We start from the raw sequence: 288,358 nt of genomic DNA on the forward strand, positions 1-288,358 counted from the left end.
AAGTTAACTCTCCTTATATATTTGTCCTGATTCTCCTGTTTCCAGAGTTTCAGAATAAAGACTTTAGCCTTGAACCCTTCACCACTTGCTATGGAAGAGAATCCTCCCTTAGGGACATCATTCCTGAGGGAAGGAAAATGAGTGACAGACAAAAGCTTCTGAACCCAGCTGTAAATCCCATCTGTGACATATCCAAGCCTAACCCCTGACCCTTGGACAGAAAAATGGGCTTTTATTAGAGCCCACACACAGAAGAATGAAAAGACTAATGTAAATTCAAGATTAGTGAAAGAAAGTAAAAATTTAGCAGGAGCCAACCCAAGTTTTTCCCATTGCCCAAGACTTTTGAAATGAACCTTTCCTTATCTTGAAGAGTAGAAGGAGTGTAATACCTTGCCTTTATAAATCACAGGTAGGAACTCTCAGATTATAAAACAGTAATTTGTAATCAGTACTTAGCCTCAATATATTTGTCTGCAATGTTTCTATCTTTTACCCTTCTCCTTCCTATCCATCACAAAAATGAGAGCAGCAAGACTCCCCCATCCTTTTAGGTATTCCAACTTGGGTGTGGTTTAGTCTTAGACCAGTGGTATATACACAAAGGAACATCAAGGTCAAGTAATCCAGTGTTCTCTAGTTCTTTGTTCTGAATTTTCATAGTGAGGCATGTCTTTTCTTTAAAACAATATTTATGGCTTATAAAGTTAAAGAGTGAAAACATGCTCAACAACAGCAACAAGACCATATGAAAGACAGAAGGGCTTGAGGAAAAACTCTGTCCAGGGAAATCTGCCTGAGAGCTGAATCTAGGGCTGTGTTACAACCCCAGGTTCCTATAGCAGGTATAGAGAGTATGTGGAGGCAGAAGCAGCAGTGGGAAGGACACATTTTGTTCTTGACTCTGGGATGTATAGGAGTGACCCTCGAGTTTTTCTTATGCTTGAGTAGAGAACATAAAATTTAATTTTCATGGTGTAGGAGGAGTTGTGGCTTACAGAAGAAAATGGAATATATTCTGTTTCCCACTTCTATCTTGGTAGAGTGGCGAGAATTTCAGCCTGAGTAAAAGGTCAGCAGCACACCAGGTTTCTGAAGGTGAAATCATGTGGAACATTGGGCTGGACTCCATTTTGGACAACCAGTAAGTATTATAAATCCCTTGAGGATTTAGACTTATTATTTATATGAATATATATATATATAATATGAATATTATATAATATAAAAGATATATTTTAACCTAAAAGTACAACATATGCATTTCTTTCTTTCTATTATCTTTCTATAAAGTGAAAGGCTTTTTTTGTGTACGTGTGGAAAAATAAATAGGTATACATACATATTTAGTAATTTGTCCATCCACATAAATAGGAGAAATGTTTTACCCTTGAGATAGTTAGTAATGTCCAAGTTAACTCCTCATGTACTTTTCCTTGCAATTTTCCTTTGGTTTCTGGGATACATCATGGTTACACAAAAATCCTTTCACTATAGTTCCTGCTTCCCATCCTCAGAATGATTCCCTGAAGGCTTTCTCCATAATGGACCAAGTCTGACCTCTGACCCATGAATAGAAAATTGTACTCCTTGATGTGATCTCTGCATACATAATTCATTGAGCAACTCTAAACCTTAAACATTCTCTATGTAGGAGCCCCACTTACATCCTTTCTTACGTCTAGTATATTTTAAAGTCTCTTGTTCATTGTACTTTGTTTTCTATTATATTGTCTATTTTACTTTGTTTTCTTTTGCAGTCACTCTGTTCTAAATGATTTGACTCTAATAGTCTCAAGACTTAAGTTTTATAATCCTCAGCATCTATGAGTTTGTCTTTATTTTCCCAGTTCCCTGGGGTACTCATGATGAATTTTAGGGATGGAGAAGAAGAAAAAAAAGAAAGAGTTGATGTCTATGTTAGTTCTTTTTTTCTTCAGTCTCAAAGTCCAGAATCTATAAAAAGAGCCCAAGAAGCAAGTTCTGTGCACTTGTAAGAATAATACTAGGATTAAAAAGCAGGCAAAAGAAATTTGTATGAAGAAAGGGGTGAGTGAAAGGAGGAAACATTAAAGAGAGTTTCAAGGCAGGGAGGGAGCAATATATTCCATTTTGGGGAGTAAGAGAGGAGATGGGAATCCTCTGCAACATACTTTGCTTTTGGAGTGAGGATAAATGACACCACTCAGGTGGGAATGGTCCTTAGGAAGCCCAGTGACTGAGAATAATCCTTGAGTATACCATTTGGACAGGTTGATGTGAAGGAGACCCAACTATAGCTGTGTGGGTGGAGCCAATGGGTATGAGACTGTTGGGTGATGAACTTGTGGACTTCCCAAAGTCATCTATCAGCTGAAATAGCTGTTAGGAAAAGCCTTTCTGAGAACACTTCTGCAGCAATGAACACCTGTAGGGCTCTGGTCTTGACTTCTAAATATCATTCTCCACTGAAAGAATCCAGAGCTCCTTGGAGAAGTGGCTGACTCCAGGTATAGGGCAGGAAAAGTACACCATGAACTTGGAGCATTTTTTGTGCCAAAAAGCAAGAAAGTGCTCAAAGAAGTGGTGAGGTTGTGTAAAGGACACAGAGGCCAATTTGAAGGATTTCCATGGAACAATCCCAACATCATAATGACCTTTGATAGTAATGGACTATAGCCCAAAGAATAAAATAACAGTCTTTGAATCCATACTGATAGAAGTAAATGAGTAAGTCAATAAACGGGCAAGAAGAGAATGCTCTTCTTTACAGTAGAATTAATAAAGACAGAAAGATGGGTAGAGCTAGAAAAGCACCTTCTGGCAATCACTGTAGTAATAATTGTTTCAGGCAAAAGTCACCAATGACTCCTAAAACCAGAGGGTGAAAGTATGATGAAAGACGATATACTTAACATAGTTTCAAAGTATCTCCCAACAATATACTTATTGGCCAGGATTCAGAGAAAAAAATAGTATCTTTTGAGCAAAGAAAAATGTTTCAAAGAAAAAAATAGTATCTTTTACAGTGGAGAAACCTGCCAGAAATCATCTTTTCCCTGTGATAAAATTAACATCATCAGTAATGGGACACTTAGACATTATGTGCCTCCTGAGAAGGGCATAATAGCATTTGTATGATATTCTGACAAGAGTGCATTCCTGAATCTAATCATGATGGAATATCAGACAAACCCAAATTAAGGAACAGTCTGCAAATTAACTAGTTTGCACTCTTCAAACTACCAAGGTTATGAAAGGCAAAAAAGCATAAAGAAATATTTCATACTAAAGAAGACTAAACTAAAGAAGACACCTGAAACTAATGGTGTAACATTGTGTGTCAACCACACCCCAATTAAAAAAAAAAAAGAAGACCAAGGAGACAAAACAACTAGCTGTAATCCATAATCTGTGACCCTTGGTTTGCTCTTGAAACATTTAAAGTACAGTAGTGGACACTTGGCAAACTTTGCAGATGATCTCTCTATAAATTAGATAATGATAGTGGTATTAGTAATGGTATTGCATCAATATTAATTACCTGATTTTGGTAACTGCAGTGTGATAATGTGTAAGAATATTGTTATTTTAGGAAATACAGTAGAAGCATTTAAAGGTGAAGGGTCATTCTGTCTAAAACTTACCTTCGAGTGTTTCAGAAAAAAGAGTATATATCAACGGATTTAAAAGAATGATAAAGCAAATGTGATAAAATGATAATATTTGAGGAATCCTGGTATTACACATTGCACATGAGAATTCTTTGTATTTTTAAAACTTTCCCGAAAGTCTGAAATTATTCAAAATTAAGTTAGCCTCTAAAAGCTATGTGGAGAGGCAGTTTTATGAAATAGTCCACTCTGGAGCCATAGTTCATGCAGCTTTCATGAGGTTAGGCAGGGGATTCTGTGGACAGGAGGCAAGCTGAGGCTTTCAAGACAGGTTGCCCTGCCTACTGGGGAAAATTACATTGCTTTTACAATAAAAACCCAAATGAGTAAAAAAATAGGATAATATTTACTCCGCAAGTTTAAAGACAACAAAAATATCAGTTTTAATGCGAATTGTTGATGAAAATAATTAAAAAAACGTAAAAGCAGTTTGCAAGCATGTATTTGTTATCAGTGAGCTCTAACTAATAATGATGTCCAGATTTACTCATCTCCTTACCATTAATATGATGTCTGGGGTCTGTCAAGTCAGACAGAAATGAGAAATACGCAGAATTCAATCAGATGTTATTTAAATATCTATAGATTTGTGCTGGGAGCCCATGGCAAAACATGAAAAGTGTTCAGAATGGAACTTGGCAGTAAATGGATTAGTTAAATCTAATTAAGTGCTGAAACAATCTTGGTGGGGATTTGGAGACTCAAATCAGATTGAAGAAATAAAAAATGTGTAACTTAAATTCATGGGGCCATGAAAATGACCTGTTTGGAGGGCATGGACTTGGATTCCCTCTTGGCAGATGGTTCTATAAAAGGGTTACACTTGTCCATTTGTGGCCTGTGGAAAGTCAATCCTAGCCAAAGCCTTGGCCAATGAGCAACCTTACTATGCCAAGACAGTCACCGCAGTTCACCTGAGATAACAAATTCCAACTTGCTTCTGTTAGTATATAAAATTCATTTCACCCAAGGGAAACATAGATTAGTCTTAGAGATAATGATTTAAGTCAGACCCATAATATTAATAATTTTTTGTTAATTTACCTAGAATAGGTACACATGTGGATTTAAAGAGAATTGAATATATTATAAACACATTGGCTTTGTGATTCCAATTTAAAATATGTAATTCAGTAGCTGATTTAGACATATGATTTTTAAGTTGAAATGCATAAAATATTTTACTAAGCTTATAAATAGTATTCACTATTTACAAGAGCTTAGAATTCATCATGTTTTAAATGTCATATATTGAATTTAGTTGAATTTTTAAGTGCCTGGAAGCGTTTTCCTTATTGTGGCATTCAAAAGATGGTTTTAAATAGACAATTATACTAAATATGTAAATATAGGAAAAAAATGTTTAGGAGACCTTAAGTTTATAAAAGAAACCAAACAAATTGAGATGATCAAAGATTAATCAAACATTTGATTTGACTTCTTGAGAGTAATTCTTAAAATTATCTTATTTTATTTTTTTCCAGTTTTACTGAGATTAATTGAAATATAACATTATATTAGTTTAAGATATACAATATAATGATATATATATCAAATAATTACATTGTATATCTTAAACTAATATACAAATATATATATATTAAATACATATATATATAATGAGTACCACAATCTATTTACTTAATGTCATCATCTTTCATAGTCCAATTTTTGTGTGTGTGATGAGAGCTTGAAGGTCTACTCTCTTGGCAACTTTCAAATCTACAATATTGTTGACTATAGTTACCATGTTGTACATTCCATCCCCAGAATTTATTTATCTTGTAACGGAAGTTTGTACTTTTTGACCACCTTCACCCATTCACACACACTCCAGCCCTATCTATTGGCAACCACCAATCTATTCTCTGCTTCTATGAGTTCAGGTGTTTTAGATTCCACACATACATGAGATCATACAGTATTTGTCTTTCTCTGTTTAACTTACTCAATAGCATAATACTGTCAAGGTTGCCCATTTATAAATAAACTGAGTTTTAATTAGGAAAAAAACCCCACCCTGAATTGAAGTAGCAACTCAAAAAAAAAAACCACCCCAAAACCCATACATTGATACCTACAATAAATCTCATATAGATAGATTTATGGAGGTTTATCTTTGAAAGGAAAAGTGAAATTATAAGTAAAACATTAACAATAGTGAACTGAAATACCTACAAGGATATTTACAGATGTATAACATAGGGGTACATGGATGGCTCAGTCGGTTAGGCATCAGACTTCAGCTCAGCTCATGATCTCATGGTTTGTGTGTTCAAGCCCTGCATCAGGCTCTGTGCTGACAGCTTGGAGCCTGGAGCCTGCTTCAGATTCTGTGTCTCCCTCTCTCTCTACCCCAACTCTGCTCACACTCTGTCTCTCTCAAAAATAAATTAACATTAAAAAAATTAAAAGATGTATAGCATATATCAAATGTGCAAATGAAATTTTTTATTGGTGAAACAAGATATATAACACATGGAAAATGTACATGAATACTTTGCTTCACCAAATGTAGGTTTTATCCCTAAGTAGTCATATCATTGAAAATAAGAAAAGAATGAATAAGATTATGACACAGACATAATACACATCATTATCATTCAGAAATGTGGAATTCTGGCATAGATGAAGTACATGGAAATCAAGAAAATGGATGCCAGGTAAGTCCAAAATCCTACATCAAATTAATATAGAACATCTGGGGGGAAAATTATTTTTTGGCAATTGAAGTCACTACTTTTACATGAAATAACAAAATACAGACTTAAGGTGAAATTTATATACTATTGAGCATGCACTTTAAAAGGGAAAACAGAAAGGATTAGAATCAAGGAAATGTAACAACTATTACCTAAGGCTAAATCTAAAATCAGTACATAAGTAAATTCCTTTAAAAAGAATACAAAATAGATGCCTGTTTTAGTTAGGAGGAAGATTAAGCTGTATGTAAAAAAGACCCCAAATTCAGTGGGTATTTCTGAAGAAATAATATAGAAGTAGTAGATGATTAATTTTATTTGATTAGAAACTTCTGAATGAAACTGAGAGGGAATAAGAATGTGTCGGCATAGAAGGGTCATTGCTCGGAGATTGAAGAAGGAGGGTTGTTTGGAATAGTAAAAACAGCAAATATTAGGAATTGTTTAGAGGCTAGCTTGAACTCATTTAATTCTCACAATGACTATGAATTAGGTACATTATGATTTTCATTTTGTAGATGGGGTAAACAGGGCACCAAGTTATTAATTAATTTGCTCAAGATCACTCACAGCTAAAACTGAGATTTGAGCCTAAGCATTTTGTCTCCAGTATCAGTGCACGTAACTGCCACACTGTGCTATCTCAGTTGCCTTTTCTTAAGAAGGGAAGTTTTCTCATGTTAATCCCAGACCAGTCTGTGCAGTAATTCAATGTTAGGAAACATGGCTGTTGCATGTAAAGCATGCACTAGGGTAAGAACTTGATTAATGAGTTAACTAGGGGAGTGCAAGAGTGAAGGAGTTTAAGAAGAAACAGTTAAACATTCAAGGCTGTAAACTGTCCTGTAGCAAGGAGCATCAAACCCTGGTTCAGAGAGCCTAAGCAGCATGGCCAGATACTTCCATTGCTTTTCTAGTTCATTAACTCAAACAGTGCACTTAGAAAATTTTAGTGTTGTGTCTCAGTCTTCCCATCTGTAAAGTGGAGATAAATACCTATGTTTCCCCACAGGCATATATTTTAGTAGGAATAAAAGCTTGAAAGCCTTGGGAGATTATAATGATAGTATTTAGAGCAATTACCCTGAGAACAATAGTTCCTTATTACTGGAAGGTTTTGCTTTCTGCAGTTTGTTAACTGTGGTCAACAGAGGTCCTCAAGTAGTTGATGGTTTTTCTGAGAAATGGTCGGAGGCTCAATAGTAGCCTAACTATGTCACAACCCCAAATTGTTCATCTTACTTCCTCACCTCACACGGGCATTTAGTCATCTCACATCATCACAAGAAGAGGGGTGAGTACAGTACAGTAGGATATTTTGAGAGAGAGAGAGAGCACATTCACATAATTCTTATTATAGTGTACTGTTACAATTGTTCTATTTTATTATTAGTTATTGTTGCCCATCTCTTACGTGCCTAATTTGTAAATTAAACTTTATCATAGGTTGGTATATATAGGTGAAACATAGTAGATATAAAGTTCAGTACGATCCATGGTTTCAGGCATCCATTGGGGGTCTTGGAATGTATCCTCCACCGATAAGGAAGACTACTGTAGTTACATTGGAGAGTGCTAAGAAAGGGATTGCCCAGATAAGCACGTCTGTGTTTGATAAATTCCAGAAGACCAGGCAAAAGCAGGCCCCAATGAAGAGATGAGCGGAGAATGTAGAACAGCATACTTCTTACTACTACAGGGACTGCTAGTTGTTCAGTGATTGGTTGATGAGGCTTGGAACATGAGCACAGCCTGACTTCAAACTTCCTAAGCACATAATCAAGGCTGTTGATAACTTGTTGGCCTTCATACTCAAGATAACAAACAGGAAGTTTCTACAACCCCTACCCAGTAGGACTCTGAGCGTGGTAATGCCAAGCTCTCTGGTTTTCCTTGAAACTGTTGGCACTGAAACATTTGGGGGGTGGTTGGCTTGGGGTTGAGGCAGTTAAGTATCATTTTGAGCAGTCTTTCTCTGCGCATGGATATTTCACTATGTGTGGGAGGTAGCATTGCCACGTGGTGAGCATAGAGACCTGGGATCCTTCCATGTGACCTCGAATTCTGGTCCCTCCCATCAGCCAAGTGACCTTGAGTAAATGACTCGTCCTCTTCAGACTTCAGTTTCTCTGTCTGTAAAATGAAGATAACAGGCCCTACTTCGTAATATTGTTGGGAGGACTAGAGGAGCATGTAAAGCGCTTAGCTCATAATAAGGGCTCAAATTATGTTAGCTATTATTTTTAACATTCATTTTTGTTATTTATTATTTTATTTTAAATATTAGTGTATAATTGCTCTTAGGGGGCCAAGGACCAATTTTATTGGCATTAGATTCTAGCCAACTCTATTACCACTTCAGAAATAAGACTCATCAACGCACTGAGTGTGGCCCAAGATTTTTGCCTGCCTCCTACCCACTCAGCAAGGAGCCACAGTGAGTTTGTGGTAATACTAGCTATCCACGTGTCTTCCATGAGCATTTGCAAAATGATGATAAATTACCCAAACTGTGGCAAAGTCTCTGTACCTATTGCAAGACCTAGGGGTAGGAATGTGCGTTAGCTAAAGCAATCCATAACAATTTTGAAGTTACTGGCACATGTTAAGAAACAGAGTATCTTGATCCTTCTGAGAAAATTTTGCAAATGTTCTGCTATAATTGTATGTAAATCTGAGACTTGGCATCAGCATATTTCCTCTTAGCAAATGTGTCTGAATAAATTGATCCACCTTGTCTAAGACAGAAAGGGTATCTCCAACCATTAGTATTCTGCCTCTGGGTTGGTTTTTTTCCAGCCTGGTGTAATTTCAGGCAGCAGGCCATTGTCCCAAATGCATTTCTGATTGATTTTCTGCCTAACAACTGACAACTTAACTTTTCAGCAGGAGGTCTGAGCTCAGGCCTCTTTTTTAATGCTTCAGAGTGTAATATGATCCTGATGGATGGTTCTGAAGAACAACTGGCTTTTGTGATGGAAAAGAAAGTGTAGGACTTGGTTCCCAAACACACGGATTTCTTCCATATGGATTACATTACTATAAATTAGAGAAGGGTAGGGGTGAGGAAGAGGTGGTTGCTTTTGTGGGAAAGGCCAGGATTTAATACTATTATCCTCTTGCTTATAATTTAAAGAGTTCTGCTCTCACTTGAATCCACTGATTTAAGAAAGTGTTTGGTGAAAGTGGGCGCAATCTACTTGATTCCTTAGGTAACTTTACAAAAGGCATTTAAAAATCCCATTTTAAAACTTGATTCTAACCCGATATCGAGTCACAATCTGCTTAGTGGTCAGTTTTGTTGCTTAATGATACAATTTGTATTTTGTTTTAAATAGATTTGATCCTAGAGATTTGATTCTAATTGAGCAGGCTACTGTGGGTTCCTGAGGATTTCTTCAACAAGAACAGTTGTGTTTGGTATGTGCATCTGAGTCGTTCGTGAAGGATGGAAACTTCTTGGACAAACCTCCAAGTCAATCAAAAGGATTACCAGGATTTTAATCCCAAATATCAAATCCCCAGCTGTTGGTAAAAATGTATGATCTATGGTTCTAAATGACCACAGTTGAGTGACACTTTGATTTTCACACAGGCTCCTTTTAAGTGGCAGATGGTATTCCAGTTAGTTTGACTGTAAGCTCACTGGAGTCTGGGTTCTCCTTGGGTGGCAAACCTAGGAGAATCTATATAATGGCAAACTCACATTAATTGGTACCAGTGGATTTGCAGAGCAAAGTCTAATTTCCTTGGCCTTGTTCATTCTGCTTCTCAGCTTTTCCCTATTTTCTTTCCATTTCTGAATCCTTCCAAGTCTACCTCATAATCTACTGTGAGGTCCTCAAGGTGACTTTGACCCCAATCATCTCTTCTATTTCTTACCTCCTAATGCATTTGTGGTGTGTACCATCCAACTCAGTTTATAATAATATTATGTTTCATATATTTTTCTTATTAATATATGTACATTGGCTCTTCCTCTTTTAACTCCAGTTCCTTGAGGGTAGGGACATTATTTCACACCATCCTTATAACTTCTCCCTTCCTTGATAGTGTCCAACTCAGTGCCAAACATCCAGCAATTAACTAAATATTTCCATACGGTTTAAAACATAACTCTAGAAGCCTTTTGAAAAATGTCAGTAACTTGCGAGTTTACATTTTAAGCCATAATCAGTTGACCCCTTAATTGGAAATGAGCACTTTCTCTGGGTAACTTGTATATTCATGTGGGAGAGCAGCATATATAGGGCTATGGGGAAGGATGGAGAATGGTTTTCACTTACTTCATACTGTCGCCTCTATTTACCCCAGTCTTTGAGAGCAGATATAGTGGATCAATCCAAGGAAGCAGACATCTCACTAGGTATTTCAACATAGAGAATTTAGCCTAAGAAACTGGTTAAGACAGAAAACTGAAAAAATGGAAAGGGGACACTAGATTATCACAGAGATAAGTAACTGGAGGAAACAATCCCACCCAAGTGATGTGGTTTGAAGTCAATGGTCAGCAAAGAATTCTTGAGATGGTTTTGGTACAAAAAGGTGTTTTTATTAAAGCACGGGGACAGGACCCATGGGCAGGAAGAGCTGCACTGGGGTCATGAGGAGCAATTGATTATACACTTTGGAATTGGAGACGGTAAAGACAAAGGAAGTTTCCAAAAGGATTTTCAGAAGCTAAAGAAGACTTATAGGATCCTGGAGGCCTAGCTATTATCAAGCTAAGGTTGTTTTTCCTTCTAGCAAAGCATTGATATTAAGACAGTTGGGAGTTCTCGAAGAATGTTATACTCTGCCTGCCTCAAGTATTTGTTAATTCCAGCAGGTTGTAAGCAAATTTAATTTTATCTGCATTTCTTTTGCCTTTGTTCTCCACATCATTAGCCCTGGGTGAACCAACTGGAAGAGGTTTGGGTGATGAGAACCTAGAAGCCAGGAGGAGAGGTCCCACAGAACTGCACTCAGATCTCTGAGGAGGGCAAGGTGAGATGGTCTGAGGATGGCAAAGAAGACACTGGGGCCTGGGACCAGCTGCCTTGCCAGGGCAAAAAGCCATTGCTGAGTGATGCTGACTGAAACAGCAAGCAAAGGGAAGACGAAGACCTTCTTTCTTCTAGTCTCCCCGACTCCCTCTAGTGCCCCCTGTTGGTAAGCACCTATCAGCAGGAACAGCTGGCAAAAGAAGAACATCGCTTTCAGAATCCCAGCCCCAGCACCAGAGTAGAGCAGAGCAACGTGGATTGGAGCTGAGAGTTAACAGCTTCATTAACTGGCACACACGAGAACAATATATATTGCCTTCCTATCTCGTGAGGGGGTGAGGAGGATGATAAAGATAACAGAGACACGCCTGAAGCACAGGGTCCTCAGTGTTTGCCAGAACCTAAAGCCAAGGAGGTGGGCACAGCCCTGCCAAAACAGTCACACTCAGAGGGAGCTCTGAGCTCCGTTTCTTCTGCCTCCTTTCCCCCCCAACTTAGATTTAAAACCTACTTGCTCTGCCATCTCGCTAGCCTCCAGTGTTTGTGGAGTCTTCTCTACCTTCCCTGGAGAGAATGTGATGGAAACGTAAAGGTGACACTTTTGGCATGTTGCACTAATCTGGAGGAGTGCTGCCTGATTAAATCAAATGTTAGCATTCCCTGAAATTCAACTATTAGAGAGTCCTATTAATAGCTACTCACAATTGGCTCCAACAGGGAGACCCACTCTGAGAAGTGTGATTATTCCTTCATTATGATGTACTGACTTCATATAGAACCTGATACCTTTATTAGAGGAAGGAACTCATTTTACATTAAAATAAGTCCACACTAGAGAAAACATCTATCCTGCGTATAAGAGTATGTTCAAACACACTACATAAGTTTCTGGGTGGAATTCTCCAGAAAGTGAGGAGTTGGGAACTGTGATATTATGGCAGGGTCTTGCCCAAAGTGGGCACAAGAATTAATGCATGCTTGTGGGTGAACTGTGTCTACACTGAGCACACTGCTGTGGCTGCAGGCACATCTTCCAGTCAACCAAGTGTGAACTGATTCAGGTTCTAAAGGGATCTTGGTGGGAATTCCATAAGAGTGGAAGTGTACTCCCCCACTGTGGAAAATCACCCTGCATTTATGTTTTCTAGGGTTGAAACTTTGGCATAATGGCTTCTATTCAATCAAATAGTTGCCATGTATAAAACACCGTTTTAATTTCCTTCATGAATTAGGTCATTTACTTCTCACAACTCTAAGAGCATTTTTTTTTTGTTACTTATCTCCATTTTGTAACTAAGAAAACTTAAACAGAGAATGATTAAGCAACACTTCCACGGTGGCAGAGTGAGGGTGCAAACCCAGGAAGTGTGACGTGCAGGACCACACTGCCTCACAGGGCTGCCCAGCTCACGTTGTTAGCAGGAGACTTATACACAAAAAGACAGTAGTAATACTGGAAAAATTTACCAGTTACTCCTGGAAGAATGTCCAACATGTTCACGTTGCAGGACACATGGGCACTCTTGAAGGTAATTCTCCTATCTAAGAAGGAAGAGAAAGAAGGAGTAATAAAACAATTGAGCACCCGCTCTGTAAGCAAGTCTGTGTTGCGCATTTCACATATGGCCTAAGTTGGATCTTATCAGACCCATTTTTCAGATAAGAAGCTTGGAGGCTCAGAGCCGGTAATTTGGCGAGATTATTGAATTAATAAGTGACAGAGCTGATATTTGAGTCTATTGATCTTGGATACTCATGTTCTAGCAATTGTTAACATTTTGAGTTTCTTTCAAAAATTATTTAAACCTTTGAGAGGTGCCTGGGTGGTTCAGTTGGTTAAGTGTCCGACTCTTGATTTTGGCTCAGGTCATGATCTCCTGGTATGTGAGATAGAGCCCCGCTTGGGATTCTCTCTCCCTCTCCCTCTGCCCCATGCTCACTCGTGTATGTGTGTGTGTGTGTGTGTGCACATGTGCACTCTCTCTCAAAATAAATAAATAAACGTTTAAAAAATTATTTAAACCTTCAACAATACTTATACTTCAGATAATAAAGATCTTAGAAAACAAATGAGAGAGGAGTAGTTTTTTTTCCATTCAGCTTTTAGTTTTGTTTCTTATTCTTGACAAAAGCCATGGTAACTACTCATGACTCTAGCCAGAGCCCCCATCTGTCCTCCTTGATGTGTTTATTCTAATTGGAATCCACAGAGGTCATTCTTTTGCTGTATCTATTAACTGAGCTTGCATTTAGAACATTGCTCTATTAGAATTGTGGAGATTATTAACTTGGATTTTTCAAATCAGATTTCCTGCAACTCTGCTCAAAGCAACCTTATTTTCCCAGTAGAACAATCATGTATTTTCAGCGAGCGGTCATAAATATTGAAGAGTCAGTTCCTAGCTAATTTAAAAGAATAAGGGATGGAACATCCTTCACATTTCATTCTGATCTAATTTTGGTTGAATAAGTGTTTGCAAAGGTCAATCTGAAAACAATGTCATAAAGAGCTCCAAGAGGAGTATTTACAGGTTTGGCTGTGTGTGTGTGTGCATATGTGTGCCTGTGTGTGTGTGTGTGTGTGTGTGTGTGTGTGTGTGCATTTCTATATTTGTAAAAGAAATGATACATTAAAGAATGAAGGCATTAAAACAACCAGAGAGAATCAAATGCTCACTTCTTTTTTCATAGTACTATATGATGATCTTCAATATTCCCACCAATCACTTAAAGTTCTGCAAGCTTCTCACGGTTTCTGGATTTCCAAGGAAGGATTACATGCCTCCATTTGGTTTTATGGTAACTTATATTTTCTTATGGTCACAAGCTCTTCAAACTAGAGATTATACAAATTTTATAGATTCACTAATATTATTAACAAGGATATTTCAAAACCTAGATGACCCCATCCCAAACTTATTTGAATGAAATGAAATTTATTAAGCCATGAATGAAATAGGGTCATCTGTCTTATATTTTAATATTCTAACATATGTCTTCATCGTATTGCTGTGGGGCAGCTGTGATTAATGCCAATTTGAATGGTTTTCCCACTTAACTTTGCCCCCAATCATCCACTGCTATCTACCTAGTGCAAACGTGTGTGTGTGTGTGTGTGTGTGTGTGTGTGTGTTTTAATCGAAAACAGGCTTCTTGCTGGTACATGCAGTTCCTTTGCTGGAATTAGAGAAAGGCGCCCCCTCTGGGTGGACAGATGAGGAAAAGTTGCTCTTTGCGCCACGTCCTCTCTCAGTCCCTTTCTAGAAAACCTGTACAACTGTGTGCATTTGCTTATAAACTGTGAAATATTTATAAGGCCTTAAAACTTATGTCTGAATTAGTAAATGACCTCATAATTGGTCTCCTTGCCTTCAGCCTTTTGCCATTACAATATGTTTCATATATGCTTCATTATCCTTCATCTTCCAACAGCTTTTGCCATCTCCTCTCCCTCTGCAATGTTGTCAGGGTCTTTTATGGCTGGGGCTGAAATGCCAGTGCTCACCTGATGTTCAGAACCCTCCAGAAACCTCCTTTTGCACCCTTAACTCCTCTTCTTCCTCGGTGTGGACACTACCCTTTTGTCAGACTAGTTTAGGTAGCATTTACCAACCACCCCTCTTGTCATTACTACCCCTAAGATGTCATTCCTGTCATCTGGAACAACACTACCCTCCATTTGCTATGTCTAGCTAGTTTAAAAGAATAAGGGATGGGGCATCCTTCAAGCCATGTTTTCTGGCACCGTGTTTCTGTCAAGGTACAAAATTAATTTTTGTTACAACTAAGTGTACATAACATTTTGACAGTGTGAAAGATTTTGCCGAAGCATAGTACATCCCTAAGTCTATATCAAAGAAAGGGTTGATCTAGCAGAACGTTCAAGAACTTTGCTTCATGAGAACATGATCAGGACAGTAAAGAAGTCTCCTCTCGGAGGGATACTTGCTGAATCGTGAGTGAGGAATAAGGTGATAATTGTAGAAGGATTTTTTTATTTACTAAAATGTGCTTTAAATAGAAAATGGTGTTTACTTTTTGAGACCTTCAGCTATGTTGGTGAAAAATTTCAATACTAGAAAAGGAACTATGAACACCAAAGAGGTTCTACTTCTAATCTGTCTCAGACCTTTGAATCCTAAAGGACCAGATGAAAGCTTGCCTTGGCTTCCTTTGCCCTTTGCCCTTGACGATTTCTTCCTCCCCTAAACACCAGTAGCACGATCTTCTGCATCTGCACGTGGAGTAGATGATGTCAGTGCTCTGTCCGCCTCCCTGCACCTAGCCCAGAAATCACCTCTTCTACACACTGATGCCTTCCTGCATCTCCCCGCCTGAGGATGTTCTCTCATCTGGGTGCATCCTTGGTCCATGCATAACATTGGCCAGAGGTTTTGGGGAATTAACATCCCAGGAGCTACCCTCAAAAAGGATAATAGAATTTGACAAATACTGCATTTGCTCGCCTTACATTGGGATGATCTTCAAGCATGTTTCACACAATCAGGGTCTCCAGTAGAACTGAGTTCCAGTTAATCACCGTGATCATCTGCTCAATCATATACCCCTTTTGGCTTTCCGTCTCCATATTGCTACCCCACTCCTTCCCAGCACTTCCTGGAGCCCTCTTCTAGGTAAATTGTTTGCACCCACATTCCTGTTCCCCATGCCTTCATTAGTATCATGTCCCATTTCCTTCTTTCTTTCCTTCTTACATGTTTTGTCTTCTTAAGGATTAATCCAGCCCCAACTCTGAAATATCCATCGTAATACAGCAGTGTCACGGTAACTGGTGAGGATGTTTTTATTGATTGAATGAACACTGTGGAATGAATCAAGTCTTGGTGGACTTTTCTGGGAAATGATTCCAATGGAATTTTGAGTATAAAGGGATTTTATTTCTAAAGTACCAGATTTCCTCTTGTACTACTTTCTAAGAAAGGCTTTTAAATTTCAAATGATTTGATAGGTCCCTTTTTTTCATACCTAACTGCAACCTCTGCAGCTTGTTATCCTTCTCGTTTTGATTCAAGTGCTGTTATTAACCCTCTTCCCGTTTATGTATTTCATCCTGCCTCCTGCCTGCTGCCTCAGTCAGAAGTTGACGGTCAGAATTAATGCAGCCAGGGCATGGTGGGGGATGCTAGGTGTCCTCAGCTTTAGGGGCTGTACATTAATAGCCTGGAGAGCCCTCAGACAGGGAGCTGGCACTTCCTTTCTTGTATAACAGCATTATGCACATTACACCACCAGTTTCCTGGCAGCATCTCGAAAATCTGATTAGAAACCCATCCAACGCAGGTATTTTTCCACTGCATTTCAAGTCCATCTCTTTTGTCACAGAGGAGGTTTGACTAGAAGAGGGGCAGGAAGGACAAGTTGGTCAATTGCCATTTTAGAGTGCAGAAGTACACAGGATGGAGGAAGATGAAAGACTGCTTTGGAGCCATTCTCATTTTGTTCTCTTAGGACTAGTAGGTCTTCAGGGTGATTTTAAAGTTTTCTTTTATTTACCTATCATGAGCCTTGTTAAGGGGTGAAATACACAGATTCTGTTATTACTCGCTGGCCAAGGCAGTGTCAATTCGTCCTAGTCAGTCTCTCTGAGGCAATCTAATGGTAAATGTTTAGTTTCAAACCTTGAGTTTTAGTCTTGCGTATGTTACAGTGTCATGTGGTCATCGACCTAAATTTTTAGTGGGCCAACTGATTGGAATTCTCAAATGTGACATACACAGAATAGTACTCACCTGAGTGTGTGTTTTCCTTTTGCCTTCTCTCCTCTCTCCTCTCCTCTCCTCTCCTCTCCTCTCCTCTCCTCTCCTCTCCTCTCCTCTCCTCTCTCTTCCTTTCTCTTTCCTTCTTTTCCCTGCCATTGTTTTGAAAGCTTCTTTAAAGATTAACTTATTTTGCAGGAGAGTGGGTAAATTACTCCTAGGAGTAAAACTTGAAATGTTTCTCATTATTTTTGATTAGACTCCTGCAACTAACTAGCCCAGTGGTATCTTGCACATAATAGGCTCTCAATAAATGCCTGTTGGACAAATTGATCACATGAAGAATGGAGCCTGGAAACCCAGTATGGGATAAATACCTACATTTACATAACTGCCCACCTATCTTTTGGAAATTATAATGCTACAATTGCATTTATTTACAACAATTGAGATGGTCACATTTGAATTTAGAAATCAGAGGCTTCGTGTCTGAGTTTATGATCAGCTATGAAGGACCTAGAGCAACTATTTGCTTTCAGATATGCCTTAAAAAAAATTTGTACGTTAGATAGAGTCAGGAAGTTGTGTTCTAGTCCTGATTCTGTTATTAAAAATCTATAATTGCTGGGATGCCTGGATGGTTCAGTCAGTTAAGCATCTGACTCATTGTTTTGGTTCAGGTCGTGATCTCACAGTTTGTGGGTTTGAGCCCCACATCAGGCTCTGTACTGACAGTGTGGAGTCTGCTTGGATTCTGTTTCCCTTTCTTTCTGTCCCTCCCTCTTGCTCTCTCTCTCTCTCTCTCTCAAAAGTAGATAAATATTAAACAAATATAAAAAAAATTTAAAAAGTCTATAATTGCTTTTGCTTTGGGACCTTATTTATAAAATGTGGAGATTAACATCAATAACCTCCACTGTCTTCCATCAAACAGTCAATGACTTTATAATCTTTTGTAAAGAGCAAGAAGAGAGGGGCTTTTAAAATTTGTCTTCAAGAAAAAGTCCAGTCTTCTGTAAACCAAAAGGAAGTTACTAACAGGCTGTAACGAGGATAGTTCTGAGTTGTTCTTCCACTTGGCATGTGGTTCTCTCCAGTCACCTGCAGAAAAAGAATGTGATTTCTACCCTTGCACTGTTTGCTAATTATATTGAAAAGATGGGAAAGAGAGAAAAGCAGAAATGTGTTTCCTGCAACATCTCTTAGGGGGAAAGAGAAAATGAACTTATTCTGATGTTTTGTTGTCAGGAAAACATTTACTTAATTCCCTCATCACACACCCCAATTACTCTTATTCTTTTTCGGCTCCATAGTTGTGCTCAGACACTCAAGTGGATCTTCCAGATGGTTCCCTGGTCTAAGGTATGACGCTTCTCTCCGTAAGCAAGCTTTTCCCTCTTTCCATCCCACATACAATATGTTTCCTTTGTACTTGGCCTTTACGTTTTTTCTTTAAAGTTTTAAGAATAATAGCTGATGGTTTTGATTTATTCCTTGAAGTAATACTTGACACTTGCGAGGGGTGTTTTATGTCTGTACCCAGTGCTGCCACCTTCTCAGGAGAAATCTGCTTTAGAGCTTGACAGGGAATACTTCTCTCAGTCAGTGCTAGGGAAGTGGCAGTGATAAACCCACTGCACTTGTCCTGAATTTTCATTTGGTTAAGACTCCATAGCATCCCTGGTCCCTCCCTCCTATAGAACCCGTGTTAGAGGAAGAAGAGACTCCAGGCCATGAAACCGGCCCACGTCACTCCACTGACTGATGTCTCCCACACCTCTGATGCCAGGATATTTCATCTTTTCTTAAAGGATTAAGAGAAGGGGTTTGCTGAATATGATGGGTGATATTTATTGCAGTCTTTCAAAGAGCATCTGCCACTGAAATGCAGGTAGGAGAATGAAGCCAAGTATAACCGGCTCTCAGTGAGAGTCAGTTCCCCATGAAGATTTATGCTCTCGGACCCTGATTTAAAGCCCATTCGCCCTTCTGTGGATGCACAGTCCACCACAAACACAGCCCCAGCCACCCCTACCAGCACCAGAACTTCCACTACCCCTAGTCTGACAACCATCACCACTGACCACAGCCTCATTACCATCCCCTCTTCACCTTACAATCCTCATATCATTTCAAGTCTACCTTTTTTCCAGAGCATCAGGACTAAAATGCTATGATGACACTGTCTAAAATAATAATAATAATAATAATGCATCTATGAGGTGCTTATGGTGTACCCATACATATAAAATATATAAGTATATATATGTATCTGTATACATATATATGTATATATAAGTATATATATATAAGTATATATATGTAAGTATATATATATATATATAAGTATATATATATATATATATGTTTAATTATTGAGAGACAGAGAGAGAGCATGAGCAGGGGAGGGGCAGAGAGAGAGAGACACACACACAGAATCTGAAGCAGGTTCCAGGCCCTGAGCTGTCAGCACAGAGCCTGACACGGGGCTCAAACTCACAAACCACGAGATCGTGACCTGAGCTGAAGTCAGATGCTTAACCAACTGAGCCACCCAAGCACCCTTACCCATATTGTTTTGTAATTGTTAACTAACTGAATCCTCATAACTACTTTATGACCTAAGCAATATTATTAAGTACATTTTGCACATGTAGAAACTGAGGCTGGTGGTGTTAAGTAAGCTGCCCAAAGTGGCTGGATCCTAACACAGGCTCAGAATCAGAATTTTTAGCCAATATACCAAACAAAGATTTTTCCCCCCACTGGGAATACTTGAGTTTGAAGTTTGGAAGAGTTTGCCACACACAGACACACACATCACTACCTTGGCAACAGCTAGTAAACTTACTACATTTATTTCCCTTTGAACTTGTCAAGTTAGCATAAACTGTGTATCAGGAACAAATGGCAAAGGTTTGTTTCTTCCTCAAGCTAAGTCCAGTGCAGATTGCCTGATTCTGCAGGGCACTGCACCCCTCTGCAGCGGCTAGGGAATCCCAGCTCTCTGGAGGATTGCTGATGCAAGGGGAGAGAGTATGGAAAACTCACCTACTTTTCAGAGCCTGAAATGGGGGCTGACACACTCCACATCTGTTCACAGTTATTACACAGAGCCAGGCACAGGGTCCCAATCTAGCCACAAGGAGACTGGGAAGTGTAGGGAGGGAAAACACATGGGATAGCTGAGAACACCACCACCTCTGTTTATTGGTGGAAAAACATAACCTGTTCAAGTAAATAATTCATATCCATAATTGGAATGCCACGAGACCCTGAGCAATCCTGTGTCAGGAATCCAAATATCTAATTAACTTGGGACAATCCTTTTTTTGTCTGAAAAATGTACAGACTTAATAAATTCTCATGGGGTATCATAGTCCCCCAAGGCTTGGGCTTTGGCATTTCCAAGTGATCTTTTATATAATGAACAATAAGGGGGAGGAGAGAAGGTGTGAAATCTTTGAAATTTTTATATCTTGCTCCATGTCATGTCACTTGCTACTCTTTGATATTTCTAGCTATTAGAGAATAGAGGAAGTCTCACCTCTCAGAGCTCCACATGTGAAAAGAAGAATTATAATTGGATCTCCATACTGTCATTTATGTTTGGTATAAAAGAGGAAGATATGAGCCTACAGGGAAGAAGAAACCAGGTTATGTCTTTAGAGCTTGCTGAAGGACAAGCCTCTCTTTATCCAACATTCTTGATTTGATGGAGTGAGTGATCTTCACTCTTCAATCTTTAGAAATAGTTCAGGGAAATAAATTTTGCCAGCAGAGGGCTGAAAAATGAGAACTGGAAATATTTGATCATTATTTAACATTATTTTGAGTAAAGAATAAAGAACACTGTGTTGTAAACTTCTCTGACTAGAATCTGTTGTCTAGAGTTCTAAGTCTTCTATTGACTGCCTCAAACTAGAGCCTGGCAAAAAGAAAGGATTTGATTCTAATCATTGGATAAATAAAGGGCACTGGAAGTTCTCAGTGTGTGTTTGCAGTCTTTGTGGACAATACCATGGAGGGAAGAGCCACTGTGCTTACACTCTAGCTGTGTCAAGGTCAGACCACATGGATTACTGGTCTGGCCCCCTAAGGAATCTTCCATGTTCTTATGGCCTATACCTTGTTTGTGGGGGCTCTGCTAAATGAGGAATGAAAAAGGCATTTTTTTCTGGTATTATGATATCCCATGAGAATTTGTGAAGTTCAAATTTTGCTAGGGCTGGAGCCACATCTCTCGGTTCCAACTTAGCAACTTTAAATCCTGGAATCCCAACAACAACAAAAAAGATACAGTGCGATCTAGACTAAAGATACCCCACCTATCTCCTAAACAGAAAAGTTCCTAGTTTCACTGCTTATAGATTTTCAGCTGTAATTGCCTACTCTTTCTTTCTTGGAGGTGGAGATTTTGAGAATGCACAATTCTTCTTTATTCCTGTTCCTGTGATCATTCCCATTTGGTTTGCTGGCTAGACCAGAAAACTACTTTCTGTACTGCGAAGACATCTCACGATACAAACTATTTTCAGAAAGGTAAGTTACGTGTGCATGGTAATGCACTTATACTAGCTTGCTGTCTTTATCTTAAGGCTTTCTCTCTAGCTATCACACTTACTTTATATTGCCTTTTCCAGTAATTCTATCATAGCTTTATTTTTTCTTTCACCATCAATCCCTTTTACTCTAGAATTGCATGAAAGTCTCCAGTCCTCAGTCTTGTGTACTCCTGGCCCATCAAGTCAGGTTTATTCTCAAGGTGTTTTTTTTTTTTTTTTTTTTTTTTTTTGGGACAGAGAGAGACAGAGCATGAACAGGGGAGGGGCAGAGAGAGAGGGAGACACAGAATCGGAAACAGGCTCCAGGCTCCGAGCCATCAGCCCAGAGCCAAGTCAGGTTTATTCTCAACAGAAGTTCTCTGACTGTGTCAAATTCTTCTCTATACAAGTGCCTTACACACACACACACACACACACACACGCATGCACACACATTTTTAGTATAAATTATACATTCTGCATTGCTAAATAATAGACTTATTTCACTAGTGTCGGTAGTGACTAAGATTTAAGTTGTATCTGTACATATAATAGGACCACTTGTGAAAGGAATCACGAGAACAGAAACAAGCTATGTGCCTGAGAGGGAGCAGGCCCCTGCCAGTAGGAAGCTGGGTAAACATTGCTACCTACATTTCCTTAGGGGGAAAATATAGCCCATGAACCAAAATAGATAAGGAAGCATCTTTCCTTAATGTCCAATGAAGCTTATTCCCCTTGAGCTTTATTGAGGTATAATCCACAAATAAAATTGTAAGATAAAGAGTACAACATGATGATTTGATATTAAACTTGTAGTAACAGAGAGTAGAAAAGTTGTTGCCATGGGCTGGGGAATGGGGGAAATAGGGAGAGGTTAGTAAGGATACAAGCTTTAATTTGTAAGATGAATAAGGTCTGAGGATCTAGTGTATAACATTAGACTGTAGTTGGCAACACTATTATATAATAGAAATAATTTTAATTTGGTGTCAGAATAGGAGCGTGGGAAGAACTGGTGAGGGAAATTTGAGATATCTAAGGATCTTGGCTAAGAAATATGTAAGCTTAATTAAGATTGAGAAATAGAATAATAAACTAGTAGATGTTAATGTAAAAGCTTAGCTGCGCTCAGCTAGTTTAAGCAAGTCTGATACTCAACAGTAGTATTTTTTCTGTGTAAGATTTTTATTCTGTCACTCTAGTTGCCATTTTTGTTATTTAGAATTTTCTTAATCTGAAGCCTAAGGATCAAATTAAAACAAAGCCTCTCTTTATAAATTTTAAAGTGGTCATGAGGAGAAGTATTGAGCTTGTCTCTCACACATAACTAGGGCCTACCAGGGGCAGACAAGAGTCATGGCCACGTGCTCAATCTGCCCGTGAACCGGGCACTCTATGGTGTGACTGAGGCCACGGATGTTCCTGGGTCATAGCCAGTGACAAAGCCAAGCAGTTATACAGTACTGGTCTGTTTGTGAGAATGTCCCAGTTGGAGGAATTCTTTACTGAGTGACCACTTTGCCACTGTGTATGTGAATACAACTTAAGTCTTGTCAAATATGGTTATTTCATTAACATCACTATTGTGTTTGTGGTAGACCTTCTCACTGGACTTGGTTTTGCATTCCTGTTGGTTAAGGGATAGCTCTAAACGTCAAAAATTACTCTTAAAAAGAAGAGATTTCTCTTTTCCCCTTTGTCATTTCATTTCCCTAAAACTAAGATCTCTTAGTTTATCAACTACGGATTCTTTTTCGGCAACAGGAAGATTAGTTAACTGACTCAGTCATATTTTCCCATAAATGGCAACATGAGCTGTCCTGAGATGTATTTTTAGATACTGGATTAGTCTTAGAATGTGAATTCTGCACTGTGGGAAAGAATGACATGACCCTGCTAAGATTTGAACTCTGCTTTCTGTCACCATGGTTACCATTTGATCATCCTAACTTGCATTCTTGGAATCCAAAGGAACAAATCTAAATAATAACCTCTATAGAAGACAGGAGTCAAAACATAAAATATGTTGTCCTTTATGTGAACAAATACAAACCATGCATGGACTAAAGGACAAAAATGCCTGTGGAACAAAAGGGAGGAGGGATATATTTTGTTGGAAAATGCAAAATTTCAATTGGTTATTGTAATTTACTATTTCAGAAATGTAGGTTACAGAACTGCTTAGTAAAAGCAAAATATGATGATAAATGTAGTGGTCCAAAAGTTTCATCAGGTGGGCCATATGGAGCCCATCTTACCTGTATCTTGTATTTTAAAAAATCTAATATAACACCTAGCCCAGTATCTTATTATCTGAGTGACTGCACTGGAATCATGTTTTCTTAGCATTCCTGATTAAAAACATCAGCCTCAAATGGAATCAAAATAGGCTTTATTAAAAACTGTAAACATGATCTTAAAATATGCTAATTCTAAAACATCTGAAGCATGGCCATTTCATAAGTATTCATCTAGTCCCTACCTTTTGTGAGCATGAATCTATGACATCAATGCTAAGATTCTTATTCTCTCAAGACTACTTTTCAGTGATTACATTTCAGAAAAAGAAAAACAATCATTTTAATACAACCCTCCTGGCCCCACAATAAATAACTACTTACAAAGAAGCAGTCAAATTTGTATCCACACAGTTGTTAATGTTGAATGATCATCACCTAACAATCATCACCTAACACTCATATTTTATTATTTTATTTTATTTTATTTTATTTTATTTTATTTTATTGTTCTATTATCTTTTTAAAAATTTCTAGTTAGTTAACATACAGTACAATATTGGTTTAGCAAAGCAAATATGAACTATTGGAACTTCATGAAGATAAAAACTTCTGCACAGCAAAGGATACAATCAACAAAAGTAAAAGGCAGCCTTGGGAATGGGAGAAGGTATTTGCAAATGACATATCAGATAAAAGGTCAGTATCCAAAATTTGTAAAGAACTTATCAAACTCAATACCCAAAAAACAACCCCATTAAGAAATGGGCAGAAGATGGGGCGCCTGGGTGGCGCAGTCGGTTAACCGTCCGACTTCAGCCAGGTCACGATCTCGCGATCCGTGAGTTCGAGCTCCGCGGCGGGCTCTGGGCTGATGGCTCGGAGCCTGGAGCCTGTTTCCGATTCTGTGTCTCCCTCTCTCTCTGCCCCTCCCCCATTCATGCTCTGTCTCTCTCTGTCCCAAAAATAAATAAACGTTGAAAAAAAAATTAAAAAAAAAAGAAATGGGCAGAAGAAATGAATAGACAGTTTTCCAAAGAAGATGTGTAGATGGCTAACAGAAACATGAAAAGATGCTCAAAATCACTCATCATTAAGGAAATACAAATCAAAACCATGATTAGATGACACCTAACATTCTTATTTTATAGAACAGACCTTACTCCTTACTGGTAATCATAAAAAAGTTGCATATTTGGATATATTTTATAGCTCAGCCTCTTCTTTGAAACTAGTACTCATTAGATAAGAAGACATGTTGCGGATACAATTTCTGCTTTCCTGAAAAGTCAAACTTTTAAATATTCCTACTTTTCAGAGATTTTGGAAGTTCTAGTTGGCAAATAGGTTGAGTAGACTTGTCCTATTCTGAATCATTAGCTGACCATGGCATTAGCATGCATTCATGCATATAAGGCTGTGGCTCACTATGGAGTTTAAATGAATAAGGGTCCTGGTTTGTCTTAAGGGGAGGAGTTGAGCACATGTTGGAGGCTGAGCCAAAATTTCCTTTCTCTGGGCTTAATGACTTTTATTCAGGAAGCAGTGGTGCTGGACAGTTCCCTCCCACACAAGTAATGAGTGGCCAGGAGGAACAGGTCTAGGATTTGGGATGATAAGAAAAAGGTGATATTATTGTGGTCTTGGACAATAGCTTGCTCCTTTGCTTCATCATCCATTTCAGGTTGAAATGATATTTTTTCATTTTTATCTGACCCTTACCTATTTTTGCAATCTTCTTGAATAATAAAAAATGTGAATTTTGGTATGAGGGGTTTTGAAACAGTGCCAGTAATTTCTGGAGTGGTCAGGAAATGAGATTTCTCAATCCATGCTCAGGTTGCCCTAATGTACAAAGAATTCAACACACATACACTGCTGGTCTTCTCCAGGGCCTGTGATTCCACTATTCAGTTGCTCCAGCGTGTGTGTGTGTGTGTGTGTGTGTGTGTGTGTGTGTGTGTAGAAATCTGAATTTTAACAAGCATTTCAGGTGTTTCCAGTTCAGAGTGTAACTAAGAAACATTGACATATAAAGAGAGAGCTTCTATCCTGCATTTGTCTGTTCTACAAGGAGATTATTCCAGTTAACTATTGATTATGGGCTTTCTGTGTTTCATGATGCCTGAGGCCTCAGGTAGTGAGATTTGAAGGCTGAAGGGGATTCTACTGCTTCGAGTTGGAGTCATTTGGGGGTTTCTTTACATGCCTGGTAGTTGAAGTCTGGTGGCTAAGACCTCAGCTGAGCTGTTGGCTATAATACCTTCACATGGCCTCTCCATATGTCTGTTTGCATGGGATAGTTTGGGCTTCCTCACAGCATGGAAGCTGGAATCTAACAGTCAATGTCTCAAAAAGGCAAGGGGGGGAGTGTGTGTTATTTATCTAACCTACCTTGGAAGTCACATACTATCACTTCTATCATACACCATCAGGTTAAGAGAATTAGAGATATGTCCAGGTTCATGGGCTGTCAAGGTGGCATTGTAAGAAATGCATGTAACATGGGAGTGTTGTGGCTATCTTTGGAAGACAAAATCTGCCATTGAGATGAATCATTGAATTGAGACCTGTAAAAAATTAGTAAGGACAATTAGAAGGCCAATATAGTTGAAAACATTATAATAGAAAATTTTTCTTGCTGTGAATGAGTTAAAATCTTTTTACCCAAATGAATTACATCTCACAGTACTATAAAACTCACAAATCATATTACTGAGACATTTCATCAATCTTGAATAAATATGAAAAACAGGAGACACTGGCATCCTGGAAGATTGGTATAATTCTGTCCACAGGAGGAAAAAGATAGACTCTGTATATGGCAGTTCAGGTACGATTCTAGAGTCTAGTAAATTAAGGGATATATATATCCCTTAATTTACTAGACTCTAGAATCGTACCTATACATATACATTGTACATATCGTACATATACATATATATATACATACATATACATACATATGTGTGTGTATGTGTATATATATATATATATGTGTGTGTGTGTGTGTGTATGAAGCAAGTGTGATACCACTTTCTTATATATCCATGGAAGATATTGCTAAATAATCAGCTCATGGAATTCTTGACTGCTATGTTTGGACAGGACCTACAATCATTGTCAAAATTATGCTGTAAGCAGCCACTACCAATTAGTTGTTGGCACGTTGAGTTGAAACCTACTTCTTACTTAGAAACAAAAACCCCTAGAACATCTGTGACAGTGCTTCACAAAATTCTAGTGTGCATAGGCATCATATGAGGAACTTTCATAAAAATGCAGATTTTCAGGCCCAGATATTCTGAGTCAGCAGGTTTTGGATAATTTTCTTTGAAATACTTCAGTATAGACTGTGTGATATGAACATGTGTGTCTGTAGTTACTTTTAATCTGTATCCTTGTCATGGTTAGTTGCCTTAATCAGAGACCTACACTCTAGGGTGGCTGGCTAGTATTTTATCAAAAGGAATTCAAACCAAAGGAATTCAATTATATTCATCTCCAATGAACACTGGAAATTTTGGTATTTGATGAATATCAGAACTGGGTATTTCTTGATGAAATTACTAGTTTTCATAATACGTGGATTTTCTGGAAATATCGTAGAGAGCCTCACTGTCCTTACGTACACAGAGTGTAAAAATATAGTGGAGCCAGCAGTCTGCATCCTCAGAAATGGCTTCCAGATTCCTCCATGGGTTGTCTCAGCTGCTAATTTGGAGACATCTTGGTCTCCTGACTGTGACTAGAGAGCATGCTGAATCCTGCTGTGAAAATTGTGCTTCCTTTGCCTCCAGTGAGCCGTCCAAGGAAGGTTCTGTTGGAGTGGTTAGAGGAATTGAGCTCTGGAACTCCAGTGGATTTTTCCAAACTTGTGGCATGATGGTTGCATGTTTGCTAAGCAATGCTGGTGTGTGTGTGCCAGGTTTCAGTCTGAGACTTGCATTCCGGGGGGTAGCAGAGAGGAAACTCAGGACCTTCACCTACAGTTAATTGTTGGAGGTGCCTGATGTTTCCTAAAAATCTCCTGAAAATTGTACATAACCAAGTTGCAGTAGGTCAGAATCTGACTTACTAGAAGCACTTTAAGTGATTCTGATTTGAGACACACTGAATTAACTTCTATCTCCTTCCCTGTTTCAATGGAGGACCAATGGACATTTGGCAGTGGGATGTGGGAATGTTTCAAGCATTGGATGAGTGGCCAGATCTTCCTGAAAAAGAAAACAAGTCCTTTATGATCTTGGGATTTAATTAATTAAAAAAAGATTTAAAACTAATATTACCTCAATGAATAAATTTTAAAAGAGGTTTAATAAAAAGTATTTGTTCTGGTTAATAAAAAGGAAAAAAGCTTTGTGAGCCTCAGCATCTGCCTAAAGCCCACATCCAGATAAAGTTTTCTGTAAATGCTTCAAAATGAACCACTACAGAAAGCCCCCATCTATGATCTAATAATTTTTGCAAAGTCAGAGTAAGTTCACAAGCAAACACAGTTAAGTGAGCTCTGTTCTTTTTTTTTTTTTTAAATTACTTTCCTATCTTCAAATGATATCAGGAAGCTAGAGATATCTGGTGGAAAATAATGGGTTTCATTAAAATGCTGTGCTTATAATTCTATTATTATTGTTTGTGCCTGAAATTATAAGTATGACATCGCAAAGCTAGTCTAGAGAAAAAAATCACGCCTAACATTATTTTTGCAAAATTTCTCATGATGAAAAAGCATTGGAATGCTTTTTGGAATAAGTCTTATAGGGATAGATAAACATCAGTTCTTAAAATATTTAAGCCTATTCCTTCATACTCAGATAATAACGTAGTCGAAATGTGCCCCATGCATAATAGGAACTATATAAATTGTTTGTTAACCAACTTTTTGATTGATATAGAGCAAGTGAAGGAAGTATTTTTATGTGGCAAAAGTTGAATATGCACATAGCAATGATATTACAAAACTAGTGTGTGAAGCTTTCTGAATATAAAAATATAGAAGCTTCTGAATCTTGAGAAATCTTCCCTGGGATTTTAGCGTAGGGAACATTTTAGCGTAGAAAGGAAAGATTTTAGCGTAGAAAACAAAATCGTTAGGGACCCTTCAGCCTCAAATGGAAAAATGACAGTTGCTGAAAGCCAAGGAGGCCATTTTCTGCCTGGGAATTTGTATTGGAGAGAGAAATGGAATGATTAAATTGATAGCGGGGAGTTTTCAAATTTTTAAAGTGGCTTTGTTTTTCACAAGATCACAATAGGTTTCATTGGATCCATCAAAACCTTTTTTAAAAAATATTTTTAATATTTGTTTTTGAGAGACAGAGAGAAAGAGAGCAGTGCATGAGCAGGGGAGGGGCTGAGAGAGAGGGAGACATAGAATCTGAAACAGGTTCCAGACTCCGAGCTGTCAGCACAGAGCCCAACGCGGGGCTCGAACTCACGAACTGTGAGACCATGACCTGAGCTGGAGTCAGCGCCCAGCCGACAGAGCCACCCAGACGCACCTCCATCAAAACCATTTGTATCTCAGCATTGTTCAGTAACCAATGAAGTCATGTGTATCCTTATCTGAGACAGTGTAAAATTTTATGGTGGCTACTAAGTCATTAAAGAGGATGAATGATCTTGTGCATAATTTTAATAGATGTAATGACAATATATTTGAGTTATTTGGATATTACCATCCCCAAGGAACCTATTTCTGTCACAGTTGGTGAACCTAAACGCCCTCTCAACTTCTCAAATACTGCAGATGATGATGACCACGTGTTGTTTTTTTTTTAATGTTTTATTTTGTGTCTGAGAGACAGAGAGAGACAGAGTGTGAGTGGGTGAGGGGCAGAGAGAGAGGGAAACACAGAATCTGAAGCAGGCTCCAGGTTCCAAGCTGTCAGCACAGAGCCTGATGCGGGGCTGGAACTCACGAACTATGAGATCATGAACTGAGTGAAGTCGGACGCTTAACCAACAGAGCCACCCAGGCGCCCCTCGACCAGGTGTTGTTTTGTTGCTGTTCTTTCTATGTGGCTTTCTTTCGTAATATTTAGAAATAGAGCAAATGTGCATTCAGAAGAACCTCTTTTTTTCTTCAGGAAATAGTAAAGGCTGCTAATGTGATATAACAGACTACCCAGTTTGTTGATTTTTAATACTGATTATGCATCTGCTGTGAAATACACTATTTAATTTATCCAATTAATAAAAGCATGCTGGTGGTTATTGGTGACATGAAAGTCAAATAACAATTAGACCAGAATTTTCATTTCTTAATCAGTTGCTTGGGGTTTTTCCCTTCTAAAATTGTGAGCTATGTTAAAGAGTTTCCTGTTTTGTGTGTTACGGTTCCCCAGAGAATAGAACATTAAGGACAAAAATAGTTTAACAATGAAAAGAGACCGGGAAATGAAGGGGTGATGTGGGTGTACTATGTCAAGAAAAAGGCAGAAATGCTGGTTAGCTTTCTTGGATAATAGTAAACAAAATACGCTGTTTACTCACACTATTCTACTGAATATTTCTTTTTTTAAAACCAGTAATGACTTTAGTAATGAGAGCAGTATTTGCTTTGAGTTTTTTTCTTTCATATTATTTCTTTGTGTCATTGCATGTTATGTTTAATAGAAGCTGGGTTTGTGGTTCTTTTAAAGTGGCATTTATAGAGACTATTTATGTAAATTCTCCACTCTGCCATGGTAGCCTGATTCTTCAGATGGCCCCTGCTGTTTCAAAGGCTGTTGTGGACCAAGAGCAGTTCTGGAATTACTCAGCTGTTGAACTCAGAGGGACTTTGGAGATGATCTTGTCCAATGCCGTTTCACAGATGATGAAGCTGAGGGTGGAAGAGGTTGAGTGACTTGGCTTCTACTTGTTATTGGCAGACCCTGAGTTAGAGCATGGTTTTGTCAGTCCTGATCCAATGATTTCTTTTTTCTTTTTTTAAAATGAACCTTTTATTTTGAGATTGTTGTATATTCACACGCAGTTGTATGAAACAGAGATCCTTTGTACCCTTTACCCAGTTTTCTCCCATGGTAACATCTTGCAAAACGATAGCACAATAGCACAACCAGAATATTGACCTTGACACCATCAGGATATCAAGATAACAGAATAGTTCCTTCACCACAGGATTCCTTGTGCTGCTCTTTTACAGCTACACCCACTTTTCACCAAACCCACTCTTAAATCATTGGCAACCACTGTAATCTCCTTTCCATTTTTATAATTCTGTCATTTCATGAATGTTATATAAATGGAAACATGCAGTATATAATCTTTTGAGATTGGATTTTTTCTACTCAGTGTAATGTTGTAGGGGTTCAGGGAGATTGTTGTGTGTATCACTTTGTTTCCTTTTATTGCTGAGTAAGTAGGGATGTAATGTATCAATGCTTTTTTCCACGGACTATTTCTGTTCCAATTTTGGGAAATCCCAGCCATTTTCCACGTTCAAGGTTAAGAAACATACTTATGAAGAAATAGTTTGATTTTGACAATCTTCCTTTTATGTTTGGAGACTTAAGGAAAGTGATTGTAAAAACAACAGAGATCCATGTAGTGTAAAGGGTGTTTTGATGGTGGCCTAGCTTCCTTTGTTTGGCAATGAGAGTGAGGAGGCCTTTTGGGAGGACCCTCATAGTTTGGAAGATGATTCCTGAGGTATGATTAGGAGGGTCTACCAAACACTGTGTCTGCGCGAGGCAGCCTCCTCAGGAGACCAACATTTCGGCTATTAAATGGGGCAAAACAATTGCAGATCTCATCTCCATGTCACAAAGGGGGTTTGCAGGTGCCAGTTGTCATTACTGAAAGTGGAGTGTGGCCAGAAGACATGATTTAGCACCTGTCTACTCTCTAAATGTGCTGTGGGTTTTAATGACCTGAAATAGTTGAGATTTGGCTCCTGCATTATGCCATAAAGATAGATTCATCAGGAAAGCGAAATGCTTGTAGGTGAAAAATGTGTTTTAATTCTTGAATTAAATTTTAGTTCAGATCACAATGGGCCGCATGGCATCTGGGCTGCAGACATTTGTCAGTACACTCAGTGATAAGAACAATTTCCAGATTTCAGAACTGTCAATTAGGAGATGGGAGGTCACAAAGCCATACCAACCTCCCTCTGTGTATTTATGTGTTCTAACCATTTGAAGATGATTTGAAGGGACAGTGGTGAAGGAAGGAAGAAATGGCCTAGGGAATATTGGAATTAAAGTATGGGGTTGGGGGAGCACACTTATTTGAAGAACCATTAGATAAAGAGATAGAGACTTTGGAAACATAAATCAAGGGAAGGGGGGAATATGATATAGCTTACAGAGTCTTACTGGCAATCTTTAAGAAGCATTCCTTAATGTGAAGCGAGGTACGTATGCCCTGTGATACCTAGATTGGAGTAAGAGGGTGAGGATGTGGGGGGTACGGACAGGGACTTGTGCAGGAGCATGAGGGGCCCTAAGACTCTGTTGGATAGATCTCAGGCACTATAAAGGACTAGAAGGAGCTGGAAGGAAAGTACTGATTCATTTAGATTTTTATTTTCACATCAGCAGTTTTAATTTGAAGTTGCCTGTCTGAGACTCTGTAATTTAATGTCTTTCTAATGCCGATAGATTTTCCTGCCAGTGCTGTGCAATCCATTGTGAAGCTGAACGGGTAATCAGACTGGTATTAAAAATGAACAGTTTGGAGAGTCATTTCTGTAACTTCTGAGGTCAGAAATAATTTATCATTCTTCAGAAAGCCAGGCTGCCTGCTCTGATTTTAGTTAGCCATCCCTATGGTGAGGGCTGGCTTTGAATTTTGCCCACAGACACTTAGACATGATTTTTATGTAACATGTTCTTATCTCTAGTGTCCCTCACTCCAAGAGGCCTGTTCTCATGAAGGTGTCTCCAGTCTTTCTGGAGGATAAAGTCACAACATCAGAAGTCACCAAAACATGTGGGCTGCTAGTCGGTTGGGGCAGCCAGGTGTGAAGTTTCAGGTGAGATTATGACAAGTTCCCTGGCACTTCCCACATTATTCAGTGAGGATGAAGGTTTGATCTGACTTGCTCTGGGGGTTGTACCCAAATCACTCTATCCTCTCCTCTCCCTACCTCACCACCACCACTCAAGTGCTGAGGGCCACTTCAGGGCCACCCAGCCAGCCACTGTGGAATTGCTGTTGAGTATTTACGCTGCTCCTCACTTCAGGCTTCAGATTTAACAACAAAATTTGCTGGTTCTGTTAAAGCACCCTAGAGAAATTGGTGTTCTTCAGGGGTGCTTCTATGGTCAGGTAGGGTAGGTAAATCTTCCAGCGAGAGTAAAGTGAGATGAATGGCTTCTCTGGGGCCACTTCCAGCATGGCCCCTGACATTGCAGTCACAGAGAGGAATCAGTGCCAGTTTCCCAAGGAGCTCTCTGTACTTGCCCAGTCTCCCAGGAAGGGAGAGGAGCTAAACAGCTAAAGGGGTTTTGAATTGATGCATGCTGTCTGCTTGAAACAATAGCCCCTCTCCCACCTCTTCTAGTATGGAGTTTCACTTTTTCTAGCCCCCAGTGCCTTTTTATAGGAAAGAGGGGTATAAAAGAAGCAGCACAGAATAGAGAGTAAAAACATACCCTCTAATAAACTAGACTGTTTGGGCTTGAAATCAAGCTTTGCAAGTTAGCTTGGGCACGTTATTTAGCCACCCAATGCCTTGGTTTTTCCTCATTTGTAAAGGAGGGGTAATAATACCTATTTTGTTGCGTTTTTATATAGACAAGTAAGTTTGTAAACATATTCCAATGATCTATTACTGTCTTACTGTAAACCTAATGTGTTAAGACAATAATAATCATTTTACTGTTATTGTTCATGGTCCTAGTAGTTGATTTTGGTTCAGCTGGGCCATTCCTATTTAGAGCCTATTATGCAGTTGCAGTCAGATGGTTGCTGGAGCTGGAGCCATCTTGACCTCAGGTGGGGCTGCTGGTTGGAACACTTCCGTCTGGGCTCTCCATGTGGCTTGGCTTCCTCGCAGCATGGAGACTGGATTTAAAGAGCAAATGCTCCAACAGAACTAAATGAAAGGTATATCATTTTTTATGAACTAGTCTCAGAAGTCACATGGCATCACTTGTTCCACATGATGTTGGATAAAGGAGTCATAAAGGTCCATTCTGGTTCAAGGGGAAAGGCCCTAGATCCTACCAGTCCATGGGAAGAGTATCAACACCACTCTGTAAGAAAATGTATGGGTTGGGGTAGGTTGTGGTAGCCATCTTTAGAAAAGCCAATCTTCCACAGAATGTAGACCACTTAGAACAGTATCTGGTTCACGAGTGCTCAGTGATTATTAATTATCATCATTTATTAGATTCCAAGCCTGCTGATCTCAAAATGAAGCATTCCATTACTTCTTATCCAAGCCATATTTCGAAGGAAAGTCTGGGGGACAGTTACTCTTAGCCCTGTGGTTTTAATGATGCTACTACATATCTGGGTCCAAGGCTCTGTGAGGGAGAACTGGATCTGAGGCTGTTGTGTCCTTTGGAAGTGACCCTTGAGGGGAAGGCTAAGGAGGAAATTCAAGCCAGCCTGGAAAATGTATCCAGGTGATTTGATCATAGCAGGGACGCAGTGATGTTGGAAACCAAGTACACTTTACTCCAGTGCACTGCACCCATACCCTCTCCAAGTGACCCAGCATAATTAATTTCCAAAAGGAGCTGACTACAGTGTCACCCTCATATTCACTGAGGCTTGTAAGCTTAGCATAAAATTGTGTAAAATTTTCCTTGGCACTGGGCGGGATCCCTCTGAGGCTGAATGCCTCTGAAGCCAATCACTTCATGGACATTCTGGGTAGTGTTTGTTTGATTTTGGGGTGACCCTCATTTGAACCCAAATCTCAAAGACGAGTGGATTACATAGCTTAGTCATGGAAACACCAGTCCAAAGCCAGAGCTTTAGGACTTTTGTTGCAAGTAAATGAAACATAGGAAAAGGCTTCTTGCATGCCATCTGCTTCTCTATAGACCAAATGGCACCAATAGCAAGCCTTGGGCCCCAGGCAGTATTGACAGACTAGAGCAACTCTCTCCAGATGTGTCTGGATCCTTCATGACTACTTTTACCTTTACTTAATAAAATATCTTTCAACTTAAAAAACAAACAAACAGATAGTAGCCTTGTTCCTCTTCTTTATAGAGGAAGGAATCTCTGTGACTCAAACAGGAAAGCAAGGCAATCAAAAACTTTAGAAAGGCTTTAAAATACTCTAAAGTGAAAATCACAGAGGAGGCTTGCGCTGCCTCTATAGATATCATTTGACTATGTAAATTTACCTAGGGCTTTTGGTGACTTATGTGTAGCTCTTCTAAAGATCCTAATGGAGATTTTAGGATTAGAGTGAGCCACTTGTTATATTTGATGGTAACTCAGTAGTTCATTGCTATTAAGTCCTTGTAGATGGATTGTATTGGTTTAGGACTGATACGTAGGGAGAGAGTAAAAGCAAACAGCCCAGGCCTCTAGTCCTGCAGATCAGTCAGTATCACATTGGCTGGTTCTGCCTGCCGATAACACCAAAGACATCCTGGGAAGAACTGCCTTTGTGCAGGTTGGTTGAGGGAGAAATGAGAGAGTCAGAGCAAGTCATGGGTAGGTGAATGATTCTAATGAACTCATGCTCATAAAGCAGAGGCCAAGAAAGGATGAGGAAGAAATAAGGAACAGGAATTGAAAAATAACAATGGAGTTTATTATATGAGATGGCACTGCCATTTGAAGACATCTTCTTATTGTTCTAGGCCGAAATTTCAGGCTGAAATTCTTATCCTAAACGAAACAAAGATTAATTATGAAATATTTTTGTAGCATCTATTGACATGAGGATCTGAGTGCAAGTAGCTTATTTGCGGGGCAGTCAGCACAAGTGAGAGGGAAAAATCAATAGAAAGTGTGTTAATGAGCTGTGGACATTTGGATTTCAGTTCTGCTGGGGACCCTTTGAGGAGCCATGCACAGCACATCTCAGAATTGTCTTACATAGGGATAGGGAATCTGGGCAGTTTAATCTTTGATTCCAGTCTGTATTTATTGAGGTTTGCCCTTGGAATGTAAATTACCTTCCTTCCTTCCTTCCTTCCTTCCGTCCGTCCTTCCTCCTTCCCAACCTTCCCTCCCTCTCTTCTTTTTCTTTTCTTTTTCCCTTTCTCCTTTCCTTCCCTTCCCTTCCCTTCCCTTCCCTTCCCTTCCCTTCTCTACCTTTCCCTTCCCTTCCCTTCTTCCCATCTATCTATTATAGGCTTGTGTGTTTAGCTAGCTAGGTGAATGAATGAATGAATGAATGTCAGTGGAACTGTATTTAGAAAAGCGTAGATGGTTTGTCCACACAAATTATCTTATGAAACAGTATTATCCCATCTATCTGAAAAAAGGGGAGAAAATATTTTATCCTGTCACCATCTGGTCCAGATATCCTGAGAATTGTCATTTGCAACATACCAATAATTCAGGTCCCCAAGAATTAAGCAATGGGGTTAGAGGATAACTTTAATTCAGTATAATAAAGCTATCTGATGAAGCCCTGCTCAGCGCAAGAAATAAAAGAAGGAGTTCTGCTTATCATGTTGCTTTCCAGAATAGATCTAAGAATCAGCACTCAGGAGAACAGGTATTCTGGCAAACACTGATGACTCTTTCCTTATATGATTATGAGCACGGAAAGAGGAAAGCAAGAACAGCAATATAAAGCCTATGGAAAGGTGAAGGAAGGGAAATATTCTGAAGCTGCAAAGAAGGTATATACCTCCAAGACTGGAGAAAATATATATCTAAGGATATGTAAGGTATCTATGGCTAAAAAACCAGAGGAAGACTTTTTTTAAAAAAATTAGGAATTCTCGATAATATTCAAGAAGACTCAGATTCTATGAAATAGAAATAGAAAATCATAAGGAAATAACAGATTGAGATAGGAAGAAAATACATGTATAGAAAAAAATAATATAAGCCCCCCTTTACAAAAGGAGAACATGAAATCAGCAATATGTGTCTTTTTTTTTTATAAAGAGAGTCAACGGCAAAGAAAACTAAAAGGCACATCTTTTGAACCTAAATGTGCTGTTCATTTAGATGCTGTGCTGCAAACTCTGTTTTATAAGGACACTGAGTTTTGAAATTAGTAAACTATTTTATAGTTTTGTTTTTAAAGAATATTTATTTATTTTGAGAGCGAGAGCAAGAGCAAGAGAGAGAAAGAGAGAAAGAGAGAGAACAAGTGGGGGAGGGGCAGAGAGAGGGTGAAGAGAATCCCAAGCAGGCTCTGCGGTCAGTGCAGAGCCCAGGGTGGGGCTCCATCTCTTGAACCATGATAGTGAACTGAGCTATCAAGAGTCAGTTGCTTAACTAAGCCACCAAGATGCCCCTATTTTATAGTTTTATAGTCCAGTGCTATAAAATGAAAATTTCAAATAACATACTTATGGCATTTTCTTTACAAAATTTTTTTAATGTTTATTTATTTTTGAGAGAGAGACCAAGTGTGCACGGGGAAGGGGCAGAAAGAGAGGGAGACACAGAATCCGAAGCAGGCTCCAGGCTGTGCGCTGTCAGGACAGAGCCTGACGCGGGGCTTGAACTCAGGAACTGCAAAATTATGACCTGAGCCAAAGTCAGATACTTAACCTACTGAGCCACCCAGGTGCCCCTGTTTATAGCATTTTCTTGAAGAGTGTGGTTGAAGAAGTATTTCTTGTATTTTCCTTTTTTTTTTTTTTTTTTTTTTTGGTTCTTTCCACTAATTCTTTTCGGAGCAAATCTCAGTGGGGCATGTTATCTACTGATTCTCCGAACAGCTGCCCCCTCCCCTGAATTTGCCACCTTGTCCTGCCTTCAAGTTGAATTAGGTGACCACGTAGCTTCTTCCTCACTAGTGACCCTGTGCTTGTCTCAGAGCTCTGTGTGTTTGCACCCAGAGACCATGGAAACATTTCTTGCATTTAAGAAATGAACTGAACTCATTCACCATGAAGGGTGGACAGTTACATTTTCAAACTCTTCTCTCCCAGGGACCCAAGGAGACTAGAACTTTGTACATTTGCCTGCCCTCACACCCATTTAAAAAATTTAAAATGCATTAAAAATTGTGCTAGTCTCCTTTGCTGCATGAACTTCAAATTGCATGAAATGCAATAAATCTTATTTTAGATAAAAAAAAAAAGCTTTTTAAAGCCTTTGTTGCTGACTAATTAACTAGAGGAAATGTTCTCACCACTTCAGTTTGATTATCCTCTCTTCTTTACCATAAATGACAAAGTCCTCAAAGTAAATTCATTCAAAGTAAAAGTCATTCAAAGTGGATGCCCTTGTCAAATTATTTTATTAGAGCGCTTGAGTTTATCAGTCTGAAATTTAAATATTACACTTTTTATAAATGTGAACATTGGTGAAGCAAGTTTTAGATGATTGTATAAAGGTGTGAAACTTGGCCAGTGTAGAAGATGATAACAGTTTATTCATGGTAACCATGTCATTCATTTTATATGTAAGAAACTCACATCAAACTTAATGGATTTTCTTCCTTTCTCCATTTCTGTTTCTGGATTTTTGTTCTCAGTGTAGATACACAGTGTAATTCCTGGAATTTGAGACAGCAAATCCCTCTTGTCCTTTCCCTATAATGGTTTAAAAATAAAAGTGCTCCCAGAAATGCCTAAACCAAAAGCTTAATGGTGAGGCACTGGAAGTTAACAAAGAAACTAAGAATGCAACAGCAGTAAAAAGTAGAATTCATACTGCAGAAATCTGATTCACACAGGAGAGATTTTTCTCAGGTTCATGGGAAAAAAGGTAAACTATTATTTATTTATTTATTTATTTATATTTTAGAGAGAGAGAGAGAGAGAGAACATGCAGGAGCGGAAGAGGGGCAGAGGGAGAGAAAAAGAGAATCTCAAGCAGGCTCCATGCTCCATGCAGAACCCAACATGGGGCTTGATCCCTTGACCCTGGGATCATGACCTGAGCCTAAATAAGAGTTGGATGCTCAACCGACTGGGCCACCCAGGTACCCCCCCAAAAAAGTAAATTAGAAAGAAACATTATGAAAGTGAGTATTTCTGACATGGAAGTAGAGATTCTGGGATTTATCTTCAGAATTATAAGTCTTCCTTGGGGGAAAAAACACAAGCAACTAGAGCAAAAGTCATGATCAAAGAAAAATTCTTGGGAACTTGAGAAAGAATGAGAAAGAGAGCTTGAGCTGTGGATTGGGGGATGGGGAGAGAGGGAGAGGAGACAGGTGTAGCCTGATTTGACTCCCCATCGTCCAGGCGAAGTCAGTGCTCACTGCCCAGCATAGGGCCACAGTCGATGGCATGCTGGAAAAACCTCACACTAGCTTGTGAGAGCTGTTTTTTAAATTTTCAGAAATTCTGTGAGCTGGTCATTAAACATAGCCATTGTTAAAAATGAAGTGATAAAGTTACAGTTAAGTAAATTATATTAAAAATAAAGGTAATAGATACTCAAAACTTATCACTCCATAGTTATCTTACTGTAATCTGTGCCTTTAAGGTTATTGACATCTGTTGTACAGAGGAAATATTATATAACACGGTGTGTCTGCACATCCCTTCCCAACTCTTTGCTTAGTGATGTCGCAGTGGTGATCTTAAATCATCCATAGTGGGAGTATTTACACCATTGGTATCAATGCTACAAATCAGGGTTTCGTCTCTTACTTTGCTGCTTGTCTAGACTGCAACATTAATAACAGAGATTAAACCTAAAAGTAAATAGCAAAAAAGAAAAGTTGAGGAAACATTCTTCCACTATTCAAAAATTATCTATTAAAAAAAGAATTCACTCAGGTCACTGACAGATGAGTGAAGTTCTAATGTAAGTTTTTCCCTTTCTTCTTGTTAATGTAAAAGAAAATATCAACCAACATCATGTGACAATCACCCCAATTTCTTGACTGCAACCATAGAGTGTCTATATAACAAGAGTTCAGTATAAAGGAAACATTCAATGAGAATTAATTAGCTCTATGGAGTTTAAAATAAAGAGGATTATATATTTTATTATTATTTATCATTTGTGTGCGATATATCTTGTCAGTAAAATTTATACGGTGAACATACATAAGTATATATAATACATTCTGTTTGAGGGGAAGCTTATTTTTATGTAAGTAGCCACATTCTGTCAATTTTCATGGATTATAAAGGACTGGGGAAAAAATTTCTCAAGCAACAAAGTGGACAAAACACTATACAAACAAAGGGAACAAAAATGATGCCTTTCTAGGGTGATTTTCTTTGGAGACCCAAAATGCTAAGGCATAATGAGGGCAGCTACAGAATATTGGGAGAAAATATTGTGATCAAAGAAGAAACATCCAGTCAGGATGTCTTTTGTATATAAAGACCACAAAATGACTCTCTGTGATGTCCATGGACTCCAAAGCTATTTCATTTGCATATCTTTCTTGAGAAACTTACTTGACTATATTCTCTAACTGACTGAGAAATAGATCAAAAGGAGGAGGTCAAGAATAGGAAGACTAAGAGGAAGCACATAAATAAGCTAACTACAGAAGAGGAAATAATTGCTGTAAATTTGGCTACAAGCCAAATGCAACTAAAACATTTAAAATTTCTTGAGTTTTAGAATATAATAAAAATAACTTAATAGCAATTAAAAAGAAGGGATAGAGTAATGATCTTAATTTGTTAGTGATTATACTGATTTCCTGACTCAAGATATCTAACCTACTGAGAGAGCCATCTTATAAACTCTGTAATGTTATGTCTTGAATGTTTTTAAAAAGAATTTGCTCCAAGTTTCCTAAGAAATATCAATTTGTCTTACCTTGTTCTGCTTGCCATTTGTTGTCTTGGGTTATATGTCAGTTAAGATAGCTCTACCTATGGTACTTCTGTTAAATGACTTCATTCCCTCCAATTTAGAACCATATTGTGGCTCCTAGACTCTTCCATTTTCAAATATGTCTACTTTTCTGTTCACCATAATGATCAGGTTTATTAGTTTTCAAAGGTAACCTTGTTCATTTATTCTTTAAAAATTTTATTAGGAAAATTTTTAAAATTAATATATTCTTGAGAGAGAGCAAGCATAAGTGGGGAAAGGTTAGAGAGAGAGGGAGGGAGAGAGAGAGAGAGAGAGAGAGAAAGAGAGAGAGAATGAGAATGCCAAGCAGGCTCCATGCTGTCTGTGCAGAGCCTGATGCAGGGCTTGATCTCATGAACTGTGAGATCATGACCTGAGCTGAAATTAAGAGTCGGTCACTTAACCAACTGAGCCACGCAGGTGCCACTAGGACAATTTTTTTAAGAGCAGTTTTAGGTTCACAGCAACCAGCAGAAGTACAGAGATTTCCTGTATACCTCCTGCTCCCCCACATGCATAACCTCCCCACATTATCAACATCCCCCACCAGATGGGCACATTTATTACAATTGATGAACCTACATTGATACATCCTTAGAACTCAAAGTCCACAGTTTATAATATGATTTACTTTTAGTATTGTATATCCTAAGGGTTTGGACAAATGCGTAATGACATGTATCTACTGTTGTAGTATCATACAGAGTATTTTCATTGCTCTAAAGATCCTGTGCTCTACCTATTTGTTTCTCTGTATATCTCCAACCTCTGGCAACCACTGATCTTTTTACTGTCTCCATAGTTTTGCCTTTCTCTATAGTATGTAGCATTGTCAGAGTGGCTTATTTCACTTAGCAATATGCATTTAAGGTTCCTACATATCTTCTAATGGCTTGATAGTTCATTTATTTTTAATTTTAATTTTTTAAAGACTCTTTAAATGTTTATTCTTGAGAGAGAAAGAGAGCATGAGTGGGGGAGGGGCAAAGACAGAGAGAGAGAGACAGAGACAGAGACAGAGAAAGACAGAGAGAGACAGAGACAGAATCTGAAGCAGGCTCCAAGCTGCCAGTGCAAAGCCCAACATGGGGCTCGAACCCACCAACTGTGAGATCATGACCTGAGCTGAAGTTGGACACTCAACCAATTGAGCCACCCAGGCATCCCGAGAGCTCATTTATTTTTAATGCTGAAGAATATTCCATTGTTTGGATCTATCACAGTTTGTTTATCTGTTCACCTACTGAAGGACATCCTAGTTCCTGCCAAGTTTTGGCAATTATGAATAAAGCTACTATAAACATCTGTGCACAGGTTTTTGTGTGGACATACATTTTCAACTCTTTTGGATAAATACCAAAGAGTGGGATTGCTGGGTTGTGTGGTAAAGGAATGTTTATTTTTGTAATAAATTGCCAAACTGTCTTCCATAGTGGCTGTACCATTGTGCATCCCCACCAGCATTTGGTGTCAGTCTTCCAGATTTTGGCCATTCTAATAGATGTGTAGTGATATCTCTTTGTTGTTTTGATTTGCATTTCCTTCATGACATCCAAGGTGGAGCATCTTTTCATATGCTTATTTGCCATCTGTGTGTCTTTTATGGTGAGGCATCTGCTAAAGTCTTTGAGTCCTTTTTTTTTTTTTTAAATTGGGTTTTTTGTTTTCTTACTATTGAGTTTTAAGAGTTCTTTGTACTGAGGTGTCTACATTTTTTCTATTGCTCCCTTTTCACCAGGTTATCTATAATATTTAAGCTATATTATTTTCCAAGCTTCATTTTTTTCTCAATGGCTAAAACCCAGGCAACACTTAATAGGTCCATCTCTCCCCCAGGTATAATTTCGGGATCTCTTCCCTACAAAGTGTCAGGTGGCATGTTATTCAGGTAGAGGGGATGAGGCAGAGAACCGAATATTACAACAAGCTTTGCTAATGTTCTTCACCTTGCCAGTGAGTGCCTATTGATGCAGGAAGAGATTCTAGACCCGCGGGTATCCGGCTCTCACTTCAGAGATGAGGAGATGGAGAGAAAGAGCTGTCAAAGGGAACCACTGGTTAATCACAGTTGAAAAGGCCAGAATCTAAGGTTTCTGACTCTCAACTCATTAACAATTATGCCTTGGTTTTTTTTTCTTAGAAATGAGAACTACAAATGATAAGGAATTGGGTGAAGAGGAAGGAGATAGTAAGGGCTAGAAGGGATGAGCCCTTGGTGCTATCATCGAACTTGTGGTTAAATGACCTCATTTGTACCTTTCCACCTTGTTCATTATCCCTCCACTAAGGCTACTATCATCTGGTCCATATTTTACTATCAAAGCCATCCTCTCATACAAGTAGACTTTCTTGGTATGTGATTCTTTACATCCCTTGAAAGGGGTTCCTTTGTTTCTCCTGACAATTTCTATTACTCATTGCTAAGCATTAGCTGCCTTATGTTCCTCTCAATGGGCTTCTCTCTAAGGGGCATTAGCTAGAGGCATCTTTAAATGTACACTACATACTTTCTTTACTTCCCTTTCTTTTGCTCTTTCAGGGTTTAATTCAATCCACAATTGTTAGAGGTTCTCAGAATTTACATCCAACACTTCCTAGTTTGCGTGATCTTTAAAAAATTAACATGATTTTTAAGTGTACAATTCAGTAGTGTTGAGTACATTTGTATTGTTGTGCAACAGATTTCCAGAACTTTTTCATCCTTGAAAACTGAAACTCTATGCCTATAAAACAGCAATTCTCTCTTTCTCTCTTTGGTTCGATTTTACATTATGGGATAACATCATATAACAAAACAATTGTTTGGACTGCCATTGAAGAAGGAAACAGCTTCCAGTTCCTAGAACCTAGTTTTATGTAAAGATGAAGATGTTAGGATGATTATGTTTATTAAGGGGGGGGGAAATATAATCCAGAAGAAACTTTCATCTCTTTGGGTGCGGTAATCATTATGTATGTATGGGTGTGTGTATGTATGTATGTATGTATGTATGTATGTATGTATGTATATACAGGTGGGATGGTTCTTGGCCTCTGAATCATCAATATTTTAAATATAAAACAGCCGCAGCCATGAATAATGTACAGCACATAGGACCCAGAACCATTTTTGTCGCAGTTCTTAAATGCATTTGTAGTTCTAACACCCACTGCTCCTGTTGTTCTAACTCGATGCAATTTCTATCTATGAGGCAGCCCTAAATCTTTCCATTCCCAGAGGAAGCCTGCCATCTGTTCATCAAACTTGGAGTAGTTGGAGGGAGCAGCTGCAGTTTCTATCTGAATCTGAATGTGTATATGTTAGTCATTAAGAAAGAAATTTGTGCTCATTTATGTTTTGAGTCATAACTCTGCCATTGGTTGGTCCCAACAAAACTGTCCATGTCAGTCCCAAGGGAGCAAGATCTGTGTTCTGTTCCCGGAAATACTCTTCTGATAGATTTTGGGCAACTCATGTAAAATCACTTTGACTCCATCTAAAAATGGAAAATGTCTTTCTTGTTGTTGTTGTTGTTGTTGTTGTTGTTTTAATTCACCCTTTTTTCTTGTTGAGAATAAACAGGCAGCTCTTTGATCTTCCTTATTGGTTTGGAGAGAGTAGCTTATGTTCAGCTCTGGGGCCAAGTTCTCTTTGAAGGGTCTAAGGAACTATCATGGCTGATAGCTGAGATGAGCTTTGGAGATCAATTGGTCCAGTGCCCCTCAATCTTCAGATTTGCCTATGATCTTGTTAATTTGTGCAGTGTCTTTATATCACCTATTATGTATTTTGTATGTATTTAAATAGATTTCAGATAAACTTATTTTTAACACTTATTTTTGTCCTGTGTAATAATATCTGTACATTATAGTTTAGATATGACATTAAATTTATATTACAAATTTAAAAATACAGAATTTATAAATAAGTGTATGTCCCCAAATTGCATTAAAATAAATGCACTATTCTTTTTGAAATAATTTTTAAATTTTATATTGTGCTATAATTGTCAGATAACATTATATTAGTTTCAGGTATACAACATAATAATATATTTGATATGTTTGTGTTATGAAATGATTACCAGAATATGTCTAGTTAACATCCATCACTACACATAGTTACACACTTTTTTTCCTTGTGATGAGAACTTTAAAGATCTACTCTCTTGGAAGCTTTCAATATATAATACAGGATTATTAACTATAGTCACCATGCTATATACATTGTATCCTCATGACTTACTGATTTTATAACTGGAGGTTTGTACCTTTAGACCTCTTTCACCTGTTTCTTTCACACACACCCCCCCAAACCCCACCTCTGGAAACCACTAATCTGCTCTCTGCAAACACACAATTCTTCTAATAAAAAGTAACCGTGTATCATCTAAAACCAGTGGTTTGTGTATCACACTCTGGGAAATGCAGATCTAAACCAGCTCTGACAGTTTTTGCATGTGGAAAGTGAACTTCAGAGTGTGATTTATGAAGTCCCTTAGCTACTTGGAATCCAGAGCTTCTGACTTCAGTTTCCTAACTGGGAAATATAAATGGGAAAGGCATTCTGGTGATAAATCTATCTGGAATTTTATCAGGAGAATTCGGGAAGATGTGATGGCTTAGAAACATAGTTTGGGAAGACTGTGGAGGACCTTGGATGTTCTGTGTAGGAGCAGAACTATCTCCCTGGGCTCCAAGGTCTTAATCCTGGGATCCAAGGAACATCTAAAATTGCATGTGATGGTTAGTGGATTTATGCACATGGATATTTTGGTGGGGCAGGAAGAGTCCTCCATAAAAAGTTAACAACCACTGCTCTTGGAAATGTGATCTATTTTAGTTCTCAAACAGAGGAATAAGTGCATTTTAGAACGATCACTCCGGTGCAATATGGGACATCGAACAGAATGAGGGTAGCCAGAAAGAGTGAGAGCAGGAGGTGACTGAAGCTGTCCTAGCAAAGGGTGCCTGAAAGGGCCTTCAGGAATCACTCTTTTAGATGGACCTAAGAACATACATAGACATAGGTAACAGTGATCCAGAGAGAACTCACATTGGTTTTCTTCATTTATTTTGTGAGGATCACCCTCAGAGCCAAATTGTTGAGTGAAAAAGTTATGTCCATAAATAGTATCCAAACAACTCGTGATTTTTGTGTATGATCAAGAGGCGGATTAGGGCAAAGGAGGGAGAGAAAATGGTGGTAAAAGAAGGGACTTCTGCACCATCAGAGAGTTGCTAATTTTGCAGCTAATGGGGACACATGGAAAGGAATATTTTCTGGTACTTCTGCCTGAAGGTTAGTAATTTTAACACAGCTGTTGGCCCTTACCTCTCTGAGAGTGCTGTAAAATGTATTTAACAAACATAGCAGCCCCTGTGAGTCCGGCACCGTGCTTTTGCAGAGTATTTCACTTGGTAAGCATGACTGAAGAGAATTGCTTCTGTAGAACATTGAGCAATACAGAATGAGGATTTATTCACTCATTTACCAAATGTTCGTTGAACATCTATTATGTTCATGGCACTGATCGACACTAGGGCCACAAGAGAGGGAGAAGTCATACATAGTCTTATCCTTAAGAATCTCACAATCTATTAGGAATAGCAAAACAAATCAATGCATTTATCTACATACATATATGGAAATTTGCATAGCAAGTTAAATTAAGAAAAATAATCATACACCTGATGATTAACTATTTACCATCTTACAGTGGTAGTTTTTCTAAGGAAGAGCACCAGTACTTTTTATCCCCCCAGAGATTATTATCCTAAGTTTTCACTGCAGTTTTATCGTAAACCTGAAAAAGTAGACTACACAAGGGATGATAGAGAAGGGTGAACATAGAAGGAGACAGTCATTTGGGGACTTGTTGATTAATGACATAGGCTTCACTTTGAATAAATAGCTTTGCATCTGGCTCAGAATGCTACTGATGGAAAGCTACCACAATTATTATTTAATACTTTGGAGGTGACATCTATGTTCAAGAGACTGCTTCATAAATAACAGGCTCCCATAAATAATGAAGACCTAGTCTGCTTCAGAAAATTGGAATTGAAAGTCATAAGTGGCTCAGAGGAAGATAAAATAAAAGATGGAACTTTCAGGAAAGCCATCCGTGAGTGGGCTGGTTGGACTTTGGAAGTGCTGATGGAGCAGACAGTCCGCCTCAGTCCGGGAAAATCAGAAACAGATTTTCTTCTCTTTATATATAAGGCATCAAAAATCCCACTGAACATTTTTGACTTTTCAGCAATACCTTTAATAACTTTCTCAAAGATGGCATTTGTAGTTGATCTTCTGTGTTACCATCCTTGTAACTACAGAACAACTTTTTCATGAGAGTGACATGAATAATGTCAAGCTCAGTCTGTTGATAGCATTTGCATTGGGTAGCTATTGCTGCAAAACAAATGACCTCCAAGTTCAGTGGCCAGCAATGACAATCATTTAATATTGTAGCTCCTATGTCTACAAACCATCTCTGGGTTGGGTGGGAGATTAGGCTTGGCTGGGCTCTGCTCTATGTGTATCTTGTCCTCCTCTTGGGACCAGTGAGTCTGGATATGTACTACTCATGGAGGTCCAGCAAAGCAAGTGGTAAATAAGCAAAGCCTCTGAGGAGCTTGGTGTATAGTTACTTCCCTTTTGCTCTATTGGGCACAAGTCATATGGCTGAACCCAATGGGAAGGGGTGGGAAAATATACTTCATCCACATAATGGGAGGATCTATGAAGTTACATGCAAAGGATGTGGCTAAAGGGATGGTGAAGAATTGGGGGGGGGGGTCTCCTTCCTTGTGCCGAGATGAGAAATACTTAGGTAGAAATGTCAATTATATTGCTTACTGATTAAATGTCTTGCAAAGGTTGCTTAATCTTTTTGAGTCTTACCTTACTCGTCTTTAAAACTAAACTAGTAAAATGTTCAGATTTTTTGGTAAAACTCCTGGACTTAAACTGAATTATCTTTTTTTTCTTTTTCCTAGTCTATGTATATAGCCATATATTGGCTATCATCACATTCTGATAATGATGCCCATATATACTCTCTTGTGCTGCTCAGGGCTTCCTCTATCACCTTTCAAAGATATGTTACTGACTAAAAATATTTAAAAAAAGGAAAAGAAAGGAGGGCATACTTTTTCTCCATGTCCAGTAATGCAAAGCTGGGGAGGGGAGAGTGTTCTTGGCCTTCAGAGTGACTATCAACACCATGTTAACTTTCTTTTTGCTCATGTTCCTACCCAGAAGTCTGAAGGATTTACTTTACCTGAATAACCAGTGCTTTTCTTTTTATTTATTTATTTATTTATTTATTTATTTATTTATTTTTGGGACAGAGAGAGACAGAGCATGAACGGGGAAGGGGCAGAGAGAGAGGGAGACACAGAATCGGAAACAGGCTCCAGGCTCCGAGCCATCAGCCCAGAGCCCGACGCGGGGCTCGAACTCACGGACCGCAAGATCGTGACCTGGCCGAAGTCGGACGCTTAACCGACTGCGCCACCCAGGCGCCCCAACCAGTGCTTTTCCAATATATCCTCCAATGATTAATATCAAAACTCTATTTGATATCAGCGATGACAATACTGTATGCCCTACTTTCTTGCCCAATGCAATGTGAGGTCTCCAAGGGAATGTATAGCTTTTGCACAAAGGATCATTTTATAAAGGCATATACTAGAAAGGCAGTAAAAAGTTGTGATTAGGGACATAAATTAAGTAGCAGAGTGTGTCGTATGCTTTTCCTCATTTGATCCTTGAAATAGTTCCATGAGGTACTATTTTACATACCCATTTTACAGATGCAGATTTTAAGGCTTAGAGAGGCTGGGTAACTGGCTCAACATCATCTATCTAGTGAGTTGTAGAAACTAGTCCCAAGTGTAGAGCTAATCCTAAAGTCCATATTATTAACTGCTTTTTTTTTTTTAAGAGCAACAGTGTTATAATCTGGAGTTGAATTCCTGATTTAAGATGTACAATGAAATAAACCATAGATATAATCTTTGATGTCAAAAAGAAAAAATATAACAATAAAGACATCTAAAATAATTGAAATTACTTTCCTGAGTCTATAAAATGTATATAAATATTGTGCATATAAGCCTCCAAAAATTATTAGTGATGCATATTTCACATCATAATTCAACTGTATGATATCTTTGACCTGTTGTCAGCATACTGACTACAAGAATATCACTTAAACATTCAAGTCAGTACAATTTTGCTTGCCTTTGGAAAAAATTTAAGGCCTTTCTGGAAATGATTTGAATGGTCTAGTTCTCTCCCTCTCTCTGTCTCTCTCTTTTTCTCAGAGAGAGAGAGAGAGAGAGCACGCTAAAGCAGGGGAGGGGCAGAAAGAGAGAGAGACTCTCAAGCAGGCTCCATGCTCAGCACAGAGCCTGATGCAGGGCTTGATCCCACATCTGTGAGATGATGACCTGAGCTGAGATCAAGAGTAGGACACTCAACAGAGTGAGCCACCAAGGCACCTAGTTTAGTTTTCTTTTTAAAGCAAAGGGGAATCTTGAACTGATAGTTTCCCCTTTTCTATCTAAGTTTCCCTGCGGCAAGTGGAGGCCTTCTAAATTCCTTCACTGACCTTAGGTTGTTTGCCAAATTGAGATCATTATTTTTATTTTTTAATTAAAGTGTAGTTGACACACAATGTTACCTTAGTTCCAGTTGTACAGCATAGTGATGCGACCATGATCATTATTTTCCAAATTAGCCATTGCTGTACCTAAAGATTTGAAAACCTGGTGGAGATTTTAATGATGAAAATCTGGTAGAAGAGATATCCCTCTAAAGCAATTTTGTCTCTCTCTCTTTTTCTTATATTTTATTCTTTGTTTTCTAACATCTGTCTTTTAGTCCTCCTGCATCAACTCCTCAATCAAGGAGAAGGTTATATTTTGGGGTCTGTGTATGGAGGCTATTTGAAAGCAGATTTTATGACTGTAAGTTTTCTCTTAGACCGCCTGGCAGCCCCTTGGGTCTTACCTTCATTTGTTTTCCAGAACAAAGGCCCAACATAATTCACCTTGCCTGCAACACAACCTGACAGTGAGCAGACAGTTAGTGCAGCATGAATATTTATAGAGTAGCAGAAAGTGGAGAAAGATTAGTACCCAGAACATGCCAAATGAGGGGCGAGTTAGCTACCACAATTGAGAACCTAAAAACAAATGGGGAGCAAATTGTTTTCTTGTTGGATATCATGACACCACCAATCCTGTTTTTCATCTGTCAGTCACCACCACTCATTGTCTTCTGCACCTTCTCTCAGCTCTGCTTCTCAGTGTATGAGTTCCCCAGGATTGAGACCTGGGCTTTCTTTTGATTCACTCTACCCTTACTTTGTTTGGAAATTGTGTACTCTAACAAGGTTTTACATGTAAATTACATTCCCACAGTTTCAACTTGTTTTCTATCTCCAGCTTGGATCTTTATTCCAAACTTCAGCTCCTTATGTACAGATGCCAACTTGATCGCCCCACCCAGGCATCTCACGAAGTGTCTCAAACTCAACATGTTTGAAACTTGCTTATCCCTTTTTAATCAGCCCCCTTTTGGTTGGTGCTTAGTAAATGCTAACTCCATCTTTCCTCCTGGTTGCTTCTGCCAGATACCCAGGAGTCATTTTTCCCCGCTTTGTTTTCTCTTTTAAAACAGCAATTTAAAGTTTACTCTAGCTATAATACAGGCTTCTCTGGCATGCTTCAGAACCCATTACAAAGACAGTCTGTTGTACTTGTCTGTCTGATTTATGGGTTGGTGCAATTTCCGGCACTAGGGCATCATCTGAGTTTGGACCAGAGAACAGTGATAGAATGGGCAGAATAACTTTAGAAATAGTTAAAGCTAGAGACCATTATGTTTCTAGGACAAATGGCTATCATTATTATTTAATGTTTGCGTGATAAATTAGAATCATTAGCATTTAATTTTTAAATATGATTTAAAATTTAATATTATGTTAATATTTGGGTGATGAATTTTTGTTGTAAATGCAGTTGTCAAAAAGAATATGCATTGATACAGGCTGTCATTAGGGCCTGGAGTTGTGGCTTGTCAACTTGTCATAAGCCAAATGGTTAAGTTCCTTATCAGTGTTTTTGGTCACATGGTCTGTGCTTTCTCCTTCGGTTTTCCACTTTCTCAGTGCGGATGTCAGATGTCTGACCAAACTCCAGGGAAGGAAGAAGAGGCTGTCCTTTTGTGTCACAGCATTTTTGCTGAACACAAGTGCCACGTGGATGACAGGTTGGAGGTGAGGATGCATTGAGAGGTGGATGAGGGCTGAGGGCAGTGAAGGGGACACAAAAACCTTTATAGGTTGGGAGTCACCCTCAGTGTCTCCTTCCCGCCACTCACTCTCCACATCCAACGCGCCACTTAGCCTGGCCAACTAAAACTCAAACCCACCAGTCTTCTCCACCCCACCAGCCACCGTTGCCTTCCTGGAGCCTTGCACTAGCCATCCAGGGGTCTTCCCTCTTATTCTGGCCCACCTTGAATCCGTCCCCTATGCTGCAGCCAACATGAGCACTTAAAAGTCATACATAAAACCGGGGCACCTGGCTGGCTCAGTTGGTTAAGCATCTGACTTCGCTCAGGTCATGATCTCATGGTTCATGAGTTCAAGCCCCACAACCGGTTCTGCATTGACAGCATGGAGCCTGCTTGGGATTGTTTCTTCTTCTTTCTCTGCCCCTCCCCCCATCTCTCTCTCTCTCTCTCTCTCTCTCTCTCTCTCTCTCTCTCTGTCTCAAAATAAATTAATACACTTAAAAATCATACACAAAACTATGTCTTTTCCCTTATTAAAATCCTTTCATGGTTTCCCACTGAACTTATGATACAATCCAAAAGTCTTTTTTTTTTAATTTTTTAAAATTTATTTTTGAGAGAGAGAGAGAGAGCGTGAACAGTTAGGGGCAGAAAGAGAGGGGGACAGAGGTTCTGAATCAGGCTGCACACTGACAGCAGTGAGCCTGATGTGGGGCTCGAACTCATGAACCATGAAATCATGAGCTGAGCTGAAGTCGGATGCTAACCCAACTGAGCCACACAGGCGCCCCAGTACAATTACATTTCAAAATTCTTAATGTGTCCTACAAAGCCCTGCGTAATCACTATTTCCCCAGATTGCTTCTCCAGCACTTGCCTTTCACGCTACCCACCGCCACATTTTCTTCAACATACCAAGGACTTTCCCACCTCTTGATGAGGCATGCTTTCTGTCTGCCAGGATGCTCTCCTCCTGCTCTCTATAGAGCTAATCAATTCTTCCTCCTCTGGGTCTAGGCTTAATTGTCACTTCCTCAGAGGGACAGTTCCTAAACTTACTGATCTAAATTGCCATCCTCTGTTATATTCTCACATAATACTTCCCCTTATAATCCTTACCAAAATATATAATTTCGCATTTTTTATGTGGTAACTGTCTCCTATACCAGTCAGTGACTCCAGCCAGCAGGAGAAGGGTCCACTTTGTTATCATGAGCACACATCCAGCTACCATCCATGTGGTAGGTTGGCGATAAGTATCAGTTGGAAAAAAGCTAATCTAATTTTTATTGTAAAATATATATATTTTCTGGAAAATCTAGCTTTAGGAGGATCAAATTATTCTTTGCAGAATTTATCACCTAAGTCCACATATAAAAGACATTATTAGGTGGTATAACAGACAATGTGTTTAATTAGGATTTAAAAGAAATATGAAAATATTCATTAAATTGATATTAAAAATGTAATAGTGGCTGATTTTTTTTTAAATTTTTTTTTCAACGTTTTTTATTTATTTTTGGGACAGAGAGAGACAGAGCATGAACGGGGGAGGGGCAGAGAGAGAGGGAGACACAGAATCGGAAACAAGCTCCAGGCTCCGAGCCATCAGCCCAGAGCCTGACGCGGGGCTCGAACTCACAGACCGCGAGATCGTGACCTGGCTGAAGTCGGAGGCTTAACCGACTGCGCCACCCAGGCGCCCCTAGTGGCTGATTTTTAATCACGAAAAGAAATACTTGTGTAACTGGTATCTTGAATAGGCAGGACTCTTGGGATATATTCAAAAAGCATATTTATTTTTTATTTACCACAATCTGTTTCACATATATCCAATGGAAGAAGTATTTCCTTTCCCAGTTTACTTTCCATAATAATGATAAAAATAATTGTATATTTACAACCTCAGTTTCAATTCAGAAATTAAGATATCCATCCCAAGTAATGACCCAAACTCTGAACTTCATTTAAAGTTAAGATGTTTCTGGGGCACCTGGGTGGCTCAAATGGTTAATTGTCTGATTCGGCTCAGGTCATGATCTTGCAGTTCATGAGTTTGAGGCCCTCTTCGGGCTCTGTGCGGACAGCTCAGAGCCTGGAGCCTGCTTTGGGTTCTGTGTCTCCCGCTCTCTCTGTTCCTCCTTCTCTCTCCCTCTCTCTCAAAAATAAATGAAAACATTAAAAAAAATTAAAGTTAAGATGTTTCTGCCCTTCTGGTTGGTAGTTTTCTTCAGGCGGAGAAGTGGGGACGGGGATGGGTCACCCTCTCTCTCCTTTCCCCAGTTGGGCCTTCATTCCTCCTTTTTTATTTTGCTAATTGTGTTTCCTATCCTTACCGGTATTGGTGTGGTTGGGAGAGGGGTGATAGAGGAAGGAGAGAAAAGAGGGACAGAGAACTTTTTCTAAGACGGATATTGTTGTTAGATGGCTGTGCATTTATTTATTTATATTAAAAATTTCTTAAACTTTACTTATTTATTTTGAGAGAGAGAGGGCATGCGAGCATGGGAGGTGCAGAGAGAGAGAGAAGATTCCAAGCAGGCTCTGCACTGCCAGCACAGAGCCTGACATAGGGCTCAAACCCACGAATGTGAGATCGTGACTTGAGTGGAAATCAAGAGTCGGATGCTTAATCGACTTAGCCACCGTGGTGCCCCAAGATGGCTGTGCATTATTTATGCTTGGTTGGTGTTTAATATTCTCTTTCTTTCTTCCCCTTTGGAGGTCCCCTCTGAGAATTCTTGAATGCATGTCCTGTGAGACAGGGAATATATGTATACATATACATACATACATGCATACATACATACATACATACATACATATACATATAGTGGAGAGGAACAGAGAAGGGAGGAAAGGAAGGGGGCAACTGATGAAGAGAAAGAGAGACGGAGATAACGTTATTTTAAGGAATTGGCTCGTGTGATTGTGGGGACTGGCAAGGGCAGATCAGTAGAACTGGCTGGTAGGATGGAAATTCGTGCAAGAATATTATCTGAAATCTCCAGGGTCTTGAATCTGAAATATCCAGGGTGGAAACTCAGGCAGGGTTTCTATGTTTCAGTCTTGAAGAGAATTCCTTCTTTTTTTGGGAAACCTCAGTCTTTGCTTTTAAGGCCTTCACCTGATTGAACGAGGCCCACCCACATTATGGAGAGTAATCTGCTTCTACAGAATTAAATGTTAAACCCATCTAAAAACTACCTTCACAGAAACATCTAGACTAATGTTTGATGGAGTATCTGGACACTATAGCCTAGCCAACTTGACACATAAAATTAACTGTAACTATTTCTGGTAAGACCCATCACACCCACATGATACTCTTTTGGGCAAGGTTTCAAAGGGCTTCAGCCTGGCTTTTTCTCAGGTGCCATATCAAATCTGAAAGAAACAGTCATACATCACTTTCCAAACAAGTTTTACTTTTTTTTGCTTTTTTAAGTAATACCTTTTATCTTGTAGCTTTATCGAGGTATAATTCACAACTAAAATTATAAGAGATTTAAAGTATGCAGTATGGTAATCTGATATTCATATACATTTTGAAAGGATTCCTCTATCTAGTTAATTAACACCCCCATCATCTCACATATTAACTCCCCTTTTTTTGCTTAGAATACTACATATATTTTTCCTATACATATATCTATGATAAAGTTTAATTTATAAATTAGGCACAGTAAGAGATTAAGAACAATAACTAGTAATAAAATAGAACAGTTGTAACAGTATACTGTAATAAAGGTTATGTGAACATGGCCTCTCCCTGTCTCTCAAAATATCTTATTATACTACACTCACCCTTCTTTTATACTCACCTTTGTGGTGATGTGAGATGATAAAATGCCTATGTGATGAGATGAAGTGAGGTGCATGGTGTGCATTGTGACTTAGCTTTAGGATACCATTGACCTTCTGGGGATAGTCAGAAAGAGGATCATCTGCTTCTAGACCATGGTTGATCACAAGTAACTTATACCCATAAGTGGGATTGCTGGATCATATGGTCTTTCTATTTAAAATGTTTTGAGGAGGGGCGCCTGGGTGGCGCAGTCGGTTAAGCGTCCGACTTCAGCCAGGTCACGATCTCGCGGTCCGGGAGTTGGAGCCCCGCGTCGGGCTCTGGGCTGATGATGGCTCAGAGCCTGGAGCCTGTTTCCGATTCTGTGTCTCCCTCTCTCTCTGCCCCTCCCCCGTTCATGCTCTGTCTCTCTCTGTCCCAAAAATAAATAAACGTTGAAAAAAAAATTAAAAAAAAAAATGTTTTGAGGAATCTTCATACTATTTTCCACAGTGGCTACACCAATTTACATTTGCACCAGTAGTGCAAAGGATTCCCTTTTCTGCACTGCCTCACTTGTTATCTTTTGTCATTCTGATGATAGCTGTTCTAACAGGTATGAGGTGATATTGTGGTTTTGATGTGCATTTCCCTAATGATTAGTGATGTTGAACACCTTTTCATGTTACCTGTGGACCATGTGTACGTTTTCTTTGGAAAAATGTCTATTCAGTTCCACTCTCCATTTTTTTTTTTTATATATGAAGTTTATTGTCAAGTTGGTTTCCATACAACACCTAGTGCTCATCCCAAAAGGTGCCCTCCTCAATACCCATCACCCACCCTCCCCTCCCTCCCCACCCTTCCTCCCACCCCCCCATCAACCTTCAGTTTGTTCTCAGTTTTTTTTTTAATTTTTTTTTTTTTAACATTTATTTATTTTTGAGACAGAGAGAGACAGAGCATGAACAGGGGAGGGTCAGAGGAAGAGGGAGACACAGAATCTGAAACAGGCTTCAGGCTCTGAGCTGTCAGCACAGAGCCCGACGCGGGGCTTGAACCCACGGACCGTGAGATCATGACCTGAGCCGAAGTCGGACGCTTAACCGACTGAGCCACCCAGGTGCCCCTGTTCTCAGTTTTCAAGAGTCTCTTGTGCTTTGGCTCTCTTCCACTCTAACCTCTTTTTTTTCCACTCTCCATTTTTTAAAAAATAAAATTGCTATTTTGTTTTTTTGTTTTTTGTGTTTTTGTTTTCTTTTTTGTTTCTTTTCTGTTGGGTTGTATGAGTTCTTTATATATTTTGGATTTATACTCTTTAAAAAATTTTTTTTCAACGTTTATTTATTTTTGGGACAGAGAGAGACAGAGCATGAACAGGGGAGGGGCAGAGAGAGAGGGAGACACAGAATCAGAAACAGGCTCCAGGCTCTGAGCCATCATCAGCCCAGAGCCCGACGCGGGGCTCGAACTCCCGGACTGCGAGATCGTGACCTGGCTGAAGTCGGACGCTTAACCGACTGCGCCACCCAGGCGCCCCTGGATTTATACTCTTTATCACATATGTGATTTGCAAACATTTTCTCCCCTTCCATAGGTTGCCTTTTCATTTTGTTGGTGGTTTCCTTTGCTGTACAGCAACTTTTTAGTTTGGTATGGTACCACTTGTTTATTTTTGCTTTCGTTGATTTAGATTTTGGTGTTAAATAAAAAAAAAATCATTTAAAAGATCAGGGTTAAGGAGCTGACCCTCTATGTTTTCTTCATTGAATCTTATGGTTTCTCATCTTATATTCAAATCTTTAATCCATTCTTGTGTTGATTTTTGTGTCTGGTGTAAGAAAGTGGTCCAGTTTCATTCTTTTGCATATGGCTATTCACTTTTCTCAATACTATTTATTGAAAAGGCTATCCTTTCCTCGTTGTATATTCTTAATGCCTTTGTCATAAACTAATTGACCATAATATGCCTGGATTTGTTTCTGGGCTGTATATTTTGTTCCTTGGATCTATGTGTCTGCTTTTATTCCAAAACTGTACTATTTTGATTACTACAGCTTTGTAATATTGTGTTGTCAGGAAGTGTGATGCTTCCAGTTTTATTCTTCATTCTCAAGATTTCTTTGGCTATTAGGTGTCTTTTGTGGTTTCATATGAATTTTAGGATTGTCCTATTACTGTAGAAGATGCCATTGGAGATTTTATAGGAATCACATTGAGTCTGTAGGTTGCTTTGGGTAGTGTGGACATTTTAACAATGTTAATTCTTTCGGTCTGTGAGCAAGGAATATCTTTCCATTTATTTGTGTCTTCTCCAATATTTTCCACCAATGTCTTGTGGTTGTTAGTATACAGTTCTTTTACCTCCTTGGTTAAATTTATGCCTAGGTATTTTATTCCTTTTGATGCAGTTGTAAAGGGGATTATTTTCTTAATTTCTCTTTCCAATACTTCATGATTATTTACATATATCAGATTCCAATAAAAGTCATGGCATTCAAAGTCTTGTTACTAGCCCTGTGGCTCTTTACCATTCCTGTTCAAGCTATGTGGATGGGGTTATAGATTATGAGCCATCTTGAAGATTAGTAATGATATGAGTAAATCTAGGAGATGTAGGTAACGTGCAGGCATCCTTTTAAGTTTTGGCACCATTTATAGTGACTACAAATTGAACCCTTCCTATCTGTGTAACAGATAAAGATCTCATCCTATCCAAGGCCTTTGTCCTCTGGTGGTTAGGAAACTTCAGCAAACTAAGAAGACAATTCCCCTCTACCCCAGTTATTTGGACTGACACATTTGCTTCCTTACTGGGTAAGCTGGATATTCTCTTATTCTCTGTTTACTCTTTCAGGCTCAGTCTTTTCTCTACCCTTCTCTGCTTCCCTGAAGGTTGACATGTATCTACTGGATCAACCAGGCTCCCATTCTTCCAGAAGTTCAGAGGGTGTCAGAAGAGATACAGGCGAAGTATTTCTTTCCATGTCTCCCTCCTGCCCTGCTCAGGTTGGTAGTGGCTGAGTTCTCCTTCCAAAGACACAGCTCCTATCACGTGACTGTCCAGTAACTAAAGGTTTCACTGCTTTCTGGCAACTGCTCCGTCTCTTCAGGTCTAGGCATGGCATTCAAAGTCTTGGTACTAGCCCTGTGGCTCAACCATTCTTGTTGATTTCCACAACACTTTTGTGAATAATCCCTTACCTTTTCTTCATTACCCTGTTTGAATATGCCGTCTGTATGCTGCCAGCAACCTGATGGATTATATAACTCGTACCAGGAGAGACCCCAGAAACGAACTCTTAAAATGGACTCTGATTGAGATTCTTACTTATTTGATGAATATGTGAATAATTTTTTTCTTCTGGGGGAAATGGGAAATGCGACATTGGTGATTGATAATATGTAGTGTCATCATGAATACTCAAAGTATCACCAGTAATAGCATATGATGGAGTTCAGGTGGAGGGCAAAGTAATGGGAGACCAAGTTATCCAATTCCTCTGACACATTTATTGAATAACCCAGTCTTTCTTTACTGATGGAAATGGTCTCCTTTACCACAAACTAAATTCTTTTGTATACTGAGGTCTGTTCCTGGGCTATTTTGTTCCATTTATTTGGATGAATCTCACACGATCGCTTTATTTTATTGACCCTTTATGTGAGTTGAGGACACAGCACTGATTCATAGTAATAACAGCCTCTGCTTCAATAGTGCTAACTCTACCAGGCCCCGTTCTAAGTGCTTTGTGTGTGTTACCTCATTTTGTCTTCACGGCAACTCTGTGAGGAAAAGCTGCTGTTATCTGTGTTCTGCAGATAGAAAATGAGGCACAGAGAAGTTAAACCACTGGCACCAGGTGGCACAGCCAGAAAGCAGAGGATCTGGCTTTGAATTTAGGGAGTCTGGGTTCAGAGTCTGTGCTCCTAAGGACTATGCTACATTGCCTCTAACTATGAGGCAGTGAGGGCCTTTCTTCTGGAGACTAAAAAAAATATAGTCTAAATGCACTGCTCCTGATGACCTAAAGTAATCAGATCAGACTTATATAACCTAAAAAAATTGATAGTTACTATATCTCCTCGACTGTCTCTTTCAATTACATGTTTCTCAAGTAACCTTCTAGTTACTGTCAGACTTTATCTGTATCAGACTAGGAAATCAATCCAAAACATTTTATACTTGCCCATCTTCCCTACTGTTCGTTTTATTGAGGGAGCCAAATAATTTCAACTTTTTCTACTGCTGGTTTCTCATAAATTGTGGCTGGCATGTGTATATTTATGAAGGTTATTGCATTGCTAGATTCTCATTGTGTTGTTATAACAGATTACAGATTGTGTTGATAAATGCTGTGATGAGACATGATAAACACAGTCCATTTAGACTCGGTAAAATTCTCTCCAATTTCCTGGTCTCTCCTAAAGGAAGGATTAGAATAACTGAGTCACAGTGTTGGGGTGGATATTGTAAGATCATGTATATGAGAGCAATTAATATAGTGCTTCGCATGTGTAGGCATTCAAATCACGTTGGCAGAATCTGAATCATTCCAGGCTATGGTTCCTACAGGGCTCAGACTAAAGACAGAGAGGAGATGCAGAGTGATATCTATTTATTGGGCATTTTCCATGGTCCAGGCATTATGTTTGGTGGTTTCCACGCATATAGTTTGATATTTTTTTATAAGATGGCTTCCCTGTGTGGTACAATGCCTGAAATTAAAGTCCTATTCTCTATGCTACCCTGATATCCGGGGAAATCAGGAGGGCAAGGGGCACTCTTGAATATCCTAACCACGAGTTCCCCTCCCACTGTCCTGCAGGCAAGGTCCCCAAGTCAGACAACCCTTAGCAGTAAATGGACAAGGTACAGTTCCCACATATCCCTGATAGCAGGTTTCAGTTCCCTGCCAGCCCACAGAATTATTCAAACGAGTCAATTGTATCCTCCCATGGGAAGCAGCTCTCTTGATACTACAAAGCTTATGTCCCATAGTCCTTGGTTGTTCATTCTGTTCCTGAGCACAACCCTTGTATGGCCTGTGGAGCATGTGGTGTCCTCCCTGCCTCTGGGCTCAGAATATGTGTGACTACTAAGGCACTGTGATCTCATGCATCCAGTGTTGGGTGTTGTGGGTTGGCCACCCCCGTAGCCTTAGGACAGGAATCCCTCTTTTTACCCACTGGGTAAATAGGAGGTGGTCAAACACCCTAGAAGAAACTGAACTGAATGGGTCCCACTGAATGCCCTAGATCATTCTTCTCAAACTTTAATGTGAAAACCAATTACCTGGAGATCTCATTAAAATCCACTCTGACTGAGCTTTGGAGAAGGTCCTGAGTGGGGCCTGGGATATTGCATTTCTTTGTTTTACTTAATTAATTAATTAGTTTTTACTTTTTAAGTCTTTTTTTATTTTTTGAAAATATTTGAAGTATTTAAATATTTGAATATTTTTCAAAATATTTATTTTTCAAATAGCGCATTTCTAACAAGCTCTCAGATGAGGCAGCTGTTCCTCAGACTGCGCACTGAATAACAAGACCCCAAGGAACACAGAATCCAGGCCTAGGAGACCTGGAATGTTTCCTACATCACTCATCAATGACCTTCCAATCAACTAGGAATCCAGCACATCAAAGGATGGCTGATAGTACTTTCCACAAACTGGGACATTCAGCCTGAAGGACTGGAAACTGAGCAGGATCTATGTTAAGATGCTAAGGTGGAACAATCCAGTGGTACCAGAAGAAAGAAACTGCTTAGAGATCACATGACCAAGACACCCATAAGTAGCTGGTAGAAAGGTACTTACCCATCCAGAAAGGACAAGTGCCTTGTCCTAGCCACTCTGTGATCAAAAAATTTTAAAGAAGGAAATATTGGTCTCCGTAAAGTTTATCAGACTTCCTAGGATGAAAGAACTTTGCTTATTTCTATTAGCTTTTTAGTAAGGATTGCTGGGAAAATGTCTGACTTGGGGGAAGGGGAAATGAGACAGAGGAGTTGTTGAGAGGTTTGCTAATAACAAGCAAACCAGCTACTTCTCATAGAGGAGGACAGGAGGGAAAGGACAGAAGCAGAAAGAGAAGGGCTGGATGAAATCAAATCATGTTTTCTCCAGGAAGCCTGACCTTAGTGAAATCTAAAAGCAGAGGCCCCAAAGGAGTCCTTCTGTTCCCAAGAGACAGTGCATATTAGATTGGCCTTATGCTTAGCAGACAGGCCTTGATGCTAATTTCTCTTGACCTTCTCATGTGATTCTTGTCAGCCCAGCCCTCATTTGTTAAGCTTGCTTTAATTATGTGCATAATGGCTCATTATTTTTTATAAAGGAAGCAGCAAAGGAAACAATTATGCAAATGAATGAGGTTTGTTGTTCACTAAGGAGTTGGGGGCTAATTGCACATTGGTACAAAAACACTACCACCAAACACAATGCCAAAAGTATCTCCCTAATCTCTATCTCTGAGGTCTCTTTAAGCACAACCAGAACCTACAAGATAAACTTAGTGTCTAAGAACAAAGATAAAATGCCAGAGGAATTCACCTAAGGCCAGGGACTTGGGAACCACTGATCTTCCTTGCTAAGGTTGAAGGTTTATCTAAGTTGTCCAAGATCAGGCTTCTCTAAGCAGCACCTCCTTTTTTGTTCGGTCTTCAGTTGTCAGACAGAAAGGGATTTGTGTGTTTGGACTTAGTATTCTGGTCTCTCCTTTGAAATGCCTTTCTCATTCATTCATTCATTCATTCATTCATTTTGCCTGTTTTAATTCCCTTCCTGACTCAGCTTACTCATCACAGGTGGCCTTCTTTCAACCTTAAATGTTTCAACCTTCTTTCATCTTTGATATTTTACCTATAATAGACTAATTCCCCCCATGTAAACTCTAATTCTGATTTATTAGATTAGATCGGGGGTAACGTCATATGCTTCCCTGTTTCCCAATATTTCTCCCTTAGGGCATTTGTAACATTTGAAATTAATTGCTGTTGTAAAATGACCTAAGCTAACTTGGTCATTTATAATTATTATATCTTCTCCAGAACTCACAACCAGCAAGGATATGATACTGAAGGCAAGTCCCAAAAGGGATTCTGCACAACAAATGTCATCAAGCAGGCACAAAAACTATCACACAACCTATTCTGTAAGCTCAATGAAATCCTAGCTTTCTTTTTATGCACCCAGACAAGCTCCTAATTCAAGGGTTTATTTGAGGCAAAGGTGAAGATATTCTAGCAGCAAGATTCAGTTATGTTTCTAATCCATATCAAATAATACCTAAATGGTAAGATATGGAACCAGAAGAAATACCAAGGCCTGAGGCATCATTTCAAAAGATATAAGGCTATTAGGTTTGATAGATTCCTATATTTGTTTATGTAAGGGTAGCAGGGCTTATGCAATATTTTCAGTCATTCCATACAACTGGAAGGTCGTCTATTTCACCAAAGAAAAATGACTTCCAACATCCATTATACTAAGTAACAAATTTTCTGATGTTGATCAGATATTGAGGTAATTGTACTCTGGTGGTTCCTGGAGTGTGGATCTTGATTAGAGTCTTTCAAATGCTAACTAACCACTCCTGGAGTCTGTTTCTGATTAGGGCAGTTCAGATCTTAACTAACCACCTCTAGATATAAATTAAAATGCCCACCTATATATTACATAGTCTGTGAAGTAATTTAAATTAAAATGAAGACAACACAGCAGTTGTTAAATCTGCAGGTTTACTTACTGGAATGTAAGCCCAATGGATGGGGCGGTAATTTATTCATATCATATACCCAGATCTATACAGTTCTAGATGCAAGAAATGTTGGAATAAATGGAGATCATCTGCCAACCTCTGCCCCTTCCCAATTTTGCCTTCTTACTTCTCATTTTCTTCTATCACTTTCCTTCCTTCCTTCTTTCCTTTCTTTCTTCCTTCCTTCCTTCTTTCCTTCCTCCTTCCCTCCCTCCCTATTTCTTTTCTTTCCTTTTCTTTTTCTTTTCTTTCTTCTTCCCTTTCTCTCTCTTGTCGTCTTTCTCCCCTCTTTATTTTTTTTTTTTAAATTTTTTTTTTCAACGTTTATTTATTTTTGGGACAGAGAGAGACAGAGCATGAACGGGGGAGGGGCAGAGAGAGAGGGAGACACAGAATCGGAAACAGGCTCCAGGCTCTGAGCCATCAGCCCAGAGCCCGACGCGGGGCTCGAACTCACGGACCGCGAGATGGTGACCTGGCTGAAGTCGGACGCTTAACCGACTGCGCCACCCAGGCGCCCCTCCCCTCTTTATTTATATGGGAAATCATGTGGCTTTTTCAGAATTCTGACAGAATATTCTGCCATTGAAGACTAGAGTGTTTGAAGACTTGCTTTATCTTGATTAAATTGCTTTGAGGCTGTATTCTTTCTTTGTTTCCTCATCTGTAATAGGAGGATAGCAGTGGTGCCTGCTTTGAAGGGTTGTTGGGAGAATTTGTGGAGTGTTCCCAGCATACTTAATTCTCCCCCCACCCCACTTCTAATTTGGGCCCAGCCCTCACTTTACTAATTATGTGATTACTTTAATTTCCTCAGCATGATGTCATTTATTTCTTTCTCCAACTGATCTTGAGAAGGTGAACACATAGCATGTTCTTTGCTGGGTGTATTGACATGTGTGTGAGGTGGATGGGGCAGGAGATGACAGGCCAAGGAGAATTACTTTGCTCCCCTCATCTTTATTTTCTAGTGGGATTTTCTTAGGCAAGCCAATTAATCCATTTCAGTTTTTTGTTTTTCTATCTATGAGAGGGAGTTAGGATGCTAACCTCATATACATGTCATGATGATAAAATGAGATTGGTATATGTGAAAGACAGTTGACCCAGCCAGATAGATGCTCAACAAATGTTAATGGGATTGAATGATTCTTTCTAGCCAATTGTAACATCAGGGTTCAACCAAGAAGCTGACCACTCTGAGTGACAGATAAGGGATTTATTATAGGACTTAAACCCTATTCAGTTGTGGGAGGTTGGGGAAATGAATGTCTGAAGGGTGAGTTGGTAGATCACAGAAGACACCAACCAGTCAATCTGAAAGCCAGGCACATCCAGCTGCCAAAGCGAGACCAAATGGGGAGTGGATGGAGAGGTTCTATGAGGAACTATTGCCTGTCTGGATCCATAGCCACGCACCTGTTGATGAACTTGTGATCTCTCTTAAGCAGCAGGGTGTGTAATCAGGAAGAAGAGCTTGACCTTGAGTGGAGGAGAGTGACAGCAATATGGAACCAGCTGGTACCTGCGTCTGTCTGTCACCCACGTCTAAGCCTGAAGGCTTTAGAGAATAATGGCTGCTGCTTCATTTCTACCTTTCAAATCTCACACAGATTCCAATTTTGACCAACTTTAGCCTCATATAATATACAGGTGTAAGAATTTTGGGAAATGTAGTTTCAGCTTTACCAAGCTGACCCAGAAAAAGAACCATACCAATATTTTACATTTTACAGCTCACCTCTTTTAGATCTGATTTAAATTATCTTTTTTTTTAAAGAAATAACAGGAGTTAGCCTTTAATCATGATCTTAAATCTATGGAATTATAGGAGTCATATTCTAGAGGAGTCAGACTCTTTACTTTGCACTTGAAATACGATGTCACATAAGGGAAGGATTTTAAACATAATCCTATATTAGTTTCCTTACAAATGGGGAAGGGAGATTTCATTGACTATAAATTTGGGTTTAAATTTCAAATAGATGCTACAATGACCGTATCCAAGGGCTTTCCAGTTTATTCATTTGTTATTTATCTCCTCCTACTAGATTTTAGGTTTCATTGTCTATCTTGCCATTTCTTTTCTGAGCCTCTTGGGACTCCTGGCATGCAAAGTCTGGACTCTCAAACCTATGCTTCTAGATTTCCAGTGGGTCCAGAACACTTGTAGATAATGACTAAAACAGTAAATGCCATCTCTGACTTGTTGAGGAAAAATGAGTGTTAAGGTTCTTGAGTATATAAGGTTAGGTCCTTAAATTTTTTTTTTTCTGATCCTTAATATTTTCTTAAAATTTGCCTCCCTGGAAAAAAAAAATTGCCTCCCTGGGGTGCCTGGGTAGCTCAGTTGTTGAACATCTGACTCTTCATCTCGGCTCAGGTCAAGATGTCATGATTTGTGGGATTGAGCCCTGTATGGGGCTCTGCCTGATGATGCAGAGCCTTCTTGGGATTCTCTCTCTCTCTCTCTCTCTGCCCCTCCCCTGCTCACACACACACACACACACACACACACTCTCTCTCTCTCTCTCTCTCTCTCTCTCAAGATAAATAAATAAACATAAAAAATTGTCTCTCTTAGTTGAGGCTAATAGCACAACTGTGAGACCACTTACTTCAGGAATTCTGTAGAGTTTAAAGAATTAGTTCATCTTTCTTGTTAAGCAACAGGAGTTGAATAAGATGCCAGCACTGTCTCAAGAGATTTAAAATCTAGTGTGTCCTGGGGGCACCTGGGTGGCTCAGTTGGTTAAACGTCTGACTTTGGCTCAGGTCATGATCTTGTGGTCTGTGAGTTCGAGCCCTGCGTCGGCTCTGTTGCTGATGGCTCAGAGCCTGGAGCTTGCTTCGAATTCTGTGTCTCCCTCTGTGTGTCTGTCCCTCACCCGCTTATGTTCTCTCTCTGTCTCAAAAATAAATAAATAAAAATTAAGAAAACCTCACTCCTTTCATTAAATAAATAAATGAATAAATAAAAATAAAATCTAGTGTGTCTGGAGGGAGAGGGAGGAAAATGGTAAAATAACTTCAGGAGTGAGTTTCTCTGGAGGAAAACATGGCCAGTGGCCAGTTCTTAGGAAGAAGACAGAAATTGGGGGAAGCCAGTAGAGAGCTGCCTTCAGGTGTCAGCCCTCATGAGAGTTCATCAAGCAAAGAGAGCAGCCAGGGTGTTTATTCCCAGTAGAGGAAACTCAAGGAGAGCTGAACGTTTTATCTTTTAACGGCCTGGTTGAGGGAATGGAGAAGTTTCCTTCTTTAACTAATTGAAATCTGACAAGAATGGACAGAGGAGAAGACAGAGAACAAGCAAAACAGGCTGAGTTTGTGATTGTGAAAGGTAAATCATTAAGGGAATGAAGTTTATTTGTAGCATCTCCATTTATCCTCTGGGGTCCCTCTAATGCCCTTTGTCTGGGGTCTCAGTCACCTTATGCTCTCTATGCTTGCTCTCTCTACTGTCATGCCATACCTTGGCTCACTGGAACTCTCTTTTCCCCATTAACCTGTACTTGTCTTATTCTTGGAGGCTCTGTTTATTTTCTATTTTATTTTTTAATTGTTTTAATTTTTTAAATGTTTTTTTAAATTCATTTTTGAGAGAGAGAGAGAGAGAGAGTGTGTGTAAGTGGGGGGAGGGGTAGAGAGAGAGGCAGACACAGAATCCGAAGCAGGCTCCAAGCTCTGAGCTGTCAGTACAGAGCCCAACGTGAGGCTCAAACCCACAAACCACGAGATCATGACCTGAGCCAAAGTCGGATGCTTAACCAACTGAGCCACCCAGGCACCCCATGATTTCAGACTTTTAAATAGTCCTTGACATTTACCACATTATATATGAGGGAAAATTGCTTGACAATTTTTTGTTTTATTTATTCCTGAAAACCTACGACCTAGGAGATCTTAGTTCACTTAGTTACATCACAACTTTTTAAAGTCAAGATGTAAATGGGAAAATATACATTCAGATTAGTTCTGAAGGAAGACCAGCCATGTTTACAGCAAGTAAAAGAGATTCAACTGGAATGTGGAATCACTCACTGTTTTATTCACATGGAATAGTTGGCAGTGAAACAGGTCACAAGTTTTGATTTTAGAAGGAAGAGAAAAAGTTGTAAATACAAATAGTGGTTACGTAGTATGTTATGTTCAGTGTATTATGCAAAAAATTGGGCAGCAAATGAAATCTACTGATGGCAGGTAGAACACAGATAGCCTGGGGCATGCCGTGGTGGTGGTGTAATTGTTAAGCATTTTAATAGTGGTACACTTGGATGGTATGCAGCCTTGACTTTGGCCGCATGAGACCCTCAGCAGAAAATCCAGTTAGGTCTGCCTGGTCCTCTGACCTGGAGAACCATGAGGTAGTATTCAATGGTTAAATGTGTGGTAATTTTTTCATGCCATGACAAAAAATTAATACAACTTAATACAATGTGTTCCAGAGGGTTGGAGTTAAACTCTAAAAAGACTCAATGGCCCACAGCCTTAATGCAACTTTTAGGCTAATGGTCTGAAGCAAACTGGAACATTCTCTCTAGTAAGGGGCAGATTATTGTGTTTTGCACTTCTCATTACCAGGAAAGAACACAGTACCTGATAGGAGTCTTTGATTTCTGGAAGCAGCATACTAGGAATATTGATTCAGCCCATTTACAAGATGACCCATAAAGATTGCCAGCATTATGTGGGTCTCAGAACAGAAAAGGGATCAGCAGTAGGTCTAGGCTGATGGACTTTTCCGTAATGGGTTTGATGCTTCTTCCAAATATGCATTTGCCTTTTCTGCCTACAGTACCTTAGCGAGCACCACAGACCAAGGGCTTAGAAAAAGTTTGATCCATAAACATGGGATCCCACATAAAATTGTATGGGACCAAGAGACCCATTATATAGCAAAGGAGGTGAGCAGTAGGCACATGACCATGTTATCTATGGTTCCATCATATGCGCCCCCATCCACAGGCTGCTGGACTGACCAGAGCACTGGAAAAGTCTGTTGAAGGTCTAGCTCATGTGCCATCTTTGAGAGGATGCCCTGTGCAGAGGAAATACTCTCCTTGAAGATGTGGTATACACCTAAATCATTAAATATTATACGCTGCTGTGTTTTAAGATGTAGAAGTCATGGATCCAGGAAGCAAGGGGTGAAAATAGCAGTGACCCTGCTTACCATTTCATCCAATGGCCCCATTAGAGAGTCTGAGCTTCCCTTCCTCACAACAGTGAATTCAGACACTTAATCATCTTGGTTCTTAGAGGGGTGATTGGTCCACTAAAGAAAACAGCAAGATCCTATTAAAGTAATAATAGGATTAAGCACTTGGTTACGTCAAAGATCTTGTCTTAAGAGGCCAGCAGGCAAGGAAAGTAGTCACCATACCGGCAGGAATAATTGACCCTGATCATCAGGCAGAGGTAGAGCTGCTGTTCCACACTAGGGGTCAGGGAAGTATATATTTGGCATTCAGGTGATCCACTTTGACTGCTCTCGGTAACTACCCAATTCTGATGATTAAGTGTGGCAGCAGTGGTCAGTCCAGCAGCCTGTGGATGGGGGCGCATATGATGGGACCAAGATATCATGGTCATGTGCCTACTGCTCACCTCCTTTGCTATATAACCACCTCCTGGGAAGGTCATGGCGACAAGTGGCCCATTGCCTCTCTTATTCAGAAAATAAGTGTCTGTGTCATCTCAGCAGCCTAGCCACCTAGACCAGCAGAGGTGTTAGTTGAGGGCAAAGAGACTCTAGAATAGATGGTGGAGGACAGGCAGGGTGAGTTTGTTACTGCCTCAAGATCCAGTGCAATGGCAGGGATGGTAGTTTTTCCTACTAAGCTTCCTCCTGTGAGATTCTCCCAGGAGGAGAGACCAAACAGAATATTGGAGGAGCTTCTCTCAGGATTTGCTGTATGAAGCTAGTGGATCCAAGTGGAGCGAGGAGTTGTCTACAAAGGATGCCATTGTGTGTCACCCAGATCCCCCGCCAGGTCAGTTCATTCATTCCTCCACCTGGTAGGAGTGTTGGTGGCAGATAGCTCTCAGCTGAGTTCCTCTTCTGGAACTTTCTATAGGCTGGAGAGAGCTGTCTTGCCTAAAGTTATGCAGAAGGGAACCTGCAATTAATACCCCAATTTGAGACCCCTCTGCAGGGTCATTTCAGCCCCAGAATTCCCTGTAGGATTGGCTGAGACCTTTGCCGCAATGGTATCGTAATTCCAATACACCCTCTGCCCAGCCCTGCTTCCTTCTTTCTCTCTCAGGTGTTGATCTCTATGTAAATAATCCCCCAGTAAACCTTTTGTACACAAATCTCTGTCTTGGAGCATAATTTTGGGGTTTATGACCTGTGACAGAAGGTTGGTGCCAAGCTATATCCTGCTAGAAATATATGCAATAACGGTTCATCACAAAATTTCTGCTATTGGATACCTTGGGGTGTTTAAAGTTGGGGATTCAGTTTTTGTGGTCTAAATTTATTATGCAAAAAGGTGCACTGGCTTTATGTAGAATTTTAAAAATTACTAACAAGGTTGAAAATAATCTTAAAATGTCTGAGTCATGAAGATGGTTGGATCCGGTCTTTACATGTCATCCAGACCAATGGCCATTTCTTTTTGCCTTTCATACTTCTTTTACATGGTGCACAGCAGGAGGTTTTGAAGTATGCTGGTATTTTCTACCATCAAATAAGACACTGTCCTGTCCTCCAATCTCCCAAATTCCTAGAAGAGCCAATTCATAAAACTAGGTTGGAAATATGCTAAATATAAATGGGTTTTTTATTAGAGGCCCGTAAACATACTTCATGACTTCTCTTTGTTTGTTTAAGCTTTTCAAGCTTGTGACTTCAAATTTTCCAAGGCTGGGCTATTTTTTCTGGATACAGGGATACGTATTTCAGGACAAAATGTGCAGACATAGCACTCAGCATCCATGGCCCTGTACTGGGATCCCCTTCAGACTGACAAAAACTTCAACTTTTATCTGACTTCATTTTGAAAGATTAAACACATGTAAGGGTATTTGGAAACCTTTTCAGAAGCCAGAAATACTTTAATAATGCTCCAAACTGCTACTGACATTTAAAAACCTGATTATGCAAAGAACTTCATCTCTGGGACACGGAATTACCTACTTCCAAAAATAACTCATCTTTTTCCAGCTCAGAGAGAGGTGATGTTAGTAGGATTAGTTAACAGACCAGAATCCCCCTTTTGAGCAAAGACATCAGATGTAATTAAGGGAATATTTGGAAACAGACACCACCTGACTTGGGATGGCTTAACTTGAGAAGTGCAGTCTTTACAGACTTATCATAAGTAACGCTTTAACCATACTGAGCAAATTTTGTATTTATGCATACGTAATAGCTGAAGCTGATGTGCTTTTAGAATAGCCTTCAGTCAATGCAAATAATTAGTGATGACAATATGGTGTGCCGGTTTTAAAGGTGAAAAAAGCTCTTGGTGATGTGAATTCATGATTGGCTAAAGAGCATGCTCTTCAACTAAGCTATAAATTCTTGGCTTATTAATAGGTATTGGTCGCCACCTTTTAAAACTCTTACAGACAGAGCTTGGGAAACCATTGAGAAGAGGAAATAAGTGATGTAAAGGATGGCTTAATCATTCAGGAGGATGATAACTGGCTGGCAAATTTTGGATTTCAGGGGAAGCTGGAAGAGCTGATCTAAGGGATGGAAGGTTGCTCTGGAGTAGTTGGCGGACATCTTTGAAGATGAAGATGACTGAGCAAGATGGTGTTTCATGTTTTTGAAAAAGGAGCCGGAGATACTGTAAGAGAAGTTACCTTTGGAACTCCTCCCTGAGAATTGACCGTTCATGCTCATTAACTCATCAATGGAAAATTTTGCCCCAAGTGAACCGGATATTGAACCTTGGCAGGGTCCCTAGAGCAATGACAGCTGTTGATGCTGATTATAAAGATACCTACCTGGAAACGAGGCACCTTTGGTCCACATTTTGCTGGACTCACATTTTCAGGAACCAGTTAGCTTATGCACCCCCCCCCCCCGATAATTTCAAATATAGATTTATGATACGTGTTTGGTTTTATATATTAAATAGGTATCTGTCAAAGTGGGTATCCAAAGTGAGGGATTTTACTTTTTATGATTAGTATTTGGCATTTTAATTATATGAAATAGATTTTTGGGAATAAAACTCCAATTCAAGAGGCAACATGGGACTCTTAGCTGTCATCCAGAGACTTTATTGTATATCATGGGTCAGTCATATCTGCATTTCTAATTCCAGTTTGTCATTCCTTCTGAGACACAGAAGGGGAAGAGCAGAGATGGGGGTAATGGTTTTTGAGCGCTACACATAAAGGATCTTATTTAGTCTTTATAAACACGATTGCCAAGAAATGATTGCCATTTACACTTTTTTTTTCTTAGGTGAGGAATCTGAGGCTCAGGAAGATTAGGTAACATGCCTGGGGTCTTTAAAGTGTGTGATTGACAGAACTGAGATGTAGCTGCAGGTCTATTTTCATATGCTGCTTTTGCCAACAACCTATCCTACAAGAAGATGAAGATAATAGCATTGAATTACTAACTTGAAAGTAATTATCGTGACTTTTACTTTGTTTTATCCCAAAGAAGTCTAGCTCAGTGCTGGGTACTGTAAATGACCACAGGGGTAAGTGAGGAGCTGGGCAAAGCATGAAATTTGGAGCTGTGGCACCCAGGCTTCAGAGCCAATTCCCAGGGCTTCCCGGATTCACCACTAACCAAATACGTACCCTCAGGAAAGTCAGCTTCCTCAGACTACCTATCTTTTCGGGTGGTTGTGGGGATTAATTGAGTTGATGCTAGTAAACCACTTAGGATAGTGTCTCATACATGATAAGTTCTCACTGGATATTAGTTTTTATTACGATTGATCAGACGGATTGTACCATAGTGTAGGTATGTGAACTTGAGTAAGCCTCCTTTTCCTCCTCGGTAAAATATGGAAAACTCACTTATATGGCTATCATATTTAGCAAACATATGCTTTTATAGTCTTTGATCCGTGCTGTGTGGTCTTCAGGTATTAATTTATTTAACTTTCATAATAGGCCCACGAGGCATATACCATTCTGACCCCCATTTTACAGATGAAGAAACTGAGGACGTGAGAGGTTAAATATTGTCTTCAAGGCAATACAACTGGTAATTAGCCGAGGTGAGATTCAAACCCAGACACTCTAGCTCTAGAGTCTGAGTTTGTTGTGTCTAATCCATGCCACGGCTGCAGTGAAACAACATTCGTAAAGCATCTGTCCATTTCCTGGCAAAGAGCAGAGGCTTAGCAGATGTCAGCTCCTCTCTCATTTTCTCAGTATATACCCTTCAAAATTGTCGTGGAGTGCAACATATGCATTTATTAGCTGGCCAGCGTGCCTTCTAAAGATGCCCACGTTTGTGTAACAGCAGCATCCCTGGGCTCTTTAGGGGTGCCAGACAATATGTGAACATACCTCTCTCTGATTAGGCCCGTCCTGGATCGTCCTTTCTGTTGCAACGCTGGAGTTCGAGGAAGCGGGACGTCAATATGCACTCATGCGTGTGCAGTGATCTCCTGTAGGGCAGTTGTCGGTGCTAACAGTGTGGAGTAGAGCAGCCGGAGGGCAGCGCTGATGTTTCCAATGACGGAGAACAAGTAATGGAGATGAGGCAGCCAAAGGGATGGCACCTGACAGTAGTGTGCACACCCCCAGCTGCTGTTCAGGGTTCCTTGATGAAGATGCTAGGAAAATTTTAGGTGAGGCAGTCTGTATCATGTAGGGCTGTCCCAAGAAAATCAACTGTGGGTGATTTCATCCACTGAAGGATTTCCAGCATCCTTTACTCCCAGATACGAAATGCTGGTAACTGCACCAGTCATGGCAACAAGCAGAAAACAAAACCCAAATATGCTGCCACACATTGCTACCCGTGGGTAAGGGGCAGTGGTATTGGCCCTATTGAGAATGGCTCCCTGTCGGGCCCTTGGGGTCTACCTGGGATTATGAGTAGAAAGCTGCTTCTTCCACTGCCTTACTGCTCAACATCAGGGGGCAGCGGGGAACCCCTAGCATCAGCACCACCTGGAGCTTATTACAAATGCAGATTCTCACCCCTTCTCCCCGACCTGTGAATCAGAAGCTGCATTTTTTAATAGACTTTATTTATTTATTTTTGAGAGAGAGAGAGTGCAAGCAGGGGAGGGGCAGAAAGAGAGAGAGAGAGTCATAGAATCCAAAGCAGGCTCCAGGCTCTGAGCTGTCAGCACAGAGCCTGAAGCAGGGCCGGAACCCACAAACCAACCATGAGATCATGACCTGAGCTGAAGTCGGAAGCTTAACCGACTGAGCCACCCAGGCACCCCCGAAGCTTCATTTTAATGAACCCCCCCCCCCGCAGTGATTTGTGTACACATTAAAGTTTGAGAAGCACCATCATCTAGATAGAACATGGACTTGGGAATAAGAAGGTCCAGAGCTGAAATCAAGATTCTGCCTCTTATTAGCTCTGTCACCATGGGAAGTTCACTTAACCTTTCTGAGCCTCAATTTTCTGGTCTCTAAAAAACCCTTCCTCACCATGTAGGCACCTAACAGGCATTCAACACAGGCCATGTCCCTTCTGTCCTCCTCTCTTCCATCAGACGACACAGTCAGGAAGGCCAGTTAAACTCCTTGGTGAACCTTAGCGAATTTTTACTGTAGGAAATTGTGGCAAGATGAGGATAGGATGACATTCTCTCTCCCTGCCCCCTCCTCACTCTCCGGCTTGCTTTCTGCAGTGAGAGATACAATACTTACCGAGTTCCAGCCCGAGGCATCACTGGGCCATGACAAACACTGGAAGCACGGGCTGATCTGGGCGTGTCCAGGTTGGGGAGAAGCCAGTACCCTTGGCTCAAATGGGTCAGTTAGAAAAAGCAAGTAAGATTTCTAAGATAAAATCTTGGACTAATGGTAAAGGATGGATCTTCAAAGGAACAGCCCAGAGGGCAAGTTCAGGTCCAGGAAATTCATTAGGCAGATGGTAGGGGACTGAGGATCAGAGAGATCTCTGGGAATGAGGAAGATGAAACCAAACTTGTCAGGACACTTTCAGATCTTTCTACTACATCCTGTTCTGCGCTCCCAGAGTACCCTGTACATTACCAAGGTACCCATCACTCTGCGTGGAGTCACTGTTTTTATTATTAGATTGAAAGCATTTTGAGGATGAGTATTATTTTAGAGATCATGTCTTGTTTCATTTGTTTATACATCTAGAATGTATACACGAATACTGTTTGTTGAGTGGTGAATGAATGAAATTTTTGCTTCCAATGCTACAGTTCCACCACAGGCTATTCCTTAGTGGAATCCACGGGAACTTTAATGGACCAAACAGTGAGGCTCTCAATGAACAACTGCTTCTCTGTTGATCTCTAGTCCCATATGCCTCTACCAGGTAGCAGCCTGGGTTTCCCACGGCCCCCTCTCCTCTTACAGCTAGTGTCCTAAGCACAGAGAAGGAACCGAGGGGAAAGGATACAAAGTGGGGCAGAATTTCTAGCCTACCCGTTCTCTTGTGTCGATGGTTTTGACTCTGGCTGGATTGAGAGCCTGTTATTCCACAGGGAACCAGCTGCCTCATTTCCAGGAGATTATAGAGGCTAGGAAAGAGTGATTTTACTTTTTTTTTTTTTTTTTCCTTGAAGAGCCACCTGTCAGCTCCCTGGATAGCTCAGGATGTCCAGCCCCCAGGAGCTAGTTCAAGAATTTACCTGAACTCATGGGGGCATTGAAACTGGCCTAGGGGAGACAGACGTAAAATCCAGCCTCTCCATTATAGAGGAGAGGAGGCCAACAGCCAGGTATTGCTGGGAACCCTTGGAGGGTGGAGGCAAAGGCAAAAGTTCCCAGGCTGTGCCCCATGATTAGGGCTGCTTAGTGAACTTGGCTGCTTTCCAGAAATGAATGTTCTGAAGGAGAGAGCACAGCCCCTCATGCAGCCCCCGGGCCTCAGGACTGGAGATTAATTGCCATCGGGGATTATTCATCCTGTAAGTTAAATGTATTTCATTTCATCGCGTATCGGCTCCAGAACTTGTTATCATGGTTCAGCAAGACCATCTGCAGCCAGGTGTTTCCTCACAAGGGGAGATGAAGGAGGGGGCTTGTTGGTGGGATGTGGAGGGAGGAATGGCCGGTGGAACTTTGAAAGGAAATCTCGCTCTTACTTTCCCCCTCTCTTCCTAGCAGATGTTTTTATCAAGTTCTGGCTTTCTGAAGAATGCATTATTCTCCTCAGAAGACCCCAAGCAGAGATGAAGGGCAGGGAGGAGTTGGTGGGTGGATGGGGGGTGTGGAATGACCCAGGGCTCTTGCATGCAGTGACCTAAGTGTTGACAATGGTTTTGAACCGCTTCTCTACCCTATTTTTTGTTTGTTTGTTTGGTGTGTGTGTGGGTGAGGTGGGGGTGGAGAGAGAAAAGAGCAAGGAAAGTAGGGAAGGGAGAGTATTTGGCACTTATGGACCACATAGGCATCTCTCTCTCTCACGTTCATTTGTTTGTAGGGTCCAGTTCAGTCGCACCCTTTCTTTTCCAGTCCCCAAGCTTTACTCACATTTTCGCAGAAAGTTTGAGTCACCCTGCCATGTAAAGACCCATGACCAGACAAGACATTGGCTAAAACATGAGATGTTAGGGTAAAAGAACATGCAAAGGCTAGTGGAAGAAGAAAGTTCTCAGTGCCAACAAGGTCTAGTGATCAGTTGCAGAAAGGAAGTCTTTTGTAACTATGTGTTATTCTCTTCCTCAGCTTGATATATCTCTGTATCTGCCTATCTCTCTATTTGTCTAATCTACCTACAACCTATTTGTTATTTGTATTCATCAGTTCCTCCTCTCTCCCTCCTCACCGCCCCCGCCCCTTATCCAATATCAAGTGGTTAATCGTATAAGTTGGCATATAAGTCATTGGCTATCAAAGGAAGATTGCATCTGGACTAGGAGTAAATGTTCCCAGAGCTCAAGTCACACATGGAATACTGTGTCTTTCTTTTTAGGGGGCAGGTGAGTGTGTAAGAGACAGTTGCATCACCTTAGGGATAAAATGATGTTGTTACTCTCCTCTTGAGGGAAGTTGTAATCTGGGGTAAGAAGGGTGGACTGTGCTCACTTATTTTCAGCTCAGTATCCTCACCACCTTGTCTAAGGTCTCCTTTGCAGGACAGAGGGGAAGCTGGGAACCCATTTCTTTCAGTTCCCTTTCCTACAGGGTTCTGGCTAGAGCTTGTCCATAAGACGTTCTCACATGAGATAGGAAAGATGGAAAAAAGGGAAAGTCATTCTCCAGACCATTGCTGGCAGGTGTGGGGGTAGCTGGGGCTCCCCAGTGAGCTCTTAAGAACCCCCTGCCTCACTGCTGGAGCCTGAGACAGTGGCAGCCTCCCAGAGACCCAAGAATTTCAGCAGTTACCTGCTATGGCTCCCCTACCCGTTTCTCTTCCTGCTCTTAAAAAGTTTGTGCGAGACTGATTTCTATGTGAAATCCTTAGCTTTGTGTTCAGATGTTCTTATATATTCCAGGAATGCACGGGGAAGTGTTTGTTGTTTTCCCCGATGAACGCCTGTGGCAGGTCTCAGTGTCCTGGCATGGGGGCCAGGGGTGAGCATTTGTCTCTCACACCACCCGACGGCCCCTGGCTTCTGTCGGGCTTGAGCTTTTCAGCACTTTGCCCAGCAGTGATTGCTGTGGTGAGTTCTGTCCAAGTGCCGAGGCAGACACGGCTAGTGGGAGAACAGGAGTGCTCTGCACTGTCTCACCACAGCTACTGTGTGGGCCTCGTGACAAGAGAAGGGTCAGCCCGGAGTCCCCTGCTGTTGAGCTGGAGGTTGTCAGGTGGGTGACCTTGTCTGGAAGGACCAGAATCTTGACAGAGGGAGTCCAGAGTCTGCCAGGCCAGGTGCCCTACGAGGGGGCCCCTGTGGTGACTCTAGAAGCCTCTCTTCAGGTAGGGGCCTTGCTTCTGCAGCGGGTGCCCGGCCTTGGCCACACTGGATTCAAACACGGATGTCTGGCTGAGTGTATGTGCAGGAAACTCGGGCACGGAGTGAGGGCTCTGTGGAAGCGGTCAAGAGCATGGACTCTGGAGTCTGACGGTTGGCACCAGAATTCTGTTCCACATCTTACCAGCTGTGTGACCTTGGGCAAGTTTCGACACCTTTGGCCCTTAGTTTTCTCATCAGTACCATGGGAATACTGTATTAATAAGATCTACCCCCTTGGGATGTTAACCCACGTAAAGTACTTGGAACAGTATCTGGCTCACCGTAAGTGTTAGGTGAGAATAAGCCATTATGATGATGATACCAAGGAAAGACAAGTCAGTGACATAATGGAACAAGAGGGCAAAAGGGGAAGACATTCTGAGGGTAGAATTTCTAGTCCATGCTGCTGGGGATTCACGCTTGTCTCCTACGGAGAGCGGGGTGGCTTCAAGTGGAAGCTAAGAGGGGGGTTCTTCACTAAACTCTGGGAGACAGTCGGGCCAGTGTTTGTGCTCTGACAGAAGGGGGTAAGTAGAGGCAGTCTCTTCCTTGGCAGAGAACACAGCCCAGCAGGGCAGCATGAATTGGCAGAAAGGTGACAGTGCCTGGCAGGGGACATGTGCTTGGGACCTGACTGGGCTTTCTCTGGGCTGCATGCCAGACCCCCTCCAGATCACCTAAAATAGCTGAGGGGGGTACCTCACAAGACGGGGAAGGGCCCATTTTAGTAGAAGGTGTGAGAGTCTTAAGAGCTGGGTTATATTTAGATCGGAAACCAGCCCCTTGAGTGGAAAATAACCAACGGCTCTGGCAACACACCGACCTAGTTTGAATTCCACTTCTGCCACTTACTAAACTGTAAATATTTGGCAAGCAGGGGCCATCTTATTCATTGCGGAGTACATGGAAGGAGTCCGTACATGCGTGAGTGAATGGAGTATCCTGGCACCTCAGTTTCCACATCTGTAAGATGGAGAGAGTGTAGTGATCACTGAGTTGATTCAAGGATTACATTAGACAATGCCCACAGGTACCCAAAGTTCCTAATGGATACTACGTTCCTTCTGTTTTATAGTAAATATTCAGTATCTTGCTTAAAATAGGAACACAATACACTTCTTGCCTCCAACGGATTAATGCTGCTTTAGTGCTGTAAATGGAGTCCATTCTGTACTTGTCATAGATTAGGTACTTTAAAAGAAGAGACCGTACTGCTTACAGGCATTTTCCCAATTTGATCATTGCTTTTCGATGGTCATTTATGACTCAATGCTTTCTGACAAACATCAAAATATAGCAGCTATTGGTGAGCTGGGTGAGCACTACTGAATTTTAGGAGGGTAAAACATCACAGACAGCTTACTAAAGACTTGAAACATGTTATGATCTGACTTGGAAAAGCTATCATATAGGAAAATATATTGATGGGGACCCAATAACTCATAATATGTAAACACCACCCGTTAGGCCGTTTCTTTCCATGCACGTTCAAAGTGCTTTCTGACTGATTCTGTTCAGACAAGCTTGGTTGGAATCATGGACTGGTTACTTGCTTTTGTGCCCATGGAGGGCCTCAAAAAAAATGGCCGAATCAACAGGAAAGGGTCTGTTTGATGTCTGGTCCTGTTTTTTCATCTAGACTCTTCCCAGTCAACCCTCCACGTCGTGCCACTGGAAACCAGGCACCTAACCTTATGAAATCTGACCTTAAGTTTCACATCATCAAATCGACTTGCTCTAGCTTACAGGTGGCTCCGTTCCTCTCCTGTGTTGCAAAGTGCATGCATCTTGTTGCCGTTCTTCTCCTCAGAATCAGAATAATCTTTGGTTAGCTTCTGAGGGTTGATGGTCTATTCTGAATGATTGAAATTGCTTGCTATTTAACTGTCAGGATGGGTATGATGGACTTAATTTTTTGAAGGAGAGCCAGCAAGCATCAAATGTACTTGCTGATGTCAAATATGCCTTAATAAGACCTGAGTTTGTCTCACTGCCTACTTACTGAATCAAAGTGTTTATTCTTACATCTACTTTCTAAGACGTGGTGTATTGTTAAGAGCAAAATCACTCCTTAGAAAGTTTCGTTTCTGACACTCTTCAATTCTGTTTCAAGATCAGAGAAGCCTTCCTGCCGTGCAGAAAATGCTATTTATTGATGTGGGGTAAATTTTCTTTAAGAACAAGTCAAGGCTACTTAACATGAGCAGAGCGACTCAATGGCTTGAATAACAAAACATATCAAAATGTGAATCACTACTGTCAGATGCAGGCTTTTAACAACTTTAATTGATATAATTAGTATGCAATATGTCTTACAACAAATGTAGGTACAATGACATCAAATATCAAAGAAGTTGCACATCTTTCCATCTTTTAAGTGATGTTGGCTAACTCACCCCAAGAAAGCAAGCTGGCATGGGTCTTCTGGTTAGCACTATTACCAGTATCAACTAATGCTTTAAAATCAAAGTTGAAATGGTACATTCATTTGCCAAAAGGAGGTTAAAGGCAAAGAAGGTGAATCAGTGAATCAACGTGCAAATCAACACGGCCTAGTTGCAAAATTCATTTCCCACCCGTGAGGGTTTGAACCATGCACCCTTGCAAGCAAGACAAAGGGCAGATGACTTCAAACCAGAATCGACTCCGTAAAGAACCCAGAACAACTTCGGGGTGGTGAAGGCCAGAGGTCTACTGCTGTTAGTGCTCAGGTATCTATACTGTGTTACCCTAACCTCCTGGATCCTAACTCAGTAGTCCGGGAGACCTATGTCCTGGGACATCTTTTCATTTGGAGACAGAAATCATTCTGGTCCTGGGCACAGCTAACCCTGCAGTCAGTCAGCAGCACGGGGGGTAGCTCATAGCTATGACAGCTGCCTGATGTGGCTACAACAGCTGTTGCTTGATAGATGTAAGTGAAAATAACACACCAGTATCACAACAAACAAGAAACTGAAACTGAGATCCCTTATATATATCTGCATAATACTTTAAATGTCCATAAATATCTTTTCTCCAGAAACTGAAAACACTAGACATCGTTTCATTAATCCTCACAACACGTTTGTGAGGTAGTGTGGGGTGAGGTCAATATGAAAGCAACACCCTCATTTAAGAAATGAAGACAGACATCCAGGGAGGGCAAGAGACTTCACTGGGGCCAGGAGAAAAGAAGACAAAGTTGGATCCCACTGTTCATCATTTGCAATCTGTGGTTTCGAAGAGGCTGCTTGCCTCCCTCCTGCTCTGACATTCTGAGCTTTATTGACCTAGTCCTATTCCTGGAAGGAATGTGGTTGCTTTAGATCCCCTGAAGCTATTTCCCTTGGGTAGACCTGAACAGACTCTCTGATGTCTAGGCGTCAATTATCAGCATGTATTTCAGGGGTGTGTGTGTGTGTGTGTGTGTGTTAAGCAACCTATGTTGAATATAGTTGTTCAAATTCTTTGGCCAACTCAGAAAAAAAATGCACTTGGCAAAATAAGGTTCAACCTATGGTAGTTTATACTGACATAACACAGAGTGTTCGAGTTTTTATGGGAAGCTGTCACCTTGCCGAACAGATCTTCCTGAGGTCCAGATCTCTCCCTTTGCCATAAGGATTTGGAAAGTAACAGGAGCAACAAACCCACCAATCGCTCTTGAACAACAGAAGACTTTGGTTAGGACAGATGTTACTGAGTCCGTGGTTCATAACTGGCCAGCTTTTCCTGGGAAGAGGTTGGTCCCTCTGACCCAGCATAATGACTGACCCAGTATTTATCCAGAAGAGCACCGCTTTGAAGGTGTCTCATGGACATTTTGTCAAAATGTTTGTGGCTGAGGGAGAAAATAAAAGGGATATCCTGTTTTTACTGAATTATCCTTTGCTAAACTGAGAGCCTCTAGGCTTTATAAAGGGCATGACAGTAGGGAAGAGAGACAACTATTCAGGCCCATCACGGCCAGAGGGGGCACCATTGGTCATCCCTGGCCGTTTTTCTGAGAATGTCCACTTTTTTTTTTTTTTAATCAGAGATATCAGAATTCTTGGCACTCTACTTCTCATTACCTAGTCCTATTGTAAAATACCTCTGGGGGTTGCTCATTCTCCTTTGATATGGAAGGAATTTAAGAATAATTTCTTCGTAGGGGCGTCTGTGTGGCTCAGTCGGTTGAGCATCCAACTTCGGCTCAGGTCATGATCTCACGGTTCGTGAGTTCGAGCCCCGCATCGGGCTCTGTGCTGACAGCTCAGAGCCTGGATCCTGCTTCGAGTTCTGTGTCTCTGCCCTTCACGTGCTCACGCTCTGTCTCTCTCTCTCTCTCTCAAAAATGAAATAAACATTAAATTGTTAATAAGAAGAATAATTTCTTTGCAGAGTGTGGGATGGCAGGCTGTGGAAAGTGGAACCCTCCTGGCAACTGTGAATAGCGTGGCAACAATGGTTTTCATGTCAGTACTTGCTGGACCACAGCGAGTGACAGGTTGACCTGAGGGTCAAGTTTCTGGAAACCAAACAGAGCCATGGCAGCAGGTCCGAGTTTAGAAAGAAAAACTGCTCCCATTTCAAGTTCTTTAAAACACTGTGGGACAACAGAACACATTCTGAAACAGGGCCCAATTTATGTTTCCCAAACCATGGAAGTTTCCCACTCCAATCAGGACATGAGATGCCATTTGCTAACATCAGGTATTACGGGAGGATAGAGTTTGAGCCATGAAATAAAGCTATCTAGAGAACACACAGAAATACACAGCCAGCCACGCATGCCAAAACAACCCATAAGCCAACAAACTAAATACTTTTTAGATAACAATTTAACAGATTGTTTCATTTAATTAAAAAGAAAAAATACTACTACTCTGGCAGTGTCCTGTTTTGTTAACGATGGGCATTTCAGTAACTCATGGTTTCTCCATACTATTGACATTTGGGGCCAGATGATTCTTTGTTGCAGTGGGCTAGCCCGTGCCCTGTAGGTTGTTTAGCGGATCTGTGGCCCCTACCTACTAGGAACACCAAGTTGTGACACTCAAAAATGTCACAAGACATTTTTAAATGTTTCCTGGGGGACGCAAAATTGTCTGCCGGTTGAGAACCCCTGCAATAAATGGATATCTGCAAACATGATCGGTTCCTTCTCAAAATTCAAGTTGTAGGGTCTTAAGACTGTATACCTAAGAGTGCTCATTAATTAAAGGGCAGAATTAGTGAGGTAAGTGTATGGGAAGAATGCACGGATTACTCATGGTGTCTGTTTCCTATGGAATTGCCTCCCTGAACAACTGCATATAGACTAATGCCTTTACCCTTAAAAAAAAAAAAGTTTACAGCCATTATCCAACAGACCGGAAGGCAGTGGACCAGCTGTTTCATGGGTATAAAGCAAGGATTCCAGACGCCCCTCCAAGCAGTGGATGACTCTGTTAGTTATTGAGGGCCGATTCCTAGTTTCCTTAACGCGGCACTCAGTGCTTGTCTGCTCCCAGCCTGCCCTCCCAGCCTCCCCCACTGCCCCACCGCACGCTCACTCGCACACACGCTCCCCCTTTCTCTCCGATAAGTAAACTCATGTCACAGCCCTCTCCCACGGAGAGCCTGGGGGCCGCGATCCCAGCCGCAACCGACTAGAATGAGCATCCTTAGCAGAGATGGGTGGCCTGGAGGGGAGAACAGACAAGAGGGCACGCTGAGCTCTGACAGCAACATGCTACTGTCCTTCGGCTTGCTGGCCTCCTCAAGGTCACCTTCTAGTTTCCTCTTCCATTAATGAGGCAGTGAAGAAGCCGGGATCCAGCTTGTAGAGCCAAGCAGGCATCCGGTCAGATACAACTAGGTAAAAACAGATTAAAAAGGAATCCGAGCAGCCCCTGCTTCCTCACCTGCGGGGCGAAATCCTCCCAGTACTCATTTCCTTGCCCCTCACTGAGATTTAATAGAATTTCCTAAATAAAAGTATAAGAAATGCCACAAACAAAAAGTCCCTCCCAAAGTAACCCCCCCCCCCCCCACCGACACAAAACAACTCAATCCCTGGCCCTTAGTCCCTCTTCCAGTGGATCCTGCGGTGGGTCCAGAAGCCTCCACCACGGTGGTCTGGCCTGTGGCTCCGGCTCCAGGCTGGCCCATTTTGGCTGCAGATAAGCCTCCACTCACCTTAAAACAAAGATTCTTTTTGTACCAGAAAGGGGAAGTTACAGCAGCCAGAGGAGAGGGAGGAAAACAAAACAACCAAACCAACAAAACAGGGCTTAAGATTGTCGCGCGATGCGCATCAGGTACTTGTATTAATTCTACTGGGAAAGCACTTATAAATAAAGAACAGTTATTTCTCATCCCAGCCACGTTCCTTCGTTAGGAGTCGTCGTACAGAGGGTTGTTGTAGTTTCCCCAGGATCCGTAGTCGTGATCATCCAGAAGCCTTCCGTAGGAGGAATGCCTGGTGGGAGGAGGAGAGGGCTGTGGTTATTTGGAGAAGTTGGCCGTCTGGGGCTAGCCGACGGCGGCCCGGCAGCCTGAGCAGGGGAGGCCTCCAGGGCCCTCACGAGGGGAGACAGGATGCTTGCACCCACCAGCCGTGGAAGCCTCAGTCCACAAACCCCTGGAAGTTACCACCTGGGAACCGCTCACCTGCTCACCTGGGAACCCAGCTGGCACCTTCCACTGAGACCAGCTGGGTCCTTGTCCCTCTCCTTGACCTCCAGTGCTAGAGAAGGAGGGGGACCCATTCCTATGGCTACTTAATAAGAAGTAATGGCAAAGGGAATGTTGCATTCGGGCATTTCACTTAAGTCCTGGACTCAGTTTCCCCGGAAATAATAATGACACCACTGTTCTTCTCTCCACCCCTCCTGACCAGCATATAGTGTTTTACAATCTACAAAATGCTTCTGTGTTCCATTCGTACTTGAGGGTCCTCAAAATAAGGCCAGGGACCAGGTATTGCTTATTTTTCTGCTGGGGAAAATTTCTCCCTCAGAGCTGTTGACTGACGTGCACAAAGTCACCCAACTGAGCTATGAATCAGATTCCTACCTCCTGGATCCCGAGCTCTGAGCTCAGCTTCCCAGAGTCCGATTAGCACCCCTCAGTTCAACGGCAATATGGGCTTAACAGGCTTTGATGGGTTATTCTGGGAACCTGTCTCACGATCAATATTATTTCTATAAGAAACTGAAATCAAATAGTGATCACTCCTCTGTTTAAAACCTCAGACTGGTGGGGCGCCTGCGTGGCTAAGTTGGTTAAACTTCTAACTTTGGCTCAAGTCATGATCTTGAGGTTCATGAGTTCGAGCCCCGCATCAGGCTGTCTGCTGTCTGTTGTTGGCACAGAGCCTGCTTTGGATCCTCTGTCTCCCTCTCTCTCTGCCTCACTCTGTCCCTCCCCAGCTTGTGCTCTCAAACAAAAATAAACATTTAAAAAACAAAAAACCAACAACCTTGGAGTGGGTCCTCATCTCATAGAGTAAAAGCCAAAGTTATCACAACAGTGTTCAAAGCCCTTCGGGATCTGTCCCGTTACTTTTCTGAGCACATCAGCTACTACTCCAGTCCTTCTCGCTCTTTCTGCTCCAACCATGCCTCCCTGCTCCTTCCCATCATGTCTGGCACCCTCTTGCCTCAGGGCCTTTGCATGTACCATTCCCTCAGCTTGGAACAGCTGTCCTCCAGGTGTCCACACAGTTCATTCATTCATCTCTATCAAATCTTTGCACAAATGTCACCTTTCCAGTGAGGCCTTCCTTAAGAGCTCTATTTAACTTGCAATTCCCACCCCCCCAGCACCCCTGGCTTGATTTTCTCATAGGACTCATCACCTTCTCACACGCTATATAATTTACTTGTTTATTTTGTTATTGCCGCCTCCCTTGACGAAACTGTAAATACGGATGATTTGCCTACTTTGTTTGTTCTTAGCACCGTCTCCAAAGCCTCGAAGAATATCCAGCACATAATAAGTCCTTAATAACTGTTTGTGGAAGAAACAGTGATTGGAAATAAACTACATCCCGAAAAGCCAATCTGTTCCCAAGACAGAAGCTTCCCAGGGAGGATTATCATCATTTTATGGCTAAAACTAATGTCAGGACTGGGAGAACAGCACAAAATGAAACATAGAGTGGTTCTGAGGTTCATGCTAGTGTGTGAATTATCACACCTGGCCACTGGAAATCATGTCTGCTATATATAGGACACACAAATGTGGCCCCCCACCTCCCTCCCCCCAATTTTTTTCTCGGCTCAACGTGAAAACTGAACAAAATGAAAATACAATCTGAAAGGCACAGAAAGCGTGCGTTACACTTACATCTCTGGCTACCATAATTGCTGTCGCTCTTCTATATGGTGTTTACATATACCAGGGATTTGAAAAGAGAAGATCTGTTGCAAAGAGCCAGGCCCTTGCTGAATTCGTTTTGAGATTCTTAGACCTCAAAATTCTGAGAGCTGGCTCAGCTCACCCAGCCGATGTACCTGGAAATTTGAGAATGTTCCACCGTGTGCTTTGTTTCCCCTAACGGCCCACACTCATTTCTGTAGGTGTGAGAAGGAAAGAGACCAGGAATAACACACCATTGGATCTGATGGACAGGGATTAAGGGAGGCCAGTTTTGGTAAACAAGGTCACAGGCCATGCGTCGCCAACACCTCCCCCACACTTAACACCTCCAGCCTCAAACAAATCCTTCAATGGGACGGTTGAGAAATGGAAGCTATAGAATGAACTAGTAAAAACCTCAGGATTATAGGACTGGAGCTCAGCCTAGATTTCAGCATGACTTACTGTTGCACGCCTGGCCAACATCTACCTAATAAACTTGCTCCGATATTGATAGGGTACTCCTGCCTCGCCTTTGTATGGTAATATAACGTCTCGCAGCATTTTACATCTACCATATAATTTTATTCCCATAAAGTATCAGTTGGGTCAATAGATGCATGTCCTTGAATATGTTTTTAAACCCCTGTTTATTCATCTATAAAATGGAGAAACTTAAAATGTGTTCGAGCTGGTGGGAGGACTAAATGAGGTAATGCATATAAAAGGCCTGGCACATAGTAAATGCACAGTAAATGTTGGCCAGTATCGCTGTTTAATTTTTATTATAATGAAACTTACACAAGCACACGGCAAATAGTGGAAAAGGGCACTGAGTGAAAAGCAAGCCTCCTTCCCACCAAGAACTCCTGAAACTACACTCCAGGCATAGTTAAAAAACCCGTTTCTGATATTATTGTTACTTGAATTAAAAAAAAAATATTGTGCTGGAGTGGGGCCAGAGGATTAAAACTCTCTCAGTCATGTTTTACTGCTTATCGTTATTTTCAGGCAAGACTATTTGATCAGAGCCTCCCTGAACCTGCTGTTTTATAAGAGACATTCACGACATCAATACTAGGAAAATAAAAGCAAAAGATAGATCTTTACTTTCATTTTTCTTTGCTTTCTCATTTGAATGAACAGGGAGTTGAATAAATTACCAATAAATGAGGAAAGTGAAGCAAGAGATAGAGATAAGCCATAGGTGGGAATGTACTGAACTTGTAGCTTGTTTCAATATATTAACAAGGCTAAACAAGAAGAATTGGGTGTGCTGGGATCCCAGCCAGGTTTGGATAAATCGTATAATACTGTAGAGAGAGAAAGACAAACACATTTGTGTGTGTGTGTGTGTGAGAGAGAGAGAGAGAGAGAGAGAAGAAAAGAGAGAGAGGGATAAGAGGAGAACAATGACCCTTTTAAACTATCTCTCTAGGTCAGAACTTCTTAGATCATGCACGTTTTAGATGGAAATCGGGAGGCTTCAGATCGGTACTCGTGGCGTCCAAGAGGTGAAAACAATCTCACTTTCAAGATTAGGAAGGTGAGGCTTAAGAAACCTACGCGACTCTGTCCACGTGATTTAATGGTAGAGCTGGTATTGAAACCTGGTCTCCTGGCCCTGTTCTGCAACACCGCTTCACCTAATTTCACTCCAAATAGCAGTCTGTACGAATGTCACCGCTGTCAGGTCGAGGCGGTTTTCTTTACTCAACTTCATGAAGACTGGTACCATTCAACATAGCTGCATTTTCTAACTGCTGTGCTTTGGCTCCCTTAGATGGTAAACCTCTTGGGGGCAGCCTACGTCTTACCTTCCTTTGAATTTTCTGGACATCTAGTATGTTGCTCTTACTGCGGTGGCTCTTTCATAAATATTTGATGACGAGTGCTTACATCAGGTACAGATAAATAGTGTATATGGAGTTTGCTTGGTCGATACCAGCAGGGATTAGTCTGGCCCGTGGCAATTCATCGTGCAGTGTAACCGCGGCAAAGTGAAAATATTATTAAAGAATACAAAGGGTCAAAGCCATCACTTTGACCTTAATTGTAAGGAGAGGAAAGAGAAGTATAGCTAAATTTCTCTCATGCAGTGATGTGGCTTCAAAGCACCCAGCACCGTGCTCACAGGCCCTGTGAATCAACGGCACTCTGCTGTCAGTGCCCTTTTGCGGTACCGTATGGTTTAGGGAGCTAACAGCAGAACCCGGGGAGGACAAAACAGGGAGTGATTTATGTTAAGCCCTGGCTTCGCGGCTTCCTTCTCATATGGCTTGGCTCTAACAGGAAGCAGCCCTTCCTACTCCCCTCCTCCCTAACTGCTGATGCCTTGTGACAACTGGTACCTGTGGTGGTGACGTTTGTGGTTTGAGGCCTTTTCCACAACTGCAAAATGGTACCTATTTTAAGACAACTGTAGCATCAGTACTTAACGGAACTCCATTGTCTTTGAAAATGAATGAGGTGTTTTACTTGTGCTGAAACAAACTTATTTTAGATCTACCCTATGACCCAGCAATAGCACTGCTAGGAATTTGCCCAAGGGATACAGGAGTGCTGATGCATAGGGGCACTTGTATCCCAATGTTTATAGCAGCATTTTCAACAATAGCCAAATTATGGAAAGAGCCTAAATGTCCATCAACTGATGAACGGATAAATTAATTGTGGTTTATATACACAATGGAGTACTACAGGGCAATGAGAAAGAACGAAATATGGCCCTTTGTAGCAACGTGGATGGAACTGGAGAGTGTGATGCTAAGTGAAAGAAGTCATACAGAGAAAGACAGATACTGTATGTTTTCACTCTTATGTGGATCCTGAGAAACTGAACAGAAGACTGTGGAGGAGGGGAAGGAAAAAAAAAAGTTAGAGAGGGAGGGAGGCAAACCATAACAGACTCTTAAAAACTGAGAACAAACTGAGGGTCGATGGGGGGTGGGAGGGAGGGGAGGGTGGCTGATGGGTATTGAGGAGGGCACCTGTTGGGATGAGCACTGGGTGCCGTATGGAAACCAATTTGACAATAAATTTCATATTTAAAAAAAAGGAAAGAAAACACTTTCCCCTTTGTAAGAATCAACCCCAGTTCTCAATGAAGGGTCCAGCTTTGTTTATTGTGACACCTCCCAAAGTTCTCACCTCTTTAGTCGAGGAGTGAGTCTTGCCATTCAATTGTTAGCTCTTATTATGTGCTAAGAAGAAGAGATGTAAAGATGAAAAAGATATGGCTTAGTGTTGGGAAAACACAGCCTAATCTGCAGCTCATTAGTCACTGGTAATTAAGCCTTCAGACTCTTATCATCCATTTGCAAAGCCAGTTCCACTGTCTCCTTTGTTTCTGTTGGTGGCTTTCTCTGATTGTCATTTCCCTGGCTGGCTCCTTTCGTTTCAGTAGTCACTGAACCCTTACGATCTATTAGGCCCGATTCTGGAGCTGGGAGAACGGCCACGATCCCTGTCCTAAGGGACTTTACAATCTCCTGGGGGCCGACACAATAAATAAGACATGAAAAATAATAGGACGAATGGTAATATGTGCAACAGAAGACAACAAAGCAATGAAGGGGAATGAGGAGTTCCAAACGTGAGGTGGGGACTGTAACCACGAATATGGTTGGTGATCAGAAAAGGTCTCACTAAAATGACATTTGAACGGACAGGTAAACCAGGTGTGGGATGGACCATGTGAAGGCCCGCCAGGAACTGCACAGGCAGAGAGAACAGGAGTGCAGAGGCTCTGAGGAAGGAGCAAACAACACATCTGTGTGGTAGCTACTGAACTACGATTGTTTCAAAATAAATTATTTATTGGAATGATTTTGGATTTATAGAAAAAATGCAAGGATGGTACAAAGAATTCACATATGGCCCCCACCCAGCTTCCCTTGATATTGACCTCTTATTTAGCCATGGTGCATTTGCCGAAACTAGGGAATTAGCATTGTCAGCTATAGTTTTGGAGCCGAGAAAAACTGTGACTCTTAGGGGTAGATTTATTTGCCCACAGTTCCTGAAGCAAGTTAGTGGCAGAATGAGTATTCTAATTTAGGAATCAGTTTCTGCCTTTCTACTAAAATCCCAATAATGGAAACATTCCAAACATTGATTTTCAAGGTATTCTTCCCATGTTCTGGGTTTCTTTTAAAGAGCAGCTATTTTAAATTTATCTTTAAGTAACGACCTCTACTGGGGCACATGGGTGGCTCAGTCAGTTGAGTGTTCAACTCTGGTCATGATCTCAGAGTAGTGGGATCCAGCCCCCCATCGGGCTCCACACTGAGCATGGAACCCACTTGGGATTCTCTCTCTCTCTCTCTCTCTCTCTCTCTCTCTCGCTCTGCACATGCTCTCTTGCCCACCACTTGCACATGCTCTAAGATAAATTTTTTTTTTTTTAAATAACCTTTACTTTGAAGGAGTAGATGAAATTTATTTTTTATTTTAAAATTATCCGCCAGTATCATACTGGCAGGCTCTCATCACTTGTTTATTTGTAAACAAGTTCAGAGTCAGGAGGTCACTAACGAAGTGTATGGTTTCATAGATTCCCAGAGCTTCCCCTCCTCTAAATCTAGTTTCCCTTTATTTGGAATAAATGAACACTGCCCACCGCACCCTAAACTTTCCTACCCAGAATTATTCACTCATCCAGGAACTGTTTATAAAACAATTATGCCAAGGGCTTTCTATCCTTCTAGTGGAGGAGCCCGACCAAGAATACAATGATTCCAGGACAGGGAACGGAGTGGTACAAAGGAGAGGTGTGCAGCTAGGAACTCACCCTGGAGAGGGTGGGAGGGAGGCTTCCCAGAGAGAGTCTCTTTTGAGATAGACAACCTGGAATTAGGCAGATAAAAAAGAGGTGAGCCAAGCACCTGTGCCCGAGGGATCAACCTGTCCAAAGTAGCCAAGACATGAACCAGCGGGGGCACTGTATCTAGAATGTGTGTGTCTGGTGTGTTGGGAGACGGGGGTAGATCAGGGTCACTCAAAGTATGGTTCTCACACCCAGCGGCACTGGCCTCACCTGTGAGCTGCCACACGGAATCAGAACCTATGGGGACCAGCCCCAGGAAACCACGGTGGCGCTTTTTTTGTTTTTGTTTTGCGGGGGGAATGTCTTGAAATTTATTTATTCTAAAGACCCATGAATAACAGATATAGGAACGGGGACAATGGTCACAAGGAAGACACTTGAAGAAGAAAAAGCGATGAAATGATTATATAAATGAGCTCAGATAGAAATACAAATTTTTCCAATCATAAACATTTTTATAGATTGGTAATTTCTTTTCTTTCTTTTTTAAGTTTAGTTATTTGAGAGAAAGAGAGATAAAGAGAGACAGCAAGCATGAGTGAGGGAGGGACAGAGAGAGGAGAGAGAGAATCCTAAGCAGGCTCCACACTGTCAGTGTGGAGCCTGACACGGGGCTCGATCCCATGAACCATGAGCTCATGACCTGAGCCGAAATCAAGAGTCAGACGCTTAACTGAGCCACACAGGCACCCCTAGATTGCTATTTTCTAATCTTACATGTTTTCTCAGATTGGTATTAGCCTATAGGTGGATTAAATTGGTTGCTAAGCTTAAATATGCTGATTTAGAACATGACAATGAGCTGCCTAATGTCCATCAAAGGCTTTTTTCCTGTTTAGCAGACAGACAAGGAGCGCCTAACTTTGCTTAGATAAGCCATGGACACATCCTGGGGATAAAATACTGGGTACTAAATTAATTTTCATTTTCATTTAAGACTGACTTCCTTCATGAAGACTCTGTCTAGTATCACCTCTGAACATCTTCCCCTTTTTTTGAACTTCGCCAAATAAGGTTGAACATTACTAAACTGGGTTTAGGGGAACATTTAGGAGGCATTGCTAACATTGCTGGGCAATCACATGAAAAGGAACCGTGTTTTTAATCCCCCCCCCCATTGATTCTTATGCACATTAAAATCTGAGAACCACCGAGGTACAGAATCAAGTCAGTCAGACTTACAGAATGCCAAAAGCTGATCTGAAAAAAGTCAACCCGCAAGTAACAGATTCTAGAAGACCTTAGACTTTATGGCTGGGCCCTACTCTTCAAACCTACCAAATCCAAAAAGAATCCCGTTGTATAAAATGTGGCCACTGAAAGACTTTAAGCAAGACAGGTGACTTCTAAGAGAATGCCCTGTCGTGTCTCTAAATCAAGATCACATTTATTTTTGTGACGGGAACAGCCCCTGTTGTCCGTGTGGGTTACCCACACCTAATTATAGCAGCATCCACATTGCTGGCGATAGCAGATACGGTCTCCTGCACAGGGGATTATCTCGTGGCAGAACAGCTTTGAGCCAATTTAAACACAGCAAACCCGACTTACCTCGTTCTTCAATCATCACTAATTAAAGCCACCCTTCTGCAAGAGGCAGGCAGGGCTCTTGCTTCCTTTTAAAGTTGCAAACAGGCCCTGAGATCAAGAGTGCTCAGAGATGGTTTCTGTTTATGAACATGTAACGTGGATGCAACCGCACGGGCGTTTAGAAGAAGCGCAACTGAAACCGCCAAGTGGAACACGGAAGTCTGTACATCGGCGTGTAATTGGAAAACGGAGCTGCTGTGTCATCTTCCCCCCTCTCCTCTCTCCTCTCCTTTGAATCCCTGCCTACCCAATGGGACTGTTGGCTGCTACCGTTCTGCCCAGCACCTAAGTAGTAAGCGCTGCATTAACAACCATTACAGTGACAGGACGTCGTCCTTCCATCGTGCTCACCTTGAACCCGGTGCTGAAGGTTTCTCGCTGGTACAATTTAATCCTCATACCAATTCCGAGCTAGGTATTAGGTATTAGTAGTAGTTAGGTAGTTGTATTACCTAACCTGAGTTAGGTATTAGTACTATACTACTGATATAAATATAACTATATACGGTTATAGAACACAAAACTGATCACAAAGTGCGTAATACATTTGCCCTAGAGCACATGTTCTTAACCACCCTGCTGCACTGTCTTTGCAGGTGCCGTACGTTCATCACTCCATTTCATCTTCAAAAGAACCTTGAAAGAAGGGTGTTATCCACTCGATGTTTGCAGATGAAGAAATTCAGGATCAGGGAGGTTATCATTTGTCCAAGGCCACTTAAATAGTAAGTAAAAGGGTCAGTGCTGAACTTGACCGCAAAGCCCACGTTCCTCCCTCCACACGATGCCACTGCAAGCTGAAATGCGGGGTCGGTAATAGAGAAGAGCCCTGGAAGGTTCAGGGCAGCTCATTTTTACGTCGCTTCCAAAAGTGGCTTAGATTACAGAAAGGGATGGTTCCCTACGCGGGGGGGGGTATTGTGACAAAACTAGAGGTCATGGGTCCCTGAAGAACAGGAGTGTGGAAAGAGATGGCTGAATTTACCAACGCCTTCAGAGAGAATTAAGATTTAGGAAAAGGGGCAACTACTGAGCCACCACTAGCAGAGCTGACAGGACGTGCCCCTCGTCTGGTTGTGAGGCTGCCCTTTGAGGCAGACACTTCTTTTGCATTTGCAGGGACACTGGCTGGGCCAGGGTGATAGCCTGTGGTCACACGCCAACAACTAATGGTTCCCTCACGGGCTGTGATTTCAGTCACTTTCCGCCCAAGCCAAGTGAGCTGAAAGACCACAGAAAACAGACCGCTTGTCATGTTCTATTTCTCAGAAATCGGGGATGATAGAAATGGAATAAACTTCCAGCCAAGGAAAAACCCGCCCTTAGGTACACACACACACATGCATGCACACAGGCAGGCCCCCATGCACACACGCACACGCACGTACACACACACATTTGTCGACTTAGCCAAATGTATTTTTGATGAATGATCAGTGGGGCTTTCCAAGAATCTGGCAAAACAACACTTGAAGCACTTTTAGCCCAGCCTTAAGATGCACGAGGGCTCTTAACCTCCTTATGTTATCGTTTTGCCAAAATAATTAACAGAGCAGCAGAAAGGGGTTTTCCTTAGGGGGTTTCTAAAGAGGGGTCTGATCACTTTACCCATCCTTAAATGTGTCGTCCCAAAGATAAATAACAACCTCAAACCTATACCACTGGGGCTTTTCTACATTTAAGACGGAGGGCCTACACGGGGAGGGAAGCCATGACGAATTCAGTGTAATCATTCACTGAGTTCACCTCGTGTTGAGAATGCCCGGAGAAGATACACTTTAAATTTTTAAAATAAAACGTGATGCAATTTTCATCAGCACTCATTAGAACCAATTTTTATGACCTGCTAGCAAAATATTCCAAACACAGTACATTCTGCGATGGGAGCACTGTGCCTCATCACTGATGGGACCCCAGTGCTAGAAGGGTAACTGGCACACTGCTAATGCTCACGAACTAGAATGCACCTGTTCCGCTGAGAGCCCTTCCCGCTGACAACTTTGATGATGATGGTGATGATGATGGCAGTGCTAGGTACCTGGGAAGCAAGGTCCATTAATTTTCCCAACAATGCTACCAAGTAGTTAATACCGTGGCCCTTATTTTTACGGGGGAGGGAGAAGTGAGGGCTCGTGAAGCTCCGTGACATTTTCAGGTCACACCAGAGCCTGTTAAGAAGTGGTAGAGTGTGGATGCAAACCGAGGTCTCCCTGCTTCTGGAGTCTGAATTTTTTTTTAAGGTTATTTATTGATTTTGAGAGAGAGAGACAGAGGACATGAGTGGGGAAGGGGCAGAGAGAGAGAAAGAGAGAGATTCCCAAGCAGGCTCCACACTGTCAGCACAGAGGCCGATGTGGGGCTCGAACCCATGAACTGTGAAATCACGACCTGAGCCGAGGTCAAGAGCCAGACCCCTAACCGACTGGGCCACCCAGGAGCCCCTGGAGTCTAATTTTTAATCATGGTTCTAGACTGCCTGTCTGTAGTCAGTGGTTTGAGACAGTAATCTTGAATTCTCGCCTAGAGTCAAGATGAAGAGTCTTTAGATTCTTTCAAGATCCTTTTTGGCAAGTGCATGGCAAGAGGAGAGTGTTTTATTTCACTCCACATTCCAGTGGACGTCACACTTTTTGTGACACAGCCCTTAAGAAACTCACCACTGTGACAACAGAATGGTTCTCAAATTTACCCGTAAGTTCCTTTTCTGCCTCCTCCCACCCCAACACGGAGAAACTGGCTACAAAGAGGGAATGAGGTCCCCAGACTAGTTCATAAAAGCCAACTTAACTCAGAATTAAAATGGTGTATCTGCAGTGATAAACTAGTAAGGAAACCAGCTGGAAAAGAGTACCATTTAGTAAGATATAATTCATAAAGTTAAGTTTTCTGGTCAAGGAAATACAGACTTAATGGAGAAAAAGATTTTTTAAACTACGAAGGAGACAAAGATGCTTTTATAAAGGCTTTTAGACACAGGTGACGCTGGCCCTTTAATTCCAATTTCTCTTTGAAACCTGGCTTTCCTGTGCTTTGTACCTTAGATACAGGTGATAGTACCAGGCGCTCTCATATTTAACACCATCGTTCGATTGATCCTGTGCACAATTTAGAACAAAAGATGGAGGGAGATAACAGGGCAAGAGGAGCGGAAGGGCACCTGGGTGGCTCAGTTGGTTAAGCGTCCTGAGTTTGGCTCAAACGATCTCACAGTTTGTGAGTCTGAGCCCCATACTGGGCTCTGTGCTGACTGTGTGGAGCCTGCTTGGGATTCCGTCTCCCTCTCTCTCTCTCTCTCTGCCCCTCCCCTGTGCTCTCTCTTTCTCTCTCAAAAATGAATAAATTAACATTTTTTAAAAAAGGGAAAGAGGCGGGAGAGTTGGTGAGTGTTGGTTTGGGCTGGGGTAGCCAGGGGAAATGAGACAGGGCAGCCACGGAGACGTGTGAAGTGTGATAGAGGTGATAAATGAAGTCCGTGAGATCCACGGAGGCAAGCAGGCCAGGAGGGAAGCCCCGGATGTGCGCCTCTTGAGGAAGAAGCATAGCTGAGGAGAAGAAAAACCAGTGAGGAGTGTACATGTGTGTGCACAGCAGTGCCTGAGTGACTAGGTATTCTTTTTTATTTTTTTTTTTAATTTTTTAACATTTGCTTATTATTGAGAGACAGAGAGAGACAGAGCATGAGCATGGGAGGGGCAGAGAGAGGGGGAGACACAGGATCCGAAGCAGGCTCCAGGCTCTGAGCTGTCAGCACAGAGCCTGACGCGGGGCACGAACTCACAAACCGCGAGATCGTGACCTGAGCCGAAGTCGGACGCTCAACAGTGCGTCTAGACAGTGATTAACAGCCAGGACAAAAGTAATGAGGCACTTAGATAGTAAAGAACAAGGGCACCAAACTGGAAAGGAAGCCTTCTGGAAGATGTGATGTGAAAGCTTTGCATGAGAGGCAGCTAGAAGAAAAGCCTTCAGGGAGGGGGACCAGCCAGAGCCAAGGGCCTGGAGAGAAAAAGAGCCTGGCATAGTCTATAAGAATTGGGCAGCCAGCCAGCGCACCTGTGGCTCTGTGGTTAGGAGGGAGACGTGTGATGAGTGAGAAGAGGTAAGGCAGGCCCCGCGAATGACCTTGAAGGTCAAGCTGAAGGGTTAGAACTTAACTCTCAGTGCAGGGGGAAGCCACTGGGGGCTTTTAAGGGAGGGAGCACCAGGGCCACCATAAAGATGGCTCCAGCTGTTGAGAAGAGAATGGGTTGGAGGTCAGAGAGGGGCTGTTCTCACCATGGCTGCACGTGCCCTTCTGTCCCTTATTAGAGGCACCACACAGACTGGCATGGCGAATAAGACTGTTGCTTGCCATGAGGCATGTTTTCGCCGTGAGGACCCTCAGTGTAAGTCACGTGGTTTTGAGCCGTTGGGATTTCACAAAGCAGGAGACAACAAAAGTGGGTGCCCATAGTCTACTGCAACTTTCTATTTGACTAGGGCAAGTAAAACCTCAGCTACCATCGGTGATCACCTGCATTTCATAAAAGAGGAGATATTTTGAAACCAAAGATAGAAGGGCATAATCTCAGAGGGGAAAACCCCATTTTGTACAGAATACACTACACTTTCCGTGTATTTTCAACATTTTTGCTTTAGAACCCGTGAAAACCTCCTTATCGACCGGGTACACAGCCACTCATCAGTGTTCCGTACGTCGATATTCAGGAACCACTGAGCTCACGCCTCTACCCACTTCACAAGTCAGGAACCTGAGGTCCAGGAGGCAAGTGGCCTTCTCAGGGTAAAGGGGGTAGTTAAGGGCAGAGGGCCAAGGCTTCAGCCTCCTGACTACAGGTTCATTCTTGTCCCGTTACGTCATCGTGCCGCGTATTTATTCTGTTTATTTATTCTGCTTTGCCAACATTCAGATACTGTACCATCTATTCCGGTCCAATGTGTAGTGCACCGGCCACTTTTACTTCCCTGCCAGGATTTCCAAGAACTAAGTACGTATCAGGAAACAAGCACTCAGCAATCCAGCTCTAATGGAATCCTTTTCTTCATAAAGAAGAAAGTGTGGTGCGTCTCACCTGATCTTCAGATACGCTGCAACTCCGAACACCAACAATACGACGGCAATGACAGTCACCGTAATGGCGGCGATGCTGCCTGTGGAGGAGGAGAGGCACAGAGAGAGATGAAGGAAGGGCATTCGTTTCAGATCAGTCTGTACAGAAGTCAGAGCTAGCATGAAACCCAGGATCTTAATTCTGTCACCAAAATGCTTCTCATTCTAGGAGAGATTTGTTAAATGACCAACACTATTAAGACCTTTTGGCTGGTCCGGAGTTCCGGAAATAAGTCAACAGTAACATTTTTTGCTTTAAGGATGACACAACCTGTTGCTGTTGCTATTGGTGTTTGCGGGGATTTTCGGGGACTCTTGTCTCAAATCTCCTGACACTCTGTTTCCTTCTTCTATACACTTGGGCTCCTCTTTCTATCCCTTGTGAAATCTTGGGAGGCTTAGGGTGTTTTATTCAAGGGTCACTACAAAGTAATGTGGTTGGTTTTTAAATAAGCCAGACCCACACAGCCGGATCAGTAGTGTCTGCTTCAAAAGGATCACCTTGGTAGGAGAAGCACTCATTTTAACGATGCCATCAGATCATGTTTTAAAACTCCTTCTTGGAAAGTGTGTCGAACTTTCATCCTTGAAAGGTGAATTCGGTTTTGTGGAGAGTAAAGTCAAGTTTGGTGTAAAAATAAGGTCAAGTCTGATAGGTAACACCACTTTCTGTGTATAGAAATAACCAGATGTAATTATAAAGTAACATGAACGTTTCATTGTGTAGTTTGAAATCTGGCTCCAAAGGCAACTATTAACGAGCAGCTAAAAAACCCTTTGAGCACGTAGCCTTATGAGAATAGCCACACTGCTTCCAAGTATTACGACTTTGGAGCACAATGCTCTTTTTGTGTGAGCTTTGGATTGTGATGTATATACTTCAGTTTTGTTTCACCTGGGAAATGCCAAGAATCAATTGGGCTCTTGTCCCCTAATAATTAAAGTGACTTTTTTTCGATGCTAAAGCTGGTGTTAGGGACCCCATCAGTCTACTGAGAAACTATTTACCACTGCAACCAATGCATGGGGCCCTTCGTCACACTGGAAAGAGCATCAGGGATCCGGAGTCCGAATATGTAGATCCAAGTGTGGCCCCATCGCGGTTAGCTGCATATGTAGCACGGGTTATTTAGGTAACACCGACTTGGCATGCCCATCACCTGCAGCAACCGAGAAAGAAGAGCTGCTCCACACCCCACACAACTTGAGGAGGGATTAAATGAGGAGCCATGCGCGCCAAGCCCAAGTCTTATCCAAAGCGTACCGTCCTGCACCGGTCCAGTATCTGTCGTGTACTGGACCTCAAAGGTGATGGATCTGCCCCACGCTTTTGGAGATTTACCGTTTGTAGGTTATTTTGCCATTTCTCCTTTTATTCCTTTCCCTCTCTTATGAATGCCTTTTGTATATTGTTCTTATTAGACCTTTCCACCAAAGGAATTAGAGCAGAGCTAAGAAGCAAATCAGTCTACTTACTTAACTCTTTATTAACTCCCCAAAAGCTCTGGGTGAAAGAAGGCTACATCAAACATCCACGCACTGCTGGTTATGTCTCTCAAAGGGAGCCAAGGAGGTCCGCTGCTAACCCTGAGGCTAAGACCAGAGCTTGACGTGTCTACACAGACTGACCACATTCCACCGTTTCAGAGTTGCCACACGTGTGGACGCTCACATGCCTACCTCCTTGCTCCTGGAATCCTTCAGAGCCAGCTTAGTACAATTATCAGGTTAATCCTTTTCCCCTTGTTACTACTGTAAAGATAGAATTGTGGCACGGAATGGTCCAATGTACAGATCAGATCGAGTAGAGAGAGTTCAAGGTCAGATCCCCTTATGGAAAACTTCCACTCCTCCTCTGAAAGGCCGCACTTGGCTTTGCGGCCTCCAAACTGTGCTGAAATTAGAACAATTCAAAGTTCACGGAAGCCTCTTAACAGCTCTTTTAAAAGAGCTTGTGAAATGAGGATTATGACTGCAAGGTAAGGTGCTGGGGGCCTTTCAAGACTCACAGAGATACAGTGGTTGCAATTAGGAGCAGTTGAAACACTGACCTTTAAATTTAATTTGCCCCTTTCAAAAAAATGGGAAAAGAGACAAAATAGAGTTGATTTCTCTCTGAGACGACTCTTTCTTGCTCCCGCAGAGTTTAATGCAGGAAACTGTAGGTTTGACCTTTTTCAGAGTTTCTTTCCTAACCCTAGGCAGTTGGATCTCCTCCAAATCCGTGATTTACTGGATATATTTATGTATCGCCTCTCTCCAGAGATAAATCAGGCAGTTCCCCAAGTCAAGTGCCGTTCTCAAAAAAATGGCAAGCGATAGAGTGACCCGCTGCCCAAGTGGCTGCTGGCTGTCTAGCTCTCGAAGCCCCGATCCTCAAATGGGGCTCTCAAGGTCATCCTACCTTGTTCACAAGAGGGCAGCCCCTGCGACCAGAGCTGGGATTAGCAGGTGATTTTCCCCCTGCTGGGCTCTTGAGGGCAGCTGGGCAAAGGGGCCCTTCTGAGGGTTGGTCCTGCTCCACATGAGGTAGAATAGGTCGTACTTCAATATCTGGACCACTTATGAACTATTCTGCCACCCGCCGGCTCTCCTCACAGGGTGCCAACCAAAGGAGCAAGGGTCCTCTGAAAGTCGATCTCTATCAGGCCCCGAGCCTAGGAGGTCTTGTGTGGCAAGCCTGCTCTGCCCCCCACGGCAGCTACCTTCTGAAGCAGCGAAGCAGCGGGGAACCTCATCCTGGGAAGTTCCGCACCTCGGGGCATCATGGTTCCAGCATAATGGGTTGCTGAGCCAACATTAGCACAACTTTTATGGTAACTGAAAAGGCTTGATTTCCTCCTGGTGAAAACAAATGTCACTTCCCCCCAGAGTTCTGTTTAAGCCAAACTGGAATTTCCCTTCTCCTCCTACTTAGTCTTTTTTCAAAGAGGGGCAGGGAGAGAGAAAAGGAGGAAGGTGTGGCCGGCCAGGGAAGGCTTTGCCCTGTGAGGAAGGTATGGACACTTGTGGGCAGGGTGCTGTGAGTGGGGGATGGGGAGGAGGCTGGCATTTCACTTCCTCCTTACTGGGGTTTGCCAGTTACCGACTGGGTGTGACTCATGCTGAAAAGCCCTGGAGCCAGAAGGAATTAGAGAGAATTGGAGGAAACTTATCTGTATATTTTACAAGCTGAGACGCAAGAATATTCCACGGTGCTAGCACATTCCACTATGCCAACATGTTCGGCCTGACCGGAGGGTTGCTGAAGATCCACGCAAAGCCTCCTTGAAAACTGGGCCTCTCTGGAGGCTGGGATTTCTCAGGGTGCCATTTTGCCACTTTCACAACAACTCAGAACAAAAATAAACAAGCTAAAGGACAACCGTAGTTGTCTCTGCACGCAGGTTACTTTGGGCCAGTGCGTGCCCAGAGCCTTACGGCCATCAGGTCATTTAAGTCTCTTTAGGAGATGAGTGGAATTATCCCCACTTTATGGATGAGAAAGTTAGGGCTCAGGGAAATGAAGAGCCTGGTTCAGATCTTACAGTCTGATAAATGGTTACGCTAACATCTGAACCTGGACTATTTCATCGCACGCTTTGTATTTGTAATCACTAATATACACGTTACGTCCACTGGCCCTTCTCTTAGCTTGGCCAGCTCCTTCTCTTTCCTCATGACCTAACTAAATATCAACCCTTCCGAGCGGCTTTCTTAACACCCCCACACGAATTACCACGTTACTGTGGGTTCTCAACTCTTCGTGTCCACTTCTTTCAAATGCTGTGTGTTGCGTTTATAAGCTTCCCCAGGCAGGTTCTAACCATATTCATCTCTTCCTCTTCTTCCTGCCCTCTCAACCCCAGATGCAGTCTCTAGTCCACAGTGGGTACTTGACTCATTTATTTAATGCTGAATGACGAAATGTAATGTTGGCAAAAAAAGAGAGAGAGAGAGAACTGGCAGTTTTGGAGCCCCATCACTGTGCTGAGAAAGTTCCCAAGCAGCAGGTTTTCTGTCTACCCATCTTGGAATCCCCTGCCCCAGGTCTTACCTGATTATCTACATGAATGACTCTATAGCCATGGTCCAACCCCTGCATCATGAGCTTGTGAGTGCCCATGGAGGACGGAGCTGGAGGAGTTATTTGGGGAACAGCCATCCAAACAGTCAGATGACATCCTTGAAGTAGGCAAAGCAAGCTCCCAGAAGGCTATGCTCCTGGTCAGACCTGGCACTCCAGGAGGCAGGCTGTTCCGGAGGTCATCACTTGCCCTGCTTTGAGTCTGTTCTGTGCCCTGTGCTGTCCTGGAATAAACTATGGCATCATTTTAAGGGGTCTTTCTCCTCACACCTGGTACTCACGCAACAGGCATGTCCCTTTCTTGATCACACTCCTACTGGTCCTTCACGGACATAGAAGTCTTCATACTCTGAAGGGACTCTGCTCCTATCCCAACTAACCCCTCGCCCCACTTGACCTAAAGAGGCCCACCTGTCTTAAATGTTCCTCTGGGGACTTTTCTTGTTGAAGGATTTTCTCTTTTCCCCACTTTAAACGTGGAAGAAATGTTTCATATGAAATATTCAGCAGGATACTTGTCAATCCTATGGAGGATGGGAATATTAGGATATGGCAGGGCAAACCCGAACAACCTCTCGAAGAGCCTTCCCAGGCTCTTTAAAGGAGCTGCCATCGCTCTGAGAGCGCAGGAGGTGACAACGGGCAGCTCCTGGGTGACGAAGGTGAGCTGTCTGCAGGCGACTCCTGAACAATGTTTTCCTTGGGAATGCAACAACCGGCTTATTTAGACTGCACTCGTAAGTATTTTGACCAACTTCCTGGGTATGTGTGTGCACGTCTGATCTATTTTGAGAAGTCTGTAACAGACCTTTGGCTGTTTTTCAATATTCTTGCTCTTTTCTTTCCTTTTCCTGGTCCAGAGGGTAGGTAAGACATGGAGAAGAGGAGCAGGTGACCACTTCAGAGTGTGGCGGCCTCTCCAGTCAGGGTCACCAGAGGAAAGGAACATCTTTTCTCAAAGGAATTCTTCCTCTATAAACGCAGGTGTCTGCGTATGTGGTGGAGGAGGGGTGTGGGTAGCGAGTGGGGGACAGGCTGCAATGCAAGACCTCCGTGTGTACCTGATTATACTAGGAAAAGTTCCTCCAGCAATAGTCTCCTATCACACCTCTATCCTCCCAACAACAACAATAACAGTAATAAACAACACTACAAGTGATCGTGACTGACACTTTCTTGTTATTGGCTCTGGGCCGGGCACTGTTCTATGAGCTTCACTTACTCGAATTCATGTCATTCTCGTGAGAACTTTGTAAGGCAGGTGCTCTCATTATTTTCTTCTTACAGATGGGGAAACCAAGGCACAGAGAAACTAAGGGCGGGGAGGCGCAGAGTTGATCATTAGAATTGCTGGGACCCCAGCACAGGTTGCGGAGTCCATGTTGCTTGGGGCTGGGCTCTCCTGACACCCCGGGCTGCAGCAGTTAAGTGTGAGTCCACCTGGGGGTTAACTGGTGGCCCTGGCACCTCCTCTGCCCGCTGTCGCTGTCCGGGAACCAGGTCCTAACTCACGGCTGTGTGGCGTTTTGCGTCCTCCTGTAGGTACTGGTGAAGTTGGTCAAAGCTCTGCAATTCAGAATACTTGTAGGCAGGACTAGTTAGAAGCAGACAATAGTCACAGAACAGCGACCTAATAAGGCCATGTCCTTGGTTTCCAGCATGCGTCGGGGTCCAGAAGAATCACCGAGATCACTGCCCAGTGCTATTCACCGCAGCATACCAAGTCACCAGGGGTAGCTGGCAACTGCAATTCACGCTGGTGTGTGTGTGTGTGTGTGTGTGTGTGTGTGGGCGCGCCTGTGTGTGTAGGATGTGCTATGGGGGAGAGAAGGGAAAAAGAAAATCTCAGTTTTTGGATACTCTCACCCCAGTGGGTCCTAATTTTACCATTACTGAAGGTCACTTGGACTTTGGACCTTGAATTCTGCTTGGATTTCACTTCTGTTCCCCCCCCCCCCCCACCCCATTCACTCTGTCCCACAACAGGCGAAGCTAAGCTTATCTCACTCTGATCCTAAATCAATCCCATGAGTTTCTCCTGAATGAGCTGCATGGGTTCCTCTGAGCTCAGGCAGTTGCCGGGTGTGGAGAAGCAACAGGCAAGGCTGTGAGGTTTCACTTCCCAGTTGCAGAGACATGTGTCAGGCTCGGGAACCACACTGGGAAGCGTAGGATTGGATGGATAGGCAGGTACGTAGTTATGGGGGGAGGTGTATGGTACTGAATTCTGTATTTCTGTCTCTAACTTGGGGATGTCTATAAAAGTTGGAACCTTGGGGAGACATGGGAATGAGGCTGTTCTTTGAAGGATGGACAGGACTCGAATAGACAGTGATGAAGGTTTGAGTCTGGGGCCAGGTAGAGGGAGAATAGACACCTAACATTTCTAGGCTGGACATTTAGCACTGAGTCTGGAGACAGAAGCACCTCAACTGGTGTCCTTAAGTAAAAAATGGCATATTCCTTGTCCTCTCCATTTCATAGGAATATTGAGATGGGGGTGCTTTGCAAATCAGCACAAATGAAGGGGACTGTTGCGATCTTTGCAGAGCCCAGCCCCTTGACTTTAGGGTTCAGGAGTCCTAAGTACTGAGGGGTTCACTGAGTAACTTACCCAAGGTCACCCAATTTACAGTGGTGACAAAACCAAAGTCACACTCTACATAAAAGGATATAATGGAAATTAATAGAGATCATGAAATGGTTGCTATTTGGGACCAAATCATGGAGTATTCTCAAAGTCAGACATGGTGTTTGGGGACACCGTGACAGTATGGGGAATGGGGACCATGGAAGCGTTTTGGGCAGAGGGATGATTTGCAATAACCTTCTCAAAAATCCAGTCTTCTCTTAGAACTCATCCCCAATGATGTCTGTTCATCTTGAGCCCTCTTTTTCTAAATATTTGTCCTTTTACTTAGCATGGCACCATTTTTTTAAGTTTATTTATTTATTTTGAGAGAAAGAGAGAGCACAAGTGGGGGAGGAACAGAGAGAGAGGGAGAGAGAGAGAATCCCAAGCAAGCTCCACACTGTCAGTGCAGAGCCCAACGCGGGGCTCGAACCCACAAACCGTGAGATCATGACCTGAACCGAAATCAAGAGTTGGACGCTTCACTGACTGAGCCACCCAAGTGCCCCCAGCATGGCACCATTTAATAAACTTATTCTAGTATATAGCTAATACTGACACGTGTGGTTATGGGTAGTTATGCACACACACACAAGATAAAGACAAGATACGGTAGTATACTAATGGTTTTATGTGAGCACGTTCTTTCTGCTCTCCCTAGACTGAAAATCCCTTAAAGCCAGAGATACCAAATACATTTCTTTATTTGTCTAGGCCCAAAGTAAGAAATTCATAAAATATACAATTGCTTCTGAAAGCGTAGCTGTTTTTAAAATTGGACTTTATTAGCAGCTATGATGCAAATATGGAGCTCGCTTATAAGGCATACAGCTTGCACGCGAATATGCTACAGAAATGTTTTTAATTAGCAAAACCTAAATTTGCCTCCGTAAGTTAGCCCTGCTCCCCCATGCCCCATGCCCCCAAACCTTTAAGTCATTAAATTATTGCTTACTCATTTCTTCAGAATGGGGGGGGGTAAACTTTATCAAATTTAGTCAAATATGACCGCAACTGGCATCTTTTATTTCACATTTCTACTCTTATTTGAATGCTAGTTAATGAGCAGAATTGCTTAATGGGCAGATGTGGGATTCAAATTTCGGGGCAAGATCCAGAATACCTATCTTTTTCTTCTTCTGGTAATCAGAAGACCTGGTTTGGGGCCTGGTTTCACTTTCATCTAAATATTTTACCTACTTGGGTAGCATATAAAGATGTATACTGGAAATACTAATCTCTTCAAAGATGTATATTGGAAATGTCAGTATCAGGCAAATGCTTATTTCCTCTTCCTCAGTTCCCTTTCATGTGAGCACATCAGCTGTACTTCAAGGATGCAGGGAGCACAGGTGTGCAATGAATACAAGTGGGCACGGTCCCTGGTTATCATGGTTTTAAGGTTTTGTCATTTCGGGGCACCAGGGTGGCTCCGTTGGTGAAGTGTCTGACTCTTGATTTTGTCTCAGGTCATGATCTCACGGTTCGTGAGTTCAAGCCCTGCATTGGGCTCCGTGCTGACTGGGCAGAGCCTGCTTGGGATTCTCTCTCCCTCTCTCTCTGCCCCTCCCCTGCTTGTGCTCTCTAAACAAACAAGCAAACAAACAACATGTAAAAATTCTCCATTTCACTTAACATTGACAGTCTTTCCCAACTCAAATGAAGCCTCTTTCCCACTAGGAATTTCTTCGGGCTATGTGTTCAGGTCCCCTGATCCCAACCCCCCCATTCGACATTTGTAATGTGAACTAGCTTGGGTTTCTACGAACAGCAAACAGTGCTCCCCAGCCCCTTTGCCCATGGCCAGTTTTGCAGCCTCCAGTCAACGGCAGGGGGCATTCCTCTCACTTGGCACTCCCTAGACTAAAGGAGCCCTGGGGAATGAGAACGCCCTCCTGAAACGTGGGTGAGCCCTCTGTCTGAACTCTATTACAGAGTCTCCTCCAGGACTGCTCTGAGTTCAGTCTTGGCGCGGCAACCGTTCTCAGGGGACATCTGTAGTATTATGCTAAGAACAGTAATAACAACAGAAAGGAAACCAAAGTCATAGCTGCCATCATTTACCGTGGCTACCCTGTGTCAGGCCCTGAGCTGGGCACAGCGGGGGAGTATCTCCACTTTGGTGGTTAGGAACCAAAAACCTGCTCCACTAGTTAGTGGGAAGGAATGGGATTCAAGCTTCAAAGCTGCATCCCCCAAACCTATGCTCTTCTAGTTTCTGTCATCAGAAGACCCGGCATACAGACCTGCCTTATAGATGCACCCACGAGAGCTGAGTAACCGTGGGCAAGCCACTTTACCCCTCCCTGTCTGCGTTCATGACCTCATTTGTGTCTCTGTCTCTACTTGTAAACCGAGGATTCTTTCAATCATTCACACAGCTGCTGTTTATTGTTTACGATGTGACAAACTTTGATGAAACACACCCTGCCTCTCAGCGCCTCTCTACAAATTAAATCGTTCATTTCAAATGCTTTGTCCATCACGAAGTGCAACACAAAGGTCTCACGGGCTCTGGGCACCTTCTACCCATAAAACTCTAAAGCCAGTAAGGAACTTTGGTTCCTTAGGAGATGTGAGCCAACCTGGGTATTTTAGAAATGACCTCAGATCTCAAATTCAGGGTTTGCTTCCAGTGAGGTCATGACCAATGGAATAATGCAATTTTACCATTCAACGGAAATTCTAAAAAGGTTCACTGAATCTAACCTCTTCATTTTACAGAATGGAAGGTGACAGAAATTAAGGGATTTGGTTGAGATCAGACTCCATCAGTTGCAGAGCTGGGACGAGATACCTGTTGATTTCTGGTTTGCATTCTTTTAAATTCTCTAATTCTGGAACTCATCCCAAGTGAAGCTTTAAAGCACTGATAGCTGAGACAACAGATAGGGATAAGACCCTGGCCTCTACTTCACAGCCGTGTTTCCAAAAATCAAACATCTCCATACCGCTGTCATGATTTTTGTCCTGTCCACATCACCTATGCTATAATTTTCTGAACACACGTCTTTAAGTCATTATTTTTCTTTAGATACTTACTATACAGATAGCTTCACCCTAAACAGTAATAGCTATGGAGTCATGAATTCAACATGCTGTTTTATTCTTTTCTCAAATTCACATGAAGACAAAAACCAGTCTTTATTAGGACAAAAAGGGTTCGCCGCCTTGCATGCTATCCACCCAGAGTAGGGACCACACTCTGGGAACATAGCTCCCAGGAACATCAGTTTCTCAAAGGGGTTGGGAGAGGAGATGCTGGGCTGGGGGCGGGGGGGGGGAGGTGAGGCACCGGCCCTCAGGGCCCCGAAAGAGGCCAAAAAGAACAGAAGGCAGAGAGCTGGGGCCAGCAGCGTCTGCCCTGTCAACTCCTGTCCCTGCCCCTGGGAATGCAGCAGCTTTATGAATACTGCTTCTTGGTGAAGGCCCAAGTTGGTGGAAATGTGACGTAGGAGTGACAACTGTCTCACCCTGCCTCACCCACTCCCAGGAGCAGTGCAGACACAAGGGAGGACTTCACTTCTGGGTCCATCAAGCTAAGCCCTATGTCTGCCCCTTCACATGCGCTATGCCAGTTTCTGCCCTTCTCAGCTCTCTCTCCTGCAAGACAAATTTGCAGTGCCTGGCTTTATAGCCTAGCATAATTAGTTTTAAATTACTTTATACAAGGTATATAATTCAGCCTAGACTGAATTATAAATTCTTTACAAAAATGTTTTTTAATGTTTATTTATTTTTGAGGAGTGGGGGGAGAGGCAGAGAGAGAGGGAGACATAGAATCCAAAGCAGGCTCTAGGCTCTGAGCTGTCAGCACAGAGCCCGATGCGGGGCTTGAACTCATAAACTGTGAGATCGTGACCTGAGCCGGAGTCGGACGCTTAACCCAGGCACCCCTGGACTGAGTTATAACTTCTAATGAGTTAAGAGAACTACAACTTGCCACGGGGAGGGGGGGATTTCAGCTCAGATTCCTGGGGCAGAGGGAAGGCGGGCAGGGTCGGAGAACAGAGAATCCCCTCTATGGTTTGCCCCAGATGAAGGAGAATTCTCTTTCCTCTTCTGAAAATTCTGATCTCTAAGTGTGAGTGGGTCAGCTGTGTCATGTCAGGTCACCTAATTCCTTGACTGGGGAACAGATATTTCTATTCAGGAGTCAAGTCAGAAAGAGGAAAAGAAATCCCTAAATCACTCTGCTACCCGAGTATCCTTAATGCAATTCGCGTTGAAATTATGGAAAAGAATTCCCTGGGGTTCTTTCAGGTGGGAACAACTAACTACATGGCAGTGGGGAGGAGGAGGCAAGGCAAGGCTCAGGGTCCTTTGGGGTTCACCAGCCTTACTTAGTAAGTGAGACCTTCCACACTGGTGTTCCCTTGAGGACATAAGCAAGAAGGAAGGGAGGAACCTCTCAGAGCCCGAGATAGAGACCTAACCCTATTTGCCAAGCGGTGTGCAAACGTATGACTTTTATCATGGAATATGGGTGGAGAGCAGAGAGTTACAGTTTCAGGACACCTGTTCCAATACTTACCTTGGCCAATGGCAGTGACACTAGTGTAATTAATGCAGCCCAAGGACTCAGGGATCTCTGCAGAACCATTAATTAATTTAGCCTTGCCTCCATGTATTTAGTCACCTAGGCCAGGCAGAAATCTGCTTTTGGATATTATTATTTTACCAAATTTAAATTTTTCCCAGACTCAGGCCCCCAAGGTTTTAGCATTAAAAACTTTGGAAAGAAAATAATTTCCGGGGCGCCTGGGTGGCTCAGTTGGTTAAGTGTCTGACTTTGGCTCAGGTCATGATCTCACGGTTCCTGAGTTCAAGCCCCGCAGCAGGTTCTGTGCTGACAGCTCAGAGCCTGGAGCCTGCTTCAAATTCTGTGTCTCCTCCTCTCTCTGCCCCTCCCCTGCTTGTGCTCTGTCTCTCTCTCTCAAAAATATATAAACATTAAAAAAATAAAGGAAAATAATTTCTAAACTTTGATGCCAGTAAAGAGGAGTGAAACCCTAGCTCCTAACTGGCCACACTCAGGGGCCAGTGGGTCCTTGGCAAAATCCTAGCTCGGCTTTTGTATCCCCATCTCCCCGCAAGATTTCTTTTCTCCCCGCTAGAAATCTCCAGTTGTTGGAGATTTCTCTACCCTTTCCCTCTGCGTTTCCCAAGTTCCACAAAAGAGTTACTATTTCAAATGTGAACCTAGTTATTTCTCCTTTACACGCTCTTTTGATTATCCTTTTCTGTACTGTGTTATAGATGGGTACTTAAATGGATCCTTATTACCTAATACTTACAGTAATAATCCTTTTGGGAGTCTTAAAGTGTTTTACAAACATTCCATTTTTTTCAAGTTGAGAAAATCAAAGTCTAGAAGAGTCAGACTCTTGTTGGTATCCACACAGAGAGCTGGAAACCCACTGTAATGATAATAATAGCTAACATTTACTTAGTGTGAACTCTGCAAAAGACACTTTATATATACTTGTCTCAGTTAATGCTAGTAAGCACCCTATAAGGCAAGTACTGCAATTCTGTTGTCCTTGTTTCATAGATGAGGAAAACGTGATACTCAACGACAAACAAACTTGTGCACGTCTCCTCTCCAACGAGTGGCGTCGGTGGAATCTGAACCAGGCAGTCTCTTGCCAAAGTTTGTAATTCTTACCCCTCTTGGAGCCTGTCTTTAAAGTGACCCCACAATTTCTCCAAACAGAAATACGGCGAAGTGTTTTTGATGGCCCACCTCCATGGACTTACTGAGATTTTATGATTTTAACCTAAATTCACCTTCAGTTTTGAGACTGTGGTTCCCCCCCCCCCCCCGAAGGTTGGGAGTCTGATGATAAAGGGAAGGTACCGTGACATAAGATGCTGGTTCTTACTGGCCAATATTTTCCTTTCGTGAGACCGGAGAAACAAGGCATGCTGAGGGCAATATCAATTAAGCATCCAGTATGCGTTCTAGAACACGCTGGGGTGGGATTTTTACACTCTTATATGATAAAGATGATGGATTGGTGCTGATCCGTTTTCACTTTCCTGTTATTATTTTATGATGAAAAAGACATGATCTTTGCAGTGCAAAGATTACGGTAAAGGGTCTGGATATAGAACTGGTTCTATTCCAACCAGTTTCCCCAGTGAGACAGTAAGCCACAGATTCATTAATGATATCAGCTGTGCTTATAAGCTAAATCCCACTCTCTCAGTGAAGCATTTCCAGAATCACTTTAGTCATATACGACTGGCGAAATTATTTGAAACAGAAAGTAAGAAAGTGTTCCATGGAGACAGAAACTCTCCAAATGTAATGAAAGGTGATGCTAAGACAATTAAAATACGGGATGGAGTTGCACCCCTACCAGGTAACAACATAAATGGTAACTAGCTGGTTTCATTACCTTGACATATATTTTTTAAAGGATATTTTGGAAAAATCTCAAAACCAGATTAAGGTTTAGGTTGTAAAAGTAAACCAAAGGAGAAATAAAAGTCATAGAGACAAGAATGCAGAATAATTTTTACCTAAAATGAAATCTGATCTTTGGAGTTCCTTTGGGCAATTTACTTGGAGTTAACAAACTTTGAGGTTTAGCCTAAGCTTCAAAAATTGGGCACAAAAAAAAAAAAAAAAAAGAAATGTGAGTGAGGGTTTTACAGCAATCCATAATCTCATCAGCTCTGAAGTCCATCGGAACCAAAGGCAGGAGGCAGTCAGCAGGTTAGGAAGGAGGTGTGGTGGGAAGGGGCAGTGGGAACCCACAGTGGCAGCACAGAGCCCTTTAGGTCGTCCATAATGATCGCAATGTATTATAGGGGTATCTGTGTGCATGGGAGTCATGAACTAAATGTTTATGCCCAACCCCCAACTCATATGTTGAAATCCTACCCCCGGTATGATAGTATCTGGAGGTGGGGCCTTTGGGAAGTGACTAGGTCATGAGGTGGAGCCCTCGTGAACGGGATTAGTGCCCTTATAAAAGAGTCCCCAGAGAGCTCCTATGCCCCTTCTGCCACATGAGGACACAGTGAGAAGATAGCCATGTGTCAACCAAGAAGTAGGAGGTCTCATCAGACACTGAATCTGCAGGTGATTTGATCCTGGATATCCCAGCCTCCAGAACTGTGAGAAATAAATTGTTTAAGCCACCCAGCCTGTGGTATTTTTGTCCTACTAGCTTGAACTGATTAAGACAGTACGTGAAAGTGTTTTTCTTCATCCTCAATCCAAAGGTCAGGGTTTACGAGGCTAAGAAAATACGTGGATTTATTATCTGAAGTTTGATATTTAGTCATTAAACTATACACTGTTGGGTGCTAGGAATTTCTTTGTGAGCCCAAACAGACAAGGCCCCACCCATAGTTACCTGGAAATGCAGGGTAAATGATGAACAAAGAGCCACAAGCATAAATGTGAAGAAGAGATACAACTGAACTGTGACAGTGTAACTGGAAGACCAGAGCTAGACTGGGGGGCCCAAGAGAGACTTCCTGAACAGGTGATCTGAGCCGCTGAGACCCCAGGAATGAGTTAGAATTAACTGGTGAAGGGATGTGTTTTGGGTTCCCAGGAGAAGGTGTGTCAAGAGGGAGATGAGCACGTTCATGAAACGGACAGACGTCAGCGTGGGAGGGGCAGAGAGCAAGGAGTAGGGGGTGGGATGAGGCAGGGATGGCAGGGCTCTGTGGCCTTATGGATTCCATCCTAAGGGCAGTGGGATGTCCCAGAGGGGCTGGGATGCAGGGAGGAGCGAAGGGTGTGTGACCTGATCAGATCTGTGTGTGATCCTCACTCTGGCTGCTCTTTGGTGAATGGGCAGGATGGGGAGATGGGTGCAGGGGAGCACAAAGAGGGGCCATGGCGGTGGGATTATGGGAGCTTGGACATGAGAGCAAGAATGAAGTGAAGCAGATGCATTTGGCAGCTACGAAGATTTCCAAATCAACAGTGTTCGGTACTGAGAGGACACAGGGAGCAAAGAACAACCTGAAAAGATGGTGGCACCTGTTATTGAAAGAGGCCAGGCTTGGGCATGCACAGGGATAGGATGTCTGTACCACTGAGCCTAAGACGGATATAATACACTTCAGGATTATCGCTTCCTGACACATTCTGGGCATTCCAAAAGGATGTGATTGGCACATGTGACATTCTTTTAGATGATCTTCTCACTATGTGTTCTTATTAAATCACCACTTTCTCCCTTTAACATATTTTTAATCATCTAAATATGAAGGTAATTAACTTACTATAACACACATTTTTTTATTCCTAAAATTTTTCCATGTGTCCTTTAAAAAATATTCTTCCATAATTTGCCTATATTTGAATATGGAAAATTTTAACACTTCAGTGTGACTGTCAACTATTCAAGATTACATAGACCTTGCAAAATAGTTATATTTTGGTTAAATAAGTAAGTAAATAAATAAATACATTCTTCCATCTTTTAAAGGACTTAATTCTTTCTCAAATCTATACTCATCATTACGAGTTAATCATGGAGTAAGGAGCTGTCGTGTAGAGCTAAAAGTCCCCTGCAGGTATGGAGGTAGAGATATCTAGATGCCCATGCCTGCCGAGTGCCCTTTATTTAAGGGTATTTATTAGCACAGTTTGTACTGAATAAAGACGGGGGTTCAGACAAGCAATTTAAAGTTCGAAGGCCTGCGGCACCTGGGTGGCTCAGTCGGTTAAGCGCCTGACTCTTGATTTAGGCTCAGGTCATAATCTCGTGGTTCGTGAGCTCTAGCCCCGTGGCAGGCTCTGTGCTGACAGCGTGGAGCTTGCTTGGGATTCTTTGTCTCCCTCTCCCTCTCTGCCCTTCTCCTGCTCACTCTCTCTCTCTCTCTCTCAAAATAAATAAATGAACATTAAAAAAAAAATAAAGTTCAAAGGCCTTCATCGATTTTCACAATGATATGTCCTCTTTGTAACGGGAAGTATAAGATAGCATAAAGAAGGCCAGTGGATGCTTGGATTTTATAGACAAAAGAGAATATCCCCTTTGCATCAAGCAAAGTGACTGTAATTTTAAAGTTTTCATTTGCATGAATTGAAGACATTTTGAATATAACTTGGAGCGTGATGTCAGTTAATCTCTCAAGCATTTGCTGAGCACCAAATCGTGCACGACACCGTTCAATTTAGTTTATGGGTCAAAACATATCATAGTCATGGTTTCCGCCCTTTTAGAGTTCTGATTTAGTAACACAAGAGGATCCAAATTTAACATATCGTGCATCTCTTTCTTTCTTAAAAACAAAACAGAAACAAACATCAGAACTCATTTGCCCTGCAGAGCTGCTTTGGGATGGCTGCGACTACCACCTGCCTCTCCTTCCATCAGGCAGCCCCACCACCCCTTGGACTCGGCTGGCCACACTCCGTCCACGGGGCTTATTTCCACAGTGGTGCTGGAGGCCATCAGTCCTCCCCTGACTTTTCACTTCTGTGATTTCAGGTAGGATGGGTCTAGTGGAATAAACTCTTGACTCAGGGCCAGTTAGGAGAACTGAATGGCAATCCTGGTCTGGGTGCTCAAGTGAAAACTTGAGTAAGTTATGCAATCTCTTTGGTTGAACAGATACCATCGAGATCACATCACTGGAATGTTCTGAACATCACACAAGGGGCTTACCTGTGTCAACTGCTAGCCTGCCTCTTAGGACACGTATATTCTCAGTCAGCTTCATATGAATATGGATCTCATTCTTCTGCATCGGACAATTGTAATACACAATTTCATGGCAGATAAGCCAAAAGGACCTGAAAGATTCTCTCTTATATTTAGTTTATAGCTAAGAACCCTTAAAGTCAAAGTAGTTAAGTGACATGGTTTATCAGTGGCAACAGCAAACTGGAAACCAGGTAGAAACTGGTCTTTGTGTTTCTAGCACTGAACTTCCTGCAACTTAACCATACATGTTCCTGACAACTGAATATTCTTAAAATATAATTCTCAGCATTTTCTTCTCCTGATCAAAAGCTCTTGATGACTCTTAAAGGTCTGGCAAGTAAAGTAAACCACCTTATCCTGCTACTCAGGGTCCTCTAACACTTGTTCTAAAATCTTGTTTCCTGCTTCTGCGAGTTTCCTCTCCATGCAGTCTGGGATCCACTAAACTAGGTTACTTGCCATGTTGTGTTCATGCTACATTGTAAGCTCCATGAGAACAGTGATGTCTCTTTCATGGCCAAATCCCCAGTACCTAGTCAGATGCCTGACTCATAGTTAAAGCTCAATGAAAGTTTGTTGAAAATGGTGGATACTCTTCATTACAATAAATGTAACAGCAACAGAAATAATAATAACAATAGTAAAATGGCAATAATAATGATGATAAATCATAGTAAAATAATAATCATAGATATTGACTGGGCCATTGGTCAACAGTCACTAAGCTATAAATTTCTTTTTTTAGAGTTTATTTCATTTATTTTGGGGGGGGGGTGGGGCACAGAAAGAGGGCTAGAATCCCAAGCAGGCTCTGCATCCTCAGCACGGAGCTGGGATGGGGGTCGATCCCACAGACCGTGAGATCGTGACCCAAGCTGAAATCAAGAGTTTGATGCTGAACTGACCGAGTCACCCAGGCGCCCCTAAGCTGTAAATTTCTTAATTAAACCTTATAATAATCCAGTCATGTGGATACTGTTCTTATCCTATTGATGACATGACCAATGCTCAGGGAGATGAAACAACTTCTCTGGTGTTGGTTGACTGACTCTTTCATTCACATGTTCAACAAATGTTACTGAGGGGCTACCCTGTGTCAGGCTCTGTTCTAGGGATTGGGGATGCAGCCTACATATTCCTCTTCGTGAACAAGCTCTTTGCTTTCAGGGAGCTGACATTCTAATGGCAGAAAACACACACCTACTCACTAAATAAATGAGATAGAAAGTGGTAAGAGATCGTGATGGGATGACGGTTTCATAAAGGGCTAAGGGTAAAGGCTCACTGAGGGGATGACAGTCGAGGTCTTGAGTGATGGAAAGGAGTGAGCTGTGAAAGACCTAGAGGTTTTTAAAATATCTCAGGCAAAGGGAACAGCAAGTACAAAGGACCTGAGGTAAGAGTGTCTCTGGTTTGTTCCAGAAAACGGTAAGGCTGCCGGTGTCTCTGCAGGTGAAGGTGGAAGAAGAGAGCAGAAAGACCGCACAGATTAGATCACGTGAACACTGCAGGCGCCTCACAAACTTGGCTTTGGCTCTGATTCAGAAGGTAAGCAACAGGAGAGTCAGAGCCGGGGAGTGACAGGTTCTATCCTGGGTTCTAAAAGGATCTCTCTGGCAAGGATGTAGCTAGTGGGGATCAATTACAGGAATATTAAAATCGCGTCTGTGACCGAAGGCAGAGGAGCCTGGGTTCTGATGGGCTGCATGAGGAGTCTCTGAGGAAAGGAGTCCAGGATTAGCCCAAGGTATCTGGAAGGTGAGGGAGGAGCAGGTCAGGGGCTGAGGATTTCAGGACCTTACCACATACACATTCAGTGCAAGACGCCTACGAGCCACGCACGTGGAAATACGAGTTAGCTGACAGCTGGATGTACACGTCTTTAGTTCACTGAAATGAAACAGAGATAGAACTTTCTGTCTCAAAGTTATCAGCATGTGGATGGCATGGTGAGTCCTGTGGTGGGAAGAGATCATCTCAGGAATGAGTGTGGAGAGGTCAGCAGAGAGGAGGGCAGGACTGGCCCTGGGGTTGCTCTGGTGTGGGAGGGGGTGAGAGGCAGGGACTTTGGAGGAGTGGTCAGCGAGGCAGGTGAAGGAATGAGAGATGTGTCCTCGACGTCAGATGGAGACTGCGCTTTAACGTTTATTTATTTTGGGACAGAGAGAGTAGACTGCGCTTTAAAGACCAGGGCAGTGACCGTCCCTGTCAAATGCTGTGGAAAGGTCAGATCAAGCCAGGCCTCAACCCCTAGACTCGGTAGACGCGGAGGGCATTGGAAAACTCACCAAGAGCAATTCTGGGGCTTGCAGCTGCTGGGTAGATCCTGAACTACTTTGCCACTGCTTCCCTACTTTGCACGCAGGTGCTTGGATCTCCCTGCCCTGTCTCTCTTTAGGTCCAAATTCCCTTCCTCTCCTAGGACCCGGCTCCTGTGACCCCTCCATCACAGAACCTTCCCTGATCCCCTAGTCAAATTTCACTGCCGTGGCATTTACCTTGTTTTAGCATTATTCATTGGTGACTGTATCTAGATATTTGTTGAATGGATGAGTCCCTGGGCCAATAAAAATATGCCATGTGAACTTCATGCAGAATAAGACAAAATGCTAAACAGAAGTGTGGTATTATTACTGTCACAATTAGGGCAGCTCACGCATCTGAACACGTACACCCCCAAACGGTAACCTGCCAGCATGGTCTCTGGGTGCTGCTGGGCCTGCGGGGCTGGGGGAGGAGGGAGCGCAGAGACACCGGCTGTTGAAAGAAGACTTGATTGTGGTTTTAAGGATCTGGGCTCTGGGCCCAGCTCTGCCACTGGGTGGTGTGACCTTGGGTGAGGCCCTCCAAACTTCTGGGACATAATTTCTTCACCTTTGAAACGAACGAACAGATTGTACCCCATCTGCTCAAAGATCCTTCCACACACTTCCGTTTATACTCAGGTTAGAAAGTAATGTGGTCACTCTAATGGTATTAAGAGTTGCTTGTGCCCTTTCTCTCTACTCAAACTGCAAAGATTCAAAGACAGGTCTCCCACGTCTCTGCCTCAAGCACAGTATACTGGTGGATGCAGAGGAAATGTTTTTTGATTTAATAGATCACAAGAATAAATCCTTTCTGGTCTATGAAACGTACACTGGCCCGATCTCTCTTCACCCTGCCACCCATCTCTCTTCTCAAATCGGTCCCTCCTTCCTTCCTTAATTCACCTCGGAGTTGCCACTGGGTGTAATATTCCCTAGAGCTATAAAGGTTCATGACCCAGCTCTGTCACTAATTTTGCACCTCTTGACTCTGTTGGCTTAGAGTTGAGGACATTGAGACACAGGTTCTACAACACAGGCCAGAGCACTGGAAGTGGATGGTCTCAGATAATCCAGCCCACGGAACTAGGGTACTTGTAGAAAGTGGTAGGTTGTGTCTGATTCTGGAGATTTATGCATGGCAGGCTCAGCATCTGTGCTCAGGAATCTTAATCCACCATGTCTGAGTATCCCGGAGGGGACAGAACGCGGAGAGAGGGCCATCAGCCAGAAAGCTGAAGACACGGCGTCACGGGGGTGGTGTCGTGGCCTGAACTAGGAAAGAGAGAAGAGACGAAGGCCACTTCGAGCCAGTACTTTGCTGGCACCTTTGACAGGGACAGTCCTTCGGACACTGAGTCAACACCCACCCCGTTCCAGGAGGTCCGTGTTACAGAGGTCACCTGCAGGCTGGGAGCACAGCATCCTACAACACCACACCGAAAGGCACTGTGATGAGTGCTGGCGGGAGGTGTGAACAGGGTGCCAATGGGGATGGGGGCTGCACAGACGAATCAGCCTTTCAACTGGGTGTGCCACTCTCTACTGTACCCTTCTCCACTTTGCTCTCTGATGGGCCCTCCGGGAGGCTGACCTGTATGGACGACATCCATGGGCTTCCCCGTTCTTGGCTTCTGGCTGTATATCTAAGGGAAGGGAGACGGGGAGGGCAGAAGGTTTATTTATTTCACTCTCAGGGTTAGCTGTGTCTCTCAACCAAGAGTCGGTGCTTCTGTCAAGGTGGTCTGTTCTACAAGACTCTCCTTCTGGGTTCTGGTGACTGTTCCCTCCTCCAAGGCCTGACTCACGACAGCTCTGCTATTATGCTCCCCTGTGGTTACCCTGGACCTTCGTGATTCATTCCTTTACCCCCGTTTGACTGCCTCGCTGTCTCTTTTGGGACTCTCGCGGATGTATTAGGCCTTCGGCATCAGAACGCGTAATTCTTCGGGACGTCATCCCCTAGTAAACTCATCTTCCGTGAGGAATCATGTCTTGTTAATCTTAGCCCTCTCTCCCCACCTCCACTGCTTACTGGAGTTTCTGTTCGTAGAGGTTTTCATCGTTAAACGGGAGTTCAAGTCTCCTCGGTCACAGCCATTCCTTTGACTCCAGCTGGTCATGTGTGGCTCTATTCTGAATACTCCCAGGGCAGCCCACAGCTCTGGCAGGACTGTCCCCGCGAAGGGGCCACAGAGCCATTTCCCCCTTCACCTTCTGGCTGCTCTCACCTTATTGTTTCTTGCTCAGGAGGCCAAACGCTCCCACTAAAGCCTATTCCTGCTCAGTACCCTCAAGTTTACCATCTTTACGTCAATGTCACACACATGGGACCTTCGAAGAGACCCTAAATCTCCCTCCGCTGTAATTTCCGAGATTGGAAAATCAAGATAAAAATAATACTGACTTCACAGGGCTGCTGGGATAAAAAAAACAAATCCAATGCCCTGTAAAATTTATTGTCTTTCCCATGAACTCTAGCAGTGACTATAAAGAATCAGCCAAGTTCTCTACACACACACCCCCCCCGCCCCCTCCCTACTTTGCTTTACTGGTTTCCATGAAGTAAGCACTTCGTTAATACACTGAGAAAAATACTAATAACTGACACGTCCTGAGCACTTACTGAGTAAGCACTTCACAGGCATCTCATAGAATCTCCCCAAGGATCATGTACGATAGAACCCCTTGTGTCCCCATATTACAGATGAGGAAAAATAAGGGCACAAAAAGATGAAGTCACGTGCCCAAGGTCAGGAGCCGCAACTAAAACCTAGGAAGCGTGCCCCAAAGCCACACTGTCACCCCCTTTGCTTATACTGTCTCATCTGCTGCCATTGTCTGTGACATCTGTGAAGACAAACTGTAAAGACTGGCTGTAATAATGAGATATCCTGTAGAAATTATCACGTGACTAAAGGCAAAGTCTGCACTTCTGTGGACATTCTTGTGAATTCAGCTCAGGCACTGCACCCCCAAATTCAAATGTAACCTACTGTGCTGGGTTAGCGGAACCGCATTCTTAACATCTCCGTGGTCTAGTGACTGAGACTCACCTGAACTTAGAGCATGCTCCACTTCCTGCATGATCACCCCGGGGGAGGCAGTGGTCTCGACGTCGATCAGCATACAGGTCACTTTGGCCGGCACCGTCGCTTGGGGCGTCGTCTCCGTGGGCACGGGCTCTGCTGTGGCATGCGAAGTGGGTGTGTGTTCAGAGCTGTGCTCTTCTGCTGGGGACTCTGGTGTGGCTGGGGCTCCTGTGGGCTTGAGGCTGGTCTCAGCAGAGCTGTGATTGGTGCTGGCAGAGGAGGCAGCCGAAACCTCAGGGGGTGAGGTTGACAGGGGTGGAGGTGATGAGGCTGCAGCCTGAGGGGAGGTGAGTGCGGGAGACTCCGTGGGGGACTCAGCGGGGGACTGAGCTGGGGTCTCAGAGGGGGACTGCGACCCTGTGGGTGGCACGCTTGCCTTGGGAGTGCCTGAGCTGTGTTCTGAGGGAGTGGGTGTCAAGTGCAGCCCCCCGCTTGTTGGGGAGGGGTCTGTGTTCTTGCGTTCCCAGTGAGAGGCCGGGAGGCTGGTGTTCTCCTCTCTGGGCTCTACGGAAACGTTCTTGGGGAGTGTAGGTGTTGGAGCCGAGGTCGTAACTGGGAAGATGGATGTGCCAGTGGTCGGGGAGGCAGGGGGGCTTTGCGGAGAGCTTGTCCAGATGTCCGTCGACGAGATGTTTGTCGGAAGAGAAAGAGGCAAGGGGCCTGATGTAGGCAGGCTCTGGACCCTCAGCCCTGTGGAAAAGCCAGTACAAACGTGGTGAATGCGTGAAAACCCGGGAGGCAAGGCTGCTTTATAGCACGTTCACAGATCTTTCTCATTTTACATTGGGCCTCCCCAATTGTGCAGGTGACTTTTAAATGTTTTATTCCCGCTAACCGCTCCCTCCTCCCTTTGTGACTTATCAGTAGGAACCAGCCCGAAGGCTCCGTAAAAATAATTAGTGGGTCAGGCAACACGAGCCCGGCCAACACACTGAATGAACCCATCTCATCTCCTGCTTGCTTAGAAGTGTGCCCTTAAAATAGTGAGACTCTCTGAGGAACTGACCTTTATGGGGATTTGTCCAGAATGCTGAGGGGCTGGTTCCCCAATGCCTGCAGTGATACCCAGGTTATGTGCTGAGGGTGGGGAAGGCGTGGTTGGTGAGGGCACAGCTGGAGGAGCTTACTGATTGGCTGGTCCCTCTGAGGGGAGCTCACTGATTGGCTGTTCCCTGTTCCAGGATTGTGGGCTCTGCATTTATGCACAGGGATGCTGGCGCTATGGGCTTGCCGGCTGGCATGAGTCAAGATGTGGACACATCCCTTGTGAAGGAGGAAAGGGGGTAATCCCAGAATAAAAGCTGAGAGGAGGAATTTGAGGTTTGGAAATATCATCTGAGACTGGAAGCTGGGGTCTTTACAATCGTACCATCTTGCAAAATGTTCTCCTTTCACATTTTGTAAAATTTAGAATTAGTTTCTTTTCTTCCTTCCTTCCTTCCTCCCTCCATTTACACATTCCGTTTAATTAACTAATTAATTCTTTCATTCAAGTACTTAATAAATGGCTTCTATGTGCTATCACTCTGCTAGTACTGGGTTTGGTTTTTTTTTTTAATTTTAATGTTTATTTTTGAGAGAGAGAGATAGACCATGAATAGAGGACGGGCAGAGAGAGAGGGGGAGACACAGAATCTGAAGCAGGCTCTAGGCTCTGAGCTGCCAGCACAGAGCCTGATGTGGGGCTCAAACTCAGGAACTACAAGATTGTGACCTGAGCTGAAGTAGGTCGCTTAACTGACTGAACCACTCAGGCGCCCCTTGATTTCGCTTTTTATGTAAACCATCTTTTGATGGACTCCCATGCCCCTTATCATCCCCCCAACCTTTTCCCCTAGTCGTTGGCACCCTCTCTCACTCAGCTGCTCGCTTAAAAACCGAGTCAACCTTGGGGCGCCTGGGTGGCGCAGTCGGTTAAGCGTCCGACTTCAGCCAGGTCACGATCTCGCGGTCCGGGAGTTCGAGCCCCGCGTCGGGCTCTGGGCTGATGGCTCAGAGCCTGGAGCCTGTTTCCGATTCTGTGTCTCCCTCTCTCTCTGCCCCTCCCCCGTTCATGCTCTGTCTCTCTCTGTCCCAAAAATAAATAAACGTTGAAAAAAAAAAATTAAAAAAAAAAACAAAAAAAAAACCGAGTCAACCTTAAGTCAAAACCTTAAGTCATCTCTTTCCCTCATACTGCACATCAAATTCATTGGCAAATTATAATGGCCCAACCTTGAAAACATCCTAACTTAATCACTTTTCACCACCTTCCCCATTATCTCAACATCACCTGAGCCACCAGTCACTTGCTAGACTATTGCCATAGTCTCTTCATTGGTCTTCTGCTTTCCAGATTTTCTCCCTTTCAGTTACTTTTCACATAGCAGCCAGCATATTTTAAAGTCATCAATCAGATCATGTTCATCAACTGGTCAAAACCCTCCAAAGCCTTCTATCTGCTGCACCTAGAACAAAATCCCAAACTAATCCCCCATTGTCTCCCCATGCTCTCTTCATCATTCCAGTTGATCTCTACTCAAATGGCCACCTCCTTCTCAGAGGAGCCTTCCCAGATGATCCTAACTATAACCATTCCTACTCCAGCTAGCTCCTTGCTTATTTTTTTAAAAGATTACTTTTTTAATTGTTAAAATATACATAGCGTTTACCATTTCCACCATCTTTAAGGGTACAGTTCAGTGGCATTAAGTACCTTCCCATTATTGTTCAACCATCACCACTAACCCATCTCCAGAACTTTCTTATCTTTCCAAACTGAAACTCTGCACGATTAAATAATAGTACTCTCCTTTCTTCCCTCTCCCCAGTCCTGGAAACCACTATTCTACTTTCTGTCTCTATGAATTTGATTGCTGTAGGTAATGCAAGCAAGTAGAATCATATTATAATTGTCCTTTTATGATGGGCTTATTTCACTTAGCATAATGTCTTCATGGTTCACTCATAGTGTAGCAGGTGTCATAATTTCCTTACTTCAAAAAAAATGTTTATTTTTGAGAGAGAGGGGGAGAGAGAGAGAGAGAGAGAGAGAGAGAGCACACGTGCACAAGCAGGGGAAGGGCAGAGAGAGGGGGACAGAAGATCTGCTGTGTTGACAGCAGAGACCCCCGATGAAGGGCTCCAACGCATGAACTGCAAGATCATGACCTGAGCCAAAGTCAGATGCTTAACCAACTGAGCCACCCAAGAGTTTCCTTCTCAGAAAATTCCACCCAGAATTTCCTTCCTTTTTAAGGCTGAATAATATTCCATTGTATATATAGGCCACATTGTATTCATCCATGCATTCATTGATGGACTTCGATGGTTGCTTCTACCTTTTGGCTACCGTGAATAATGCTACGAATCTGAGTATACAAATATCCATTTGAGACCCTGCCTTCAATTCATCATATACCCAGAAGTGGACGTGGTGGGTCATATAGTAATTTTATGCTTGATTGCTTGAGGAACCACCATACCCTTTGGTCATTTTTGTGTTTCGTAGAATAAAATGGTTTCTTCCTGAAATCATTTTATTTATTTATTTATTTATTTATTTATTTATTTCTCTCTCTCTCTCTTCTATCAGAATAGAAGTTCCATGAGGGTATAGGGACATGATCTTATTCATTGCTGTTTGCCTCAGACAGTGGCTAGGTCATAGTAAGTGCTCAGTATGTACTTGTAGAAGGAAGGGAGGAAGGGAGGAAAATGAATTAACTTAAGAACTTCATTCAAAAATACCCCAGAATCTCTCTATTCTCTTCTATGTATCCCTTAGTATGGCCACACCCATCATAGCTACCTCAGCAATGGCTGCCTACCAGGTGTAACATGAGGGAAGGAACCTTGCTTTGAAAGTCAGCCTCACTCTATGCCACTCTCCCATGACATATACCTATCTCGGATGTCATGTTAGGTCTCCAGCTATTTAACCCTCCATACTCTGAGGAGATTTCCTTTGGGGTAGCATATAGGTAATGGTCAACCATGATCAAAATTCATAAGGAATAAAACATGGGCTAGATTCCAGCACAGAGGAAGGGGGGGAAAGATGTATATGGATGCATTCAGGCACTTGGGATAAAACTGCTTACTTCTTCATTCTTGTGCATAGTAGCCTCAGCAACTGATGAAAAGTTATGCTACAGAATCTATCCTGAAAACATAATTTTCTCATGCTTAACCAAATTTAACATTTGGATTCTTATCAAAGCACTTGGTTTTATCTTACAGAAAAGGAGTTGGTCAAGACCATAAACCATACGAGGGCGACTGTCCTAGGAAACAGGAGGGCAGACCTCCTAAGTTAGCCACATAATAGTCCATGTTGCTAGGGCGGACTTTTGGCAGTTCTGAAGTGTCAATGGTTTCAGGATGGATACAGATCAAGAGATCTTTCAAATATGGACAAAACAACAGTTGGGACAAAGATTATTAAAACACTGGACCTTCATATGTGACCTTTGGAGCTTACTAGCTCTGCCTCCTGGTAGTTCCCATGGCTCATTATTCTGTGGCCACAAAACAAAAATGGCAATGTTTACTGTTGACAGTATCATTGAACAGACTGGCAGAGGGAGGCAGAAACAGTCTCAGTCTGGTAGGCGAGTCAGAATCTTTGGAAACCTGGGATAAACTAGGAATAAGTCATATACAAAGAAACACTCATTCATTCATTCATTCATTCTTTCTTTCTTTCTTTCATTGAGTAGCTTCTATGTCTATAGCTTTGTCCTCAGGGAGTTCGATATCCAGCAGGACAGAAACGACACCTGACTTCCTGAAATATGATGTGGTAAGTGCCTCGCTGAAGCAAAAGCAGGTTAGAGTGGGAGCCCTGAAGTACAATGAATCCAATCTGTATAGGGACCATGGAATGCAAAAATATACAAATGTCATTTTCAGAGGACATTTAGAGAGGTCACAGAAGAGATGACGTTTGAGTTGGTTCTGAAAGGATGAGAACACACAAGGTGCCACTTAAGGTATGTGATGTTCAGGGTGACACTTGCATTGTCATTTCCAGTGGAGCTAAAAGCTGTACCATGGAAATCATTAAAGTGCTAAAAATAACATGCTCCAGTAATTGGTTTTGTTGCTAGAAATGTCCATTTTCTTGTTTAACCCTGACTAATATACTTTAATAACCCCTACCCTTCCTGCTTCCAAAGAAGACTGGAGGTGGTCATTTCCCATGGCTACCTTCTGAATACTTATTTAAGGTTTTTTTAAATGTTTATTTATTTGAGAGACAGAGACAGAGAGGGAGAGAGAGAGAAAACATGAGTGGGGGAGGGACAGAGTTGGGGGGGCAGAGTGTGGGGAGGGACGGAGGATCTGTGCCCCATATCTTCTGAATACTTACTTAAAATACTTTCCAGTCTAATTCAAGCAATTCCTACTCTTAATGAAACAACAATGCAGCAAGTTGTGACCGTGCTGGTTATCTTCCCTTGAACAAGGCATCAGAAGCCTCTGATCTGCCTCATTTGACGGTACACACGCCATACTGCTCTGATTGCATGGTGGTGGGTATCTTCAGCGTGAAGATATCCAAGGCTTATTCTGACTGTCCTAGGGAGTGCCTGCTGTCTTCATCCGCTCAGGCTGCCAGAACAAAATACCATGTTGACTGGACGGCTCTAAGAACAGAAATCTATTTCTCACAGTTTGAATCCTAGGAAGTCCAAGCAAGGTGTGGGCCTATGCGGTTTCTGGTGAGAGCTCTAGTCCACACTTACAGATGGCCACCTTCTGTGTCCTCACAGGGTCTTGCCCCCTGGAGAGAGAGAGAGAGAGAGAGAGAGCTCCCTGCTTTCTCTTCTCACAAAGGCACTAATCCCATCCTGAGGGCCCCACCCTCATGATCTCATCTAATCGTGATCACTTCCCCAAAGCCCCATCTCCAAATACCATTACATTGGGGTTATGACTTCAACGTTCAGAACCACTGAGAGAGTCTGAGGAAGTATTTCTGCTTTCTTACATGTTGGCCTTGTGTTTCCCAAGGGCTACCAAACTGAGTAAGTCAAACAGATAAGGATGTATACTTTCTCAGATTAAAAAAAAAAAATTAGAGCTGAGAGGGCCTATGTGGTGAATGAGTACAGCTCCTCATTTGACAGACGGGGGACAGACTCAGAGTGGAAGTGGTGTCAGCGACCTCAGACTTCTAGGAGGAGGATCTGGGCCACGTTGCCTGGAAAGAATCATTTAGGGACAGAATCGGAAGTAGACCTTCCATCCTCAGCTCCCCCTACTCCACACACACACACACACACACACACACACACACACACACACAATGCCCTTGACATGAAAATAGTGGTAGAATGTACTGTAGTAACCGCCATTACAGAGGAAGCAAGGAGGCGTCCATAGGAGACGGGGCAGTTGAGTAAGTTAAAGTAATGCAGTGCCCCATACACCTTCCCACCCAAAGCAGAGTCCCTTTGCCTTGAGGAAAACAATTAGTTCTAATATTTCCTTGAGAAAATGGCAGAACAATTAGGATGAAGAAATCCAACCCATTAATCTCTAAATTAGAGGTGAATTGTGCATTGTTCCAAAAAACAGTGACCCACGTGGTCAGATACGATGTGTGCTGCTTGGGCAGTGACAGGCCTCCATGCCTGAAACGGACCGACTCAAGGATTGACTCTCTCAGACTTGGCCCGCATGAGAATTCTAGGGGTATGATGACCAATGGAACGCGATCGGAGATTCCTCCTCGTAGGCTAACGAACGGCAGTCTTTCCTGAAGTGTGGGCAGCTTGAGGCTTTTACGTTGCGAGAGCAGCTGGCAGGCTGATGCTCAGAAGAAGAGCAGATTCTCAGTTGGATCGAAAAGGGACTCACGTCCACGTCCATTGGGCTGTATGGGAGAGACCTATATCCTAGTTTGTGTCACTTGGATGGATGAAAGAAAGGTGTCTGGCTCCAGCCCCGGTTTCTTGCCTTGCTAGGAGAAGGGACTTGGCAGCTGACAGCTGGGGCGGGTAGGTGAGTTCTCCCAGTGCCGAGAGGAGTTACAGGATATTCCGGGGAAGGGAGTCCACACTGTGCACATGTGTTCGCGTCTCCCCGCCCGACTGGCCGTCAGCAGCAGTCGGGAGCGTTGGCATCCGGCGGACAACGAGTGCCCTGAACTGGCACCTTTTCCTGGGCTTCGTGAGCAGCATCCTGGGTCAGTGCCAGAGTCCCAGGTAGCCTGATTACCTGTGCTGCTTGCCTATCCCCCACCCCCACCCCCGGCATGTCCTTTCCTGCCCTTGCCTCGTCAAGTACCTGAGAAAACATGTGACAGAGCTTTGGCACAATCAGTGAAACTCGATCAAAACGCAGTCAGGCTCTTCCCCGTTGCTGCCAAGTCAGCATGAGCACTGCCTTTGACTGTGGTCTCGAGGATCACGCCAGGCCTGCCTGGCAGAGGCCCCATGGCTGCTAAGTGATTGCTAAGGTTAGCCAGACAGCCACGACGGTGAGCTTCCTAAAAGGCCGACTGGACCCTATCACACCGCTTTGACGGTTGAGAGGAAGAAAGGAAGCCCGCACTGGCTTCTCCCTCCACTGAGGATAAAACTTCAAATCCCCAGCAAGGCCTGGAAAGCTCTCCGTGATCCCAGTCTGCCCCTCCAGCCTTGCACCCAACAGGCCCTCAAAACACACCAGGCTTTTCCCTTAATACTATTCCTTCTGCCTAAACAGTGCTCTCTCTTTTCTCTGCCTGACTTCCTCCTATTCATCATTCCAGTGTTAGCTTAAGGGCCGTCGCTGATTCTCCTGCTACATCTCTCCCTCACCTGCTCCCAATCTCTCATGTGCTCCGAGCACCCAGTCCCTTAACGTCAGAGCACTGCGATCCGCGTGTTAGCTATGTAATTGCTTACAAGAAGCTTGGTTTAATGCGTGCCTCCCTCTTTAGCCTCCAGAATGCATGTGGAACAGGGACTCTAGTGGATTTGCTCACCACGTATACCTCACTGCCTGGCCCATAATAGGAATTCAATCCCTAAAATGACAATGTTTTGGCAATCTGAAATATTGCCTCCTGTCCACCTCTCTGCCTTTGCATTTGTTGTTCTTCCTACCCTGAATCCCCTCTTCCCATCCCAATTCCGAGAACTCCAGAGCCTCCCCTCCTCTGTGAAGTTGCCACAGCACTTCACACAGATTTCAATTGAAGCAAACTGAGCCATGATTTCTCTCCACGTTTGTCTTCCATCCGTTGGGAGCCCTAATAATAGAGACTGCGGCTTGTTTTGTGTGTGTGTGTGTGTGTGTGTGTGTTAGTGCCTGGCACAGAGAAGGGACTCAATAAATATTCATTGAGTACAAACATGGATCCTCTACCCTCTGAAAGACAGAAATGTTCTCTGGCTTATAGGCTGGGCCCTGATAGCACAAATGCATTTTCCCTCTGATTTGTCTGTAAGTTCCACAAAAACCATTGGCTAATATGAAATTGTAGACGGGTCTTGAAACAGACGTTTGCTATTTTTGCTTGCTTGTTTCCACTTTGAAGACTGCAGGAATTTCCCCTCTGTGAGCATGATATAGACCAGAGTTACCAGCTCTTGAAATGCTGGCCATCAATCAGTTGGCCCAAACACAGGCCAGCCTTACCATCTCTTTACAGAATGGGCCACCCTTCTGTTAAACAGACAGGAAAAGAGAGAATAAAACTCATCTTAACATGACATATAATTTTCAATATCAAAGCTAGGTCCTAGTGTCCTTTAGTTTGAGTGAAGTCACCATTAGGGACATTCACACTTATAAAAATTGCCCAGCCGAGGGCACCCAACACTTCAGAAGGTTCATCTAACATCTGCAAAACCATTACTAATCAGAGTCTGGTCCAACCATATGGTATTGGAAGGCTATCGTATGTCTAGACAGAATGTGTATGCCCCAAAGCCATCACTGTGTTTAAGAAGACACTTGTTTGAAGTAGAAAAGCCATATTCTCCTGAGTGTTTTGTTTATGGAAATGAGATGCAATTCTAGTCCAAAAAGAGGAAAAATGTTTCTGTTTTTCAGCCACCGAATCAGAACCTGCAAACCTGGAGTATGACTCAATTTCTCTATCCATAAAATCAGGACTAATGATATCACCAGGCTCCCCGTGGGTGCTGTGAATGCCAACGAGGGAATAACACTTGTGAAGAATGTTGTACTGCCTGGAGAAAAAAAAGTAACATTTTCTTCCTTTTCCCCAGAAGCCACATCTATCTTTGGTCAGTCAGATGTCCCCCAAAACTCATTCTCTTTGGTTGAGTGGGGGTTGTGGTGGTCTGTCTCCAGGAGGAGGCTATGATGCTGAGCAAGGATGCCAACAGATACCCAAAATTCCAAAGTACCATATTGGGGTTTCTCAGGATAGAGCAATGGAGAGAAAGAGACAATGTAGGGAGGGCGAGAACCTTCTCATCGGCTGTTCTGTGGTTGAGGGGGATATGGGCGTGTACAGTGGGTGGTAATAGGATGGAAGAAGAAGAAAATCTAACACCTCCAAGGGGATGTCCAAAGGCTCAAACCCACGAACTGTGAGATCATGACCTGAGACAAAATCAGGAGTCGGACGCTTAACTGAGGGCACCACCCAGGTGTCCCAGGGAATCTTCTTTTAGGTTTCAAATGGCCCCCGTGGCCAAGGCAGCCCTGGTGGAGGTCACCACTGCCTTTTCAGCCTAAATGCACTTGCCCACTTCTTCCCCCAGGTTGTGCCTAGTACAGAGTGCCATCCATGACCCCTTGTTCCACACAAAGAGCTGGAGCTCTTTAGATGGCCAGCTCCACATCAGTCTGCCTTTGAAAGGACAGTTCTCAAGGGCATCCCAGAATGACGCATCCTGGCATTCTTCTTGGTGAATTAGTAGGCAATCTGGCTAATTACAGGATAATGCCCCAAAATGCAATCAGATATTGTATTCCTGTTTGCCTCACCACTAAAGTTCACCAATGATCACCCAGAGGTCATGGCTCCAGTGCAAACATATTTCCATGACCGGGCTAATGACTCAGAGGAAGTTTCCTCTGAAGGGACAGGACAGCAGATCTTTCTGAGAGAAGACAAATAACCCTTGACATTGGTGGGCCCCCTTCTTCTTCCTACCACCAGTTTTTTTCTAAGAGTTTCCTCCAGAAATGGCAGTCAGCATAAATGGTACGCTTCATAGTTTCTTTCTCTTACTTTTTATGTACTTTTAGAATCAAAATATAACATACCTGCGGTATGATGCACACACCTTAAGGGTACAAATCAATGCATTTTTACACGTGTATTTCCTGGCATAACCACCACTCAGACAAAGATACCCTCTCCAGCAGCCCAGAACGTTCCCTCATCCCCTCTCACAGACTTAACTCTCCAACAGTAACTCTTACTCTGACTTTTATCACAAAATATTAGTTTTGTCTGCTTTTGAACTTCACATACATGGAATCAGTGTGTACTTTTATGTCTGGATCTTTCACTCACTGTAATAACACTGTCTTGTGTTTTATGTTTAATAACCCATCATTTTTCATTGCTGGATAGTATTCGATTCTATGAATACACCACAATCTATTTATGCCCTCTTCCAGTGGCAGACATTTGGGCTCTTTCCAGTTCAGGGCTGTTATAAATGAGCTGCTTGCTTCCTATCTTCTTAGTTAACACTTTTCTAGTGCTTACTCCAAGCCAAATTTTCTGGGGACTTTATAAGTATTAAGGTGAGCCATCTAAGGTGAAAAGAGGTTAAATAACCTCTCAAGACATATAACTCAAAGGCGGTGCAGCTTGGATTCAGTCTAGAAGGCAATCTACCTCAGCGACTTGCCTTCTTAGCCACCTTGCTAGATGGCTGCCTTCTATGGTGAAAGCTATAAGCCCAACCACTTATTAGCTGATCGATCTCGGGCAAGTCTCTTGATTATCGTTTTCTCATCTTCAGACTGGGGATAACGACAGTATTCCTTTTGTACATCTATCGTGAGGATGACATAAATAATATGTACAAGGCAGACACTGTTGCTTGACTAAGCTAACATCCATTCCAAATCTCCTCTTGCCTGCCTCCCTATAGAGGCTGTGAAGGCTAGATGCACTTTTCCTAGTCTCCTCTGCAGCTAGAAGAACTGTGAACCCCAGTTCTGCACAGTGAGATTGACGGGATATAGGTTAAGGGGCTTCTGGAAAAATTTTGCTTTCTAATGAAAGGCATATATAAGAAAGGGAAATTCCCTTCGTACCTATCCTTTCCCCCTCCTTCCTGTCTTAATTTTTTTTAATGTTTATTTTATTTATTTTGAGAGAGAGAGAGAGAGAGAGCAGGGGAGGGGCAGAGAGAGAGGGAGAGAGAGGATCCCAAGCAGGCTCTGCACTGTCAGCACAGAGCCGGACACAGAGCTCGAACTCACAAACCATGAGACCACGACCTGAGCAGAAATCAAGAGTCAGTCGCTTCACTGACTGAGCCCCCAGGTGTCCCCCCTCACCCCCTGCCTCCTTCCTGTCTTTAATGCAGATGTGATGTCTGGCATAGTGGTAGCCATCTTGTGAAGCTAAGAGTGAAAGTCAATCCACTAGGGAGGATGAAGGCGTAAGAGAGAAAGAGCCTTTTTCCTTGATAATACTGTTGATCTTGCCAAGCCAGGACTGGTTTGCCTTGTCTCCAGACTTCCTGTTAAATAAACAATAAATGCTGATGGGGATTAAGGCACTACTGGTCAGGTTTCTCATGACTTGCAATTGAGATGAGAGACTATGTAAAAAAGCTCATCCCAATGCCTTGCACAAAGTAAGAGCTCAGTAAATATTAGGCCATTGCGTTGACCACTATCTAATTGGAAACTGGGCCCTATTGCCTTCACCTCCTTTAATCTGCTAATAATTTGCAGAAGGCACTTTTTAGGCACAATCAGAGAGAGACTATTACTCCCCATGGCATCAGCTGTGAGCCTCGGAGATGGAGTGCCCCCACATCCTTGAACGAAGCCACAGGCAACAAGGCCTGTCAGCGTTTCTGGGGGTGTTCGCTAGGCTGATGCTTCTGGACGCTGAACCACCTCACACACCCAAAACGTGCCTCAGAAAGGAAAAGGAAACAGCTAAAGGTGATTTTCCACTTTATTAAAAAAAAAAACATTCAGAGAGTCCTGGACGGTTTCATCATGAATCTTGATATGACATGAATGAGGCTGAGTGGCTTCAGTAGGCTGAGCAAGCTGAGGAAACAGCACTTAACTAACCACCAGGGACCTGCCTCTCGTTATTCTCAGGCAAGAACACCCTCACGAGAATGGCATCCTCCTACTATTTTTAAATTTTAAGCTTTGCTTCGCAGTTTACTTTTTAAAAATTCAATTAGACTTTTGTTTGTTTAGGTCCAATGTGACCAATCCCTGTTGCATGCCTGCTATGGAAGAAGGCATACTGGGGGAGATAAATTTGTTTCATATTTCATATAGCCTTTCCACTCACCGCGGCAATTTGACTCTAGTTTTCCCCCGTGTATGTTGATGCTTTATGCCTTTTGCACCTGACGCTTCTGAGTAAAGACCTCTGACACTGGAGCAGTCGTGACTCCTCCTCTCCCACTCTTCCCCCACACAAATCATCTGTTTTGTCAAGTGTGCTGAAAGGTGGGTGCTATAGTATGAATGTTTGTGCCCCTCCATTCATATGTTGAAGTACTAACCCCCAATGTGACAGCATTAGGAAGTGGGGCCTTTGGGAGGTACTTAGATCATGAGTTCACTTCATGAACGTGATTAGTGTTTTTTTTTTTTAAGATAGAGAGAGAGAGGGAGAGAGCTGGGGAGAGGACCAGAGGGAGAGAGACAGAATCTCAAGCAGGGGCAACACACAGCGTGGAGCCCTACTGGGGGCTCGATCCCACAACCCTGGGATCATGATCTGTGCTGAAATCAAGAGTTGCACACTCAACACACTCAGCCACCCAGGTGCTCCGGATTAGTGCTTTTTTTTTTTTTTTAATTTTTTTTTTCAACATTTATTTATTTTTGGGACAGAGAGAGACAGAGCATGAATGGGGGAGGGGCAGAGAGAGAGGGAGACACAGAATGGGAAACAGGCTCCAGGCTCTGAGCCATCAGCCCAGAGCCGGACGTGGGGCTCGAACTCACGGACCGCGAGATCGTGACCTGGCTGAAGTCGGACGCTTAACCGACTGCGCCACCCAGGCGCCCCTAGTGCTTTTATAAAAGAGACCCCCACAGGGCTTCCAGCCCCTTCCACCTTGCGAGGACGCAGAGACGATACCAGCTCTGCCGGGAAGAGGGCTTTCCACAGAACGCAACAGTGCTGGTGCCTTGATCTTGGACCCTCCAGCCTCCGGAACTGTGAGAAATAAATTTCTGTTGTTTCTAAGCTACCTGGTCTGCGGAATTTTGTTACAGCAGCCTGAACAGAGTAAGACAGAAGCAGATAAACAACTAGGTGAAAGGGATTGGTAGGCTATGAAATAACACACTGAATTAATTAATTATAATTTCTGTGCTTTTGCTCTCTTTCTGCCTTTTAAACTGTCTCCTAAATAACAGGTTTAAAAGCTCAGAGTGTTGGCATGAAAAGGTGCTTAGCATCACTCATCATCAGGGAAATGCAAAGCAAAACCACAATGAGATACCACCTCACACCTGTCAGAATGGCTAAAATAAACAACTCAGGCAACAACAGATGTTGGTGAGGATTTGGAGAAAGAGGGTCTCTTTTGCATTGCTGGTGGGAATGCAAACTGGTACAGCCACTCTGGAAAAACAGTATGGAAGTTCCTCAAAAAGTTAAAATTAGAACCACCCTAGGATCCAGCAATTGCTCTATTAGGTATTTACCCAAAGAATGCAAAACACTAATTCAGAGGGATACATGCACCCTGATGTTAACAGCAGTGCTATCAACAATAGCCAAACTACAGAAAGAGCCCAGTGTCCATTGACTGATGAATGGATAAAGAAAGGGTGATGTATATACATATATACATGCATGTGTGTATATATATGCATATACATGTATGCATGTATATATGCATATACATGCATGTACATATACATATATACACATATATACATGCATGTATATGCATATATGCACATGTATATATGTATACACATGCATGTATATATGTATACACACATATATGTATATGTGTATATATACATGCATGTATATATGTGTACATATATGCATGCATGTATATATGCATATATATGTATGTATATATGCATATACACATGCATGTATATATGTATACATATATATGTATATATAAATATGGAATATTACTCAGCCATCAAAAAGAATGAAATCTTGCCATTTACAACAACATGGATGGAGCTAGAGTATTATGGTAAGTGAAATAAATCTGTTGGAGAAAGACAAATACCATATGATTTCACTCATATGTGGAATTTAAGAAACAAAACAAAGAGGGGAAAAAAAAGAGGCAAACCAAGGGAAAAAAAGACAAAGAGAGGCAAACCAAGAAACGGACTCTTCACTATAGAGAAAAACTGATGGTTACCAGAGGGCAGGTGTGTGGGAAGTTGGGGCAAATAGGGGGTCGGCAGTGCACTTGTCGTGATGAGCACTGGGTAATGTATAGAAAGAACTGTTGAATCACACTATATTGTGTACCTGAAACTAATGCTACATGGTGTGTTAATTCAAATAACAGGTTAAAAAAAAAAAAACACCTTCCAGTGTCAGGACATAGCCCTAGGATCGGAGGATCTGTCTCCTCTATAAACATCTGAGTGAGAATGAGGTCTGTTACTCATTTGAGTGTTCTAGGCGGGAAGCGCTTTGCGGGTGTCAAGGCCACGCACGGTGCCATGGACATGCTGCTTCTCCTCTCTGAGACTCGAGTCTCCAGTCATTAACCCCTTTTCTGGTGAGGGGGCCTCAGTGCTGCGCTTGGTCTCTCTACTGAGAGGTGTCACTTTTCAGAACTAACCCTGGGTTGGGGCTGACAACTGTGTGGATGGAAACACCCCATGGAAAGACCTCATTCCTCACCAGACACTCCAGGAGAAGACTCTCTGTTTTATCTTCTCGTGGAATGTGGTCCGAGTCCTGCTATGTTGTCCAAGATAGGCACAGCATCCTAGGGGAACAGAGAACCATGTACCCATTATTTCCCTGAATAAAGAGGGGGAGGACTCAGTCTCTAGGTGCCTCCAGTCACATGTGCAGGCTCACAGCTCACACGAAGGGGTGAAGGGCAAAAGCTCAGTGGCGACAAAGCTTATTTCCAGTTTATGTGCTATCAGGGTACCCGGTTAATTTCGGAGGAGTGACTCTTCTCCGCAGAAACGTTCCCTATAATGAACTAAATCAGTAGAAATCAGTATGAGGAACCACGCTTTATAGAAGAGATGTTGTGGGGTAATGAATTTTAATCAAATATGTTAAGTGATGAGGGGAACTGGCTGTGTGAAGAGATTCCACGGTGAATCCTCATTTGATGTGATTAATTACTTCCTAATTTGTCGCTTGCGGAAAGCAGCTTTCTGATTTCTAATTTGCCTAGAAACCCAGACTCTCTCTCACGCTCTTGCTCCTGAACGCATTCACCACTCCAGAAAGAATTAGCCTGCTCTCCCTAATCGCCGAGTTGACGTCGCTGCTTAAAACACCGTAAATCACTAGTTGGGTACACACAACCGCATAAACATCATCTCCAGGGTTTCATTGGTTACCCCCCCCCCACCCCCCCAACGACTGGCGCTCCTCTCAATGTCTCTGCCGCAAGGCCACCTCTGCTAGGAAAAGTGTCAGCAAAACCACCGGTGGGGATACTGGAGTACAGCGTATTCTGATGAAAATCTTCGGGACCCAAGAAAATGCTGCTCTGCAGCCCCTGCTGACGGATGCTATTAAACGCATCAATCTGGGAGGACAGAGGCCGGCGGCATGAGCTAATTTGGATGGATTGACGGGAGAGGTACAGAAATTGGTAGCTCAACTCGAAGAGTAATTTTTTTGCGTTCAGTACACTTAGAGTAAATTGGTAAGTGTTGCTGCTGAGAGAAAGTTTATGCAAAAAGTAACTCTGCCCATTTGATACCTTCTGAATCACTTCTTTAACATATTCCTAAATTCCCTCCAGTAACGCTGGGATGGATGACACAACGACACCAAATGCACGTGTGCTTAATTTGAGGCCGAGGCAGCTTTAGCTCATGGCTGTATTTTAGGTTTTTATTTAGTTATTTGTTTGGGGTGGAGGGGCAAAGAGAGAGAGAGAAAGAGGAAGAGAGAGAGTGAGAGGGAGAGAATCCTAAGCAGACAGCTGTCAGTGCAGAGTCCATCACGGGGCTCAATCCCACGAAGTGTGAGATCATGACCTGAGCTGACATCAAGAGCCAGATGCACCCCCTCATGGCTTTATTTTATTTTATTATTTTACTTTTTTACACTTGATCTTAGCCAAAAGGCCTATTATTTTACTTTTTTAAAATTGATTTATTTTGAGGTGCCTGGGTGCCTCAGTTGGTTAAGCGTCCGACTTCAGCTCAAGTCATGATATCAGGGGTTGTGAGTTCGAGCCCCGCGTCGGGCTCTGTGCTGACAGCTCAGAGCCTGGAACCTGCTTCAGGTTCCGTGTCTCTCTCCCTCTCTCTCTGACCCTCCCTGCTCACACTCTGTCTCTGTCTCTCTCAAAAATACATAAACATTAAAAAATTTTTGGAATATATTTATTTTGAGAGAGAGAGAGAAAGAGAGAGAGAGAGAGAGAGAGAGAGAGAGAAAGTGTGAGTGGGGGAGGGTCAGAGAGAGAAAATCCCAGGCAGGGTCTACACTGTCAGTGCAGAGACAGATGTGGACTTGAACCCGCAAACCGCGAGATCGTGACCTAAGCCTGAGTCAGATGCTTAGCTGAGCGAGCCACCCAGGCACCCTACTCATGGCTTTAATTTAAAAGCAATTCCCAGGCCAACCTATCCAGCCTCCTGGGTTCCGATGCTCTATTTCCAAATGCCATTTGGGCTTTGCACTCAAACTCAGTAAGTCCAGCAACTGGTTCACCTTTCCTCCTCTCCATCTTCTCGACCAGCTCCTTCCCTTATTTCTGGCATTACCTTTATCCAAGTTCTTTTTATTTTATTTTTATAAAGACTGTATATATTTAAGGAGTACAACATGATGATTATACATATACACATAAAGTGAAATGACTTATGTGAGTCAAGCTAACTCACGTATCATCTCCTCACGTAAGTGCCCCTTTTTTTGCGTGTGTGATGAGAGCACCTGAAATCTACTCTTAGCACACTTCCAGTATTCAGCACAGTATTATTCACGGCAGTCCCGGTGCCATACATTAGATCTCTAGACTTAGTCATCCTGTGTATCTGCAACTTGGTATCATTTGACCAACGTCTCTCCCCATTTCCCCACCTCCAGCCCCTTGGTGACCACAGTTCTACTCTCTGCTTCTATGTATTTGACTTTTTAAAAGTCCACATATGGGTGAGATCACAGTTTTGTTTTTGTTTTTTTTTTCCTTTCTGTGTTGGTTTGCTTCACTTAGCAGAATGTCCTCCAGGTTCATCCATGTTGTTGCAAATGGCAGGATCTCTTTCTTTTTTTAAGGCTGAATTAATATACATAGAGATAGAGATAGATATATATAGATAGATAGAGGTGCCATGATTTCTTCATCCGTCCATCCAAAGTCACACAGCCCACAAGAGGCAAACCTGGGGTTTGTTTCAGATAAATCTAACTATTTCAGCAATTCTGCAAGTCCTTTTGTAAGGAGGATCTTATTCCTGTAGATATGGAAGCCATAAAGGCAAGTGTTTACACTATGGTTAAATATTAAGCTACAAATGAATGCACATGTGCGCATGAGTGCGCGCGCACACACACACACACACACACACACACACATACACAGTCAAGCCAAACGTACAAATTCCTCATATATCCAGTCAGAAAGAAATGGGTGGGTCATTCTTTAGACTATAGGACAGGCACCCACATACCCTTTGGCAGGGATTATCTCCCAGCCAGACTACTGACACGCCTCTTGTCCAGCTCAGAGGCTATTTTTAGCATGACAGCATCACATCTCACCCTAAAAGCACTTATCAACTGTTAGTTGGGTCTCTGCAGACTGAAGCAGAAGGTCTCTGCTTGCTTGGGTATGGCTATGGGGCTGGAATCGCATTCACAAGTCTTCATCCAGAAAATCTACCTTTTATTAAGTCCTTATCAAATAATGATACATAGAAAAGCCAAATTATTCTTTGCAAGATCAGGAATAGCATTTCTATTTGCTGTGTAATTGAATCAAGAGCATTTCGGCTTTGGCTTCTCTCTCTGAAATCCGTCCTTTCATTTATGACCTAAGCAAAGGACAGCAGAATAAAAAAGATACAAGCAACCTTTCCGAACCATTCAGACAAAATTAATTCTCCTTTCTATGTAGGGTTGTACACACACCCTGGAGAGGAATGTGTTTGATGAGAACTTCAATTTCTGTTTCACTCTAATAAAGCTACACTTTATTAAAGTAAACACTGCCGAGCGAAGAAAGGAAAGCAAGATTCTCTTTAAAAAAAAAAGTTTGGGGCGCCTGGGTGGCTCAGTCAATTAAATGTCAGACTTCGGCTCAGGTCACGATCTCACAGTTCATGAGTTCGAGCCCCGCGTCGGGCTCTGTGCTGACAGCTCAGAGCCTGGAGCCTGCTTCACATTCTGTGTCTCCCTCTCTCTCTGCCCCTTCCCTGCTCGTGCTGTGTCTCTCTCTGTCTCCAAAATAAATACACATTAAAAAGATCTTTTAAAAAGGTGGTATAAATTTTAAGAGGGTAACATTAGCAAGTCTGAATCTCCAGCTTCACAAATGAGCCCGCAGTTCCATCATTCCAGCGGCACACAGGGCATTCCTTAGATGACATTTCATCACCAAACTCAACAGGCCCCAATGTAACCTGAACAATTCCAAAACAGTTCTAAATGCTCCCCTGATGTTGCCCAATGGCACTAGCTAGTCCCAGTGAATTAGAAGGAAATTTGATTTCTTCCTCACTTTTGTTTTCTGTATCCCGTCAAACTCAATCTTTGTTTTCCCTTCAATTAAAACAACTATTTAGAGCCCACTCTGTGCTAGGTACCATGCTAAGTGTTGGGGATAGAATGATGAACAAGGTCATTGCCCTCGCAGAGCTTAATATTCAGTGGAGTGAGCCAATTAGCAAGTGTCAGGTTAGACTGCTGTGTAATTAGCGAGGGCACAGGGCACTGGGTAGGCACATCAGAGGGAGGGCTGCAGGCGTATGCAGGTCAGGGGTCAGTGTGGAATTTCTGAGTGAAGTGACCTCTCAGATTGGATGTGAGGGACGTGTGCAAGTTAGTCCATGGAGAACAGGGAGGGTGGGAAGAAGGGAGAACAGTATTTTTTTTTAATTTTTTAACTTTTTAATGTGTATTTATTTTGAGTGAGAGACAGAGAGCAAGCAGAGGAAAGGCAGAGAGAGAGAGAGAGGGAGACACAGAATCCGAAGCAGGCTCCAGGCTCCGAGCTGTCCGCACGGAGCCTGACGCGGGGCTCGAACCCACGAACTGTGAGATTATGACTTGAGCCGAAATCAGATGCTTAACCACCTGAGCCACCCAGGGCCCTGGGGGAACCGTATTTTACATAGAAAGAGCATCATGTATGGAATCCCAGAAATGAGAGAGCATGAAGTCTCATGTCATGTCTGGAACCTAGAATGCCAGAAAATCTGGGACCAGACCAGGTAGGGCCTCAGAAAACACAGATGAGCTTTGGACTTCATCCCAGTAACTCTGAACAGGGGGTGATGTGATCAGCTTTCAGCTCCTGGAAGATCGCTCTGGGGAGGGTAGAGAACTGGCCAGAGCCTGGTGAGTCTGGAGCTGGGGAAGGCAGCTGGAGGCTGTTTCAGAGAGGAGAAGCTACTGTCCTGGACGAAGGCAGGGGCCATGGGCTCCTTTTATGTCACTTTCTGTACTCGCATGGGGACCGCACAGAGAGAACACTCGTGGGTCTGCAGAGCAAACATACCACTCTGGGGCCAGAACAAGATCTTCAAACCCTGACGCTGCTCCTCATTAGCTCTGTGACCACGCAGAAGTTACTTAATCTCTTGGTGCCTCGGTTTTCTCAAATGTAAAATAGTGTACACCCCGTAGTAAATACACAGTAGATGCAGAACTCCTACATCTAAGCACTTAGAAAAGTGCCAGGCAGAGAGGAAGCAATCAATATTAGTTATTATTATTAAATGTGTTTGGAATTACGCTGCCACCTGCTTTATTCATCCTCATCACACTTTACTTGGTCTACCCCATGGTGACCTGTCCAGCCCTCCCGCCTCACTCCTTCCTTGCTTAAGTCTACTCTGCTCACGCCTTCTACGTCACTGTCAGCACATCTTTCATCACGTCCCTCTCCTTTTCCAGATAGCAGAGGCCTCCCAATCAAGTCCCACATCCTTAATCTAACAATAAAACCCTGGTCCTATTCGCTCTTCTCCAAGCTTATTTCCCAGTTATACCCCAGAGTCTGCCCTTCTGGCTTACAAGAATTTAAATTTGCAAGGAGTGTCATGTAATATCGGCTTTAGCTTATGATGATGCTTTTATTCACATTTATGAGAACTGCTTTGGTGTGTGCTTCCCAAGTATTCGAGTGCCGGGAAACAAGAGCCCCTATGAAGTCATCTTCCCAGTGGTGAAATATTCCCAGCGTTTTTTGGTTCGTAAGTCTATAGCAGTGACAATCCGATGCTTCATTTACATTGCTTTTATTGATTTCTGTTGTCTTCTGTTGGCTAAAACGGAATAGTAAATGTTTAAACGTATGGTATGCAATAGCCATAAATAAGCTGAACAAAGGCATTCAGCCTTATCACAGAGTAATTAACGAAGGGAAATTGCCTTGGAAGGCCATGCCATGACAACTAATGCCATTTAGTTAAGTGACAGTGTCCGTTTGAAGGGGATTTGATGTTGTTTTAGAATAAGTAGATTAATTTCAGGGCTCAGGAAGTATCAACATCTCTTGAAATTAATAGTAATTATGTCTCAGACATACAGGCATTTGCCTTCTGGAGGTTTTCAGGAAGAAATTACCCTTGAAAGCCTGAAGAAGGCTGTTTTCTCAAAAGATACATTCTGCTCAGTGTTGGGCACTGGCTTATTCTTCCTGTCCACACACCAATCCCAACTCCTGCTTCTTGGTCTTGATATTCTACCCTCTGCCTTAGTTCCCTCCCTGCTTTCCTTCTACCACTTTACCAACGCCCGACTCTGTGGCTAGGTCCTCTGTCCTTTGTGAAGGCTTTTGTGATCATTACAATTTACAACCGCTTCTCCCTTCTCACTTCATCTTAGCCAAAAGGCCGAGAAGCGATGCTTCTCCCTTCTCTAAACTGCTATCGTTTATTTTTATTCTTTTATTCCCATCTTTTTCGAGCATATAAATAATGTATAATTAATGCACAATGGGATTTAACCCAAGTATACTCCCATGAAACCATCACCACAGCCAAGAGAATGAACGTACGTACCACCTCCAAAAGTTTCCCTGTGCCCCCTTGAAATCCCATCCTTCCCCACACCTAGCCCTGTTTCTAAACCACCGATCTGCTGTCCGTCACCACTCATAAAAAAATTCTCATGCATTTAACTTCTTCATTTGCTATAAAATCAGTTTTGCCTTAAACACTCAGTTACCTTATAGAGATATGTAACAAACAGGGCAAAAGTATTTTATATCTATCCCCATATATATATATTCCATTTCTCTTCTCCTGGCATACCAGTTGCTGCCTAACAAATTATTCCAAAAATGAGTAGCTTAAAACAACACGTATCATTTTGCAGTTCCTGTGGGACGGGAATTAGTATGCAACTTAATTGGGTCCCCTGTCTCCAGGTGTCTCACAAAGCTGCAAACGAGGTATCTAGAGCATCAGTCAGCTCAAGATTCAACTGGGGAAGGAGCTGCTTCTAAATTAATTCATGTGGTGGCAGGATTCAAGTCCTGGTGAGTTTTTGGACGGAACACTTCAATTTCATCATGGCTATTGGCTAGAGTTCACCCTCAGTTCTCTGCCACCTGGGCTTTTCTATAATACAGCACATAACATGGTGGTTTGCTTCATCTGAGTGGGCAAGCAAGAAACAGAGAGAGAGAGTGTGAGCAAGATGGAAACCACAGGCTTTTACAACCCAATCTTGGAAGTGAGATTCTAGCACTCTTGCTAGATTCCATTCCCCAGAAGCAAGTCTTCAGATCTATCTCACACACAGGGAAGGGAATTAAACCTGGAAGTGGGGATCACTGGGAACTACTTTAGAATCAGACTACTGCTGTTTTGTTCTTGTTTTTGTTTTTGGTACATATATCATAAAGAGCACAACACACTGTTTTCATTTCTGCTTTAAAAAGAGAATTCCTGGAGCTCTTCATTCTTTGGTTAGATCCAGATTTCCACCTGGCATCATTTTCCTTCTGGATTTCCTTTAATATTTCTCTCATTGCTTGTCTGTTGATGCACAGTCTTTCAGCTTTTATATGTCTGGAAGAATCTTTACTTTGCCTTTGTAAAAGTTAGTTAGTTAGTTTAGTCTAATTCACTGACTTTTTTATTTTTGCGGGATACAGAATTCTTGACTGACAGTATTTTTTTCAAGTATTTCAATGCTGTCACTTCACTTTCTTATGACTTGTATTGTTTCCAATGAGGAATATGCTATGATTTTTATCTTTGTTCTTAATTGTCTTTTTTGTCCTGGTTGCTTTAGAGACTTTCTCTTCTTCATTGGTATTAAAACAATTTGATTAACATGTGGCTTGATGAAGTTTTTCTCCATGTTTCTTTTGTTTGGAGTTAGTTAGAATTGCTTATATTTCTAAGTTTAGAGTTTCCATCAAGTTTGGAAAAATTTCAGCCACAAGGTCCTCAAATATTTTTTCTGAACTCCCCATTTCCCTTGAAGACATGTATATGAGGCCACATGAAGTTATCCCACAACTCATTGCTGCCTTTTTCAATTATTGTTTAAATCTTTTTTTATCTTATTTCGGAAAATTGTCTTTAAATTTACAAACTTATCTTATGTTGCATGTAGGTCCATTCAATGTTTTTTTGTTTTGTTTTGAATTTGGGTCTTTTTGGTTTTGCTTTGTTTTGGTGATGTTTAAGCATTGTAATTTTCTTCTTTGTACCTTTGTTTTGGCTCTTTTAAAAATCTTCTACATCTCAGAGTGCCTGGGTGGCGCCGTTGGTTAAGTGTCCAGCTCTTGGTTTTAGCTCAAGTCATGATCTCATGGTTCGTGAGTTCAAGCCCTGCATTGGGCTCTGTGCTGACAGCAGAGAGCCTGCTTGGGATTCTCTCTCTCCGTCTCTCCCTGCCTCTCCCTTGCTCTGTCTCTCAAAATAAAGAAACTTAAAAAAAAATCTTCCACATCTCTCCTTAAAATGCTTTTCATTAATTTTTCTCTTCACTGTGAGTTGTATTTTATTGCTTCTTTACATGTCTGGCAATTTTTGATTAGGTGATAGGCAGTGTGTATTTTCATGTTGGGTTATTTATTTATTCATCTTTTTAGCTATCTATTTTTGAATTACTTAAACTGTTTTTGAACTTTGTTTTAGGACATGGTTATTTGGAATTATTTTGATTCTTTCATGGCTTACATTTAGGCTTTGTTAAGTGGGACCACAGCAGGCTTTAGAATAAGGTTAATTTGGCCCCTGTACTTAGGCAATATCCTTCTGAGTACTAAACCTGATGCCCCATATATTATTAAATTTCTCTCTTGTTGCTGCTGGGAACTTGAATTACTCCCAGTCTTGAATGAATGTCAGAAATTTTTCTGTCAAATCATGTCTGATGATTCTTTCTTCAGCTCTAAGAAGTTTTCACACAAGCATGCATGAATCAGTACCCAGCTTAGGCCTTGAAAAGAAACTTCTTCAGGTTCTGGAGCTCTCTCCGTGTGTAGTTCTGGTAGGGTACCTTAGGAATTTTAGCTTCTTTGTCCTCCTCTAAAATTCTCAATTCCATTTCTTCAACTCAGGGAGACTGCCTGGCTCTACCTAAATTCTTTTTCTCTGTACCCCAGACTGGCACTCTAAGTATCAGACTGAGGCAATTGTAGGGCTCATCTTGATTGCTTCCCTTCTCTTAGAGGATTACTCCCTATTGTCCAATATTGGAAAACCATTGATTCATATAGTTCGTCTGGGTTTTTTTTAGTTGTTCAAGGTTAAAAAAGTTAAAACTGGTCTCTGTTACTCCATTATGTTCAGAAGCAGAAATCTATTCCATATGCTTTAGTAAGCTGTAACACAGGTTACCCTCCTCCCCTCAATTTTCATATATCCCTTATGCTCATGAAAAAGTGCTCCTGGAGGGAGACACGTATCATTTTCCTTCTTTTTCACTTAACACAGTGCTGCACATATATTGAAAAATATATCTTTCTTTTTACATGGTCTCTTAGATGGGCTGGCTGTGAACGATCTTCTGTTTGCTCTGTAATAGTGCATCCTTGTGTTCTTTCTCTTATCTCTGTTTTCTCCATATTTAGTTCTTATCACCCCCTGAATATAAGAGCTCTTTTGCACAATATCACCAAATCTGATGGCTTCAGCTCTCATCTTTGTTAAATCCTTAGTGGCAACTTTACAACACCAGAGGACTTCAAAGTGGAATTTATGTGTCAAATATTTTAAAGAGGAACACAGGCAAAAAACCAAAAAAACAAAAAAAACCCAAAACCTGCCATTTGGAAAAATTAGTCTAATGATCTTAATTATTATACTTGGTTGAATCCCATTAGTTTAGTTATCTTCCTGCCTTCTGATCCCGAGCTCCAGCTCTCTGTTGTGATTTTCAATGTCTTCTCAACTCAGATGGCAGCATCCTACCTGTGACTTACCAAGACTTTCCCTGGATGATCCTAAGTCCCTGTCTCTTGGATCACAGACAGAACCTAAGGTCCATTTGCTGTTTCTGGTACTGTCCTAAATTTCATCTTTAGCTAGATCTGTGTTGTTCTGAGGCCAACAGTATTCTGGAGGAGCTCAATAATCCCTATTTATACTACAGTTGCGAAATTCTTCTTCCTCCAGCTGGAAAAACTGGTTTTGTAGATGAAGATATCAATGAAATTACTATCTCATAGGTGAAATTCATTGCCTTAAGGACCTACTGCAGTGGCTCCAAGGCCTTGCTTGCTTGAATTAAAAAGCCTGCCAACTATGCACACACTCTGTTCTTACCTCGAGTCCAGTATATCCACAATTTATCTTATCATCTCTCTTGCCTTTCTGATCCTTCCTCCGTGGTTCCCATGTTCATTAATGGTGCCTTCAGTCTCCCATTTAGGTAAGCTTGAAGCTCAGGAGTCATATTGGACACCTCAGTCTCTTCCTGTTTTCACCTGATCTGTTTTCCAGTTCCAACAGTTTTATATTTATGATGTCTCCTGTATGTTACAGATTCTAACCCTCCAATGTGTTCTCTTATTCATTTTTTTTCTCTATATTCCCATCATCATTCCGTTCCTGCAAGGCCTCATCCCTGGACCCGGCTCTGGTATCACCAGTCCATCCCACGTGGTCTTTCTAGATAAGTCTCCCTCAGAGGCAGCCCACTTATATGACTTCCCTCCTCAAAAGTTTCAACAGCTGCCCACTGTCTACAAAACGAAGTCCAAACAAATCCTCCAGCACTGGAGGCTCTTTCCTCAGTGACTTTGGCTTATGCTACCATCGTGATCTTACCCATCATGACTCCCCCCACAGCTGCCATCTCCATCCGAACTGCACTTTTCTTTTCTCTCGGAATTCTCTGAGGCTCAGTGACGCCTGTTTAAACCTACACGTCTGAACGTTAAGGTCCAGCACACATGCCAACCCCTTCATGTCATTTTCTCAAAGTTTCTAGCCACAAGTAATAGCCACGTGCTTATGCTTAGAACACTGCCTGGCACACAGAAGACACAAATAAAGTATTTATTTGATCAATAAATGACTCTTTCTCTTCCATGCTTTCATAACATTTTTTTTACCTGTCCAATAGCACTTTTATCATCATCCTGCCTTGATGCACTAATTAGTTTATTCATTCAACAAGAAATGATTTAGCACCGATGATGTGCAAGGTTCCATGCTATAGAGTTAAATGAAGAATGTTCCGTCTGTCCCATAGCAGTACGAATGTGTCCACTGTATACACACCTATCTTTCCCATGGCAGTATGAATGTGTCCACTGTATACATGGCTGTCTCTCTCATGGCAGTGTGAATGTGTCCACTGTATACACACCTGTCTTTCCCACGGTGGTATGAACGTGCCCATTGTATACACAGCTGTCTCTCTCATGGCAATGTGAATGTGTCCACTGTATACACAGCTATCTCTCCTGCAGCAGTGTGAATGTGTCCACTGTATACACACTTGTCTTTTCCACGGTGGTACGAATGTGTCCACTGTATACATGGGTGTCTCTCTTATGGTAGTGTGAATGTATCCACTGTATACACAGCTATCTCTCTCCCACAGCAGTGTGAATGTGTCCGTGCATACCTGGCTATCTTTCCCATGGTCATGTACGGTCATGAATGGTCATGTCGAAGTATATCTGGCCATCTCTCTCACAGCAGTGTGAACACGTCCACTACATACGTGGCCATCTCTCCCATGGCACTGTGAATGTGTCCACTGCATACACGGCCATTTTTCCCCTAGTGAGGTTTCCAAAGGAACAGACCACATCTTATTCCTCCTGACTTCATTCATAGAACCTAGCACAGGGCCTTGAATGACTTGAATGACTTCCGAATTAATGAAATAAATGCAGCTCAAACAAGAGTCAGGATGCCGACAACCTGTTTATGTCTCAAATAATGGAAAGGAGGACAAAGGTCACTTAGTATCCCCAGAGGAAGGAGGTGCTGACTGACTTCTTTTTATTTGACTTTAATCCCTTTCGAAACGGAACAGAATTCTGTCCTTCGAGATCAACCATAAGAGAATACCACGACCAACACAAAATCTCTCAAGTTTAAGTTTCTTCAAAAGGTAATCAAGCTAATGGAGTGGCAAACTTTAAAACTGCACAGTTTCATCTACTGGCGTTGACAAAATCTGGCTTAAATAACACCTCAAGTATTTAATTTTTAATAAACAAAAGGGATATTCAGTGAAGCTATTATTTCAAATTTAAAAGGAGTCTTCATAGATAATTTTACTTCATGATCCTCTTATATACCATTTAGAATAGGGTTTGCTTTATGCACACCTTTCCTTAATATAATTGTTGTTTATAGATAGGGCGACTAGAATATTCACTGCCTCTAACTTTTAATGATGAATATTTATAGTGAATACAAAAATGCTATCAAAATGTTAGTGTCTTCCCTTCTAACAATGAATAACGGAATGGGCCCCTGTCACACCCAAACACTGGTCCTGTCCTCCAATGACAGCTGACTGGACCGGGGGTGTCATCACCTGACCCAAGTTGGACCAATCAAATCCTTTCCTCTGGAAAATTAATTGCATTTGGGACCGAGACATTAGGTGATTTGTCAGAATTAATGTTTAAATTGGGATGGCATCATCCCGTATGCATAAAGAAGGGGAAACCAATTTACAAATGAAAAAGAATGAAGCAAACATAAAAGAGAAGCACAAATAATATTGAACATTTAATGTGTCCAGGTACTATGTCACTGAATTCTCATAGAACTCAGCTAAACTCAAGTATTTACAGTTAAGAAAACTGAGGCGGGGCGCCTGGGTGGCTCAGTCGGTTGAATGTCCGACTTCGGCCCAGGTCATGATCTCGCGGTCCATGAGTTCGAGCCCCGCGTCGGGCTCTGTGCTGACAGCTCGGAGCCTGGAGCCTGTTTCAGATTCTGTGTCTCCCTGTCTCTCTGCCCCTCCCCTGTTCATGCTCTGTCTCTCTCTGTCTCAAAAATAAATAAACATTAAAAAAAAGAAAAGAAAACTGAGGCAAAGAGAGATTAATGGGAATGGCAGGGCCGCGATGTGAACCCTGTCAGACTGCAGAGCCCAGCTTGTTAGCATGACCTTATACTGCCCTGGACCAGCAGAGCTGGGTGAGGGACCTCGAGACCCCAGGGAGCAGAGTTGGCTGGCTTCTTTATCAGATTTCCTGATCTCGCCTGAGATTCCTCTGAACTTTCTGCCTTTGGATATTATACAGAAGACCAATTTCTTTTATGAAATTCTCCCCCTTCTGCTTAAACCATGGCAGAGGGTTCTGTTACCTGCAATCTAAAAGTTCCATACAACAGCCCCGGGCCCTTCATTCACACTCAAAGTCAGACCTTGCTTTGTCATTGAACTTCACGTGCCTGTGCTCATATCCCCATTCCCAGCAACCTCTGGTGCTGTTGTGTTAGTCTCTGTACATAGGCAACACCCACGCGCCTCAGGTCTTTGCACCTGCTTCTCTGCTGTACAAACAAATCCGTTACTTGTCGTGGAAACGTACAGAGAAAAACACAAAGGGCAGGAGATGCCTGGGACTTTGCTTAATTGATGGGCCTGGTTAAATTATGAGAAAATATTTTATTGTAGGCTGGTGTCTGTAATGTCTGCAATTAATGTTTTTAGTATAATTAGGCAGTTCCAACATTAGCTAGAGAAGGGTAATTAAATCTGTGTTTTGCCTTTCATACCACAAAAGAAACCTTTCAAAACAACCGAGAAAGGTAAAACCTAGCTAAATACATTTTTTTTTTTAACCAGGAAAGTTTGTGGCAAACTTTTGTTGGCATCGAAACACGTGTAAATCTTCAAGCTGGTTATTCGCGGCAGGCCCTGTGCATTGTAAACATGCCACCTCTCAGCATTATCGTTATTAAAGCAAGAAGGCAAGCATCGAATTATTTTATCAAGCATATAATGTAAGTCTAGCCCTTGCAGTTCTTGGCTTCCGGCTGAAGAAAATGAAGAAACTGTATTCAGGGCTCTGCATTCAGACGGGTCAGGGCTAAATCACTGCTCACCGCCTCTGAGCTGTGCCACCTTGGGTAAGTCACTGTGTCGTTCTCCTTCCTCTAAGCCTCGGTGTCTTCATCTGTAAAATGGGAGATTCATTGTATTTATTTACTTCACAGGATTGTGGGGAGGATGAATCGGATGACCCCCTGCTGGGAAAGGCCGTGTGCCCCAGGCCCCAGCATCTGTAAACTTCCTTGCTGAGGGTGCCAAACTCAAGGCCCAAGCGTCCTCTGACACTGAGCCATTTCTGGAGCCAGTCACGTAGCCAGCGAAGGAAGGTCCCCAGGGGGGACCTGGCTTGTTCACTCCTTGCTATAAAAGGTGCTGAGCCCCTCGTCCCGGATTCCTCAGCTTTGCACAATTGCCTGCACGGGTGACATCTGGGCCCACAGTGTCGGGTGGGATTTAGTGGGAAAAGTGTTACCATGTGACGCTCCTAATGTCTGCCGTGCTGTAAGGAAAAATGGGCCTCGCTGCAATCCACTGAGTCTCACTGTCTTCTTTCAGCGACTGTGGGGTTTTGGCAAGCCAGTCCTCCTGCTTGCTTACTCACGCCCTTTGGGTCTTTGGGGGGTCTTTTTTTTTTTTTTTATTCCTTGCCATCCTCTATGACAGGAGTTGGCAAACCTTTTTCTCCAGGGGCCAGATAGTAAATACTTCAGGTTTTCGGGCCACGTACAATTTATACGGCAGATTTTTTCTTTGTGAATTTCTTTTCTTGAACAACCCTTTCAAAAATGTAAAAAAACCACTTCTAATTCACAAGCTGAACAAAAACAGGCTGAGGGCTGGACAGGACGCTCACTTTCATGAGGCTGGGGTCCTTCCCTGCTATCCACACACAGCACTTAAAACAATATGTACTAGATTAGTGAAAATTCAGAAAACATTAGCTCTTTTCACACTTCCTGCTTTTTGTTTGTTAATCTCTAACCCTAAGGAAGCCCTGTTAGTACTCAAAATCAGGGTCCCAAATGACGGAGAACTTTCTGGTACACATCATAATGCACCGTGACTAGTTTTTCCTACTCGTGCAAGTGAGTTCTGCCTCTTTGGTTACAGGACAATTCTTTATTTCAGGCTTCCCACTGCAGTGCCAGGAAGAGATTACAGTTTAAAAACAAAAAGAATAGATTACAGGTGTGTGTGTGGAGACAGTGAACCCCTCAGCTTTCAGGGCAGCTGGGCAACTGGGCTGGGACACTCGCCTCTGTTTACCCCAGTGTGCTGGGTAAACGTTACCATTTTTAACATGATAAAGGTTGTTAAGCTCTGCTTCAAGCCATTAAGTTCTTGTTTCCTTAAGTCCAGCTTTGGGCTATATGGGGTTTTACATGTTCAAATCACTCTTTTCAACTAGAGTATGGAGGGTGTGGAACTCCGAGTCTCTTTACTGATCCCAGGTGACTGTGGGATGGTTTCTCCGACAGGACAGGCGATGATACAAGTCACATTAACTGGTGAACCCTTAATGGTCCAGACAGCCTCTGAGGAGAAAGATGAACTAAAGCAGCTAGGAAGACATCAAGGCCGTAGAAAAAATAAAGACAAAGTAAATCTGAGAAGACCGCGAGACTGAAAAGTGAAGGGTTAGCGGGGAAAGGGAGGCCAGAGGGAAGTTATCATTCAGTGCCCATGAATTTCCAGGCACCGATTCTCGTGAAACAGGCAAACTCTCTGGGGCCTGACGTAAAAAAGAGACGAGAGGAAAAGTAGTAGGAGAGAGAAGTAAATGGGAGGAAGAGGGAAGAAGCTAGGGTAAAGTGCTGTGGGCTGCAGAAGCTGTTCATAGGAACGGATGCACGACAGGTGACGCCGTGTCTCGGGTCCAGCATGGCCACCAGCCCATGGGAGGACAGACTCCCCCTGGTGCCTCATGGCCGGACATGCCCACATCCCATGGCATCGCTGTATCACGGCGCCTTGCAAGAGTGACCGTGTATCACCCAGAGACGTTAACAATGAGTTACATACAGTCTGCTTTGTTTTCTGAGTCGGGAAAGCATTTCAGAAAGATTTCCCTCGAAAAACAGTTGCGAGTTATGGTTTCAAAAACACCTTCCAGAAAAGGATAGAGATTTTAGTTTTCCGAACAGCCTCATTCCCAGACCATCGTCAGGAACAAAAGCCACACTCTGCTAGGACTCTCACGGCACGTGAGTGGCGGTGCAGGTCCCCCTCGACGGACCTGTCCTGGTGCCCCCTGTAGTCGGCTCCTCTAATTTTTCCTCTGAGTATAAGATTCTGAGCGGTCATTATAGAAATACGACAATATCTGGTCCCTGGAACAATTTCTTATGATATCAGGGGTGAGCTAGGGCAGTGGGGATCTGATTTTTTTTTTTCCTGTTAAAGTGTTAGCGGAAAAGTAGGCAAATATGCACGAGGCTAACAAGCATCCTTTATAGGGTCAGAGCCCAGAATCCTCTGAATAGTGAGCTGATTGACTCCAGAGGTGACAATGATTTTCTGTATAAAAAGAATTAGAACTAAACTGTACATGTCCTGGAATAATGGCATCTTAATTCAGGCATATCATTGGGGAAATTGCTTTAGAATTTTTTTTCTGCTAAAGCTTGGCTGAACTTCTCAGAAAATGTTCCTGGAGGAAGTATTTCTGAAAGGCACCCTAAACCCTGGATGTGGAGGGCCACTGCCTCGGGACTAAGTTCCCATTCACCAATGGTGGCCAGGCTTGAAACCTTAATCCCCAGTGGCAGCGACTTTATTTGAAAAATACATGCATTTCACTAAGGTGGAACACAGGTGTTCTTTGTGTGGTTGGAAGAAGAAGTTGTTATTTTTTTTTTTTAAAGTTTGCTCGTTTGAATTTCCTAATTTTCTACAGAACATACATATTGCAACTGTAATAATGCAGAGCTTATTTATTTATTTATTTATTTATTAAAACTTAAAAAAAATGTTTTCATTTCTTTTGAGGGACAGAGAGAGACAGAGCATGAGCAGGGGAGGGGCAGAGAGAGACAGGAGACAGAAACTCTGAAGCAGGTTCCAGGCTCTGAGCTGTCAGCACAGAGCCTGACATGGGGCTTGAACCCACAAACCGTGAGCTCGTGATGTGAGCCGAAGTCAGACGTTTAACCAACTGAGCCACCCAGGTGCCCCAATGCAAAGCCCATTAAAAAAGAAAAGAAAAGAAGAAAAGAGAAGAGAAGAAAAGAAAAGAAAAGAAAAGAAAAGAAAAGAAAAAAACTATACCCAAGCCATTGTAGGAGGGTTGATTATACAGTGGTCGGTAAATTACCAATTTATCTGTCTCTCCGAACTCTATTAATCTAATCAATACAATGAACGGAGTCAAAGGCGACTCAATACCAGTGTTTCACAAACCTCTTCAGTACACAGACACCTGTAAATGTCTGGGAAGTGTCAAAACCTAGTAAGGGATATCCCTCCCTTTGTATTCATAGGCGTGCTTACGTCTTTCAACTCTCCCAAAACTCACAAAGTGGATCAAGGAAATTGAGATCAGTGATCTATTGCTGGTTGGAGCCTCCCATCCCATATTGTTGTTTTGTTTTGTTTTGCTTTCCAGAAACAAAAACAAAATCATAATCTAGCCTGACTGGGAAGGGCAAAACTCTCATTAACTACATTGTCTGGTTATGTCTCATTACAGCCCAGTTAACTGTAACACTAGGCTCAAGATGCCTTAAAAAAAAAAAAAAACCTGATACATCTGAGTTTAATGCATCTAATAGAAGCTGTAATCTTTCAAAAACTGGATGGTGTGGCCCACCTGTTCTAGCTTTTCAGAGGCTGTGCTGACAACCAAAGGTGGGGGTTGGGTCAGGTGGAAATGTGCAAACTGTCCCCTCAGCTGATAGCACCAGCTTTCAGAGTAAGGTCGTGCTGGACAGAGTCTGAATGAACCAGGCAGTGGGGTCCAGGATCGTTGCTGTGTCTGGTACTGCCCCTGAAACTCATCCCCGTTAGGTGACCACATCTTGAGACTCTACTGTGGATGCAACCACCTCCACATTCTATGCTGATAAACCAAAATGGGGAAGGAAGGCTAGTGTGGCCAATAAAAGTCTTATATGTCTCCCTGTCTCCTGAAATGGAACGAATAGCGCCATACTAGCAGAGATATGGAAGTCTAAAAAGCAGGACAAAGCCTCTCTCGGATGCTATTCCACAGTCCCCAGTGGTGGTCTTTCCCCCAGCACATCTGTGTTAGGTCGAGAGGGAGCCGGGGGGCGCCAGGGTCCTGACACCTGAGAGAGGTGGCCTGGGCTCCCTTGCTCCAGGACAGAGGAGACAGCCAGAATCTGCAGCGTGTGGACAGTATGGGTTTTCTACATCTGAAAAATGTATGTTCAACTCAATGGCCAGCTCGAGGCTTATGCCACTGCAAGAGGGGGGAGGATCTGAGGTTATCTAGAACCCACGGCAGGACGTTGTCTTCAACTTATACTCTCTTCCAGGACGCAGATGCAGATGAGGACACCTGACCCGCCAGTGGCCTCCAGAAGAGACAATGTCCCCAGCTCTACCCCGGGGCTGTGAATATGAATACTGGAAAAAGTGCACTGACTGCTTTCAGGATGCTGAGAATTTTCGGGGGGAAATAAAAGTAGTTTACGTGCTGAGATCATTTATTCTTTTATACTCTTTCTAAGTCTGTTCACATTTATTTGAAAAATGTTAGTCTCTTCCACGTATACTCTCCAGCACTGTCTAAATAGCAGCTCTTGCTAATTATCCTATTTCAAGTGTATGTTGCATACATGTGTCCCACTGTGAAAACAACCTGAAATACAAAACCAAAACCAAAATTCAAACCAAAATACTGAACAAAGTTTCTGAAAGCACTGTGGAAATGGGAAGGGAGGAGTAAATTTAAATATCTAATGTGTGATGGGATTGTAGTGTGTACATTTGCATACTATTCATTTACTCTTAAGAATAACACTCTGCGGGGCCTGGTGGCTCACTGGGTTGAGCACCCGACTCTTGGTTTTGGCGCAGATCATGATCTCACTGGTTCGTGGAACAGAGCCCAGTTTGGGATTCGCTCTCTCTCTCTGCCCCTCCCCTGCTTGCCTGTGCGTGCTCTCCATCTCTCAGAATAAATAAATAAAACTTAAAAAAATGTTCTAAAAGAGTAACACTCTAAAGTACTACTGTCTCATCCTTTACAAATGAGGAAAATGAGGCTGGGAGAAATAAAGACCATTTAGCCAATAATGGGCAGGGCCAGGGTTTTCAACTGTCACCTGCTTGAAAGCAAATCCCATGCTTTCTCAGCTATATTGGACCAGCTCCCAGACGTCCCTCAACTCTCCTATGCCAAAATTGTAAACTTTCATTTCATCTCACTGCCTGGAAACCCAGTGCATCATCAAGATTACATCATCCAGGACTTTATATTTAAAATGAAATAATCCAGGGGTGCCTGAGTGGCTCATTTGGTTAAGCGGCCGACTCTTGATTTCGGCTCAGGTCATGATCTCATGGTTCATGAGTTCGGCTCCACACCGGGATCTGTGCTGACAGTGCAGAGCCTGCTTGGAAGTCTCTCTCTCTCCCTCTCTCGCTGCCCCTTGCTGCCCCTCTCTCTCTCCAAATAAATAAACTTAACAAGTTATAAAATGAAATAATCCAGAGAACACAGAAGCACCCATTACTAGGCTCAGATTCAATCTGCATTACTCTCTTAGAGTATCGGCCGATCAGAATAAGTAATCGTGGGGTACTACTCTGAATGTCTATGGAACATGTTTTCACATGGGTGTTCAAGTAAAAGATAAGTCCCTCAAATATACCTCTTGATTCTAAGAAGCCATTTACAGCACAATGTCAGCGCTCAAATAACACTACTGAAGAGAAACACTAAGTGACAGAATTTTCAGAACACTCAGATTCAACCACGATGTTTAGGAAGGCAAAGATTTCAAAAAGGTTTTAACTTAGTTTTGTGCTTCTTTCTGAAGTTACCTTATTGTTCTAAAACATACAAGCATACAGCTCAACGATAAACAGAGGAGTTCTAAAAGAAACGGAGAGGTTTCAAAAAACAAGTGGACAGAAAGGGTTGAGAGGGAAGTATTGTCACAGGCATTTTTGTTAACACTGTAAAACACACACACACACACACACACACACACACACACATACACACACAATATTTAAGGCAAAAAGCAGGGATCCCTAAAGCAGCACAAGAGGCTGTGGATGATTGAGAGATTCCAGAGCAGTGTGGCACTGACTTAACTCATCCTTCTCAGCTCTACAGTCCCTCAGGAAGGTGATTCAGGCAGCCTTGCTCCACCAGGCAGGACTCAGGAATTTCGACGTTTCCACCCCCTGCCCTGCTCAGAGACAGGGGCATGCATGTTATCAAGACTCCTGCTCACCCTTGCGCACCTTTGTACATGCCAGCCCGGCCCCTACTACCTGTGACCTCAAGGAGCTGTATGCGAATAAAGAAGGATCTGCGACAAGAAGTCATTAGGCTGGTGTCTGTCCTCTGGTCCTGGGGCAGATGAGCACCAGCCAGCTAACTGGTGCTGCAGGGAGAATGTGTTCTGATACCCTGGACTTCTCAGAAACCTTTGGGACTTTCTCCCGAAAAGAAGAGTGTAGACCAGACTGGGAGAAAATTAGCATGAGGCATAAGGTCATTAAACAGTTAAGCCAGCCCCTCATGTGCCCCACCAGTGGAAGAAGGCGATGGAATGAACAATTCAGCAAAGTGGAACTCAGGACCTCAGAGCTGGCCTCCCCAACCTCTTCATTTTCGGATAAGCAAACGTAGCCCAGAACCATGACTGTACTTTTATGAAGCCTAAAACGTAATGATGATCAGATGCACCATTATTTCACGTACCATGAGCAGAGAGCCAAAGTGCTGCCCACAAACCACGACAGGCCACCAATTTGGAGATGTATCCAGGTTCAGGGGTGGTAAATGTAAGACAAAAAAGCGGGTGTCTTAGAACTGATGAGCTGTAGGAAGCAACTTGCCCCCAAACGCCCCAATCTCCACCGTTGGGTGTCTTTTGTCTGTGCTGTACCATGCGGCTTCACCTTACAGATGAGGAAGCTGGGGTCCAGAGGCTGGTGACTCACTGAGCCACTGAGCTGATGAAGAACAGAAGCGGGGCTCCGACTAGACCCTGACCCCTACACGTGGCCTCTACTTCAAGGTATCGATCTTTGGCTTTGGAAAACAGAACTAAAAGTGTGTCTGCAGAACATCTGCTTCCTGTCTAGGTTTTGCTTATGATAATACAAAAATTAGATTGCTGTCCTGAACCCAGGGAGCAGGTTGGAAGCAGTCAGGGTAAAGGTTTGCCAGTTCGGGAAACAGTGCCTCTGGACTTATAAATGCACTCGGGAAACCTATGAAGTAGGTAATTCACACGCCTGGCAATTGAGGAACTACTTATGGCGGATTTGATGTTTCACTTGACCTAGACTTACCGGAATGTGGAAGGGGGTAAAAGCCACTTTCTTTTCCACAGGCCTAGCCCTTCCCTCCCCAAAGCTACCCATGATTCTTCCACCAGTCCTGTGTCACCATGTAAATAGTGGAAGCTTGCCCTGTTTGTCACTACACGCTTTGGGAGCTGACCAGCTCCAGGTGGCCCAGAGCCCCCCCAGACTTGAGAAGAGGGCCAAAGCCACACAGGAAGATGGCCCCCTCCTCAGTGCCTCCTATGGTCAGGCTGGCATCAGAGCACAAAAGAGGCTTGGAAAAGAATGATCTGGAATGTCTCATCTGGCTGGTGCCCCAGGAACCCCAGACACTGTGTACCTCTTGTCCACATACTGTCACTTCTAAGTTTAGCTCAGGGAGGCGTGGCCTCTAAGTCCTCGTGTGGGGACAAGCTTCCAGAGCATTCCAATACCTGGATTAAAGGTGAATGCATTTAATGTCCCTCTCACTCTTCCCGCCCCCCCGCCCCAGGGCCCAGGGCCCAGGGCTGGTCACCTGGCTGTGAACAGCCTTGGTTTCCTGAGCATGCCGATGTCTTAGACAATAAATTAAAAAGGTCGTGCCCTTGGGGCGCCTGGGTGGCGCAGTGGGTTAAGCGTCCGACTTCAGCCAGGTCACGATCTCGCGGTCCGGGAGTTCGAGCCCCGCGTCAGGCTCTGGGCTGATGGCTCGGAGCCTGGAGCCTGTTTCCGTTTCTGTGTCTCCCTCTCTCTGCCCCTCCCCCATTCATGCTCTGTCTCTCTCTGTCCCAAAAATAAATAAATGTTGAAAAAAAAAAATTAAAAAAAAAGGTCGTGCCCAGATTCACTTGGCCCCTGTTAGGAGCCCTGGGAGCTCAGCCCACAGATCTTCTTGAGATGAGAGTGTGATCTCAAAAGCAGTGGGAAACAAAACCCCGCTGCTCCCCGGCCACTCTCTTGTTGCCTGGCCTGACAGTGAGGTGTGGAAAGGCTCCCCAAAAGGGGAGCGGCCAGGCTGCCCGTGCTGGGACAGGAACAAAGGCATCGCGTCCTCTCCAGGTATCCGCTTCCATCATGCCCCCACTAGGTCTTTTGGCCTTTGTTTTCCTTGCACTCCGGGCCGCAGGAAGAAAAGAAACATTCTCAGAGCTGTGCCTTCAGACCCAGTTGCTGGAGAAAATGTATCATCCCTCTCGAGATACTGTTTTCAGGAGCATGACAGGCACTTCAGCCCTTGGGATGAAATGTGAGGCCATCTGCCTTCCCTGTCTTCCTCTGCAGGACCACTGTGGGACTCAGGGAGGCAAGACATAGTCCTGCACCGAAGAAAATGGGAGTGGCCAGTGCGTTCAGGTTCGGTGTTTGCATGTCAGCGGCTTGGGTAACACAACTTCTGGAAGCCGTGCTGTGCTCTCTGCATTTAAGTGCCTCCTCGTATGTTAAGCGGGAGTTTAGGTTTGTGCTTTCTTCCCAATGCCTACAGACCCTTTTTAAGCCACTTAACCACCAGGAAGGGGCCCTGGACCCCCAAGGTGACCACAAGGGGCCTTCGAGCTGGGCTCCCTCTGGGGGGTCTCCCAAGTGAGCCTGACCAGGAATGGCCGAAGGATATCAGCTGCTCCTTCCCACCCTACCTTGTCATCAGGAGAAGCCCCACATGCACACGCCAGGGCCACCTTAAAATAGCCACCTGCAAGGAGAGACCACAGCCAAACGTGGTTTACCTCAGGCCTGAATTCAGTCTAGTCTGGTTCTCTGTCCGGAAGGTTATTTCTGGTTTTGAACACGAACAGCTTTGGCAAGCTATAGCTCACCATCTACTCTCGTCCCTCACGGCATTTCTTTGGTCTTCTTTTACAAAGAAGTATTCTTCCAATTGTGGTTTTTCACTTGAGTTATACATTGGAAGCAGGCGGTGATGTTGCAAAATTACCAACATCCAAGCTCCGTCCCCCGAGTTTCGGGTTTGAATGCTCTGGTGTGGGGCCGTGACAGTGGAACGACACGGGTGTCAAAGCTCCTGACACTAATCACGTAGTTGGAGACGTTCTCCCCTTTACCCCACAGCATCGCTTAAATACGGGAAAGCACCGCTATTCTCAGAATGAGCAGAAACCCAAATCCTGCAGGTCTGCCTCTATTTCTAGGATACGAGTTTGAGACCCTCCCAAACTTAACGCTCGGTTTAATTCAGTCTGATGAAATCACATCAGGGATTTTGCTACCTTTAAGTAACAGGGAGACAGAAGTAGATGATCAAAAGGAAAAGTTGCTTTTTTTTTTTTTTTTTTTTTTTGTTCAGGGGAACAAAGAAAGAAAGTGGATGCAAAACTGGCCAAGGAAAGCACGGCAGACAACTGACCCTAAACTGCCTTTTCTCCCTACATACGGTTAGCAGGACCATGTCAGCGGGAGGGAAGTTGATTTCACACTGTTTAAAAGTTTTTTTTTTCTTTAGTTTAAATTTATTCATTCTGAGAGACAGAGAGGGAGAGAGAGACAGACAGACAGAGGGAGAGAATAAGTGGGGTAGGGGCAGAGAGAGAGGGAAAGAGAATCCCAAGCAGGCTCTGTGCTGACAGCAGACAGAGCTGTGCTGTGCTGACAGCCTGATGCAGGGCTTGAACTCATGAACCATGAGATCATGACCTGGGCCGAGATCAAGAGTCAGTCGCTTAACCAACTGAGCCACCCAGGCGCCCCATGATTTTACAATTAATTACGGTTTCAGTTCATTTAAGTGTCAGTATTATACTTCCCTCCTATTCCTTCTTCAGTGCACCCTGGCAAATAATCAGGGTATGACATGAGAAAATTTCAACTCTCCTTTCGGGTTGATATGGTATAGAATTCAGGAAGCATGAAAGTCTTCTTATAGAACATAAAACCCACATAAAGGGTGAAGCATAAAACCAGAATAAATCAACTTTCTTATTTCCTGACCTGTACAAACTTCATTATCTAGACCTGATGTTTCGGTAACCTGATTTCCAAATGATGCAACGTCCTTTGCCTTTAATTTTTCTTGAGACAAATGCTCTAATTTTATTTGTAGGATTTGGGGGGAAGGAAAGTTCAATGTCTAATTTTTCTGATATATTTAGAGCTATTTTCCTCTGCTTTCTAGGAGACCAAACAGAGAAACAGAAATGGGACCGAATTCTATAAATCAATTATGGTTGGCTTGTCCTTAAATATCATAAACTGCTGAAAAGAAACGAAGTCAAATAGACATGTATTAGTTTTATTTTGAAAGCTGCCTCAGAGAGGGTGTTAAAAGTAAAGAGTGCTGCAAGAACGAAAATGAAAAGAGGGGGAAAAAATCCTGGGAAGACTTCAGAAATAATGAACTATTTCTTACCAGCCTCTTCTAAGCCATCAGAATCCTGTGCCTGCCACTTTACCCGCTGTGCTGGTCTGGATACGTAAGCAATCCAACGTGGTGGGGTTAACAGCTGACAATCTGTCACTGTGTTGCCTAATAATGGGTACATTTTGCCCAATATTCTAGCCACTGCTTCACCTTCTTGGCATATTAAAATATCCCCCAAGGAAAAACCACAAGTTAAATAACAGCAGAGCAAGAGGACCTTACAGGTAGACGTGGATTTGGTTGGATTTTGTGTCCTGCTTTCATGCCCTTTCAGAATTTATTTAAGGAGTTGGGAGAGTCAGAATGTGTTAGCTTATGAAGTTTTTTTTGGAACTGAAACCAGAAAGAAAGAAAGAAAGAAAGAAAGAAAGAAAGAAAGAAAGAAAGAAGAAAGAAAGAAAGAAGGAAGGAAGAGAAAGAAAGAAAGAAAGAAAGAAAGAAAGGAAGAAAGAAAGAAAGAAAGAAAGAAAGAAAGAAAAGAAAGAAAGGAAGGAAGGAAGGAAGAAAGGAAAAAAGGAAGAAAGGAAGAAAGAAAGAAAGGAAGGAAGAAAGAAAGGAAGGAAGAAAGAAAGGAAGAAAGAAAGAAAAAAAGAAAGAAAGAAAGAAAGAAAGAAAGAAAGAAAAAAAGGAAGAAAGGAAGGAAGAAAGGAAGGAAGAAAGAAAGGAAGGAAGAAAGAAAGGAAGAAAGAAAGAAAGAAAGAAAGAAAGAAAGAAAGAAAGAAAGAAAGAAAAGAAACAACTTTGAACTTAAGCTTTCACCAGCTCAGCCTGTGTGCCAATGTCAACCTCTGCTGGTTTCCCCAACAAGCCCCCGCCCCCCCCCCCCCCCACCCCCGCCATCTAGTGCGCCCCATGGCAGTCTGTCTCTGCAGGCCGAGCGCTAAGGTGTTCCCACAGCCAAAGCCAGGTGGAGAAGCGGGACCACCGTGAAGATCATTTTAGGTCAGAATACAGGCCAAACCCCCAAACTGGTTCTGCCCAAAACTGCCTGGCTGTCCTTATTTTATCACTTGGCTTTACATGGAGAGACACGGTTCCAGGACTCACCACACGACAAACAACTGTGACATTCTACCCCAAGACTTAACGCGAAGTGGAGACTGAGCTGATCAGTGTTTGCAAAGCCTTGCACACCTGGATATGTTAATGTGAACGAATGTGCTGGCTGGCACAGGGGGAAACAAAGCCCTCCCGCAATTCATCTTCTTGACCTAAACTGGCAGATTTAGGGGATTTGTGTTTGCACTACGTCCAAAGTTCTTACATCTGCGTAAGGATTTCTGGCTGGAAAAAGGACTTCTGCTCTGGGAAAGAACTGCCCGGTGGATTCGAGGTACCAAGCCATCTGCAAAATTCCACGCCAAATCCTCAAAGCTTGCTGTTTCCAGACCCCAAAGCTAATCAATTTGGGAGGAAATTGGCTCATACAACACCAACCCAGGAATGCCAGCAGCCAAGATCCAGATGCTGGATGTGAAATCACAGGTGGAATCCGCTCCCAGTCTGCAACATGCCAAAATTACAGATGTAACCAAATCATCTGGATAGGAGTCAAGAGGGCGGATACTTAGAGTATGGGCGCCACTCAAATTGGAATCAGACGGCATCAGCGAGACTGGTGGCGATAAAGACTCTCCTTGACCAAACTGTAGCCAGGTTCCTCTGGGTCTTCTTCTCCCCTAGGCCTTGACCCTGGGGTCCCTCCTCCCCCTCCACATCCTGTCTTTGGCTTTCCTAGCCCAGTCTCAGCAAGAATCCTGCTAAGTCAGTTTACTGAGACTCCCCCCACCTTTGAAATCTGATCACCTTTGGTACCTGCTAAGGAGCCTCCTTCCTCTCCTTTGATGTTTTATACATTTACTTGCATGTGTCTTTGGCCTACCTTCAACACGGTTCCCGGTGAGGTCAGTTTCGCAAGAATCCCCCAACCCTTGATGTGTCCTCTTAGTGATTTTCCATCCACTGCCCCCTCACCCCGTTCCTTGGCTGTAAGTCCCCACTTGTCCTTGCTGTATTTGGAGTGGAGCCTGGGCTCTCTCCTCTAACTCCAGAGTCTTGGCACCTACTGCAACCGTCTCGAATAAAGTCTTCTTTACCATTTTAATACATGTCGGAATAATTTTTTCATTAACAGTAATGACTGTACTGCAACAGGACCCAAAGGTCAAGGCATTTTGGTGACAACAAATGTCACCGTCTGCTTAGCAGGGAGCTTATGTTTTCCTTTGTGTGATTGCTTTGTTTAAATAAACTTAAAAAAAAAAAAAGAAAAAAAACCCTTAGTTATTTATTTTATTTGCTTCCCCTACTAGTTTAACAAAGAGCCGACACTGAGTATTTTAGCTTTAAGGCTTTATCTTTAAATAAACTGTTTATTTTGGAATAATTTTAGATTTATAGAAAACACTGGCTATTTCAGTTATGAGGCTTTACCTTTAAATTTTTTTTTTCAACATTTATTTATTTTTGGGACAGAGAGAGACAGAGCATGAACGGGGAGGGGCAGAGAGAGAGGGAGACACAGAATTGGAAACAGGCTCCAGGCTCTGAGCCATCAGCCCAGAGCCTGACGCGGGGCTCGAACTCGCGGACCGCGAGATCGTGACCTGGCTGAAGTCGGACGCTCAACCGACTGCGCCACCCAGGCGCCCCGAGGCTTTACCTTTAAATCAACTGTTTATTTTGGAGTAATTTTAGGTCTACAGAAAAATTGAGAGCGAGAATACAGAGAGTTGCCACATAGCCCTACCCAGTTTTCCCCATTGTTAATATCTTACTTTTGTCAAAACTAAGAAATTATCATTACATTACTATTAATGAAAAATTTAAATTTAATTAAAATTATTGTTAATTAGACTTTCCTCAGATTTTATCAGGTGTTCCAATAATGGCCTCTTTCTCTTCCAGGATCTAGCCCAGGTACACACTGCCATTTAATTTTCATGACTCCCTAGTCTCCTGGGGTCTGAGACAGCTTCTCAGCCTTTCCTTGTTCTCATCCCCTTGGCCTTCAGGAATGCTGGTCAGGCGTCCAGTGGGATGTCCCCCAATCTGAGCTGATCTGATGTTTTTCTCATTAAACTGCAGTGATGGGGGTTTTAGAAAGAATATCACAGAGTGAAGTGTCCTTTTCATCGCGTGGTCATGTTTTTGTGATTATTTGGAGTGTTACAAAGATGGCAGGTTTTGCCCCTTAATTTCAGAGCATGAGTCTTCACATTGCAAAGGTATCCAAGGGGAAACCCACGACCCGAAGCGTTGGTGAGAAATTTTACTGGAGGGTTCACGGCGGAGGAGGAGAACGTTGTCTGGCACGTGACAGAGAACGAGTTAATGGAAATCCTCTCTAACGTCAGTGTTCCCTCTTACACAGGAAGGTCAGCTCATGCGACCTCTTACGTGTGCCCAGGTAGCCTCTGGAGCCACCAACCCCAATCCATCTGCACCCCAAGAACCCCCTCAAACTCCCATCTTAAGCATCTGTACACCCATCTTCTGGCATAGCAAAGGCCATTCTGTAGACCCATCTGCACAAAAGTCACCTAGGGATAATAAACTAAATCATTTTGTCAATCACAGTTTTTGTCTTTTACATAAGGAAAGTTTATTAAATTCTTTTCTACTCATAATCTAGTAGGCAAAAAAAAAAATGACTTCAATATAGAGTCCACCCATGCCAGATGAACTGGAGAGTTAAGGCAAATTGTCTTGGCCATGGGATCTGGGGTGGAGGGGCAGGCTGGGTGAACAGAAACTTATTTTGCCTAAAGTTTCAAAATTGCCCTTCTTCACAGTCACGCACACAAGGCAATCCCAAAGTCACTCAGTTCGGTTCAGTTGTTGGCCACTCACCCCTCCCTCTCTATGTCCCAGATAATCTTCAGGCAAGACCACCCCTAAATTCCAGGAGAAGGGAACATGAGATGAGGAGGGCAGGCCATTGAGTCATTCATTCCATCACTCAACAAACAATTATTCCTTATGTTTCGCTGTTAAATCAGGCAGTCCCTGCCCTTAATGCAGCATTTGTTTCTTTAGGTTTTAATTCAACAGATGTTTTTTAAGCTCCTACAAAATGTCTGGGAATGGACTAGACCCTAGAAACACATAGTAAATAAAACAGATACAATCCCTACCTTCACAGAATCTATAGTCTAAGGAGAGATCAAAGAATCATAAAAATAAACTCATTTTGGGGCGCCCAGGTGGCTCAGTCGATTAAGCATTCAATTCTTGACTTTGGCTCAGGTCACGATCTCACCATCATGAGATAGAGTCCCATGTCATGTTCCGTGCTGGGCAGGGAGCCTGCTTCAGATTCTCTCTCTGCCCTTACCCTCCCACCTCTCTCTCTCTCTCTCAAAATAAGTAAATAAATATTGAAAAATAAACTCATTTCAAGCTATGACAAGAATCATAGTGAAAGCATCAAGAAAAGATGTAATAAGATCTACTCTGTGTGTGTGGGTGAAAAAAAGAGAGACAGAGGGAGAGAGGGAGAGAAGAGAGAGAGAGAGATTTGCAGGGTGGGGGAGCAGGAGATTTACTTTTTGGAAGTAGGGGTCAGGGGATGCCTCTCTGGAGGAGTAACATTTACAGGGGAGGGACCTGGGGAATGAGTCAAATTAGTTAAGCTATGAAAAGCACAGTTCAGGCTGAAAGGAGGGCCTTCTGGAATGTTCCAGGAACTGCAGAGGACAGTGTGTCTGGAGCATAGCGACCCTTATGACTTTGGCAATCATTCAGGGCCAGGTTAAGACCATGTTCAGGGTTGTGAGTGCTGCCCTCCCTATAGGAGGCATGGGAGGTGCTCGGGAAGGCAGGAATTAAGTACCGCCTTCACTTCATAGAAGAGCCCTGTGCAAACTGTGAATAAATGCTAACCGACCTGTCCCCACCTCCGTTAGCCAACCACCGGGCTGCTTCTACACCCACACCCACATCTCAGGAAGGAGAGCAAGGCAGCAAACCCCTAACCAGGGTCTGATACAGATAAAAGCTGAAGCTCCTCTCTCATGAGAAGGAAAGAGCTACATTTGTAGACTGGGTACCATGCTAGTCCCCTGGGCATGCCTGCCTCTGAATTCAAGGATGACAAACTACACTGGTGGTTGCAAAGACTTGTGTCTACACCCCAGCATCCCTTCTTAAGCAATGACTGCTACATGGTTCAACAGCGTCAATTTTCCAACGGTAATTTGGGCTCACGTTTTGTAAATAGGGTAAGAAGGTCCGTATTTTTGTTGACAGTTTGGTTAACAACCAGGCAAAGCCACAAAAAAACGACAGTAGTAGGACAATGACAATGAAAGCCCTGGTTACAAAGACAATGGTGTTCAGCATTTTGTACCAAATGAGCGGCCGCAGACACGTTATGCTCCCATTAGCATTTGCCAAAACCGGGGACTAAAATATCTGTCAGTGAATTATGGATTATTGGGGATCTACTGGGTGCAGCATGTGTCTGAGAAACAAAAGGGACAGAAATGTTTACGAAGGGGGAAGGAGAGGTGGCCCAACGGGGCATCAGAACCCACAATGCTTATGCAACAGGAACTTTCTAGAGTGAAAAGGATAATCCAGACAAACTGCAGGATAATAAGAGCCTTGCCCAGGGAGCCAGAAGACTTGCTGGGTTCTAGCACTAAGTTTGTCATTAACTATCCATGTGACCCTGGGCAAGTCAATTTCCCTCTCTGAGGCTCTATCGCCACATTTATATCATGGTGCGGGGAAGGAGGAGCCTGAAGAATGTTTATATCAATCTCTAAAGTCCTTATCATCTGAACCTTCTATGATTCCATGATGCTAGATCTCCACCGTCTATTCTAGAAGCCACTAGATGCGTGTGGCCATTTGAATTCCATACAACGAAATGAAAATTCTAGTTTCCTGTTGCACTGGTCACACTGCAAATGTTCAATAGCCACGGGCAGCTAGTGGCTGGTGCCGAAAGAGAACATTTCCATCAGGACAGAAAGTTTTCTTGGACAGCACTGTTCTAGACCTTCTTTATTTTTTTTTTTATTTTTTATTAAAAAAAATTTTTTTTTAACGTTTACTTATTTTTGAGACAGAGAGAGACAGAGCATGAACAGGGGAGGGGCAGAGAGAGAGGGAGACACAGAATCGGAAACAGGCTCCAGGCTCTGAGCTGTCAGCACAGAGCCCGACGCGGGGCTCGAACTCACAGACCGTGAGATCATGACCTGAGCCGAAGTCGGACGCTCAATCGACCGAGCCACCCAGGCGCCCCTAGACCTTCTTCTTTAAAAGAGACTCTTGAAGAGTCTAACGTGAACACTACTCATGTTCTTAGTTATTGAGTTTATTGTAAAATTAACTACTGCTGTCACAAACACTACTAAGAGTTGACATTCATTGAACACTACTTTGCTAGAATTGTGCTATGGGCTCCTTTTGATTTAATTCTCACAAAAACCCTTAGAGATAGGGGCTGTTATTTTCCTTACTTATAGATGAGGAAAACAAGGTTCAGAGTGATTATGTCGGCTGTTCAGAGCCACATCCTCAAAGTGGCAAGGATAAGACTTGAGCCCACTGACTGTCATCATCCAGAGCCCCCGATGTTTGTTCTAAACTTGTTCTCTGGTCTCACTGTCTTATGACCAAGCCTCTTGGACTTCTCAGTCTCTCCTGTGGTGGACGCTGGACCTTTGCACATGCTGTGTGTAGGATGCCCTCCTTCTCCTTTTCTCCTTTGCCTGTCAACTTACTTGTCTTTTAAAAACTAACTCAGATATGGGGCGTCTGGGTGGCTCAGTTGGTTAAGTGTCTGACTTCAGCTCAGGTCACGATCTCGTGGTTTGTGAGCTCAAGTCCCGTGTCAGGCTCTGTGCTGACGAGCCTGCTTCAGATTCTGTGTCTCCCTCTCTGTCTGCCACTTCCCCACTTGTGCTTTGTCTCTGTCTCTCACAAATAAATAAAAACATTAAAAAATTAAAAAAAAAAACCTAACTCAGGTATCACTTCTCCATCAGGCAAAATAGTTGCCCTGTCTGCTTTGGGTTTCCACTACGCTCCATTCATGCCTCAAGAGAGCCCACAAGGCTCCGTTATGATATCTGTCTGCAAGTCAGGTCTCCTAGCAGACTGTTCGTGCGTTCAAGATTAAGTCTACATAATTTTTATATATCCTCAGTTCGCAAAAGGTGCTGAGTCCATGTTTGCTGAACAAAAATACCAAATATCTTTCTCAGATTACGAGTCACCACCTTTTCCAACCACTGCCGCTTATCTAGATGCTTTCCATTTTCCCTGGAACTTGCAATTTAGATGCATTCATTACCTGCAAGCAGACGGTTCTGGGTTCTGGGTTCTGGAGCCTGCTTCAGATTCTGTGTCTCCCTCTCTGTCTGTCCCTTCCCCACCTGTGCTCTGTGGCTCCAAGTCTCTCTACAAGCAGGCTGTCATTTATAAGCAAGGAAATGTTGCCACTTCCTACCAAGTTCTGTCCGCATTTTCCGCCATGCACCAGGCCTGGGCAGCACTCTGGGCTAACTGCCTACAGTGTTCAGAGGCTGTCCAGAAACACTTCAGTCCCATCAGGGTGCAGCTTGGCCAGTGTCTTGCTTCAGTCACTCCCCGCAGCAACAGGACTTCCCGCAGCTGCTTTATGAAGGATGTTGAAGCTGTTCACAAGGGTCTTGGTGCACAGTTAACAAGATACCCGGTAACCCCCACACATTCTCCCCAGGAGGAGAACGGCACTACCCTGCTCCCCGCCTTGTAGCTCTTCACGGCACTTCTGTAGCTCTCAGAGAAAACAGGAGAACAAAAAGTTCTTCCTGCCTGCCCTCCCTGTCCTCTGAAGTCATACAGGCACCTGTATTCAGAGTTACCTTTTGGCTTCTGCATTTTCAAGAGCTGAGGTAGGTCCAAGTCTTAAAAACAAAACAAAACAAAACAAAACCCCTAATTGACCAACCTAACAAACAAAACAGAATCAGAACTATCAACAGAACAAAGCGTAGGAAGAGAAATGCTATTTCGGGTACCTGGGTGGCTCAGTTGGTTGAGCGTCTGATGTCGGCTCAGGTCATGATCTCAAGGTTTCTGGGTTTGAGCCCCGCGTTGGGCTTTGTGCTGACAGCTCAGAGCCTGGAGCCTGCGTCGGATTCTGTGCCTCTCTCTTTCTCAGCCCCTCCCCTGCTCACGCTGTCTCTCTCTCTCTCAATAATAAATAAACATTAAAAAAAAAAAAGAAATGCTGTTTCTGAAGACCTTCTGTGTAACAGGATTGTTCTGGGTAAGCTCATCTCTTGTTATCCAACAGCGCAAGAAGGTATACTGAATGATCACATTTTACATATGGGGATACCGAAGCCCAGAAAGCACTGAATAATTGAAAGAGCAAGGACTTACTGGCAGAGAGAGCTCGGTTTAAACTTGAACATCACTAGTTCTTTGGTTTTGGACAAATTTTTGGATCTCAAATCTCTGTTTCCTCATTTGGAAATAGAGACCAGTAGTACCAACCTTCCAGGGTTGCCGCAGAGCTGGACAAGAAAACGTCTGTAAAGTGCCTAACACGACATCTGGCACTTTATTAGGTGTAATGTTAGCTGCCCCTCCCCTTGCCTGCTAAGTGGCTGAGATGGAGTTCAAAAGCAGGGTCATGGGCTCCAAACCCGAGTTCTTTGCAGATCTGGAGTGAGAACGTATCTCAGCTGCCCCTCTACCGCAAGCTGAACTTGAGCGGTTCTGGCAAACGGTCTCCATTATTTTATGTACCTCTGCCCAGCTGTAACTCTTTTAGAAACCAAAATCAAAATACGTAAGCCATGTATCTCCCAGTGCATTTTAATGTACCTTCAGCGCAGCCTGCTCATGAAAATATCTCTGCCAGCCACTTAATGTCATAGAACCACTTAGGATAAAGGTTTAACGTTGGCAAAAGATAAGAGAACGATCATTGCGTTTCAGTTCCTATGGAATTTTCAAAAAGCCCATAAGATACAGGGAGCAACCATAGTCTTTCCTGTCCTAAATCTTTATTGTAGTCCCCTTCCTTTGAAGGACGCTAGGTGTTCTTGCGGAAAGAAAAAAAAATCTTTTTGTATAAAGTTGTGGGCTGCATTTAGAACTGGGGAGGATTTCAGTTTCAGTAGTTTTCTTGCTGGCCAGAGATATATTTGTTCTTTGCTTGGTATATGGTAGAAGATTCTGAGCTTCTAGAAAAACTCTTCAAATCTAGACTCCAGGCAATGCACTGTTGATCCTCCCATGGAATTTCTTTCTCCTCCTCCAATGCACGGGTCTATGCAAATGTGGTCTCACGTGTTTACGTACGTTGTCACATGACCACGTATTTCCCAGCCTATGCACCCCTTCCCTACTTTCAACGCCCTAAGAGCATTGTAGAGACAGCTGTGGTACAATGAGAAGGTGCAAAGTTGGAGTGGTGACAGTAGCACTGAGTTCTGTCTCTGCCCCTTTCAATGCGACTTTGGACATGTTGCCTCACTTCTGTGAGTCTTGTTTTTTCTCATCTGTACAATGGGGGTACGAGCCAACTGCCAAAAGCTTGTGAGGATCCAGTGTCATTTTGCATCTGAAAGCTCTGTGGAAACTACCAGGTGCTATTCAAATGTTTTCATTAGAATTTAAGGAGCAAGAGCCTGAAGAACTACATGCTTAGGGTAGGCTTTTCCATTTGTAAAGTTTTTTTTTTTTAATGCTTATTTATTATTTTTGAGAGAGAGCGAGGACAAGTGGGGGAGGGGCAAAGAGAGAGGGGGCAGAGGCTCCATGTTGATAGCAGCGAGCCCCACGTTAGGATCGAACTCATGAACTGTGAGATCATGACCTGAGCTGAAGTCAGACGCTAAATCAACGGAGCCACCCAGGCACCTCAGTATTTTCCATTTTTAATTTTTTAAAATTGTTTTATTTATTATTTTTGAGAGAGACAGAGACAGAATGCGAGTGGGTTAGGGGCAGAGAGAGAGGGAGACACAGAATTTGAAGCAGGCTCCAGGCTCCGAGCTACACAGCACCGAACCCACTGTGGGGCTCGGACCCATGAGCTGTGAGATCATGACCTGAGCTGAAGGCGGACGTTCAACCGACTTGAGCCACCCAGGCACCCCTCCATTTTTAAATTGAAATTCACAGTTGCCAGTAGTCTGATTAATTTTGGATCAGGTATTGGAAAGCTTAGAGATTAAAGACTTTAACTAACATACGTGATTTCCAAAATACGAAACTGTGCATTAAAATGTGGCTTTTATGGCATTCTACCAAACAGACTGTAATGGAAAGAGCAAAGTTAAAACACCCATGACTCGCTCCCAGGGCTCTCACTGACCCACCACCTCAGTGACACATCTCTGATCCACTCTGCCCCCCCACCTACAATGATTTCCTTATCTGTAACTACAAGGACAATCTCTGCCTTTGTGGGTGATCAGAGGGTGACGAGGATGCATCCAAGAGCAATCTGCACATTGGAAGCTATAACCCACGTAAACTTGAGCCAGGACTACCGCTAGTATAAGGACATGCTCTGGCACCAGACCATCCTGAGGAGCCATTTGTATTTTCAAAGCAAGAATGAACGTCAGATGTTCTGAACCTTATTAGGGACCCAGAGTTCAAGTACTGGATGCAATCTATGGATCTTCTCCCCACCCGCCCCCGCAAAAGGACACATACGTACATATATGCAATGCTGGCTGCAACTTTAGGAGTTTCATGGAGTTCCTGGTGGTCATTTATGGATCAGCCAGGTTTTCGTAGACTTCAGGTTAAGAATCTGTTGCAGACCATAAAGAGCAGATGCCAGAGGTCCTCGCGTTTGAGACTTTTACTTAACAGATGATACACGGAGGCAGGGCACTTATCAGTGACAGAGCCACAAATGTTAAATATAGTTTTAACAATGTTGTTCTTCCATTTTAAAAACCTGACCACTCATATTCTATAGAGAAAGCTCAGTTATTTGGACTATTTTATTGGTAAATAAACATTTAATTTGTCATCCCTGTTAAATCAAGGCAAGTTTATGCATATCTTATCCATTTTCCATAGCACAAATTGAATTTATACCTTGAAATGATGCTGTGTAGCAAGGAAGTATAGACTGAATTAATCCAATGTCCCATTTGAAGCCAAACTGCTAATGCTTTTAGAAGGATACTTTATCCACCAGGGCTTAAACCTAAATTCTTAGATGCATTTTGATCTACCTATTAATCATGCTTCCTGAATTTATATACTAGCTGCCAGTACCCCATCCAAAAGAAAAATCAAGTGTTGGTTAAGTCTGATGCTAAAAAAGTGGATCTTTATAAAAATAAAATCAAGAAAAGTTGTGAACAATATAATTTGCACATTAAGGAGTCCAGGTGGTAAGGGTTACCACTTCCCTTGCAGATGGGGATTTAGTGCCTGTTACTTATTCACGGTCATCACAACCAGTAGAAATTTCTTTCTTGCAGTGCAGTGGGGTTGGTTCATGTTTTCTCAACATGTTAGAGCATATCAACAGTGTCACAAGTGAACAGCAAATTAGCTGGTTTGTAACACTGAGTTTATAGCAAAGTCCAATCTATACGTTGCTTGCTGTGTAGTTTCAAAATAGCAGCATTTTTTGGCCAGACATTATGAGTCAAAACACAGGTCAAATTTGGGATGTTAAAAACCTTGTAGTGTATAAAAGACAACCTACTGAGCGGAAGAAGGTATTTGCAACTGACATCTCTGATAAATGGTTAGCATCCAAAACATATAAAGAACATATACACCTTAACACACACACAAAAAGACAAAACACAAAAAACAAAAAAAACAAATAATCTAATTAAAATGGGCAGAAGACATGAACAGACATCTCTCACAAGAAGATATACAGATGGCCAATGGACACGTGAAAAGATGCTCAACATCACTCACTCTCAGGGAAATGCAAATCAAAACCACAGGGAGATATTACGTCACACTGTCAGAATGGCTAAAATATAAACTACACGAAACAAGTGTTGGCGAGGATGTGGAGAAAAAGGAACCCGCTTGTACTATGGGTGGGAATGCAAACTGGTGCAACCACTGTGGGAAACAGTGTAGATGTTCCTCAAAAAGTTAACAATAGTGTTACCATATGTTCCAGTAATTCCACTACTGGGGATTTACCCAAAGAAACTGAAAACACTAATTCAAAAAGTTATATGCACCCCTATGTTTATAGCAGCATTATCTGCAATAACCAAATTATGGAAGCAGTTCAAGTGTCCATTGACTGATGAATGGATAAAGATGTGGTATATATATGTGTGTGTATATGTATATATATATATATATACATATGTATATGTATATATATATATATATACATATACACACACATATATATGTGTATATATATATGTATACACACACACACACACACACACACACACACTGGAATATTACTCAGCCATAAAAAAGAATGAAATCTTGCCATTTGCAACCACATGGATTATTTAGAGCATATAATGCCAAGTGAAATAAACCAGTCAGAGAAAGACAAACACCGTATGATTTCACTCATATATGGAACTGAAGAAACAAAGGAGCACGGGGAAAAAGGAAAACCAAGAAACAGACTCTTAACTATACAGAACAGACTGGATGGTTACCAGAGGGGAGACTGGTGGGGGGAAGTGTGAAATAGGGGATGGGGATTAAAGAACACAGATATTGTGATGAACACTGAATAATGTACAGGATTACTGAATCACTATATTGTACACCTGACACTAATATAACATTGCATATTACCTACACTGGAATTTTTTAAAAAATTAGAAGGAAAAAAAAAAGCCCTTTTCAGGAAGCAAAGAACATAGATGTTCTCTTAAATCCAAGCTGCTATTGTTGATAGTTCGACCAGAAGAGGCACAGCTTCAGACAGAAGATAAATGAAGTCACCTTGGCTAGCACAGACCTGGTGAAGTACCACCTGGCTCATGTCAGTGAACTTTGTGCCTCTAGTTCAAGCTTTCTGTGTCTTCCTAGAAACCCAACAACAATGACGTCAAAGAGAAATTGGGTCCTTTTCTCCAGAACTCCCTTCCCTTCATACGCCATCTCAGCAGGCTTTTAATTTTTCCGGGGTAGTTCTTGCATCAATAGTGAATGACCTCTTCCCACCAATTCTGAGAAGAATTTATCATGGAGATTGAGGCTTAGAGCTTTGGAGGTTATATTCCAGATCTGCTCCTGGCTTCTGCCTCATGTGCCGTGTAGTCTCAGGCAGCTGCCATTCCAAGTTTGGAGAGGAGGTGGAGAGGTGGCCAGGCGGGTCATGATAGAACTGGTAGCCTCCAAACTGGCCAGCTTGACTTGCCAAGGGAGACAAGCTGTTTCACCAGACCTGACCCACTTTCCTTCCTCTTCCCATCAGGCCCCTCAGGGTTTGAGCCCCAGCTGGCTCATCTGCTTTCTTCGGTCTGATGTCTCTGGAGAGGCCAGGATGTTCTCAGATGTCAGTGGTGGGGATCGCTTTTCAGACTTTAATGGTTCTTGTCACTCCTTTCATTCTGGAAGAATTATCATAAAGAACAATCTTCCATGGAAAAGATTGGTCATTCCAAGCATGTGCCCCAAAACAGATACATGAGCTGGTTGACTTGCTCAACCCTTATATAACCTCAGATTTCCTGATTAACTCCTTTAATCTTAATTGTTTTAGAAAAAAAATTCAAAGCTTCTAAAGCTCTTTACTCCTAGTCTCCTGGGCACTGATGTTGGGTCCCAAGCTGTTTGACCACATTGCTTTGGCAAAACAATGGCTCTCCCTGGGATTTTAAAAATATAATGAGGCTGTTCTTTTGCTTTGTAACTATTTATCTCAGCATGGACTCAGTTCTCATCAAGGAGCTTTGTTTATAGCTTTACATTTTTTTACTCCTTTGAGAATAACCCAAATCAATAAAGACTTTAGACAGTAGACCTCTCACTTTTCTTAGAATATTTCTCTTGCCTATATAAGCAAAACTATCTAGGTAATTACATCTCCTGTAAGAGAAATTATACTTTTTCCGGGGAAAAGAATTTCAAATATTGATTTTCACTCTGCCCTATCAGGAAAGCTGTAATTCCAAAGCAACATTGACTAGGTAGAACCAAACAAATGTCCATATCCTACCTAATCAGAAGATGTGGATGTATATGAGTATAGCTATTGAATATACAGATTATCCAGCTTTTTATGGAGACGAAGAGTTGAGTTTTAGATATTACAAAAAATGCATGAATCCACTGAATATTAATTTTCCCTGAAAAAAACATCCTTTCTCACGTTACCTGGTCTCCTCCTTTCTAAATTCTTCTAATTATTTTGGTAAGGAAGGACGCAAGTAAGAAAGGAGGAAAACACACATCCCACCCACAAATACACCGGCAGAGAAGTGAAACAACGCCCTCAAATTTGCCCCATGCCTCCCAAACAGCATACATGCTACAAGTCATGCCATTATTACAACGTTCCTGAAGCATCTAGAGTATTCTCGAAGTTAAGCTGGCTGCCTAAGCAGAATTGCTATTGCTTAGTGCAACCCATTCTGTGATCTAAGGAGAGTCATTAAAAATCTCATTAATTTAGACCATTGGTTTTCAATGAGGCTGATAAGTTTAGAAATATGTGAAGGCATTTCCTTCCCTCCCTTCTTTTTTTTTTTTTCTCTCTCTTCTTTTATCTTCCTTGTCACAATGTCTGTAGGTGCTACTGTTTATGTAGTGGTCAGGGACCAGGGATGCTGTCTCTTTATGCTATGTCCCCTCCAAATGCCCACAGCACTCTGATTAAAAAATACCCGATTTAAAAGGTCTCAACCAGCCCTCTACAATCAAAGGAAATAAAAATTAAAAAGTTAACAAGTAAAATAAAAAATACCTGATGTGACTGCAGCTGCTATCTTGAATAAAAAGTTAACTTATAGTTGATTAAATTATTGCCTGCTTCTTTTATCAGTGGGGGGAGTGCCTCTCACGAACAAGGCTTAGAAGTGAAAATAATACAGCTGGCATGGGCTGAACCGTGTGCCAGCAAAAAGATATGTGGAAACCCTAACCCCTAGGCACCTGTGAATGTTACCTTAGTTGGAAATCTGGTCTCGGAAGATATAATCAAATTAAGATGAGGCCATACTGGATTAGGGTTGGCCCTGATGCAATATGACTGAGTGACCGGTGTCCTCGTAAAGGGAATCTGGACACAGACGCAGAGGGAAGAAGGTCACGTGAAGACGGAGGCAGAGATTGAAGTTAATGCTTCCACAAGCCAAGGAATGCCTGGGGTTACCAGGAGCTGGAAGAAGCGAGGCAGGGTCCTCCCCTTGAGGCTCTGGAGGGAGCATGGCCCTGCTGAAACCTTAATTTCCAACTTCCAGCTTCCACAACAGTGAGAGAATACATTTCTGTTGTTTTAAGCCATCCAAGTTTGGGGTAATTTGTTATGACAGCCCTAGGAAACTAAGACAATAGCTAATCTATATTTATCCCAAACTTGGCAGTTTGGCACAGTCCAAGGGAGCATGCAGTTTGCAGCGGAATGGGGGGAGTGATGTTTGGGTACAGGCCACTTACTGGCATCTTCTGCTGCTGGGTGACAGAGAAGGCAGGAGCCGGTGTCCCCTCCTACCTGGGAGAGCACACTTTCCTTTGAATACCTCTACCTATGAATCCTTTAAAGGACAATCTTTACTGGATTCTCTTAGCTAAAGTGAAATTTTATTGCAAAAGTATGTGCCGCTAAGGGTGGTTGTCCAAAGACAGCACGCTTGTTTGGAAAGCAATTACAATTCCTTCCCAAATTTCAAGAGCTGCCGTGTGATCCTGTGAAGCAGGCTAACAGGATCTCCTCTCCATTCTGTGCTTCCCCTGGGATCTTCTGATGTCCCTTGCATTCGTGGAGCCTCTCACCATGCAGCCCCTTACCCAGGGGCTGTCCCAGCTCCCAGGCCACTCTCCACTCCCAAAATGTTTTCGTCCTACAGGCTACTAGAGGCTCTCTGCCCTTCTATGTGCCAGTCCATGGCAATAAATAAATTACTCTCAGCTACTCTAATGCATTACTTCTTTTTTTTTTAAGCTTATTTTTTTTTTTATTTTGAGAAAGATAAGAGCATGAGCAGGGGAGGGCACAGAGAGAGAGAGGGAGAGAAAGAATCCCAGTCTCCACACTGTCAACACAGAGCCCCACACAGGGCTTGAGTTCACGAACCCCAAGATCATGACCTGAGCTGAAACCAAGAGTCAGACGCTTAACGGACTGAGTCATCCAGACACCCCAGTGGTTTACTTCTTTCAGAGATGATGAAGCCTTTAATCCTAACTCTAAGTGGAGGAGTGCTAGGGAACAATGAAGAAGGGGCTTTGGAGTCTTTAAAGTCGGGGCACTCCTATTCCTATAAACATGAGATTTGTAGTCTAAGTTCAGCCGCTAAGGAGCTGTGAGATCTTGGGTCTCCATCTTTGAGCTTCAGATTCGTCAGTTCAACCCAGTAAGTCCTGAGCACCTACTGTGTATACACTCACACCTGGGCAAGGGATATGAAGCTAAGACAGCATTCTTCCTCTCCAAAGGCCGGAAGTCTAAAGGGGTAACGTATGCAAACAGCTGAAGGGGAACTCTGAGCTTACAGGATGAAGAGAACTTTGGCTGGCAGCCAATGGAGTACAGCTTTCTAGAATGAGGAACTGGCAGGGTGAAGGGCTGAAGGCAGTGGCGTGTGCTTCCATCCTGGGGAAGACTTCCCAAACAAGAATCATCTATTTGTTTCTGTAGCCTCTCATACCATGAGTACCCCCGCATTATCTCTCCTTCGTTCTGCCTCTAACTCAGATCTTAAGCCACTTGCTAAGGAGTGTGGACTTGTTTCTGTAAGAAATGGGGGGTTTCTGGGGCACCTGGGTGGCTCAGTCAGTTAAGCATCCGACTTCGGCTCAGGTCACGATCTCACAGTCCGTGAGTTCGAGCCCTGCATCGGGCTCTGGGCTGATGGCTCAGAGCCTGGAGCCTGCTTCCGATTCTGTGTCTCCTTCTCTCTCTGCCCCTCCCCCATTCATGCTCTGTCTCTCTCTGTCTCAAAAATAAATAAAAACGTTAAAAAAATTAAAAAAAAATAAAAAAAAGAAATGGGGGGTTTCTGGAAAATTCTTTATAAAAACTTTGAATAATGGGAAAATTTAATCATCTACAAAAAATGGGAGAGAAGAGTGCAATGGACCCTTATGTACCCTTTGCCCAGTTTTAAGAATTATCAACCCCAAATCATTTTTTTTCTGTTAACCCCCCCCCCCCCGCCACACACACACACAACTATTTTCTCTAGGATTTTGAAGCAAATACTAGGCACAGTGGCACTTCTTATGTAAATATAACAGTGTGTATTTCTAAAAGATAAGGGCTGTGGGGCACCTGGGTGGCTCAGTCGGTTAAGCGTCCAACTTTGGCTCAGGTTGTGATCTGAAGGTTCATGAGCTCGAGCCCCATGTCAGGCTCTGTGCTGACAGAGCTTAGAGCCTGCTTCAGATTCTGTGCCTCCCTCTCTCTCTGCCCCTCCTCAACTCATGCTCTCTCTCTCTCTCAAAAACAAATGAACATTTAAAAGGGCTATTGCTAAAAACATATGGCTATGTCATTGTCATACTGAAACAATAATACATTAATATCATCAAATGTCTAGGCAATGATTAAATTCCCAATTGTCTCAGAAATATCATAATTTATTCTTACAGTTTTGGTTTGATCCAAGTAAGGTCCACAATTGTGACAGGTCACTGTGTCTCTCTTAAAGTCTCTTTTTCATCAATAAATCCTGCCTCCCCATCTTTCTCACAATCTCCTTTTTTTCCTTGCAATTTATTTATTGAAGAAACCAAGTACGTCTGTCTTGTAGAGTTGTCTGTGGTCAGAAGTTTGTTGATTCCACTTCTGTGGTGTTACTTAACACCCTCTTTGAGACTCTGTATTTCCTGTGACTTCACAGTTGGATGTGGAGGCTTGATCAGATGTGGGTCCCCTTCAGTGTGGGAAGCCTATTTCACAGGGGATGGTGTACCTTTCCATCAGGAGATATAGTATCTGGCTATGCCACCCTTCACGGTGTTGTCAGCCAGTGAGGGTCAGTGCCAAGATTCACTAACTCATCAGGTGATACAATATGGTGCTATTCTGTTTCTACCATGCCACCTTCATTTATTAGCTAGGATACCTATATAAAGACGGTCATCCCATCATCTAGTATGTGGTCACCCCGTGGGACACAGCACAAAATAAAGGCAAAAATAAGATCAATCAATCAAGAATTTTAATTCTATTTATCTCTTATTTCCCAAAATAACAGCCTCCTCCAAGGGAGACCAATGAAGCTGTGTGCTGTTACTGTTTTGTTCCGGTATCACAATTAACTCATGACTTTGAACAATGTGATCCAATCCACTGCAGTTATCCTTACTGGCGTTCAATTTGTTCCATCTTTGGCCAGTGGGAGCCCATTAAGTGGTTCTGAGTCTTTCTGACAGGAGCCTGGTAGCCTTTGACAGCATTCTTACTACGTGGTAGAACAAGATATTCTAGGCTCATCTTATGTATTTTCTAACACAGACGGGGAATTCGCCACTTCTCTAAGAAGCCTTCGTTCTTTTTAAAATTTTATTTATTTATTTTTGAGAGAGACAGACAAGAGTGAGAGAGCATGTGTGAGAGGAGGAGGGGCAGAGACAGAGGGAGAGAGAGAATCCCAAGCAGGCTCTGTGCTGTCATCACAGAGCCCAAGTCGGGGCTTAATCTTATGAACTGTGAGATCACAACCTGAGCTGAGATCAGGAGTCGGACACTTAACTGACTAAGTCAGCCAGGCACTCCTCCTTTGGTGGAAATGGGGTTTAGCAGCCACAATCAGAGCACCTAGAAGACTCTTAAGTAGATCTAGGATTGCTTCTCCTCCTTCGGTGGGGAGCAGGCAGTTTGGCCTGGCCTGAATGATTTCCAAAAGAGTGGTGAGAGACTGTGAGAAGGGAAAGGGTGGCCAGTGACCATTTAGGAGTTACTGTGACAGTCAAGGAAAAGATGACAAAGTCCTCGGTCAAGTCTGTAGATGCGGGGATGGGGAAGAGGACCAGAGTCGAGAGAGAAACTTCCGAGACCAAATTTACATAGTCTGATTTGGCCATTCAAGACAGTAGGGGCTAAGGTGGGTAAAAGATGACGGACCTGGGTTCAAAGCCTAGCTCTGTCACTTATCAGCTGTGTCATTACTTAACTTCTGAGACTCAGTGACCTGAACTGCAACATGGGATCGGGACTGTCTCTCCCATGGGGTTGTTAGAGGAGGATTAGATGAAGTGGCAAAGGAAATCAACATCATAGTATAGTGCGATACCTACTAAAACTAAAAATTACAAATGTGAAATCTCTGCCTTATACTAGCATGCTTATGAGCCTTATTTGGAATACGAAGGGGTTGCCCTATATGCTCATGGGCTGTTAGTAATGGATGCTTTCACATTTGTTTAAACCACATTTTATTGATTATTTTATCAAAAAGATGATATAACAAATTTAATGTTGCTGAAGAAAAACAAATCCTATATTCTTTGCGGACTGTTTTTCTTATTTGATGTCTAAGATGACAAATTTCTTTTTAGAGAAGCTTAGAATAATGTTTTCATTTAAAATTGCTCCCATAAGTGACAAAAACATCAAAATCAAGATATTAAAAATGAATGAAGTATCTGAAATACTTATCAGTTAAGTCAGAGTTTCTTAAAATACCGAGACACTTGTTCTGATCAATGATTTATGTAGCGCTCTGGTTTTACAAAATATAATATTACTTTAAGTCAATTCCTTCCCAGAACCTTCCCTGCCCATTACGTCAGTGATATCCTGTAAACCTTCCTGAGGTTTTTGCTTTTCTAAGATAGAGTTTTTGAAGGCTCCATCAGAAGGATTTCTGAATCAAGATTTTGAGGATAAAAATAGCTATCCAGCAGTTACTATAGCCACATTAAATGTTGATAAAGAGGAATTGAATTATTGATACTATCTTTACTTTTTTAATTGTGAAGGTAATACAAACTATTTAAAAAATTTCAGACACAACAAAGGAGCATAAAAAGCAACACTGATCCAAAGCCCACCTGCCAGAAATAACCACTGGATTCTTCTGAATCATTTTCTGTGCAGACACAGACATAAAAATAATGCTTTCAATATTGCATCACAATGTACATTTATTGTGTAACTTGCTTTTCTGATACAATTGTGAAATATAAAGTGACAATTATTATTTCAACAGATCGTAATCTATTTAATGTGTTAGTACATAAATAAACCAACCGCCTCATTCATCCAAACACTTGCTTGGTATTACGTGGCTGAATGAACCTTGAATGTATGCTAGCTTACTGGATTAGTGCTTTATACCTAGACATTTACATTATTTCCAATGTACTAACATTTTAATTATTTTTGCCAACATATTAATATTTTTACAAGTTCTTCACCAAGGGTTGCCTGGGTAGCTCCGTTAAACAGCTGACTCTTGGTCTCAGCTCAGGTCTTCCTCTTGGGGTCATGAGTTCAGCCCTATGTTGGGCTCTGCAATGGGGTGAAACCTACTTAAAAAAACTACTTAAAAAAAAAAGTTCTTAACCAAAACAAACAGAATCAAGTCTGGGCCAGTAAGAGACACATTCTTGTCAATTTCTGTGTCTATTTATAGTTTCCACAATAAGAAAAAAAACAGTGGGGGGGGCAGCTTTTAAAAACTGTTACAAAACAAGAGACAATAATCCCTTACTGACATTTAATTTTTTTAACAAAAACTTGGCTGTAAATTTCCTAATCTCAAAAATCACATCTCTCCCTCTTTCTGATAACCCTCCAAACTGTAACGGTTCTCAGTGATGTAATAATTTTTGCTCCTTCAGCAGCCACATTTGTCTTCGAGATTTGGGGAAACTTGTCTTGTGAATGCATGTTCCTTTCCCTTCCTTTATTTAAAAAAAATTCACTTGAGGGGCGCCTGGATGGTTCAGGGGGGTAAGCATCCAACTCTTGATATTGGCTCTGGTCATCATCTCACGGTTGTGGGATTGAGCCCCGTGTTGGGCTCTGCACTAACAGCACGGAGCCTGCTTGGGATTCTCTCTCAAAAGAAATAAATAAAAACTTTTAAAAATGTTACTTGAATAGCTTTATTGAGATGGACTACACAAATATAAAATGATGCAGCTACTTTCGAAAACAGTCTGACAGTTCCTCAAAAATTAAGCCTAGAATTACCACAGGCCCTGCTTTCCATCTCAGTCGGGGACACGGTCTTTCCCAGAGCGGGGAGGTGGGGGAATGGTCACCTGTCGTCCAGAGTCATGCCCACACCCCCAGAGACAGTTCCCTGCTGGTCCTCCAGCATCAGGGCAGACTCACTGTCCTTTGCCCCTCCCCAGTTTACAGTCAATGCTGCTACACTTCAAGATGCCTGGGCGCCTTCCCGCCCCAAGAATGGGCAATGGACCTCACTGGTCAAGCAAGGCAGGTGTTTTTAATGCGAAGTGTCATCTTTTCTATTCTTTGGTTTGTTTATAGGTTGCACTTCAAGTACAATCTTAAATTTTACCATTGCCCCTGAGGCTTCCAGACAAGTATGTGGTTATATCCTAAGCTCCTGTTCTTTTTGGCAGCTGCTATATAATGAAATATTTCTATGTGAGCCGGAGAGTTCCATGAACATTTGTTGGATAATGAAGCTGAGGGATATGCCAGCCTGGGTGATTTTAACACCAGCCTTGTCAGGGGGTGTCAGCCCCGCAGGTCGGTAACACGTGCTCTCGGGATGCAGGTTTGATTTAGTCAAGGCTTTAACCACTTCCATCCATTGCTTGGACTAAAACACAATTCATATTTCAGAATGACCAGTGAAGGCAGAATGCAGAGTCTTTAAGGCCAAGAAAACTCCCCATTCTGTTCAAGTTTATTAGTAAATAACTTATGCTCTCAACACTCAGCATCTGAATTTACTTAACTTTCTCAAACATCACTGGGAAACCACCAGTCATGCTTCCTTCAGACTCAAATTACTTTTCACCATCGGGTTGTTTTTAGTGATTCAGAAAATTCTCAAAAATGTTCAAATAGTGGAGGTATCTTTATCTTTCTAGCTGAGCTCAAAGGTGACATTTTCTTTCTTTCTTTTTTTAATGTTTATTTATTTTGAAAGAGCAAGCATGTGCACGTGCAAGGGAGAGGCAGAGAGATGGGGAGAGACAGAGAGCGCAGAGCCAGATGGATGCAGGGCTCCATCCCACGAACCATGAGATCATGACCTGAGCCGAAATCAGGAGCTGGATGCTCAACTGACTAAGCCACCCAGGTGCCCTAAAGGTGACATTCTCTTTTTTTCTTTAAAGTTTATTTGTTTTTTTGAGTTAAAGGGAGAGAGAGCATGAATGAGAGGGGCGGAGAGAGAGGGTGAATCTTAAGCAGGCTTTAAGCGTAGAGCCTGACATGGGGCTCAAACTCATGAACCAGGAGATCATGACCTGAGCTGAAATCAAGAGTCATATGCTCAACCCACTGAGCCACCCAGGTGTCCCAAGGTGACATTCTCTCTCTCTCTTTTAGTTGGGGAAGGAGGGAGAGAGAGACAGAGACAGAGAGAGAGAGTGGGGAGGGACAGAGAGAGAGGGAGAGAGAGAATCCCAAGCAGACTCTGTGCTGTCAGCATGGAGCCCAACCTGGGGCTTGATCTCAGGAACAGTGAGGTCATGACCTGAGTCGAAACCAGGTCAGATGCTTAACAGACTGGGCCACCCAGGTGCCCCCCAAGGTGACATTTTCTTAATTGGCCAGAGAACTTAAGACATTTCAGCTATTTTAAAGTGACATCCATGGGGCGGTGGGGGTGGGGGGGTGGGGAAGGCTTACATTTTTAAAAGAAGTGTTTTGTATGTGCATAGCTAAAAAAAAAAAAAAAAAGCTGATTTTAAAGCTTAGCTTTTGTAACCCTCAATGAAAACTAAAGGCTGACTCATATTTTTTAAAAAACTAACTGGAAACACTAGACATAAGCACCTGATAGTAACTGAGTTTGCCAATGTCTCATTTTTGGGTGATCTAAGGTAAAATTTGAATTAAGTCTTCATTTTGGCCACCCTCAAAAATGTATTTTAATCATTCAGTTCAACAAATATATTTTGGGCACACCCTAAGTGCCACATAGTATTTAGCACTGGGGATCCTACAGAAAACAACAGACAAAATCCCAGGGGGGCAGGGATGGGTAAGGGATGGAGGGAGATAGACATTAAAGAAAAAGCAGAGGGAAAGGCAGTTAAGGGGCGCTGGTAATATGGTATTGTGAGGTGCAACAGGCTGTAATTTTTAAAGTGCTGGTCAGGAGAAATCTCAGTGAGAAGGTGCCATTTGAGCAAAGATTTTCGTGAGGTGAGGGAATTAGCCATCTGGAGAAAGGATGCGCTAGACAGAGGAACCAGCCATCGAATGCTTTAAGAAAGCCAGTGTGGCTAGCGTGGGATGAGCGAAGAAGATGCAGAGGCCCAGGTCCAAGGATGAATGTGGTGGTGGCTCGTGGTGGTCTTAATGGCCACGGTAAGGACTTGGGATTTCACTCTGGGTGCAATGGGAAGCCACTGTAAAGCTGTGAATAGAATGATGACGTCATCTGATGCATTTCTATTGGATCAACTGTTGCTATGTAGAGAAAAGACTTTAGGAAGGCAAGGGCAAAAGTTGGTTGACCTATGAGCCAGCCACCACAATATTCCAAGAGAAAGAGATCGTAGTTCACCCAGAGTGAGAGCAGTAGAGGTGGCAAAGGGTGTTTGAATTCTGTATCTATTTTAAAGGTAGGGCAAAAAGATCCTGAAGGATTGGATGAGGGGCGTTGAGAGAAAAAGACTCCAAAGATTTTCAACCTGACTCAAAGAGGACTCATGATTTTCAACCTGAGCAGCTAGAAAGTTGAGTTGCCATTAATTGGGATGGGGAAGGCTGCATTTGGAGCCTTTTGGTGGAGGGAAGTCCAGGAGTTCAGATTTGGATATGTTGGGCTTGAGATGACTATTAGATGTTCAACTATTGATTTTCTTCTGACCAAGTCAAAATTCATCATCCTCAAAGAATGCAAATTCTTTAAGGGTAGAGTTTTGTCTGTATTGTTCATTGACGTATCTTGAACAGAGTCTTGGACAATGTTTAGTATATGTAGGTTATTAATTAAAAATTAATTTAACAAATATCTGTGAAGCACTCATTGTATGTCTCATTCTGTTCTACATTCTTGGAACACAGTGGGGACAAAACGGCTAAAATTCTTGCCTCCTGCAACTTACAACCTAGGGGTGGGGGGCAGGCAAGCCAATGAAGTAAAATAAATTAAACCTACTATATGTTGGCATACCTGCCTCATAAACATTTGTTGAATATTAACTAACATGGCACTCAATCCAGCAAAGGAGGAAACTCAATGTATATTATCATAACTCAACGAGGGGGAAAATTGAGATCTTGGGAGTTGGCACTCTATGCCAGCCTGACTTATGCCAAAGCCCATTCCACCGTACCGTGTTGCTTCTCACAAATCCCTTCCTCACCTGATAAATTTCAGGGCTGTGCTTCTCTTCCTATAAGGATTTAAAGGGGATTCTGTCCAAAATAGGGCTCTTTGAGGTGCAGGCGTAAGATGGCTGCCGGGAAGTGCACACCCTCGGGCCACTGAGCCCTCCTTACTGGATCCAAACCAAGCAGCAAATTCCTCTTGACATCTTGAAGCGTTTTCTCCCTCTACTTACCCTTTTACAATGCTGGGGTACCTTACTTACCTGCCATTAAATGCCACCGCATTGTTTTATCTGAAAGGCTCAATTTGCAACCTTTCACAAACCCAAAAATGTATACCAATCGAAGTTTTACATTCATATAAATTTGAGGAGGAATCTCTTCTCCCCCCCCATCAAAAAATGAAACCTGAGGCATTTTCCATTCCCAGCAGTGGCATAAGGGTGGGGGGGGGGTGGGGTGGTCTTCAGAAGCCCCAAATTATTTTAATTATTACGCCCTATCACCACCACCCCCACCAACACATTCAGCCATCTGATATTCTCTGTCTCATGCAAGGGACCACCCCCAGCCTCTCCCATGTAGCCTATGTAGAAATTCTGGAACAGCCATGATCCCTTCCTACTGTCCATTTCTGACCCAGTTTTCACATGTAATCTGAGGTCACACTTACTTTCCCACCAACATTTCCTAGAATGTAAATGATGAATGATCATTTATCCTTCAAAACTGATAATTCCCTCTCTTGCTCAGGCCTGTCTGAACAGCTCTTCAAAAAGGAGAATTCCAGAGCTCTCGCCTCCTGAATGCTGTCCCCATTACCCCTGTAATTTTTAAGACAAACATCCAGGGTTCCGTTCCTCATCAGCTGGGTGATGGCCATATTCATCTTGATGTTGCCTCTCAGGCAGCATCCATCGACAGCAAGGATTCCTGACTGGCAGAGTGCGCCCGCCAATAACTTGCCTCTTTTCCCCAGCCAACAAAGAGGTGTTAGGGCCACCAGATCCTTTAGGACCTTCTGATGAACAGATGGGCATCTAGATTCCCTTGTGTTCTCATTCTCAGATGTGTTGAAATCCTTTCATAATCTGATATAACTTGACATGTTCCATGAACTCAGTAGAATGATGGTGTCTTAAACATTTCCCTAAACACGTATTGACAAGGCATTGTAGTGAATAAAGCGAGCATTCACTATTTGCATAGTGAATAAAGAGGGCCTCCTTTTATCCTTACAATGATTGTCATTGTTCTTCCTAAAGAATCCGAGTTATAGTACAAAGCAAGAATCATATAGCATGGAGTGTTTAACAGTCAAATAAATGTTCCACACCAGTATAATGGTATCTGTCTGTTGCCCATATGCGGGATCACAAAAGCTTTTCTAACAGAAACTGAAAAGATTTTCTAAGAAGCGGACAGCACCGGTAATAATCCGATGTCACAGATACAATAGTAAGTGAGCAAACTCTGTCAGTAATGAGGTTATGCTTCTGGACAACACAAAACTGGCAAGAATATCGTAATTTAAAAGGTAACATATATTTTCATCACCCCATTCAACCATGGCCAAAAAGCAAAACAAAACAAAACAAAAAAATCAAACAAAATCTCCTCCCCTCCAATTCTTTTCATGTTCAACACCTGCACTAGAGTTCCTCTGTCCTTATTTTCTCCCTCATAAAAAAGTAAATCAGGGGGGCGCCTGGGTGGCTCAGTCGGTTGAGCGTCCGACTTCAGCTCAGGTCACGATCTCGCAGTCCGCGAGTTCGAGCCCCGCGTCGGGCTCTGGGCCGATGGCTCAGAGCCTGGAACCTGCTTCCAATTCTGTCTCCCTCTCTCTCTGCCCCTCCCCCGTTCATGCTCTGTCTCTCTCTGTCTCAAAAATAAATAAACGTAAAAAAAAAAAATTAAAAAAAAAAAAAAAAGTAAATCAGGTATCAGAATTTGGAAGATGTTATCATCAAAGTATTCTACCGTTCATCTTATTTTGTATCCTATAGACATGTTTTCTAAATACCACACTGGTAACTTCCCACAATGGTTTTCCACGAACAGTTACCTATTCATAGATTTTGCCTTAGGTATAAAAGGTGCAAATTCCCACCATAGTCCAATTGCTTCAGGTTGGTGTGTGTGTGTGTGTGTGTGTGTGTGTGTTTTCCAATTTGCTTGAAATTCTAATATGCTGCTTGAGGCTCCATACCTACAGATTTCAAGTATTCCAATAGACCTATACGGCAGGAATTATGTAAACCTTATATAATTAATATTTGTGAGATGTACGAAGATCCTGGCACAGAAGAAAGCATTGAAATCCAAAGCTATTCTCTAACTTTCTTTTTTAATCAGTTGCCAGCTGGATTCTAGAAGGCTTCTAGTTCCAGCTCTCAGGCAAGAACATTGCTACCATTTAAAATACGTATACTGTTGTGGTTTTTTTTTTTAAAGGAACGGTACAGGAGGCTAAGGTAATAGAGCCTCAGGAAGGCTACAGAAATCCCAATTGTTCAAAACCACATAACAGTGCTATCCTAGAGACAGCTGCTCTTAAATTTGTCTTCCCAAGAACAGACTGAAAAGGTACAGGACAACTAATGTTAGGTGAGGTGGGGTTGAAAATAGAGCTAATCCTGTATCAAACCCCTTGTTTAGGTGAACCGCAGATGAAAGGCCAAAGGTAGGGGTTCTAAATAAAATACGGGATGCCCAGTTAAATCTGAATTCGAGATAAACCACGAAGAATTGTTTAGTTTAAGTGTCCCAACTATTATGAGGGACATACTTAGAATACACTGTTTATTTGAAATTCAAATTAGACTGGGCAACCTGCGTTTTTATTTGCTAAATCTGGCAGCGCTAGCCAAAAGAAAACTAAAACAGCTTATTTTCAGTTGACATTATACCACCCTGTACCAATGAAAAACATAGATGGAAAGAATTATGTAATTGTCTGTTTTGTTGTAATGATTTCTACATCACTGAGACCTTGGCAAAGGTCTCAAGGTTTATAAACGACATTAAAACAGGTAAAAGACAGGTGAAAGAAACGGGCTACTTTGGCATAAGGATTATGACGAGCCCTTACTGATCTACACATCAGGAAATCTGATGTTCCATGAATTCTGTCATTTAAATAATTGCAGCTGTGACTAAAAATATAAGTAATGCCACACATAAGTCCGTTTTATTTATTTTTTTATTTAAAAAAAAATTTTTTGTTCAACGTTTATTTATTTTTGGAACAGAGAGAGACAGAGCATGAACAGGGGAGGGGCAGAGAGAGAGGGAGACACAGAATCGGAAACAGGCTCCAGGCTCTGAGCCATCAGCCCAGAGCCCGACGCGGGGCTCGAACTCACGGACCGCAAGATCGTGACCTGAGTTGAAGTCGGACGCTTAACCGACTGCGCCACCCAGGTGCCCCAGTCCGTTTTATTTTATAGTCACCCCACTTGCACATTCACCGGACGACAACCTATTAGCCCTGCATTTCCAAGTAAAAAGCAATCATTGCCTAAGGCATGCACTCACTACCTGCCTACCTCTTTTCAGAATTGCCACTGTCTTCTAAATGAAACATCATTTTTTCCCAAAAACTGTTTCATTCAGTATCTTATTAGCAAAGCAAATATTTGATTCCAAAACTAACATGTCCAACTTAAGTGACAGATACTTGCAAAAGAAAGCAAACTGTTGTAAAGGCTATGGGTGTTAAGGCAGCCAATCCCTTTTGAAAGTATTTTCAGGGGCGCCTGGGTGGCGCAGTCGGTTAAGCGACCGACTTCAGCCAGGTCACGATCTCGCGGTCTGTGAGCTCGAGCCCCGCGTCGGGCTCTGGGCTGATGGCTCAGAGCCTGGAGCCGGTTTCCGATTCTGTGTCTCCCTCTCTCTCTGCCCTTCCCCCGTTCATGCTCTGTCTCTCTCTGTCCCAAAAATAAATAAACGTTGAAAAAAAAATTAAAAAAATAAAAATAAATAAAATGTCCATTGTTTCCAAATTCTGTGGCCACCTTCTCACCTACCCACCCCTGCAGAGAAAACGCTTGCTTAAGAATGTCTGATCAAACATCAGACATTGGCCAATCCTTATGAAAACACACAATTAAACCTGGCCCAAATGCTCAAGGTAAATTAGAGATCTGACCATTACTGATGATTTTGGGCCTGAGAGACAGAGACAGAGAGAGAGAATGAAAGAGAGCCATTCTGGATCATTCAGATAACCATGAGCTGCCTATTCTTAAGTTCTTGGATCTGAATCATCCAAAATTTATGGCTCTAGGAATCTGACTTTAAGGTTTAGCTGAGTTGGGCTTCTGAAACACACACAGTTTGCAAAAGGCTTTGTGGAAGAAATACAGTCCTTCATGAGACTTGACTTCTATTCGTTACAGAGCATTTTTTGGACTGTTGTGCTAATGCTGAGAGGACACATTATTAACCTTTTCAAATTAGGCATTTAGTAGGCTCAGTTGAATATTTTCTTAATTTGCACATTAAGGTTTGCCAGAACAGCTGGCACTGTGCTAGGATATTAGTTGAGATCTTTGATTTACATAGTCTAAGCACAAGCACAGAAACTCTATTTCCGAGAGGGGGACGTGATGGGTAGCAATCGCTAGTAAACTTTATTTACAAGAGTAATAAAAACAACAGTGGCTAACACTTATTCAGTGCTTACCACGTCCCGGGCAATGTAGATATATTCAGTCACTTAACAGTTTCAACAACCTTATGAGGTTTTACTTTCCCAATTTTGTAGAGAAGAAAACGCAGAATGGTTCAGTTTCTTGTCCTAAATTACACACTTAGTATGTAGTAAAACTTAGCTTTGTACCTAGGCAATCTAGAATCTTCCCGCTTACCACTTTGCAGCACTGCCTCAGTAAAGGTATCAGATAACAATAAAGAGCTTCCTCCTTCTCAGGTCAGGTTTCATGGGAAGGAGGTGTCACTTCTTTGTGCTACTGACTTCAGGGGAACAGGAGATAACCAGGCTAGAGGACCGTGAGCAACCCGTCACCCCCACTCCCAGACAACCACGGATAACCTCACTGTTCTTAAATGTGTGTGCATGTTTGGTTTATTTTTAATAGTTTTATAATATGATTTATGGTGAGGCTTTCCTATGCTTATGATAAGCTCTTGACCTATATATCAGGATCGGCAGTGAGAACATAGCCATAAATGTGTAGGGTGGGGTTGCCCTTCCATGATAAGGACATTCTAGATGTTAGTCACCTGGAGAAGAGCTACCTGATAAGCCCAGAGCACAAACAGGATCTCTAGCTGGTGGCCGACTGCAGTCTAGCTCTCCTGGTCTTGACCACCAAAGGGCAACCAGTCGTTGCCTAGGGCAACCTAAGTACTGGGGTAAGATATGATAGTTTCTTGGCAGAGAGAGCAGGGATAGACAAGGCAGTCTCTCCAGGACAGGAAAGTAGGATCATGGGGTTTGTGTTTCTTTTACCTGTGTTTGCTTCCCTTTTGTCCCCCTTGAGTGTTGGAAAAGGGGTTTGTAAAGTTCTAGTATATCTCAGATGTCTCAGTGAGGAAGTTTTTTTTTTGCAGGGGTGGGGGAGAGCACAAGCAGAGGAAGGGCAGAGAGAGGGGGACAGAGGATCTGAAGCGGGCTCTGCACTGACAGGCTGATAGCAGAACGCCCAGTTTGGGGCTGGAACTCACGAACCACAAAATCATGACCTGAGCAGATGCTCAACCAACTGAGCCACCCAGGTACCCTTGAGTGAAGAAGTTTTTAAACAATTCAGCCATAGAACACCAAGAGGTGGCAATGATGGTGGTGGGCAAGGAGAAGAGAATCCAGAAGGGAGAGGGAAAGGAATGAGGATGGAAACTTCCTGCACCCTGCCATCCTCCCTCCTTCCCTCCTCAGTTCTACAGCCAAAACGTGATGGTGCCAGCTTGTATTTCAATTTGGAGGCAGGACTCCTGTGTGCCTTGTACAGAGAGATGTTTGAGAATGGTCTGTAAAATACCCTTAACAGTTTATGCCACAGTCAACTTTGAAAGAACTGAAGATGGTCCAAACTTTCTCTCTTCCTTCTTTTTAAAATACAAGTGAATAAGTGTCAAGATTACTTTTGTTGACAATGCCCACATATTTGCAAGTGTCCAAGTGTCCGTTATTCAGGCAGGAGTAAGTGCTATGAATATACCGAGTGGATTTACTAAGCTACAAGATGTCCCCTGCCAAGCCCCATTCCTGGCTCAAAAAGGTATCACCTGAAGAATTTTACTGGAGGGGTGAAAAAGAAGGAAGAGGAGAAGGTAGAAGAAGAGGAGGAGAAGCTGGAGGAGGAGGAGGAGGAAGAGGAGAGTAGGCGGAAGACTAGAGGAGAACACAAAAGTAGCAACTACTGGGTGAAACTAACCAGAGCTTCACCAGAGGAGCTGGGAGAGGAGTCACTGAAACATACATACCACACTCATTTCAGGAACCCTCACCCCTCTCTCCTTTACTGACGCCTCTATTGTTTTTCCTAGAAAAATGCTATTTTGGTTTCTGAAAACACCCTACTTTGGGATGCAAAGAATCACATGAGGTATTTACGCCAATTTTTATATTATTTTCCTGACAACTAACTGCAAGTAGCCTCCCCTAAAGAGATTCCTTCAGATGGAAGGTTGAAAGACATGCAGAAACGTTAACTATGTTTCTAGGGTCAGGAGAGCCCCCAAACTGGGAGGTGGCTTTCTCCCTTCAGAACCACCCCCCACCATGTGTACATGGATGGGGATGAGGCTACTCTGTGTGTCCACCAGCCTTCTCTCTCCACTGATGGACAAGGGCAATAGTCTCCCCTCCAGAATAGCTGGGCTAAACTCTAAAACTGATCAAGAAAAAAAAATGTTGAGTTCCTTAGGAAAAAAAAAAAAAGCTACAATACACTGCCTAGTAGGGTTAATCTGGGTAGTGCCAACTGCCAGAGCTATCAATAAAAATTAAAAAGACAATGGAGCCCCTGGGTGGCTCAGTCATTGAGCCTGACTTCAGCTCAGGTCATGATCTCAGGGTTCTTGGTTCCAGGCCCTCTTCCGGCTGGGTGTTGACAGCTCAGAGCCTGGAGCCTGCTTCGGATTCTGTGTCTCCCCCTCTCTCTGCCCCTCCCCTGGTCACATTCTGTCTCTCTCTCTCTCAAAAATAAATAAACATTAAAAAAACTGAAGAAGAAAAAAAAAAAAAAAGACAAGCCACAAGCTAAAATTAGGAAACAAACCTATCTATGGGCTCTACTGGCTCACTCAAGTTTTTCTGAGCTTTGAGCTTCATGAAAAGATTCCTAGCGAGGAGAAAAGTAAAGGCACCTTTCATGTCATTTCGTAAACACCTCTTGCCTGGAGTGGGGCTGGAATTGCCTCACATGGCAACCCCGTGGTTTGGGATGGCGGCTGTTACACCTGCTAGGATCCTGGCGCTCCCCGCTGAGGCTGTGTAGCCAAAGCGCCCAGAGTGTTCCGGAACCTCCGCAGACGCGATTGCTAACCGTGCGGATACCAAAACGAAAGGTTTTCTCAGGCTTTCAGCAAGTCGAGAAAAACAAAAACAAAAACAAAAACAAAAATGAAACAAAACACGCTATACTCTCAAGTCTGGAAACTTTTCCTGAAAATTGCATTCTCTTTTGTGAGCTGTCAGGAAACTCCTGGCTTCTTTTCCAAGGATTGTAACGACCGCTGCCCACAATTACAGGAGCCCAAGCGATTCAGGAGGAAAAGAATTCACGGACTATAGGCAGCAGTCAAATCGGCTTGTGCCATATGGCTTTGGAACATTCTTATCGAAACATGCCGGTGTCCGCGTACTCCGCTGCTTGTTCCACTGCCACCTTATCCAGAGTCAGCTGTCCCTTGTCCGGCTGCATTTTCTGGAAAAGCTGGGTACCCAGCACCAGACAGACTGAAAGCGTTGTTTGAATGTACCCCGGCCCCCACTAAGCCGAGCTCAGCCCTGATCCTCTCTCCACAGCCCCTGCCAGAGGCCGCGGTCAGTGGTCCCGAGACCCGCGAGACGCGCGCGGCGAAGACGTCCCGAACTGGTGTCGGGGGCGAGGGGTAGTTTTAGCCAACTTAACGGGTTGTGCCACGGTTTCTCCCCTTTTGGGGAGGCTCCGGGTCACGGGGTAGAATTGCAACCCCAGGTTTGATCGCGAGTCAGGCAGCTGCCGGTGGGGCTGTTAGTGCCGCATCATCCCCAAGCGCACCTCCTCAGAGACGCGGGAGACCGGAGAGCAGAGACCGCCAAGTCTCAGGGACCGCAACCAGACCGCCGCGCGCGCAGCCACGGCTTAGAGCCATCCGGATGCCATCGCCCCGCTCCCCCGCCGCTTCTCCCGCTTTCTCTTCCCTCCCAGGGTCCAACCGCCTCAAGAAGTCGGCTGCCCGACTCTGGCAGGGTGTGCTCGGAGACCCGAAAAGCCTCAAGTCGCCATCAGTGTCGCCCACCAGGGTTCGAACGCGTCGCGCAGCCACCTGTTCCACAAAGCCCCGAGTTTGTGCGGGCGTGGGCTGCGACAGGAAGGACCCCGTCACCCCCTCAGTCTCGCACAGCCCAGGCCCTCCACAGGCTCACACCACCCCAAATTCAAGTGCGCACATACCTTCACGCAACTCCGGAGGCTCGCGCCACTCGGGCCGCCCGCGCGCGGTGACTTACTTCCCGGTGTCCCCGCTCCAGCCCCAGCCCCAGCCCCGGCCGCCGGAGCCCCTCCCGCGCCCGGCCGCTCGGGGAGGACGGCGCCCCCAAATACCTGCCGTGAAGATGCAGAAAGCGAAGAGAGTCGTGCAGACCATGGTACCCGGGTGTTCGGTGTCGAGCTCCGGGAATGACCGAGCGCTCCGGGCGCGTACGGCTCCTCCTCTGCCCGGCTGGCTGCCGCGGGAGCCGGGAGGCGAGGGCGGCTCTGCGCGCTCAGCCCCGGCGGCTCGGGCTTGTTCCTGCGGCTGACGGAGAAGCCAGGCAAACGCGGTGCGGCTCCGTCAGCTGCGTGTGCTCCCGCGCCGGGCGCGTTTCTGCTCCATCCCAGCCGCCCGAGCCGGGGCCGCCTCTGCCGCCGCGCCTGCCCCCGCCAAACCCCTCCCACCCGGGCCCCGCGGCGCTGACAAGGCCACCCCCTGGCCTCCCCTCTCCCGGCGCGCTCGGGTCCCGGGAGCCCCGGCCCAGGGCGGCCTCTGCTGGACAGACTCGAGTTTTGAAAAGGTTTAAGAGTCTAGCACGGTGCTGGGAACTAAACGGATGCTGAGTGTGAGCAGATCTCTGCTCTGGGGAGTTCATCTCAACTTTTCTCATGAATGCTTACAACAGGTGACCATATGCCACCTTAGGCGTCAACCCGAGGAGCCAAGACCCCACTATTGCGTAAGAGAATACACATTACTTTCCTGCGTGCAGGTTACACCCTCATGCGCATTCAACCCCACTGCACTTCCTGCTGCCTGAGCCAGGACGTCTTTTATCCTATTCAGCTTCTTACCAGAGGAAATAACACTAAGGTCAGGTAACAGTGATCATGGGATCACTGAGCCAGGCAATCTCCTAGGTGTGGTATCATGACTCCTTCCAACAATCTTGTGACATAAGATTGCTGCTATTCCATTTTCCAGATGAGAAAACTAAGGCCTAGAGAAGAGAAGTAATGCACTCAAGGTCACATAGCTGGTAAGGGCTGGGACCCCATAATTGAACAGTTTGTGCACCTGGGTTATAAAAACAAAGGCTGACATTTCCTGAGTGATTGCTGTGTGCTGGGCAACTGTGCTGCACAGATACTAACTGTGTGAATTCTCACAACAGTCCCTTGAGGTGGGCACTATTATATCTTCGTTTTCAGGGGAGGAAGTGGAAGTACAGGGAGGTTTAAGTACTTGTCCAAGATCACACAACTAGCTAATGGTATGGGTAGGATGTACCCACACCCCCATCCTCTGTACTAAACTTGGTTTTCAAACCCCAATGTTTCTGTATGTTCTGTATGATCAAAGCTGACCTTGCACTTAATCTTCCCCACCACCTTAGACTTGCTTGTTTCTCACACCTCTATCAGACCAGATGCCAGATCATCTCTAATATCTCTGTTGTTATGAGCCTGCTGGTCCCCTAGTCACCAGAGCTGGAAAGCGGCTGGAATTAATGAGCCTTCCTAAAGAATTAATTTGCTCAGGACCATTAGTAGCGCCGGGGAGCAGCTTTCTTTTCCTGTGGCTTCTTTTTCCTGTACTCAGGTTTCATTTTCTCACTTGTTTGGGTCTTATCACGGTATCTGTGATGACGTGCATTCCTCTGCCTGACCCCACCGTTACCACCGGTGCAGCTGGTCACGCCTTCCACAACCAGATGCAACTGGGCTCAGAGGTTTGATGGTTTGTTTTGTTTTACTGGGATCTTTTTTCTTGGTTAATTGATTGATCCTTGTTGGAATGAGAAGTAAAAGATACCACAACCAGGTGCCTATCCTCTTTCCTCCTCCCTAGCCAGAGAACCTGTAAATTCAATTTGTTAAACAAGTTTTCTGAGTGCTTTTGACCTTGAGGTTTTTCCAGTTTCTGGTGCTCTCTACATGATTACGAAAAATTTCTGCATCTGCGCTGTGGTTGTCTTGGGGGGCAAGGATCATACACAGGTGAATTTTATATGTAAAATAAAATGTGTATATTTGTATATACATATTTCTTCTTTATCTTATTTATATATAAAATTTATATAAGGCAATGATGCCTTTCAAGGAGGGCCATTTCAGTAACTAACTCTATGATAAAAATAAATGTTTTTCAAAATCCCTGTACAGAGAAAAATATTCGATTGGATTTCAGCAAAACTTTAACGGAAACCCTCTGGGGGCACAAAGCATGTGTGACTCCAGCTTTGATATCTAAGATGATGGTTTGGTACCCAAAGGATGGTGATTCCCACGTCAGAATCAGTTAAAATTTCCAAAGCTTTTCATTGTATACGGAATAGAGTTGAAAATTGTTTCGTTCACTAAAATCAGTCATTTTTATTAATGGTTAAAACTTGTAATTTATTATTTGGTGAAAACATATTTGATCACTTACTAGATGCCAGACCTCATGCAAGGCTGTGGGAATGTAATAGGTTGTAAGAGTCAGGGCAGGCCAGGTTATGCTGCTGTAATAACCCACCCTAAAGTCTCAGAGGCTTAAGCAATAATGATTTATTTCATGCTCATCAACGTCTGCTATAAATCCAGGTCGTTTCCCAGAGTAGCTATCCTCTACATCGGGGAACTCGGTGCTATACCCCCATGTCAAAGCCTGCTTCCACAGTCACCGAGATAGAGAAAGGGAGAAGCGGAGACTTAAGTGAAGCCTTTCCATCTTCTACCTGGAAGTCGCATGCACTTCTGCTCATATTTCGTTGGTTAAAGCAAGTCATTGGCCATGCTCAACTTCAGGAAAGCAGGAAAGCACAATCTTCTTCTTTGCCCAGATGGAGAGGAGAGCTAGAGAGCAGGGGACAGTTGTGATGTGTGCCACAGTGCTTCATTGTCTCTGCCATCAGGAGCTTATGTTCTTATCTTATGTTCTGGTAGTGGAAAGTCAAACATCGAATGAACAATCATAAAAATACATGCAATAACTTATTGTATTAAAAATGGCGGGGAGACAAGAGAAATGGGTGAACTGTTTTTAATTTTTTTCTTTAAATAAATAGAATTTTTAAAGAGTTTTGAAATATATGCAGTAGCTTATTATATTAAATTCTATAAATAATAATACCCACTAACATTTATGGAACTTCTGCTATGTATTAGGAATTGTTTCAGGCGTTTTATGTAGTATGTTTAAACTTTGTACTGCATAAGGTTATATGAACTTTACAAATAAAGAGACTGAGAGATACTAAAAGAGACTGTAAGTGTGAAGGAAACCAAAAGATGCTATGAGATATTCCACCAGGGGGACGTGGACTCCTCAGTGGGTCCAGGAATGGAATTTGCATGCAACTCTTTAGTCATGTCTTATAGCAAAAGCCAGTTTCTTCATAGAATTCTCTTAGTCCCTTTATAATACTCCAGTGGGATAAAATCTAAGATAAATCTGCCTTTTACTGACTTCCACTATTTTTTGATCACTGTTAAAATGAATTTCTAAGGTTGTAGGCTTTCAACATCTTATGAAAAATTGCCCTTGGTTGACTGAGTTTTCGACATCCTGAATTTATTATAATTTACAGATAATATCAAATAATATAGTTAGGTAATACAGAAGTGTTAGCTTTGGGCCCTTGGATTCTTCCCGGCCTGGGAGAGACAGAATAACTTGGTTGAGAGAGCGGGGTGAGGCAGTACGTGCAATGGTTCAAGGCTGGGTTCTGATGTCTATCTAGCCCATGGTCCCCGAAGGCTGGATTCTCATCTGCTTTCTACCATCTACTTACTGAGTGACTCTAATTACTTGGCACCGCTATACCTCAGTTTCCTCCTGGCATTATTGGGAAAAGGAAATGGATTATATAGGTAAAAAGGTCTGCATGTTCCCAGTGCGGATCAATGTGATCTATTATTAGAGGAGAAACTTTGGGGGGGGGGTGCATTAAAAAACATTTGTGGATCTAAAGTACAAGAGCAAAACGTTACTGCCTGCTACGTTTATTTCTTCACACATTCAGCTGTGGACTGGGCTTCTGCCTTCAGTAATCCCACGCTGCTACAACTGGGTTGCAGGGGAAAGGCTCTTAACCTTCTGTGACAGCCCCTCCCCACCTCACCCTCTTCCCCAAAGGCAGGAATGCAGCAGCCTCCAGACACTGATAGCTTTTGTCCCGGTTTTATTTCTTTTCTCAAATTGCATTGCAAAAAATGTCTCCATGGGCTCTGCTACGTTTCCTCACATCGCTTTGCTTTTCTCTTCTCAACTCCCGATTTCCTCTTTTTAAATATTAATGACAGAAAAGAGTAAAAGCAGTTATGCAATATGTGTAAAAGTGTAAATTTGGAACTTTGCCAAGAAATATTTGCTTGAACAAGAGTGATTTTAAAAGGGCGAGATGAAACATGATTACTTCCCTCATTTAAATACAATTGTTTGAAGCCGCTTGGGCTCTTTGAAGACACAAAACCACATGTCACTAATTTTTATTTTAATTAAGGAGGAAGCCCTTAAAATATTTCAGGAAGACACTGGCTTCTTGGAGGTGATGCACATAATGAGACCGCTTATTTAAACAAGTCTAAAACGTGATTGAGTTGATGCTGGAGACCTGGATTATTAAATAGAAGTAAAAGATAAGTCACATATGTAGTTTAAAAAATTTCTAGAAGTCTGATTTTAAAAAAGGAGAAAGAGGTGAAATTAATTTATTAAATGTGTTTAATAATATGCTTTATTTAACTTAATATCTCTAAAATATCATTTTACACATAGTGAATATAAAAATGTTAATGAGATATTTTACATTCTTTTTTTCGTCCTAAGCCTTCAAAACCCAGTGTGTATTTTATACGTACATAACATCTCAATTCAGACCGGGTGCACTTTGAAAATTCAATAACCTGGCGCAGCTAGCAGTTATCGTAATGGGCAGTGTGGTATAGAACATCGATTGGCCCCGCGCATTACCTCATGATATATCCTGTGAAAGTATGAAGCAGTGCTTGTGGGACTTTCTTAACTGACAGTGGAGTAGTTAGAAGTCTAGGATTTGCTTATTGCATGGCCTCTAACCCTCATTAACCTCTCGACTCTCAGTTTCCCCTTCTCTGAAATGGAGATTATGCAGGGTGCCTGGATGGCTCAGTTGGTTAAGCATCTAGCTCTTGCTTTAGACCTCACAGTTCATGGTTGTTGTTTTTTTTTTTTTTCCCCAATGTTTATTCATTTTTGAGAGAGAGAAAGATGGAGTGCAAGCAGGGGAGGTGCAGAGAAAGAGGGAGACACAGAATCCGAAGCAGGCTCCAGGCTCCAAGCTGTCAGCACAAAGCCCGAGGTGGGGCTCGAACTCACGGTCGGCGAGATCACGACCTGAGCCCAAGTCCGATGCTCAACCGACTGGGCCACCCAGGCGCCCCCACAGTTCGTGGTTTTAAGCCCTGCATCGAACTTGGGATTCTGCTTGGGGATTCTCTCTCCCTCTCTGTCTGCCCTTCCTTGGCACGTGCACTCTCTCTCTCAAAATACATACATACATACATACTTATAAAGAAATGGAGATGATGATAATAATAATGATATCTTGCTTCAGAGGATTGTGGTAAGGATTAAATGCACAGAGGGCATTTAGAACAGACCCTAACAGAGGAGAGCCTCAATAAATGTTAACTGTTACAGTTGGTAGGAATGGTTATGATGATAATGATGAGAAATGATTATTAATAGTAAAATCTTTTCAATTGTTATTGCAGTATTTGAAGTTCCTTACTATTCAGAGGCATTGACCTTGTCGTTTCTCCCTAGAAGTTTATGTACGCATTCAGAGTTTAGAACGACATCTCTCAAACATTTTGGTTTCAGGAACCCCTTACATTCTTAAAATGGATCAAGAACTCCAAAAACTATTTGTTTATGTGGTGGGGGCATTTTCAGGACCCTTTCAGATAATTGTAGCTTGTTTTCTTTTACATTGCACCAAAACCCAATCAGCGGTCTTTTCTTAAAAGTTAGCAGCAGTGTGGAACGTGAAAGCGTCTCAGTGAAAATTTCATATTCTGTTCCATAAAAATCTGTTGGTCTAGGGGTGCCTGTGGGGCTCTGTGGTTAAGCATCTGACTTTGGCTCAGGTCATTATCTCACAGTTCCTGAGTTCAAGCCCCGTGTTGGGCTCTGCGCTGACAGCTCAGAGCCTGGATCCTGCTTCTAATTCTGTGTTTCCCTCTCTCTCTGCCCCTCCCCCTCTTGTGCTCTTCTCTCTCTCTCTCTCTCTCTCTCTCTCTCTCTCAAAAATAAATAAACGTGGGGCGCCTGGGTGGCGCAGTCGGTTAAGCGTCCGACTTCAGCCAGGTCACGATCTCGCGGTCCGTGAGTTCGAGCCCCGCGTCAGGCTCTGGGCTGACGGCTCAGAGCCTGGAGCCTGTTTCCGACTCTGTGTCTCCCTCTCTCTCTGCCCCTCCCCCGTTCATGCTCTGTCTCTCTCTGTCCCAAAAATAAATAAACGTTGAAAAAAAAAATTAAAAAAAAATAAATAAACGTTAAATAAATAAATAAATAAATAAATAAATAAATAAATAAAATCTGCTGGTCTATTTTGCACATTATATCTTTTACCCATGTATAATTTTGTTACATCATGCATCGGTCATATAGAAAATATTGGTTCACTGAGTTATGAAGATCTTCCAAATCTTAACACGTTTTGTCATACAACATCAAAAAAATTACATTCATTAATATCTCCACCTATATCATGAGAAAAATCTTTAAATATTAGGAAGCTGTCAAGTTAATGGTGGAGGATACAAGTTTGGCCAAATTCTAATTTTCGCTCGACAGCTTGATTCTTACCATTGGCGCTAATCACTGTCAACTGCATTCCTTGAAGTGACAGACTCGCGTATGGGGAAGATGTCATACAAATATCCAAGTCTGAATAACCGTAGTTTGTCTGAGTCATTTTTTCAACTAAAACTCGTGTTCCACAAAAACGTGGTTAGTACAGCTTGCAACTTGAATCATCACGTGAGTAGGTTTCCTTGGGACAATCATCTCATTTTGGTATACGGCAAGCATGCCTTGTGCATACGTCCCGCTTATTTACATAGACTAGAAAAAAAGATGTGTATTTAAGACGATGATTTGATAATGAGTTTTGCTGCTTATTGAAGGACATTTCTAAGCGAAACATGTTTTTTTCCCCCTTTACACTGAGCACGCATGGTGGTGAAGAATATAACGGCTGCAAGTATAATGTGCTGCCACTGCCTTCTGTGACGCTAAGACACCAAAGTTTTACCTACAATTGCTCTGCCACTATCAAGGCCTAGTCAACATCCAGAAAGATTAAATAAAATTAAAAAGGTAAATAGCATCTTCGTGTTATTATGAGGATAGTTTTGACTTTGCAGACCTGACAGAATCTTGGAAACTCCAGGAATTAGTGGACCACACTTTGAGAACTGCTGGTGTAGGGAAATAACTTCAAAGTTTGTTAAGGATGCCGACTGTTTTATCTGTCCAAGGAAGACCCTTTTTTTTTTTGTTCCTTTTCCTTTTCCTTTTTTTTTTTTTTTTTTTTCCGGAGAGATGTTTATTCCCCTTTTGTAAGCAAGTGGCTCGAAAGGTGATCGCAACTTCCTATAAAGCCTGCCTCTTTTGCAACAGTGATTGGTATAGGGTGGACATCAGACTCTGATTTACTGAATGCACTTTCCAGGATTTTAATACTTGCTACACCAGAAAATGCCACTAAGGGTTGCTCTCTGGAGATGAAATTATGGGGCGCTGGTATTCTGGGAGCCACTCCAGCATGTGGAAAAAAGCTAGTCTGAAGTAGGATACAGAAACGTGACTCTCAGAGAGAAGGAGGAATGGGAGAAAAGAGGTCTGATGGCTTTCTGGTCCCTAGTCACACTTGTCTCTGAGATGTAACCACACCTTTGCCCTCCTTGCCACTCCGAGCTTTTCAATAAATTGCCCCTTCCGGTCATGCTAGTTCAAGCTGTGTTTCTGTCATCTGAAACCAAAAGAAATTAGCTCACGCCGAGGGCAGCAAAAGCTAACTTCCAAAGTCATTGAGTGAATGTTCAGTAATAGAGATTGAGGATTGTCTTTTCATTCAGGAAAATTCTAGTCTCAGCTATGCGCTAAAAAAAAAAAAAAAAAAAAAAAAAATCACAGCAAAACCACACCACTACTAACTTATTGGATCAATATATGGTGAAACAAGTCAGGATATTCAGCTTCTAGTAAAAAAGTAGGCATGGAACTGAAAGTGGTGAATTCATAAAAGTAAATAAAGTTCCCCAATGACACTACAGGCTTAATAATACATTATAAATTCCAATTCTTTCCACAAATAGTTGTAATGAAAAACATAATGAATAACCTTGGTTTTAAATACCTTACATTCTCATAATATTTGTAAATTTATCCAACAAAGCCTTTTTTTTTTTTTTTTTTCTGTTCTACACATGTGTTTGCTACCATCAGTTGTAACACATCTTAATAGATTCTACTTCGGATTGTGCTGAGTTCGTGTTTTTTTCATCTTCTTTAAAAATATTCTTGGGGTGCCTGGGTGGCTCAGTTTGTTAAGTGTCCCACTTCGGCTCAGGTCATTATCTAATGGTTCATGAGTTCAGGCCCTGCATTGGGCTCTGTGCTGATGGCTCAGAGCCTGAAGCCTGCTTCAGATTCTGTCTCTCCCTCTCTCTCTCTCTGCCCCTGCCCTGCTTATGCTCTCTCTCTCTAAAATGAACAAACGTTAAAAAAATTAAAGAAAAATATTCTTGACTTTAGTTTTCCTCAGACATCCGTAGATGCTGATTTTCCAGTCATTTCAAATTCAGTCAAATAACTACAACTGAGCAGCGTTGATAACGTCTACTGACCCATTAAGAGTCAAGGAAAACCATTAGAAACATCTTCCCAGTTTTTAAGTTGACTAGTGCTGTCACTCCTGATGTCCTCAACACTACCAGCAGTAGAAAGGCTAGCAGTCCAAACCAGTTTATTTTTTCTGGACACTTATTTTTGGCTGCTGCAATCAAATACAATTTAATTAACTCGCCATTGGTAAACAATTTTTCTTCCCTGGCTAACAAATGAGCTACTTAGAAAGTTCCTTTGGTTGCAGCTTCATTTTGATTTTTCATTTTCATGGAAAAATTCTATTCTAATGAGGTATTTGTTTTAAATCTTATAATCTTTCTAACTGGGGAATAGTATGTATTGGTAACAGCGTGGTGATTTTTAGTCTGGTTACATTGAATTCTTTTAGTACAGCAGTAGCATAATGCTTTGCAGTTTCGTTAGATAACAAAAGAATCCACACCTCCTTGTGCTTAAAACGTGTGATACTTAGGGACTACTTTTCATTTTTTTTAATTAAAGGTTTTTTTTAGTTAATTTATTTATTTTGAGACAGAGCTAACAGGAGGGGCAGAGACAGAGAGGGAGAGAAAGAGAGAGAGAGAATCCCAAGCAGGTTTCCACACTGTCATAGTGCAGAGCCTGATGTGGGGCTCCAACTCGCGAACCGCGAGATCATGGCCTGACCCAAAATCGAGAGTCGGACGCTCAACAGACTGAGCCACCCAGGCACCCGTACTTTTCACTTTTTACATTTGTTTTGACATGATGGGTATGCGATAACAATACGAAGAAAATAAAACGTGGCGGTATAGTGATGTGCGTGACACTCCAAATGCTGCCTGGTTGCGACTTCATCCCTGTGATTTGTAGCAGCAGCGTGAAGCCCCGAGAACGCCACGCAGCTTGTCACCACCGCTCCACCAGGCACTGCAGCTGGAGTGTGAAAGAGCTGTAGGCAGCACGTCAGCACACAAGTACAGCTGTGTCCCAATAAAACTTCAGTTACGGTAAACAATGAAATGTGAACTTCATACGATTTTCTTATGTTATGAAATATTTTTGTTTTGATTCCCCCCCCATCCCCCCCCGCCCCCGCTATTCTGACGTCACAGGCAATACAAAAACAGATCTGGCCTCCTGGCCATAGCTGCTGACCTCTGCTGTAGCAAGGCTGTGCGTTGGATTCTGCTAGGTCTCTGGGATTCGTTCCAACCTAAAACAACTTCAGATTATCAGCCTGGAGTGTCTTGAACTTGATAATGCATATTCATGCTCCAAATCCATGTGAGGTTATGGCTAGGGTTCTGATTTATGAGGGAGACTATTTTCCTTATTATTATTTTTTCTCTTTTTTCACATGGAGCTGAGCAGAGTCTCTGATAGACAAGTTACCTTTTGTGTTTCTCTTTACCAACAGGTATATTTTCTTCTAGCCTATTTCTTTTTCTTTTCTTTTTCTTTTAATTTTTTTTTAATATTTATTTTTGAGACAGAGAGAGTCAGAGCATGAACAGGGGAGGGGCAGAGAGAGAGGGAGACACAGAATCTGAAACAGGCTCCAGGCTCTGAGCTGTCAGCACAGAGCCCGACGCGGGGCTCGAACTCACGGACCATGAGATCATGACCTGAGCCGAAGTTGGCCGCTTAACCGACTGAGCCACCCAGGCGCCCCTCTTTTAATTTTTTTAACATTTATTTATGTTTTGAGAGAGAGAGAGACAGAACGTGAGCGGGGGAGGGGCAGAGAGAGAGGGAGACACAGAATCTGAAGCAGGCTCCAGGCTCGGAGCTGTCAGCCCAGAACCTGCTGCGGGGCCGAACTCACCGCGAGATCATGACCTGAGCTGAAGTCAGAGGTTTAACGCACTGAGCCACCCAGGCGCTCCTATTCTAGCCTATTTCTTTATTAAAATTGTAGTCATCCTTCAGGGGCCCTTGCAATATGTCAGAAATCTAATCTAATTACTCATGCAAGAAATCTAATCCCCAATTTATGCAAGTCAAGCTCTTATCTCTTGGTCCCCATTTGATCATCAAACCTAGGGCCTCTATGGCTTTAAGAACTGCAGACTGCTCTCGTTGCATACAGATCTATTGTCTTTTGGGGGAAGGGATCTTTGCTTTCTTTTGAGTCCAGAAATATATTTATGAAAACTTTGCAGTATTTTATCCAGAGTTTTATAAATTGTTTGCCTCAGGAGGTGTTTTTTTTCAGAATAACTAGACTTACACATTTATAGATATGAAAGTCTCTTGTATTTTCTTAGCCCCCACTCCCCTTTTCTAGTTTTAACTCCCTTTACTTTGTCTAACTCGATTTCTATTTTAAACCTTATATCCCATTAAGCTGGTGGAAAACTCTAACCCTAGTCGTTGTGATTTACCCCCAACTTTCTGGATTGTTCCAGGATCTTATGTAATGCTGACATTTAGAGTGGGTTGACAGCATCTGGTTGTTGGGTCATCTGTTTTGAAATCCAGTCATTCTCTTCAGCATAGCTGTTCAAATCCAGGGGCTCTCTGTCGGGGTGGGGATGTAGGAGATTTTGCAAAGCTGCCTAGATTCTTATAAAGGTAGTCTTTTCATTACTGAAGTCTTTTCACTCCTCTAGTGGCTTTGCCTAGGACATGCCCTCTGTATTTAGACCTTTGGACCTCTCTGTTCTCATTATGCAAATTACACTCTAAAGTCTTGGGAATTTCTTTCCTGTTTTAGGGAAATCATTTTTCTTTCATGATTCTGGCCTAGATACTTTGCGCTCTATCTAATCTAGTTTTAGCGATTACTCCTTTGGAAAAAAAGCTTGGGAGATTACCAAACTATTTCTAATTTTTGCTCTGCTATAGTCTCTTTTTTTTTTTTAATTTTTTTTTTCAACGTTTATTTATTTTTGGGACAGAGAGAGACAGAGCATGAACGGGGGAGGGGCAGAGAGAGAGGGAGACACAGAATCGGAAACAGGCTCCAGGCTCTGAGTCATCAGCCCAGAGCCCGACGCGGGGCTCGAACTCACGGACCTCGAGATCGTGACCTGGCTGAAGTCGGACGCTTAACCGACTGCGCCACCCAGGCGCCCCTGCTATAGTCTCTTTGTCTCCGTCCCCTCCTACCCAGCTGGCAACAAAAACTGGATTGATTATTTGAATTGGGGCAAAGGAAGAAAAAAAGTACAGCAATAATTTTATTTTACTGTAAATTTTTTTAATGTTTATTCATTCTTGAGAGAGAGAGAGAGAGAATGAGAGCACGTGTGCGAGCACACGGGCAGGGAGAGAGGGAGACGCAGAATCCAAAGCAGGCTCCAAGCTCTTAGCAGAGCCAGAAGCAGGACTCAAATCCACGAACCGCGAGATCAGGACCTGAGCAGAAGTTGGACGCTTAACCGACTGAGCCACCTAGGCATCCCTACAGCAATAAATTTGAAAGTAGATTAATAGTTTAAAATATTTTCCTGACACATGTTTTAAAGGCGATAGCAGATGAAAGTAGTTCTGATAAAAGCTAATGACGCTTAGGAGAGAGCTGGGGCAGTCAGGATGGAGGGATAAATACAGACTTGACATATATTTTGGAGGCAGAAAGAACAGGACTACTAACTGATAATGTGATGAGGCTGAAGACGAGGTTGGAATCGAGTGTGACCCCCAGATTTCTGTTGGACTATCACTTTGTGGATATTGACCAGTTTGGCCAATCTTGCATCCGTTTGTAAATTCACTTCAGCACTCCTTACCTACCTAGAAATACATGGTTTTGTAGTTGAGTCAGTTGTAACATCTTACTGGTCCCCTCGTTTACTAAGGAGTTAAGTAAAACCTTTGCTATGCATTCATTTTATGAGTCATGACTTTTCCTTTTAAAATTGTTTTTAAAGGATTAATCACAACTTATGATATTATAATGTTTTTAGTCTAAATTCGTTTTTAAAAATGTTTACTTATTTACTTTTGAGGGAGAGAGAGAGAAAGTGAGGGAGGGACAGAGAAAGAGAGAGAGAGAGAATGCCAAGAAGGCTCTGTGTTATCAGCCCCGACTTGGGGCTCTCACTCACAAACCATGAGATCGTGACCTGAGCCGAAATCAAGGGTCCGATATCCAACCAACTGAGCCACCCAGATGCTCTGTCTATATTCTTGTTAGAATAATTATAATTATAGCGATGCCTGGATGGCTCAGTCCGCTGGGCATCAGACTTTGGTTCAGTTCATGATCTCACGGTTCATGAGTTGCAGCCCCACATCGGGCTCTGTGCTGACAGCTCGGAGCCTGGAGCCTGCTTCGGACTCTGTGTCTCCCTTTCTCTCTGTCTCTCCCCTGCTTGCACCGTCTCTCTCTCTCTCTCTCAAAAATAAACATTAAAAAAATTTTTTTCTAAAGGAATAACTATAATTATCATTAGTGTAATGAATTAATATAATTAATAATCTATCAAGGGTGGCAAAAATCTTGACAGCTTTATTGTCCACTGTCTTCATTTCACAGATGAGGAAACTATAGAACAGAGAAATGAAGTGATGTGACCAAAATTGTCATCGGTTTCAGAGAAAAACCCTCTCCAGCAACTTTTAGTTCAGTGCTTTTTTTCATTCTACCCTTTAACTGAGCGTACTTTCTTCACCTTCTTGTTTTTGTGAATGTGGGCAATCCATGAAGCTTGAGACGGGTTGCTTCAGAATGATAAACTTAAGCTCTAACCACTTTCTGTGTGCCTTCAGAAAAACAAACAAATAACAAAACAAAACAAAAAACAAACGTGTATCTGGAAAACAGAGGGGAAATTTAACTCTGAGGCTGAGAGGGAAAAAAAAGGTCATTCGATATATTTTCATGATATGTAACACTGTTACCACGGCTAACCCAACTGGCTTGGAAACTTATGTCCTTCCCTCTACCGTCTTTCCCTTTGGGTTCTATCATTGTGACTTTTTTGGTTGTTTTGAGCATAAAAATATTCTATTTATTAAAACTAAAAATGCTGGGCCTTTTATATTCAACTTACAGTTTTATTCTGTTTGTTAATTCTATAGACCTACGTAGACTATATGGCATTTTGAAAGTTTTTAGGTAATAGCCTCTTATGCAGAACAAGTTAAATATCTTAAGACATTAAATTCCATGGTGAATTTAATGTTTGTATTTCCCTTTTAGGTCTTTCTTTTTTTTTTTTTTTAATTTTTTTTTCAACGTTTATTTATTTTTGGGACAGAGAGAGACAGAGCATGAATGGGGGAGGGGCAGAGAGAGAGGGAGACACGGAATCGGAAACAGGCTCCAGGCTCCAAGCCATCAGCCCAGAGCCTGACGCGGGGCTCGAACTCCCGGACCGCGAGATCGTGACCTGGCTGAAGTCGGACGCTTAACCGACTGCGCCACCCAGGTGCCCCTATTTATTTATTTTTAAGTTTATTTATTTATTTTTAAGTTTATTTATTTTGAGAGAGACAGAGTGGGGCAGGGACAGAGAGAGAAGAGGAGACAGAGAATCCCAAGTAGGCTCCATGCTGACAGCTGAGGAGCTGGAGGTGGGGCTCATACTCAGGAACAGTGAGATCACGACCTGAGCCTAAATAAAGAGTCAGATGCTTGACCAACAGAGCCACCCAGGTGCCCCTAAAATCACCAATTTAAATGACCGATTTGTGTATTTTGAAAGAGAATTACAAAATGACTATACTAATAGGCCAAATTCTCTAAAGCAGTAGAAGTACACAAAATACAAAATATGTGGAGATTCCTAAACCACAAATATTATTATTATTATTGTTATTATTATTATTAGTTCATTATAAATATAATTTTCTGACACATGTTTTTATACTTACCTTTAAATCTTCCTGGGATTAAAATATGTTTACCCACTACAGAAACATTTATCAAATCCTAAGGCATTTTAGGGATACCTTCTCACACATATGATGACTGAAGATATTAGCCAAGGTGATGACTGGATTCTTCTGTCAACACCAATTATTAGAAGGACTTCATAACGTAAAGTATTTAGGCTCCCAGTCCATGAAATCCACTTCTCTGCTCTGCTCATGAAAGCCTTCATTCCCATCCAGGTGGCTTGACTGAACCTGGTGTTTCCTTGACTGTTGACATAGTTGTAAATTCTTTAAACTTGACAGACCTTCTTTCAAATGCTTCTGTTTTGTGGAACCATTCAACTCTTAAAGCTGTAAAAATGACATGCAGTTGAATCTTGGAAATCTGGTGCCTTTGGGTGACTATTTGATCACAAATTTTAAAGTCTAAAGCAATAAATGAGTTTGTTTGAAGGATATAAGCCATCCAAAATTGAAGGAACATTTAAAGGTCAGGCCTCTGGAACCAGGAATCCTCCTGTGAACAGAAGGAACAAAAGGAATGGTTTTTGGCAAGGACAAAGGAGGTTCAAGAAGACTTTTCTTCATCCATTTTCAGTTAAGACTACACACACGGGATTAAAAATCTTAGGTGAATGAGTTCATTGGCCTGCTCTGTGTCAAATGCCGTCCTTTAGCCAGCGAGGTCCCAGAAGGAAAACATACCCTAGGACCTGAGAAAAAAATCTGAAACTTGAGAGGCTAATGAAGATGGCCCTACCAGCTTCTGGGGATAACGATTGTTTGGACAGCTCTGATTTCTTTCAAGCCAATGACAATAGTCCCTTTTGGGTAATTGTTGGAATGCCAGTGCTAGTGTAAAACTAATCTCAATATTTAACCAATTTCGATGTTATTACCATTCTAACGGAACTCATGCTAGAAAGCAAACTTGGAGCAGTATAACTTTTCCCCCCAAATTGACTCCCATATCACTTAATCCTTAAAGCAGTAGCAAGTAATCTTTCCGGAAGAAGAGTAAGATCACATAAATAATAAGGTCAGCCCAACTGCCTTTGGTCAAAGAGCATAATAAATTGACTCCTTGAGGCCGAGAGGGTGTCGCAAATTACCAGTGACCACATGAGTAACTGCTTCATCACCGCATCAGCAACCATTGGATGGGAGCATCTTGAGAATTCAGGAGAGCAGAAATGGTCCTCTTGGTAGCCACCGTCATAGAATCAGCATCACCTACTTTTGATGGTAAGCACTGCACATTTAACTTTTTTTTAATAATTTTTTTTTAAAGACTTTTTTTTTTTCAACGTTTATTTATTTTTGGGACAGAGAGAGACAGAGCATGAACGGGCGAGGGGCAGAGAGAGAGGGAGACACAGAATCGGAAACAGGCTCCAGGCTCTGAGCCATCAGCCCAGAGCCTGACGCGGGGCTCGAACTCCCGGACCGCGAGATCATGACCTGGCTGAAGTCGGACGCTTAACCGACTGCGCCACCCAGGCGTCCCTTTAATAATTTTTTTAAAATTTATTTTTGAGAGAGATACAGAGAACAAGCAAAGGAGGGTCAGAGAGAGAGAGGGAGAGAGAGCATCCCAAGCAGGCTCCATGCTGTCAGCACAAAGCCCAATGTAGGGCTCGACTCACGAGTTATGAGATCATGACCTGAGCCAAAACCAAGAGTCAGATGCTTAACTGACTGAGCCACTCAGGCACCCCACAGTTAACTTTTTAAATCAACGTGACCTCACAAGAATATTGTCCTTTGGTATTTGCATTAAAATAGGAATCCATTTCCCTATAGTAAATCCAAGGAAAGACTATGATCCTCAACTAATTTGTTTTGACTATTACTTGCAATATTATTTTCTGTTTATTGCACTTGACATTGGGGATACACTTGCTATTATTTAAGTGACGTTTTGTGCCTGTAAAACATCCAGAGACATTAACTAGTAATTCTTGGCTTTAGATGTGGCAAGAGTTCACGAAAATCAATTAGAGATCCCTGTATTAGTTCTTCTCCTTGATGCTAAAAAAAACCATACTGAGCTATAGTTTAAAGCCCAGTGCCACCCAATTTTAAATTATTTACACTTTTATGTGTTATTGCAAACTGTTTCTGGGTATACAGCCATGCTACATTAGGTTATACTACTGATAATTAAATAAGGGTAGGCCTGGTGATTAGAAGAGAACTTTGTCAGCCAAGGAAATGTTGAAAACACTTAGGTAGTTTTTTGCTGTATGTAAAATTTGACACCCCATTAAATAAAGCTATAACAATAACCCAATAAAGCTGAAACAGCTTCAAGGAGCATAAAGGGAGCTTTCAGGACTTTACTGTTAACAATGCAAAATGTCAGTATGAGAAAGACCTTAATAGGGCCATGATTTCACATGCAAGATTGACTAGCCATGTGCGGATCAGAGAATTTGGGCTTTTGTGGTTTTGGTAGGGAGGGTTGTTTCGGCTTGAACTATCTGGGTTGGCCTGATCGTATGTTTGTGCTAGTTACATTTTAGACATCCACTAAGAATCTGGACTCTCTTTTTCACATGTTGTACTGTTGCTGCAAGGAGGATGCCGAGACAAGGACTCCATTTCCCAGCACCTCTGCCTCCAGATACAGCAGGTGATTAATGCCTGTGAATGGAGTGTGATCAGAAGTGATCTGTGTTCCTTCCAAGCTGAGACTTTTAAAACATAGACGAGGCAGCTCTTACGCTCCCTTTTCTCCCTTCCCAGGACAGAGGGAGCCTGGGTTCTGACTCGCCATGGAGGAGAACCCCTCTCCCCAGCTAGGAATACCTGCATTAAAGTATTATGGGAGAAAGCCAAGAACTTCTATTGTATTAAGCTGTTATGATTTTGATGTTCTTGTTATCAAGGCTAGTGTTGCTTTGATTAAATATAGTATCGTTAGCAGGATACTTGTGCGACCGTCTCCTTTAATTGGTCCTATCCATCCGTTCGTTCGGCAAATACTGATTGTCTATTATGTGCTAGGCAGTATGCTGGGCATACGTAATGAAGACATAGGCTGGATATTCTGTTGTTTGTAGTGTAAGGGGTGGATTCCTTGGAATGGATTGGGGGAAGAAAGAGGAGAAGACAGGTCTTTAGAAAAAGTCAGTTGTGGGAAGAGTGCAAGGAGAACTACAGCTGCTAGGAGAACATGTATGCAGGGGAACCTCATCTAATTGGGGAGTCAGGAAGGCCTTTCCATCAAAGTGGCCTCGGAGCTTAAGTTAGAAATGTGGGGTAGGAATGAACCTGACAAAGGCTGGCAAGTAAGGGATGGAGGCAGAGGTGGGAAGCCCAGAGAGCGTTCTAAGCAAAGACAGCACTGAGAGCCTTTTGAGTAAGGAAAAAGGCATGGCATTTAACAACCAAAAGGAGATAATGGCTAGTCTATTATTTTATGTGTAGTGTTTTTAAATAGACAAATTACAGCACTAACATTTTCCAGGGTGTTTCACAGGATGACCCATTCTCGTCAAACATCGGTAACCTAATCAGAGTAGTTGGTATGGCCTGATTAGCTGTGTCTTTCTTTTGTAAACTGTACTATTGCTGTGTCAGACTAGGAACAAGGCAGCTAATTATGAGCAGACTTTCAGCAGCTGTCTTTCATTGGTGTGGCAAAGAGGCATCTCTGATTCTCCAGCAGCGTCTGTTTTAAATATTTTGTCTTGTTATTTTTTCATAGACATGCACCTTTAAGTCAGAACCCAAATTGGTGAGGCCATGTTGATTCCACCTTATTATTTTTCCTCTGGCCTCCTCCTTTCCTACTCTTTCTCCTCCTCTTCCTTCCTTCCTTGCTCTCTTCAGTTATTATATTCCTCTGAGCCATCAGCCCAGAGCCTGACGCGGGGCAGGCTCTATATAAAAATTATAGGCAAATACCAAAAGTACCGCATTGTGTATCTCATGAAGATACACAATGAAGAACTCATGAAGAACAAAAAACAGTTAACAGTGATCCTCGGAAGCCCCTGTCTCACCTAGTGGCTAGTATCTGGAAGCCTTGGATAATTGTGTACTAGAAATATTTATCATATCAAAAATACTTCTTAAAATGCCCCCCGCCACCGCCTCCCCAGACATTGATTTCCTCCTGTAGAAAACAGGCACAGAATCCAAGGGGGAAGCAAATCAATTCGGCAAACATCGGCACTGACTCATGCTATAGCTTTCAAACCTATAAAAGCGCAAAGCAGCTAAAAGATTTGTCTCTCAGAGGAGAGCCAAGATGAATTTTATTAGACCTGGATTAGGTTGAGTTAACCCGAGAAAAACCAGTTGAATACCTATCGGCCCAAGAGAATTACTCACTAGAGAGGTCTCCCCATTTCCCCCGGTCCTTTGTGGATCATAAACCCAACACTTAAAACAGCTACCAGTGATCACATTCCCATGACGTTTGGGTTTCTGTTAAATTTCTTTTCTCCAACAACACAGGTTGGTTACCTAGCACTGAATGGGTCTGGCTAGTTTCCTGCCGCAGCCCCGGTCAAGAACAGGCTGAGGGTCAGTGACAGGATGAGGACATCTGTTGCTGTAATTACTACTTTCAGGCAATGAAATTATTTTAACATTGGATATGTTAAAAATGACCTGTTTGGTTGTTATTATTTCAGGCCTATAGATGAAGAAATTTAGAGCTCGGAGAGTTTAAATGGCTTTCCCCAGTCACATATCTAATGAGTGACAGAACTCAGAAATTTCCTAAGCCCCTCTCCTCCACGTAAGCACTGCTGCTTCCTAAAGCTGCCGTTCACCAAGGGCCCCGTGTCACTGTCAAGTGCTTTAGACATCTGTAACCTGGTTGAATTCCTCCTCACCTGGCCTTGCAAGAACTAATATGAGCCGAGGCAGCTGGTCCCCTGCCAGCTTTGGAGTAACTTCCCTCTCCAGCATGTCCCTTTGCTGCATTCCATGACCCAAACCAGCCTGGCTTTTTAACCGAATAACTTTTTTTTCAATTTGGATATTCTAGGTTTCTCCTGCTGAGATTTGGCAACTCAGCTTTTGCTTCAGCTTCTTGGCTCCCACACCTCATGGTGTGACTGATCTGGTTTTGGTTCTGGATTCCCTACTTGTGGGTTGGGCAGCCCGAACTCACCCCATAACGTGGAGACAAGACCCCTGGTTCCGGCTTTCCAGCCCTGCAGTTCTTTTTTTTTTTTTTTTTAATTTTTAAAAATGTTTATTTTTGAGAGAGAGAGAGAAAGAGAGAGACAGAGAGAGACAGAGTGAGAGTGGGGGAGGGGCAGAAAGAGAGGGAGACACAGAATCCCAAGCAGGCTCCAGGCTCTGAGCTGTCAGCACAGAGCCCAATAAGGGGCTCAAACTCGTGAACAGCGAGATCATGACCTGAGCCAACGTCGGACACTTAACCGACTGAGCCACCCAGGCATCCCTCCAACCCTGCAGTTCTACTTGGTCCCTTCCCTGCAAGAGAGCAACAGCAGGTTGGCACAATAGAGGAGGAATGAGCTAGGAGTCAAGGTGCTTAATCTTTCCAGGGATCCACTTGTTATTTGTAAAAGGAGAATAATGGTAATAATAATCATAGCCACTTTATAAGATCATTGGGAGGGTTAAAGAGGTGATAATTTTAAGTGGGCCCAGCACACAGCAGGCACTCAATAAATATTATTAGAATCACATAAAGAAGTTTACCTTTTCAAAGCGCTTGGAACATACTAAACTTTACACAAACGTGAGCTATTAATCAAACTTTGGGGGCCAAAAGAGACCTTTGAGGTTACCAAGTTCATTTCTGTTTTGTTATACTGGGAAATATTGTTTAAATATAGTGACACCTTGTACTTCCTTGTTTTATTTCGTAATTACAGTAAGAACATGCCTATATTGTTGAAGAGTGTGCATATTATAGGAAAAAAAAACCTACCAACTTGTAAATGTCTATTTACAATAAATGCACCAGGAATCAGCCACCTTATTAGGAACTATCCCTTTGCTCACATCTTTGAAGATCAAAATCACATGGAATTTCACACTGTCATGGTATTTTACTTTAAGCACAGCACGTCATATTGATACTAAGTCCTCTTTTATTTAGGCTAGTGAGATTTGGAGAACTGCTCAATATTAGTAAAAATTCTAATGAATGGCTCAGAAAAGCAGATATTTTGGCAACGATGCGATCAAGATGGCAGCATAAGTTGTTTCTGACTTCTGTCCCCGCAGTGGGCAGCGACCAGCCATTGACAAGACGCCGCTGTGAAAATCTCAGAACACGGGCGAGGCTGGAGCACCCCCCTGGACCCTAGGGACCAGAGACAGTATTAGAAGGGCAAGAGGAATGCTGCACTCTGAGCATGTCACCCTCCCCCAGGATGGCACATCTCCATGCTGAGAGGGCCTGTGGGCAACTATGGTTTCTCTGGTGGGAAAAAGAGAACCCAGGGTGGACATGCTGCTCCCCTAGCATTGTGGCTTGCTTCCCTGGAGGCCAATCAGGTGTGGCTTTATGGGGATCATGGGGAATCCGGCTTGACCACCAGAGATTAGATTGGTTACAGAGAAAGGGGACGGGGTTTACAGAAAAAAAGGCCACGTATGCTAAGTCCAGAGCTAACATCATAATCAGTGATGGAAGGTTGAAAGCTTTGCATCTAAGATCAGGAACAAGACAAGGGTACTCACTCTCACCGTTCTTTTTCTTTTTCTTTAAAAAATGGTTTTTTTAAAAATGTTTATTCATTTTTGAGACAGAGAGAGACAGAGCATGAACGGGGGAAGGTCAGAGAGAGAGGGAGACACAGAATCTGAAACAGGCTCCAGGCTCTGAGCTGTCAGCACAGAGCCCGACGCAGGGCTGGAACTCATGGACTGTGAGATCATGACCTGAGCTGAAGTTGGACGCCCAACCAACTGAGCCACCCAGGCTCCCCAATTCTTTTTCTTTTTCTTTGTTTTGCTAGAGAGATAGAGAGTAAGTGGAGGAGGGGCAGAGAGAAAGGGAGACAGAATCCCAAGCAGGGTTTGTGCTGTCAGCCCAGACCCCAACCCAGGCTGGAATCAAAAAACTGTGAGATCGTGACCTGAGCTGAAATCAAGAGTCTGTCGCTTAACCGACTGAGCAACCCAGGTGCCTCCTCCCCCTCCCCGCTCCCACTCTCACAGTTCCTATTCAGTATAGCATTGGAAGTTCTAGTCAGGGCAATAAGAAGAAGAAATAAAAGGAATCAGTCAGAAAGGAAGTGAAATTGTTCCTATTTTAAGGTGACATGAGGGGAACCTGGGTGGCTCAGTTGGTTAAGCCTCCGACTTCAGCTCAGGTCATGATCTTATGGTTCGTGAGTTCCAGCCCTGAATAGGGCTCTGTGCTGACAGTTCGGAGCGTGGAACCTGCTTTGGGTTCTGTGTCTCCCTCTCTCTCTGCCCTCCCCTGCTTATGCTCTGTCTCTCTCTCAAAAATAAACCTTAAAACAAATAAAAAAAAATAAAGATGACATGATTTTATATATGGAAAGTTCTAAAGACTGAACCAAAAACCTGTTAGGTATGATTAATTAATTCAGTAGTTGCATAATACAAAATGAACATAGAAAAATCAGTACCATTTCTATATATTTGTAGCAAATTACCTGAAAAAGACACAAAGAAAATCCCATTTACAACAGCATCATAAACAATAAAATATTTAGTAATAAATTAAACCAAGGAGGTGAAAGATCTCTATACTAAAAACTATAAGACATTGGTAAAAGAACTTGGAAGAGGTACAAGTAAATGGAACAATATTCTGTGTTCATAGATTGGAAGAATTAATATTGTTACAATGTCTGTAATGCCTGAAGCCATTTATAGATTCAATGTAATCTCTATCAAGATTCCAATGAAATTTTTTAATAGAAATTAAAAAAAAACTATCCTAAAATTGGTTTGGAACCACAAAAGAGCCCCAAATCTAAAACAATATTGATAAAGGAGAACACAGTTGGAAGCATTACACTTCTTGATTTCAAACTATAGTATAAATCTATAGCAATCAAAACAGTATGGTATTCGCATAAAGACAGACATATAGACCAATGGAACAGAACTGAGAGCCTAGTTTAGTACTAAACCCACACATATGTGGTCAGCTAATATTTGACAAGGAAGCTAAGAATACTCAAAGAGAAAAGATAAGTCTTTTCTTTAAATGGTGTTGGGAAAAGCTCCTTGACAATGGTCTTGGCAATTTGTTTTAGATACGGCACTTAAAGCACAAGCAACAAGATAAAAAATAAATATGTGCAACTACATCAAACTAAAAAGCTCTGCACAATCTCAAAAATGAGGAACGTAACAAAAAGGCAACCCATGAAATGGGAAAATATTTGCAAAACATATATCTGATAAGGGGTTAGTATCCAAAATACATAGAGCACTCATACAACTCAATAGCAATAAGCCAAATAATCCAATGAATAAATGGGCAAATGACCTGAATAAACACTTTCCCAAAGCAGATATTCAAATGGCCAACAGGTACTGGAAAGGATGTTCAGCATCCGTCATCATCAGAGGATTGCAAATCAGAACCAGAATGGGATATTATCTCCCACTGTTAGGATACTGTCATCAAAATGTCAAGAGATAACAAATGCTGAGGGGCATGTGGAGAAATGGGACCTTTGTGTACCGTTAGTGGGAATGTAAATTGTGGAGTTACTATGGAAAACAACACGGGGGGTTCCTCAAAAAATTAAAAATAAGACCACCATATGATCCAGCAATTTCACTCCTGGGTATATATAGAAAGAAAATGAAACTGCTACATCAGAGATATTGGGACCCTCAAATGTATTGCAGCATTATTTACAACAATCAAGATGTGAAAACCATCTCTGTGTCCACTGACAATGAATCAATAAAGAAAATGTGATACATATATCACATGGATGGACTTTGAGGGTATTATGCTAGGTGAGATAAGTAAGACAGAGAAAGGCAAATACTATATGATCCTAGTTATATGTGATATCTAAAAACCTTGAGGAGTGCGTGGGTGACTCAGTTGGTTAAATTTCCAGCTATTGATTTTGGTTCGGGTCATGATCTCATGATTCCTGGGATTGACCCTTGTGTCCGCTCTGTGCAGATAGCACAGAGCCCGCTTGGGATTCTCTCTCCCTCTCTCTCTGTTCCCTCCCCTGCTGTCTCTCTCTCTCTCTCTCTCTCTCTCTCTCAAAATAAATAAATAAACATTTAAGAAAACATTAAAAAAAAACTTGAACTCATAGAAATAGAGAACAGATTGGTGGTTTCTAGACAAGGGGAAGTAAAGGGTGGGAGAGATGGATGAAGGGGGTCAGAGGGTATAAGGTAAATAGATTCTGGGGATGTGATATGCAGCATGGTGGCTATAGTTAATAATACTGTAGAGTATATTTGAAAGTTGCCAAGAGAGGAGATCTTAAAAATTCTCAGGGTAAGAAAAACAATTATAACTATGAAAGATGATGGATGTTAACTAATTGCAGTAATCATTTGGCAATACATATGTATATCAAGTCATTGTGTTATACACTTTTAACATATAATGTTACATGTCAGTTACATTCCAATAAAACTTGAAAACATATAAAACAAGAAAAGTAGGTTTTTAAACTTTCAGATATACACAATAATTTACTTAGCAAAATACTTCTTTGTGGGTAAATAGCTTCAGTATTTTCCTTATCTGAATTATCAAGTATTCTGAATTTAAGAAACCAGTTAATGAAGTTTTATTATATATTTTCAAATTTCTTTTTGCTGTGACTTCCCCCAGGCAAGCATAACAAGAGATTTAAAAATCAAGACTTAGATTTAATGAATATCATGTTGGATGAACATAATTACTTATAGCCTTAAGGGCCAACCAATCTGGTTTTTATTGCAGTAACTAGAAAAGAACATCTCAAAGATGAAGATCCTCCTTAAAAAACTTCATCTTATCTTGCTCTAACAAATGCTCTTTACAAAATGCCTTCTCTGCTTAAATGTTATGTCCGTGTGCTATAGACAGAATGTTTGTGTCCCTCCAAAATTCCTATGTTAAATCCTTATGCCCAGTGTAATGGTTTTAAAAGGTAAGGCCTATGAGAAGTGATTAGGTCATGGGATGAAGCCTTGAAGATAGGGATTAATAGCCTTATAAAAGAGACCTGAAGGCTCTCTCCTTCCTTTTGCCATATGAGAACACAGAGAGAAGACGGCCATCTATTAACCAGGAAGCAGCCCTCACCAGAAGTCAAATCTGCTGACATTTGATCCAGGACTTCCCAGACTCCAGAACTGTGAGAAAGAAATTTCTGTTGTTTATAAGCCATCAGCCTATGTTATTCTGTTATAGCAGCTTGAACAGACAAAGACACTGTGTTACAATAAAATACTTTTTATGAAGGGGTAAAAAAATAGATCTTTAGGCTTTGAGAAGCTATACAGATGGACAGCGACCAGACCATATATGACAACAGAACTTTGACCCACAACCTTGGCATCAACCAGTCCAGAATGGTCAGGATTTGGTCAATTACTGACAATTTCTGTATTTTTTTGCCTTGCTTCCACCCCAGGACCAACTAAGAAAAGCCAATATGCTCCCCAAACCAATTACGTATGATGCCTTCCTTCTGGCGAGCCTCTTTCCAGTTTCCCCATATGGGCACCTTCCCAACATATCATACATGAAGCCACGCCTTTTTATTTTCACTATAAAACTTTCACATTCCCTTGCCTGTTTTTAAGTCTTTGCCAAACACAAGTGATGGTGTTGACTCATTTGCTATAAGGCAAACTTTGAATAAATAGCCTACGTTGCTCCCATTGGATGGGCTTTGCTTATTTGTGTTTTCTTTGTGGTCCTATCAAGATACAGTGTACGTTGCTCAATGCTGTGGATCCCCACCTTCAACCTGTCACAGTACCCGCAGAGTCCCCTCATGTCTTGCTGCTCATGGCTTGTCAAGTCCACGACAGAATGTTAAGTCAGGACCAGGTCTGAGCTCTGCTTTCTTTGCCTCGGTTATTTATTTACAGATCGGTACACGGGTTTTGTTATTGGTTTCCATTTGTTTGGCATCCTTGGGAGAATCAAGTCCTTTCTTTTCATCCTGTTGTGCTCCCTCCGTGATCTGTTTTGCGTTGTGCTATCTAATAGTGTTATTTGTCATAGATGGAGAACAAAAGTGTGGAACAAAGGCACAGGAATTCCAGCTAGCCTCGTGACTGGGTAAAATTTGAAGTTGTCACTGGCCTGCTGTCCATTTAGATAGATTTTGGCATCAGACACGAATGAAACTTGCTAAGTTTCTCTTTTTGTCTTGACTTTTGGCCAGAAAACTTGGCTTTGATTCAGAGAGAGCCCTGTCTCTAGTTTTCTATCTGCTAGTAGTGGGTGGGGGAAACGCAAATTTCGGGGTCTGCATTCAAAGGTAGACAGCCACAGTAGGTTAGAGACCGAAGACACAAAGAGCATAAGTGTTGTTTGTTTGTTTGTTTGTTTTGTATACTGTTGGCAGCTCTCATTGGACCCTCTAAGTCTAAATCCTCTGCTCTTCCAGGGAAAATTCCTGCATCTTCTATGCACTCTCCTTATCTTCATTATTCAGGCTACTGTATTTCTAAATAGCATAACTTCACCAAGGATGATTTGAGCCTTCAATGACCCCTCTGGGGAGCATTTGTCATAGACAAAATTGTTCATTGAGAGGCACTTCAGGAAGGAAAGGAAATAAGATTTCTCAAGGCTGATGGGCAGTATTCTTCATTTTAATGCAGAAGCTTCCAAATCAAATGATCTCTGAAACAAAATAAAGCCTTTATTTAATAAATTGTCCCAGAGGTAATTCATGGAAGTGTAACCCTAAAATCCACAAATTAGACAGAGCCTTGAACCCTCTAACACTCAATTTACATTCCCTCCCCCATGTTCACGTACAAGTCACAGAGGCAATCTCTAAAATCCTTGCTGAAGACTGATAAAGGTTCATTCCTCCTTTCCCTCAACAGAGACTTCAGAGCACAACACTAGATTCTGATGTTGTAGATAAAAATATGTAGTGATGCAGAGCAACATTGTAACTAAAACAAAGCAAGTTATAGGCATTCATATTTCAACAAAATACATCAAAAGTAGTATTTGTAGATGTTGAATATTTCATGAATAAATTCCGAACTCCATTATCAGAAATGGTAATTGTTCTGACATTGTATTTAAATTTAATTACCATTTCATTTCCCATTATTATAGTAAGAAAACTTGAGATCTACCCTCTTAACAAGTCTTTTAAGTGCATAGTACAGTATTTTTATGTATTTCTAATCAAATTCTAATTCTTTTTTTTTTAAATCAAATTCTAATTAGAAATTGTTTTTCCAAAAGATTCTTTGGCCAAAGCCAGTGAGTCATTTGACAAACTTAAGCAACAACCAATTAAACCCATTTTTCTAATTTTTAAAAATGTTTATTTATTTATTTTGAGAGAGAGAGAGAGAGAGGGAGAGAGAGAGAGAGAGAGAGAACCAGGGAGGGGCAGAGAGAGAGAGGGAGAGAGAATCCCAAGCAGGCTCTGTGCCATCAGCACAGAGCTTGACGCAGGGCTTGATGTCACCAACCGTGAGATTATGACCTGAACTGAAATCAAGAGTCGAACACATAACTGGCTGAGACACCCATGTGCCCCTAAACTAATTTTTCTAATGAACCCTCCCCCTTCTCCACCTGTTGCCTCCCTATATAGGGCATGCCCAACCTGAGAAGAAAAAATGTTCTCTCCTGATAAAGACCTGCAAACTTATCCTAGATCCCTCACAAAATGACACTTGGGAGGATTTCTAGGTTTAATTGGATATTGCAGACAGTGGACATCAACTTTTCTGCATTATTACACCTCTTTGTGAATTCACAGAGTCCTCAGTAAGAGACTCTTCCTTCAGGGAGACCACACCTGAGCAGGTCTTCTGGAACCTAAAGAAGGCTCTTCAACAACCTCCTTTCTTTGGAATCTCTATTAGTTTCCTGGGGTTACCGTAGCAAAGTAGCACAAATGGGGCTGCTTAGAATAACAGAAATTTATTTTCTCGCTTCTAAAGGCTAGAAATTTGGGGCACTTGGGTTGTTCAGTGGGTTAAGCGTCTGACTCTTGATATTGGTTCAAGTTGTGATCTCACATTCCTGAGATCAAGCTGAGCATGGAGTCTGCTAAGGATTCTCTCTCTATCCCTCCCTCCCTCTCTCTCTCTCTCTCTCCCCTTCCCCCTTGGCCCCTCTCCCACTCACTCTCCCTCTCTCTCTCTCTCACTCAAAATAAATAAATAAGCATAAAAAAAGGCTAGAAATCCGAAATCAAGGTGTTGTCAGGATCAAGTTCCCACTGAAACCTGTAGGAGAAAGTACTTCTTTTCATGTTCCTAGATTCTCGTGTTTGCCCTCAATCCGTGACATTCCTTGGCTTGTTGATGAATCACTCCAATCTTTGCCTCTCTCATCACATGGTGGTCCTCTCATCAGTCATATTGTATTAAGGACCGTATCTACTCCAGTGTGACTTCATATTAACTAATACATCTCCAACAATCCTGTGTTAAATTAAGGTCACATTCTAAGAAGATTAAGAATTCAGCACATCTTTGGGGTGGATGGTGAGGGGGACAGTTTAACCCATAACAGCATTCCCAAATCCAGACAGTCTTTTTGTCTATTTGTGTGCGGACAATATGGACAAGCATTTGTAGTTTTTAATTCAGCTTCCTGGGAACCATCACTTATTACAGCCTCAATATTGACCCAGTTGCAAGGACCCTTTTGTCCTAAGGTAGTAGGTACCACTGCAAAATTTGTTGAAACTTCTGCTGACGTAGTCCTAGGTTCCCTATTTGACTCCTCACACAGCATAGACATTACTACTACTGCCTGAAAATACATAATACTTTTTAACCAGCCTATTAACCGCTTATGAAGTTTCATAACGTTCACCCCTGCACATTATTATTGACTGCCGTAGCATCCTGAATCCTGCCTCTACTGGAAGAAGGGGAATCTCACGATTGCTTGACATCTTTTCTCTGCCTCATTCAGATTTATTAGAGATTCTCACTGAGAACCCTAACCTAATACATTATTTGTCGATGGATCTTACCTTAAAACTGAAACTGGAGGTTAACGAATAGGATAGGCTATTATTAATTTAAACTTTTCTTTAGAACATAGTCCTCTGTCTGAGGTAAAATTAGATCAGATGACAGAACTTTCTGCAATTCCCGGAGCTTGTTAGGCTATCCAAAGACCAGAGAGTAAACATATATACAAATGACAGATAATATTTTGGAATAGGACACGCCTTTGGGAATCTTTGGAAACAAAGGGAATTTCTTCTGCTGGAACCTTAATCAAAACTGAATAGCAATTAAGGAACTTTGAACGTACCCCTGCCTCCTGGAAAGGTGGCTATTATAAAAGTTGAGGCCCATGTTAAAAGGCATAATAGAGGAGGGGAAAGAAATGATCTAACAGATTATTATGCCAAACCAGCAGTCTTAACTAAACTTGTGATTTTAACTAAACACCCTAAGGATTAATATTTGGAGGAATTTAAAAAGACCATTATAAAATATCTACATTTAGCTCCTGATTTGAGAGAGAATAGAAAATTCTCCCTTTCACTCCGATCATCTCTGGCGCTGTTAAGTTAGCTACTTGGTAACATCAGATGATTTCAAATGGATATTATTTAAATTGCTTCATAAAACTACTTACCATGATACAGACACATTGGCCATGTGTTATTAATTAATAATAAAATCTTGGGAAAACTGTAAAGATGGGGCATGGCCAGGAATTGACAATTTTAAGGACCCTCTTGGAACACCTTCAAATGGATTTTAGCCAGCTTCCTTTCTCCTTAGGATTTGAATGTGCTGTAGTTTTTACATATCTGTTTTCAGGATGGATTGAAGCATTTCCTTGCCAAACGGTTACAGACAGCCCTTATCGTTGCTGAAAAGCTGCTGGATTTTGTGTTTTAACCTGAGGTATACCAATTTTTATATCAAGGGACCAAGGGATACACTCCATGGGAATTATTATAAAATAACTCAGTAAGGCATTACCTCTTACTCAGGAATTACAGTGCCTTTACCCACCCACAATCTTCCAGAAATGTTGAAAGAACCAATGTTATTTGCAAATTAAAATTAAGAGCTTTCAGAAACCTTTGAGCCCCCCATGGCCAAAAGTGCTCTCCGCAGCCATTATGGCCATATGGTCCACTTCCTTGGGAACACATTGGTAATCCTTCTATGAATCAGTTACTGATTCAGTATGGGAAAGCCCATACATTTACGAATTTCACCTCTGCTACTAGACTTCCTGCTGCTGTAAACACACATGGCAAAATATTACAAAGGACTCAAATACAATACTCAGGCTCATCACCAACAGGTTAAGGCTACCTTCCTATTGCTTCTTCCCAAAGATCCCCTTCATGATTTTCAACCAGAATTTGTCTATTGGAAGAGACATCAGAGAAAAACTGTTCTCTAACCTCATTAGACAGAACCTTATTAGGTCTTATTAACAACAAATGTAGCAGTGAAACAGACACAAGTCAATCCTTGGGCTCCACATTTAACAACTAAAGAAGCAATCAGAATTCCACATAATTAAAAGATTACTCCAACAAGAAACCTCAATCTGAAGATTTTCAGAGATCATCTAGAAACAGGTGATCTTCAGTAGTGGACTGCTGACCCAAGGCCTTTGGAAGAAGCTGATGAGTTCAGAGAGTGGACAGATTCACTCAAGATGTTGGACCAGAGAACCTGGATAATTCTTGTTTTGCTTTCCATTGCTTCCTTATAATCATCCTCATTTTCTATAGATCTATAAGATCTAAAAGGCATAATAGAGATCTATAGATCCCTGGTTGTCACGCACCCATAATGGTCCCTTTTCTCTTTTTCTTTATGATAATTGTTAAATCAAAACAGAGCCATTCTAATGCTATTACTGATGAACGGATAAAGAAATTGTGGTTTATATACACAATGGAATACTACATGGCAATGAGAAAGAATGAAATATGGCCTTTTGTAGCAACATGGATGGAACTGGAGAGTGTTATGCTAAGTGAAATAAGCCATACAGAGAAAGACAGACACCATATGTTTTCACTCTTATGTGGATCCTGAGAAACTACACTTGATCTTAGCCAAAAGGCCGAGAAGCGATGGATCCTGAGAAACTTAACAGAAGTCCATGGGGGAGGGGAAGAAAAAAAAAGAGGTTAGAGACGGAGAGAGCCAAAGCATAAGAGACTCTTAAAAACTGAGAACAAACTGAGGGTTGATGGGGGGTGGGAGAGAGGGGAGGGCAGGTGATGGGTATTGAGAAGGGCACCTTTTGGGATGAGCACTGGGTGTTGTATCAAAACCAATTTGACAATAAATTTCATATTAAAAAAAACAGAACAAACTGACGGTTGATGGGGGATGGGAGGGAGTGGAGGGTGGGTGATGGGTATTGAGGAGGGCACCTTTTGCGATGAGCACTGGGTGTTGTATGGAAACCAATTTGACAATAAATTTCATATTTAAAGAAGAGTAGTCAGTTCTTTCCATCTTATTGACTGCTGGACATTCCATCGATCATTCTGTCACCATGACAACTGATAAATTCTGGTTTCATCAAATGGGATCATAGGGAATTATAACCAATAACATTTCTACTTCACCTTAAATATGGGCAAATGACCTTAAACAAATCTACCTGTGACCTTGCCATGTCCCTCTCTTCTAGGAAAAAAAAAGTATTACAATCTACTGATAAAAACTAAGGTTATTCTAAATTTGAACTCAAACAACATTCATAGGGTGGTGTACTGAATACTTGCCATGGCAGGAAAATAATTGAGATCCAAACATGTAACACAACTAATGTAAGGTCTTGGTTCCGACCTTCTGTCATGAACCATTTCTTTTTTTCCCCCACATCTCCATGTGCCCCTACTGGGTACTATTTCCTTTTTGTCCAGGATGCCTGGTCCTGTTTGCCTCAGTTGGCATCTTATGCACTTTAGGAATAATACTCTGAGACTTGACTGTACAGAGAGGCCCTGATTCAATAAATCCTCAAGGCTAGAAATTCTGATTCAGATACAAGCTCCAAAACAATGCCACCCTTAATTATTCAGGTATTCTACCTGGGAGAATTACTGAGTCATAGTTTGTGCAAACAATCAGATCAGTGTTCCCACCTGTGGCAATCATAAAAATGGAAAAGACTGTGAGAAACTTATCATTAACTTTGGCAGAAGTGATTAATGATACCATCTCTGCTTTCAGTGGAATACAGAGCAGTCTCAACTCAACCTGCTCATACAGAGCAGGCCCAAGTACTGATGGACAGCCACAGTGCTCTAGATTTCTTGTGGGCTAGTCATGGTGGCATCTGTGCCGTTGTTAATTCTTGCTCTACTTGTATCAATGATTGGACATGGCAGAATAGGTTATACATCACCATAATAAAAAAGCTACTTGTCTCTCTGAGGTTGGTCCTCATGAAATTGGTTCTTGGCCTGAGTTGGGCAATTGGAATTCTCGGTTTCATGCATTTCATAGGAACTATTAATTGTTCTTGTTTTTGTCATGATGGTCATTATGTTGCTCAATTGCATTCTGCCCAGAACAGCCATTCCCTCATCAGATGACTGCACTGACAATAGAACAGAAGGGTCAAGACTTCTGGTCTTGCCATGCAGTTGAATATGAAGGTGACTTAACAATCCCCGAGCATTGAAGGTTGGGTCTCTAGGCTTCCATGAATTGGTTAACCTTTCACAGGTGAGATACTGACCAAAAAGGGAGAGGAGAGACTGACTATACAGACAGAGAGTGGCCAGACCAGACCATATGTGACAATAGAACTCTGATCCACAATCTGCAGCAAATAGCCTGGGAAGCCAAACCACAACCTCTGTAACAACCATTCCAGGGAGCGAAAATACAGCTGCTCCAGCAAGTGTTCCTTAGTGGGCTGGGCATGCTCAGTGGCTGCTTGCGGCCCTATTTTTTTGCTTCTGCTTCCAACTCAGGACCAATCAGAGACGGCCACACATGCTCCCCGCCAAACTTACGTTTGATGCCCGGCTTTTAGTTTTCCCCTTTCCGGCTTCCAATCAGATCATACCTGAGGGCTTCCCTTTTGTTTTTTACTATCAAGTTTTTTCACTTCCCTGTTCACTTTTGAGTTTCTGCAAGTGATGGCTGACTTCCTTAGTACAGTAAACTCTGAATAAATGACCTCATGTGTTTAGGTTTCAGCAAGTCTTCACTTATTTTTACGGTTTTCAATCCACGGCAGCTTTGTTTTAGGATATCTATTACAATGGGCATAAAGGTAGTAAGATTATAAAGTCGGTCTCAGACACGCAGGGCAACTGTGAGGGCAGGAGGGAAGGTTCTTTTGTGACAATGAAGGAAAAGTGGTTTCTGAAAAATTTCCCGGAAATCTTCTGGAAAACATGAAGGGGAAGAAAATAAGTGATTTGTTTGGCTTTGTAAAGTGACTTGATGGGCTGGATGGAGTCCTTATTTTTTACAGCAAGAAAAGAAAGGGAAAAAAATGTTCAGTGCTTTGTATTTGAGAAGAAGCTCTTTACCCAGGTTCTAAAAGCACTTTGCAAAAATAGTCTGGTGCTAAGTATTATAAATCCTTTTTCAAAAATGAGAAGTGCGAGCATTGTTGATTTTTCCGGGAGAGTAGAGTAGAGATTTTGTACTTTTCGATTAAATGTCCTAATAATTATGCCAGTAACATATTATTCCATAAACTAGTCTGTATGGCAGGGTTTTATATATTATGTATGCTGTGTAAACCCCTAACAATTAAAAAAATAAACAGTTTTTGACTTTTAAATTAGTCTGTTTCTCCTTACTATGTTCAGTGAGCTGGCACCAAAATTACATATTTAAACAGAGTGATTTCATGGCTTGAAGTAATCCTCACACTTCATATCTACTCTGTCGACAGCACTTTCTATCATCTTGAATTTACTCTCTTTGCCTTGAGTCTATAAATAAGGAAAAAAACCCCATTGCTTTAATTTTCATTTTTTTCTGCTTTAGTCTGAAGGAGTGCTTTAATATTATAAATGTGGCTTATAAATCTAAGTCTTTGAAGCAAGGTTTATCGCCTTAGATTCCATCAAAATGGTATGGAAAAAATGATTTAGGTGTATAAAATGCAAGTTCCTATCTATTATTTTAAAATTACAATTTACTACTAAAACAGTGATTCTTCATTTTCTTTTCTTTCTTTTTTTTTATGTTTATTTATTTTTGAGACAGAGAAAGACAGAGCATGAACAGGGGAGGGTCAGAGAGAGGGAGACACAGAATCTGAAGCAGGCTCCAGGCTCCGAGCTATCAGCACAGAGCCCAACACGGGGCTCGAACTCACGGGCTGTGAGATCATGACCTGAGCCGACGTCAGACGCTCAACCGACTGAACCACCCAGGCGTCCCAGTGACTCTTCATTTTCTAGAGGGACTCCAGTGTTATCTGAAAATGTCCAAAAGGTGTTAAGCACAACAGAAAGGATATAACAAGGTTGTTGTTGTTGTTGTTGTTGTTGTTGTTGTTTAGCAGAGAGATGGGCAGTGAAATAAAATACCAACAAAGCTTTGTAATTCCAACAGGGTTGGCAGAGAATCTCCTGAATTTTGAAAGTGGTCTTTCCTTTACAGTATTGATTTCCTCACTACCAATGTTAGAGTAGGAAACTGGGCTTTGGACACTACTACTGACTTGCTGAATATTATATACCAGTTCAATCTGATTTTTTTTTTTTTTTTGGCCTCTGGTTTCCTGTTTGTTATATATGTTGCTGCTATCTGCCTTGCAGAGATGATGTCAGAATTAATTACCTAAGTAACACTGTACTGTTGAGGCTAAGCTTATCAACTTGGTCATTATTTTTTTTTTCATATAATCTGTGCCTACTCCTATATTCTTTCATAAGGATTTCTTTTCCCTTTATATCTTACCTGCTCTCGATAATTGCAGTGTTACCCTCCCAGCTTTATTATTCATACTTTTCAGGAGTGGAACATTACATGTAAATATATGAGACCCTTTTCTGTTATAGGTCTTTGAATATGAAATGTAAGACACGATCTCCCGCTTTTTGATACTTTCTCACACCAGCAAGAAACTACTTAACCTTCTAGCCCTAATAAAATTGAACTGTTTTTTTATCCATGTATTTTTATCTATTTATTTAACAAATGCTTATTGACCACTTCCTATATGTCATACATATGTCAGTGCATGACATATAGTAAGTGGGACGTATATATAATCATACATACATCCGAGATGGCAGCTGGAATACCCTTTCCTCAGACTTTTAAAAAAATTGTCCAAACATTTATCGTACATCAGAGGAAAGGCCCATTACTCCTAAGATCTCATTGCTGTTTTTTTAGATTCCATAGGCTCATATTCTCATGTTGTCTTCACTACAATTTCTGGATGACTTCAATGACTTAATTTTCCTTGTGTCTCTCAGCTTCCATGGCTGTTCTGTTTTCTGTTCCTTCAACAGATCCAGATGTGGAGTTCAGCCCCCTTTCCTTGACTTCTTGCAAAACACAGGCATTCATGCGTTGGTATACTTTATTAAAGATTTGGGGTCATATAGTGACAAAGAACCACATACGAAGTAATTAAATGTCAATGTTACCCTACCCTCTTTTAGAATCTCTTACACCACCTTCATTACTGGCGGCTGGCTGATTTGGCTCCATTGGTCCCTGCGTGTTTTCGTCCTTTGCTCTCTCAATAGTCTCCTTGCATTTCTCCATTGATCTCCTTCCAATCCCCCCAATTCCTACCCAGTTTAAATACAAACGATTTTGTTCTCTTAGTTTCACTGGACCACTCCAGGTCATACTCTCGCGGTCACGGCCACGGTGGACTGAGAATCTATTTTGTTAAATAGAAGACTCCGTAGAGAATTTTTGCCACTCCCTCAGGACAGAGGTGTCTGCAATTGATTTTGGTTTTAATTTTTTTTTAATTTTTTTTTTTTCAACGTTTATTTATTTTTGGGACAGAGAGAGACAGAGCATGAACGGGGGAGGGGCAGAGAGAGAGGGAGACACAGAATCGGAAACAGGCTCCAGGCTCTGAGCCATCAGCCCAGAGCCCGACGCGGGGCTCGAACTCCCGGACCGCGAGATCGTGACCTGGCTGAAGTCGGACGCTTAACCGACTGCGCCACCCAGGCGCCCCTGCAATTGATTTTGGTTTTAAAAAGCAGTGTGGTTTTCGGTTCCTTTGCATGTGTGGACAATATACTGTAATGTGATGGGATTTGCTATAGAGGTCTGGACAGAGCATGGTAAAATTGTTCAGGAGAGATAACTGGGAAATGCAGAAAAGCTTCACAGATATGGGATCAGAACTGGTTTTAAAGCCTGAGAATGAATTTACCAATCTGAAAATTGGTGGAGAGGACAAGAGAATCATTTATCCTAGGTTACTCTATAAATATTTGTATAATTAGGGGAACCTATTACCTATAATTAGTAAGTGTGAGAAGTTATTTTTTACCCCTCACATTTGAAAATGTGTTGTTACCCTTTCTCAGCTCACCCCGCTATCATGTGACTTTTTCAAACCTTACTCTCATTGACTCTGATATTTCTTATTTCAACCTCTGCTCTTTTTTCTTCTTCTACTAGTCTTTGGACTCTTTTCTGTCTTGGCCCGCCTTCCTACCCTATGCTGTGCTGTTTCAGCTATGTTCTCTTCAACAGGCTTGACTCTGTCACCATCTTCTACAGTTACATGACACAACTTGTCCGTACTTAATTCTGAGTAATCCCACGTTTTTCCTTTTGCTCCTGCTTCTTTCTTGCTGTCTCCAGAGAAAATTATAAAAAGAGGGCTGGAACCAACCAATTTCCTGTTCCTATGTTAACAGTAACTGGGTATAATTTCCTGTCCCTATGGTCAATAATTCTGAGAATAAGCACAGAGTGCCCTAGCTCCTTGTTCTGGGAAATATTTGCTCCTGAGAAAGAAGACTGACAGGTTGACCATAAAGAGTTGCTTCAAGATGCTTGCCTCGCTGAGCACATCATTCCCAAGCTATTATGTCATAGCTCTGTATAATCCCAACCTGCCTAAAAATCACCCAGCCAGGTTCTAAATCCTATAGATATTCCCCGCTGCCTCTTCTCCACTGTCCAGCAATGCTTTCATTCATCTATTCTTCTCTTTTAAGCTTTCTCCCCCTAGATGTCAATAGCAGTCCTATATCCCTCAATCTCAGCAAGTGACCTAATTCCATCTTCTCTGTCCTTACGAAGATAGGAAATGAGCCATGAGAACAGTTTCAGTGTGGTTTTCTTTCTTAGAACTCTCTTCTCCATTGGTTTCTATGGCTCCTGTGGGCTTCACCTCACTGCTACTCTTTATTGTCTTACTTACTCATCTTTTGCCATTTGCCCTTTAAATAAAAGTGTCCCACAAGGTTATTTTTTCTTTTAATCCTCTCTTTGAGGCCAATTTCATTCAGTTTCATAGCTTCGACAATGATCTCTCGGCAGATAGTTTCACTAATCTGCTTTTCTATTCTAACCTTTTACATGAGCTTCAGACACAAAACTGTGACAAGAAGGAACCTCCGTCTCAACACAACTCACAATCCTCCTCTCTCCTACCTCTGCTGTTTCTCTTGTATTTCCCATCTCAGTTAATGACCATCCTAATGACCGTTCTCTGACAAGGAAAACAAATCAAGAACAAAATAATGGAATATCTAGTTGTGAGAGGAGTTTTGGTTAAGTGGAGCCCAATTTACTTTTCTTGGCAAACATAAAATGAATCCATGGATTTTTTTTTTCTCTACCATTCAGGTGTGCAAAGAAAATAGAGTTTCTTTATTTTCTATTTTGGATCACAGGGAGTGAGAGCTAACACTTAGATGTATGTGCCTAAACCTTATCAGGAGCCTTAAAAGCCAATGTGTTTCTGTTCACAGAGTCACAGATGTCTACCTGTCTTCTTCCTACAGAGTCCCTTCCTCAGTCTCCTCACTGATGAAGTACAGAAAAGAGCCACAAGAGATTAATATGGTGATAACCCCACCCAGGAAGACCAACTGCCCAGTCTCCTGTTGGAAGGATTAAGTAAAGAGTCAATCTTAGGCCGTTTTCAGCCTTCTACTACAAATGGCAATTTTGGTGGATGGATAAAGTAGACATGGAGGGAAGCCATGTTGGAAAGCTACCATGAATGGTCTCTTGGCAGTGGGGAAGAGCTGCCCCTCAATTCAACAATGGCTCTGAGGCTGTATGGTGCAGCTGGGCTGCTGAGTTTTATTTTAGTCCCCCCTGCTACACGAGAACCTAAGACTCTGGTGTGCTGGCTTAGACCCTTTCTCTATCTCTGCAAGTGCTTTGTGCTAACATTTTTTACTCTGCCCTGTTGGTATCATGTTACTCTTACCATGAGGCCATGCTATAGTTTGGTCTTCTCCAGAATTCAGAACAGAACATGGTACAAGATCCTTGAGAGCTCACCTTTCCTACAAATTATACACTTTAACTACCAGGTTTTCTGCCTGAGGTGTTATAGGGCCACCACAGAGCATACAAGGCTGACTTCTGCTTCCTTTCTGTCCATTCTTCTCACAGACCCCTGGACTGGGGCTGTTCTGGCTTTCTCTTTCTTCCCTTACCATCTTGATGCCTATTTCTATTCATTTTCTTCTTCTTCTTCTTCTTCTTCTTCTTCTTCTTCTTCTTCTTCTTCTCCTTATTTCTTCTCCTTCTCCTTATTTCTTCTTCCTCTTCTTCTTCTTCTTCTTCTTCTCTTCTTCTTCTTCTTCTTCTTCTTCTTCTTCTTCTTCTTCTTCTCCCTCTCCTTCTCCTCCTCCTCCTGCTCCTCCTCCTTCTTCTTTAAATTTTAGTTAACATACAGTGCAATATCAATTTCAGGAATAGAATTCAGTGATTCACCACTTACATACAGCACCCAGGGCTCTTCACAGTAAGTGCTCTCCTTATACCCATCACCCATCCAGCCCATCTCCCACCTACCTCCTGTCATCAATCCTCAGTTGATGCTCTATTGTTAAGAGTCTTTGGTGGCTTGTTTCCCTTTCTTCTCTTCTCCCCTTTCCATATGTTCATCTTTTTGTTTCTTAAACTCCACATATGAACGAAATCATATGGTATTTGTCTTTCTCTGATTGATTTATTTCACTTAGCATAATACATTCTAGCTCCATCCACGTCAATGTAAATGGCAAGATTTCATTCTTTTTGATGGCTGACTAATATTCCGTTTTAGATATATATAGATATATATATATATATATATATATATTACATATTCTTTATCCATTCATCATTCAATTGACATTTTGGCTTTTCTCCATACTTTGCTGACAATGCTGCTATAAACATTGGGGTGCATGTACCCCTTTGAATCTGTATTTTTGTATCCTTTGGGTAAATACCTAATAGTGCAAGTGCTGGCTCTATTTTCAGGTTTTAAAAAATGTTTATTTATTTTGAGAGAGAATGAGAGCATGAACAGGGGAGGGGGAGGGAGAGAGAGAGAGAGAGAGAGAGAGAGAGAGAGAGAGAATCCCATGTAGGCTCCACACTCAGCGCAGAGCCTGATTCGGGGCTCAATTTCACAACCGTGAGATCACGAACTGAGCCAAAATCGAGAACTGGACACTTAACCTGTTGAGCCACCCTGGCACCCCTCTATTCATTTTCAAAGAGGAACATACTCTTCCCACCCTTCCTGAAAGATATAATGATAGAATGGTTACTAGGAAACATCATCTATGGAGGAGACAAAATCCACACCAGTTTAAAACATTCAGAGTACTATCCCTCCTAACACAAAGTTATAGATGTTATTTTTAAAAAATTCAGTGACACTTGTTTAAAATGGTAAGGCGCACTTTATTCAGGACCATGGCAATAGGTGTGGAGACCACCATAATGGGTTTTTATAGTGGAAGAGAGGGATCGTGCTGAACCTCACCACAGCATGGGCCAATGGGAATTTACAGCCAAGGAACCGTGTGGTGGGAGTCAGTGAATAGAAAATCACTAAGAGGAAACATCAATGGTAAAAGGGGATTTCTGGCTAAACAGACGGTTGGGACTCTTGCTAAAGGCAGACCAGGGGGATCATACATCACCTGAGGATGGTAGAGGATGAGGAATCTGATCAGAAAATCTGATCCAGAGTGGGGAGTTCTGGTAGAATTGAATTAGCAGGGTTCTTGCTGAAACTAGATTTTACAAGGAAGTGCATATAGGGGCCTAGGAAGATTATGGAGCCTGATTATAGTTTAATCAAACATAGAGCCTTTGTCAATATATATGAGTTTTCTGGGCCGGGGACTGGCACGCTTGCAAGAGGAGGCCAGGGGTATTATGGTCGCAGAGGGACCAAGACCCACTCCCTTCAGCCTGAATTCAAAGTTACAGGTATTCGAAGGGTAGAAGGGATGTTTCTGACTAAGACTTAATGGCAGAGGAGAGCCGTCAAGCCAGACGTGGGCAGGTGGAAAGAAAGAAGCTGGTGCTTTGCCAAGGTATGTGATTGAAGAAAATGTGGTCTGGGACCGAGAGGTAACAGCCACTGGACATGTTCTGGTCCAGGCTTCCCGGAGCATGTAGGTGTTCAGGGAGGTAAATGATGCCTGGGGGTCTGGGGACCATTTTGTTATAGTAGGAGAAAGGACGACACCATTCTTCTTTACACGTGGAAGCTTTTGTGTGGCCCAGGTCAGTGCCTGTGGCAGTGCCTGAGACAGGAGGCAGGGGATTTCTTGACTGTCTGACTACCAGCTCCAACACTGGTTCTCCAGTTTGGAGACTCAGTAGTTCATTTCAACATAAGTGTGTCTTAGAGGTGTTTGTAGCATTCTCCAACCTTAAAGGGGCATTTCTGATTTTTGGTTCTGGTAGCAATGTGAGAGTAAGCAGAATTGGTCCCTTGGACATGAGTACACCTTTTGGAATTCCTGAGGATTACTATTAGAAAGAATGACCCAAGGAAGGAAAGAAAGGGGTGCTGCTATTGGTGTTTGGTGCGTTTAATTGCAACCTAAGTGGTGTGACTGTGCTTTACCAAGCTGTAAAATGGGTCAGTTGCACCATTACCCATGAAGGGCTTCTGCTTTCCCTGATTCATGTCATTCAAATTTACCTCCTATTTTCTGGTCTTGCTGCCCCACTTTCGACCCTGACTCTTGTTGTCCACTTCTGTCATTGCTGTAGCCACTGAACTGGTCTCTACCTCTAAAGTTTGGCTTTTGTGGTCCAATATCTACAGTGTCAAAGGGGTTACCTTCCTGAAGCACAGGAAGGAGCTTGTGTTCATCTTCACTTCCCACTATAACAAAGTCTAAATTTCTTGGTGCTATTCAAGACCTTCCATTTATTTCAAACCACAGCTTCTTTCCCAGCCTGGGCACACACTGCATCTTTTCTTGACCTGCGTCTTTCCATCTACCATTTCCTTCCAATACAGTTGACTACTCTCTTTGCCTCTCCCCACATACACCCCCACAGGAAGACCTCTGTCTTGCTCATGCCTCATCAAATGTAATTCCTTTGTCTAGCTTTCCCCTATACCCATAACACGTGAGCCATGTGCTTTTATGTGTATTATGCACCTCTCAGATAACATTTCTATAATTCCACCGGATATTTATTTACATCAATGACTTCCTCCCCTACAAGGCTGTTACTTTGTTTGTGGGAAAGTACTGAGTCATCTTTAGGTATCCAGAGTGGTCTACGTTGTATGTGCTACACAAAAAGTGCTCACAAATTTTTAAATGAATCGAATGGATAGACAGAGTGCATGAGTGGCATTGGGGTAGAGATTTGGAAGGGGCAGGTAGGCAGGAACGAGCAAAGGCATCAGGGCTCCGGGTAGCCTCTGGAGTGGAGTGAGGGTGTTTATGAATTTCATCTGGCGGAAGGCAGAAGTTGTCAAAATGAAGTTTCTTATATCCCAGCTCCCCATTTTTCTCCATTGGCCTCTTTCTCCCGGTTTCCAGAGAACCACCTGCACAACCTTGACCTATAGCTCATCAGTTTCTAACAGACCCTCCATCTGGGGTTGGGGGGCGGGAAGGAGAGAAAGAGTTCTCAGCCTGAGAGTGGGAACAGACTTCGGGCAACAGGACATAAAACAGCTTGCTTTGCCATCACTGTTTACGTCACCCAGAAAGAGAGTTTCCTCAGGAGTCTATATAGCTGTGAAATAAAATGTAATCATTTGATGTTTCCAACATCTGAGTAAACTGATTTGTTCTGGTCAGGTAGCTTCCTGGCCATCTGTCACTGTCACTCCATTCTGTGGCATCAAAAACATCTCTGCAGCCCAGGCAATCGCTGCTGTCCTGTCCTGTTCCCTGAGCCTGGGGACGCTAGTCTGGGACTGACACTCAGGTTCCCTGAGAGTGATGCAGCCAACATCAGCGACGGAACTGAGGGAAGTGCCAGGCTCGCCAGACCTTTCTGTCCGGCAGCTTGGCTGATCACAGCTTCGTCACCTCTTCTGATGATGGGCATTTGATACTGTGGTTCTTGGGATTTCAGAAATGTGGTTGTTGTCCAAATAGGAATGGAAGGGCCGCTGTTCCTTAGTCAGGCTGTCAGATTTCATTATGAAAATATGGTCTCTGCAGTTTCTGATGTGGTAGTGGGAATGGAGTGCTAACAGGTGCAGCGTTTTCTGTTGTATTACCGTATTTCTCTTATTGTAAAACTCACCATCAACCTAATAACATAGTTGAGATTAAAAACAAAGTTACGCTGTTTCCACAATGCTAACCATATGTGTTGATTGCAAGGTGTGTCCTGATTTCCGAAGTGTTTAACTGACAGGAGAAACTTTCATTTAATAATCAAGGCCTTGTAAAGACTTTCAAGACAAATAAAGGTTACGTTAGCCAACAGGACTCATAGAATCTAAGGAGAAAACAGCTTAATTCACCTTCTGTGCAAATCATTGAACCTACTTTAAAGCTTTTTGGAGTAGCTCTTTCCCACCCACTGAAATGAAACTTAAACCAAGGCTCGTGAATTTTATGGCTACCCTTTTGTCCCCAAATGTAGTCTCAGTTCAGGACTTCATATGTCCACACCAAGCCAGGAGACTGAAGAATAGCCATGATCTCTTGCCTGAAGTCCATTTGGCACAAGGGAGGGAGACTGTTTCATTGGATTGCTATGTGACTCCTTCCCTTACCACCAAGGACCTAGTGAGACCCTTCTAGATTCTTTCTGCTGAGGTCCCCTTGACTTTCAGATAGTCTTCTTAGACAAGATCCAAGAAGACTTCTAAGAAACCAGCTTTCTTGTGCATGATCCATATTTACTCTCCAGGAAATATTCATGATTTTTTCACCTTAACAGACTCTGGGAATGCAGGTCAACCCCAGGGAAGCCACTATTCCTCTACTTCTCTATCAGAGCACGAACTAGTTGCAGTCTCTTGCTCCTTACATTCTTAGCTGTGATTCCGATTGCTGTCCACACACCTCGCTCCCTAAGTGGTTCCTAATTTGAGGTCTGGAGAAGGAAGATTTTACTCATGTCCCATGAGGTGGGACCTCACAGCACAGTGACACTATCCCATTTGGCACAGTCTTCCAAACTGATCAGCGAAGGGTCACAAAACTGTGTTTCAGAATTACTTTTTTAGTCTTAAAGGTAGTACACTGTGGAAGAGGCAGATAGTATTTTTTGTTTTGGGGACCTCAGCTGAAATTAATGCTAAAAATTCTATTTTAACGTATAATCTTAGATTTCTCAGACCTCATCAGGCTGTTATGTTCAAATTGGTATCATTTTTCTGGTAAAAGGGCTCACCAGTATTCATCACCACTATTACAGATACCATGATAGTATGGTTTATAACAAGAAATATATATTTGGTCTTCAGCCTCACTCCTAAGTGATGGCAGCCATGAAGGTATCTTTGTTATGTTAATGAGGCGACTTTGGGGAGGCACTTAAGGATGGGGGCTGTTTGCCAGGAGAACCAACAGGGAGATAAGAAGTTTGGAACTTTCAGCCCCCCCACCTGCCCTTGAGCTCCAAAGAGGAGAGAGGGGTGACAAGTTGAATCACTCACCAGTGGTCAGTGAGTTATTTCAGTCATATCTATGTAATGAAGCTTCCATAAAGACCCAAAAGAACAGCATTCAGACGGCTTCCAGATTGGTGAATTCGAAGAGATTTGAGGAGAATGTCTCACTTGGAGAGGCACAGGAACCCTGGGTCCCCTTCCCCATACCTTGCTCTATGCACCTCTTCTATCTGCCTGTTCCTGAGTTATATCCTTTTATAACCAACCAGCGATCTAGTCAAAATGAAATGTTTCCTGGGTTCTGCGGGCCAACCGAACAAATCAATCAAACACTAGGAGGGAGACGTTGGAATCTATAGGAGTGTGTCAGAGGCACAGGGAGACAACTTAGGCTTGTGATTAGTATCTGAGGTGGGGGACAGTCTTGTGGGACTGAAACCTTTCACCTGCGGAGTCTGATGCTATCTCCAGGTAGATGGTGTCAGAATTGAGTCGAATTGCTGCATGTCCAACTGGTGTTGGAGAATTGCTTGGAGGCGTGAGGAAAACTGCTGGAACTGAGTATCAGAATATTGGATACAAAAGATACAAACCCAGCTCACGCTGGCTTGCCAAAATATAGACTATATTAATTCAATGGATGGTGCAGTCCACATGGAGGAGTAACAGGATTTAGGTATTGAAATGAAGTAGATAGGACTTGTTCTCTATTTCCTTTTCCCCCCTTCATCTCTTGTGTTAAAGTATACTTTTCTTAAAAAAGTAATTTTTGTTTTTCTTAAAAAAAAAATCTTTTATTTATCTTTGAGAGAGACAGAGACAACCTGAGCAGGGTAGGGGCGGAGAGAAGGAGAGAGGGAATCTCAAGCAGGTTCCATGCTGTCAGCACAGAGCCCGATATGGGGCTCGAACTCACGAAACTGTGAGATTACAACCTGAGCCGAGGCCAAGAGTCAGATGCCTAACCGACTGAGCCACCCAGGCACCCCAAAAAAGTAGTCTTTAAAAATAACTCTTAGGTGAATATAAAATAACCACGTGTCAAAGATTTTATTTAACTTGTTAATTAACGAGGGAACTATAAAGATATTAAAACCGGTCCAAACATCTTTAAGAAGCTAGGCATTTATGTGCAACTCAATAAAGGCATAGTAAAATAAGATTTCTAGAGGGACCCAAAAAGTCGTTAATATTCAGCAGGGCAATAAACTGAAATGTTTACGATGATCTGTTCCACTGGACAAACATCATTTGCATCTCTACAAGTTAACATGGCACTCACTACTTCTGGATCTTTAATCAGTAGAAATGAATGAATCAAACTAAGTTCATTTCCTCAGGTAGTCCTTGGGAGACCTTCATCTCTGAAAGGACATGTTAGTTACCTAACATTTTGCCTCGTCTCCAAGTTTTGCAGAATTCTTCACAGCACTCGGCTTTCCCAGGCAAGCGTTTGCCATGCATCAGTCTCTGGCGGTTCTAGGTTTCCGTTTTCCTGATCATTTGCAATCCCAGAATGTCTCTTTTCCAAAAAATTCTGTAAAAGTCCTGTCCTTTCATTTCATGGCCTGACTTTGGTTATGTGCCAGTCCGTAATATAAATCACAACAGCCAAAAGGAAGGAATAGATCAATTAGCCTTTCCTGGGACTCACGCCCATCCCGTGGAGCTGGGAAATGGATCAATTGTACTCAAACTACTAAGACCAAGGGTGAAGCAGGGGTGGTTTCCTGAAGAAAAAGTAGATTCTATTACAGGAAGAAGGGCACATGCACATTGTGCAGTTGAAAGCAATATTTTTGCTCTGGGTTTGTGTTCACTCAGGCTCTCTAACCTCTGCAAGGTCTTTCAGAGTCAATGGGAATCCTCAGAGCTGTCTCATGATAGCTCCGGATCTACTCTGTTTCATGCCAGGAGCTGCCAAGTACTGGGGACCATTTACTGGGCATCGCCCGGATGTCCTGCCTGGTGCAACTGTTGCTCTGTGGGCATCCCGCCCTCTTTGTGCACGGCTGTGCTTCCTCCAAGAACCCATGCGACCACATTGGAGGCCTCTAGGGGCCAGGACTCTGGGCTCTGGCGATAATGATAAGTTGAAAACGCCCACTTTCCTTTTGTGACACAGTTTGTTAGAAGGTCACAAAACACTATGCTTTGGGGCGGCTGGGTGGCTTAGTTGGTTAAGCGTCCATCTTTGACTCAGGTCATGATCTCATTGGTTTGTGAGTTTGAGCCCCGTGTCGGGCCCCGCACTGACAGCTTGGAGCCTGGAGCCTGCTTCGGATTCTGTGTCCCCCTCTCTCTCTGCCCCTCCCCCCTCTCTCTCTGTCTCTTTCTTTCAAAAATAGATAAACAAACATTTAAGAAAAACAAAAACAAAAAACACTATGCTTTGACTCTGTATTTTTTAGTGGTTTTATTTTTTAATGTTTATTTTTGAGAGACACAGAGAGAGAAAGAGCATGAGCAGGGAAGGGGCAGAGAAAGAGGGAGACACAGAATCTGAAGCAGGCTCCAGCCTCTGAGCTGTTAGCACAGAGCCCGATGTGGGGCTCGAACCCACAAACTGTGAGATCACGACCTGAGCTGAAGTCGGACACCCAACCGACTGAGCCTCCCAGGCGCTCCAAGTGTTTGTTTGTTTATTTGTTTGTTTGTTTTAGTGAACCCAGCCTTTCCATTTTTATTCATTGATTATTAATTAATTGCTTAATTAGTCTTCACTGGACTTAGACATAGAGTTGGGAGACCGATAAGAATGGTAAACGCTGTCACGCTTTCAAAAAACCACTTTTCTGTCAACTGAGGCTTTGTTGTCTGTTGTCTGAGGCTTCTGGAGTCTGGCTTCTTCTTCCTTCAGGATGAGCTCTTCCAAGAATGATCTGAGTCTTCCGGCTGCCACAATAGTCTGCCGAACACGCCCCGTTGTGTCCACATGCTCTTTGGCCTCAAGCTGGGAGCCCAGCTTCCAGTAACACAGTCACCAAGCGTCACAACAGAAAAGAAGCTTGCGTGTTCAGATGTCTATCATCTGACAGAGGTAGTAGCAACCAAGATCGAGAGAGGTACAATAATTTGGCCAAGATCATCCAGCTTGTTAGTGACGGATGTAAGACAGATCCTGGGCTTCCTGACATCTTGACAAGTAACCCTTCTACTTCAGATTTCTACCTGTTCTTACCAGACAGTGATCCTGAAATTATACAGAGAGAATATTCTGTGGAGAAAATTACTTCCTGGTTTAGAAACAAGTAACATTATACTCCATTATTAAAAAAAAAAAAAAGTCAGCAGAATTTAATTCGGAGCTATCCTTTATATGTGGGATGTCTGCTAATCTTAGATGGTAACTTGCCAATTGGAAAATATTCCATCAAAGAAGAAAATATGTGTTCTCTTTCCCTCATCTCTTTTGTCTCTCAATTCTAATTACATTATGGGCTTTTCCAGTACTTCTCTTCAAATCTGAGGTAAAGTTTGGCAGATTTGGAACAATTACTTGCTTCATTATTAGTCCACGTGAGTGGAAACCTTTGGTAAATTATGGGGGAGTTTTAAATAAAAGGGACAGGGGAGGCTGGGTGGCTCAGTCGGTTGAGTATCCGACTTGGCTCAGGTCATGATCTTGTGGTTCCTGGGTTTGAGCCCCGCATCGGGCTCTGTGCTGACAAGTCGGAGCCTGGAGCCTGCTTTGGATTCTGTATCTCCCTCCTTCTTTCCCTCCCTCCCTCCCTCCCTCTTTCTCTCTCTCTGTCTCTCTGCCCCTCCCCAGCTCACACTCTGTTTCTCTCTCTTTCTCAAAAATAAATAAACATTAAAAATATTTTAATTTTCTTTTTTTTTTTTGAACGTTTATTTATTTTTGGGACAGAGAGAGAGCATGAATGGGGGAGGGGCAGAGAGAGAGGGAGACACAGAATCGGAAACAGGCTCCAGGCTCTGAGCCATCAGCCCAGAGCCTGACGTGGGGCTCAAACTCACGGACCGCGAGATCGTGACCTGGCTGAAGTCGGACGCTTAACCGACTGTGCCACCCAGGCACCCCAACATTAAAAATATTTTAAATAAAAGGGTCAGCTTCTGGCTTTTCAAAAAGTAGCCAAAGAAAATGGGATTTTTGAAGAGAAGACCCCAAAGTTTCAGAGGTTAGAGTAACAGCACTTTGGGACATGTCTATGTGGATGACACTGAAGGCATCCCCACAGAGTCCTGAGCACCCTAATATCATGTGGGAATGCGGAGTAGTGTCTGAGTCCCTGGGAGCCTGCAGAAAGATTCCAGCCATGGGGTTAGAGGGAATGAATATTCTGAGAAGTGGAGGGCGCCATGGGCTGAGGGCCTCAGCAGCAGATGCTATGAGGACAGTGCAGGAGACCCAAGACCGGCAGGATGGGCCGTGCCTCAGTGGAGGCTGGCAAGGACTGAAAACGGCATTTCTTGGCCCAATGTCGGTCAGTCTCCTCTGAGCCCTCTTTCCAACTTCACCTCTGCCTTGGTCCTGCCCAGCCCAGGGTTCACAAAGAGTCCTGCTCAGTCACCCCCCCCTGCCCCCCGGTGCCATGACATCTGATCAAGCTCCCTTATTCCCCTCCTTTGATGTATGCATTCTTGGCCTCCTTTGAGCAAGTATCCTGGTGGGTCAGTTTAGTAAAAATTCCCCCATCCTTGATGTGTCCTTTTAGTGATTTTCGACCTGACTACCCCTCACTCGGCTCCTTGGTTATAAATCCCCTCTTGTCCCTACTGTATTTGGAGCGGAGACCCATCTCTCTCCCTTATTGCAAGCTCTGATTTCAATAGTCCAATAAAATCTCCATTTTAACAAGTGTCAGAATAAGTTTTTCTTTAGGGGGTTAGATGAGAGCACCTAGGCTCAACGCACCCTGCCTACCCACAAACTTGTTCTGGGATGCTGCATAAGCTTTCCCCAAATCCAGATGCCACCTGGGGGTAAGGGAGGCAGGAACCCCTCAGCTGAAGAGAAATAAACCAAAGGAACCTGAACAGTAAACCACAAGAATCAGGTTTCTTGAAATGATACCATTTGGGGCGCCTGGGTGGCACAGTCGGTTAAGCATCCGACTTCAGCCAGGTCACGATCTCGCGGTCCGTGAGTTTGAGCCCCGCGTCGGGCTCTGGGCTGATGGCTCAGAGCCTGGAGCCTGTTTCCGATTCTGTGTCTCCCTCTCTCTCTGCCCCTCCCCCGTTCATGCTCTGTCTCTCTCTGTCCCAAAAATAAATAAACGTTGAAAAAAAAAAAAAAGAAATGATACCATTAATTATTTCTGTTTGTGATGGAAATTGGGGCTGGTAAGCCACATTCGGGTATAGGAAAGTAAAGAAAGTTGTATGATTTTGTGTATCTCAGCTGCTTTCCTTCACTTGAGAACCAGAGGCTTCTGAAAAAATATTATCTCTAGGATAATTTCTTTGACCCCGGAAAAATAAAATGTACCTTTTGCAGAGAATGAGCACTGTTGACAGAGCTATTTGTCTTATCCCGTTAACCCTCCCCTTCAAGAGTCAAGGGGGCAGCTCAAACCTATTTATTTCTGGAGGTCTTTCATGGCATGCATTTCTTGTTTAATAAAAATGAGACAGGGGCACCTGGGGGGCTCAGTCAGTTAAGCATCTGACTCTTGGTTTTGGCTCAGGTCATGATCTCATGGTTTGTGAGTTTGAGCCCCACATCAGGTTCTGTGCTGACATTGCAGAGCTTGCTTGGTATTCCTTCTCCCTCTTTCTCTGTCCCTCCCCACCACCCTCTCTCTCTTTCTCAAAATAAATAAACTTAAAAAAAATGAGATGGGGGTGCCTGAGTGGCTCAGTGGGTTAAGCATCTGACTTTGGCTCAGGTCATGATCTCCCAGTTTGTGAGTTTGAGCCCTATGTTGGGCTCTGTGTTGACAGCTTGGAGCCTGGAGCCTGCTTCAGATTCTGTGTGTCCCTCTTTCTCTCTGCTCCTCCCTGGCTCATGCTCTGTCTCTCTCTGTCTCTCAATAATAAATAAACATTTAAAAAAATGAGACAGGGGGGCTTGGGTGGCTCAGTTGGTTAAGCGTCAGACTTCGGCTCAGGTCATGATCTCAAGGTTGGTGAGTTTGAGTCCCGCGTCAGGCTCTGTGCTGACAGCTCAGAGCCTGGAGATTGCTTTAGATTCTGTGTCTCACTGTCTCTCTCTCTGCCTCTCCCAGGCTCGTGCTCTGTCTCTCTCCGTCTCTCAAAAATGAAGAAACATTAAAAAAAAATTTTTTTTTTAAATGAGAAATTTATAGCCCCAGGTATGCTTCCTCACCACATAATTTTCATGTACTTAATCAGTACCTTATTTTTCATTCTTCAAAATACTCAGTCTAAATGAATACCTATGCTTATGAGCTCTCCAACTAATAGTTAGAGACGTCTGTCACACTCAGCCCAGCTCTGCAGAATCTAATAAGCCTAGTGAGCTTCAGACAGTAAATGTTAGGGAGACAGATTGCCAAATCCAAAGAAGCTACTCCTCTCAGCAGTGAACACTTTTCAGATCATTTTGCTTTCAAGTTTTTTTTTTCTTATTTCTAATATAAGAGGGAGAGGGGGAAAAGAGTAATGTACTTTCTTCTCTCAGATTTAGTTATAAGTCAATAGCTGTCTCCAATGCAAAGAGAATATTCGTCCTGTTATAGCTCAGGTCTGGGAGATTTCTGAAAGGCCAGCGAGCATAAGAAACTCTCTTTGGAAGTGTAACTTTTTTTTCCTTTTTTCCTAAAGGACTATGGTAGTATTACAAAAGATTAAGGAGTGAAATGGGGTATCGCAAACATACACGTATTGCTATCTTTTGTAAATTGTGGAATGCTAGCGCTCTGATAGTTCTCTCTAGTTTCTGAGACATTCTGTATGCAGTTTGTCAGTGTGTATTTATAGTCACAAGAATTTTTCTTTGGAAAGAGGCCCCTTGCCTCTGGATCCCTCTGGAATCTGAAGGGGAAAATGACAGTTTAAATTGGATGTATTTAAAAATAATCTGCTGAATCCACACATTCAGGGCAATGTGTCATCAGTCATTCTCACCCTCACTCTATTCTCACATACGGTCATATAACTGAGGGAAACTCCAAGGCCAGGGTTATGCCTTCAACTTGAAATGAAAACTCAAGGACTCACACCTTGCTCTGGTGTGAGATTGAGCTAAATACCTACAAAATCCCTTCCAAATCTGAGACTCAGATAGTATAAGATCCTAAATTTTATTGGGAATTAATTATTTGAATAATTCATGTGATAAAATTTTCAGGTATAGGTACCATCCATCAACCAAGTTCTAAGTCATTGTTTCACTTGTAGCTTTCTTGGGCCAAACGAACTCGATTCCCATATGTTGTCTACCATGGAGCCTGGAGATGGTATTGGAATTCTGTCAATTATCAGACTATCATTGTCCTTCTAAACCATTATGTTTCATCCTTCAAGCAAAACCCTTCTCTCTCTTGAAGCTCCTACACTCATATTTTATCACCTTCCTTGGTGTCATTCAAGTCTGCTCACTCCTGGTTTTGCTTTTTGGACTCAGTCTTTCCAAGTTATCCCCTCAAATCCTCATTATGGGTGACTTTAGGGTCCATTTGACTTCACACCAGAAATATCTAAGGGGATAGAAGCAACTGTAAACAAACACACAACACAACACAACACAAACCAAAACAAAAACCCCCCAAAACATCCAGAAGGGCACAAAGCTGTGCTCCAGACCTGGAGTTAGCCCAAAGATAGAACTGATGCCTACCGGTCTCTGCCATGAACAAGGGTGACGTTTTACAAGTACCTCTTGTGAGAATATATGAAGTAGCAACTTTTTATACAATGTACAATTGAGAGCCAGTTGGAAATTATCAAATCCAGGTCTACGAAACACCTAGCGTGCTTCAAAGCTCTGACCCCTTACAGGAGGCCATTCAGGAAAACAAAAACAAAAACAAAAACAAAAACAAAAACAAAAACAAAAACAAAAACAACTTAGAAAAAATGCTGGAGATACGATACCTGACAAGCTTTTCACTCTTATAGAGGTGGAATGCTCAGGCATCCGTGTAACTACGCCAATAGCTGAAATAAATGACAACTACTATGAACTCTGACACTGGCAAAATGCCAAAACCTGGGCCAAAGAGTGGACATGTTTCTTTGAGACAGCTGGGGGTCTTACCTCTTTGGACTACCCAAAGGACCTGGCTTTGGTGTGCAAGCAGCTCTTTAATTAATTAATTAATTAATTAGTTAATTAATTAATTTTAAGTTCATTTATTTTGAGAGAGAGAGAGAGAGGCAGAGACAGAACCCCAAGCAGGCTCCCCACTTGCCAGTGCAGAGTTGGACGTGGGGCTTGAGCCCACGAACCGTGAACTGAGATCGAGAGTTAGAGGCTCCACAGACTGAGCCACCCAGGTGCCCTTCGGGTCTTTAACTTATCTTCAGTTGCAAATATGTCACTGGAGAAATAAAATATGAATCTCCTATTTGAAGAAGGAGGTCATTGGCCTCTTTGAAATTCTTGACCCAACTATGTCATCTCAGTTGTTACCACCCTTGAATTATTTAATTTTCTTTCCTTTCTGGAGCTTTTAGTTAAGATTGCATTCCATTTACAGGAAATAGAAAATTCAACCAGTGGTTTAGTTTCAATAGGTAGGTGCTTCTTTTTCTCATGTAACAACGAGTTTAGAGGTAGGACGTTACTATAGTAATTTGTATTGATTTTCTAGGGCTGCCATAATAAAGTACCACAAACTGAGTGTCAATTTATTGTCTCGCGGTTCTGGAGGCTAGGAGTTCAAGATCAAGGTGTCAGCAAGATGGATTCCTTCTGGGATTAGGGAGGAAGAATCTGTTTCACGTCTCTCTCCCAGCTTCCGGTAGCTCCGACTTTGTCTCCGGATCTGTCTCCCTGTGACTTTCACTCATTGATGCCCACTCTGCGAGCATGAACGATGGGATAAATTGCATTGTGTTTTTTATAGGGCAATCGTTCAGTATTTGAATAGAATGATCACGCTGTTACCTAAGTCTTCTTTCTCTTCAGGGAAATTCTCATTCTTTGCTGAAAGGACCAGGTTTTGAGACTATGATTCTGTTCTCTCTCTTACAGATGGAGTCCCATTTGTTATCTCCCCTCTTAACTGAGCAAAACACTCCGCATGTGTTTGGGTTAGTTTGGGAAGTTTCCTTTAACGGGGCACTCGCTGCACTTCTATGAATGTAGGCTAAGAGAACATTATTTAGTTCTTTTGCCAGCCGCATTATCCAGTTGTGATCTAAACTACCCAGCTGTCATCTACTTAACACATCCCATTTTGTACAAGTTAATTATTTGAAGGTAGATTCAGGACTTTCCTTTATCCCTGTTTTTTTTTTTTTTTTGTTGTTTATTTTTAACACCCCTTTTGCCTGTATGAAAGGCTTATCACTCAACAGATGTCACTATCCTTATCCTCACATTTTTATTTTTTTCAAATATTTTAATGTTTATTTATTATTACTGAGAGACAGAGAGAGACAGAGCATGAGCAGGGGAGGGGCAGAGAGAGGAGGAGACGCAGAATCTGAAGCAGGCTCTGAGCTGTCAGCACAGAGCCCGATGCGGGGCTCGAACTCACAAACCACGAGACCACAACCTGAGCTGAAGTCGGACGCTTAACCGAATGAGCAATCCAGGTGCCCCCTTATCCTCACATTTTAAATGTTTTTGCCATAAAAGCACCAGTATGAATAATAAATCATCCTAATTTCCTTGGCATATTTTAGACTAAAGCCCCATTTAATTTTCATAATTTTGGCACAGTGTGAGGCACCTTTATGTTTTTCCCTTTTCATGTATCTTTTTCCCACGCAGCTGCACTAGGACACGAACTAGAATCTCCAACTGCACTTGGCTGGTGTCAGCAGTGGCATCACTGTGTTAGCCACAGCAAAGCTTTCTGCATGCACCAAGCGCCCTGAAAACAACTCTATCACATCTTTGGAAATTCCAAACACATTAGGGTGTGGAGCATCCTTTCCTCAGAAACAGGAAAAGGCAGCAAGGAACCATTCACTGAAGTCAAAAGAAATAAGGATGGCTGTCCAAAGTCAGTATGGAGAGACATCTCCAAGTATCTGCTCCTCCTTGCTTGGTAACACTCCTTGTTTAACTACTAAGTAGAAAAACTCAAAGGCATCGCCTTAAACATTTCATTTTACCCCAGGAGACTCTGTCTCATTGTGAGCTAATGAACAAGCACATGGGTTGGCATGAAATGTTTGCCTGCTTCGAAGGAAACCGAGGTCTACTTCTGAAAAGATTCAGCTGTGAGACCAGTGTATGAAGGTGATGTTAGGGAAACGTAAAGCAAAACAGATTATCAGCCCTTAACCTGAGGGTCATCGAAAGGCATCCGATGTCCTAGCGCTTTATCCAATTGACAATATTCATTCGTTTGTTTCATAAAACTCAATTTCCCTGGCAGCCTGAAGAAAATATAGGGTAGCAAAGTATACATAAGACTAAAAGAGTGGATTCCCCTTTTCCCCATCTAGGTCTAGTTCAGTTTGCTCTGTTTTAGACTGACATCTGGTGGTCATGAAAGATCAACCAATGGCCCTTGCAGGGAAGAATTCTATCAAAGCAAGGGTGTGGCCATTTTGTGTTCAGCTCTTGCCCGTAAATATTCCACAGGGTTACTTATATTCATTTTCTGTTGTACATAAATCAGAGTGGCTATCTGAATTTGACCATACTTCCCAAAGTCTTTAAAAATACTTAAAGCATGCTGACCTAGACCCACCACTTTTTAAAAATGTATCTCAGAGAAACATATGCAGACAGATTTATGAATAAGCGTGTTCCTCAAAGTGTAATGTACACACCCAAAAGTTCAAAAATAAAGACTGTTAAAATTAGACTGTTCCATTACTCAAACTTTAGAGGATTATTTAATGACATGGGAAAATGTTTATGATATATTATGAAGTGAACAAAGCCAATTAAAAGACAAGTAAAACTTCACAATCTTGGTCTTCATTTTATGTGTGTTTCTTCCTTTCAAAAGTATGAACATGTAATATTTTTGGAAGCAGAAAGAAAAAAACAACACCCTAAATATTTTATATATGGTTACCTGTGCGGTAGAGCATCAGTACCAACTTTTTTTCAGAGTAGCACTTCTTGAAGATATGTCTCCTGAAAACTTGTCAAGTAAGTAAACATGCTCCTGTAGAATATTGGTGCAAAAGGTCAGAAACAATTACCTCGCTGTTCCTGGGATCAGGAATAATCCAGGAAGCTTTAACATGCAGCTGCTACATCAAGTTTGCTGATAGGTCTGTGGCTGAGACAAAAAAAAACCATGTTATTTCTTGCATGACCCTAAAGACTCATTAATTTGTTCTAAGGCTTGTATGCTGCTTCCAAGAGTTGTTGGTGGGGTTGCAGAAGAAGGTGCAATCCAAATCACTGTGCAGTGTGTGTAATAGCCAGAGTTCTGTTTTATAATTGGACACAGTCCATTTTGTAAAGCATTTTTAAGACACAGCTTTGAGATTTTCCTTTGACACTGACCAGGTATAAATAGATTGATTTGCTTGCTTAGCCCGGAAAGAGAAAGGGATCTCACGGTTTTTCTTAAATGGAGCTCAGAACAGCTGCCCATAGGTCCTGGGAGCAACTGTGTAGTTAACCAAACTTACCTAAGGTTTTCCTCTTTCCTTCCTCTTGCTTTACATTTCACATTTGTTTGCTTAATGCATTTGGACACGATTTCCACATACATGGTTAACATGTCACGTTTGTCTACCCTGAGGGCACCAGGTGGCAACCCCAAGAAGAGGAAAATCATTTTCAGAGCTCCCCGCTGGCTCAATCAACACTTCTCAGTTCTAATGAGATGGTTCACCTCTTTTTCCATTTAGCCATTTGGTCGACAAAACTTTGATGGCTGTTATAGGAATAGCTTATGATTTTCACACTTACAGGTATTAACACCATTGCTGTTAGATTGACAAACAGGAATGCAATTAACCCTCCAGCTCCAGCTGGAAATATACCTCCTTCTGGATCTTTTATTGCACAAATTCTGCTAAATTCCTGGTTGAGGCAAGGCCAATGATGCTACATAGTCATTTTCAAAGAAATAGAAATGAAATGTACTGGTGTACATTAACCTGCATGTGCTTCTTAAATAAATGTGCAAAGATAAATTGACTTAATCATTCATTGCACTGTTACCTGACATGACGTTCAAAATGAATATGCACAGCAGACTATGGTTAACTGTACAGTAAAAAAAAAAAAAATAGAGTCGGGGAATGCGGCAGTGAAAGACAAGTAAAAATTTTTAGTTATTGAGTAGTTCTGCCTCTTGAGTTGGTCATGTTTTAGGAATTCAATAAATACTCATTGGATGTTTCATGTATTGGTGCTATTTTCTTTTATCTAAGTAAAACATTCCCGAAATAACACACTGGGAGATACAATTCAATGCATAAATATTCACTTTACACATAGCCTTTTGGGAAAGTAACACAAGGTCAAGTTCTGTGGTCATAAAGATCTTTAAGATGTGGATGGTGGGGCGCCTGGGTGGCGCAGTTGGTTAAGCGTCCGACTTCAGCCAGGTCACGATCTCGCGGTCCGTGAGTTGGAGCCCCGCGTCGGGCTCTGGGCTGATGGCTCAGAGCCTGGAGCCTGTTTCCGATTCTGTGTCTCCCTCTCTCTCTGCCCCTCCCCCGTTCATGCTCTGTCTCTCTCTGTCCCAAAAATAAAAATAAACGTTGAAAAAAAAAAAAAAAGATGTGGATGGAGTATATCGGTGCCAGAGTTACAGAGAATCAAGGACAGAAGAATTTGCTTTTCAAAGTTAGATATCGAAATCTCATGTGTTCTGACTTCAACTAAAGTTATAACCTTTGAGAAATTATTCCTATCCTTTCTGTGTAATGTACTTGGCTCCTTCTGAGGTTTATAATTCATCAAAATTTGGGGGAAATGTTCTCCTTCCTTTTTTTTTTTAATCAAGGAAACTATGCAGAAGAAAATGATCATTCACTCAAGTGTGTCGAGCCTAAATTGTTGACCTAGAATTTCAGGTGTTAGAAGTCCATGATTTAGAAGTAAAAAGCAAACTACATTTCAGTGGGTCTCTTTCTAGGATTTATAAGTTGAGGAATAAAGTGAGAAAAAATATAAACTTATGAGATATGTTCACATAATAGATCCAATTTATGGAGTCTCTACTATAGTTTCTTTTCCTCACTGTACAGTTGTTTATACATATTATTGCCATCTAAAGCAGTCCCTTACCCAAACTTCTCATCACTCTAGTTAACAGTGCCACCAATGGAACTTTCTGCAATGATGGAGAAGTTCCGTATCTGAGCTGTCCAACACGATAGCCACATGTGGCCATCGAAGACTTGGATTGTGGCTCCTTCAGCTGAGGATCTGAATTTTTAGTTTCATTTAGTTTTAGTCAATTTCAACTTAAGTTGCTATGTGTGGCTGGTGGTTTCTGTATCTCACAGCACAGCCCTAGTCCATTAACTGGTTTTTATTATTTTCATAGTACTTAGCACAAACTGCAATTATCTTTCTAATTTATTTGTTTCCTTATCGATTGTCTATCTTCTCTTTACTAGGTGTTAGGCTCCCTGAGAGACCTGGTCGATCTTTTTCTCAGCTGTATCTTTATTACCTGGAACAGAGCTTGGTATGGGGTAGGAACTCCAATTATTTATTAAAAACATACGCAAATGTTATTGTTATGCATGCGCTACAGATGATCAGGAGTAAAGAGGGAACATACTTGTGGAAGCTGGCAAGGGCTCGAAGCCTAGACTATCTGACTCAAGCTCAGAATCCTACTCCTCTACCAATTGGCCACAACTGCATCTGTGGCCTCGCTTCAGACCCCTGACAGCTGAGTCCCAAGAATGGATGATGTTTGGGTTGGATTAACACCAAAAACTAAGAAGTTCATGATCTGCTTTGGTTGCTGGAATCCTGACCAGGAATCTTTCAGGCCTTCGGGTGGAGTTACTGTCCCAGAGGTTTAAATGCACAGATATTACTACTGAGGCAAAATATTCTAACCTAGACTTTCCCAGAGTGTTCATAGCAGTTAAGAATTCCATTGCTCTTTGAGATGTTATGAATTGCCCTGCTTGGGGAGGAAATGGTTCTGGAAATGTGTTTTTTCTAAAATGTATTTATAATGTATACATTAGAATTGAACAAAATGCATTTTCTGGCTGTTCTCATTATTTTGAGATAATCTGCTGGAAAAAATGAGTCAAAAGTCCTGAGAACCTACACATAGGAACCCCTACACTTATGCAAACTAAGGACTTAGAAATAAATCTTCATGGTACCATAGACCATCAGTTCACGGCTGCTTGCCTGCGTTGTCTGATGTGATCAGCTTACAACCACACTTGTGATATTAGCACGTTTATTTTTTGTTAAACACTCATACTATACGCATGGATTTTTTTTGGTGGCTATCTGAGAGAAGCTTTAAACAGAGAGCATTCAAACTGACCTAAATAAACAAGTTAAATCTCTCAAAGAGAAAGCAAACAATTTTAGGGTCTGCTTTCTTTTATTTATTTATTTATTTATTTATTTATTTATTTATTTTTTTATGACATTTATTGACAAATTGGTTTCCATACAACACCCAGTGCTCATCCTAAAAGGTGCCCTCCTCAATACCGATCACCCACCCTCTCCTCCCTCCCACCCCCCATCAACCCTCAGTTTGTTCTCAGTTTTTAACAGTCTCTTATGCTTTGGCTCTCTCCCATTCTAACCTCTTTTTTTTTTTTTTTTTTCCCTTCCCCTCCCCCATGGGTTCCTGTTAAGTTTCTCAGGATCCACATAAGAGTGAAACCATATGGTATCTGTCTTTCTCTGTATGGCTTATTTCACTTAGCATCACACTCTCCAGTTCCATCCACGTTGCTACAAAAGGCCATATTTCATTTTTTCTCATTGCCACGTAATATTCCATTGTGTATATAAACCACAATTTCTTTATCCATTCATCAGTTGATGGACATTTAGGCTCTTTCCATAATTTGGCTATTGTTGAGAGTGCTGCTATGAACATTGGGGTACAAGTGGCCCTATGCATCAGTACTCCTGTATCCCTTGGATAAATTCCTAGCAGTGCTATTGCTGGGTCATAGGGTAGGTCTATTTTTAATTTTCTGAGGAACCTCCACACTGCTTTCCAGAGCGGCTGCACCAATTTGCATTCCCACCAACAGTGCAAGAGGGTTCCCGTTTCTCCACATCCTCTCCAGCATCTATAGTCTCCTGATTTGTTCATTTTGGCCACTCTGACTGGCGTGAGGTGATACCTGAGTGTGGTTTTGATTTGTATTTCCCTGATAAGGAGCGACGCTGAACATCTTTTCATGTGCCTGTTGGCCATCCGGATGTCTTCTTTAGAGAAGTGTCTATTCATGTTTTCTGCCCATTTCTTCACTGGGTTATTTGTTTTTTGGGTGTGGAGTTTGGTGAGCTCTTTATAGATTTTGGATACTAGCCCTTTGTCCGATATGTCATTTGCGAATATCTTTTCCCATTCTGTTGGTTGCCTTTTAGTTTTGTTGGTTGTTTCCTTTGCTGTGCAGAAGCTTTTGATCTTCATAAGGTCCCAGTAATTCACTTTTGCTTTTAATTCCCTTGCCTTTGGGGATGTGTCGAGTAAGAGATTGCTACGGCTGAGGTCAGAGAGGTCTTTTCCTGCTTTCTCCTCTAAGGTTTTGATGGTTTCCTGTCTCACATTTAGGTCCTTTATCCATTTTGAGTTTATTTTTGTGAATGGTGTGAGAAAGTGGTCTAGTTTCAACCTTCTGCATGTTGCTGTCCAGTTCTCCCAGCACCATTTGTTAAAGAGGCTGTCTTTTTTCCATTGGATGTTCTTTCCTGCTTTGTCAAAGATGAGTTGGCCATACGTTTGTGGGTCTAGTTCTGGGGTTTCTATTCTATTCCATTGGTCTATGTGTCTGTTTTGGTGCCAATACCATGCTGTCTTGATGATGACAGCTTTGTAGTAGAGGCTAAAGTCTGGGATTGTGATGCCTCCTGCTTTGGTCTTCTTCTTCAAAATTCCTTTGGCTATTCGGGGCCTTTTGTGGTTCCATATGAATTTTAGGATTGCTTGTTCTAGTTTCGAGAAGAATGCTGGTGCAATTTTGATTGGGATTGCATTGAATGTGTAGATAGCTTTGGGTAGTATTGACATTTTGACAATATTTATTTTTCCAATCCATGAGCAGGGAATGTCTTTCCATTTCTTTAAGTCTTCTTCAATTTCCTTCATAAGCTTTCTATAGTTTTCAGCATACAGATCCTTTACATCTTTGGTTAGATTTATTCCTAGGTATTTTATGCTTCTTGGTGCAATTGTGAATGGGATCAGTTTCTTTATTTGTCTTTCTGTTGCTTCATTGTTAGTGTATAAGAATGCAACTGATTTCTGTACATTGATTTTGTATCCTGCAACTTTGCTGAATTCCTGTATCAGTTCTAGCAGACTTTTGGTGGAGTCTATCGGATTTTCCATGTATAGTATCATGTCATCTGCAAAAAGCGAAAGCTTGACTTCATCTTTGCCAATTTTGATGCCTTTGATTTCCTTTTGTTGTCTGATTGCTGATGCTAGAACTTCCAGCACTATGTTAAACAGCAGTGGTGACAGTGGGCATCCTTGTCGTGTTCCTGATCTCAGGGAAAAAGCTCTCAGTTTTTCCCCATTGAGGATGATGTTAGCTGTGGGCTTTTCATAAATGGCTTTTATGATCTTTAGGTATGTTCCTTCTATCCCGACTTTCTCAAGGGTTTTTATTAAGAAAGGGTGCTGGGTTTTGTCGAAGGCCTTTTCTGAATCGATTGACAGGATCATATGGTTCTTCTCTTTTTTTTTGTTAATGTGATGCATCACGTTGATTGATTTGCGAATGTTGAACCAGCCCTGCATCCCAGGAATGAATCCCACTTGATCATGGTGAATAATTCTTTTTATATGCCGTTGAATTCGATTTGCTAGTATCTTATTGAGAATTTTTGCATCCATATTCATCAGGGATATTGGCCTGTAGTTCTCTTTTTTTACTGGGTCTCTGTCTGGTTTAGGAATCAAAGTAATACTGGCTTCATAGAATGAGTCTGGAAGTTTTCCTTCCCTTTCTATTTCTTGGAATAGCTTGAGAAGGATAGGTATTATCTCTGCTTTAAACGTCTGGTAGAACTCCCCTGGGAAGCCATCTGGTCCTGGACTCTTATTTGTTGGGAGATTTTTGATAACCGATTCAATTTCTTTGCTGGTTATGGGTCTGTTCAAGCTTTCTATTTCCTCCTGATTGAGTTTTGGAAGAGTGTGGGTGTTCAGGAATTTGTCCATTTCTTCCAGGTTGTCCAATTTGTTGGCATATAATTTTTCATAGTATTCCCTGATAATTGTTTGTATCTCTGAGGGATTGGTTGTAATCATTCCATTTTCGCTCATGATTTTATCTATTTGGGTCATCTCCCTTTTCTTTTTGAGAAGCCTGGCTAGAGGTTTGTCAATTTTGTTTATTTTTTCAAAAAACCAACTCTTGGTTTCGTTGATCTGCTCTACAGTTTTTTTAGTTTCTATATTGTTTATTTCTGCTCTGATCTTTATTATTTCTCTTCTTCTGCTGGGCTTAGGCTGCCTTTGCTGTTCTGCTTCTAGTTCCTTTAGGTGTGCTGTTAGATTTTGTATTTGGGATTTTTCTTGTTTCTTGAGATAGGCCTGGATTGCAATGTATTTTCCTCTCAGGACTGCCTTTGCTGCATCCCAAAGCGTTTGGATTGTTGTATTTTCATTTTCGTTTGTTTCCATATATTTTTTAATTTCTTCTCTAATTGTCTGGTTGACCCACTCATTTGTTAGTAGGGTGTTCTTTAACCTCCATGCTTTTGGAGGTTTTCCAGACTTTTTTCTGTGGTTGATTTCAAGCTTCATAGCATTGTGGTCTGAAAGTAAGCATGGTATAATTTCAATTCTTGTAAACTTATGAAGGGCTGTTTTGTGACCCAGTATATGATCTATCTTGGAGAATGTTCCATGTGCACTCGAGAAGAAAGTATATTCTGTTGCTTTGGGATGCAGAGTTCTAAATATATCTGTCAAGTCCATCTGATCCAATGTCTCATTCAGGGCCCTTGTTTCTTTATTGACCGTGTGTCTAGATGATCTATCCATTTCTGTAAGTGGTGTATTAAAGTCCCCTGCAATTACCACATTCTTATCTATAAGGTTGCTTATGTTTATGAGTAATTGTTTTATATATTTGGGGGCTCCGGTATTCGGCGCATAGACATTTATAATTGTTAGCTCTTCCTGATGGATAGACCCTGTAACTATTATATAATGTCCTTCTTCATCTCTTGTTACAGCCTTTAATTTAAAGTCTAGTTTGTCTGATATAAGTATGGCTACTCCAGCTTTCTTTTGGCTTCCAGTCGCATGATAAATAGTTCTCCATCCCCTCACTCTCAATCTAAAGGTGTCCTCAGGTCTAAAATGAGTCTCTTGCAGACAGCAAATAGATGGGTCTTGTTTTTTTATCCATTCTGATACCCTATGTCTTTTGGTTGGCGCATTTAGTCCATTTACATTCAGTGTTATTATAGAAAGATACGGGTTTAGAGTCATTGTGATGTCTGTATGTTTTATGCTTATAGTGATGTCTCTGGGACTTTGTCTCACAGGGTCCCCCTTAGGATCTCTTGTAGGGCTGGTTTAGTGGTGACAAATTCCTTCAGTTTTTGTTTGTTTGGGAAGACCTTTATCTCTCCTTCTATTCTAAATGACAGACTTGCTGGATAAAGGATTCTTGGCTGCATATTTTTTCTGTCTAGCACCCTGAAAATCTCGTGCCAATTCTTTCTGGCCTGCCAAGTTTCAAAAGAGAGATCAGTCACGAGTCTTATAGGTCTCCCTTTATATGTGAGGGCATGTTTACCCCTTGCTGCTTTCAGAATTTTCTCTTTATCCTTGTATTTTGCCAGTTTCACTATGATATGTCATGCAGAAGATCGATTCAAGTTACGTCTGAAGGGAGTTCTCTGTGCCTCTTGGATTTCAATGCCTTTTTCCTTCCCCAGTTCAGGGAAGTTCTCAGCTATGATTTCTTCAAGTACCCCTTCAGCACCTTTCCCTCTCTCTTCCTCCTCTGGGATACCAATTATGCGTATATTATTTCTTTTTAGTGTATCACTTAGTTCTCTAATTTTCCCCTCATACTCCTGGATTTTTTTCTCTCTCTTTTTCTCAGCTTCCTCTTTTTCCATAACTTTATCTTCTAGTTCACCTATTCTCTCCTCTGCCTCTTCAAGCCGAGCTGTGGTGGTTTCCATTTTGTTATGCATTTCGTTTAAAGCGTTTTTCAGCTCCTCGTGACTGTTCCTTAGTCCCTTGATCTCTGTAGCAAGAGATTCTCTGCTGTCCTGTATACTGTTTTCAAGCCCAGCAATTAATTTTATGACTATTATTCTAAATTCACTTTCTGTTATGTTATTTAAGTCCTTTTTGATCAGCTCATTAGCTGTTGTTATTTCCTGGAGATTCTTCTGAGGGGAATTCTTCCGCTTGGTCATTTTGGATAGTCCCTGGCGTGGTGAGGACCTGCAGGGCACTTCCCCTGTGCTGTGGTGTATAACTGGAGTTGGTGGGCGGGGCCGCAGTCAGACCTGATGTCTGCCCCCAGCCCACCGCTGGGGCCACAGTCAGACTGGTGTGTGCCTTCTCTTCCCCTCTCCTAGGGGCGGGATTCACTGTGGGGTGGTGTGGCTCGTCTGGGCTACTTGCACCCTGCCAGGCTTGTGATGCTGGGGATCTGGCGTATTAGCTGGGGTGGGTAGGCAAGGTGCTCGGGGGCAGGAGGGGCAGGCTTAGATGGCTTCTCCTTAGGTGATCCACTTCAGGAGGGGCCCTGTGGCAGCGGGAGGGAGTCAGATCCGCTGCCGGAGGTTTGGCTCCGCAGAAGCGCAGTGTTGGGTGTTTGTGCGGAGCGAGCAAGTTCCCTGGCAGGAACCGGTTCCCTTTGGGATTTCGGCTGGGGGATGGGCGGGGGAGATGGCGCTGGCGAGCGCCTTTGTTCCCCACCAAACTGACCTCTGTTGTCAGGGGGCTCAGCAGCTCTCCCTCCCTTTGTCCTCCAGCCTTCCCGCTTTCCGAGCAGAGCTGTTAACTTATGACCTCCCAGACACTAAGTCGCGCTTGTTGTGGGAACACAGTCCGTCAGGCCCCTCTGCTTTTGCCAGCCAGACTCGGGGGCTCTGCTTGGCCGGCGAGCCGCCCCTCCGCCCCGGCTCCCTCCCGCCAGTCCGTGGAGCGCGCACCGCCTCGCCACCCTTCCTACCCTCTTCCGTGGGCCTCTCGTCTGCGTTTGGCTCCGGCGACTCCGTTCTGCTAATCTTCTGGCGGTTTTCTGGGTTATTTAGGCAGGTGTAGATGGAATCTAAGTGCTCAGCAGGATGTGCGGTGAGCCCAGCGTCCTCCTAAGCCGCCATCTTGCCGCAACTCCTCTGCTTTCTTTTAAAATATATTATACATAGGGGCACCTGGGTGGCTCAATCGGTTAAGCGTCTGACTTCGGCTCAGGTCATGATCTCACGGTCCGTGAGTTCGAGCCCCGCGTCGGGCTCTGTGCTGACAGCTCAGAACCTGGAGCCTGTTTCGGATTCTGTGTCTCCCTCTCTCTCTGCCCCTCCCCTGGTCATACTCTGTCTCCCTCTGTCTCTCAAAAATAAATAAATATTAAAAAAAAATAAAATAAAATATATTATACATATATACTTACTATGGAAGTAAAGTTGACGTACAATGTTACATTCGTTTTGGGTGTGCAGCATAGTGATTTAACAATTCTATACACTCCTCGGTGCTCGCCATGATAAGTGTAGTCACCATCTGTCACCTACCTAATTACAATATTATTGACTGTATTCTCTATGCTGTGCTTTTCATCCCCACAACTTATTTATTTTATAACTGGAAGTTTCTTAATCTCCTTCACCTATTTCTCCCATCCTCCCACACACTTCCCCTCTGGCAACCACCAGTTTGTTCTCTGTATTTAACAAACTCTGTTTTTTCCTTTGTCTCCTTTTTTCTTTGTTTGTTTCGGGGATTCCACACATGTGTGAAATCATATGGTATTTGTCTTTCTCTGTGTGGCTTATTTCAGTTAGCATAATTCTCTCTAGCTCCATCCCTGTCATTGCAAATGGCAAGATTTCATTCTTTTCTATGGCAGAGTAATATTCCTTTGTATATATACCTCTGCTTTCTGAAAAAAATGAGAAATGTGCTTTACAAGATGAAATAAAGACTTTTTCAATGGCCAAATGCAAGACTACCTGACCACTGGGAAACTTCAGTTTTATGTTCCTATCTTTGCTACCTTATTTTGATTTCCATAGGACGTTATAATGAAAACAAAGTAGAGTTATGGCTAGGTCTGATACATGCTCAATAGCACTTCTAATATTAAATAATACGTAACTGCCATAAAATACTGTTTGCATTAAAAAATAGCAAAACTATAAAATTAGTATTTTAACTTGAAAAATTGACATATATTATCTTTTTTTTAGTAAGAGAATCAGTATTATTTAACATATTTAGCACATTTAATAGGTTAAATAATTAATTTAAGTTTAATATAAATACAAGGTGAATAATTGGATATATTTAATTGCTTTTTTTGTTCCATTATGAAGTATAAAGAAATGCACGTGAGTGAATTTTCACTCATTTCTTAAGGTTTCAAATAAAGAATGTCTTTGACCAGTTTTGCCATCCTTTTAATCTTAGTGTGCATTCCATCTCACAAGCTCCTTTTGGTGTTTTGTCAGTACAGTAACAGTTTCAAAGTGCTTTGTAGGAAACTTTGCTTTAGCCCCATAACGTCCAGTAATTCAGCAGCACACATTAGCATTTTTGCTAGCTTTTTTTCTACCCGGAAGCATGACTCAGCAAACCAGGGTGAGTCTGTTTGGACTGAAAATGAAAGGAAATTAACTAGCAGGCACTGAGGGGGGGTGGTGGGGGGGTGGGGGGGGTGGAGGGGGTGGGGGGGTGGAGGGGGTGGGGGGGGTGGAGGGGGTGGGGGGGTGGGGGGTGGGGGGGTAGGCAACAAGGCCTTGCTGAATTTCCCAGTGGGGGCCTAGGATGCTAAGTGGACACATGTGGACACCTGTGGGAGTGTTATAGAGAGAAGTCCGGGGTCTGGCCTGTGTCCTTATCTCCCTTGTGAAGTAGTAAGGGGCACATCCAGGCTTGGGGTCACCCGGTGCTAAAGTGGAATATATTGGACAAGGTCATCAAGCGTGTCTTTACAGCTGGGGGAGCTGGCTGTCAGTGAAAATTCTTAGAGTGCGTGATGAATGAAACAAGTGCAAACAAGTTAACTAAGGTCAAAGGTGAGAGACCCCCTCAAACTGGAGAAAGCCAAAAAGTGTGAGGCAATTCATTGCAATGAAAGCGAAGTTGGAGATAAAGTAGCTTGAAGCTAGCTGGGTAAGAGCACAGTCTTGGAGTTTTATATTTTAACTTGAAATAAGGATGTAGAAGATGGCAGTGATGGAATTGGAACCAACCCCAGGACTGAAATTCTTTCTCCTCTTCTCACTGTAGGGTTCAAATTCTTTCTCTTTTTCCCACTAAAGGAACCTCATTGATGCTTACTTTCCTTTTGTATATAATGCCGATAATAATAGTCTTTATCTTGTGGGGCGTCTATGAGGATTAAGTGATTCTAAAGCCATAAATCATTTCGACCCACATCTATTACACGTAGTTTTCCATAAATATGGGCTGCTGTCGTTAAAACAAGGAAGGTCCTGGGCCGTGGCCATGGACAGAGCTGGAAGAAGGTAGGATACTACAGTAGCACACATGTGTTTTGGGATCAGGTTTTGGACAAGTTCCTCAACCCTTCTCCTTATTACAAAACCAGAGATAATACTCACCTCCTTGGTTTGCTGTGTAAGTGAAGTTCAAGGATATGTGTAAACTACCTAGCACGCTGCTGCCTGTTGCAAGGGGAAGGCTCCATAAGCCAGATACTTCTGATTGCTAAGGATATGAGAGCCTCTCATCATTAGACCTGTATTCCTACCGCACCCCACCCCCCTTGATGCAGCCTCCATATTCATTTGGGCTACATACAAATAACAATAACACCATATTATCAAAGTCACACTTAGAGAGGCCTTTCAGAAGTGCCAACATTTTATTTCACGTTCCAGAAAAAGGATGATATGTATTAGGAAAAAAAATGGCTGGTGGAGGCATCTGGTCTCTTCCCTTTGATGAGTGCTATTTTTCGTATCTTTTTATTTTTGGAAGTTCATGACTTAAAAGGACCGAATTAGTTGGAAAGAAATCATATGCAAATGTGATGAACAGTTTGCTAGACGCAAAAGTCTTTGTGGTGAATTAAAGGAAAAGAGATGTTATGTCAGACACTAAACTTGAGAACTTTTGCCTCTGTGGAAGATGCACAGAACTTTACCTTTGTGTATGTCAGAAAATAGGAAATTATGAAAGGTGTGCCATTATAGAAATCCCTGGTTGAAGAAATTTAGTTGATCTTCTGGATATTTTCAAATATCCAGCTTGCATATTTTTTCTGTTTTTTGATTATTTATCTAATTTTTTAAATGTTTATTTATTTTTGAGAGAGAGAGAGACAGAGCATGAGCAGGGGAGGGGCAGAGAGAGGGAGACACAGAAAGCGAAGCAGGCTCCAGGCTCTGAGTTGTCGGCACAGAGCCCGATGCAGGGCTCCAACTCACAAACCTTGAAATCATGACCTGAGTGGAAGTCAGGTGCTTAACCGACTGAACCACCCAGGCGTCCCATGTTTTTTGATTATTTATCTAAATCACTGGCTTGAATATTACCAGTGTCATGGCAGCCTTAAAAATAAATTATTGACTTCTTGCCCATGTGCTACAGCTTAATGGTTTTGAATTGGTTTCTTTAAAGACTTAAAAAATCATTTTTAATAAAATACCTTTATCCAAAGAAACCTCTTAATCAATGTAAGTTAAAGTCCTCTTGGGGGCTTTGTAATACATTTCCCAGAATTTGCTTTCCTTTATGTCTCTGTTTAGAGGGCACAGACAGATTCTTGTGTGGGTGTGGAGGACACAAGAAAGCAGCAGCCATCTCGTAGCTCACCGTGGTGATGCCGATCTGAGGGCTCACATCCTTGGTGGGGGCAGCACGTGGACCTGGACTGTCCCACTGCCCCCGACATGCTCAGATGGTTTCTCAGACTCCTGGGCTAGAGTATGTGTTTAAACTTGTAGCAAAGGGCTCTGGTTTCTGTTGGACACCTTTGCACAAAGGTCAGACGCCAAAGGAATTCAGTAAGTCCAGGCCATGCTTGTGGATTCCACCTTGTTCTTACTCTTCCCCACCTCACCTCCGTCTTCCTTTCCAACTGCCAGGTTAAATGCTCATAATAAATCTGTGTGTGTGTGTGTGTGCGTGTGAGTGTGTGTAATTTATATATATTTGGAGAATATATTTTATCTAATTATATACGGAGAATATATTTTTTGTTAGTAGTCTGCTACCCTGATTGAACCCTAACTGAGCCAGTTCTCCTTGACCATGGGCCTTTCTCCAGAAATAACCCACTGTTACTAATGTGCCATGATCTAGATTTTTTTTTCCCTATGCACATAACTAAACATCACATGTTTCTCACTGTGGCAGGAGCTTCCATATAGTTTAGGAAAACAATGGGGGCCCAGATTGCTTATACAGTCTCTCTTCAAGTGTCACTTCATTGATACAGAGCTCTGCTTATAATTTCTCAGTTTTGTTTGCTGAGCTGACGGTGATGTTTCGCTGACGGTGAGGTTTCTCTTTTTGTTGGCGGTTAGTCTAATTAAGGTTTTCTGTTCATAACTTAGTTAAAATTTCTCTTCCATTGTTTATTCAGTTACTTTTGCAACCACCGAAAACCCATAGGTCGCCTGGATTCGCAAGGAGCATTCAGAACTCTCATGCGTCTGTCAGGTTGCTTTTTCGCTTAGTGATTTATAGTACTCCTTTTCACCTTTGAGTTTTGCATTTCCCAGTCCGCTTTTTTTTTAGGTCCAGGGTGAACATTCCTAATTTTAGACCAGGAAAAAGCTGTCACTCTTATGTTTCTCTCTTTCTTTGATTTATATTGTTTCCAATTTTGTCAGTCTCAGGGGAGGTCCATGGTTTAGGGGCAAAATAAAATTGCATTATTGAAAACCTAAATTATGTAAGGCATAGTAGCATTGTGGGAAGACAGAAGACAAAGAATCATCTCTCTCTTCTAGTTTATGAGGATAGGTATACATATGGAAAAACTGAATTCATAACAAAATACTTAAATTACAGCCTAGAAAACTGATGAGATGTCACAAGATAGTATATGACAAATTGCCACAGTAGAGCAGATTTGGAGAAGTCTTCAACTGGTGTTGAGATGGAGGCTGGAGAAGGGAGCTGAGAGAGAATGAGCCGGGAAGCTTCTTTCTAGCTCTTCAGCTGCCATTCCTCTTCCCCAACCCAACCAAGAGGCATTGGTTGAAGGAAGAGCACATCAAGTCTTTTTCTGTCTTGGGGCCTCTGGGTGACTCAGTCAGTTAAGTGTCCAACTCTCGATTTCGTCTCGGGTCATGATTTCACAGTTCATGAGTTCGAGCCCCGCATTGGGCTCTGTGCTGACAGCATGGAGCCTTCTTGGAATTTTGGGATTCTCTCTCTCTCCCTCTCTCTGCCCCTCCCCCACCTCAAAATAAAAAAAAAACACACATTAAAAAATCTTTTCACTTCTCTCTTTGTCCATATATATATGTATTAGCAAACCAAATTTCTCCTTTTGGAGTATGTCTCACCACTGCTTTATATACCTCCATAGGCTCCTCCTGGGTTTTTTCTCTATTATTGAAACCACAAAGAGCACAAGTTTTGAAAGCACTTTTACTTACATTCGGTAATAGAATATCAGTCTGCTAGCTTTCTTCTAACTGTATTTTCTTCTTTGTGATTATTTTTAAACTTACTGTTTATGCCAAAAATATGTAAATGCATAAAATATGTATTTTTATGCAAAAATATGTATATGTAAATTTTGGTTTAATTATTTTTGGAGGGTGGCTGTGACAATATTTTTACAAGTTCCTGGGTGACTTTTATGTGCAGGCAGGATTGAGAACCACTGTAATAAGCATGATTTGGGAAAAGCGGACCTGACTATAATTGGCTGTTTACATACCTTTTTCCTTATTTTCCCCAATAGATTGTAAGCTGTCAAGGGAGGGATCCAAGTTCTTGTTCATCTTTGTGACTGATGTATGTACTTACAGGAAGGGAGCTACTTGATTAACCCGGGTCTACAGTCTATTACCCATGATTCCATAATCTCAAAGCTCTGAAAATGGAAAAATATTTCTTTCTTTAAAAATTTATTTATTAAATTCAAGTTAGTTAACATACTGTGTAGTATTGATTTCAGGAGTAGAACCCAGTGATTCATCACTTACATATAACACCCAGTGCTCATCCCAAAAAGTGTCCTTCTTAATGCCCATCACCCATTTAGCCCATCCCCCACCCACCTCCCCTCCAGCAACCCTCAGTTTGTTTCCTGTATTTAAGAGTCTCTTATGGTTTATCTCCCTCCCTGTTTTTTATTATTTTTGCTTCCCTTCCCATATGTTCATCTGTTTTGTATCTTAAATTCCACATTCCACATATGAGTGAAGGCACATGATATTTGTCTTTTTCTGACTGACTTACATCGCTTAGCATAATACACTCTAGTTCCATCCACATTGTTGCAAATGGCAAGATGTCATTCTTTTTGATCACTGAATAGTATTCCATTGTATAAATATACATGTGTATGTGTGTGTGTGTGTGTGTGTGTGTGTATACCACATCTTTATTCCTTCATCAGTCAATGGACATTTGGGCTCTTTTGGACTCTTTCCATACTTTGACTATTGTCAATAGTGCTGCAATAAACATTGGGGTGCATGTGCCCCTTTGAATCAGCATTTTTTATCCTTTCGATAAATACCTAGTAGTGCAATTGCTGGGTTAGAGGGTAGTTCTATTTTTTATTTTTTGAGGAACCTCCATCCTGTTTTCCAGAGCGGCTGCACCAGTTTGCATTGAAAATGGAAAAATACTGCTTAACTCATTTGAGAATAGAGGCTGATCTCAACTCAGATAAGGCTATTTATAGACTATTTATCTCACTTTGTATGGATATTTGTCTCACTATAGAATGGTAACGTAGTTGATGATGGGGTGCTATCCTAGACTTTTCTGGAAGTGTTACATATTTTAGTTCCCACATACACACAGACATTGGGTCTTCAAAAATATTCAGAAATCTGAAATACGTCTGACCCCAGGGTTTCCGAGAAGATGTTGTAGAGAAGTACTTATTGATGTTCCACCTCGGGATTTAAGAAAGCGGAGATCTTGGGAGACAGGGTAAAATTTGGAATTCAGGCCAGGGGTTTTCAGAACCCATAGGCTTACCTGTGCAGCTTTTAAAACCCAGCAGTGGCCCTGGTACCACTTCCAGAAATTCTGATTCAGTTGATCTGGGGTTGGGCCTGGGCATCGGATTTTTCGGTAAACTTTCCAGGTTATTGTGGTGTGTGGCCAGAGTGGAATATCAACGATAGACTAAAAATTCTCAGCTGGAAGCTTGCACACCTCTTCCCTTCATCAGAGGGACTTTCCAAATGTCATACAGATCTTTGGAGATATCCCTCCACCACTTTATACTGCTAACCTGAGCCGTCATCATCCACAAGGAGCATCGTACCTGTCTAGAAAAAATTTGAGGGCCACTGAGTGAGATATCAAAACAGGGAAAGGGATCCTGTTCGAGACACCAAGGCTAGCTCGGGTAAAAGGACAAAGACTGGAAAACACAAAGGACGTAAGGAGAATAGAAAGCAGTTTGGATTAAACGGAAGGGTAAAGCCAGAGAACGACTTAAGCCTTCAACGTTAAGGACTTTGTGTGTCTATTGTACCGTCATTAGGATACTTCTGTTATACCTTAAACTGGCCTTGGCTATATTCGTTGTTTAAATTTTTTCATTCGTCGGCTTTCTGGCAGTAAACAGACTTTTCAGAATTCGTCTAGCAATGCTCTCTGCTCCCACGGTGGTCTCACCGCAAGCATCTCGGGTCCCAGGTGCGGGATCTTGATGAAATGCTGTGAAAATTCACAACAGATGAGAGTGAATTATCCACTGGAGAGGGTGGGGGAGGTGTCTGTGTTGTGAAATAAGGGTGGCGCGTGCCAAGGAACACAAGAAGTTATCATACATAAGGTTTTACACGGCATGCTGGCTGCTTTCCACCTTCGAGAATGTGTGTTTCATGGGTAGAACGTCATTCCTGTGAGCTATGTGGGACACCCACCCTGCTTTAATTCATAGTGGCATGTCAGAGCCATAAATCATAAGCTATAAAAACCAGCCTCAATAATGACAAATGCATTGGGTTATGTAATGCGCGTTATTAATACAGCCAAGCTGTGTATGTCTTCTGATGGTGTGCAAGAAAAGAAAACCTACAAAGAAGATTTTACCTCCTCTTTTCGAATCTTAAAACAATGAATGAATGCTTAGAAAAGCTAACAAAAGTGCGTGGTTCAGGGTAAATGTTCAAACATGTCAATTATTGTCCCTGTTCATGGTATTGCTGTTGCCATTTATGGAGGTGTGGGGAGGTTGGTGGCCTGCCTGGGCTGTAGCGTTTGATGCTTTGGAGATTCGACAAAGTGTAGTTCTCAAGTGGGACAACACCCTCCCCATAGCTGTTTATCTATGCTGTTTATCTATCTTCCTTCCTTCCTTCCTTCCTTCCTTCCTTCCTTCTTTTCTTTCTTTCTTTCTTTCTTTCTTTCTTTCAGAGAGAGAGAGAGAAAGAGAGAGAGAACGAGTGGGGAGGGGCAGAAAGAGAAGGAGACACAGACTCTGAAGCACGCTCCAGGCTCTGAGTTGCAGCACAGAGTCCGATGCGGGGCTCAAACTCACCAACGGTGAGATCATTACTTGAGCTGAAGTCAGATGCGTCACCAACTGAGCCATCCAGGCACCCCGCAGCTGTTACATTTCTATGCTCCAGTTTGCTAACTCAGCCCCATCAGTTTTGAAATTGGGACCAACTATATGATCAGAAACTATAGGATCCAACTGTATGATCGGCAGGGATGCCAGTGTATTTAAACTTGAGTTGTTTGGTGTTGGTGATTTGAGAAGAATAATCTGTAAGAGGCACCTCAATATAGAGGGAAAGGTCCAGGATCAGGAGTTAGAACCAAGGTCTTGTTTGGGCTCTGCTGCAGTCTAGGACTGACGGCATGAGCAGGTTGCTTCAGAGCCTCGGACTGTTTCCTTACGGCGACGTGGAAAAGTCAGACAACTGCTAGCACCCTATCCATCTCTAAAGCTATTCAATTATGAGTTCAAAGAAAGCCAAGATTAAATTTAAATGGTAGGGGCGCCTGGGTGGCTTAGTCGGTTAAGCCGTCCAACTTCGGCTCAGGTCACGATCTCGAGGTTCGTGAGTTTGAGCCCCGCATCGGGCTCTGTGCTGCAACTCAGAGCCTGGAAGCTGCTTCAGGTTCTGTGTCTCCTTCTCTCTCTGCCCCTCCCCTGCTCACGCTGTCTCTCTCCGTTTCTCAAAAATAAACGTCAAAAAAACATTTAAATTTAAATGGTAGACTCTGAGGGTTTGCAACCTGGAGGCCCATACCAGGGGTTGGCAAGCTGTGGCCTGAAGGACCAATTTAGATTGCCACCTGTTTTTGTATGAACTGAGAGCCAAGAACGATTCTGTTTTTGTTTTTGTTTTTATACTTTTGAATGATCATATTTTACATGGTTATATACCTACATCATATCCTCAATTTTTCCTCTTGGTTGCAAGGCCTAAAATATTAGTATCTAGTCCAGTAAATTTTCCTGACTCCTGCATTATTCACACCCTACATAAGAAATTAAAATAGAAATCTGTGTGATGACCATTAGGTCCGAAGAGAGTTTCCACTCCAGCCCACTCTTTAGGGTGGACGACTATCTTCTATTCTCTAGTGTGTTCCATTAATTATTGTCTTGGCTTTTTTAAAATTAGTGCTTTAAAAAAAGCATTACATTGTTATTTTATCAGAAGAATAGCAATCATTTTTATATGTAGTTCTCAACAATTCTAAGTCATATGCTCTCTGTTTGACTCTTTAGATTGGCCATGGTCTCAGCCTTTTTCTTTTTTGGCCATTGAAGGAGAACATATTTTTTTTTCCTTCATGATTTATGCAGCACAGCCCCCTTTTTGTTTTTGGAAAAAGCCAACACAGTTCATTCTGCCTCGGGATCTGGGCTCGAGATGGGCAACACGTCGCTTTCTATTCTGATCAACGTGAAGACAAGAGTGTGGGGCTGTCAGTGGCCCTGTCTCCAGCCTGGGGGTGAGGCCACCCTACAGGTATAGAGGATGAAGCGGACACAGGGAAAAATCAGGGTTCATGAGCAGCACAGCAGAGGAGGCAAGCTGGCAGTACTGGGCCCCTGCTTCATACTACTGTTCTTTCCAATTACGTGAGTCCCAATTTCCCCCTTTCATCCAGGTTAGCTCACCATGGGTCTGTGACTTGCAGCCAGAGTTGTTCTTGACTGAGAAGGCCCTTCAGTTTTCTCAGAATGTGAACCTTAGAACCTCAGAACGCGACCTTATTTGGAAATAGGGTCTTCGCTGATGTGATTACTTAAGGATCTTGAGAAGAAATTATCTGGAATTTAGGGTGGGCCCTAAATCCAATGAGTGATGTCCTTATAAGATGTCATCTTCTTAAAGGACAGAGAGGTATAGGAGAGAAGGAGACCTTGTGAAGGTGGAGGCAGAGATTGGAGGGAGGCTGCCACAAGCCAACGGACTCCAGAAGCCACCAGAAACAAGAAGGAGCAAGGAAGGTTCTGCTGTTACAGCCTTTGGAGGCTCTGCTGACACCCTGATTTCAGCCTTCAGGCCTCCTGAACTGTGAGGAAATACATTTCTGTTGCTCTAAGCCGCCCAGTTGGTATTCATTTTATGTTGACAGTCCTTAGAAATCAATGCACTCTTCTCATATCTGGTCAGAGAGAACAAAAGCACCTCTTGGTTTTCTTGTTACATAACGAGGGTCACGGCATCATCTGTATTACAGCAGCCGTCACACTGCCGTGTAATGACAAGCTCACACCTCCCTCCTTTCCACTAGATTGTGTCTCCTGAAGGATGGAGAGCCCGCGTTTCCTCTGGATCTGCCCCCTGTCCTAGCACAGTGACCCATGCATCACGGATGTCCAACAAAAACGTGTTGCATGAGTGAATGAATGAACGAATAAGTATGTCCGTCACTGTGCTAAGCATCAAGGGAGAGACATACAACTATGAGACTTCTCTGGGAGTCTAAAAAGCCGAGGTAGAGAGGAAAGACAAACCAGAAGCAGATAATCCTGTAGCAGAGTTCATGAAAACCAGTCTAAGTGTGACTGCAGGAGGGGCCAAGGAAGTATTCAATTCATAAAGCTCTCTACACCCGCCCCTCCCTCTGGCCTCTATAGCACAGGATTTTCTCTGGAATCAGACTGGCTGCCACTTGGGAAGCTGTGTGGCTCTCCCAGCCAGATCTCTCAAGTGGGGCCTGGTTTTTAGGGGTTTTATGTGGGTCAAATAAGATAACACGTGTAAAGTGCTTAGCGCCAAACTCCAAGCTAAGCGCTCAAAAACTGTTAGATGGTGATTACTATTATTATTCTAGTCCTTTCTCTCCAGGCACCGCTGCTCATTTCCACAAAACACTCTGCTGTCACCTTGAACATGACACTTCTGAAAGCCAACATTACCTCCGCCCCCAAGCTGGCCTCATTCTCTCTTTACCTTAAAGTGCATCGTCTCCCTGCCAGGCTTACTTAACACCTTAAGGCCACGCTTAACTTCTTGCTCATGTGAATACACCAGCAAATTCTGCGTAAAGTCTTTCCACTTGTCATTTCCTTCTAGATCCTGAACATCCTAACTCGAAGTAGAGAGTCACCAGCAACTCACACAGGACTCAGAGTGTCTCTACTCCTTAAGGTGGCTATAAATCAAGGTTAAAATCATGTGTCTGTGTGAATATAGGTACAAATCTGCAAATGTACTGTAGGTATGACTGGTGCTATTTCTTACGCAGCGTGTTCCTGGAGATCCTCAACATTTATTGTAAGATTTCAATTTTCTTTTGTTTTAAAGCAAAGACGATTTCCATTTAAAATCCATGTGTTATTGGGGCACCTGGGTGGCTCAGTCGGTTAAGCATCCGACTTTGGCTCAGGTCATGATCTCATAGTTCGTGGGTTTGAGCCCCACGTTGGGCTCTGTGCTGACAGCTCAGAGCCTGGAGCCCGCTTTGGATTCTGTGTCTCCCTCTCTCTCTCTGTCCCACCCCTGCTTGTGCTCTGTCTCTCTCAAAAATAAATAAGCAATAAAATAAGAAAGTAAGTAGGTAAGAAAGTAAGTAAGTAAATAAAGAAAGAAAATCCATGTGTTATTTTGTAAGGTTTCAATATGTGAGAACCACGTCTTATGTTTCTCTTGTCTCCCATAGAGCAAGTAGTAGTGTTGGGAATATTCTGGGGAGTTATTTAGTTATTCTGGGGCTCAAACTCGAGGGAATCACCCTCTGTGTCTCTTGGCCTGTGTTCCCACCTCCAAGATACCAGCGAGTCCTGCCAGTTCAACCGACAAATGTGTCAGCTGGAGTCACATTTCCCCTCCTTACTGCCACCTTATGGTCTGATCACCTTGCCTAGAGCACTGGAAACATCTCTTAATGGTAGCCCTCCCCACCCATGTCTCCTTTAATTCTATTCTTTACACAACACCCAGCAGGATCTTTTAAACTCCCTATGCCACTTAGAAGACATTTCAAACTTGGACTCTCCACAGGGTTAAATGTAATTTCTCTCTGACCTGGTGTTTAAGTATTCTTCCTGCTGTGTATTCTGCTCTGTTTCAACCCTTTCTTATTCCACGAATATTCAGGCTTCGTTCTGTTATGTCAGTCACCTTTCTGCTGCAGTAACACTTTGGAAATCTCCACCTCCCCAAATCTTAGTGGCTTAAAATTGAAACCTTCTTCCTGTTCATGGCCTTGGGGGTTAGTTGGACAGCCCTGTTTCAGGCTTCGGATCAGGTCGTGGTGAGCTCCGCGTGAGTCTGTCGAGAGCTGCCGCCCCCAGCGCTGCCACTTTCTGATGACAGATGGCAGGAACACTAAAGACCAAGCCAAACTCATACAGGAATGTGCAAAACTTCTGGACAGGTGTGATTTTATTACATCCATTCCCAGACCATTGGGCCAAAAGCAAAATGCACACCCAAGCCTACAGTTTAAGGGAGTCAACTGCTCAGAGTGGAGCCACAGCAAGGGTGGGGAAGGAAGAACAATCGTTAACAAGCAATACTCTCTGGCTGTTGGCCTCAGGGACTTTGCTGCTGCTACTACTTCTGTCTGGGCTGCTTTTTGACCATATTTCATTTCTTCATTTTGGTCTTTGTTCAAATATTACCTCATCGGAGAGACCTTCCTTGACCTCCCCTGAGACAGGGTCCCAGAAACCCAGTCATTCTCTGATACTCATCTTGCTTTAGTTGTCTTCTTAACACTCACCTCCTCCTGAAATGATATATTTATGCATCTACTCTTATCCTGGTGTTCCTGCCATTCTCCCAGAGGGCAGAGGCCTTGTCGGTCTCTGTATCTGTATCACCAGCGTGTGCAATAGTGTGTAAAAAATATTGGTTAGGTTAAGGAAATTAAACAATAATAATGATTGCCGTTCTTTTATTAGAAGGAAGATTAATTGAATAAGCAAAATTACAATCAGAACTTATCATGCCAGGAAGGTGATATCATTTTTTCTTTATTTAAAGCTGTGTGTGTGTGTGTGTGTGTATGTGTGTGCAGGAGTATGCGTGCTTGTTTTCTGCTTTTATTGGAAGTTTACTTTAATGCATTTAAATTTCCGTGAAGGCTTAGATGCCTAATTAATAGGAAATTTATAATTCTGTAAGGCTTTTTTTTTTCATTAAAAAATTTTTTGCTTAATTTATTTTTTTTTAATTTAAATCCAAGTTAGTTAACATACAGTGTAGTCATGATTTCAGGAATAGAACCCAGTGATTCATCACTTACCTATAACACCCAGTGCCTATGCCAACAAGTGCCCTCCTTAAAGCCTATCACCCATTTAACCCAACACCTCTCCCAAAACCCCTCCAGCAACCCTCCATTTGTTCTCTGTATTTTAGAGTCTCTTCTAGTTTGTCTCCCTCTCTGTTTTTATCTTGTTTTTGCTTCCTTTCCCCTATGTTCATCTGTTGTGTTTCTTAAATTCCACATATGAGTGAAATCATATGATATTTGTCTTTCTCTGACGGACTTATTTTGCTTAGCATAATACACTCTAGTTCCATTCATGTTGATGCAAATGGCAAGATTTCTTTCATTTCATTTTATTTATTTATTTATTTATTTATTTATATATTAAAAAAATTTTTTTTAACGTTTATTTATTTTTGAGACAGGGAGAGACAGCATGAATGGGGGAGGGTCAGAGAGAGAGGGAGACACAGAATTTGAAACAGGCTCCAGGCTCTGAGCTGTCAGCACAGAGCCTGATGCGGGGCTTGAACTCACGGACCACGAGATCATGATCTGAGCCGAAGTCGGATGCTTAACCGACTGAGCCACCCAGGCGCCCCAAGATTTCTTTCAGTTTAACCACCCAGTATTCCATTGTGTATATGTGCCACATCTTCTTTATCCATGCATCAGTTGATGGACATTTGGGCTCTTTCCATACTTTGGCTATTGTTGATCGTGGTGCTATAAACATTGGGGTGCACGTGCCCCTTCGAATCAACATTTTTGTATCCTTTATATGAATACTGAGTGGTGCAATTGCTGGGTCGTAGGGTAGATCCATTTTTAACTTTTTGAGGAACCTCCATACTGTTTTCCAGAGTGGCTGCACCAGCTTGCATTCCCACCAATAATGCAAAAGAGATCCCCTCTCTCCTCATCCTCACCAACACCTGTTGTTGCCTGAGTTGTTAATGTTCGTCATTCTGACAGGTGTCAGTCAGGTGGTATCTCATTGTGGTTTTGATTTCTCTTTCCCGGGGGATGAGCGATGTTGAGCATTTTTTCATGTGTCGGTTGGCCATCTGGATGTCTTTGGAGAAGTGTCTGTCTATTCATGTCTTTTTCCCATTTCTTCACTGGATTATTTGTTTTTTTTGGGGGGGGTGTTGAGTTTGAAAACTTCTTTATAGATTTTGTATACTAACCCTTTATCTGATATGTCGTTTGCAAATATCTTCTCCCATTTCGGCGGTTGCCTTTTAGTTTTGCTGACTGTTTCCTTCACTGTGCAGAAGCTTTTTATCTTGATGAGGTCCCAATGGTTCATTTTTGCTATTGTTTCCCTTGCTTCTGGAAACATGTCAAGTAAGAAGTTGCTGCGGCCGATATAATTCTGTAAGTCTTAGATATGTTTTACAATATTTGCCCTCAATATCAGCCTTTTCTTCTGATTTCCTCATTTTCCTCAAGTGAGACTTCTATTCTTCTAGACTTAGAACTCTAGAATTACGTTTGACATTTAATTTTCTCTTTTCCTCCTCATTTAATGAATGCTTAGATGTGTAGACTCACCGGCCCAACATCCTTCACACTCTGTTCCTTTCTTTTCTATTTGTATTTCTGTCTCTGAATTTCAGACTTCTCTCCTGCCTTGAACAGCAAGATCTTAACTGATTTGGCTTATCTCTATCTGTGGTATATATTATGTGCTAGAACTCTCATCATGGGGGAAAGTTCTGATTATATGACTCCTATATTTTAAAACATTCAGTTCCTTCTAGTTGCAGAGTACATTAAGGGGGGGAAAAACTATGTAGAGAATGTAGGTACGCTGCTGCCTTAAAAGATGTCACTTTTCTTCCCCCAAAGCAACTGGAGAGAATTATTTGCTTTGTATTAAAACAGATTATCAGTGGGGCGCCTGGGTGGCTCAGTCGGTTGAGCGGCCGACTTCGGCTCGGGTCAAGATCTCGCGGTCCGTGAGTTCGAGCCCCGCGTTGGGCTCTGTGCTGACAACTCAGAGCCTGGAGCCTGTTTCAGATTCTGTGTCTCCCTCTGGCTGACCCTCCCCTGTTCATGCTCTGTCTCTCTCTGTCTCAAAAATAAATAAAACGTTAAAAAAATAAAAAAAAAAATAAAACAGATATCAGTGATCAACTCTTCAAAACAGCTTTAAAAATTATTTGTTGTTTACCTGAAATTTAAACTTAACCATGTGTCCTGTATCTTTATTTGTCAAATCTGGCAATTCTACCTTGAAGGCAAGAACAGAACATTCTTCAGTTATTATTATCATTATTTTTTACCCTTCTGGAATTCTTTTTTTTTTTTTTAATTTTTTTTCAACGTTTATTTATTTTTGGGACAGAGAGAGACAGAGCATGAACGGGGGAGGGGCAGAGAGAGAGGGAGACACAGAATCGGAAACAGGCTCCAGGCTCTGAGCCATCAGCCCAGAGCCTGACGCGGGGCTCGAACTCCCGGATCTCGAGATCGTGACCTGGCTGAAGTCGGACGCTTAACCGACTGAGCCACCCAGGCGCCCCTACCCTTCTGGAATTCTTAAAAAAAAAAAAAAAAAAAAAAGCAAACAGACAGACAAACAAAAAACATGAAAATCTATCATACAATTCTCACCTCCAAGGGACCATGATTATTTGGTTTCCGAATTCTTCGTGACGGCTTTAATATTTATCCCCCTGAAGGAATTGTGTACCTAAGAAATTTTTGTTAACGCACATCCGGGTAATACACTGGTGGTGTATTACAGGTGATACGGCTGGTGGTGACGTTGTCAGTAGGATCTTTTGTGTTGAACGATCAGTTCAGATTTAGTAGTGCCTCCTGGGAATTTGAAGTTGTCCCTAGAATCAGTAAAATAAGATAAGCAAAAACGGTCTTATGCCACCACACAGTGTCTTTCTTATTAAATCCTTCCAGAACCGTAGAAATGGAACATTCCCATCCACCGTTCCCATTTTGCACATGGCAGAGGCCCAAGGAGTCAGAAGGGGAGCCTAGACATCTGGCTTCATCTAGCCCTCAGAGGCTTCCAAGCACATTGCTTCGTGCGCCTTCCACAGGGTGCTCAAAGCGTAGAGTGTGCTCTCTGAAGGGAATGATGGCAGGGACGGCAACAAGAAGGCCTTCCATTTATAGGCTGGTGACAAACACGAGTTCATGTGATCCTCATAAAATGCTTGTGCGGTAGGTACGACTTCCTTTTTACACAGGAGGGAATTGCATTCAAAATGGGAGCAACGTAGTTAAAAAGTCACTGGAATAAAAGCCTGTATTATTTTGTAAGGCAAAGCAATTAAGTGACGAGCACTAATTTCCTTGAAGCTGACGTAACCTTCCCCCTATATAATAATGCCGGTGACGCAGCTGCAGTGCCTGGATGGAAGAGGTCCAACTTTCTAATTTGCCGATGACGAGTAACTGAGAAAATGATACTGACCTAGTTTTTAGCAGTATGGACATTGAAATAGAACTAATGTTTTAGAGGTGCTTTCTTATTTGTCTAATAATAGTACCAGTACCATTTTGCGAGCACGTTTGTGTGCCAGGTACTGCTAGGTACTTTCTAGCAGGTTATCAGAGTAACTCTAAAAGGTAGGTGCTACTCATCACTAGTCCATTAAATACTTATTACTTTAGCCAGGATGCTCTGTTTTACCAGCCTCATGGAACTAATGGGTCAAGTCTCTTTTAATTTCCCAGTTGATCACTGTAGCATCCCATTATCAGGAAGGTCTCTTTTGATCCTTTGACCGCCCCCCCCCATCCCCATGGCCCTGTTTTCTGTTACCACTATTCTTATCTGGCTTAAAGGTGAGTCCAGTTTTCACAGGCCAGGCAGAAGGAGAAAACTGCCAAGTCTTGTCGGTCCACAAGCACCCAAGTTTCGGTTCTAACCCCATAGCGCTAAAATGACAGCATGGAAGTATAATAAAATACTCATAAGGAGAGAGTGAGAGAGAATGAGAGTGAGAGACAGAGAGAGAGAGAGACTATGTTAGCAGTCACCATACCTATATCATTTATCTATCTATCATCTATCTATATCATCTATCTATAAGAAGATAGAGCAGTACGTCCAGGCAGTCTTTGTAGCGAACGAAGCAGTTATTTCTTCTTTCATCCAACTTTTGGTTGGATGGTTCCATTTGGTGGAAGGGTGGGAAAGAAATTAAAAAAAGAAAGTAAAAATGTATCAGATCTTGCAACTAGCATCTTGCTGAGGAGGCTGAGGACCAGGAAGCCTGTTCACTCCAGAGAACCCCAGTGGGGCTCACAAATGGGAGGAACTAGTTACCTCAGAAGACTGTGGCAGGCAGAAGGTTGCAAAGAGGGGGCATCGGTTGAAAACCTCTACGTGAAAAAAGAGGTTAGAGTGGGAGAGAGCTAAAGCATAAGAGACTCTTAAAAACTGAGAACAAACTGAGGGTTGGTGGGGGGGTGGGAGGGAGGGGAGGGTGGGGGATGGGGATTGAGGAGGGCACCTGCTGGGATGAACACTGGGTGTTGTATGGAAACCAATTCGGCCATAAATTAAAAAAAAAATTGGAGGATAAATAACATGACTATAGGTATCCTGCTATAGAATAAATAAATTTGGAATGTGTTAAAAAAAAGAAAGAAAGAAAGAAAGAAAACCTCTACGTGGAGTAGATGGATCCCTGCTCTCCTTTCTTTTACCCTTAAAGGAAAGTATGGGTTTACTCTTTAGAAAAATTGAGAGGCCAGGGACATCAGCATATGAGAGGGCTGGAGTGAAAACTGGAAATTAACTAAATGTCCACCTGCTGCTCCCACAGCCTTTTCCCCCTTTCCCCAAAAGCTGCAGCCAGAGGTACACCCCCAGCCGGAAGTGTAAAGGATTAGTATCTGGAAGAAACTTTGCTGAAAGCCCGATGGGCCACCCAAAGAACTTATATGGATGTAATTTAGGGTTTAACTAACATTTCTTGAGCAGCCAGCGTTCCTATATGGATGTTGGAGGGGGAAAAAAATGAGTCAGGCATGTTCCCTGCCCTAAGCTCAATTCTAGTGAGGGAGAAAGGCCCCCCAAAGGTGAGGAGGGTTCCGGGCAATGTCAGTGTGGTGAGAGGTACAAGGTACCATGAGGACTCAGAGCAGGGCCTCCCGAAGCTAGGAGGTCAGAGAGGGTATCCTGGCGATGGGAGATAGAGCCTGTGCTAAGTTCTGAAGGCGGTTGCTGTGGCTGGTTGGGGTACAGAGGATTCCTGGCAGAGGGAGAAGTGTGAACGAAGTCTGGGAAGCATACGTGTTCAATATTGGCGTCTTGCCTAGTGTGTGTGTTGGGGACGGGGTGGGGTGGGGACATGAGATGAGGCTCTAGAGGCTGTCGGAGTCAAATCAAGGGGAGCCAGCCATGCCATTGCCGGAGTGAGTGGAGAGCCCTGGAAGGGTTTTCAGAAGAAGAATGACATGGTCAGATTTTAGGAAGATGGCTCTAGTCTGTCCAGGTCCTGGGGAGTGGATTTCAGCAGGGCAAGATGAGGAGTGGGGACGGACTGTCCAGATGAGAGATGAGCAAACGAGGGGTCACATCAGCAGGAGAACTTGCTGAGTGAGCGGCCATAAGCAGCAGTGTTGTGCCAGTGTAGCGTGGACCCGGGTTCTAACCCTGGCTCTGCCAGTCACTCCCTGGGCAAGTAACTGAACCTTCATATCGCTCAGCAGATCACCCTTTCGTGTTCACTTTCTTGATCTTTACCTGCCTCAGTTTGCCTTCGTGACTCTGCTGATACAAGTTCTTGCTGTTGTTCCGTGTTTCCCCAAGATCCTGAACACCCCTCACACCTGTTCTGTCTTTAACTCCAGGCTCACTGACCTGCTGTCAGAGTCACATGGGTTCCTAAGCAAGCCTTCCCTTTCTTTCTCTTCCAAGTATGTGTGTGACTGTCTGTGCCAGTGTGGGTTAATGTAGAGAGCAGTCTTGCCTGATGATACAGGACTTCGCTTGTTAGTTGAATCTCTACACTGGTCCATATGCTTCCAAATATTAGTTGGTGTGTGTGATGTGGATAGTATCACCTTAGATGTGGCATACTTGTGCAGTGGACAACCTGAACATATGTACCGGAAGGCGTGGCTGGTTTTTCAATACCCAAGTATTTTAACAGGTAAGCTTTTGGGTATACTAAATTTGGTACTTAGAAGATCATACCTTAGAAACGAAAACTTACCCAATATGTGTCTTTAGTGATGGCAGATCATTTGGTAGATTAGAACTGGCAGCCTGTGAAAAGCAGGTAGGGCTCTTTTTCTCTACTTGGATATCTTTATAGTGTACATTTTCCCAGTTGGGCTTAGATATTTTCAGAACTAGGCAATCTTAGTGGCATTTGCCTAGGAATAGCCCACACTTCTTACTTTAAGTCATAGCAATCAGAAAAGGCCTATCACCCCTGGCAAAATGTATGGCTAATACGTTGGCACCGTGGCTCTTTGCCCAGCCTCCTTGGCTGAGATAACTCAGTCTTGGACATTAGTGCTCACTGCATTTTCCTCTGGGCCACTCACAGAGGCCACACCTCTCAGGTGTAGTCAGTTGCCTTCTGAAATGACCGTCACCCTGGAACCATAACATCGTTAATGACATACGCTATCCCATATGCTACTCAAGTCAGTGTGACTTTAATTATTTCTCCTGGGATGAGCTCAAGGGTTCAGAGATTCTCAGAAATTGTGGAATAAGACTGTGACTTAATGTGCAGCCAGACAGGGCGTGATGGATCCCCAGTAGGGCTTAGCAGCTGTGGCCCATCTACATTGAAACAGTGATGCACACAGATGTCACCATGGTGACCTCCATAACTCAGAGGGTGTGGGAATTTAGAGATTCCCAGGGGAACACTGCAGTGGCACTCATAAGGCCCCTGTAACCTGGCACTCGCAGGCTTTCAAATATAAGTTGTCCCAATTAAGATTTCTAAAAATCTGGTTCTCTGGTATCCATGTGCCACAACCAGGTGAACTTTAGTGGAGGAGTGGAGGAACTTTCGAGCCTGAGTGCACGTGTGTGTGTGTGTGTGTGTGTGTGTTATGAAAATGTGGTGGGAATTTTATAGTGTTTGTATTAATGTCTCACAAGGCATAATACGACCCATGAGCTCCCTTTGATCGACATTTCCCAGAATTATAAGTTTCTGTAGTATCCTCTTCATTTCCAAAAGTTCAAAAGTTTTTTCTCTTTATGCTCTACGATTCCTCATAGTAATCTTGACTACAGTGTCTAAATTTTGGTAATTCAATTGATTTACCTAAGAAGAGTTATTGAATACCTACTCTGTGTATAGAATTATGCTTTATGGTTAGGCGTCACATGTGAAAAATGGTATGGAAGAAGAATTAATTTCAGTTGAAGCAAAGGTATTTAGTGTTCCTTGTGCAATTTCATCATTTAAAATCTCTACCTTGAAAATCAAAGTGTCTGATTTATGCAGATAGGCAGAGGCAACATGAGTCAATTTGTCAAGTTTGCAGATGAAGAAAATTCTTCATCTGGTTGACAGTAAATTAGTCCTCAGACCCAGATAATCAATTAATCAAAAACCTCATTCATTCATTCAACACATATTTATTGAATCTACAGTCTGGCCAAGATAGGCACCTGGGCATACGATGATGAATGAAGCAATTGGAGGCCCTATTTTCATGAGCTTATGGTCTAGTGGGGAAGAAAGACAATAACAGCATAAACTAAGATGAATATATAATTACAACTTGAAAAATACGCTCAAGAATTAAATAGGACAATGTGGTAAAGAGTAGCTGGAAACATACTTAAATATACATGAAATACCGAATGTAAATGCATGTATGATTAAGAACACAGCACACACAGGCGTGTCTGGGCGGCTCAATCAGTTAAGTGTCTGATCCTTGGTTTCAGATCGGGTCATGATCTCACAGTTCGTGGGATCCAGCCCTGCATTGGGCTCTGCACTGACAGCATGGAGCCTGCTTGGCAATCTCTCTCTCCCTTCCTCTCTGTCTCTAGCCCCCTTAAAATAAATAAATAAACTTTAAAAAAATAGAACACAGCACACAGAGATTCATCTCAGGGGTAGAGTAAAAGGACAACTGTATATTTGTGCATTAGGGATACATGCCTGCCTAAGATCATGGTCAACTGTATTCAGGGCTTGAGGATTTAATATTTGAATGACATAGGAAGATATGAATCTGTGGCTTCTTCTAAGACCAAAATGAATTTACTTTCTCACTCGGGAAGTGAGAGAAAACTAAGGGGGCGGTAGGGGTGGTGTTAAAGGGTTAAAGATGCATCTAGCTTTATCAAAGATGCTGGAGAATCAGAGTTAGTGTTTTTGTGGGACTGATTCCTAGGTCCAAACAAAAAAAGAGAAGTTGACATTTTTCGAATACCCACCATGTACCAGGCACTTTTCATATTATCTCATTTATGCGTGGGTATTGTTTCTATTTGGGAGATTAATAAGAATCGAGGCACAGGAAATTAAGTAATTTGCTTGAATTCTTACAGACAGTAAGTTAAGAGTCTGGAATCCAACACTTGGTCTGCTTGACTTCATAATTTTCTAGTCTACATTGTGTTGTTTTGCTTTGTTTTCTTTTTACCACCTCTATGCTCTCTAGGTCACAAACAGGCACAATCCCATTTATAATTTATAGGACCAACTTATGTTTATATCTTTTAAATAAAACATTTTATTTACACTTGTATATTTCTCTGTAGTATAACAGTAGGTACTATAATAATTTAACACAACTATTTTATTTTTTATTGATTTTTATTTTTTTAATTTAATTTATTTTTGTCAACGTTTATTTATTTTTGGGACAGAGAGAGACAGAGCATGAACGGGGGAGGGGCAGAGAGAGAGGGAGACACAGAATCGGAAACAGGCTCCAGGCTCCGAGCCATCAGCCCAGAGCCCGACGCAGGGCTCGAACTCACGGACCGCAAGATCGTGACCTGGCCGAAGTCGGACGCTTAACCGACTGCACCACCCAGGAGCCCCTAATTTATTTTTTAATTTACATCCCAGTTAGTTAACATATAGTGCAACAATGATTTCAGGAGTAGATTCCTTAAAGCCCCTTTCCCATTTAGCCCATCGGCCCTCCCACACCCCCTGCAGTAACCCTCTGTTGGTTCTCCATATTTAAGAGTCTCTTATGTTTTGTCCTCTCCCTGTTTTTAGATTATTTTTGCTTCCCTTCCCTTATAACATAACTATTTTAAAGCATCTTTAGAAAACTTAGGATATAAAAGGTCGAGAAAGACTATGTTCATGGATTAGTGAATCTATATTATAAATATATAAATTTGCCCCAGATTAATCTATAAATTCAATATAATCCCAATCATAATACTAGTATGATCTATTTTAAGGAAACTTGAGTCGTTCTAAAATTTTTATGGATGAATACGGTTCACAAATAACTAAGAAAAAATAAAGAACATGGATTAGCTGTGTTTTGTAACTAGTGTGATAACAATGCAGGAATAGTGTCCAGAAACAGAGCCACCTTTATGTGGATATTTATTACGTATCAGGGATGGTAACACAAATCAAGACAAAGGGGCTACCTATATGGAGAGAAATATAGTTGGATTTCTCACACAGCATTAAAGAAATGGATTCAAGATTTAATTATAAGAGAGAGGGCTACAAAATTCTTGTTGACCTCAAGTAGATTCAGTGTTCTTTTTTTTTTTTAATTTTTTTTCAACGTTTATTTATTTTTGGGGGAACAGAGAGAGACAGAGCATGAACGGGGGAGGGGCAGAGAGAGAGGGAGACACAGAATCGGAAACAGGCTCCAGGCTCTGAGCCATCAGCCCAGAGCCTGCCGCGGGGCTCAAACTCACGGACTGCGAGATCGTGACCTGGCTGAAGTCGGACGCTTAACCAACTGTACCATCCAGGCGCCCCAGATTCAGTGTTCTTAAGTAAAACCTTAGAAGTTCAAACACTAAAGGCAATCAAAACAAAACAAAGCAAAACAAAACAAACAACCCCCCCAAAAAAAACGCTCCAAAAATAAAATGAAAAAACAAGCCAGTGGATTTGACTAAATAAAGCAATTTTAAATATTTTTTTATAATGAAGAACCCCAAAGATAATTAACATTAGGGCAACAGATTGGAAGGGACTATTTCCCATACAGGTAGGAGATTAATATTCAGTATATTGAAGAAATTCATACAGGTGAAAGGTACTATCCCATTATGGTTTTGATTTATAAATCAACAAGAAGGAAGAAAATTTAAAAGAAAAGTGGCAGAGGTTATGAAGAGGCAATTCATTCAGCTGATAAATACATCGAGAAGTGTTCCACCTCACTATTAGCCAAGAAAGTGCTAATTGGGGCTCCTGGGTGGCTCAGTCGGTTAAGCATCGACTTTGGCTCAGATCCTGATTTCACGGTTCGGTTCATGAGTTTGAGCCCCACATCAGGCTGTGCTGACAGCTCAGAGCCTGGAGCCTGCTTTGGATTTTGTGTCTCCCTCTCTCTCTGTACTCCCACCCCACTTGTGCTCTCTCTCTCTCTCTCTCTTAAAAAAATAAACATTAAAAAAAAAAAAAGAAAGTGCTAATTGAATAGCAAAGAAAAAGAAGTTTTCACCCCATAATTTTGTCAACAATTAGAAAGTTAGATAATATGCAGTGCTGGCAAAGATGTGGAGAAAATACAACTCTCATGTACTATGGCGGGAATGACAGCTTGTGCGGGCATTCTGGAGAGGAATGTAGTCTACTTAGTAAAACTCCACATGAAAATACCCTCTGACCCAGAGTCTCACATCTGGGTATATACCCAAAGAAATCCCTCACATCTCTACAATTCCATTCCTCGCCCTATAGAAAATCAAAACGTGTACTTATGTTCACCGAAAGATTTGCACGAGAATGTTCATATAGACACTAATATGTAATAACCAAAATAGTATATGTGTCTGATTATAGTACAGTTAAGTAAACAAATACAGTAAGATAAAATAAATTAGGATATATTCATAAAATTGAATACTGTACAACAATAAGAATAAGTAAACTAGAACTGTAGAGAATAGTACAGCTGATCTCACAGGTATTGTGGTGAGGGAAAGAAGGGAGAATCCTGAGTATGTACAACAGGATTTGATTTGAAAAGTTCCAAAAACAGACAAAATTAATGTGTGGTGTTAAAATTCAGGATAATGGTTACTCTTGCTCGGGGAGAGACGTGCCTGGAAGAAGGCACAGGCGGGACTTCACAGAGGGTGCTGGAAATGTGCCGTTTCTTGATCTGGATGCTGGATGTGGGTGGGCTCATTTTGGAGAAATCATGAGCTGTACATCTATGATTTACATACTTGTCAGTATGCATGCTGTGCTTGAATAAAATTTGTATTAAAAATAGATACATGCACAAAACAACATTATATAATTTTCAAGTATACACATCAGTCTAAGTTACCATTGCATAAGGAGTCAATTAAAAAAAAATACTGATAATTTCCGGGGTGCCTGGGTAGCTCTGTTGGTTAAGCATTGGACTTTGGCTCAGGTCATGATCTCACAGTCCGTGAGTTCAAGCCCTGCGTTGGGATCTGTGCTGATAGCTCAGAGCCTGGAGCCTGCTTCAGATTCTGTGTCTTCCTGCCTCTCTGCCTCTCCCCTGTTCACACTCTATCTCTGTCTCCAAAATAAATAAACATAAAGAAATTTATTAAAAAAAAAAAACGGATACTTTCCAATGATGTTGAGCTGAAGATTAGATTATATACAAAATGCACTAATGTTGATATTTTGTAGGGGGAGAGAGAAATGCAGGTAGGGACCAACCTCCTAGTGTGAGGCTCGGAACACAGCAGGAAACAAGGAAAACACAGCCCCTGCCCTCAAAGATCCAAGAATCCTGTCAGGAGACAGCCGTTGAACAAATGTCCAACTAATAATGACTTACAATTCTGGTAAGTGCTACAGAAAAGAAAAAAGAAAGAACTGGGGAGGATAGAAACTGTAAAATGGAGTTCCCTTCTGCGGTAGATCTGGAGGAGAGAAGTCCACAGAATGGGAGAATAAGGTAACTGGGAAATTGGGCCAGGATGTCAGCAGGAGCCCAGGAGTGTCATAGACACAGTGGGGGAAGGTTAAAGGATCATAGGGCATCAAAACTTGAGATATCCCTCGCCAAATGGGATTTCCATGCCCCTTGCTTCATACAATATTTCGATGTCTGCCTATTGGTTTTACCAATATGGCAAAATTACCTGGCCTATAATTGAGAGTGGAAGTGACTTAGGAGACAGTCAGAGTAGAAATGTCATCTCATTTAAATGGGGATTACCTCTTCCTTGTTTGCCTACAGAGTCAGATAAACCTAGTAAACGGTTTAAATATTGTTAAAGGGGCCATCATCAGAAATTACCAGTATTTTCTAATAAATTTTTAAAGTATGCATTATGATACAGATGACTAGTCTTCTAAAAGCAACTGAAAGGCTTAGAAGTTTCTAGGAAATATTAGACATAAGGACTGATTTCAAAGTTAGATATTTTTTATCTCTTCTGTGTATGCATTATGGACTTCTGCTGTAAAATATACAGGCCCTGTCTCTATGATCTCAAAATTGACTCAAACACTAAGACAAACAAGACAACCACATTTCACATTAGGAGTACAGATTTTTTTTTTTTTTTACTAAGTTTTAAAAATATGAAGCCCATGAAAGCTAGGAAACCTCACTAAAATAGGACCCTTGGAAGAATTTTATCTTGGCATCTATGGGTCTGTTTCAGCTGCAACAACATTAATGGGCTGAAAATTCAAAGTCATTAAAAATGACTGGTATTATACAGAGTGTGATATGTGTGAGTAATACTTAACAGACTGTTTCTGGAGAGATCTCATGGGTTGTTAAGCACTGATATGATTAACAGCATCCAAAACAGGTACTTAGCTTTTCATGTTTAGAAACAGAATTTCTATCTGGTTATGCAAGAGTGATCAGTCTAACGTGTTCTGAAGCTTCTTATATATGTGTGTATATATACACATATATAAACATATATATTTATGTTTCATTTTTTATATTTTGAGAGAAAGAGCAAGCGTGAGCAGAGGAGAGGTGGTGGGGGTGGGGTGCGGGAAACAAAGGATCCTAAGCAGGCTCTGTGCTGACAGGCTGACAGCAGAGAGCGCCATGCGGGGCTCGAACTCACGAACCATGAGATCATGATCCCAGCCCCAGTCGGATGCTCAACCAAACGAGCCACCCCAGCGCTCCTGAAGCTTTTCAAGGAGAGCAAGCAGACAGAATGGATCTGGCTTCTACTTTGTTCCATCCTTCTGGGCTTGTAGGCAAGTGCATGAACCTCCTGTGGACTGGTCTCCTCACCTCGGGGTGGGTGGGTCAGTAGTAACGCAACTCCGATGGTCTCTTCATTTCAACAGGCAACCTCTCTCCCTGGGGACTATGATACTTTGAGTTGGCTTCCTCAACGACTTGTTTTCCAGTACTGGGGTCACTACTAAGCTGAACGGGCCATGTGAATGCTTCTTGATGAACGCAAACCCGGGACAAAGAAGGGAATGTACGTGGAGGTATTTCACCTTGGCTGCAGCAGATCTTGAGGAAGACCTCCAGCTCCTTAACAGAACGCACCTTCTGAGAAAGCCACAGAGAAGGGCCACTCAGCTCTCTCCTCAGGGAGGAACTTGCCTTCTAGCTGCAGGGAAGCCTCCAGCTGCAACCCCCTCGGCATCTACCACAGCCTGGGAGTGGAGGCCACGCCTTTTCTGGGCAGCCCACTGTCGGAGAGTGAACAGAGCAGCGGGGTTGCTAGGGCCTTGCCATTTCTGCCCAGTGGGTTCCAAATGACCCACTGGACTGGTAGAGGCGTGCCTTGCAGTCTGAGGCTCTCCCTGTCCAAATCCGCTTCCTCCTCCCTTTCCTTTCCACAGGTCATCCTGCGGTTAGAAGGCTTTTCTGCCCATTCCTGCTTCTTCGTCCCTCTGTGTCTTTTGTGATGGTTCATTGGAAAGATGGGGGAGGAGCAGATGGCCCCCGCTGTCACCTCTGCCTCCATAAGTGTGTGAGATACATTTCTAAACCAGGCAATTCATGGTATTTTGTTATTGCGGCCTGAACAGGCTAAGCTACCTTTCAGCGACATTCTCCCCTCTTCCATCTTTCTAACAGGCCTCTTGCATTTCTAAATTTGTCTCACCGTCTGCTGTCTGGACAACCTACACTGGCATTCCTTTCTAGTGGCCAAGCAGTATGTCTACCTCGTTTCACGTCTTTCTCCGTGGGGACAGTGCTGGATCTGTGTCATCACCAAACACACACAGAAAACGAGCCAAACGAACAAAACCCCAAATGAAATGCTCTCCCCTTTAGTTCCGTCTTGCTCGCCACCTTATTTTTACGGTTGTCGTGATAACATCACCCATCTTCGTCTTAACGTAGTCTCCTTACAAGTGACAATTCTCAAAACTATACGTTTTTTACTGGCCATTTTATTTTATTTTTTAATTATTATTTTAAAAGTTTTTATTTATTTATTTTGAGAGAGACAGAGACAGAGAGAGGCAGAGAGAGAAGGAGAGAAAGAATCCCAAGCGGGCTCCATGCCGTCAGCGCAGAGCCCCGTGCGGGGCTCGAACTCATGAACTGTGAGATCATGACCTGAGCCCAAATCAAGAGTCAGACCCTTAACTGAGTCCCACAGGCTCGCACAGGCTTGTAATTTTAGATTGTTTCTGGTAGGTCTCACTCCCACGCTAACATCATCGAAGACTCGGCAGTGGCTCTGGGGAGGAACAGAATGAAGAGATGACGGGGTCCGGGCGTTGTGTAGTCGAGTTCTGTTCCCAGCTTTGTCACTTACTGTCAGTGAGACCTTGGAACAGTCACTTGACATCTTTGAATCTCAGATTCCACCTTCTGTAAAATGAGGGTAATATAATTTTTGAAGTTGTTGGCAAGATCTAAAAGCTATACGCAGTGATTGACATGCCACTAACCCCATTACTCCGGGAAGGTTTCGGTATAACGCTGATGTCATCTAGGTTGAGCTGGCTTTGAGAACATTCACTTCTGGCCTTTGTTACTTGTACCATTATATTCCTTGCTCTAAATATTGGGGTCAGAGCACCTCGGTGGCTCCAGTCAGTTAAGCGTCCGACTCTTGATTTAGGCTCCGGTCATGATCTCACGATTTGGTTCGTGGGTTCGAGCCCTGAGTCGGGCTCCACACTGCTAGCTCAGAGCCTCCTTGGGATCCTCTCTCTCCCCCCTCTCTCTGCCCCTCCCCCACTCACCCACACACGCTTTCACACTCTCTCTCTCTCTCAAAATAAATAAATAAACATAATTTTTTTTTTTAAATCTTGGGTTCTATTTCATTTTGGGGCCTGTAACCAAGTAACTTCATAAAACAGAAGAAAATGAAAAAGCCCTGGTTTGTTTCTTTGCGCCGTATTACAATCTCATTTACTTTTCCAACCTTAACCTGAACAAGTGGAGTCAGCAAATGGAAGTTTCTTGGTAAAAGCTGAACATTCACCTGCCTAAATATGGGGATTTGGTTAGTCGTCATTGAAAACTAGGTAAATGTTCCATAGAGGGATAGACCCTAGCCCTTAGAATTAAATCTCGTTAGACTTGTGGAATCGCTATGTCGTATGCCTGAAATTAATGTAACATTGTGTGTCAATTCTCCTTCAACAAGAAACGATAATATTTAAATCTTGTTAAAGATTTAATAAGTTAAATAATAGTTAAAAGTTAAATAATATTAAATATTAAATAATAATAACTATGAAAAGCCAAATAATTTCTAAAATAATAACAATTAAGTCTTGTTAATCACAAAGCCCTTCCAGAGTGAGCAAAAGAAACACCGCCCTGGCATGGAGAACAGGCCTGCACCCATCGCAAGGTTTCAGTGCCCTCCTGCTGAGTAATTTCGTAGAACACCAGCATCAGACAAGGGTCTGATGGGTCGAGACAACAAGACCACTCCATAATCACAACCGAACACTACAAAATCATGAACCTTGTCCAAACCACAGAAAGGACCCAACGTTCCCCCACCCGGCCTGAGGCGAGTGGCTGCTGGATCTTTACCAAACACAGCGTCAGCCTCCCTCTACTTTCCCTTTCTCCAGATCAGGTTTATCAAGAGGTCCAATCAGAGCCACTTCCCGACAGCACCCCATCTAAAGCAAAGCCCCATTTCCTTAAGCGCTCCCCAAAAGCATCTTAAAATAAAGTCGGATTCCTATAATAAGTCCTTCCTAATACTTACTGAGATGCCCCCCGTTCCCCAAGGTGTACTTTCTTCCCGGCTGTGGAGATAATAGACCCATCTTGTCCAATCACAGGTGTGTTCTTAATAGAGGACATTGATAACAGTATTCTAGTAGGTGACGTACCAATGAGATTACTGCGTCCCCCCACATCCATTCATTTGTTTGCTCACTATTTATTCTACACACATTTTTAGAGCACCTACTTTGTGCCGGGCCTTCTGTTGGACATTGAGGAGTTGGAGATCGATTACATGCTGCTGGTCACGGAAGCTCTCTCAGGGAGGTGAGAACCACTGTGGGTTACATACCAGCAATGTGCCCGGCACTGTTCCAACCGCTTTACATCTTTATCTCTGGTCCTCCTAGCTAAGACTTATTATTTCAGTCCTACAGATGAGAAAACTCAAGCTCAGAGAGGTTCAATACACACCGCTGGAAAGAGACAGAAGCAGGATTTACATAACTCCAAAGTCCGTGTGCCCTTTCTTTCTAACAGGCTACAGAAGGAGAGAATAAAGTTACAACGACAATTCTGGTGCAACAGGAATAAAGTTAGTTACCAGTGAGTACATATTAGTTTGAGAGAGCAATTCTCAGAGGAAAACATCCTGAACAATATTTAAAAAATTTTTTAATGTTTGTTTATTTTTGAGACAGAGACAGAGCATGAACAGAGGAGGGGCAGAGAGAGAGGGAGACACAGAATCCCAAGCAGGCTCCAGGCTCCGAGCTGTCAGCACAGAGCCCGACTCGGGGCTCGAACTCACGAACGGTGACATCATGACCTGAGCCGAAGTCGGACGCCCAACCGGCTGAGCCACCCAGGCGTCCCTGAACAACATGTTTTAAATGTTTATTTATTTTTGAGAGGGAGACAACGCACCTAACCGACTGAGCCACCCAGGCACCTCTGAATGGTATTTTAAAATGATAAAGTCACTATCATGATCTCATAGAAAGATCACTTATGTAGCCGAACTCGACACCTGTTACTACCTTTGTAAATTAACTTCTGGTCTTTTTCATATGCGTAATGATTATGTACAGCTCTGATCAATACATAAGCTTTGTGTCTTATCATACTAACTCTGAAGAAAGAAGAGTTGCCAGGCCAGCCACGGTGGTGGCTGCGGTAGTGGCGGAGGGACAGGAGGGAAGGGCGTTCTAGACAGAGGGAACAGCGAGTGTGAAGACGTGCACGCATGCTAGAAGTTAGGACATAACCACCTGAGCCTCAGCAGTTGCAATGTGCATTCTTAAAGTCCACTATATCATATGAAAATCTGTTGAATCCAGAAAGAGGTGTAATAAGAACAAAGAGAAGAGACTCGGCCAACATGGAGATCAGAACCGGAAATGAATGTGTCGACGTTTAATTCTGCACCGCTCAGGTAAGGGCACTTTCCCCGGGTGAGCCGCATACCATGATGGGCAGGGGGTTAGCTCATGTCGTATCATGGTTCTCCGGTGGCTTAAATCAAAGATCCCTCAGGAATGTCCTGCCCACCTGCACTCATCCCAGCTGAGTATGTAACTTCCCAACTTGCTCCCCTGATTCCAAGGAAGCTGAGGGATGTTTATGCTTTTCTAGTAATTTGGATGAGATCTGACGTCCCGTCACTCATCCATTCTCGGGTGACACTCGTTCCGACAGCAAGGGCAATACTATTTGTCCTGCCTGCCTACCTCACGGAGCGGCTGGGAGGACCCGATGAGGAATCGGAAACGGCTTTGTCAGGGTCCAGGTCGTCCCCCTGAAACTGTTACACGGTTTTTGGTTATTCCGTTAGAATGACCCGGTTAAAAATGTCTGTTTTCCGGAAGCCCCTTAAAGGGCGACCCTAAGGGAGGGGATTTCAGACACCACAGCAGAGGTGACAGAGAGGCTGAACTCCCACAAAACGTGCTGTGCACGTGACTGCTTCATTTCACTCAAATGCGATTGGCCCCGTGGGAATATAACAAAAGTGATGCCCCAGAACTATCTGTGTTATGGAGAGAGGATTTATGTGTGTTCAGGACTACCAAGTCTTGTGTTATAACTTGCTGCTGCCACACATCCCCTCGCGGTGTAGTTAATGATAATGATTTCATAACGTATTAGTCAGCTCAGGCTGGCAGAACGAATTAGCACAGACTGGGTGGCTTGAACAACAGACATTTATTTTCTCACAGTTCTGGAGGCTGGAAAATCCAAGATCCAGATCCCGCTGATTTGATTTCTTGTAAGTGGCCTCTTTGTGGTTGTGTCCTCACACGGCAGAGAAAGAGAAGCGAAGAGGGAGAGAGTGGGGGGAGAGAGAGCGCGCGCACACGCGTGAGTGAGCATGAGCGCTTGTGTCTCTTCTCATAAGAGCTTTAATCCCAACATGAGGGCCCACCCTCATGATCTCATCTGACCCTAATTACCTCCCGAAGGCTGCATCTCCAAATAGCATCACGTTGGGGGTTAGGGCTTCAACATAGGAATTCTGGGGTGACACGCACACTCGGTCTGCGATACACAGTCTCGTCTCTGATGAAGCATCTGGCATTGTAGACTCAATGTTTTGCCCATGCAGAGCACCCAGCGGTGGAGGGGGGTGCATTTTAACAAACCTACCGAAGAGAATGCACTTGGAGCTTTCTTGTTTCTTATTC

General features: G+C 42.5%; 1 protein-coding gene and 1 pseudogene across 2 annotated transcripts; one reads left to right on the forward strand and one right to left on the reverse strand.

Moving 5' to 3' along the window:
- Nucleotides 1-78,879: 78,879 nt before the first annotated feature.
- Nucleotides 78,880-191,814, reverse strand: PARM1 (prostate androgen-regulated mucin-like protein 1). 2 transcript variants are annotated; one of them, XM_043572470.1, is made up of 4 exons: nucleotides 191,423-191,814; nucleotides 118,197-118,922; nucleotides 96,416-96,494; nucleotides 78,880-83,042 (listed from the first exon to the last, which is right to left on the reverse strand). In XM_043572470.1, exons 1-4 carry the CDS (start codon nucleotides 191,463-191,465, stop codon nucleotides 82,958-82,960), a joined length of 933 nt encoding a protein of 310 aa, XP_043428405.1. In that variant the 5' UTR covers nucleotides 191,466-191,814; the 3' UTR covers nucleotides 78,880-82,957. The 2 variants fall into 2 exon arrangements, with proteins under 2 accessions (XP_043428405.1, XP_043428406.1); XM_043572471.1 differs by lacking the exons at nucleotides 78,880-83,042; nucleotides 96,416-96,494 and adding an exon at nucleotides 116,668-116,786 and having other exon boundaries at nucleotides 191,423-191,749.
- A 47,495-nt stretch (nucleotides 191,815-239,309) lies between these two features.
- LOC122469242 lies at nucleotides 239,310-243,379 on the forward strand (annotated as a pseudogene).
- Nucleotides 243,380-288,358: the final 44,979 nt, after the last annotated feature.

The sequence above is a fragment of the Prionailurus bengalensis genome, chromosome B1 (assembly GCF_016509475.1).
Source record: "Prionailurus bengalensis isolate Pbe53 chromosome B1, Fcat_Pben_1.1_paternal_pri, whole genome shotgun sequence".
NCBI lineage: Eukaryota > Metazoa > Chordata > Mammalia > Carnivora > Felidae > Prionailurus > Prionailurus bengalensis.

Coding starts and splice junctions, on each gene's coding strand:
- PARM1 (XM_043572470.1), bottom strand. CDS start 191,465: ATGGTCTGCACGACTCTCTTCGCTTTCTGCATCTTCACGGCAG. Junction 118,923..191,422: donor TTTCTGCATCTTCACGGCAG/GTATTTGGGGGC, acceptor GCTTTTCCACAG/GGCTGAGGGTCCAGAGCCTG. Junction 96,495..118,196: donor GGAGCATGCTCTAAGTTCAG/GTGAGTCTCAGT, acceptor CCTCCTCCACAG/GCAGCATCGCCGCCATTACG.